Below are 243,835 nucleotides of genomic sequence, written 5' to 3'. Positions count from 1 at the left end.
AATCTTGGTGTTGTTTTTTTCGTACCCGTATAGCTTTTTTTCACAACAAAATTTGCATCCCCCTTTGTTAGAAACACAATAGAACAGGTTATTTAGAGTGTCGTTATTGTTTCAGAAATTCAATGGAGGAGTATCAGTTTTGAAGTTTCAATATATTTTCTACCATACCCAGTTAGTTTGATTAAATCGTACAAACAATTTTCAAAATACCAGATTTTTAAACATTTTAAATTATTATACCAATTCCCAGCTAATTTCGATGGGAGAAGTGCTCTAGAGTTCAATGAACTTTACTTGGCTCTGTGTTAATCGTTTATAATTAAAATACAATGGAATACTTTTTTTGGGTTTAGGGACTTGTAGCGATTGTACAAGGAAAATAATAAAAAGGTAAAATTTACCGAGATAGCAAGGTGAACGCACAGATGAATTATCAGAATTAATAATTAGATGATTAGGTATCTGTAGTGAACGTTCGTGGAAGCCAAAAAGTTGCACGGAGAATAAAAGAAAGGTACACTGAATCCAAATTTACTCTTAAAATACACATGACTCTTCACTTAAAAACAAGGATCCAGTGATTTTCTTCCATTTAAGTGCGACATACAGTGAGCGAAATAAGAATAGCACCACTATGTGTTTTGCTTGTTAAAATATGAATGTTTGGAAATCACCAATATTTTCTTCTGTAAATTGTTTTGAATTGTTTAACGGATAAATCAAGCCTTAGTTTACTTTTTTTGGACGTTGCAATTGGCGTTGAGGACCAAAACTATGGAAAAAGGGTGCGAAATAAGAATAGCACCACTTGTGTTTTTCAACAAAAACAAGATTATTTCTAAAAAATTACCGTGTAAAAGTGAATAATAATGCTTCTACGAATTATTTGAATAGATAACAGTATTCTAAGGAGTTTTCTACAATTCCAAAGATTTTCAAAGGTATTAAAAAGGGGTTTTAAGAAATGCTCCTCTAGCGTTTAGGAATTTGATACTTGAGCTATAATACTTTATCAAACTGCTTTATTTCTTCGTTATCATTCATTATTATGATGCAAATTGACGAAACATCGATTTGAGGCTGAATTTGAACAAAAAAACAGGCTTCAAATTCAAAAATACTAATGTTTTTAAATAGTCAAACGCTATTTCTCTAGTTTCAAGTCTTAGATGGCAGCACTATCTTGCAATTAAACCGAATTGATACCCATTTTCGTATATTTGGGATTAATTGAGGTGTGCAGGATGATTTTGGTCAAGAAATAAGTACTTGGTACCGTGTGACCGCCTTGGAAATTCTAAGTTCACAATATCAAAAAATAGAAATTCATCAAGTACCGATAAAAGTGAATTTCTTGGACCGATAATCAGAATAATTTTGTACTTTTCGATGGAGCTTGATGAACCAGATAACTAGCAGTATTATTGGTATGATTTGAAATTGAATCGGAAGTTAAGATGAGCAGGAATTTTGGCGGTAGTATATTCTTGTGCTGATGATTTTTTTGCAAATCTGGAAAAGATGTCTGCAGCGTGAACTCCAGCAAAACTGTGTTGGAAAACTACCTCGAAATGATGAATGTGGGCCTCAATAAGCCTGAAAAATAAATATTGAGACTTAATTTGGTTTTAACGGCAAGATAGTGCTGCCATCTATGACTTGAAACTGGAAAAGTGATGTTTACTGAAAAAAATCTAAGTTTATGAATTCCAATATGTTTTTGTTCTGATTTAAAATAAACCAAAAATGTTTGATTCATTATTTCACGTCATTTTAATGAAAAAAAAAGTAGTTTGGTAAAGAATTACAGCTCAAATCTCCAATTCCTTAGTTCTAGGAGAACATCTCTTAAAACACCATTTTAATACCTTTGAAAATTTTTGGAATTCTAGAAAACTCCTTAAAATGCAGTTATCTATTCAAATAATTCGTAGAAGCATTATTATTTACTTTTACACGTTAAATTTTTAGAAATAATCTTGTTTTTGTTGAAAAACACAAGTGGTGCTATTCTTATTTCGCACCCTTTTTCCATAGTTTTGGTCCTCAACGCCAATTGCAACGTCCAAAAAAAGTAAACTTAGGCTTGATTTATCCGTTAAACAATTCAAAACAATTTATAGAAGAAAATTTTGGTGATTTCCAAACATTCATATTTAAACAAACAAAACACATAGTGGTGCTATTCTTATTTCGCTCACTGTATTTATATATTTCACTTAACAGTCACTTAAATTTCATCCACATTCACTTCAGTCGTCACTTGAATTTGAAGAGAGAAAAAATATTCACTTCCCCATCACTTGAATTTCAAGTGAATGTCGGGTTGTAATTATGTTTATTTTCAGAGTTAAAAATGGCAAGTTCTATACAGCTATTTGCCGCTGATAGTGTTGGTGATATTATGCTGGTTGTTTCACCAACACTTTTTAGTTTTGGGACAATCAACCTCAAAAACGACCATGTTTGTCGACCATCTGTCCGTTTTTTGTACCGAGAGTTTTGGAGGTTAATTGTCCCGTCTCATCTGTACACGCTCAGCAAGTGTGCGTAAGAAATGTCAAAAACAACTCTATAGAGCTGCGTTTAAAGCAGGCATGTCAAACTCGTTTAGGTGTGCGGGCCGCATTGAAAATTGTCTACGACGTAGAGGGCCGCAGCCAAAATCAGTTAAATCGGTACATTCAGCTTTAGATTTTTTGCAGTAATATTTTACATAAAATTCAGTGGTGTTTTTTTGTGACAATTTAAGACGGGGCTACGCGAGCCGCATTAACCGCGAACAGGCGATTTTGGCGGTAGTTTGTGTTGAACGTGATGTAAGAAAAAGTTATTTAAAGGTGTTATCATGTTTCAGCTTGTATGGCGAGAATTTACTTCAAATGTCACTTATTTTTTAAATGAAAATTATTTTGCGTGTAGAATTTACCGAGTAACTGGCGGAAATTTTTTCCACCCCTCTTTCAAAGTAAATTTTATTTTCCCATTGCGGACAAGCAAAGAAAAAAAAATACTTTTTTTCATTCGCCGTTTCATTCATCTTTTCGACAATCCGGCGGTTAAGTTTCTTATATTTTTCTTGAATGTTCATCCAACGCTGCCTTCAAGAAGAATTCGATGGACGAATTCCTTGAATACCTATAGAAGTCATGCACGTTACACGGTAACAAAAGTTACTCCAAAAATCCATACAGTTTTAAGAAAACTGTCTCCACATACTTTTAAGTTTAGGCGTTCTACGCAGAGCGTGTCGAAACAGCTTTTATAGATTTGAAAGCTTTCGGTCAGTTACTCAATTCTGTATATTTCGACATGAGGATGCCCATTAGGGTGATCCAAAATTACATAACTTCTGGGAATCTGGGGGCTCACCCTCCAAATGGTAGATTAGGATGTGCAGAACAAACTTTTGTATGGGGCCGACTAATAAAAATCATGTTTAGAGGTTCCGCAAGCGCGATCTTTAAAAAAAGTCCACTTTCTAAAGATTTGATTTTAAATAAATTCTGGGTCCAAAAATTTACATAAAATTTATATATTTTATATTTTTTAAATTTTGTTTGAGTTAAAAATTACACGTAAACAATACAAAATGAAACAAACTTGTATCAAAATGTAAAACTAGCAAGCTATTTTAAAAAAAAAATTTTTTTGGTCCAAAAATTTTGAATTCAACTGACCAAAATGTGTACCAAGCGTAGAATATTTTTGATACCAATGCCATCAAAAGATGCGGATTTCTGTGCACTTAAACTTTGCTGAGCAAAACATGTGGTTTGTATCAACGTGTGAACAGCTATTCACGATTTAATGCATAACAAAAAATCACAATTTAGGATATTTTTTATTTAATTTATCAAATTTGTCTTAATAAATACCTACTTTAAAATCAAAATACTTGCAAAAAAAGACTTTGATGGTTTAAAGGCCATATGCCGAATTTGAGCAGAATCGGACAACAGGAAGGGGTTGCACTGAATCTCAAGTGTGAAAGGGATTCTGAGACATAGTGTTCTAAAGAAGCATAAAAAACTGGATGCCAAGTTTCGTCAAAATCGATGAACGTGATCAAAAATGGTGCCGGGTAGAAAATCAGGTTTATTATCGCCCAGCAGTCGATTTCATTCATTTTTGGACGGATGTTTGTATGGAAAAAATCGTAATTCATGTATTCTTGGTGTTTTCTTTCACAAATTCAAAATTTATTACAAAGAATGCTGTCAATTGATTGAAACTTCATTCCTGCTTTGTTTAAAAATAGAAATTGTTCCAACAAGGCTGGTATTGAAACACAAGAGTGAATTGAATACTCGCTCTAGTTGTATATCAAATTTGTTTATCGGAATAATTAGCAGGTTATTTCTGAATCTCTGTTCTTCTTATTTCGAACGCTGTTGAAACATTTTCTTCATTCTCTTCAGAAACAAAGCAGGAATGAAGTTTCTATCAATTTACAACATTCTTTGTGATAAATTTTGATTTGATTAAAGGAAAAACCAAGAATACATGGATTACGATGTTTTCCATACAAACATTCGTCCAAAAAAGAATGAAAACATCTGCTGGGCGATAATAAACCAGATTTTCTACCCGGCACCATTTTTGATCACGTTCATCGATTTTGACGAAACTTGGCCTGGTATTAGATCCAACATTTTTACATCTTTGGACCAAATTTCAAGGTTTTTGAATGGAAATTGTCGAAGATACAGCAAGTTTAATGAAGCAACTCCAAATTTCCCTTTTTTACGGAAATAACTCTATCGTTGTTTTCCGTCATTGTAAAGACTTCAAATTTCGTAGAGTGTTAGTTGAATAGTTGAACTAGAGATGAAAAAATATCAACCGAGAGAGAAATGGCAGATTGTCAAAGTTGGAAGTGGGTGCGTAGCTTCACGCGATTTCATTCTTTTTTAAACGCAACTGTATTTATTTATGATTGTAAGTTTCCATTCAAATTGTCGATTGTAATTAAAAGAATCTGTAAAACTTGTTTTAGTAATACTTATTGCTTAATTTGAATAATAAATATAATTTTGTTGTTCATAACTTAAAATGTTAAACACATGCACATTATTCTAATAAAATGTTGGATATTTTTACAAAACATTGGTCAAAGAATGTAAAATTATGTTTGTGATTGTTTAAGGCTAAAATACTCCAAAAGGAAACTAAGTGGTTTTCACAAAAAACACTTTTTTTTTTTTTTAAATAAAATCCTTTTGCTTTTTCACAAATTTTTCTCACACATATAACGCTCAACTTTCGTGAGATGAATTAAAAATATCCACATGTTTCTGAGATAATTTGATTTCAGTTAATGTTTTTCAAAAACAAGATTATTCATTAACGAGTTATTAAAAAAAAGTCTCTAATCATCATCATTATTCCGATACATTAAAACAACCACAAACAAAAAATGCCTTGGCTTCAATAGAACTTGACAATCTTGCTTAAGGTATTAAGACTAAGGTTGCCCGAATGTTTTCTGCACGTATCCGGGCCGAACATATCCGGGCAATTTTATATAAAAACGTGGTAGAATCCGGCTATTTGATTTCGAAATTGTCAAAACCCACAAATTACTCATTAAAAATCAAGTATTGATTGATTTGAAATCGTATTTAAGGCTTCCGAAAAACCTTTTATGATCATTTTTATTAAACTTACTCATGAAATTCCGCTTTGGAGGCATACATAATGAAAATTACAACGCAATTTGTTTTATTGCCAAATAAAGTGAATAAATCCGGTTAAAAATCCGGGCATTTTTCAATGAAATCTGAGCAACTGGGCTGGACTGGACTGTTCCCAAAATTTGTATTAAATATTCGGACAAACCGTTTAGAACCGGGCAATCTAGCAACCTTAATATAGACCATTCGACTTGTTCCGGCAGCGTTAGCGATCGTAAAAGTCTTCCTTCTGGATTTATGAAATACCGTGTTTTAGGTGAGATACCTGAAATATCATTTAGATACGCTTTTTTCAATATTGGTTTCAATATATTTTTTGTGTAGTAGCTTAAGAGCCGCATTTTTACATCTAAAAGCCACGAGTTGACGATCACTAACCTGTTAGTAACGAATAGGAAAGCATATGTTGTTGTGTTTTAATTTATTTGTATCGAATAAATCATCATTCTAATTGACAGTTTATGCACAAAACACTCATTATCTTGCTTGTAAAATACGGCGTTGTATCAATTCGAGATTTACTAGGTCTTCTCATCGCAGGGGCGGATTGATTCGATCGCGTAAATGCCAAACGAAGCAACGGACAAAAACGTGGTGCGCCATTGACCTCGGTTTTCATATCCTTTTTGCTGCATTTTTCTCACCCACCACCACTCGCCTCGCGCTCGGCTTGGCCGGTTTGGGATAAAAATAAACCATCCAGTCCAAACAAAAATTTTGAGACAACCAGTTGCTGCTGCCGGGTATCGTTATGCTTGCCCCGCGATACGATACACCGGCGAAAAATTCTCCCCCACCGCGTAAATGAGCACTGCCTGCGCCTTCTACCCATAATGCTTGGTTGATTGGTTGGATTGGAAGCCAGAAGAAGGCAGGGGACCGATGATGTTGAACCGACGACATCTCCGTGGCCATCAGACGCAGATTTTACTCGACGACGATGCTTCCATGTATTGGCCCAAATTATGCTACACCGCTGTCCGGTGACGTTTCGAGAATTCGTTGCTCTCATGTGGTTCATTATTACGCGCTTGCATGCAGATTCGAGTGTTTGTTGCTTGTACTTGAAGCAGCATGACACCCACAATAGCATATTTTATGTATGCCTTTGCTACAGCGACTGAATGATTGAGAAATAACTATGCTTTTGGCAGTGTCCGGCATAAGAACGTTATGTTTTGAGTTATGCTCCGAAATTTTGGTAAAACAAAAAATAAGTACTTGTACTTAGATTGCAATATCTCGGACTGCATAACATTTATTTCTTCATAATTCCTTTATTTGAAACGGCTCATAGAGCATGGATCACCGCAAATCTGGACGCACTGTTTATTATACCATAGCGCTCCTAGTTGTTGGATCTGCAATTTTTGACAGCCTACTTTGTTCGGAAATGTTTCCTCTATCAGTGCTGAAAATTTCATTATGATTCGTTTTTTTTCCAAAAAAGTTACACGTGATGGAAGCCGCGAGACGAAAATTAATTTTGGACACTCAAGTCAAAAACCTGACGTGGTCGGGTTCAAAAATCGCGAAATCGTTAAAAATGGTGAAATCAACCGTGTGCAGCGTTCTCAAACATTTCCGTGAGATGCATACTATCGATTGGCAGGTTCATACCAAGCGTCATAGTGGAATTAAGGATCGGAAACTGCATTTGAAGGTGTTGAGAACGATCAAGGCAAACACAGGGTAGTCGAACTACGACATCGCCAAGAACTTCAACACCGACCGGTGTACCGTCAGGAGGATTCGTCTACGCGAAGGAATACGATCCTTACGGACCAGTAATCAACCAAACCGGACATTGAAGCAGAATTCAGTAGTCAAAGGACGTGCTCGGAAGTTATACAACAAGATTCCAACGAAGTTCGACGGATGCATCCTCATGGATGACGAAAGGTACATGAAGAATTTTGAGCAGCTTTCTGGCCAAAAATTTTATAAACCCACTGCAGTGGTGCACTGCACTGGTCGGGGTTATGTCCCCGCCAAGTTCAAATTTGTTTTTGCCGATAAGTTTGCATGAAAGTGTTTGATCTGGTCAGGTATTTGCAGCTGCGGACGAAAAACCCGATTTTTGTGAAAAACGAGACCATGGACTCCGAAATGTACAAGGAGGAGTGCCTGAAAAACCTATTTTTTGCAATATAAAATAATGCCAATAAATAAAATATATTAATTTTTACAAAATTCATTCGTTTTTACAATATGTAGCAAAGCACACCGAATCAGCAAGTACCCGAATAAATTTGTATTGAGTTAAGTGACTAATGATTGTAGGGGGACTGAAATTGAAAATGAGCTGTATTTAGAATGTTTTTGCATTGACAACTAATTTATTGTCTTATTTGCACTACTTTGTTCTGAAGGTATCAACCATCAGGTGATGGAAATTTAAGACATCCATGTAAACGTCGCTATGTTTACTAAACCTTGATTTTGTGGAATTCGGTGGATGATGCTGTAACAATTATGGGTCACTTTTAATTTGCTAAACATTATTGAAATTTCCGCTTAGTTTCATTTGGATAATGTAAATATTTCCTTTGTGCCATTGTGCCATTGCGTCTATTTCATTCTATTGAAATCTTCAAAATACTCGCAAAAAAGACTCACAGATGCCACCTTACAACATTGTGATAGTTCAACAAATATGTAATAGTAAACATGATTGTATCCCATATACTCGTAAACTTTTGCCCAGAATGAATTTTCCCCAGAATGACAAATACCCGAAATCAAACCCCAGAATGAACCATTTCCCAGAAAAAAATCCTCAGAATGCACCATTTACCAGAAATTTGTTTTCCAGAATGGACCATCTTCCAGAATTTTTTTCCCCGGAATGGGACATTTCCCAGAATGGCACAAATCCCAGATTTTTTCCCTCTTGTATTTTTATTTGTTTTTTTTAAATGAATTCTTGTAAATTTTTAAATGATTTTCAAATGAATCTACAGGTCAGAAATTTTCCAACTAAATTAATTTTAGAACCAATATTTTGCTGTGTTTATGGTTTGGGTACTTTAATTGACTTAAAGCTAACCATGTCCATTAAAAAACCGTTATGGTATCCGATTCTTCACGCTGCGCGTTCGAACTTGAAAGACATTTTGTCCTTCACCCTGTCGCGTGGCGGACGGGGCTAAAGGATCACCCCTAGCTTCCACGCAGACCTAGGAAACCCCGGCGGACCTCGACTCTAGACCAATATATTAGGGCCGCCGCTTCCATAGGCGGGTCGGCGGCGACCTCGGATGTGGGAGCTTCGGCGGATTTTGCCGCCTCGGCCCCTTTGTGCCGCCTCGGCCCCTTCATCCTCGATGGTTGCGATGCGATGCTTTGCCGCAAAAGAATAATATTATGGGAACCCAATTTTTGTGGAAAAAATCTATTTTAATTTTTGACTTTCAGGTTGTATTAATATATTAAATTTTCTGGGAAATGGCAATTCTGGCGAAAAATTATCTGGAAATTGGTTCATTCTGATAAAAATATTTCTGGGAAATGGTTAACTCTGGTAAATGGTACATTCTGGGAAAAAATTCTAGGGAAGTAGGTTTCTGATGATTGAAATTCTGGTGATTTTTCATTCTGGGTAATGGTTTTCGGGAAAATTAAGTACAACCGTAAACATATGAAAAACTATTCAATAATAATTTCAATGTTATATAATATTTTAAATGTATATTGATGATATTACCTATTGAATCAAAAATAATAATGTTATAAACTCATTTCACTATTTCTCAACTCAAAAAAATAGTTTTAAAATGCTCTACCTCTTAGATTCCAATTGTAGCAAAAAAAAAATGTCAAGATTTCTATTTGTTTTTTTTTCGATTAGAGTCGTTTTACCATTTTTGTGGCATTCGCGACTTTATCAACGTTCCAGTTGGCGGACAGTTATTGAAAAACTTATCCAGTACAACTGTTTTGGATATTTACTCTTGGGCTCGAACTCACGGACATCCGCTCAGGAAGCAACAGACTTGCCTACTGAGCTATATCACAAGCCTACATCGTCAAGATTGATTGTAAATTAAAGCACGGCATTATATAAAGGGTGATACGGTCAAAATTTGAGCAAGAGAAAATGCGTGTAAATCGGCGAAACCGTTTATTTAAAAAATCAAATTAAATTTCTTTTTCAAGTTTAATTAGTATAAAACTCAGAAAAAAAAATTCAGTTAGGCTTCCGCTTCTCCAAATCCGAATTGCCGGGCCTTACGCTTAACCCCTGCCATTAGATTTTGTACAGCCACCTTGTCCACCTTCTTCGCCGCAGAAAGCCAGTTTGCCTTTAACTGCTGCTCGTCCTTAGCAGTTTTTTGGTTTTCTTTAGGTTCCGCTTGACAATAGCCCAGTATTTCTCAATTGGGCGGAGCTCTGGCGTATTGGAGAGTTCTTGTCCTTGGGAACCACCTGCACGTTGTGGCAAGATGCCAAATCATGCCAAAACAGTACGGAACAACCGTGTTTCTTCAGGAAAGGCAGCAGACGTTTATTCAAACACTCTTTCATGTAAATTTCTTGGTTGACAGTCCCGGAAGCTATGAAAATGCTGCTTTTCAAGCCACAGGTACAGATGGCTTGCCAAACCAGATAATTCTTCGCGAACTTTGACAGTTTCATGTGCTTAAAAAAATATCTGCTACCTTTCCCCTTCCTTTTGGCGTATAAAACTCCCATCCCGGAAGCTGCTTGTAGTCGGCTTTGACGTAGGTTTCGTCGTCCATTACCACGCAGTCAAACTTCGTCAGCATCGTCGTGTACAGCCTCCGGGATCGCGCTTTGGCCGACGTATTTTTTTATCATCGCGATTTGGAGTCACTACCTTCTTGTAAGTCGATAGTCCGGCTCGTTTTTTGGCTCGATGCACGGTTGTAGACGATACACCCAGTTTATTTGCGGCATCTCGGAGAGAGAGGTTAGGGTTTTGCTTGAAACTACCAATAACTCTCTTTGTCGTCTCAGCGGCTTCCGGTTTTCGATTTCCCCCCCGATCCAGACTTCCTGGCTGTTGACAAACGTTTCCCAAACACTTTAATTACATTTGTAATGGTTGATTGGCAACTTTTAGTGATTTTACCTGCTTTGCGTGCGAGTAGCTCGGATTTTTACGATGCGCAAGCAAAATTTTGATACGCTGCTCTTCTTCCTTGGACGGCATTTTGATAACTGAAGATTGAATTTCAAAATCAAAATAGGAGCAACATTTTACACACACACACCTTCAAAATGAGGGGTGTTCAGGTTTTTTAAATGCAAAATTGAAAGAAATACGTCAAGTTGATATTGACCAAATTTTGACCGTATCACCCTTTACTTAGTTTGTCTAATAAAATTCTGACACCTGAAGGTTATTGAGTAAATCATTATAAAAAAGTTCTTCCGAATGATGTGACGCAAACCTATGGGCTAAATGTCATCCTAAAAATGTGAAGTCATTTTTCAACCTTGATAACTTGTTTTTTTTTTTATTAAAACCTCAATCGAAATGTGATCTTCTGGTGAATTGTTTGTTATAATTTAAGTTTCAAGAAAAACAATATTCGAAAGAATACGGTCAGAACGAAGCTATTTTTGGAAAATAAGTTTTTTCATATTCTCTCCAAACAAAATGTATCAAAAATCCATACAAACTTTAGGTTCGTTGCGCGAGCTCTTCCCGTGGTCCGACTTCACCCAAATTTTGCATGGAGCCTTGTGTTAGGCGAAGGATAAATTTTAGCCTGCAGGGCGAATGATTTTCAAAAGCCGGCTGATTTGGGGCACTCTTATGTTCCTACTACTGTATTATCGTATTTGAAACATTTTTATCGAATATTCGAATTTCTTAAAAGGCCAATATCACACTTCATTTAGTGGAGCAACCCGAAAACCGTATGTCTGTCAGTGCGGACAACTACCCAAATAATTTCACAACAAAACAAAAGTGCAACATGTATAATGTGTTCGCGCATTTCGGTTTTTTTTTGTAAAGTGAACCCGCTTCATTCTTTCGTTTTTTTATTATATAAATGCCAACGCTAAATCGACGATGATCCTGCAACGTAACTTTTTGTGGGTGTCAGACGAATGAAAACTTGAATAATCTCTTTACTAATGCTTTTATATTTTTTTTGTTGGCGACAATTTGAGCCTGCTGACATGCATGAAAAATAACTTGTAGCTATCAAATCAGAAACAGGAAATACAAATTTGCCATTTACTGGCATCAAACTAACAACCAATAAATCAGAGTAAGGAACTGGATCAAAATGTCAACGGCATTAATTTTGATAAGTCGGCTTTCGAAAAATCAGATCCAATACTGTCTAAATCAATCGATTTTCTATTGACTATCTTATGAAAAATAAAGTCTAACAAGCTTGAATTTACTCATATAATTTTTTATGTGTCGCACGTTAAAGCGTTGTGAACAACGTGGCTTGCGGAGGAATGCCTTGTTGTTGTATGAACTTGTGGTACATCTGTAATCATATCGAGCATCAGAAGCAATTAAGGTCAATAATGCATGTAACAAGCCTGTGTTTTGATGTTGCCCGTTCTGGATATACTCTACGTTAGCATTATTGTTCGATGAAAATTTCCTTCATTTTAGCAAATTAGCAAAAGTGTGGACACGAGTCTAGTTTTTTTGTCGCAAGGAGAACATTTTCTGTCAGAATAGTTGTTTCAACTCAGCTTTCAAACAAAAATCCTTCAGATAGAACGAAGTTAAAATAGAACATTTGACAGAACGGTACAAATCACAGATTTTTTCTTCTAGTATTTCTATTCTTTTTTCTAATGAATTCTTTTAAATTTCATATGATTCGAAATTTATTTTTTCAAAATATTTTTTTGAATGAAACTACAGATTTGAAATTTTCCAACTAAATTAATTTGAGAACCAATATTGTGCTTTGTGTATGGTTTGGGTACTTTAATTGATTTAATCTAACCATGGTCCTTTAAATAACCTTTTTGGTATCCGACTCCTCACGCTGCGCGTTCGAACTTGAAAGACGTTTTGTCCTTCACGCTGTCGCGTGGCGGACAGGGCTAAAGGATGACCCCTAGCTTCCACGCAGACCTAGGAAGCCCCGGCAGACCTAGACCAATGTATTAGGGCCGCCGCTTCCGACGACGGGTCGGCGGCGACATCGGATTTGGGAGCTTCGGCGGCTTTGTGCCGCCTCGGCCCCTTCATATTTGTTGGTTGCGGCTTTGCCGCAAAAGAATAGTATTTTTTGAATTTCAGGTTTGATGAAAATATTAAAGTTTCTGGAAAATGGCAATTCTGGCGAACATTTTTCTGGGAATTGGTTCATTCTGGTAAAAAGTTTTCTGGGAAATGATTCATTCTGAGAAAAAAATTCTGGTAAATGGTGCATTCTGGGAAAAAAAAATTTGGGCAAGTGGATTTCTGGTGATTGAAACTCTGGTGAATTTTCATTCTGGGCAATGATTTTCGGGAAAATGGAGTACAACCCTTTTAAGTCACTCACGCTTTTCTAAAAAAATGTTTATGGTAGTACATCAATTTAGGGGTGAACAACTTTCAAAAATTTTTTGTCAAATTTTGTCGGCAGAAATTTCATTTAAAACGCTTTGGGTGGCTCAAAAATAATCAAGTTTTGTCAATTTTAAAACAGCTGTATCCACTAATTTGGCCTCAGTTTCTTTTAAAAGAGAAGTATTAAACTGAAAAGTTGCAGAAAATGAAGGAGAAGGATGTAGCCACTTAAAATACAGATTAGACGAAGTATAAGTTTGAAAAACTGATCAATATCATGACTGAAAAAAGTATGCGCCGCCCGATGGGAGGTAGGTACAACAGAAATTTTTCCTATAAAAAACGATAATATTTTTTTTTAAATTTGTTAATTGTGGTAGATAGTGCGGGGATAATATAAAATATAATTTAAAAGAAACAAATATTATTTGGATAATTGAAAAAGTTCTAGAAAACCTTGAGAAATAAATTAAGTATATAGACGAAAATAACGGAAAGCTTTAAATAATCATTCACTGATGACTAGCTTATAATAATTTCAATCTTTTGAAACTAGCGCTTATAAATGCTTGTATAGCATTAAAAAAACACGACTACAGCTTGTTTATATGTAACGTGTAATTCAAGCCATTATTTGTTGGTGGTCGCTTTGAATAAATTCATTGTTGTTTGACCATGTGACGGTAGCCTTTTAATCAAAATTATCTGCATTTTGCACAACTGCGAATGTCCAGGGAGCTTGATACGCCAGATACGGCATTATATAACGTGTTTTGTTTTTCCCCCAAAGATCGCCGGTTGGCTGGTGACCATTTTTCTGGGTGTTATCGCATATCACATGCCATCGTTATCGGGGTCAAGTCACTGGAAAAAGTAACTAATGACATGAAATTGTTAGGTATATTTCTTATCGTAAGCAATTAACTGCGGTATTATGGAACGAAAATACTTTGGACAGATGAAAAAATGGACTCAACATTTAATACCGGTGAGATTTGCCGAGCCGTATTCGATACCGATATGGATTGAAAACAATCGATGATAAGGGGATAGCAAGTGAGATAGACATAATCTCAAACATAATCAAAGCAATGTACACAAGCATATTATGATAACGGCGCTTTATATTTAGTTTCTTACCCAAGTTTTGATGTTCACTTATCAAGAACATGAAATAAATTATATTGAAGATTAGTTAACCTGGTGTGCTTTGCTACACCTTCCAAAATAAATTAGATTTGTTAAAATAATTCGGTAGTGAATTTTTAATAGGGCGAATGCGCCAAATGTAAACAAATGCAAACTTATGGAGCTGTCAAGCTTTGAACGCGTTTTTCTCGAAACAGTGATGTTGGCGCATTCGCCGTTATCAAAATTCGATACCGAATTGAAATTGAGTTTTATTTCTTAGGCAGCAATTCAAACATAATTTCAACATAATTTAGAAGCGAACGCTTAACAAGAGAGCTGTAACTGGAGTTTCGAATTTCAGTACAAAGATGATTTAATAATATTTTCTTAAAATTGATCTCTTAATTTGTTTTTCAAGACCTTTAAATATTATTCTGTTTTTATAAGCTTCATAGAGATTATAACGATATCAAAATGTATGTTGAAATGATATGTTCTTCCAGCCTTTTCCCTTTTCCAATGCAAGAAGTGCTCACGAATAAAACCATTTTTTGCCTTTCTTACAGAAAGGTTTGGTTATCGGTCGATACGAGAGATCATTAATTATGGGTCTTAGACATACCTATCGACTCGGCTCGACGAGTTCTGTCGATGTCCGTGTTTTTGTGTGTGAATTTTTAAACCTATCAGTAACGTTTTCGCGAAACTGGGCTGCACATTTCAAATGATTTTCATCTCAAAAGAATCGATTTTTTTTTCTACACAACCTATTAAAAAACGGGGAAAAAACAAAATAGTTGAAACTATTTTCGATTCCAAATAGGTACATATCTTACTCATGATGGCTTGAAAAAAAAAGTAGCCAGCGGCGCCTCGAAGCAGCAGATTTTATTAAATGATTAAATTATAGTTAAATGATTGTTGGTCATTTAATAATAATTAGAGGGATCACAATAAAAAAAGGAAAAATAATTTAACTCTAGATTCGAACAAAAAACCTCCAGAACTCAAAAGTCACAAGCGTTATCCAATAAGCCATCGACACGCTTGAAAACGAAGTGCTCAAACACAAATACCTAAAAGGTGTTACTGAGACGTACCGTGGTCTGGGCAGTTTCTCAGTCTGCTGGTACAAATCCGGCAACAGTGTTTATATCTTACACCTCTAGCTCAATGCAGCAAATGGTAGATGGGCGTTTTCTTCAGAGTCCGCCATGCCGGGTGTCAACAAAATGCAGAGCCGTACAGAAAACTGCGTTGGGGGGGAATTTATTTGAAGATTTTTCGAACCTCGTTTTTTTAACCGTATTGAAGAATGAATTTATAATTTTTTTCATTTCTACATACTTATGCAGAATTCAGACTAAATTTCAGATGCAGAATTCAGATTCAGAATTCAAATACAGAATACAAGGAGGATGTCGATCGAAAGAAAATTTACTGATTACCACGTACCATTTCAGCTTGTTATAAGTCATTAAAATTCAACTGTCCAAATACCATTCTTTCCATACATAAATTGAACTCCTTATCTACATACCAGTTCGCTTTTCTTCTAAAAACGTACTATGCATCAATTTTTTATATGGATACAAAAATATTTTTTATATTCCTGTAATCTTACTTATATGATTCAGAGGGAAGGAATCTATCATCTGTCTTCTATATTCTGTTATTTATTTCCAAATATTACTTACACTCTGTTAGAAAGGCTCCAATCCACTGTTTAGTGTATTAAATCGGGTTTTTGTATCTAAATGACGTAACATTTCGCTTTATTTGTCTGATAAGTTATCGAATTGTGCCTAATATAATGTGAGTAAAGACTTGCCTTCTTCTTTCTGACTCCACCCAGAAATAAGGGAGGGACAAATAACCTCCCTTCCTTTTGCTTGATAAATTCTCGATTTATGCAAACAAACTTGTATGGCAGCCCTGATTGATTAATAATTTTTCAAGCCTTACAACGCAATTTATATGAAACTCTTGTTCTCCCTCCCTTTTTCACACTGTAATGCGGAAAGGTTTGTAACAATCAAAGACACATATTTTGTACCTCCCGGCAAGCTATGCCATGGTTACTATCCTCTCGCGACGTTTGCCCGCGACGCCCCGACCATGAAGAAGAAAAACAAAAACCCCTAAGGGAAACAAAATTTAAAAAAAAATGGGAGCCAGGGCTTTTATTTGATTGAAATAAATGCTAGTTAAATCATTACGGGCAATTGATGTGACTTTATATTCTTTTCACTTGAAAATAATGGATTCTAATGCCTTAAAAACATTCTAAGAATAACTTGATTAGAATCGGTTGGGAAATTTCGGAGGAGTAGTACGACTTACACCTTTACACGACAATTTTATATAACAGATTTCAAAATATGAAAGATCACCTCTAACTTTTGTGTACAAGCCCCATAGCTGCATCCACTCTCTAGAGCCACTTTTTCGTTCCACGCAAGTCACGCAAATATGTAACAGTTTTTAGTATAAAGATAGAGAAAAGTGATTTCAGTATAACAGAACCCCCAAAAATGAAAAAAAAAAAAAAAATGGCACACCAAAACATTTTCAAACGTTTCAAATGTTCAAGGGTTCTGGAACTGCATTGCTGATCTGTGACAGGCAGGCTTGCGATTTCTCTTACGAGAATCACCCACGTGCTCGGTTTTCGATTCTCTGTAGAGATTCTCTGAAACGCACCGCAGAGATTTTTAGCCGAACCTCTGTAGAGAATCTGTAAATCAACACGACAGAGCTAACACACACTACAGTGGAAAAATGTTTTCACCACGGAGAGCGACAGCGACGGTAGCTGGCTTAGCTTGTAGCGTTTACCAACACATACGAAGCTGAACCACTCGCCCGAAACATTCATCGTTTGTTGATGCTATTATTATGCACACCGTCGTGTTTGTTTTTGTCTTTGCTTTTTGGTGGCTTCAACTAGTCGGTTCTGTGTTTTCACCGGGGTGCTCTACAGTGACAAATCGTACCACGCTGGAGCTATTGAACTAAGGTGTGTGTGGCTTTCGAAACCGGGGTGCGAATAATGTGTGGAGAGGATCGAAAAATCTCACCCGGGTGATTTGCAACTATCGCACGGGAGTGTTTTTTTCTCCGTTCTCCGTTTTTCTCGGTAGAGAATGGCATCTCTGGTGACAGGTCACCTGGAAGCACAGTTCCTCTTATTCTTCTAAATTTGCAGGTAGGATAAGATCATGGTCTATTCCCAACTGCAATCACTATATCACTTTTTATAAAACAATATTCAGCACTTTCATGAAATTCGAAGAAAAAACCACAAATTCGAGAGAGTGGAATTTGTTAGACTTTGTTCCTTTTTTGGTTCGATCACAGCCTTTTTATAATTTATAAGTTATAAAAAAAAGTTAAAAAATTATCTAAAATTCTAAAGCCTAGCCCACACTCGGCAACTTGGAGTGCCCCAAGGAAGTCATTTAGGACCGATAGTTTTCGTAATCTATTTCAATGACGCCCTCTTGCTACTTGACGGCATAAAACTCGCTTATGCGCACCCAAAATTCAGCCTCTGTGCCAATGGCGTGTAGTCAATTACATAGCATCATTGGTACAAGAAGATAACGCGATTGGTGCTGATTCGATTTGCTCCCACCGGCATTAATCTCCCAAGTTAACCGAATTGCGTATGTCTGAAAGAAACAAAATAAAAACGCTTTCACGTCCCTCCCTATCGCATCACAAGACGAAGAAGGATGGAAATAAATACCGGCCAACACCAGGCAGCCAGCGAACCGAGCGCTGTGCGTGTGAATGTAGCAAAAGCAACAACAAAAACATCCTTCTAATTCAATCCCTTCAATCCACTGGCAAACAACCACGGCCGAGCTGTGTGTGTGTATGCAGTAAAAGCAACAACAAAAAAAACATTCCTTCAATTCAATCAACCGGCAAACAACCACGGCTAAGCTGCGCGTTTGTATGTAGCAAAAGCAACAACAAAAACATTCCTTCAATTTACCGGCAAAGCTGCCCGGCTTTAGCAGCTGTGTATATGTAGCGTGTGTATGTAATAGCAGGCAGTAAGCAAAGCACAGTTCTCATTCAATGGGTTTCCCGTTTCCTCCACTCCCGTTCCCTTTCCCGTTTCCATCGCAAGACAAATGAATACCTTGAAAGGAGGCCAAACGCCGGGAAGCCACTGTCGTGCGTTTCTTTTGTGATTGATCGGTGGCAGAATGCCTATGACAAATATCCCTCTTCCTGCATGAAGCTCAAATAGTACACTGGTTAAGATGTCAGTCTGGCAAGACCATTTGGTTAGTGATTTGAGTTCGATTCTCCCTACGGGCGCTGTGGTTTATAATTTTATTTTCTTGTTTCTGGGATGAATTATCCAATAGGAACGAAATCCCATAAAATGTTTTACTTGTTTTGCTTGAATGTAGTGGTCATGCATCATTTTAGTTGGGAGGCGAGTCCTTATGCCAGTTACGGTTTTTCAAACATATCATCTTCGGCACAGTGCACATTTCAGCGCATTATCGGCACAGAGATGTGCTAAATAGGCATTGGATTTTTGCAACCTCTTCTATGGGTGCGGATGACCTGAAACTTCACGCCATAGACACCAAGACGACATCGACTTTTTACAGCAGCAATTTTCCGTATTTGCTCACTGATGCGACACTACCTGCCTGCCGTTGAACCGCAGCAAATATCATTTGCTCAGTTATATAATTTTTCCCTCGAAGAGTGTCATGCGGAGTACATCCTTAGAGATGAAACCACCACCCGAGTAGACCACATCAACATTCAACAATCTAGGAGTTATCCTCGATCAACGGCTGGAGTTCGACAATGCTTCTAGAAACCTTGGATTCCTGTTTCGCATGGCCAAAGACTTTAAAGACGTGTACTGCCTTAAAAGTCTATATTGCTGCATATTTAGTTCGTTACATTTTCGAGTACGCATCAGCTGTTTGGTATCCATGTGGTTTATCTATAAGTGGGGACAACCAAAAACTTTAGTATTACTTCTTTGTATCCATACACCCATAGAAGAGGTAACAGAAATCCAATGCCTTTTTAGCAAATCTCTGTGCCGAAAATGCTCTGAAATGTGCACTGTGCCGAAGACGGTATGTTTGAAAAACCGTAACTGGCATAAGGACTCGGCTTCCAACCAAAATTATGCATGACCACTACATTCAAGCGAAACAAGAAAAACATTTTATGGGATTTCGTTCCTATTGGATAATCCATCCCAGAAACAAGAAAATAAAAATAATAACCACAGCGCCGTGAGGAGATTCGAACTCAAATCACCAATCAAATCGTCTTACCAGTCCGACATCTTAACCAGTGTACTATTCGAGCTTCATGCAGGACGAGGGATATTTGTCATAGGCTTTCTGTCACCGATCAATTCCAAAAAAAAACGCACAACGGCGGCTTCCCGGCGTTTGGCCTCCTTTCAATGCATTCCTTTGTCTTTTGATGGAAACGGGAAAGGGAACGGGAGTGAAGGAAACGGGAAACCCATTGAATGAGAACTGTGCTTTGCTTACTGCCTGCTATTACATACACACGCTACATATACACAGCTGCCAAAGCCGGCCAGCTTGTTTTGTTATGGAAACGGGAAAGGGAACGGGAGTGAAGGAAACGGGAAGCCCATTGAATGAGAACTGTGTGCTTACCGCCTGCTATTACATACACACGCTACATATGCACAGCTGCTAAAGCCGGGCAGCTTGGCCGGTGCGTAGTTGTTTGCCTGTGAATTGAAGGAATCCTTTTGTTGTTGCTTTTGCTACATACACACGCACAGCTTAGCCGTGGTTGTTTGCCTGTGGATTGAATTGAAGCAATGTTTTTTTTGTTGCTTTTACTGCATACACACGCACAGCTTAGCTTGGCCGTGGTTTGCCGGTGCCGATGGATTGAATTAGAAGGATATTTTTGTTGTTGCTTTTGCTACATTCACACGCACAGTGCTCGGTTCGCTGGCTGCCTGGTATTGGCCGGTATTTATTTCTATCCTTCTTCGTCTTGTGATGCGATAGGGAGGGACGTTAATTCGTTTTTATTTTGTTTCTTTCAGACATACGCAATTCGGTTAACTTGGGAGGTTAATGCCGGTGGGAGCAAATCGAATCAGCACCGGTCGCGTTATCTTCTTGTACCAATGATGCTATGTAATTGACTACACGCCATTGGCACAGAGGCTGAATTTTGGGTGTACAGTTGTTTATGAACGATTGGGACGTAACGCGACGCCATCACGGAGTCAAGTGTTAAGCGCCCAAATGTAGCCACGGATGCTTATTGGGAGGAATGTTCGGGACGCAAATAAAGTTGTTTATTATTTAGAACAAACAGCGTCGCCGTGCTGCGCGTCAGTGAGAAAAAGTCTAAACAAAGGGTGCTTTGATTGTGATTTATGAAATTACTCGAAACATTTTATGTCGTCGGTGAATGGCGACTCCAACGCCGAGACGCTCATGAACGTTTGTGACGTAGTATTCAAAATATTGTAAAAACTGATTCTCACACTCGTGCAAGGGTACTCTTGTCCCCACCTATAGATAAACCACGGAGCCGAACAAAACGAGGATATCTAGCAAAGCTCCCTGGGATATGCGTTACGTCACTCGAATTGGCATGACCTGTTTGGCCTGCCAAAGACTGAAGTTTTACGATATACAACCACAATTCTGCGAACGCCCTTGGTACCACAATTTGGATTTCACCAACACTGAAACTCGAACCCTCAACCGCTTAATGGCAGGACACGATTTTAGTAAATATTGGCTCCACAAGATGAAACTGGAGGACAGCCCACTTTGCGAAAAATGCAATCAACCAGAAACTGCCGAACACATCATTTTATTTTGCCACCAATATAATGACATCCGCTCAAAATTTAACTTTGATGAATGTAAATTTAATAATATTGCAGAACTACTCAAGACTAAAAATTCATTGCTACTAAAAGAGATTGTTGAATTCATAAAAAGCACAAAAATAAACCTATGAAACTACTAGCTACTAGGAACTAGAAACAAGAGAGAAAAACCCTTAGAGCACCTGCAACGGTTCAGGCGTAAATATTGGTTTTAAGTATACCAGTTTAAGCAAAATTTGAAATTTTAGTATCGGCTAAAACACCCACTCCCCACCGGTGTAGGAGCAAATTTAAAACGGAAACACTTTCATTGCAGACACTCAATAATTGAGAAGAAAAAACCCATGTTATTGGAAAAATTGCATAAGTTTTGAGTTTCAAGGTTAGTTGTCTTAAAATTAATTCTACGAATATTCTTTTTGACAGAACAATGATTTCAACTATTCTACCAGGATTTCATTAATTTAAAAGCAAAAATGACTACACAACGAGGAAAAAAGGTCAATTGAAACAATTCTTCAAATAATTCAATCAAATTGCTTTGAATCAATGGAATAAAGTTTTGTTGAAATGAAATGAAAAAGCAATTTTTTTTCAAGTTATTGCTGACATTGATAAAGGAAACGAGAAATGTTCATCCCAAAGTCAAAGGAAATTTTCCCTTGATTTGTCGACATTTTTGTTTGACAAAAACTTGTTTCACTATTTGTAAATTTATGTATGGATACAGAAAAATATGCTAATATTGACGAAAACTCCGAGCAATCCATACGAAACTAAAAATCCCTCAATATCTCAAATAAAACTAAAATTATAGAACAAACAATAAACATTTATTTTACCTCATCGAAAAAGTATTAAAATTTTCTTTTCGTTTATTTTTTTCAAATTTTAGAACGCTGACTGGATTCACTAATTCGTCGAGCCCAAATGAAAAGCTTTTTATTCAATTATATTAAATCGAGAATAATGTGACATGTATTATTTATACTTGATATGGTTTTTATTAACATCTATTCTCAATTTATGTTACGTATAGGGTGGTTGAAGCAAAAAAAACATTCAAATAATATCTCAAAAAGAAACTATTATCACACCCAATGTTACCCAAACATGTGTGAAAGAAATCATTGTTGGCTAAAATTTTCTCACCGTGAACTAAATCGGTCTGTCGTATATTTTGAAATCCTGTTCCAAATTTGCATGAATTTGGAACAAAGGCGTATAACTGTTGGGAATTTTGAAATCGATAACTGTGCTAAAACAGCAATATACGCCACCGGTGCCAGCCGAAATGTTTTAGCGTGGTCGAAAACCGTGTTTTGCATCTACCGTTGGGACAGCCCTTATAGGGAACTCTGTCCGATCATTAAAACTACCGTTAGACGAAAAAGAACACCGCTGGATATATGGTCGCTGATACCGATCCAACCGTGGATTTAAACAATCCACAATCAGAATAGAAGAAGAAGAAGAGAAGCCTGCCAAGCTACGAAACGCTTCCGAGCTCTGGTTTTGGCTGACCTGCTAACATCGAGAATAGACTCTCTCGCGATGCTGGAGGCTGTCCCTCTCAGCATTTACAGCTTTACGTTCCCATTCGGCTGAACAACTATGGGGCCAACAGCGCTTTTGTCGGAATCTTAAAAACTTTTTTTCTAGACGTGTCCAGAACTGTGTCGAGTGGATTTTAATTTTAATAAGTTATTTATGATTAAATTATCATTTGGATCAACATGTGATCCGTTAATTTTTCTATACAAATAAACAAATAAACTTGAAATGCGATGTTGGTTGCCGAGATTTTTTTATGTTGACATCTTGGATGCTGAGGTCTCCCATACTTGTAGAATGACTTGAGACGTGCATCTCATCAAATTTAAACATAAACAATCCTCAGAGAATTTATCTGAGACCTCTGATATTCCTCTTCTTCATCAACGATTTGAATGCTACTATTGAGTCAAAAAAACTGCTGTACGCCAACGTCTTACAAAATTCTCCGAACAATTTCTTCGTTAGTCGACTGCTGCGCTCTTCAAATGGACATTGACAGTCTGCTTGATTGGTGCCATCAAAACGACATGACTCCGAATATAACCAAATGTACATACACGTTCACTTCGTTGTCAAAGTCCCATCTCTTTCGAGTACAAAATGTCAACGACTACATTGAATCGCACATCGGTCGTCAAAGACCTTGGTATTACTTTAGACAACAAGCTCAACTTCTCCCAGCATATTTTCACGACAGTTTTGCGGTTCTTGGCTTCATACGACTGAACACGCAGTTTTTTAGTGACTTCTACAGTCTGAAATCACTGTATTCTGTTCTTGTGCGTGGTGCCAACTTCGGCACCATATAATTTTTTTTTTTAAGGAATTTAACAGCAAGCTGTCATTCTTCCCAAGGTACCATATCAGGCGGTGCAATCGAAAAAAATAGAGAGAGTACAACGATGCGTCGTCAGATACGCTCTATGCCAGCAACCTTGGAACGACGCTCTTGAACTTCCGCCTTACGAACATCGTTACTTGCTACTAAATCTACCGACGCTGGCATCAAGGCGCATATTCTTACAACGATTCTTCATTTTCGACATCTTGCAGAATGACGTGCATTGTCCAGAATTGTTATCACTTCTACCGTTTAATGCTTCTCTATGAACTACCCGATCCCAGGAATTGCTGAGACTCTTTCTTAGTCGAACTCAATACGGTCCAATCAACCCTTTAGATGTGCCTATGTTTGTTGTGTTAGATTTAATGAAGTTGCTAGTGAATTTGATTGTAATATATACAAATTTGTTTTCATATCTAGAACAGGATAGTTTAATTTCTGTAAATAATTGAAAGCATCTGCAAAAACTGTTAAATAAATAAAACAAAAATAAAATAAAATAAAGTCTCAGCAACCGAAATCTCAGTTCCAAGTTTCCGAGTGTCGACGAGACTAAGTGTCAACTCTTTAAAAGTATGGAATTTGTGTAACACGATAATGGCACCTGAAGGACCAAAAGTTTGGGATCACCACCAAAAAAACATGAAAATTTAAATCAGCGATATCTCAGCCATCTTATGACATTTTGGAATTCTTTTGATCTCATTCAAGAGACCGTGAGCCAAACTTTCTATGTATGTGTTTGACGAAATATTAATATTGAGTTTATATGACTAGAATTTAGCTAACAGTTGGAACATTTTCCAAAAACCGTACTTAAAATTCAAACCCGATCATCTCAGGGTGGGGTAAACCAAATTTCAAAATTCGAGTTGCATTCGAATCTTTTTTTTCATACTCATCAAAACACATTTGTTTAATTTTGTGCAAAAAATTTGCAATGTACTTAAAATATATAGAATAGCTGCTTAAGTCATCGTCCAAAAGTTTGGGATCACCCCGTAGTATTTATAATTTTCACCAAATAGTCGACCGATACAAAAACTTAATTCAAATTGGAAGGCTTAACTTAAAAAAATATATCACAGATGATTATCATCAAAACGTTAACCAAATAAGAACATTAGTTTTTAAATAAGTATGAGGTTGCCGTTTCAAATAAATAAGTAAAAAAAGTATGAGGTTGTTATAATACTAATGAGTGTATCGAAAATTATCTATCAACATATTTGATCCTTCTACTTATTAACGCGTGAACGCGCACAACTATGCTCACCTGTATCTAACCTCTTGATCTGTCAAGAGTGAACCAGCGCTTTGTTTACGTTTGAAACATTCGTTTTTCCCAAAATGTCGCGAATTAAAATAAAAAAGTTAAAATTCGTGTGTTGGACACTTATACCGTATTTTTTTTCACCTGGAGGCAATCCAGAGGCAACCTAGGTTCGCTCTAACTGCTGTCATCGTGCTCATTTATTGCTCTAGAGCAGTGGTTTTCAAACTTTTTCACTCCCCGCCCCCTTTTGCCAAATATTTTAACTCAACGCCCCCCCTGGGAAACTTTTTAGGAAATCTTTAAAAAAATGATAATTTGGATCGATGAAAAACCATTAGCTTTCGGCTTTATGTTGTTGTAAGACTTAACTTTAAACTCATTCATTTTCGTGATTTTTTTTACATTTTTAGAATTTTATTTACCTACTATTTCGTTTGAAAGCTAACGCAAATTTTCGAAAATTCTGAAAATGACCAAACATAACAACTTAAAAGCGTGTTTTCTCGAAATAAGCTTCTATGCACTTATACCAAGGTTGCCATATTTTTTTCAGTACGTATCCGGGCCGAACAAATCCGGCAATTTGATATAAAAACCGGACAAAGTTCGAGCATTGGATTTCAAAATTGACGACCAAAAGCCGGGCAATATTCGGACAATTTTGTCAAAACCCAGAAACTGCTCATCTAAAATCAAGAGAATATAAATAATTGAAAAATATTTTTTATCAAAATTCATCGAGAGATTCCAAATCGTATTAAAGGCTTCCAAGAAACCTTTCATGACTATTTTTTTTTAAACTTGCTCAAAAAATGCGTTTTTTTTTTTCCTGTAGGGGAGAGCCCACTGCGACCAGTAGTTGATCTATTGTGGTGTTTACCCCGCGTTACTATATGCTGTCAGGTTCACCTGCACTATTGATTGGAGTGACAGTTGATTGCTGACTAAGCATTTTATCCCAATCGGGTATAATATCAAAGATGTATGATATAACCTTTTTAGGGCTGATATGCAACCATATGTCTTGTGCACTTATTAACTTTGCCCCAAGTACACGCTCTCTCCTATTTAGGAGGGCGCAGCAGTTGCATAGAAGATGCTCTGCAGTTTCTTTTTCGAACCCGCAGAACCGACAGTCATCGTTCAGAATTATGTTTATCCTTTTGAGATGCTGTTTTGTTGGACAATGTCCGGTCAAGAGACCTGTGTAAGTACTTAATTCGAGCTTACTTAAGTTCAACATGTTTTTTGAGAGTCGTGCGCTTGGTTCAATGAATCTTTTTGCCTGAGTTGCTCCCTCCGCTGTTTTCCAGTTGGAAACAATAGTGGTGCTTTCCCAGTTCTTGAGCTCCATAGTCAAGGCACTTTTCGATACTCCGCAGAAAGGTTCAGGTCCAATCAACAGTCCCTGAGATCCTTCCCTAGCTAGTTGGTCTGCTTCTTCGTTCCCTAGGATACCGCAGTGGCCTGGTACCCAGAATAAAGATACTCTGTTCCTTATGGCCAGGTTTCTTAGTGCAACTATACACTCCCAAACTAGTTTGGAGTAACATGTGAACGTACTTAGTGCTCGGAGAGCAGCCTGGCTGTCAGAGAACATGCAGATACTTGTGTACCTGTATCCCCTTTTCAAACAGGCTAAAGTGCATTCTAGAATTGCTTGAATTTCAGCTTGGAATACTGTTGGCCAGTTTCCCATAGGAATTGAGATCCTGAGTCTAGGTCCAAAAACCCCTGCCCCAGTTCTATTATCCATTTTTGACCCATCAGTGAAGAATAGGATCGATCTGGGAGGAACCGCAGGTCCACCTGACTCCCACACGTCCCTATCATTGATAGTTACATTGTATGGTATGTCTAGGTTGAAAATGGGCTCCATCCAGTCATCATTTTTCACAATAAGTGAGTTTAATTTAAATTTCTTTAGGATTTTGAGGTGTCCTGTAAGATCTCCTTCATAGAGAGTTTTGTGTTTGGAGAGTCTCAAGGCACTACGTTCCGCCTCTAACTCAATGAATTGATGTAGAGGCAGAATATTTAGTAGTGCATTTAGAGCCTCATTCGGTGTGCTTCGCTTTGCGCCAGTTATAGCTAGCGTTGCTAGTCTTTGGAGCTTCGCTAGTTTTTTCTGGGCCGTAATTTGCATAGTTTTGGTCCACCATACTAAGGAGGCATAAGAGATTTTGGGTCTTATAATAGCTGCAAATATCCAGTAGATAATTTTCGGCTGTAGTCCCCATTTTTTCCCTACTCCTTTGAGGCAGACCCATAGAGCTGTTGTAGCCTTAGCGATTACATGCTCTATCTGTGGGTTCCATGATAGCTTTGAGTCTAGTACTATGCCTAAATATTTCACTTGTGATTCGAGGTTTAACACTTCCCCATCTAAAGTTAGAGGTTTTAGTGTAATTTTTCGTCTCCTAGTGAATGCTATCACAGTAGTTTTGGAAGGGTTTATGTTTAGTCCCTCTTCCCTGCACCAAAATAGTGCGTAGTTGAGTGCAGTTTGCATTCTATTAGACAGCACATTCTCATGTTTTCCCCGAACTATAATAACTACGTCGTCTGCAAAGCCAATAACTTCGAATCCCATGGATACAAGTTTGTTTAGGAGGTCATCCACTATCAAGGACCACAACAACGGTGATAGAACCCCGCCTTGGGGACATCCCTTCGTTGGTGTGGCTTTGATTGTAAGTCCTCCCAAGCTTGCATAAATGGTTCTGTTTATTAGCATCGCACTAGTCCAGTTAACAATTGCCGAGTGGCACCCTGCGCACAAATGCGTTTTGGAGGCATAAATAAAAAAAAAATTACAACACAATTTGTTTTTTGTTGTTGTTTGATTTGCCAAATAAAATGAACTAATCCGGGCAAAATACGGGCTTTTTCAAATGAAATCCGGGCAACCGGGCCGGGCCAAACTGTTCCCAAATTTTGTATTGAATATCCGGGCAAACCCGGATGAAACCGGGTAATCTGGCAACCTTAACTTATACTCTTTTGGCTCCAAGGACTTCATACTGCTTCAAACCTCCAGTAAACACTAAATTCTTTGTAAAGTTTTCTGGGCAATTACTTAAACTGATCGATTAGAATGTTTTGATATATAAATCAGATATCTTAAATTTTGGTTAACAAAATTTTATATACCAGTTTAAACTAGGTTCCAATAGCTGCATTTCGGCTATTTTTGTGATAACCGAAAAGTCTATCCATGGCAAATGACACAATTGATTTTTTGAATCGATCGAAATAAAGATGAGCAAATAAAAACCTAAAGTAAAAATTCTCTTACTTACAAAAATCTTACATATTTTCCTTCCAAAAATACTATCACTAAATCACAGATGACGCCTTTTGAACAGATTTTTTTTAAGGTTTCTTCTGTTTAGCAGACCCAGTGCTGGAAAACAAAAAAAATGCTAAAATGTCAAATTTATCTGATTTAATCACCGACCAATGAGTGGGTAACAAATTTTGTTTCATAAAAATGACCATTATAAAAACTTTTTTAAGTCTTTTAGAAAGTTTTTCATTGAACATGTTGGCAAATTTCATTAAACTGAGCATGCCTTCTACATGGTTTTGTTTCACGCAGAAAAAGAATGGGGTATGGTTTCAACAAAACGTTTTGTTATTTTATTTTGTATTTTAAAAGCAGATTTTTGAATAGCTTTCACAAAAAATTTGAATATAGATAATCGAAAAATTTTGTTATTTGTACACACTCATTTTTTATTACATGCATTAAAAAATTGGTTTAATTTGAAACCAATATTGGGGTTATTCGATGTACATGTAACTAAAAAACGATAAATTGAAAAAAGAAAAAAAATAATGACAAGTTTTCATCGTCGTCCGAACAACAACAGTCACAGTACAGTAGATCACCGTCACAGTAACATTGCTGCCCGTACAGTGCTATAAGGCCGGAATAGGATGGACGTAAGCCCGGGTCCTCAGTGCCTCGATCTAATGAAAAAATTAGACACGGTGCAGGTGCCACCCATCCGGAAGACGGTTGGGGCCCAAAAAAGAACATCAAGATCCGGAAGGACATCATTCCGGCCAAGACGAAACTTGCCATCGTGCCTACTCCAGTTATGCAACACTTGTGTAGCAGTCGGAGATGGTCGCTACTGCAGCATCCGGAAGCAGAAAGTGATTACAAAAGCGAGTCGAGCCCTTTATCCTGCATCAAGAAAAAAACGGAAGCAGTCCCCAATGTCGGCCGGAATTCCGGAATGGTAATTTATTTAATTTTCCATTAGCGATTTTTAAAGAAATATGCGAATAAAGAAAATATATCACAAATTTGTTTTTGATTGTATTAATAGATCCGAAAATTCTTCAAACCAACATATTTTTAAATTTAAAATAAAAACAAAATGCTTTCAGCACAAAGTTTTATCATTTTGAACCCCTTAATGATTTATTTTTCCGAAAATAAAATTTTTGTAGTTCTCAACCCAGTTCTGTTTTATTGTTTTGGCAGAAATTTCGATTCATTTTTAAAAAAGGTGTATTTTTGTTTCAATCAAACGATAAGTTTAAATCGAATCGATATATTTTGTCAGTGTTATCAAAAATATATTTGTGCATTTTCCCAACCAAAAATTTTATTATTTTTGGCCGAAATCTTATTATTTTTAAAATATATTTTTCTGCGTGTTGGATGCGACATTATTTTTCATGTTAAACAATTACAACTCTTTTTAAAATCTGCTCATTTTTGTTTTGGAAAAGTAAAAAAAGGCTGCAAAAATGCTGCAGCTATTTATATTTGCCTCACCTAGTAGCAGACTTTTTGAAACAGTATATTTCAAAGATTATCAAGCATTGCCATCTAAAATTTCTTTATTTTAGTTTAACCCTAAATAATCTCACAAAACAAGATCAACATGCAAAAATACAAAATCTGTGACAATTTAAAAAAAAAAAACTTTTAAGTACATTTTTTGAAAAAAAAATTATTGAGTTACTGACAAAAATTAATTAACAGCTCTGTGAAATTAAAGATATATGAGTCTTGAACCTGATGTTTAGTTCTGTAACGTAATTTGATTGTTTTGCATCAAACTTTCTCGTTGTTATCTGTTGTTTCGTGACTTGAGAAAATGAAATTTACGACTTCACTGCCCCCTGAGCTCTTCCAACGCCCCCCAAATTTCAAAATTGAGCTCACCGCCCCCCTGAAAGCTCTCAACGCCCCCAGGGGGGCGGTAGGGACCACTTTGAAAACCACTGCTCTAGAGGCAACCTAGGTTCGCTCGAAAAACGGACGGAGTCGCCCTGAGAAGAAAGTCAGTTTTGCTAGAAGTTCACCAATACTCTCAACGTTGTTGTCAAAACATTGAACAGCTGTTTTTGGCTGAAAGCAAAACAGTTGAAATAATGAACGGGAAAATGATTATTGCCGCGATTTTGAACCTCTCAGCCAAGCAAAATCGTACTACCTGCTGTCCAGTGCAATTCGAACACGAAAAAAGGCAATCCGGATGTGAAGAACCGAGTGAAGAAATCCTTCTTCTTCTTCTTTCTGTTCGGAGCTGGGTGCTCCTATTGGAGGGCTAGTGTGAAGAAATCCAGAATGGAGAACAAAATGACAGCTGCATGTTTACATTGCGCTCGTTCTCACGCACACCTACGTATGGAAAAACTCGAAACCCGAAAGTCGTTTTTTTATTCGGACGGTTCCAGAGCCAAATCCGGAATAAATAAAAAACGCCATTAGATGAGAGAGAAGGGCTATGAATGAAGTGGCGAAACGTTTCGGCATTCATCCGGCTAGCGTAACATCCATCAACCACAAGTTCGGGGAACACTATACGTTCGATGATTTGCCAGGAAGAGGCAGAAAACCAGGACCATTTGACCCAAATCTGGACCGAAAGGTAATCAACCTCATCAACCGGAATCGATCGCTATCCATACGGGATTTGGCGAAAAAAGCTGGGACATCGATCGGAATGGTACAGCGGATCAAGAAGCGGAACAACCTGAAGACATACAAGAAGCAGAAAGTGTCCAAACAAACGGCTGAATAAAAATCACGAGCCAAAACGAGAACCCGGAAGCGTTATCATTGGATTTTGCAGAAGCCAGTTGCGTGCATTCTCATGGACGATGAAACCACAATTCTACACTGCAGCTATTGGGGAGGATGTGATTGACCACTAGAAGTCGATTAAGGTGGAAAAATTTGGCCAGAAAGCGTTTGTGTGGCAGGCAATCTGCTCCTGCGGATTGAAGTTGGCGAGTTTCTTTACAAAAGGAACAATATATGCCGATATCTACCAAAAGGAGTGTTTGCAGAAAAGGTTGCTGCCACTATATAAGAAACATACGACTCCACCATCTGGCCGGATTTAGCGTCAGCCCATTACGCTAAATCTATTCTTAGATGGTTTGAGGAGAACGATGTAGATTTCGTTGAGAAAGATATTAACTCACAAAACTGCCCCCAGCTTCGCCCCATAGAACGATATAACGTCAAGAGAGTTTTCAAAAAGGATGGTAAGGCCAACAGGACCATGACTGCCCAAATCCCCACCCATTTGCTTTCCAATAAATATACTTTTGATTGGTCCAAACTGCTCTGAATATCATCTTAAGAGAGAATTGAAGATCTAAAAACAGATTTGATAAAGTTTTTCTTATGGATGAACTGCCTTCATAGTATGGCAACCCTAACTTTTGTTTTATTCCATAAAATTATAATATACATAGATTTTTATAAAACTTCAGCTTTGTCGTACGGAAATTATTACTTTCTAGCAGTTTCAATGAAATTATACAGAAATATTGCCCAAAAATCAGAAATTTTGTTCAAAAAATAAATAGGCGCATTTAGCCCGCACGGTTTGAGGTTCGGCATTTTAGACAACACTTATAATAAAATCGTTTTCTTGGAAACAGAAGAAAATTTTTACATAAAAATTATTCCAATGTATAGAAAACAGATGCCTGCACACGTGTATATAGGTTTTGTACACATATTCGATGTGATATTTGATTAAATCAGTGTTCTGCATAATAGGCGCATATAGCCCGCTCCTTCCCTAGTTATATTTTTTTCAAAAACTCTACCATCGCTCAAACAGTATTTACTAGCAATCGAATGAAAAGTAGGTTTTTCAGACCACTTTTTTTACTTTTTGCGACCATTTCATTAAATAAAAATTAAAAAAAATATTTCTTGGCTTCATGATTTTTTTTTACTTTTTGCATGGTCGGTTCATTAAAAAAATTTTAAAAAAATATTTCGTGGCTTCATGAAACTTCAGCTTTCATATGACATTACAAGGTTTCTATGGTATAAGTTTTGTTAAGATCGGTTGAACACGCCAAAAGTTATAACGATTGGAGCTTGTAGTGTCAAATTGACACTCCTAGTGCTGATTAGAATAATGAAATCTGATGCGGATGGGGGTTAAAATTACTAATATCTGATTTTTTTTAAATACATTTTCCATATTTCAACCTTCAACGATTTTTTCTTTTTTTTTTGCGTTGCATTTCATTGTAAATATCAGTACTGATAAAAACGAAACCAAAACCTTCCCAAAAAAAATTGACAAACATTTTTGACTTGTCGCTTAGAATTCCCAAAAAAGTTCTTTAAAACTCCTAGAAGTATCTTTGATGGTGCGTTAGACAGTGTTTAGCGAACGTTATCGACCTTCTTGAAAGAAGTTGTATTAAAAGCACTTAGAAGTTCGTTATCAATATTTTAACCTATCAAAGAGCGATGGAAGTTTCTGAGCAACTTTTACGTGACATGAGTCACCTGAAGCTCCCGTAAACCATTTTTTCAGCCAAATGTGAATATCGGAATTTCATCTTTAAGTAAAAATGCGACTTTTGGTTGGTTGAGTATGGTACGTTTTGTCCAATATTCTTATTTCCCGTTAGTAATTATCGCAAATTTGGATCGATCTTCAAATGATTGTGCTTAAAACCCGAAATCACTGCTTCAAACCGAGAAACAATAATATTTCTATCGGATTTTCAACTTGTCGCGCTATAAAACCTACAAACACCCTGGCATCAATTTTGTCGTGCTTTCCAAAGCGCTCAGTATGTCAGAGTACTTTTTCGTTCGAAGGCTAATTGTTTCATGAATATGGTAAATATGTATTTTCATTGTGTTTCAAATAGAGATTTTGTGTCGGAATCATGTTAATCATTTTAGGATCTGAGTTCTCTAAAAAGTTCATCAAATTAGTATTTTTCCGTTTTTTCGCTATGCACTTGAGAAATTCTGTCTAAATGGCCAACGAAAAAAAACAAAAACCGGCTAGAGAAACCAGCCGGCCGGCTTTGCTGATGTGGTGTCGGATCGGAACGATGCGTGCCTTACATTCAAACGTCGGACGTCTACATACATACATCCGCACACAGGGAGAGCAACTTCGACGCAGGAGAGAGCGCATCTGTGAACTGACGGTGATGACGACGACGACGCCTTCACCAGCGCGACGCCGTCGTCATCTTTGCGATCAGCTCCCCCCGGAGAATCCGGTCACATCAGTCGAGTACAGTGACTCCGAGGAGACACTTGCCGGTTGCATTTATTTGGCAAAAGAGCCTTGTAGGGTCAACTTTTTATTTTTTTATAACTTTGCATATTTCCACCGTCCATTTACAACATACTTATCATCTTAGTGCATTCGAGGCAACGTTTCCGGTTTGTTGCATCTTGACACACACAACCAGGAAGGTGGAGGTGTTTCTGATACACTACACAAAAGGTAAAAATGTAACATGTTTTCGGGATGCGTTCTTATGCATGGGTGAGATGAAAGGGAAAATGGATGAAAAGTGAGATGTTACTGTGAGTCGGTAAAAATAACTTTACACACGTTTATTCTTTAATGGTGGTCGCTTTAGGCATTCAGCTTCCTACACGTCCATGTTTACTGTAACGTTTAATCATAACTGATAGCGAAATGCAAATTACTCCCTGTTACGGAATTGATAGTCTCAAGAACATCTATTTAAAAATTTTAACCCGTTTTTAGAAGCTTCGATCGTCCGTCGTCAAATAAGGCGCGTGCTTAGCCAAAATCCCTTTTATCCAGGCTTAACAAGGCTCAACAATTCTGAAAAGCCTCGCTAAATTGGGATAATATCAGATCAGTTTTTTACTCGCAATACTCGGACTTCGTAAACCTTTGCATCGTGGACGCGTTCAAATTATACTGATAACCGTAAGAAAAAAAAACTGTCCGGTTTTATGTTCTAAGCAATAGAAAAAATACCTAATTTCTTCCTTTCTCTCTCTTGCTTTTCAATTTTTTTTGCCCGCAGTTCGGTCACCTGTGGATGAGAAAGAAGAAGCTTTGTTTGGGAACGATAAGGCCCATATAGCCGTCGAGCGATCTCTGGCAGTGATATACGACACATACTCTTACCGTACTCATCAATCAAAATATTTTTAAAAAAAGCCAAAACGAGCTCACAATAAGCTAGCTACTACTGATAGCTGATTCGGTATGACGCGTGGCGTTTTGTTGCTTTGCCGAAGCGCATGTGGGGGTAACTCAATCCTCCAGGTGCCAACGAAGCCCACGCATCCGCTGCGTCTGTTCAGCGGGAGCGTTAAACTACTCCAGAAGGATGGCAAACCGGCCACGGCCATCACCGGTATTCCGTACAAAAACCTCGTTATTGGTGTTCCCAAGGAAAGATGGACCAACGAGAGGCGGTAAGTTTTTGTTATAGGTATATGTAGAAACAACATTAATGCATAAAAAACTTAATATAAAAAAATCAACATGATCATGAGCACATGATCATAGGCTTACAACGCAAAGGAAGGATGTTTTGAATGAAAAATATGAAACGAATCTATGAAAATTTTAAGTTTTGAACAAATTAGCGATGGCATAGAAGCTTTAAGCAAGCCCGGATTAAGGGGGGAAATGGGGATCATTGCCCTGGGCACCCCGGTTTAAGATCGCCTCCGAGGTTAAAAAATTATAGCATTTTTTTAATCATACTGCTTTAAACTCTAGAAATCTAGCCAAAAAGAATGGAAATGAGAAGATTTAAATTAAAGTTTCACTATAATGGAAGTTAACGGGGGCTCATAGAATAAGAATTGAAGAATTTTTCACACATTTTTGTTTTTTGTTGGGCAAACCAATACAACTATTTTAAAAACCTAGCAAAACCTGGGCATTTGGTTTTGTTTTTATTACACAAAACTGGAATAAATCAAGCAGCATCCAGTGATTATTCGAGCAAAAAACTAATACAAAGTGACCAAACCCAAAAACCTCAAATTTTCATTTCTTATCGAAACTTGTCAACTTGTCGTTCGAATCGTTTTAAATTACAAAAAAAAAAAAAAAAAAAAAAAACAGATAAAGACAATTCAGGCCAATTTGAGTTTTCTGTTTGAGCCAGATAATAGTTTGCTTTACTTGTCCAGTCTTTCTGGTGTTGCCCACAATACACAATACATCAGTTTATCTTATTTATTAAATGAAGAAAATATTTCAAGAGCTACTAGCTAATCAACCTTTTTTTTTAACATTAAATATTTTTTCCACGTTTAAATAAATGTTTAGTTTTTTACGATTTTTACGACAGCCAGAATAACGGGGGCTAGAATAATAACAAAACCGAAAAACCTGTTTCGGATGGGGTGATTTTCTAAATTTTCACAAATCAGTCATATTAGGGAACGTAATTTTTTTCCGGTTATAAACCGATAATTTTGAGAGAGCGAAAGGAAAGAGCGAGGTGCTTCAAATGAATCTTCAATATAAGCTGTACAGTACAGCTGCTGCCCTTGAATTCCACTGAACCAAATAAGATGTATTTCGAAAAATATGAAATAAGAGAAGAATAATGAAAATTTTTAACAATATATTTCTATATTAAATATAGAAATATTTTGTTAAAAATCTATAAATTTTATAGACCAACCAACGAATCATCATTCCTGCGAAAAAAATTGAATAAAAAGAAAATTTTCGTAATTTGTAGATCTGGTAGTTTAGAATGGTCACTTTAAAAGCTTTTTAAAGAATTTATTCCGATAGTTATTACTATTCTGAAAAGTTTAAATCAATTGCAATTGGAATAGCCAAACATTCAGGATCAAACCTCAATCTGGATTTTAACTGAAAATTTCAATATTATTGTATTAAACAGCTGAAAGCAGTTATGGTGATATAATTGGTGAAGATCTTAAAATACAACAGTGTTAGTCAAAAATCACTATAAGATCTTCCGAACGCTTAGCTTAATAGATTGTCTTGTTCTCGAAAAAATAGTCGACTGATAACGGGATAGTTTTAATTCAAAAGAGAATTAAAAAACTTAGGCAAACTGATTTTGGGGGATTTTTGCGTCTTAAACTTGATTTTTTTTGTCAGATTTTGTTTATCACTTCTTGTTTTGTGGTGTTTAGTTATTTCGAAACTTATCAGTTTAGAGTTAAATCGAGATTTTAGGAAAGAATGCTACAAAGTGGCGAATTCCCTGAATAAAAAAAACTGTGCATATTTTTCTATGCGTAGTTGAGTTTTTTAGTGAATTTACGACTCAGAAAGGTAATTGTGGCCTTCGAATTCGCTGTGAAAAAAGCGGTTATTAATAAATAAATTACATGCTAGGAATATAATTCTTTAGTGAAATCGGTTGTGGAACAGTTGGATAAGAAGTCGAATACTGAATTGTAAGTCGAATTTATTTAATTTATAAGTCTTAAACCTATCCTAAATATAAACTTTTTCTACAGCTTTGAGCTGCTAACATTCGAAACGAGTTTATTTGCTTTGCTACAAGAACTCCGTTAAAACTGTCCCAATAGATAGGGTAACGGACCTATTTTGGACCGCTTTGGGAAGTGGCTATACTATTTTCTGAAATAAAGTATATTTTACAATTTTTGACTGCTTTCTGCGTTCATTACAAGTATCAAGACCTTTTCTATCGTAACATATCGTCGTTTGTTGCAATGTATCAAGATTTAAGCCTAAAAACTCGTTTCTTCGATCATTACTCTGATCGGTATTTTGGACCACCAGGATTCTATTTTAGACCACCCTCTGGACCTATTTTGGACCACCCTTAAACCAAATAAGTTTTTTTTTCTAAACTTTGCTATATTTACGACAGCTATTGATGCGCAATTATGCGACTAATTCAGTTAATCTTTTCCTTTCTTATTCTTTTAGTCAAGTTTTGTTTATTCATGTTAATTCATTTCTGAACTAACTTTTTTCAACTTTACCCCAGTCACTTAAAGTACACTTGTTTGAATATTTCTTACTACAACCACCTGTTTTTGTTACTACAACTTCTTATGCTTAAAAACAGTAATTTTCGATAAAAATAGAGAAAAAATTGAAAAATTCCTCCTTTATACAGTTTGTTTCAAATATTTTGGAAATTCCGACAGCACATTGCAATCTCGACGAAATTTGTTCTGCAGTGTTCTCTGAAAAATTTACAAAAGTTCAGTATTAACTTTAAAAGAACTTTTTTTCTACGACTAAAAATTAACAATGGAGTAAATTTTCCAAAGGCTTTTTTCTTTCAAAAATTGCATAACCACAGGGGCTGAAAAACTAGATTTTCGGTTACTTTTTTGCTTGTAATTTTAAATTATTTCAACAATTTTTTCCTTAGTTTTGAAACTTGTTAAGGCTATCTTATAGGTATAGTTCAATATATTTTTCGTTTAAATTGTTCTACTATTAACTGAGATATTTCAACTATTACAAAAATTAAACTTGTAACAAATTTGCCGATTTTTCGTTGTTTTTTCCCAACCCCTCCTTTGAACAAGGTTCATATTTCGTCTTTTCTACCTAACAAAGATGATTTTTTTTCTCGAAAACCAACCCTTAGTGGTTGTGCCTTCTAGACAAAATTGTCAATTATTTTTCATGAAGCATTAAAAATAATGACTGCATAAAACCTTGGTGCGTGTCCATTTTTTCAAGTTTTTTCAAGCTTCTTTAAGCTGTAGATTTTGGCAACTGCTTATCAAACAATTGAATTTAAGGTGGGTTATTAGATTAACGAAATTTAAAGCATAGTGCACAAAAAGTAAGTTAAAAGAATGTTTGGCATGATTTTTGCCGATTGGAGTGAACCCCGTCTATAGGCGGATTTGGGCTTTAACGAGTTAATAAAATAAAATAATGCCAAAATTTCAAATTTTATTTATAATAAGCGATAGAAATAGTGTGCATAATTCTTTTCATATCGTCGTAAAACGTCTTATAACGTTCATGAACATTTAACACAAGTTTAATACCAAGGATATGTTGAGTGGTCCAAAATAAGTCCCTAAGATCAAACCCACCGGACGTTGCTATTTCGGTCGGTATTTTAGATGTTTTGATTGGTTGCGTTTTTATCTACTTACTGATTTTCGCACCCATTGTTGCCATCCAGGTTGGTATTTGTGTTTGTTTATTTTCTGATAGCGAACGCCCGGCTGCGTTGCTACCGGGTTGCAGAAAACCTCTTGGAGGTTGACACCAATAATGGCACGTCCTCCTGAAATGGGCTTGATTCGGCCCAATTGTGAAAAATCAATATTTTATTTTCAATTTTCTCTCCCTGATCAGCTAATTTAAATGGAATATTAGATATGATTAGAATCATATGAAGTAACTTTATCTATATTTGCTCAAAATTTTCATAATAAACATAATTTATGAGAGAATTATTGGAAAAAGCATCAAGGTGGTCCAAAATATGTACCCGGTCCAAAATAAGTCCGTTACCCTAATATTATTCCAAAGATAAAATTATTTGAAAAAAAAATTTAACATTTTTGTCTGAAAATTGAACATCACAAAAGGAAGGTTTGTTTAGTTAAGAATTTGATACTGAAAATTTGGATCTATTTCACATCTTTGTGAACGCTCAAAAGCTTTTTCACTTGTGTATTAAAAAATTCCAAGATTGATTTTGGATTAAAAGGTTTTCAAAATTCCGGTATTTTACAAAACAAGGAAACATGCTTACTGGAGTGGAGGTGGGCCATCATCATCATCATTTACATAAACTTGTCGCCCAGAAGTCACGATTAATTGCTCACAGTTTCAGCAAAATTGATCATTAATTTTTAAATTATGACCCAGAGATGGGTCTTGACTCAAACATTCAGTCAGCGAAACTTTTTTTTGTAGAGAAATGAATCCAACTGTTAGTTGAAATTTCAGGGACTAGACAAGATGAAAATTAATGTTGAAAAACATGCGAAAAAAATTCGTCTTGTCTCCCTGTAGGACTTGAACCCCCATCTTGCGCCTCATGTTTTTCAACATTAATTTTCATCTTATCTACTGCCGTTCTAAGCAAGAATGTCCCATGTGACTTTTGGGTCATTTTCACTTTTTTGCTGGAAACGGTCTCTTTTAGTGTTAACTTTCGAATAAAAACCAAAACAAGTATACTTTGTTCTGAACTTATACGAAATTTTCATCAAGGTGGTTGTCTCTATGTTAATAGTTCTACGCAAGAATGTCACACTTGAGAAAATTCTATGAAAAATGCAAATTTTATCAAAAAATCGTCTTAAGATGAGTTCAAACTGTTGAATTTAATGTTATTCACTGAACAGAACACTAAAACAGAGGGCAGAGGAGGAGCGAGAAGCCTTGAGTGTTTTATTCAGAGAAATTTTCACTAAACACTTTTCGGTAGGCACTATTTACAGGATCCATACTCAACTATATATTTTTATAAACAAAGAGGAACGTATTTCTCAAATTACGGTTTAGCATGAGTTTTTGGGAGAAAAATAAACTACGCAAGCTTTTAAAATGATAGAAAAATTTTAGCCGTGTGACAGTTTTTCGTAGAACTAGCATCGGCATGCGTTCTGATTCAACGCAAAAGTGTCACACGGAGCATTTTAGGCTCTAATTTGCCTTTTTTTTGTAGGAAATGTAATTTTTTTGGCAGAAAGCATTGTTAAATGATCAACTTGAACTGTTCACTACGAAAAAACTGTCGATGAATTTTTAGTTTGAGAGAAAAATTGGAAATATAGCTGATATTTCAATCGCGTTTTTCTCGTTTGCACGTTTTTCCACATGGGACAATCTTGCTTAGAACGGCAGTCTAGTCTCTGAAATTTCAGTTGGATTCGTTTCTCTACAAAAAAAATTGATCATTTAGTCAAAATCTTTTTTTATAAATCTTTTTGATATTTTACACTTCTGCTAAAAAATGTATTTGTCAAAGTTTTACCGGAAACGAAAATACAAATTTGCATTCAGTGCCCCTAAATAAGTCAAAATGAGTTTTCAAAGTCTTTGCACCCCGGAAATGAGAATTTTGATTCCTTGTGTTATAATTATGAATGTAGAAATTAAGTTCTGGAGATGAATTTAAATCTATCGAAACACCAATTCTTATATTGAATAAACCCAATATATATTGAAACAGCTTTTATAAATACTATTCATTTCATTTTGACAAGTTGCGAATGCCAGAAAGATGGTAAAACGACTATAATCGAAACAAAAAAATCCTTTTTGATGCTAAAAATTCATATGAACGTGTAAGTTTCAATCAAACTATCTCTACTTTTGCTGGAATCTCTTGTGTTTTACTTTTAACGTATTAACTTGAATTTAGAAAATTTGAAAAGGTTTTAAAAATTAAAACTATTAAATAATAGTTAAGCTCTAAATATTTCATATTCGATTTCTGGTTGGCTGTACAGTACATTTTCGATTTTATCACGGAGAAAAAATGTTTTCAGTGATGAAAACGTTTTGAACCAATAAATTTTGATCATGAGATTTAATTATCAAAGTTTTCTAAACATAAAGGATCGATTTCAGTTCAAATTATTCTTGTCTATAGCAATTTGAGATTTTTTTTCTCATTGAAATAAAACCATGTAGAATATCAATACATCTCATTAAAGTGAGTTATTTAGTTTTTATGGTAATTTAACAGTCGTTATCTCTAACGTCCATTTTGAAAAAGAGTTTGAAGAAAACTGCATCAGAAAAATATTATTTCAAATATCAATATTTTTATCTTCACAATTTTGGAATGAATGATTGTGTTAATTTTATTTTCACAATGTCGTTTCTTTTATTTTTTATAAGATATAGAAATGAAAATTGAAAAAAAAAATCATTAGAATCTTATTAAAAACAATTTTCCAAAAAGTTGTTCATAAGACGCATCTTATGAAAATTATAATAAGAATTTGCCGCTCTTATTCGCAAGTCGGCATTCACCCGTTCTGGTGGTGCTTGAGCATAGTACTCAGCCCTCGTCCAAAATTTTATAGAAATCGCATTTTTATGTTCGTGCCTGAAATATTGTACCTCGCGTATCCCATCCCTAGAACTTTTCAAAAATTTCAGACTTGCTAACTTTATATTTCAACAATCATTCGATAAAATATCAATAGAAAGCGTAGCGTGGTTTTTGAGATATTGCAGTTTGAATGGTGAAAGTTCAAAAAGTCCGATTTTCGTAGAATGACTGTATCTTAGGTAACACAAATTTAACACTAAACATACCGGCACTCTGTATATACCTATTTATACCGCCGGGGGTCAAATAACCCCTAACACCTTTTACGCTAAAACTCTCTAGTTTCTTAACCGATTTTTACAAAATTTATATTTTCGGAAAGCTTGTAACGTGACTCAAATATAGTTCTCAGACAATATTGAGCTTCAAATATCGATTTTAAAGTTATTCGAAGTCTAAGAAAAAAAGTCCGAAAAAACATGCTTCGGGGAAAAGATTGTAAGTCTGTTAATAAGTGCTTGAATAAAAATTCACTTAGTGCCTGAAAAAGCTGAAGTGTTGCGCATATGGAAATATTTTTTAAAAAAATTTTATGATCATGGCCACCAAAAGTGTAGAAAAGTGGTGTAAAAACGTACTTTTTAAAGAATCAACCGCCAAAACTGTCCTAGTCACAGTAGAAATTTTTTGAAAAGTGAATTGCAAAGTTGACGTAATTTGTGACATTTTGGCATCTTTAGATTTATAAAACACGAAATACAGAACTCTCGACGGTTATTTAAAGGAAGCTAACTTCAGCTTTTTCAGGCACTAAGTGAATTTTTCTTCGAGCACTTATTAACAGACTTACAGTCTTTTCCCCGAAGCATGGTTTTTCGGACTTTTTTTTCTTAGACTTCGAATAACTACAAATAGTGTTAAGAAAGCTTTTTTTTGTTTCGATTATAGTCGATTTACCATCTTTATCGCATTCGCAACTATATCAACGGTGCAGTTGGCGGATCGTTATTGAAAAACTTATCCGGTACAACTGTGTTCGATGTTTGCTCTTGGGCTCGAACTCGCGGACATCGGCTCAGGAGACAACAGGCTTGCCAAATGAGCTATATCACAAGCCCTTTAGAAAACTAAAATTAGTGTTTTAATAGTGCGATAGTTGATCTATCCTACGCAGAAAACTTAAACAGGAAGTATCAGAGTAAAAAGTTATGGAAGTTCAAAATCGAAGTGACTGTACACGTGCTTCCAATGTCTGTACAATTATGAACGGTACTGTATATATAAACTGGAACACTTACACCAATAATACAAATCTTATTAGTCAAATTATGAAAGGCTTTTTGATTTCCATTCCGTTAGGGGCAAAGTGATAAGTGAAATACTGATGGTGGTGCATCTTGTCCGCTCTGCGCATTTTGTACCTAGTTCCCATACATATATTGATAAATTCATCATACCGTAAATTAGGGTTAATCGAGGAAATTTTCGAACTATTTTTGAAAAAAGTTAAGTGGCTTAATTGGTCCCTACCACCCCCTGGGAAACGTTGAGAACTTCTAGGGGGCCGGTGAACGCAGTTTTAAGTTTTGGAGTGCCATAAAAGGGTGTTTAAAATTTGAAAATAGGTAGGGGAGAGTGGGGATACTTGATCCTCTTTTCTTATTTTCACCATATCTTTTTGTAAAAATTTAGCAACTCGCCGTCTTTGACATTTTCTGACAGCTTGTAACTTCAAGTTTTTATGCTCCAAAAACTAGAACTATACTTGAACCCGTTGATGAACTAGAAGCATTTTCGTGGGAGTAAAAAAATTGCGATTTTTCTGAAGTTAGGGGAGACTTGATCCCCTATTGAAAGAGACTTGATCTTTTATTCAGGAAGCCCTAATCCTTGTATAAAAATCAAACAAAACCCCAAGATAGAATGTTAATTGACTATTTTGGTCATGTTTGTCTCATTTCACAACTTATAGCAGACATAAGAAGCAAATTCTATAACTTTGTCTCAACGCTAATAACATTGCATACTTAAAGGCGCTATTTTTTATAATTAAGAGAAAATTAATTATTTTTGCTCTTTTCTTCAGACAATTGTTTGATAAATATTAGTTTTTGGATAAATATTAGTAATTTCGTAATCAGCAATCTTAACGATCAATTCAGAAGAAGAATATGCCGTTTGGAAGGGGGATCAATTGTACCCAACTCTAGGGGATCAATTGTACCCATAATCAACATTTTAGAAAACTTTTTCTGAAAAAAGTTGAGAGTTTTCCATTGCTTTGAAAATATGGCATTATGAAGTTCATTTTACGTTCGAACGATTGATACATTGGAACAAATATTTTTTTCATAATTTTCCCATGTAAGGAACATTTTAAAGTGATGAAAAAAGATCTTCAAGTTACATTTTGTGAAATTTTTCAAACAAAGTTCAATTACTCAAACAATTATTTTGTTAAAATTTTTTAAACTACAAGCATTGTTATTTTGCTCATTTTGGCACATTTTTCTAGAACATTTGGTCTTTGTAAGACATTCCAGTTTCGAGATATAGCTAAGGAATCAAGTATCCCCAGGGATCAAGTATCCTCATTCTCCCCTACTGATTTTAAAATTTTTAAGCATTAGAGATTATTTGAAATGAATTAGAGAATTCAGGAATATTAAGTAAAGAACACAGACGAAAAAACCATATTTTCAATTCATCAAATCTATTGATTTGGAAAAAATCAAATTAAAGAAAATTTTAACTAACTTTACCTTCAACTAGACATCATACAATTCATTGGACAAGTTGGTCCGGGCAGAGGTTAAATTCAACAGATTTCTTGTTCCAATAAAAGTTTAGTTGATTAAGTAAATAAGCAAACTTGGGCTGACTGATTATGTCGTTTACAAAACAGATTGCAGCAAATTCTCTTCCTTATGTATTGAAATACAATTCTTTTCATGTTTCGGAATTTTCGCGAAAAATCTCCACGATTGTAGTAATGAATGAATGAATGAATGAATGAAGTAATGAATTGCAGATTTAGAATGCAGATCCAGAATTCAGAATCAATGAAGAAGAAAATTATTGCAGTGTGGCTTAAAAAAGTCAAAAGACGTAAAAGGGACGGACTTAATGGAGAATTTTATTGCTCCTCTTTTCTAAAATCATTCCAGTGTTGCCATCACTCCTGCTGTTACGGCCACTTTGGTTAAGAAAGGCTTCAATGTTAACGTAGAAGCTGGAGCGGGTGTGGAGGCTAAATTTCGCGACAATGATTACATTTCAGCTGGAGCCAAAATTGTAGACCAAACTCAGGCTTTCCAGTCAGGTAAGTGTAGAAGAATTTTCCAAAATGTTCAAATTTTTATCTAAATAATCCACCAAATGCCTTCAGATATCGTTCTCAAAGTGAGGCAGCCGAGCGATAATGAAATTCCTGTGTTAAAAGAGAACTCCACCCTGATTTCCTTCCTGTATCCCACGCAAAATAAGGATTTGATCGGGAAACTTTCCCAGCGAAAGATCACGGCTTTTGGTAAGAACAATTTTACTTTCATTGTTTCTTATGAGTTATTGATAGAAAATGTTTCTCCTTAGCTATGGATGCCATTCCACGTATTTCGCGAGCGCAAGTATTCGACGCTTTATCTTCGATGGCCAATATTTCCGGTTACAGAGCGGTGATAGAAGCTGCCAATCATTTCCCTAGGTTTTTTACGGGTCAAATCACTGCCGCCGGAAAAGTGCCACCGGCTAAGATTCTCGTCATTGGAGGCGGTGTAGCGGGTCTGGCCGCCATTGGCCAAGCACGTGGAATGGGTGCCATTGTGCGTGCGTTCGATACCCGACCAGCCGTTAAGGAGCAGGTAGAAAGCATGGGAGCCGAATTCCTAACGATTAACATCGAAGAAGATGGATCAACCGCTGGCGGTTACAGTAAAGAAATGAGCAAGGAGTTCATTGAGGCTGAAATGGATCTGTTCGCAAAGCAGTGTAAAGAAGTGGACGTCATAATTTCAACTGCCTTGATTCCTGGCAAGAAAGCTCCGACGTGAGTTTTATTCGAATACACTTTAATTAATTGATTTGATTACAACTGACCTTTTTTTTTCAGACTCATAACAGAAGAAATGATCAAGTCCATGAAACCCGGTAGTGTTGTGGTAGATTTGGCTGCTGAAGCTGGAGGAAACATTGCCACTACGGTTCCGGGTGAAGTTAAGGTCATCCACGATGTAGTCCATATTGGATTGACAGACTTTCCAAGTCGTCTACCAACTCAAAGCTCAACGCTTTACGCTAATAACATTTCAAAGTTTCTGCTTTCAATTGGTGAAAAGGACCATTTCGATATCCGGATGGATGATGAAGTTGTCCGTGGAAGTATTGTTCTACAAAACGGTAATTTAATGTGGCCTCCTCCAGTAATTGCAGTATCTGCCAAACCACCACCAGCAGTAGCAGCAGCTGCATCTCCTGCCAAGAAAGCCGAACCAGCTCCTCCGAATTCATTCAATGATACACTACAGAACAGTCTGCTTTATACTTCTGGCTTTGGAGGTCTTTTGGGTTTGGGTGCAATCTCTCCAAATCCGGCATTTACTACGATGATGACCACGTTTGCCATGTCCGGTATCGTTGGTTATCACACAGTATGGGGTGTAACTCCGGCTTTGCATTCTCCATTGATGTCCGTTACGAATGCCATCTCTGGAATAACAGCAGTCGGTGGATTACTTCTGATGGGAGGTGGTGTTATGCCCAGCAACACAATTGAAACATTAGCAGCGAGTGCGGCTTTGATATCGTTCATCAATATCTTTGGAGGATTCCTAGTCACACAGCGTATGTTGGATATGTTCAAAAGACCGACTGACCCGCCAGAGCACAATTATCTGTACGGAATTCCCGCTGCTGTATTTTTGGGAGGCTACGGACTAGCAGCTCTTCAGCAGATGCCCGAAATTCATCAGATGGCATACCTAGCGTCTAGTTTGTGCTGTATCGGCGCCTTGGTTGGATTGTCATCTCAAAAGACTTCACGTTTGGGCAATACTCTTGGAATGGTAAGATTCTAGGTTTAGAAATGAGGTACTTAACTCATCACTAAATAATAAAACGTTGTTACTTTAAAGATTGGAGTTACTGGGGGTATCGCCGCTACTCTTGGTCATATGGCACCAAGTACTGAGGTTTTGATGCAGATGGGAGGCGTTGCTGGTATTGGTGGACTTTTGGGTTCGATCATCGCTAAACGAATCCAGATCACTGATCTTCCTCAGTTGGTAGCTGCCTTCCACAGTCTGGTGGGTGCGGCTGCTGTGCTCACCTGTGTAGCTACTTACATGCATGATTTTCCTACGTTGGCTACCGATCCAGCTGCTAACGTTTTGAAGACCGCTCTGTTCTTGGGAACCTATATCGGAGGAGTCACATTTAGTGGTTCGTTGGTGGCCTACGGAAAGCTACAGGGTATTCTGAATTCAGCTCCCCTGCTTCTACCAGGACGGCACATGATCAACGCTGGTTTATTGGCCGGTAATTTGGGAGCCATGGGAATGTTCTATATGGAGCCCACCATGGCCGGAGGTCTTGGTTTGCTGGGAACCACTGCTGCTTTATCAACTGCTATGGGAGTCACTCTTACAGCAGCTATTGGCGGTGCCGATATGCCAGTTGTCATTACGGTTTTGAACTCTTACTCAGGATGGGCCCTTTGTGCTGAAGGGTTCATGCTCAACAACAACCTTATGACCATCGTTGGAGCTTTGATTGGCTCATCTGGTGCCATTCTATCCTATATCATGTGCAAAGCTATGAACCGGTCCCTTCCTAACGTTATTTTGGGTGGTTATGGTACCTCGTCCACCGGAGGAGGAAAACCGGCAGAGATTGTAGGAACTCACACCGAAGTCAACGTTGATGGTGTCATTGAGATGATCAATAACTCCAAGAACATTATAATCACCCCTGGATACGGACTGTGTGTGGCAAAGGCTCAGTACCCAATTGCTGAAATGGTGAATGTTTTGAAGTCCCGCGGTAAAAAAGTTCGTTTCGGTATTCATCCAGTGGCCGGACGTATGCCTGGTCAGTTGAACGTGCTTCTTGCTGAGGCTGGAGTACCATACGATGATGTGTTGGAGATGGAAGAAATCAACGACGACTTCTCCGAAACTGACTTGGTGCTGGTAATTGGAGCAAACGATACTGTGAACAGTGCCGCTGAGGACGATCCGAACTCGATTATTGCGGGAATGCCTGTTTTGCGTGTATGGAAGGCCGATCAGGTATGCATAGATATTAAATGCTGAAGTCTTGTTTTGGGTATCTAACGATATTTCTCCCGTTGCAGGTTGTTGTAATGAAACGTTCACTTGGTGTTGGATATGCTGCGGTCGACAATCCAATTTTCTACAAACCAAACACTTCTATGCTGCTGGGCGATGCCAAGAAGACCTGCGATGCACTTTTGGCTAAGATCAAGGAATAAAGAAGACATTTTGCATTAAGTATTCATGCATTGCAGATGTAGATTGATCTTTTATCTTAATTTTTAACGAAAGTGTTCGAATTGTTTGTGATCGGTGCCATTTGTTACGAACTTCTGATCATTGTAAATATATGAAAAGATGGTTGTTTACTTTTAACTGATGTTTGTTGAGAGATGTTTTCGACTCCGTGGTTTGTACAATACCTATCAGTAAAAGGAGTTTCCAAGCTTTTGTTTCATACATTCATGAGATAGTATGGATAAAAAAGACAAAAGTAGCAAAACAGTCAGCCAATGAAGTGTTGTCTGACGTAGATTGTGAACGAAATGAAATGTTATAGAATATAGATACTGTCGAAATGACACCCGTTTGCATAAACCAGACCAGTCAAGACTCAATAGATTCATTTTGTCACTTGTAATAGAAAACATGAGTTAATGTTGAATAGTATTTACAATATTTTATTACATTTTGACAGTGGAATTATTTTTAAATAAGTTGAAGTTGGAGTTATTTTCAAACCTTAACGATTTTTGTGCTACTGTCGGCTGCCGCTGTAGGTGCGGTTAGAGTAGGATAAGTTTTCAATCTTTGCAGCTCCAGCATTGTACCTAGTTCTAATATTTGAGCATGTTGGGCCTGCACCAATCGCACCAAACGAGCACGCTCAATAATTGCCAGCATCCGAGTCTGCGATGCTTTTTCCACGGCCTCTTCAAGCTCAGTATTTTTCCGCAAGTGCTGCTCGGTCACATCTACATTCAAATCTTGTGTTTGCTTGTCAAGTAACTTGTTCTCCTTCCTCTTTGCGATGATTCTATCCTCTATTTCTTGTAATGATTTTTTCCTGAAATTGGTTGAAGAAATTTTAGGTATTTTCCAACAAGTTTTTGTAAATTGAAAAATCTTACACTTCGGCCAACATTTTCTCCTGCATAAAAATGGTATTTTCAATTTCTCGCTCCAATGCTAGCTGACCTAAGTCTTCGACCTTTCCGGCTTCTTTACGCTTCAACCAATCCTGGACTTCCTTGGTAATCTTGCATTTTTCCACCATTTTAATTTGGTCATTCATGTCTCTTATTTTAAGTCTCATGGCTTGATGGTCCCATTCTTTCGCTATAATTTTCCTGCGGAACAAAGCAGCGTTTACCATTGCTTTTAGCTTTTTTGCTCCAGCGCGTTTAATGATGACATTGATATCATCAACATCACTGCGGTGAATTAAAATGCAGTTGTCGAAATCTAGTGTTTCGCCTGACATCGGAACCTCAATCAATCCTCGTTTCAACACAATCTGAACGGTACGGTTAGTAGAATCCTCAAACTATAAATAAACATACTATTTATTAGTAACTTAGCTTAAAACTTATCTTGAATACCTTATTCTTCTGCAATTCAGCTTGTTTAACTTCTTGCAGAGATAGGAAATTTTTCTTTATCACAATTTCTCTTTGAAACGCATTCAATCCAGCTTCTGAATCCGCTAGCTGAATTTCACAACTTTTCATCTACAAATTCATGAAGTGATAACTGAATAAGCTAAACTATGAACGATGAGTATTTACCCTGAACTCGCTTTCCAACTTTATTCGTCGCATTCGACAAAGTGTCTGCCAAAGATTGGCGTCCATTCCCGCAGGACAGTTGGATTGTTGATCGAGGACATCACATGCGGTCAAATATTCAACACACTCTTGCGGAAGCAACACATCAGTATGATGAGACCCTTTTTTCGAAGTGATTCGTTTGGCTAAATCTTGAAATATGGATGTAGTAACTTTTCATTTAATATTAAATTTTGTTTCTCTCTGAAAGGACGCTCGACGTTCCTTCCCAAAATTCGTTAACTGAATGACGCATTAAAATGAATGCAACACGCCAGAAGATTAAACACATGCTTTTTCATTTATACCTTCTCATTCACCGCCAGCGAACACGATGCCAACAACAGTCGTCTCGCTCCTACCTCATATTTCTATTGATAAGTTCACGCACAAATTTCGCAAGAGAGTCAGACTTTCAACGTTCCATATTATCTCTCGGAGCGACCACTCGGCTCTCAACTTTCTGTTCCTTTTTTCCGGTTACACACTAATACTGTTCTGGTCATTTATTAAAATATACAGAACTCATTTTATGATTCATTCAGCTACTGTATACTACATTCGCTCCTATCTCTACTCTAACGAAAAGGGTGAAATTTAAAAGGTATCAAATTCTTCAGGAATTTCGTTAATCCATGAATGATACAAATACGTTAAAACGAATAAATTATGAAAAAAATCCTGATTGAGACCTTGGACAGAGCTTAGCTGTTCTATTCAGATTTTGGGAACTTATGTTATTTTTTTTTCAAATTTTATGATATTAACTAATCTAATTCTAAACTAATTGAGAGTTAATCGAAGTATCTCTAACTGTTTCCACTCTGCTCTTTTAGAAAAATTAACAAATTAACTCCTGGATTGTCCTCGAAAACTAACGTTAAAATAAAGGTTAGATTTTACGTAACTCTTGCAGCCGCAATAATTTGTTTTCCGATTCTGGACCTGTCACAGAAGACTTTTGTCTTTCTCTCATTAAAATGTATTTGTAGTAACTTTTCATTTAATATTAAATTTTGTTTCTCTCTGAAAGGACGCTCGACGTTCCTTCCCAAAATTCGTTAACTGAATGACGCATTAAAATGAATGCAACACGCCAGAAGATTAAACACATGCTTTTTCATTTATACCTTCTCATTCACCGCCAGCGAACACGATGCCAACAACAGTCGTCTCGCTCCTACCTCATATTTCTATTGATAAGTTCACGCACAAATTTCGCAAGAGAGTCAGACTTTCAACGTTCCATATTATCTCTCGGAGCGACCACTCGGCTCTCAACTTTCTGTTCCTTTTTTCCGGTTACACACTAATACTGTTCTGGTCATTTATTAAAATATACAGAACTCATTTTATGATTCATTCAGCTACTGTATACTACAATGGACACGGTAACAACTGCACGTAATTGTGCTTTTGGACGTTTCCTGAAAGTATTCGATAGTGGAAACCGGTGCATTGCAATATGGTTCAAGAAATATTTACTTGAAAATTTTGTACGCTTGATCAATGATTGCCGACTGAGCAGTATCTGAGAAGTTAACTTTAAATTGCTTATCGAGCATTTTATCTTTGGTGCATAAGTTTTCGTATGTGTTCTTGCAATCTATTACTTTTTCTTGAAGTTCGTTCATGGTTTCAGTCGACTCTTCAATATGCTTATGATAAACGTCTATTTCGCTCCTTAGTCTACGAATGTTACGTTCGTACATCAAACGTTTATGGTTATAAAAAGCATTTCTTAAAATTCTCATTTCCTCCTCTCTAATGGCTGATTCAATACGTATTTTCTCCAGCAACCCCTCCCCAACCTTAGTATTAAACCTTTGGATTTGATTTTCAAGAGCATCCAAAATATCTGCTTTCTCTTCCATTAAAAGTTGCCTGTAGCGCATTCTTTCGTTATGTAAGAACTCAATTTGATCTTCGTATTCCTGCACTTCACGAAGATCAGTTTCATTATAATGAGTAGGATCTTTACCAGTTTCCTGCGTAACATAAGTTTGAATTTCAAAACTCTGGAATGACACGATTGAAAGTTATAAAAAAATAATAATTACCAAACAAGCTGGAACTGGGGGTGTTTTTTTGATCTCGTCTTCCCAGCGATGTTCCAGCACTCCATCCATCATGACAATCAAAGCTCGATCCTTGAAATCATCTGCCATCAATTCGCGTTGTCTCCGTTCTCGTTCTGCTTTCTCTAAAGCTTTCAAATTTTCCATGCTGGGTGTTAGATATGGAGGAACAGAAATTTCTTGATCATCTGTTTTTACAATAGTTTCTGGAATTTCATCCGGGTTGTATCTAGGATCCGTCACATGATCTGGTTCATATTCATCCAACTCCAGTAACTTGCAGATTGTGGCCAGCTCTTGATGAATGACCCGAAGTCGTTGGTTGCGTTTGATAACCGTATCCATTTCATTATCTTTCAATTGTTTTAGATTGTCAAATTTCTTATTAAAATAGTCTCTCAGTTTAATCATTTCAGTCTAAAATGGAATTGCATGCTTAAAAACGAAATTAAGAATAAAAATATTGTTAAGGCGATCGTTAAAATGTTCACCCACATTTCCATGTATTTTTTCAAAGTAAAGCTGCTCAAAGGTAACAACTTCTAGCTGCTCAAGTCGCAGAGCCGTTGGTTCAACAAATAAATGAGAGGTTGTTCCGGTGAGCGAGTAGTATTTTTTCTCTGCTGCACGAGAAAGTACATCGATAACATTTCCGTAGTCTGGATCACGGTTCAAGATCGATTCCAACTGATAAGTAGGGGTTGGTTTCCAGGGAAGCAGCGCATCATGACTGGCCATTAGTTCAGTTTGACGGTAGATATTAATTTTCTGCAAGAAATCTTCGTCTATTTCTCTCGGTAAACAGGGATAGTTTTCCAAGGCCAATTTGGTAAATATAGATCTGCAATATTATTATTTCTTTTGAAAGGAGTTGGAATGCAAAACAACCAGTGTGTGGTGAAATTCTACTTACCTTACTTTAATTGGTTTACGTTCCATAATTTCCCAACATTTTTGAACTATTTTTCCATTAACCTCATTTTGATGAATTATATAGTTGAGAAGTTTTTGATATTCCACTTCGCAATCCTCTTTAGCCTAGAAATACATTAAAAAAGTAGGATTCATAATCTTTCGTAAAGTTTTAAAAACAGTGACACCTGAAGATTAGGGTGTCCCAAAATTGCATAACTTCTGGGAATCTGGGGGCTCACCCTCCAAATGGTGGATTAGGATATGCAGAACAAACTTTTGTATGGGGCCGACTAAAAAAAATCATGTTTAGAGGTTCCGCAAGCGCGATCTTTGAAAAAAGTCCACTTTCAAAAGATTTGATTTTAAATAAATTCTGGGTCCAAAAATTTTTATAAAATTTATATATTTTATATTTTTTTAATTTTGTTTGAGTTTAATACTACCCGTAAAAAATAAAAAATGAACCAAATTTGTATCAAAATGTAAAACAAGCAGGCTATTTCAAAGAAAAAAAATTTTTTTGGTCCAAAAATTTTGGATTCAACTGAGCAAAATGTGTACCAAACGTAAAATATTTTTGATACCAATGCCATCAAAAGATGTGGATTTTGTGCACTTAAACTTTGCTGAACAAAATATGTTGTTTGTATCATTGTGTGAAGAGCTATTCATGGTGTAACCCTTAACAAAAATCACAATTTAGGGTATTTTTTATTCAATTTATCAAATTTGTCTTAATAAATACCTACTATAAAATCAAAATACTTGCAAAAAAAGACTTGGGTGGTTTAAGGGAGTCATCAGAAGGCCATATGCCAAATTTGAGCGGAATCGAACAACAGGAAGGGGTTGCACTGAATCTCAGGTGTGAAAGGGATTCTGAGACATAGTGTTCTAAAGAAGCATAAAAAACTGGTTTTTCATCATACATTTTTTTCTTTAACGATCGATTGCTTAATTATGAAGATTTTATTAAAATTTCAATTAAGACTAACATTTCACCTGAAGACTGCAACTCAATTGGACTTTAAGCAAAAAAGTTATGGCTGTTCAAAGATTGTATTTTTGTGGCAAATTGTCGTTTAACACACAATGAGTAAAATGTACTCATTGCGTTTTACAGGGCAATTTGCCACAAAAATACAATCTTTGAACAGCCATAACTTTTTTGTTTTAAGTTCAATCGTGTTGCAGTCTTCAGGTGAAATGTTAGTCTTAATGGAAATTTTTATAAAATATACATAATTAAGCAATCGAATTGTTAAAGAAAAAAATGTATGACGAAAAACCAGTTTTTTATGCTTCTTTAGAACACTATGTCTCAGAATCCCTTTCACACTTGAGATTCAGTGCAACCCCTTCCTGTTGTTCGATTCCGCTCAAATTTGGCATATGGCCTTCTGATGACTCCCTTAAACCATCCAAGTCTTTTTTTGCAAGTATTTTGATTTTAAAGTAGGTATTTATTAAGACAAATTTGATAAATTGAATAAAAAATACCCTAAATTGTGATTTTTGTTAAGGGTTACACCATGAATAGCTCTTCACACAATGATACAAACAACATATTTTGTTCAGCAAAGTTTAAGTGCACAAAATCCACATCTTTTGATGGCATTGGTATCAAAAATATTTCACGTTTGGTACACATTTTGCTCAGTTGAATCCAAAATTTTTGGACCAAAAAAATTTTTTTTCTTGGAAATAGCCTGCTTGTTTTACATTTTGATACAAATTTGGTTAATTTTTCATTTTTTATGGGTAGTATTGAACTCAAACAAAATTTAAAAAATATAAAATATATAAATTTTATAAAAATTTTTGGACCCAGAATTTATTTAAAATCAAATCTTTTGAAAGCGGACTTTTTTCAAAGATCGCGCTTGCGGAACCTCTAAACATGATTTTTTTTAGTCGGCCCCATACAAAAGTTTGTTCTGCACATCCTACTCTACCATTTGGAGGGTGAGCCCCCAGATTCCCAGAAGTTATACAATTTTGGGACACCCTACTGAAGATACTTCGACATCTACAATTACCAATTGTTTCAATTTGCCATTCAATTTGATTTTTTTTTTCTAAATTTAGAGCGATATTTAAAAAAACAAGCAATAAAAGCTTATTTTCAGTAAATTAATCCCATGTGTGAAATTTAAGAAGAAAAAAATTAATTCGATAGTTTGAGAATAATTGTTGGCTTTACTACTCCTGAATTAAAATTTATTTTAAGCTCCATCTATTGCGGTTTTTATCTCCCAAATTTGAACATCGAACTTTTTGTGTACTCACCTTATTTTTTAATTGCTCCATCATAATCGCATTCAGATTAAAAGCTTGTATGGGTAGTTGTTCTTCTTCCTGTGTCTCTTCGTTGGCATCGAGTAGAAAGCGTAGTTCTAATTTAACAGATTTAAATTCCTCCAAAAGCTCTAGTTTTCTGGGTTCGTATCCAAGTTTTTCGTTTTCCAAACAAAGGATTTTCTCCAAATCCACCCAGCGTGAGCTTGGTGATCCAATATCATCGAGACGTTTGCAAAACATGGCGGCAACATCATCCGTTTCCAGATCGAGTCTCATTTCATGCAGGTAGGCTAGGTTCTTGGTGCTGCGGTGCATTTTTGAGCAGACCAATATTCCAGCATAACCAAGTGATATAACGTATCTGTTGGATAGAATAATTGAACTGATCGTGAGACTACAGTTTGACTTTTGATTTCACTCTCTGGAGCCACGTATTAAACATTGGACAGACTTTTATTTGGGTTATTATGATTATGTATTTTCATCATTAATACTTACTGATGCAATGGATCGGTTCGTACCGCTTGAATGCCATTTTGGGCTCGATCGTGACTGATAAAATAGGCCAGTAGTTTATCAGTTTTGGCATCGTAAAGTGATGCCAAACCGTCGACACTCCAACTTATCATATGAAACTGGTCACTTAAGCCAATTTGAAAATATGGGATCTGATGCTTCACCTTGAATGTGGAAAATATTTTGATTGTAATTTCTTCTTCGTTTTCACCGAAATTCAGGTCTAGTATATCAATATCGTTAGACAAACTGACAATGGCGTAGAATCTGTTGATATGATTCCACTTCCTTTCGATTTGACAGTACTTTTTAGGTAACGAAACAACTCCAGTTTGGAAATTTTTACTAATGGGATTGATAGTCACTGCCTGTAGTGTATCACACATTTGAAGGTCGTTTTCCTCCACTAATCCCAATATTTGAAAAATACCATCATTAGCATAGAAAAGAGGTTGTTGTAAGACTTCTGACATCTCTAAGTGAAAGACTACTTCTATGTTGCTTCCTGGCAGACCTTTCAAAATAAACATATTTCTGCTATCATCACATACTGCCATATTAGCAGCATCTTCTGAGAATTCTACATTAACTATGGAGTTATTGCTGAGATGAAAATCAGCAAGGATTTTGTGCTCACGGGCATTATAAACGGAAACCAGTGTAACTGTACCACTAAGCGTTCCAACAGCAATAAATGGATACAATGGATTCGCCCGAATGCAGCTCATTGCTTCGATAGTGAAACTGTTTAATTTGCTGCCCGATTCCACTTCAAACACGACAATTTCCTTCGATATCGATGTAGCGAGCACTATTTCTCCCAATGGATTTAAAAGTACAAATTCAGTAAAACCACAGTTAAAGTGCTTAACAGTTGAAAAAATTACATTTCGCGGTTCATTTTCGACGGTCATTCGAATAATGCTACCCGTCACCGTCGTTGCATAGAGACCATCATTTGAAGAGTAGTTTATCAAATTTAAAAACGGTTCAGGAGGGGAAACATCCCATAGTTGATTCCAGCTTCCTTTCTGACGTTTAAAGTAGCTTAAAATTCCTGTGGGTTCATTCAGCAATAATCCTCCTTTGCAGTAGAATAGACAAGTCTGAATTTCAGTTGGATGCTTAACTGATGGTTTGATAATCTGGATTAGCTGTCCAGTTGAGCTGTTGTACTGTAATATGAATACAAGAAAAAAAAACTGTTGGTTTTCTGGAGCAGACATAGTTAGGCAGAGATATTTACTTACACAATATACGGCTCCGTGACTGTTGGCAATCATAAGTGTTCCATCGATGGCAAAGCAACAATCCAAAGGGGCATATTCTTTTGCAAACGGAAGTCGTATATTTCGTTCGATCAATCTACAAAATCTTACGTTGCCGTGAATCTCCCAAAGTTTTATGATAGACTTGGTGTAAGCTAGCTGACAAACGGTCAACGTTGCTGCTGGGCTAAATAAAACACGTTGTAAATTGGTCAAAACTCCGGTTGGACGTTTGATTAGAATTTCTTTGCTCCTCCAAACGTACACTTCAAGGCTATAGTCCGGTTCTCCGGTCAGTACAACCAAATATTCCGATTCCGAAAAACACAACGAAACATAACTAGCCGATTTTCCATCTATTTGAAAAAGAACTTATATGAAAGGTTCTGTAATAAAAAATAATGTAAAATCAACCTCCTTCTAAATTGAACAGCACCGAATTGGCCGGATATGCAACCACGAAAATCTTTGGCAGGGTACAACTTTCAGCAAAAGCGTAAATGCTGAAGTTGCGGTGGCCAGTTAGGCAGGAAACACCCCTTCCACTTGATTCATCCGTTGCTCGGTAGAAACTTTCTGCACTGGATCCGATATTATAAAGAAGGATATGGCAATCCATCCCAATGGCAATCGCCTCTCGGCCGACAAAACATGCTGAACGAACATCACGTGGTTTAACCCAACTGAAAAAATGAGATTCTGGATAGTGCTTTTCTCATAAACTGTATAAAGATCAAATACTAACTGGGTTTTCACACTGGCCATATATTGCAGCGCCATTTCGAGCAAGATAGAAATCTTTTTTTATAGAACTCACTAAATCAAATCGTTGTTTATCATCGTTGCTAAGGTGCTTGTTGATATGCAACAAGTGTCGAAATTACGGGGCGTTCATAATCAAGTTGCCTTTTTTTTATCCAGCATTGGGCTGCTTGTTAATCCAGTTAAAAGCTAAATCAGAAAAGTTGTCACAAAACATGCAATAGGGCATTTGCTACACACACAAACAAGAGGTCTGTTGGGCACATATCAGAGATTTTTGTATGCGAAAAGAGCAAAATTCAACTTAAATGAGGGTTTTTACCTTAAATGAAGGTTCAATTTCTCTCAAAACATTCATAAAGTATACTTCGATTCATCTGCTAGCAAGTGGAAACAATTTTGTGAATATCAGTTCGGAACCAAATAAAATAAAAAAATCAAGCCAGCCATCATTGTAAAGCACATTACACGGTTCCCCCAGATCTTTTGATCACGTATTCGGGTCTATATTATAACATTTTGAACCAGAATGATCAAGTTAAGAGTTTTCGTCATGAAATTGATTAAGAAACTTCAGCAATATTTTTCCTACTTCCACTAGAAACGCTCGTACCCTGTCCAAAATCTTAATTTTTTTCAAAGAACCTCTCTCGAAATCGGAAAAAAATCACAAACAAATAAAAACAATGTTCTAGCTTTTGAAAAATGTGTCGTACACAAGAAACTTTTAAATACAAAAAAAAGTTTCGCTGACTGAATGTTTGAGTCAAGACCCATCTCTGGATCGCAGTTTAAAAATGAATAAGGCGGTGCCAAACACCGAAATTTACTGGATATCCAAATACGGCAAACGCATCATTTCTCATCATAACTGACAACCCGTGCAGGATATGAGAAGGCAATGCAAATCTTGCCGTGCTTAAAAATGTCCAAACTTGATTCCAACTACCGTAAGATGAAATGATGGGAATAGAAATAGACCAAGAAAAATTATTATGATCACATGGGAGAACTATTCCATTCATTCCGATAGACATCGACACTCAACCAGTATAATATTCATATGCCAGGTTGGTCTCCTGTAGTAGAATGTTAATACATGGGCCCCGGAGAGGCTTCTGGCGAAAACTGTTAAGCTCATTACCACCAAAACTTTGTGTCCCGATCTGACAATAATACTAAATACAACACAAGTATATCTACTCAGGCGCGGATCTAGAGATTGCTCTTAGGGGGGGGGGGTGATTTAGTAAATTTTCAAAAAATATGGACAAATTTTTTTTAGTGATTGGGATAAATAAAACCCGATTTAATACACTTAACAGTGGATTGGAGCCTTTCTAACAGAGTTTAAATTATATTTGGAAATATATAAAATAATATAGAATATACATGATAGATTCCTTCCCTCTGAATCATATAAGTATGATTTCAGATATTCAAACACGAAAAATTCCAATCTCAATATAAAAAAATGATGCCTGATACGTTTTTTTTGGGGAAAAGCGAACTGGTATGTAAGGAGCTCATTTTATGTATGGAAAGAATGGTATTTAAACAGTAGAATTTCCAAGATTTATAACACGCTGAAATGGTGCCGTGGTAGCAACCAGAACTTTCACGTTGCTGGTCACGGTTCGAATCTTACTGTTTTTTTATGCTTTTTTTTTACTGAATAAGTAAAACCAACTACAATATTGATGGATAGCCGTGACGCGTGCCCTAGCATGATACCTTTTTTAGAGCTCAACCATGCATAGAGGAAAAATTCCCACAAAAGGAGGGGAAAGTAATATGACTATTAAATGATTAATCTCATTCTGTAAACTAAATCTGAAATCTTATTCTGATTCTAAAGTTTGAATTTTGAGTTACAACACTTAGTCTAATATTTGAATATAAGTTCCAATTTCAAATTCCAGGTTGATCTTTAATCCAAATTCTTAATCAGAATTCTAAATCTGAATTCTCAATCTGAATTCTGAATCTGAACTCTGAATTTGAATTCTAAATCTGTATTCTGAATCTGAATTCTGAATCTGAATTCTGAATCTGAATTCTGAATCTGAATTCTGAATCTGAATTCTGAATCTGAGTTCTGAATCTGAATTCTGAATCTGAATTCTGAATCTGAATTCTGAATTCTGAATCTGAATTCTGAATCTTAATTCTGAATCTGAATTCTGAATCTGAATTCTGAATCTGAATTCTGAATCTGAATTCTGAATCTGAATTCTGAATCTGAATTCTGAATCTAAATTCTGAATCTGAATTCTGAATCTGAATTCTGAATCTGAATTCTGAATCTGAATTCTGAATCTGAATTCTGAATCTGAATTCTGAATCTGAATTCTGAATCTGAATTCTGAATCTGAATTCTGAATCTGAATTCTGAATCGGAATTCTGAATCTGAATTCTGAATCTGAATTCTGAATATGAATTCTGAATCTGAATTCTGGATCTGAATTCTGAATCTGAATTCTGAATCTGAATTCTGAATCTGAATTCTGAATCTGAATTCTGAATCTGAATTCTGAATCTGAATTCTGAATCTGAATTCTGAATCTGAATTCTGAATCTGAATTCTGAATCTGAATTCTGAATCTGAATTCTGAATCTGAATTCTGAATCTGAATTCTGAATCTGAATTCTGAATCTGAATTCTGAATCTGAATTCTGAATCTGAATTCTGAATCTGAATTCTGAATCTGAATTCTGAATCTGAATTCTTAATCTTGTAAATCTCATTTTGATTGTTTTGCATCACACGGTTTTCAACATTGAAATTTCTTTCATCCAAATTTTTTTTTATGATTTCGGATTTTACAACTTTTAATAGTATGGTTTTACCCCTAAAAGTATGCAGCAAACTTAATTTCAGAAAAATTGTGAAAAAAAGTTTTCACAAAACAAAATCGTGTTTTCATGCGTAATGATCTTTAAGTCATCGCAAATTTATCAAAAACTGTGCAAATTGGTATTCTTGGAGAAACAATTCCAGAATTGAAAATTGATAAAGTGAGGAGAAATTTTACGGATGATGAAAAGAGCGAAAGAACATTTTTGCAAGGAAAATTTATTAACGTACACCATACTTTACCTCGCAACATCCAGCTTCATCAATTTTTAATTCTGATATTCTTTCTCCATGAATCTAAATTTTTCACCGATATGCCGAAAATAAATTTACAAAAATTCTGAATCTGAATTCTGAATCTGAATTCTGATTCTGAATTCTGAATCTGAATTCTGAATCTGAATTCTGAATCTGAATTCTGATTCTGAATTCTGAATCTGAATTCTGAATCTGAATTCTGAATCTGAATTCTGAATCTGAATTCTGAATCTGAATTCTGAATCTGAATTCTGAATCTGAATTCTGAATCTGAATTCTGAATCTGAATTCTGAATCTGAATTCTGAATCTGAATCTGAATTCTGAATCTGAATTCTGAATCTGAATTCTGAATCTGAATTCTGAATCTGAATTCTGAATCTGAATTCTGAATCTGAATTCTGAATCTGAATTCTGAATCTGAATTCTGAATCTGAATTCTGAATCTGAATTCTGAATCTGAATTCTGAATCTGAATTCTGAATCTGAATTCTGAATCTGAATTCTGAATCTGAATTCTGAATCTGAATTCTGAATCTGAATTCTGAATCTGAATTCTGAATCTGAATTCTGAATCTGAATTCTGAATCTGAATTCTGAATCTGAATTCTGAATCTGAATTCTGAATCTGAATTCTGAATCTGAATTCTGAATCTGAATTCTGAATCTGAATTCTGAATCTGAATTCTGAATCTGAATTCTGAATCTGAATTCTGAATCTGAATTCTGAATCTGAATTCTTAATCTGAATTCTGAATCTGAATTCTGAATCTAAATTCTGAATCTGAATATGAGTTCTGAATCTGAATTTTGAATTCTGAATTTTGAATCCTGAATTCTGATTCCTAAACCTGTATCCTGAATTTGAAAACTGAATCTGAATTCTGCATCTGAAATTGAATCTAAATTATGTATGAGTATGTAGAAATGAAAAAAAAAACATAAATTCATTCTTCAACACGAGTAAAAAAAACGAGGGTCATAAGATCTTCATATAAATTCCCCCCCAACGCAGTTTCCTGTACGGCTCTGCATTTTGTTGACACCCGGCATGGCTTTAGACACTATAATTTCATAAATGAAATTATAATGTCTATAGGCATGGCGGACTCTGAAGGAAACGCCCATCCGCCATTTGCTGCATTGAAAAGCAAGAAGTGTAAGATATAAACACTGTTGCCGTATTTGCCCCAGCAGACTGAGAAACTGCCCAGACCACGGTGCGTCTTAGTAATGCCTTTTACCTATTTGAGTTTGAGCCGCTTTCAATCAAGCGTGCCGATGGTTTATTGGATAGCGCTTGCAACTTGGGATCTGAAGGGTTTTGGTTCAATTCTCGAGTTAATAAAAATATTATTTTTTTATTTTGATTATCTTCAATTTATAAATGATTGCTGGTGCTGCTGCTTCGAGGCGCCACTAGCAACTTTTTTTTATGCCATAATAAGTATGATATGTATTTGGTAAAGAAAACGGTTTCAACTATTTTGTTTTTTTCCCGTTTTTGAAAGGGTTGTGTAGAAAAAAAAATGCATTCTTTTGAGACTAAAATCATTTTAATTGTGCAGCCCAGTTTCGCAAAAACGTTCTAGACATTTTTAAAATGGCACATACAAATCCACGGACATCAACAGAACTCGTCGAGCTGAGTCGATAGGTACCTATAAAGGTATGTCTAAGACCCATAATTAATGATCTCTCAAATCGACCGATAACCAAACCTTTCTGTTAGAAAGGCAAAAACTGTGACAGGAAAAGTGTTGATGATAAAGATGAAGAGAATTTAGCATTATGTAAATAAGGTTATACACAATTAAAAAAAAATGTTCAAAGAATTCTGTACATCTGTTTGTGGCTGGCTTAGTCTTAGGCAAAAAGCAGACAAATATTTTTTTCACTGGTATGAAGTTAAATTTACGTTTATTTATCAAGTTGGAGATATGGAATGACCATTTGTTTGTTTTTATCAGATTAGAAATCCATAAGCAATTTAATTTTGTAAATCGTACTTTATTTATTTTCAATCAAAAATAAATCTGTTGGTATGATTTCAACTTACTCAAATGAGCATCTCTGTCTCTGGTTTATGGTTAAAACTACGTCTTGTTAATTTTGACTATAGATAACAATATTCGGGTAAAAAAGCCATTTAAACAAGTTTCAATTATAATTAATCGAAAATTTTCCCTTCCAATTTTAAACCGAATGCTGCTTCATTACTTATCGAAACCCATCAATGTATTTATTCAATAATTTTACATATTTTACTCTTGAAGCTCAATTAACATATCAATTTGAAGACGTAAATCTAAAAACAATCTAAAACAAATAAAAATTTAAAACACAAATAAGCAAGTATCTAGACAAATAAAATATAGATTGCTAATCATTATATTTATTTTTTTTAAGAGATTTGCTGAACTAAAAGCTGTAAGTATCTTATCAAATACTTACAGCTTTTTTTCCAATGAGTTTTGAAAAACAAGTCAGTGGCTTAGTCACAAGATTTAACAATTGAACGTTTATTAACTACACCAGTGACTACAAAGAGCGGACAGACTTTACAAAAATAACCTTGTTCAGTTTTGGAAAAAAACTAGCCAATTTTTTAATGTTTCCAAATGCATTGCACTTGCGTATCGTTTTTCTTTTTCAGCACTTCGACTCTTGAAATTCTTGGAGTATGGAAACGAAAATTGTGGTGGAGGTACCCAGTGTCTAGTTAAAATTTTAAGCTTTGTGATACCATCAATAGTTGAGTAGCGTTTAGGATGAGGCTTTATAACAGCACCTATACCTATTTCACAGACTAATGGGTCTGCAGTATTTACGAACGTCTGATCATTCTGGAGGTCAGATTTGCTAGTAGAACTTGAAATATTTCGATGCTTTTATGGTTCCCCTTATAATCTTCGGTGGCATGCATGTTTCTGAAAGCAAAGACTAACGGTAGCAGATCCGAATGTCTGCAAAGTTTGATTGATCAGATTTTCGGTTTCTACATCTGGAAATAATATCAACTATTGAGTTTTATTGACAGTTCCTACACACACTGCCTCACGTATATGGATAAGAAAGGGAAAAATAACCGCCAAATTTTAGTTAACAAAACGTTGATTTCCGTTAAAGGACATGACCGCTTTTGAGGTTATTTTTCCACAGTTATAAAGTGTTACTGAAAAGGTCAGCCGAAAATAGAACAAATATAGTAAATTTTCATCTGTGGAACCAATAAAATTTTTTTTAAGAAAACCATCAAGTATGGTAAACATGCATTAATAAGAAATCACTTTATGATCAACTTGAAATTAAACTATGTCATAAACTACCGTCAGTTGTTAGAGAAAACTTTTCACTTTTGTTCAGTTACAAACCACACTTCGTAGAATAAAGACCCTTCTTCAAACCATCCTGAGCCCCTTATTATTCAAGAGGTCATGGGCTCCCCTGCTAATACTGTTTGCGGAATTCCGCAGTTCCAAGGTGAACCGGACTTTCAACACTAGAGCTTCCGGGTTAAAATATACCTGGATTCGGTCGGCGTCCTAGGAAACCTGACTGAGAATGAACCTGCTATAGCTATCAAGAGGACCAAGTTTGAAGAGGCGGACAAGAAGGCAAAGGCGTTAACTGTCGGTTTCCTGGCCAATGAATGCCTGGAAGTGATCCGGGAGAAATCTACGGCAAAGGAGATGTGGTCAGCACTGGAGGCAACGTTCGCGACAAAGTCTATCGGTACGCAGCATCTCATCCGGAAGCAATTGAACCGTTTAAAGCTGAAGAAGGGCGAGCCGTTAAAGCCGCATTTGCTAGTGTTTGATGACCTGGTTCGGCAAATGAAGACGGCCGGCGCAAGAGTCGATGAAGCTAAATAAGTCATTTTGTTTTTCCAAACGTTGCCAGATTCATTTAATCCTCTGGTAACGGCGCTGGAAAACATTCCGGAAAAAGATTTGACAATTGACGTTGTCAAACAACGCCTACTGGCCGAGAACATTAGGCGGATGGAACGTAGCGAAGGTCATGGAGAGCTGGAACTAGCTGCTTTTTTGGGTGAGAAGACCAGAAATCCTTTCAAGTTCCAGATCAAGTGCCACAAGTGCGGATAGCGCGGTCACCTCAAGAAGGATTGCCGTCAGAAGTTTGCATGTGAAGCTATTTCAGCCAGCCAGAAAAATACAGTGAGTTTTGTGGCCAATCGAGGAGGTTTCAAGCGAGAATGTGGCAGGTTGATCTTAAAGCTGTAGAAGAATGTTTTCTCGAAGATCCGAAACTTGATTCAACCAATCATCATCAACGTGGCGAAGGATGGATAATCGATTGTCGCTCGTGAGGCTGGTGAGATCAACGGCGAGAGCAACGAGCAGTTTCCCATTAATATGAAAGAGGTCCTCTACGTTCCAGAGCTACGCGACAACTCAATTTCGGTGAAGAGATTGACAGCGGCAGGCATTGGTGTCAATTTTTCCGGAAAGGTGGCGTATCTGAAGAAAGAGGGACATATCATCAGCACAGCTTATCTCAAAGGTGGTATATATGAATTAGAAATCAGAGTCGGAGTACCAACTGCGAATCTGTGCAAGCCTGAAGCCGATTTGTTGTGACATCAACGTTTCAGCCACTTGGGTCAACAAGAAATGCAGGCAATTGTGGGACCGGAGTTCAAGAGAAATCGTAATTGCTCATGACGTGAAATTCTACGAAAACAACTTTCTGCTCGAGAAGTCTCCCGAAGGTGAGAAAGTCAAGTCGCTGATGGCAGTATTCCCTCACGAGCAAGAGGGGGAAGTTGAAATCCAGGTTCCTGATGCGGATGAAGCCCTGGTTGCTGAAAACGATCACGTTGCAACTGGTGAAGAGGAAGAGTCAGATGAACTTGATTTCCTCGCGACTGATAAAGAGGAAGAGTCAGATGAACCTGATTTCCTCGAACTGACTGACGAAAATGGACTGCCCGACGAAACTGACGATACCGTAGCGCTCCCTTTGCAATTAGAACAGCTCGAGGCCGAACCTAGGATTGCTGTGGAATCCTTCAACAATGGAGCAACTGAACGACCTTGACCTGGTTGACGATATTGTTTTGCTCGCCCAAACACAACCGGATATGCAGAACAAACTCGACGACCTCACCGAAAGTTCCAAGACAGCATGTCTCAAAGTCAATGTCGGAAAGACCAAGTCGATGGAGATCCACACAGGAAATCCCTCCAGTTTCATGGTAGCTAGGCAACAAGTTGAGAAAGTGGAGTGCTTCCAGTATCTTGGTAGCCAGATAACGCCTGATGGTGGTACCAGGAAAGATATCGAAACCCTGATCAGAAAGGCCCGTTTTGCGTTTGCGAGTCTCCGAAACATCTGGCGGCTACACCAGATCTCTCTACGAACAAAAATCCGAATCTTCAACTCAAACGTCAAATCCGTATTGCTGTACGGGTGCGAAACTGGGTGCATATATGCGGTAACGATGCGAAAACTGCAAGTATTTGTAAACCGCTGCCTGCGGAATATCATCCGCGCTTGGTGGCCAGGCAACTGGATCTCGAATGAGGAACAACATCACAGGTGTCATCAAACGGCGCTAGAAATTGAGATTCGGGAATGTAAGTGGAGATGGATTGGGTACACGCTGCCAAAAGATGAAAATGAGATTTGCAGAGAGGCCTTAGATTGGAATGCAGAAGGTCATCGAAGAAGAGGCAGACCCAGGAACTCGTGGCGGCGAAGCCTAGCCGCTGAAATCCGAACTGTCGACGAGAATCTTGACTGGGACCAGGTGAAGACGCTGGCTCCGGATCGTCAACAGTGGAGGTCTTTTAGCACGGCCATATGCACCGGAGGATCAGCGCGGGATCATTTAGTAAGTAAGTAAGTAAGTAAGAGGCCGCAGGCCAAGCGTTGCTTAGGTACAGCGAACGGGGGCACAAGTTCCCCGGTAAGTTTTTCGACTTCTTTACTAGGTTTAGCGCAAAATCTGTCGGCTCGCACATTACAGACATTCCGGAAAACATCAAAGATGTCACGACCAAAGACGACCGTGAGAAAAAAAACTGCGTTCTGTGGAAGAAGAACTGAAATCCTTAGAAGCCAACCGTGTGTGGAGGATCGAAGTTTATCCACCGGATATAAAATCAATGAGGTCGAGGAAGTAACCCGTTTTCAAGAACTGGACTAACGGATTGTTAGTTGTTAGTGAAAACTTTTCACTTTTGTTCAGTTACAAACCACACTTCAAGACCCTTCTTCAAACCATCCTGAGTCCCTCATTGTTCAAGAATTTTACACTGATTTGACAGGTCGCACAAATGTACGAGTTCGCACAAATATCGCAGTCATGAGTGCGCAGTTCAATCTGGTGCGCTGAAATAGATAAAGCATGGATCACTACAAATCTGGACAAGTTAAAACGGGTCTATCTCGGAGCTATGAAAACGAAATAAAAATATTTTGTAATCAAAATGTAGGGTTTTTATTGCACTTTAAAGGAAAAATAAGAAAAAAAATATTTCGATGTTTTTTTTTTATAAAATTTCGAACTTTTCGTCTAGAACCACTCATCAAAGTTTGGACACCCTATTCACTGACCTCAGCGGCCATTTTGTTCCACAATCTCTTCATCTCTGTTGCTCCCCGAGTCGTCCTACCATTCTTCTCCATCTTCTGCTTGACAATTGCCAAAAATTTTTCAATAGGGCGGAATTGAGGGCAGTTGGGTGGGTTGATGTCCTTTTCGACAAAATCCACCCGTTGGCCCAATACCACTGTGGTACCTCCTAGCTGTAGTGGCAGCATGCCAAATCTGGCGAAAACTTTACTGGTCTTTTGTGAGATCTAATGTACGAAAAAAAAAACGTTTTTCAAGGCACTCCTCCTTGTACATTTTGGAGTCCATGGTCTTGTTTTTCACAAAAACCGGGGTTTTTCGTCCGCAGCTGCAAATACCTTGCCAGATCAAACACTTTCTTGTCAACTTATCGGCAAAAGCGAATTTGAACTTGGCGGGAACATCACCCTGACCAGTGCAGTGCACCACTGCAGTGACTTTATAAAATTTTTGGCCAGAAAGCTGCCCAAAATCCATCTTCACGTACGTTTCGTCATCCATTAAGATGCATCCGTCGTACTTCGTTGGAATCTTGGTGTATAACTTCCGGGCACGTCCTTTGGCTACTAAATTCTGCTTCAATGTCCGGTTTGGTTGCTTATTGGCCCGATAGCATCGTAATCCTTCGCGTAGACGAATCCTTCTGACGGTGCACCGGTCGGCGTTGAATTTCTTGGCGATGTCGTAGTCCGACTACCTTGTGTTTGCCTTAATCGTTCTCAACACCTTGAAATGCAGTTTCTGATTCTTAGGTCCACTATAACGCTTAGTATGAACATGCCGATCGATAGTATGCATCTCATGAAAACGTTTGAGAACGCTGCACACGGTTGATTTGAGCATTTTTATCGATTTCGCGATGTTTTTAACCCGACAATGTCGGTTTTTAACGTGTGTGTCCAAAATTAATTTTCGTCTCGCGGCTTCCATCACGTGTAACTTTTTTGGAACAAAACGAATCGTAATGAAATTTTCAGCACTGATATAGGAAACATTTCCGAACAAAGTACTGTCAAAACATTCAGATCCAACAACTAGGAGTGCAATGGTATAATAAACAGTGCGTCCAGATTCATGGTGATCCATGCTTTATGTAAGCAATTTTTTTTTAACTTTTTTAAGCTTGATAAATAAAAGAAACACACGATGCATATATAAATCAACAACATATAGAAAAATATGCTTACGCAAAGCGACGACGATGACAGTTGGATTGAGATTTTTATCTCAACACACATCTGAGATATTCAGAGTGGCCCACGTTTCCCCATGGCCCACGTTACTCCATTTCCCTCTAATATTTTCATATTAATAATTTCTATTCCTGTTGGGATCATTCGAAACTTTCGATGCATTAATGTTAATTAGATCATTCGTTCTTTTCACAAATCATGATAATTTTCTTCTTCTATCCGAACAGTAATCAAAGATTTAATGACTCACCTGTGCTGCGGCGACAGCCATGCGTGAAAATCTAACGGCGTGTTCGTAAATTGATTTTTTTATCACAGTGATTTTTTTTAGCGATGCTTTTCGTTCCTAAATTATAAACAAACGTATGCAAAAGCATTGGAAAGTGAATTGACATCTACCAAAACAATCGATCGACTGATGCGTCATCCGAAATATCAATTTACGAACACGCCGCAAGCAACACGTGGAAACTCGTAGAAATTTGCATATCTTTCGTGGTGTATGTGATCAACTTTAAAATAGTGGGCGCAACAGAATAACGACAGAGCCGACAGAACATCCGTATGCCAAGCTAACTCACGTCATATAGAAATAAAAAAACATTACCTATTCCATTGTTTACAATCTATCCAATTGCTATGGTGACCACGGAACCAGAACGTCACGGTTGGCTGCTGCCTACTACGATGGATATGAAGGTAGACACACTAGCCGGGCCCCTTCTTGCCACGCACAGTTCTGTTTGTCGGTCATGCAGGCCACGACAACGCCGTCGCTGCCATCGGCTTTTTGTTATTGATGATGGAGTTGGTGCATGCTGTTCTATTTTGGTTTCGTCGCTGCTAGACATAGGGGAGATGGGCACATTCTGACAGAGGTCGCGACAAGTGGCGTTCTTCACCGTGATACAATATCGGCTTATTCCGCGCAATGACGTAGGAACATAGGTCATCGGTCCGTTCCCTTATACACCAACGTTCGGTAATAGTAGAGAGAAAATTCAATGAGGTTCAGTTAATGTACCGCGCCTAGCGGTCAAAGAGGAAGAGTGATTTGTATAGTGTACGATGTCACGAATTCCAGTGCCCCAAGTGCTCCAGAGAAATGAAACGGTTAATTAATATCATTCTAATTGGAACAGCGTCCGGGATCGCTTTTACCGCATTCGACAGAAAGTTTTAAAATGCCTGACTCAGTATCTGTGGGCATACGCGCGGAATTGTTTTGACTGTAGTTTTAGGGTCTTATTTCCGAAATACTACTGCTTTACGCTTGTCGTCTGATTCACTTGGGAGGCTGAACAAATAGGACTTCATTGTTATCTTAATTTTGCGCAATAAACTGTGTGATAAGCGATCGTACAACGAAATGTCAGTTGGAGAGTGTTTTGTGAACAGAAGGATAAAGTTAAGCTCAGTGCAATGATACCGTTCGATGGATAAATTCATAATGGTGCTTGTTGGTATAACGCGGTATAACCTTATTAAGTCGAAAAGTCAAATTAGAAGTGATATTCCCCCGAACAAGAGAAAGAGAGAGAAAATCTTAACTGAAGAAAAATTGTACAAAAACGTGTTTTTGTTTAAGCTCCGGTTTTGTGCTTTTAGAAATAGGGTCGAGTTATGAACTCCGCGTGTTCCCAACACTCTCGATCAATTGTAAGTGAAAGAAAATGGATACAATCTTAAGGATATCTTGTATTAAAAAGAAACCATTACTTGAGAAAAATGCTTACTAAAACTTTTATATGGAAAGGTGTGCTTATTTATCGTAGAAGGCTGTGGAAAAGTTTGATTTTATTTACTCATTTTCTGATTCTGAGCTCAAACCTCAAGTTTGAGACCCAAGTTATTTCATTGCATGTACCTTTTTATTTTTTAATCTCCAATACATTGTTTTGAACCAACGTTCTTATTTTTCATTTAAAATTTGTTCAATAGTTCGTTTTGAATACTGAACTCAAAGTTGATGGAAGGTTTCTGGAAGCTTTCTGAAAGGTTTTAATCACGGTTGAAATTTGTTTTTTAACCTTTATTTCTTGCGACATTTCAGGCATAATTAGACAAAATAAACGTTTGAGACAAGTCATATATTACAGACAAATTAAAAATGTTTATTTTTCCAAGCATATCTGGCACTTTAATTATGTGTTGTTTTTGGCAATTCGGATTTGTGTACCTTTTTTTAAACTTAATTTGTAATTTTTTGTATTCATTTTCATCTTTGTACCTATGATTTTTTAAATTATTGAGCATTTTTCCCCTTAGAATTTGTTTTTTTATTTTTAATTTTAGTATTTCAGGAGAATTTTGGTATGGTTTTCTAGCATTTTGGCATCATCACTGCGAAAGAATTCGGAAATTGACTTTCCTTTTTTTCATTTTAGGCGCTTATTGGATTTATAACTTCTTATTGTTAAAATTATATAAATATCGTTTTTTTGCCGTTTTTTTTTTATAATTTGCAATTGTTAGACTTGCGTTTGTTTAGCAGTTGGTAGAATCATTTTGATAATTCTGTACGAATTTGTGGTATTCTTCGCTTGTTTTGTATTCTGAACCTTGTGTATTTTTTTATAAACAAACTAGCTGACCCGGTGTGCTTTGCTACACTCTCCCAGAATATATGAAATTTGTTAAAATGATTGAAAATTAGTTTTATTTCTAAGGCAGCATTTCAAACTAAATTTCAAAATAATTTAGAAGCAAACGCTTTAAAAAGAGAGTTGCCATTGGAATTTCAAATTTCAGTACAAAGATGATTAGTAATATTTTCTTCAAATTGATCTCTAAATTTGTTTTTCAAGATCTGAAACTTTTACACTACATTTATAAGCTTCATAGAGTTTATAATGATGTCAAAATGTATGTTTTAATGATATGAACTTCATGACCTTTCCTTCATCTGATGCAACAAGTTTTCGAAAGCTACTATAAAATCATTTTTATTTTCTCAATGACGTAACCTTTTGCTTTATTTGTCTAATAAGTTTTCAAATTATGCCAAATGTAATATGAAAAGAGATTTGCCTCCTACTATCCAACAAATTTGTAAGGAAGCCCTGATTGGTTAACAAGTTATCAAGCTATACAACAAATCTATATGGAAATCCCTTTGTCCCTCCTTTCTTTACACTGCAATGCAGAAAGATTTGTGACAATCATAGAAACATATCTCGTACCCAAATACCTTCCTTTGTTAAAATCATGTCAATCTATTAAACTTGTAGACATGACACATTACAACTTGAAGTGATACCAAACAGAACTTGTCATGGTATGAAATCTGTTACACTGCTAATTACTATATTTTTATTTGTTTAAGAAAAAATTGCAAATTCAATTCATATGGATAAGCTGTAACCCAATGAATCAAGGAAAAGAAAGGTTTTGAAGGAGAAAAAAATATGTTTCAATTTTTGTTATTCCACTGAATCACAGCAATTTTCTCTTTTTTTGTGCTGAGGGTCCTTTTTAAGACTTTTCAAGATTTAAACTTACTACCTTATCTGTTCATTAACAATCGATTGAAAAGTAGATTTTCAAAAATTTAATGGATTGAAAATAAAATTCTGTACATGCTTTGACGAAATTTCATGTCAACATCACACAAAACCTCAAAATGATAATTTTGGTGCCGAGAAGGGTAACAGTTATCAAAAATTTTTTGCTTCTATTTTTTAATTTCAATTAAGATACACCGGGACAAGTGCAAACGGATTTTACCATAGTTAAACTTTTACAAATCTAAGAATAATGTGTAAATCTTTAAAATAAATCAATTTTACCGTGGTTGAATTAAAAGGAATCTTTCGATTGCTTTGATTCAGTTGAATCATTCAACCAAGTAGGCTCATACCACAACAGAGAAAATAAGTTTAACTATCACCTCTCGTTTACCTATATTGAACTGTTTTGTGATATTCACACATTTCCCGTTTTGAACGCTTTTTGCATAATGTGTGAAACGCACACATTTCGCTTCCTTAAGCGGTGTTTCCCATTAGTGTGGAGCGGTACCTTCACACATTTAATGTGTTGGTCTACATATTTCCAAAATGTGTGAAATTTGACACACTAAAGTGTGAAATGATTTGTCCTCCCTTTTTGTTATGAAAAAGTGGTTTATTTTATTGATATCTTTAATTTTTGCTTGCAAAAAATAAAAAATTTCTCTGCTTTCGCCCTTTAAATACATCAATCCAATATAATCTATTTTAGAAGACAGGCTCTTGTTCAGTTCATGGATCTGTTCATTTTCATCGGATTTTATTGTCGTTCTTATTATTTAAATGTACATCTTCAGTTAAGTACATTTGTATATGTTCAGAAAATGTAATCGATCTATTTCTGCCGAAAACTTCATATTATTTTTTCTGTTATCGATATGAATCAAAACTAACCTTCTAGGCGTATTGGATTACACAATTGAATGTAAATCTTCTCACTTTATTTTTTTTAAACGCATAGAGTCATAAAGGGTGATACGGTCAAAATTTGGTCAATATCAACTTGACGTATTTCATTCAATTTTGTATTTAAACAACCTGAACACCCTTCATTTTGAAGGGGTGTGTGAAGAATGTTGCTCTTATTTTGATTTTGGAATTCACTCTTTAGTTGTCGAAAATCCGAGCTACTCGCACGCAAAGCTGGCAAAATCGCTAAAAGTTGCCAAATCAACCGTTCCAAATGTAATTAAAGTGTTTGGGGAACGTTTGTCGACAGCCAGGAAGTCTGGATCGGGGGGAAATCGAAAACCGGAAGCCGCTGAGACGCCAAAGAGAGTTGTCGGTAGTTTCAAGCGAAACCCTAACCTTTCTCTCCGAGATGCCGCAAATAAGCCGGGTGTATCGTCTACAACCGTGCATCGAGCCAAAAAACGAGCCGGACTATCGACTTACAATAAGGTAGTGACTCAAAATCGCGATGATAAACAAAATTCGACGGCCAAAGCGCGATCCCGAATGCTGTACAAGGCGATGCTGACGAAGTTTGACTGCGTGGTAATGTACGACGAAACCTATGTCAAAGCCGACTACAAGCAGCTTCCGGGACAGGAGTTTTATACGGCAAAAGGAAGGGAAAAGGTAGCAGATATTTTCAAGCACATGAAACTGTCAAAGTTTTGGCCGGATTTGGCATCTTGCTATTACGGTGAAAAGGCCATGGAGTGGTATGTCGCCAACAACGTGCAGGTGGTTCCCAAGAACAAGAACCCTCCCAACACGCCAAAGCTCCGCCCAATTGCGAAATACTGGGCTATTGTCAAGCGGAACCTAAAGAAGACCAAAAAAACTGCAGCAGCAGCAAGGACTTTCTGCGGCGAGAAGGTGGACAAGGTGGCTGTACAAAATCTAATGGCAGGGTTTAAGCGTAAGGCCCGGCAATTCGGATTTGGAAAAGCGGAAGCCTAACTGAATATTTTTCCTGAATTTTATACTAATTAAACTTGAAAAAGGAATTTAATTTGATTTTTCAAATAAAAGATTTCACCGATTCACACGCGTTTTTCCTTCACCAAATTTTGACCGTATCACCCTTGAACATTATTTATTTCATATGCTTCAGTATTGAATTCATATTTTTTGTACAACAATTGTTACTTCAATTGACACACACTTAAAATAAATTTTCAAATCGTACACATGATCTTGAAAACAAGAAGAAAAAAATACATCTAGGCTTCATATCGCCACCGCGTGCATTGAAAAAATGTTTGGTTGAGAAGTACGCGCCCAAATGTTACCACTAATCAGTATGCTATATGCCATGGTAATCCAATGAGGTACATAGAGAGGTGATGAGACAGGTCCTATGCAAACGTAGTGGTCTCGCGACGTTTGTTCGCAACGCCTCGACCATGGAGACGGAAAACAAACCCCCCAAAGGAAAGAAAATTTCTAAAAAATGGAAGCCATAACATTTTTTGATTCTAATAACTACGAATTTAATAATTTCGGGTAATAGATGAGACTTTGTTCTTTTTATTTGATAATAACGGATTCTCATACCTACAAAATATTCTACCTACAAATAATTTCATTAGAATCGGTTGGGTCGTTTTGGAGGAGTAGTACGACTAACACCGTTACACGAGAATTTTATATACTTAGTCGATTGTTTATTTGACTGTACACTCATGTTATTGGACTATTTTCAGTTAAATTTTACTTCTATCGGTTTGGTACTGGTCAGTTTCAGTTCACAACTCTTGCAAAACTGATTGCCTGCTGAACGAATAAACAAACATGATGACAGCAGTTAAATGAAAATCGCTGAAATGTTTGGCAAATTTTTCTCCGATAAACTAAAAATGTTGCCTATGTCTCTATGAGTCATTAAAACCTTACCTCAAACAACAAATTTTTCAGGGCTCGTAAGCTGTACCTAGACAATGTGACAGATGATTTCTGATGGACGGCGAAACTTGTGAAAAACATACAAATTCCAGCGGTTGAATCCTATAGCATTTCTGCTCGTGACAAGGTCCCTAACAGTTTAAAGTCTGCATTTGCTGTTTGTTTTGTAAAAAATATAATGATTTGCCATGATTCTGTTCCTGTGGAAAAAACCAACAATTTTTAAAACAAAAACTTTGGTTATCGCTGTTTTTAAAAGCTTATAAAAAGTGCTCTTGTATGTATAATCTACGATCTTAACTAACTGATTATACTTGTTCAATCTCATGATGATATTCCATTAAACACGTTTTTGGTGACACAGAAATAATCAAGTTTTGTTAATTTCGAAACAGCTGAATCCACCAAATTGCCCTCAGTTTCTTTCAAAAGAGAATATTGGGCCAAAAAGAAGCGGACATTGCAGCCACCCAAAATACAGATTTACGAAGTCTAGGTGAGAAAAACTGTTAAATCATGACCAGATAACAAGAATAAAGTAGAAATATTTCTTATAAAAAATGATAAAATTTTTTTTCTAATTTTGTCTTGTATTATCATAAAATAACCTCTATATATATATATTTTTTTTTTCATAGAAAGTATTTTAATCAAACGGATGTTTTTTTTTATGATAAACGCATTAGTAACCGTCCCATTTCTAAATGAACTAAGCTTTAGTTCCTTAGCCACCATTGGAAATGTTTTTGTTTTTGAAATCATTTAGTTAGGTTCCAATGCAATCAATACAAATTCCTTTGTGACAAAGTACAATTGAGCACCAATCTACCCCAGACTAGGCGATGTCGCAAACAGGCGATGGGGTTTTCATAGAACGATTCTACATGCAATTTAGTTTCCTTATCTCTCTCCTTCATTATTAACGATTTTGAACCATGACTCATGTTCAAACCTACACACAAAATTTTCGAGACCGGATATTAGCAAAACTTTGCTCAAATTTGACCAGTTTAAATCTTAGCAATCAATTTAGCAATTTTTTCGAACTAAAATTTTAGCAAACGAGAGGAAAATTTAGCCGCCGCAATTTTTGCTTACTTTTCTAGCAAGAAGCCTTATTTTTTCAATTTTCTTTATGTCTGCTGGTTGCAGTAATGAGACTCTTCTATGCTTCTGTCTAGAAAGGTTTTTTCTATGGCGTACCATGTGTGAATTAATTCATGAAAAACGTTCTTTGGCACTCGCAGAGACTATCAATATGTAACTCACTGACACAAATGCTCTAGGAGAAGTTTTCGGAAGGTTCATCCAATCGAATGGAAAAGATGAGCTCGATTAATTTTTGAATTTTCCTTCATTACAGGAGCAGTCGTCATGTTAAGGCTAAAGGTCGATCGATCTCAAAATATTGATTCAACAGCTTTCCCATAAATTATGAGCGATTGTTGCGGCAGTATCCATTTGGGACGGAACAAGTCAGTTTCCCGTGTGCTAAACCTACTACCGATGATGTAAAAGTGGATAGTTTTATTCTCAAAACACGAAACCCAAATACTCCCCCGAGAGACTGAGTTGGGTAGGTAGGTAACGCCATAAGATACCTTCCTACTTACTAGTGCTTTTAAGTTTATTGCTAACTTCGAAAGAATGAAAAATTTTGCTCAAAACAAGAAAGATGCGGGTACCGGAAAAGAAGAATCTAACAATGGAGAACCGGAATCCATTTCATCGCGGTCCACTATCATCGTTAATTCCGATAGTGACACGGCCACGACAGCAACAACGGTGCGGACCAAATTGAGGCACCGTTTACCAATCGTACGTTGGGTGGCCAGTGCTCGAAGCAATCATTGTTCGGAGAGGAAGGAATCTCGCCGTACTAAACCGGAACTACCTTCTTGCTGTGGCGTTGAAACCATCAATGATAAGAAGATTCAAACGGATAAGCAGTTTACAGACAAATCCGTACAGTGCGATGATTCTACTTTGATGGGTGATTGGGGACATGGTTTCAGGTGAGTTTACAAGATAATATTGTCTTATCCGCTCTTGAGTGTCGATATGACACTATTGGCATACTATCCGTTATTAAGGGTGTAGAATATATTTTTTGGATTTTTTTTTATCGTGACCGCAAAAAATATAAAAAAGTGGTGTCAAATCCGCATTTTCTTATCAATCAACTGTCAAAATTGTTCAAGTCACCTCAGATTTTTTTTAATATGTCTTTATTTGTATCAATTCATCATTACATTAATATTACATTAAAGCTTAGTTCTTTTAGAAATGGGACACTTTCTTTTGCTAATTGCTCATTTACTAGTAATCGGACATTCAAAACTTTTAAAGCATTATGTTGCCTGTGAAAAGTACTATCAGGCCTATTTTTCTTCCAAAATTTTAAATTAACGCGTTTTTGAGATATTTACAATGCAAGAAAAAAGGAGAAAAATAATTTTGCACAGTTTCTTTCAAAATCCATCATTATTATATTGATAGCTGTCAAAACCGTTGTTTATTCAAAGAATTACTGTGTGTGAGTGGTGGAAAAGTATGCAAACACTGTGCAAAATGTCCACGAAGTTCAAATCAAGCATTTGAGTGAAGCACATGATCGACAACTACGGTTAAGGGGAAGTCACTGAAGTCAAATCCCATACCAGTATTTTTAATTTTAAATATGCGAAAAACTAAATGTAGATCGCTGAAATGTCCAAAAAAATTCCTCCGATAAGCTGAAAGTGTTGCCTTGTTATGAGTCATTAAAACCTAACCTCAAACAACAATTTTTTTTGCTAGTTCTAGAGCTCGTAAGATGTGTAGCTGGTAGCAAGGCAATGAGACAGATGATTTCTGATGGATTACCAAACTTATGTAAAACCCTCTTGCAAACATATTTAAGCGTTTGAATCATACACCATGTCTGCTCGTGGCAAGGTCCCTAGCATATTAAAATATGTATTTCCTGGTTGTTTCGAATAAAATACAATGATTTGCTAAGAATATGCTGGAAAAAAACAACAATTTCCAAAACGAAAACTTTGGTTTTCGCTGTTTTTAAAAGCCTTAAAACGAGTAATCTTGTAGGGACCTTTCGCAACCTACAATCTATACCAACCGATTATACTTTAAGTTCAATCTTATAATGGTTTTACTTCGTTATTGTTCGATTTCGCGAGTGGAAATTCCTTTTAAAACGTTTCAAAGGGGATCAAAAATAATCAAATTTTGTTGATTTGCATACAGCTGTATGCAAATTGCCCTCAGCTTTTTTCAAAAGAGAAGTATTGGACCAAAAAGAAGCAGAAATTGATAGAGAGGAATGCAGTTACCTAAAATACAGATTAGACGAAGTATAAGTTTGAAAAACTGATAAAAATCATGACTGAAAAAAGTGTGCGCCGGCCGATGGGAGATAACAAGAATAAAGTAGAGATATTACTCACTAAAAACGATAAATATTTTTTTTAAATTTTTTTCATGAATTATCATAAGATTATCTTCATTTCCTCCATAGAAAGTATTTGGATCAAACGAATGGTTTTTGAGATACAGGCATTCGTAACTGTCCCATTTCAAAAAGAACTAAGCTTTAATACATTAAATTAGGTGTTCAGCTCAATAATGAACTATTCAGAGCCCTATAGTTTACTAGATAATAAAAATTTATTTATAAGACTTAAATTCGCTGAGCGCAATTAAGTATTCAATGTAGGAGAACATCCTGTAATGGCAAAAATATTTTATACTTAAAACTAAAAACTATCCTAAAATTAAACTAATTATAAAGAGAACGAATCTCTGGGATGCAAGACTGCATCGATTTGCCTCTGAAGTTGGAGATGATTTTGTTGGCCATCTCTTCGATCGATTCAATGCCCGCAATCCGATGAAGATCTTCGGTGCTGTGCCAAGGTGAAAGCCGCAAAATCATTTTCAGAACTTGTTCCGAATCCTCTGGATGGCTTTCTTAACGTCGCGCAGCAGCTAGACCAAATCGGAACTGCATACATTATCGCTGGTCGGAACACCTGTTTGTAGATAAGCATCTTATTTCCCAAACACAACTTGGATTTCCTGTTGATGAGAGAATAAAGAGATTTAGTGTATTTATTACATTTTGATTGAATATCTTAAATGCAATTTTTAAAAGTAAGATTTCGATCAAGTGTGAGTCCCAAGTACTTCAGGAGATCAGACCATTCTAATGAAACCCCATTAAGAGTTATGGATTGATTTTCATTAGGTTTTAAAAATTCAGCTCTTGGCTTATGGGGAAATAAAATTAGTTGAGTTTTGGAAACGTTAGGAGAAATTTTCCACATTTTCAAGTAATTCAAAAAGGAATTTAAATTTTGTTGCAATCTACTGCGTACCACCCGTAAATTCCGACCTTTGGCAAAAAGCAAAGTATATATCATCAGCAAATAATCTTCTACGTTTTCCGTCTGGTACATCAGGAAGATCAGAAATAAAAATATTGTATAAAATTGGCCAAAGTATACTGCCCTGAGGGACACCAGCTCTAATGGGTGTCCTTTCAGAGCATGAATTCTGATAGCTTACTTGTAAGGTTCGGCTAGTCAAATAATTTTGAATAGTTTTGGTGAGATATACGGGATAAACCAAATCGAGCTAGTTTAGCTACTAAACCTTTGTGCCAAACACTGTCAAAAGCTTTTTCAATATCAAGAAGAGCAACACCAGTTGAATAACTTTCAGATTTGCTAGCGTTAATCATATTAGTTACACTCAAAAGTTGATGTGTAGTAGAATGTACATGACGAAAACCAAATTGTTCATCAGGGAAAATTGAATTCTGATTAATGTGAATCATCATTCTATTCAAAATAACTCGAACTTGAAGGCTCTGAAGCACTTTTTCCAGGTTTCAAAATTGGAGTTACTTTGGCATATTTCCATTTATTGGAAAAATAAGCAAAGTGAAAACATTTATTGAAGATTTTAACTAGAAAATTTAAAGTGTTTTCAGGCAACTTTTTAATAAGAATATAGAAAATTCCATCTACCCCCGGGGCTTTCTTATTTTTAAATTTTTTGAAAATTAATTAAAGTGCATCAATATTTGTCTCACAAGAACTTTCAAACACATTTTGTTTAGAAAGAAGATCATCAAATTCTAGGGAAATTTGAGCATCAATTGGAGCATCAACAACGTTTTAATTAAAATCATGAGCAGACTCAAACTGTTGGGCTAATTTTTGAGCTTTTTCCGCGCTAGTTAAAAGACGTTTACCTCCATCTTTCAAAGTAGGAATTGGCTTCTGCGGCTTTTTCAGAATTTTAGTCAATTTTCGAAATGGCTTTGAGTAGAGTTTAATGTCTTCTACTGCTTTTGCAAAATTTTCATTACGAATAAAATTTAAACGACGTTTTATCTCTTTCTGAAAGTCGCAATAAATAAGTTTCCAATAAGGATTCCTAGTTCGTTGATATTGGCGTCGACGAATGTTTTTCAGTCGTATCAAAAACTGAAAATCATCATCGATCAAAGGTTGATTAAATTTATCTTTATCCTTAGGTATTGAAGCGGCTTTAGCATTGACTATTGAAGTTGTCAAATTTTCGACAACCAAATCAATATCTTCTATTGAATTCAGTGGAACGTTTACATCTAAATTACGTTCATTAAAATTCCTATATCGCTCCCAGTCAGTGAAAGTTAAAAGTTGATTTTAAAGGGTTTTCAATGGGACTTGGGATAAAGAAAAAGTTACTGGAAGGTTGTCCGAGTCGGGGTTCGCATTAGTTACTCATGCGAAACAATGCTCGCCTAAATCCGTTAGAACCAAATCAATTGTGGAAAGATTTCTAATTGAAGAAAAACAAGTATGCCCATTACGTTATTCAACAGTATTATGATTTTAATTTTCTCCATAGACGTTTCTAATTCAATTCCAATTGTTTTTAAGACTTTTGTATTGAAAGAAGGAAGAAGTCTGAATTTGAGACGAATATTGATGACAATAGCTACCCCCACCTTGTCGATCAAGTCGATCATTTAACAAAATTTTAAAAAAATCATTGCTTTTCAAGTTATTGTCTGGCTTTAAAAAAGTTTTAGTGATGGCAGCTATATGTATGTTTTGGGTTTTCAAAAATAAAAAGAATTCATCTTGGTTAGCCAGCAAAGATCTAGCGTTCCAATTCATAATATTTAAACACCTATTTGGATCCATGAGGGAATCGTAAAGTCATAATAATTTTGTTAGCATAATTAAAGGAAGTTTGAAAAGCTTCAAACATTGAATTGGCTTTCAACATAAGTTGCATCATTTCCATTAAATTTTGATGCAAAAAATTTAATTTTTCCTCAGTAAGCTTATCCAAATCAACAAAATTGTTAGGATCAGAATATGAAGGAGAAGAACAGGTATTTGAATTTCGGGGACTTTCCCAAGCCTTCGCATGAACGTTGAGACTTGGTTTTTTCCCATTTTTATTAGTTATGCCTGAAGAGGGAAACACATTTTCAACCACCTCTGAGAACGTTAAACAACGAGTCTGTGGCGTTGAATCAGCACAGGTAACATTAAAATTACTTCGAGCATCACCAAGACGTGATTCCAACGTAGGCCGAAGCTGACCGCGAACAGGCAGATTGTTTGCCGGCTGACGTGTGAAGACGAAAAAGAGGAAGGAGTAGAAGAAAATTTTCTGAAAACTTTGAGATTTTTCCTAGAAGCAATAATTTTTGCCCTAACGGGACAGTCTGTAGAGTTCGAAGAATGATTACCTGCGCAATTCGCACACTTGAAAAATTCTGTTTGTGGTTTATCACCACCAAAAAGGCATTTAGATTTTTCATGATCGAATGAGCCGCAAAGCATGCATCTAGTATTCATTCTACAATTTTTAGTGTCGTGACAAAAAGCTTGGCAACGACGACATTGCGTAATATTTTGGAGAAAATTGGTAGAAGATTTACGAAAAGGTTCGAATTTGACTCGACAATGAAACATAAGACGAGCAAGTTGATGAATCTGCGACTGATGAATGTAGTTTAATTAAGGACGTTTCGGCTTCTCAGTCATTTGAAATTTAATTAAAAACAGCACATTTACTCAATGTCCAACGTTTCGGCCATGATCTTGGCCATCATCAGGGAAAATAGAGTGTGTACTGTTTGTGTCTGTTAGATTTTTGATGGCTGGGTTGATGTTGGATTTTTCCGAACCAGAATTAATAATAATTAAAAATAATAGTCATCAAGAAGTGATCGCTAGGAGACAGACATTTTTAAAAAAGACACAAAAAGTGGTTAGTTAGAATAATCCAGTGTTTTAAATTATTATTAATTCTGGTTCGGAAAAATCCAACATCAACCCAGCCATCAAAAATCTAACAGACACAAACAGTACACACTCTATTTTCCCTGATGATGGCCATGGCCGAAACGTTGGACATTGAGTAAATGTGCTGTTTTTTATTAAATTTCAAATGACTGAGAAGCCGAAACGTCCTTAATTATAAGACGAGCTTTTTCAAGAATTTGCAAATTATTAACCTGATCCTTTTTAAAATCGATCAAATGAAGCTCAGGGGCAAAACCATCACTACTGGTATTATTCGTGTTGGTTCTTTTCCTCATTTCAATTACTTGAATCGGAGAAAAACCTAACAAAGAATTTAATTCACTTGTGATCTCATCCGGTGATCGCCGGTGAGACCACGAAGTACCACTTTTGAAAGGACGATCACTTTTAGTGTCGTAAGTAAAAAATTGATGTTTTTTTATTATTTAAATAATTTCGCCAATATACGAGCAGTTCTCCTTCGACCGATCTGAAAAGAAACCTTCACATCCTTGACGGAAGTGACGATATCTTTCCGAAAAGCATTGAAGTCCGGAATCGTGACCGTAATTGGTGGAACCTTTTCGTTTTTAAGAGTATGAGAAGAAGAAGGTTTCTTAGTATTCTTTTCAGAATTAAATATGAATATTCCCTTATCACCGATGTTATGAAGGACATCGAATGAATTGTAAATTTTAACTTTTTTGGGCGATGGACCTGAATTAGGTTCGGCAATCCGTTTTCTTCCGGCTCTTGAGCCGGCCAATGACTTCCCCATGCTGGAAAGAAAAGAGAAACATATGAATAAAAGAAAATGAAAATAATTTTAGCACTGAAAAGTGCTGGTTGAAAAACAGGTAAGGATAAAATAAATAATGTAAATATTCCTGCAGGTACACAGCAAAGATACGATGCTCCGGCGTACATGTTGACGGCTCAACGGTACAGATGTAAGTGAAATCACCACAGATAAATTTTCAAAAAAGGACTGGAAAGTTGACGTAATTTGGCAAATTTTCGCATTTATAGATTTTCAAAATACGAAACTCAGAATTTAAGACGAATTTTCAAAGGTAGCTGTTTGTCAAACTTGTAATCAATTTGTAATTTCTCAGATATTCTAACACTCAAATTCAACTTCGCACTGGATTTTAACTATATACGCAAGAATTTCTCAATAAAACTGTATTCACCAAAAAAGGAAACTCCATAGAGCATGAATCACGATAAATCTGGACGCACTGTTTATTATACCATAGTGCTCCTAGTTGTCGGATCTGGAATGTTTTGACAATATTTTGTTTTAGAATGTTTCCCCAATCAGTTTTGAAAATTTCATTACGATTCGTTTTGTTTCAATAAAGTTACACGTGATGGAAGCCACGAGACGAAAATTAATTTTGGACACCCACGTCAAAAACCCGACGTGGTCGGGTTCAATAATCGCGAAATCGTTAAAAATGGTCAAATCAACCGTGTGCAGCATTCTCAAACGTTTCCGTGAGATGCATATGTTCTATCGATCGACAGGTTCATACCAAGCGTCATAGTGGAATTAAGGATCGGAAACTGCATTTTTATGTGTTGAGAACGATCAAGGCAACACAGGGTAGTCGTACTACGACGTCGTCAAGAAATTCAACGCTGACCAGTGCACCGTCAGAAGGATTCGTCTGCGCGAAGGAATACGATCCTATCGGGCCAGTAAGCAACCAAACCGGACATTGAAGCAGAATTTAGTGGCCAAAGGACGTGTCCGGAAGTTATACAACAAGATTCCAACGAAGTACGACGGATGTATCCTCATGGATGACGAAACGTACGTGAAGATGGATTTTGGGCAGCTTCCTGGTCAAACATTTTATAAAGCGACTGCAGTGTAGTGGTGCATTGCACTGGTAGGGGTTATGTCCCCGGCAAGTTCGAATTAGTTTTTGCCGATTAATTTGCAAGAAAGTGTTTGATCTGGCAAGGTGTATGCAGCAGCGAACGAAAAACCCAGGTTTTTGTGAAAAACTACACCATGGACTCCTAAATGTACAAGGAGGAGTGCCTGAAAAACGTTTTTTGAAGAAGAAGATGAAGAAGAATGGTAGGACGACTCGAGATGCAAAAGCGATGAAGAGATTGTGGAACAAAATGGCCGCTGAGGTTAGCGGATAGGGTGTCCAAACTATGGTGAGTGGTACTCGACGAAATGTTTGAAAATTCATCAAAACAACATCGGAATATTTTTTTTAATTATATTTTCTAGTGCAACAAAAACCCTACATTTTAAGTGCAAAACTTTTTTATTTCGTTTGCATAGCTTCGAGATAGACTCGTTTTAATGCGTCCAGATTCATCGTAATCCATGGTTATAAGGTTCTAGTGGTGTAATTACATTATAATGTAATTACTAATTACATTTCTTCATAGCTTCCAACTTCAGCTTTTTTGGACACTAAGTGATTTTTTTTGAGCACATCTTAACTTATCTATAGGTTTTTCCGAATCATGATTTTTTTCTATATTTCTTAGACTTTGAATAACGTATTGAATTTTTTGTTGTAGCTATTAATGTAAATATGTTGACATGAGCAGACAATATTAATTGTCTAAAAAACTTATTTGAGTTACATTACGAGATTTCTATAACTATGAATTTTATATAAATCGGTTGAGAAACAAGAGAGATGTAACGGTTATGGTCAGGAGTGTCAAATTGACACTCGAGGAGCTCTAACGGCTAGAAATTTCTGGGACGGATGCATGAAATTTTTTTAAATGTTTTTATTATCCGAGCTTTAGAAAACAGCTCTGTTGTGGAATTGTGATTAATGTTTAGGGATAACATCTTCCCAGCTAACATGAAATCGTAATAGAAATGATAATTCAAATCGAATATTTAGTCATTTTCAACAACCATCGTAAACAAGTTGGTATTGAGTGATTTTCTATCATACATTTACGACAAGCTTTGCCCAAAAATAGTTGAGTCGGATAGCAGTTTAGTCAATTCGTAAATATGTCTCCAAAAAGTTGGGAATATGCTAATTCGAAATTTATTATTTGAGTGAACTGATTTACGATAAATCGGCGGTCCATCGATTGAAACTCTATCCGATCTCTCTTTCTTCCTTTTACCGGTTCCTAAAAAGAAAATCTCACCTATAAATAGAGCTATAGCGTTGATCTTATTAACTGATGAGTTGGCATCGTGGTAAGATACCGGACTGAAAACTCGGAGGACTGGAGTTCAAATCTCGGTCGGGGAATTGTTTTTTAGTTTTACTCTAATTCCTTAAAATCGTTTATTTTGCGTTTTGTGGGGATTCTAATCGAATCGTTGGAATCTTATCATTGTAGATAAATCACCTCCACTTTGGTAGCTATATGCTATTTTGGTAAGTTTAATACAATCTTTTCATCTGGTATAATTGTTCGAATAATTCGGTTGTTCCTGCGATATACCTCCTCAAATGTTTGCTGGGTTATTATTTTAGCTGTGAAATGAATAAAGAAATCTAATTCTAGTTTTTTTTATCGATAAATTTTTTAAATTTTTTTTTATTTTCTCATTTGTGTATTTCTATTGTTATTTTTTTCATTTCTGTCATTTCTGTCATTTTTGTAATTCTTGTCATTTTTAAAATTTTTGTAATTTTTGTAATTTTTGTAATTTTTGTAATTTTTGTAATTTTTGTAATTTTTGTAATTTTTGTAATTTTTGTAATTTTTGTAATTTTTGTAATTTTTGTAATTTTTGTAATTTTTGTAATTTTTGTAATTTTTGTAATTTTTGTAATTTTTGTAATTTTTGTAATTCTTGTAATTTTTGTAATTTTTGTAATTTTTGTAATTTTTGTAATTTTTGTAATTTTTGTAATTTTTGTAATTTTTGTAATTTTTGTTTTTTTTTGTAATTTTTGTAATTTTTGTAATTTTTGTAATTTTTTTATTTTTTGTAATTTTTGTAATTTTTGTCATTTTTGTAATTTTTGTAATTTTTGTAATTTTTATAATATTTGTAATTTTTGTAATTTTTGTAATTTTTGTAATTTTTGTAATTTTTGTAATTTTTGTAATTTTTGTAATTTTTGTAATTTTTGTAATTTTTGTAATTTTTGTAATTTTGTAATTTTTGTCATTTTTGTAATTTTTATTTTTAATTTTTGTAATTTTTGTAATTTTTGTATTTTTTGTAATTTTTGTAATTTTTGTAATTTTTGTAATTTTTGTAATTTTTGTAATTTTTGTAATTTTTGTAATTTTTGTAATTTTTGTAATTTTTGTAATTTTTGTAATTTTTGTAATTTTTGTAATTTTTGTAATTTTTGTAATTTTTGTAATTTTGTAATTTTGTAATTTTATTTGTAATTTTTGTAATTTTTGTAATTTTTGTAATTTTTGTAATTTTTGTAATTTTTGTAATTTTTGTAATTTTTGTAATTTTTGTAATTTTGTAATTTTTGTAATTTTTGTAATTTTTGTAATTTTTGTAATTTTTGTAATTTTTGTAATTTTTGTAATTTTTGTAATTTTGTAATTTTTGTAATTTTTGTAATTTTTGTAATTTTTGTAATTTTTGTAATTTTTGTAATTTTTGTAATTTTTGTAATTTTTGTAATTTTTGTAATTTTTGTAATTTTTGTAATTTTTGTAATTTTTGTAATTTTTGTAATTTTTGTAATTTTTGTAATTTTTGTAATTTTTGTAATTTTTGTAATTTTTGTAATTTTTGTAATTTTTGTAATTTTTGTAATTTTGTAATTTTTGTAATTTTTGTAATTTTTGTAATTTTGTAATTTTGTAATTTTTGTAATTTTTGTAATTTTTGTAATTTTATTTTGTAATTTTTGTCATTTTTGTAATTTTTGTAATTTTTGTAATTTGTGTCATTTTTGTCATTTTTGTAATTTTTGTAATTTTTGTAATTTTTGTAATTTTTGTCATTTTTTTGTCATTTTTGTAATTTTTGTAATTTTTGTAATTTTTGTAATTTTTGTCATTTTTGTCATTTTTGTCATTTTTGTCATTTTTGTCATTTTTGTCATTTTGTCATTTTTGTCATTTTTGTCATTTTTGTCATTTTTGTCATTTTTGTCATTTTTGTCATTTTTGTCATTTTTGTCATTTTTGTCATTTTTGTCATTTTTGTCATTTTTGTCATTTTTGTCATTTTTGTCATTTTTGTCATTTTTGTCATTTTTGTCATTTTTGTCATTTTTGTCATTTTTGTCATTTTTGTCATTTTTGTCATTTTTGTCATTTTTGTCATTTTTGTCATTTTTGTCATTTTTGTCATTTTTGTCATTTTTGTCATTTTTGTCATTTTTGTCATTTTTGTCATTTTTGTCATTTTTGTCATTTTTGTCATTTTTGTCATTTTTGTCATTTTTGTCATTTTTGTCATTTTTGTCATTTTTGTCATTTTTGTCATTTTTGTCATTTTTGTCATTTTTGTCATTTTTGTCATTTTTGTCATTTTTGTCATTTTTGTCATTTTTGTCATTTTTGTCATTTTTGTCATTTTTGTCATTTTTGTCATTTTTGTCATTTTTGTCATTTTTGTCATTTTTGTCATTTTTGTCATTTTTGTCATTTTTGTCATTTTTGTCATTTTTGTCATTTTCTTTTGTCATTTTTGTCATTTTGTCATTTTTGTCATTTTTGTCATTTTTGTCATTTTTGTCATTTTTGTCATTTTTGTCATTTTTGTCATTTTTGTCATTTTTGTCATTTTTGTCATTTTTGTCATTTTTGTCATTTTTGTCATTTTTGTCATTTTTGTCATTTTTGTCATTTTTGTCATTTTTGTCATTTTTTGTCATTTTTGTCATTTTTGTCATTTTTGTCATTTTTGTCATTTTTTGTCATTTTTGTCATTTTTGTCATTTTTGTCATTTTTGTCATTTTTGTCATTTTTGTCATTTTTGTCATTTTTGTCATTTTTGTCATTTTTGTCATTTTTGTCATTTTTGTCATTTTTGTCATTTTTGTCATTTTTGTCATTTTTGTCATTTTTGTCATTTTTGTCATTTTTGTCATTTTTGTCATTTTTGTCATTTTTGTCATTTTTGTCATTTTTGTCATTTTTGTCATTTTTGTAATTTTTGTCATTTTTGTCATTTTTGTCATTTTTGTCATTTTTGTCATTTTTGTCATTTTTGTCATTTTTGTCATTTTTGTCATTTTTGTCATTTTTGTCATTTTTGTCATTTTTGTCATTTTTGTCATTTTTGTCATTTTTGTCATTTTTGTCATTTTTGTCATTTTTGTCATTTTTGTCATTTTTGTCATTTTTGTCATTTTTGTCATTTTTGTCATTTTTGTCATTTTTGTCATTTTTGTCATTTTTGTCATTTTTGTCATTTTTGTCATTTTTGTCATTTTTGTCATTTTTGTCATTTTTGTCATTTTTGTCATTTTTGTCATTTTTGTCATTTTTGTCATTTTTGTCATTTTTGTCATTTTTGTCATTTTTGTCATTTTTGTCATTTTTGTCATTTTTGTCATTTTTGTCATTTTTGTCATTTTTGTCATTTTTGTCATTTTTGTCATTTTTGTCATTTTTGTCATTTTTGTCATTTTTGTCATTTTTGTCATTTTTGTCATTTTTGTCATTTTTGTCATTTTTGTCATTTTTGTCATTTTTGTCATTTTTGTCATTTTTGTCATTTTTGTCATTTTTGTCATTTTTGTCATTTTTGTCATTTTTATCATTTTTGTCATTTTTGTCATTTTTGTCATTTTTGTCATTTTTGTCATTTTTGTCATTTTTGTCATTTTTGTCATTTTTGTCATTTTTGTCATTTTTGTCATTTTTGTCATTTTTGTCATTTTTGTCATTTTTGTCATTTTTGTCATTTTTGTCATTTTTGTCATTTTTGTCATTTCTGTCATTTTTATCATTTTGTCATTTTTGTCATTTTTGTCATTGTCATTTTTGTCATTTTTGTTAGTATCACCTTTGGTTTCTTGCAATATAGTAAGAAAATAAACCATTCCAGATTGTATAAACCATTTATGAATAGGTCATGAGAACTTTGGTCATGAAAATTTGAATCATCAAACCTATCAAAGCTTTTCAAGTTGGATTCCGGCTGTTTTCGGCTTTAAAGCAATGTAATAAAGTGCTTTTGTCCTTAGAACAATTCAACAAACCTTTGCTAAAATGACTGATAACAAAGTCAAGACAGTTCACAACGAACGGAAACGTTGCTTTTTTGAATGAATGAACAAATTGCTTAGGTTCGTACTATCCGTACCTTGCTTGATGTGTACCTCTGAGAACTTGTCGGACATTTTCGCGATATTGCTATACTTTACTATCTGGTTAGGTACAATGTAGCTTGGTTGGCTGGAAAACACCACCAATTTGTTTAGTATTGATTGGTTCTTTGTACGCGAAAGTGAACGCCAACGTGAACGCGATCTAGTGATAAGATTTTTATGCTTTGATCGTAATGTTGTTAAATCAAACATTTGGACAATATACCGTTTAATTGACTTGTCAGTTTCGAAATCAACATTATTCGGGTCGGTCGTAGATTGTTCGGAGCTCTACTGGTTGAAGCCTATTTAGTCAATGTAAAAATTACAAATCATGGAAATGGCAACTATTCGACGACTACGGCGCCACAATACTATGTCAGTTTATTGATCGTTATAAGCATATCCACACATGTAAATAGAGTTTCATAGATAGTAATATCTTATTGATTCGGTCTCCGTGTTCTGATTAATCCATTCCAGATCTCAAAGTCCATCTCATCGAGGCACTACAATCGATTGCATTAACGATCGGCACCGAGTAGACATAATTAATGGAAGCAACTATCAATACTATCAGCATCAGCATCCCCATCCGATCCATCACTTGAGTGGCATACCGAATGGATGCAGTTGCTGCTGTTATGGTTTCTATCACGCTGCAGTAGAGTCATCTTTGGCGAGAGGAAACATGGAGGTCGAGTTTCCCCACATCGTCCGTACGCCGCTGCACGACGCCCGGCGTCGCAGTCTGGAGCAGAACTCGATCAGTGTGTTCCGTTCCGAGAATCGATCGCAAACCAGCTCACCAAAAAGTGCGGGAGATGATCGTTCAAGTAATCGAGTGCTTTTCAGAAAAAATAATTTTTTAGCGCTACTGCCTCATGATAATGTGTATGAAAAAAATCATAAAAATAGAATGTTTACCAGTATTCAAAATGATTCCAGTCAAGTGCAAAGTCGATCCGGATCGACACCGTTTCTGAATAGTGTGGAAGAGCAAGATGAAAGTGGGGGGGTTATTTCGAAAAAAATCGTGTATCGGAAAATTGGTCGTGTGAGTCCGTTTTTCGTAACAACGAAAGAGGAAGAAAACGAAGTCATCGTTCAAGACACAGAGTTATTGAAAAATCAAGCTGAACATGGATACGAAGAGCCACAATCCTATCTTGTGCTTGGCATGGATCGTCAAGCTCGAAGACCATTCAGGCGGAAAATTTGTACCCCCTTCAATAATAACAACAGCATCAGCTACTCAAGCAAAAGAACAACAATGCCGCCGGAACATTTGAAGGTGAGTAGTGGGCAAATCAAGGTTCTTTGAAGAGAACCTTGACAATGGTGGCTGTTAACTACCTATGATGTTTTCCATATTCAGCGAAGTTGTAGATAAAGATAACCACTATTAAACTGTAAAATAAACTTATTCCATGGTACAAAAATTACATAAAAAACTTAAAAATTTATTAACGCCTCATTAACAGAGATGAATACCACCCGCAAAAAAGTTAGCCTATTTTTGAAGCCTAATAACTTATTTATCTTAACTCTAATCGAAATACAGTCGTCGGATGAAATGTTTGTCATAATTTGGGCTTTAAGTATTCAAAAGAAATCGACCGAGAGAACTAAAGTTATTGATGAAACCCTGTTTTTCATGTTTCTCCCGAACAAAATGTTTGAAAATCCGATACAAACTTCAGGCTCGTTGAGCGACCCTCTCCGTGATCCGATTTGGCCCAAATTTGGCATTAGATCTTGTACTAGACATAGGATGACTTTCAGCCTGCAGCACATAACTTTAATTATTCGCGATTTATTTGCTAACCTTAAACAACAATTGCTAGAGAATTTGTTACCATTGAGAAATTTGGCCCAATCAGATCCCACCTAGAGCAAGCATTGAGAGTGCTTTGAAGATGTAATATTCATCGATTAAATATCGACAATTCTATTATTGAATTATTGAATTGAACCTCAGTTAGTATAAGATTAAAATATTCAAACACAATACTCACAAATTTAACACAGTAGCAATCACTCCAAATAATGGATAGAAAGTATTCACTTTACACTGATAACACGAAACAAAATACACTTAACACCTATCCACGAGTTAAAAATAAGAGTTGGAAAACGTGAACTGGAAAGCGGAACGGAAATGCCAGGTAGGATGGGCAGCTAATCATGATACTAAAAGGCTCGACTTGTTCTTCCCATTCTCAGCCGGCATAGTGTGCACATCAGGCATAATACGTAACATTAAGCCCAACAAAGTTTGAAAGTTATATCTACTTTAAATATAACATAAGTGGAAAGAATCAGAACAAGTTGTATGAGATTAGCCTAGGATCAAGTGAGTGATTAGCATTAAACCCAGCAATACCCATCCTAACCCAAATCAATTCTACAGGACCTAGAAATCTTGTGCAAAAATCCAACAAAGCAATATTTGGTCTGTAAAGTCCACCTGGTGTCACTGACCTTTGTTCCCACCTCGAACTGTTTGACACACTTTGCTTCAATAGTGAGAGGTCAATTCGCGCTTGTGTGCTCCAAGGCAATACTCGTTTCCGAATCCTCTGTCAGCAATACCTCATTCTAACACAACAAGCTTTGTGAATCTAGTCCAGGAAGTCCAGAAACACAAAGCTAGTTGTCGACGACACTTTCTCTGTTCGAACACGCGGGTCAGGGAAGGGGGGGGGGGGGGGTTAAGCCTCCTAAGCCACGTGTAGGACTCAGACTCCTCCGAACTCACAAGTAGTGTTGACTTAAGTCAGCACTCAGCGCAACTACTCAATCTTCAAGTCGGGCGTTTGACTCACCCGAAGCGCAGATCGAGCTGTAGACCGCCCTCATCAGGTCGCACTCGCGGTTCGGGCGCATCAATTCCCGAAACGCGTGTCGAACCCTGACACCTCCGGCTTAAACTGTGCCTCTCTGACACTAACGTGTAAAACACGTCCTTAAGTGATCAGCCCACCATTGGCCACCACTTTGCGCATCTACTCGTTTTGCGAGTCGGGTCTATACCCACCGAAGCGCAAAACGAGTTGGCGATCGCTCTCCCTCTGACCACGTCCGCATTTCAGGGCCATGACCCCCGGAACGCGTGTTGGACCCTCGCCCTCACACCCGAGTACTGGTACCTAAGTACCCGGATGCACCACTTCTTCCGCGCGGGTTTGGCAGACCCGTTGACGGCCTCTAGTGGGTTTAGTGATAGTTCTCTTGGCCGTACATCTGCAATACGCCGGGCTTGCAGACACGTTTCCGCCCTGGACCACGAGGAGGTGGAACTACCAGCCCAGAGCTAAGTAATTGGCAACAACTATCGTGTGCATTCTGTGTGGTGCTTATTCGCGAAATCATCCCGACGCAGTGAAAACTTAATCTCTCCCGAACGGGTGATCAGCTGTTGTCGTGAATTGAAGACTACTCACCTAACATTCCTGCTGCTGGTGGATGCCATCGATTTAGAGACGGGAAGGAATACCCCGAAATCCGAAACCCCCCCCCCCCCAAAAGATTTCTGAACGCCTTGTCTGGTCAACTCAACTCCAAGAAAAACTTGAATACTTGTTCAGAACTACCCATCGAAAAAATATTGAGGATGTATTGGGACACCGCATCCGATATGTTAAGATTTAAGCTTCCCTCACGCCACGCTCCTCAACTTCTGCCGGAAAGACGTACACCAACGAAGAGACAGATGTTAAGAACTCTGATGATGATATTCGACCCTCTCGGATTTGTCAGGCATGTACTTGATAGGAATCCTCCAAGAGATTTGGCGACCTGGCACAGCTTTGGATGAAGATATAGACAACAATCTTTCCAGGAAATGGTTGCAATTGTTAAAAAATTTACCCAACTTAGAAGATAATCGTATTCCTCTCTGTTTTCGGGCATTGACATCTGCCTCACGTGCCACAGAAGTTTAGCACTATACGTTTGTAGATGCCAGCGAGAGTAGATTCGCTACAGCTGTATGCTTGAGATTCGAAGAGGGTGTACAGTACACATAAGTAGAGTGCTCGCTAGTTGGAACTAAAACGCGTGTTTCCTCACTAAAATTTTTGACCATTCCTAGGTCCGAGCTGCAAGCGGGAGTTTTTGGAGCAAGATTCGCTTCGAATGTCATCAAGTCTTTAGCGTTCCACATCTCGCATCGTTTTTACTGGACCGACTCCAGAAATTTTAGAACTGAAATTCAAACTGTACCGATTGACTGCTATGTTCCTGAAGCCAGTTAAAATTCCCTTACAACAGATTCCGCTTTAATGGCCCTAAGAGTGTTCATGATTCGACGAGGTGTTCTTACAGCCATTTACAGTGACCGTGGAATGATTTTTATAGGGGCCTCGAAAAAATTGTCCATCGAACTGGATAATTTGAATCAACACAAATTGATAGCAGTAATCGTATCTCCAGATACCAGATGGGAGTTCAATCTGCCAGCTTCTCCGCACATGGGCGGTTCGTGGCTCATACAAAGTAGAAAATAGAACCTGCGAAACATGACCTTTATAAGACTGCCATCTGATGAAGTACTGTGGTGCTCATTGGCCGAAATTGAAGAGACGGTCAACTTCAGGCCTCATACTTTTGTTGTATTAGGCGACGAGGATTCGCCTGTTCTAACGAATCATTTCATCCTGGGATCGTCAGATGGTCTGAAACCGTTGGTCCTCTTTGACGATAGTGCGAAGGCGTTGAAGAAACCCCTTAGTTAATCGCTAACATTTTCCGCTCAACGACTATCTTCCAGTCTGTTATTGTTGTTTGGGTTTCTTCTTCATAGCCAGAAACCGGCGCCGATGAGTGCTTGTGAGTTATCCGAGAGAGTGTGTGGAACACTCCGTCGTAGGAGATCGCTCTTCCGTCCGTGTCGTTCTGTATATTGACGGTATTCGGAGTGCTTTGGATATAGCACATTTCGAGTACCTCTAGATGCCGGCGGTGCTTGTTGGAGCTGTCGAGAACGGTGGCTTTTTCAAAGTCGAACATGTGCCCCTGGTCGAAGCAATGTTCAACAAAGGCCGATTGTTGTAGCTCTCTGATGGCTGGGTCTGATGCTGTGGACCCTGAGGCGATGATTCGGTTTTATTTGGTGACGGCACATTTATGCTTTATGCTTTTGAGCATGTCTCGTTACGGTCGGATGCGTCAGCGAGCATTTCCTCCGTTGGACAATACTTCAGTTACAACAATACCTTTTTGACGCAAATCTCGATCAAAGAAGTACCTTGTTTCGATGTGTTCGTTTCGTCGTTCAATCCGGTCATTCTTCACCATCTTGAGACAACTTTGGTTGTCCTCAAAAACCGTAGTTGGTCGTGAACCGTACCTTGTTTCGATGTGTTGAGACAGCTTTGGTTGTCCTCAAAAACCGTAGTTGGTCGTAAACCTTGGGATTAAGGAACTCGAAACAATCGAGTTTCGTCCGATTCGACCGACTTTGGCATTACCGATCTTGAACGAGCTCGATTCGAATGGAACGTTTCGAGATGATCTACTACCCGGTTTACTCGAAATCTAGTGCGTTAAAATTTAGCACTCGAACGAGATACGTAATACCGATTCTAATTCGATTCGAGTTAAAACTCGAAACGAGTATCTCGAATCGAATAGGATTCATAATTTCACCCCTTATTTCAGCTATCAGCTTGCGCACCCTAATAATTCCGGCAGTCTTCAGCAAGTGCGACAAACTAGGCTCCGGCAGAGCTGAGAGACACACAGCTACAGGTTTGTTTCCGAGATCCCCAGGTAATAACGCCTCCACCGAAAAGTATCGCATAGACAGAGTTGGATTTTCGGGCTCGAGTATCTCCTGCCCAGTCTGCATCCACGTGCATCGTCAAATCGCCTGCTGTAGAACACAGATTCAGCTCGTAGTCGGATGTTGATTGAAGATACCGCAGTACTCGCTTAGCCTCGTTCCATGAGCCACGGTTAAAAGCGTACGGAATGTAGCTTGTTTCGCCACCGGAGCGAAATCCTCGTCGTAGTCCGTTTCAAATTTCTCGGTGAAACCTTGAGCGCCAATCATTGCCTTGTGCCGCACGACGTTGCCCGTCTTGTCATCAACATCGTTTTCGGACACATCTGCTTCGCTAGTCTCAACCTAAGAATAGTAGTTCGATGCGTCGGATTTTTCGGTAGACCCCTCGGAAGATTCGTCTTCGGCTAACACGTTCGAATTTGAGACGGACGGTCCCTTCGATCGGAACTTCGCCAAAATCAAAATTGACAAACGTTCGGGGCCTCTCCGTTAGATTCGCTGTACTCGTTGATTGCTGACACCTGACATTGTTGGCTTGAAGAAAAGAACATCACGAAAGGTGTACATATCATTCTTCACCAGGTCGAACAACCTGTACGCTTTGGTTGTTTCGCCGAAACCCAATAGAATGGCTTCCTTCGATTTGGCATCCCACTTCTTCTGCTTCGGCTTGGGTATGTGTGCATCGCCTTGACATCGAACACCTGCACATGTGAAAGATCCGGTTTGCGACCACTCCAGGCTTCCTCCTTATTGATAAAAATGTTTAAAAAAATCAATTTTCTACAGTGATATTTTCTTCCAATAATGGAAAGACGAATTAAATTTATAAAGGGTGGTCGTTTGGAATGGGAAAAAACACAAATATTCAAATTAGAATTTATTTTGGGTTTCTTTCCTGATAGTCAACATGGCTTTGCAAATAATGTGAAGGACTGGACCTTTACAAAATTATATACCGCAAATCGGGGTAGCTTTGATCACCGGGGAAACTTTGACTAACAATAAATGTTTCTACATTATCATCAATAACTCAGTCTATTTATTTTTGTTTACATAGTATTCCGTCTCACGACATTACTTGACGAACATAATTCCTAAAATTCACTCTGTCCATGGCGACCGTTCTCCAATTTCTCGGGCACCCCACGTTCGCCAGATCACGCTCCACTTGGTCTAACCACCTCGCTCGTAGCGCCCCGCTCGTCTTGTTCCTACCGGATTCGTAGCGAACACCTGTTCTCGCAACATGTCCCGCCCAGCGTATCCGGCCGGCCTTCACCACCTTCTAAATACTGGGTTCGCCGTAGACTCGCGCGTGCTCGCCTCCACACTTCGTTCTCCTGTACGCAGCCAAAGATGGTTCTTAACACTCGTCGCTCGAATACTCCGAGTGTACGCAGGTCCTCCTCGAGCAATATCCATGTCTCGTACCCGTAGAGAAAAACCGGTCTAATGAGCGTCATATACAGGTTACACTTCGTGCGAGGGCTAAGTCTTCTCGACCGCAGTTGCTTGTGGAGTCCATAGTAGGCACGACTTCCGCTGATAATTCGCCGCCGGATCTCACGGCTGGTGTCATTGTCTGCGGTCACTAGTGAGTCGAGATAAAGCATGGATCATCCAAAATCTGGACGCATTAAAAAGGGTCTATCTCGGAGCTATGTAAACAAAATAGAAATGTTTTGTTATCAAAATGTAGGGTATTTATTGCACTTCAAAGAAAAAATGTGAAAAAAATATTCCGACGTTGTTTTGATGAAATTTCGAACTTTTCGTCGAGAACCACTCATCATAGTTTGGACACCCTATTTACTGACCTCAGCGGCCATTCACTGCCATCAGCGGCCATTTTGTTCCACAATCTCTTCATCTCACGATTTCGAGGTTTTTGAACCAGACCACGTCGGGTTTTTGACGTGGGTGTCCAAAATTAATTTTCGCCACGCGGCTTCCATTACGTGTAACCAGAGATGCTTTTCTCTGTAGTGCTTCTCGGTGCCCGGTGAAAATAATCACAACAGTATGATTGTAGCAAACTCTCCTGCGAGATTCTTTATTTTTCTCCAAACACTGCATGCTAGTATTTAGACCAGTGGTTTTCAAAGTGGTCCCTACCGCCCCCTTGGGGGCGTTGAGAACTTCCAAGGGGGCGGTGAGCTCAATTTTGAAATTTGGGGGGCGTTGGAAGAGTTCAGGGGGGGCGGTGAGATCGTATCTCTCATTTTCACAAATCACGAAGCAACGTAGATAATCGATGCAAAACAATGAAATTAAGGCACAGAATTAAACATCAGGCTGAGGACTAAAATATCTATAATTTAACAAACTGCAAGAAAATTTTTGATCCAGTTTCTCATTTTTGTTTTCTTAAAAATGTATCCAGAAGATACTTTTTAAATTATCAAAGGTTTTGTATACGCTTTACATGTTGATTTCGTTTGGAGTATTTTGAGTTATATCCAAAAAGAATAATTTTAGATGGCAAAGCATGATAATCTTTAAAATGAATTGTCACAAAAAACTGCTTAGCAGAAAAAACCTTCGAAAAAATCTGCGTAAAAAGGTGTCATCTATGATTTAGTGATAGATTTTTTTGCAAAGAAAATATGAAAGATGTTTTAAGGTGAGCGAACTTTTATTTTAGGTGCTTATTTGTTCATCTTTACAATAATCCATTCAAAAATCAATTGCGCCATCGATAAACTTTTAATCTATTCGGTAATCCCTAACATTTTCGGAATTCAGGTATTAGAATCTTATTGAAACGTTAAGGTTCGTGAATGCTGCATAACTTTGAACAGAACTTAAAATCCGACATCAAGATGTAATACTATTTTTTACGATATTTAACCGTCTTAACGATAATTAATTAGTATTCAATAATTCAAACCAATGGTAAACATAGAATTTTGGATTGCTAAAATTTAAGATATGTGATTTGATATTGAAAAGTTTGAGTAACTGTCCAGAAAACTGTACATAGAATTAAGTATTTACTGGAGGTTTAAATCAATATGAGGCCCTTGGAGCCAAAAGGGCATAAGTAAAGGTTGCCAGATTTCCCGGATATTTAACAAAATAATTGAGAAAACTCCAGTTCGGACCGGTTGCCCGGATTATTCATTTTATATGTCAAGTATTAAAAAACCTCAAATTGAATTTTTAAGATTTTTCATTTTTACATCTAATAAGAAGTTTTTTATGGTAAGTTTTATCCAAATAATCATGACTATTGTTTTGAAAGCCGGAAATATGATTCAAAATTTTCCGATGTGGTTTGATGAGAAAAAAAATTCAAGTGCATTCTTGTTTTTTACTAAATCATTCCGTGGTTTTGACCAAATTTATCCGGATGTTGCCTAGACTTTGGGTTAAGCATTTTGAAATCAAATGTTTGGATTTGTCCGATTGAGATACACCAAGGTTATTTTTACGCGGTTTGATTTTGCTCAATTTTTCTAACACGGCTTCTTTTTACGCGGTTTTTTGCCATGGATATGATTCTTCAACACGGCTTTCGCGAATCAACACGTTTTTTGAGCGAAAATATTCCAAGTCCTATACGTTAACGAAATTCATACCGCCTAAAAAAACCTTAGTGTACGTCCAAAAAAAAATTTGGCAAATTAGTATAAGTGCATCAAAGCTTATTTCGAGGAAACACGCTTTTAAGTTGTTATGTTTGGCCATTTTCCATTTCGAAAATTTGCATTTTTCTTTCGAACGAAATAGTATGTATCTATATAACATTTTCAAAATCAGAAAATCACGAAATATAGTTTGAAATATAAAGAATCGTTTGACATTAGGTATTTAATTAAAATTGATAATTTCTACACTCATAAAACCCCCTACATCTTTGGCTCTGAGGGCCAATATAAATTTGAATGAGTTTTGGGTTAGGTCTTACATCAAAATTAAGCCGAAATATAAAGGTTTTTCGACGATCCAGATTATCCTTATTTTTAAGATTTCCTCAAAACTTTCTCAGGGGGCGTTGAGCTTAAAAGTTTTGCAAAAGGGGGCGGTGAGTGAAAAAAGTTTGAAAACCACTGCTTTAGACAAAGTCTTCGACTAACTCGAATAACTCAGTCTATAGTTTGAATTTTTGAAAACTGTTTTTTACGTTTGAAAGCCTTCTAATTATGTATGAAATAGGCAAAATTTGGTTTCTATTTGATTTTTTTTTTCTGTTAGTAAAAATGTAATTACAAAATCTTATAATATCTATTATTTCCAAGGCTCACAAACAATCAGCTCTCCTCATAATACCAAAAAGCATTTAGAAGCAAACGGGTTGTTGAACGTGAAAGAACAACTCTTTTCCTTTGTATATGTACAGTGATAGTGCTATTTTTATAGTAATTTAATGATAAAGTTTTTATATTTAAAAATAAAAACATTTTGCCAGAGAAAACCCGTATTGGAAAAATGGTTAGGAACGGCTATTACGGTACCAATTATCCCGCCCAGCGAGTCCGGGAAAACCGTTCAATCTGGAGAATTTAGTATAGCAATTAGACCGGAACAAATTTCAAACCCTTCTTTAGCCACTCGGAGTTGAAACATCGCAAAGAGGAGGGCAATGAAAATTAATGCGAAAAACAAATAAATTTGAATAAATTGCACGAAAGCTAGTATGCAACAAAATTGCATACTATATCATTGCACAAAATTGAGAATTTAAACGGTGAAATAACTCCTATCTTCCAAAATTTATTTCTTAGTCTTGTAATCTTTCGGATGTTTGAATTTCTTTTCGAAATTTACATCAAAAACTTAAAACTTTATTTATTCTCCCCCTCGGGTGTTTTGGAAATTTCAAAGAAAGGGGGGTGACAAAAGAAGAAATTGGTATTTGTCCCAGCCTTGATGATTCAGTAAAATATAATCATTCTTATTTGAAAACCATAATTTTGACGCGATTATTTTAAGTCTAATGAAAGTTATCGCTCATGATTTTGTAAATTTATTCCAAAATTGAATTCCAATTTTATTGAATGCTAGAAGATGTTTTTGATTGTTTGAAGTTGAAACGTTTGTTGTTAGAAAAAAAATTCTGCATATTTTTCTGATATTTTTTTTATATGCAATTATAAGTAAATCATTTTGAATACATATTTTTCAAAAATATTTATAAAAAGGAAAAAGTAAAAATTTTGCCATCATAGATTTTGAGGCCCGCATACAAATCTCATTTCTGAAGTTCGGCCCGTCAGCTGAAAATGTTGGACACCCACTCTCTAAATGTTTATTTGAATTGAGCTTTCAAGAGCATTTTGTTTGGTTCCGTCAGCATGGTTGTGGATCCGGTTTGATAGCGATCTTCGTTAGGAGAAATGTATCTGACGCTTCAAATTCGAAAACGCGTTCATTGAAAAATACCAGTTCTGAGGCGGCAAACGACACTCTCATCTTCGTAGTTCTGAATGAAAAATGAAACTGGTCTTTCTACGAATAGTTTTGCATTATCAATTCACTGATTTTTCAATCGTTTCTTACATTGGATCGACATTTGAACCTTTTTTTATTATTTTTATATACGTGAGGCTTTAAAAAGATTCGTGTTAGCTGATCATATAGGTAAGTCAAAATTAACAAGTGCTACCCAAGTCTTGAAGGTTCGTCTTTTGATTCAGATAATTTATATACAAATAAGAAGCTTTAGAGAAATCATGAAAACAAGCTATTCCAAGTCAACATATCTGTATAAAAACGTGCTTTTTTTAATTCACTTTTCAGCCGTTACCTTCGGATTTTCCATGCGAGAATGATACTAACCTAAACAGACGAAGCTTACCCATTTATGCGTTTGCCTCCAACCAGACATCGGGTTCAGCTGGCAGCCAAATGAAACCCCCTAGATTTCCAAGCGACGGTACGACCTCCATCAATCGTCGCTCTTCATCCGGTAACATCGTAAACAATGCACCATTGGCCGGTACCAGCAGCAGCTCCATCGATTCTAACTCCATCTTGTACCGCAGCAAAGCAGATAATCTCAATGTTATGGACGATGGCGAATACGAGCATGGTTTCGGTGCGCAACTGGAGCAAAGAAAATTACGTTTAAATCAAGGACCGACCAACCCTAGTGCGGCTAGCTTAAGCCTGTACAGTAAACTAAGCGGTAGTATCCAGAATTTTTTCGGTGGTGGTCGAGGTCAGTTCGGTTCGAAAAATTCCGTTCGGTCGTTTGGTGGTTTTAGCAAAAGTGAAAATAACCTTAACGAGCTCAGTAGGCGGCGTCTGGCAGGACCATCGACAGGATCTAAGGATCGAATATTTTCCTTTGGGAATCGAAACAAAGGAAAACATCGACGAAGGATCAACAATTTTCAAACCAGTGGCGGCGGTAGTTTTTTCACGTACAATTACGACGACGAGGAAGAAAGTCGGTGGAAAAAATATTTTAGTTTTAACATGAACCTGCTGCGGAAACACAAGAAGCATAACCAAGTGAATGGAGGGTAAGTCAACTTTGTAAGCATTATTGATCGATTACCGGGGCTCATTGACAGAAATATTTCAATATATCTCAGTTCCGATATATCTGATACTTATCCGTTGAAACATGATTTGTATCACATTCGTCAAAATAATAATTTTATTAATTATATTCACGGTTACGAAATTCATATTTAGGTAAAAATAATAACCATTCCAAAAAATACATAATAAATAAGGAAATAGATTTCAGATATCATTTTTTTACTCATAATTATCACACAATCTAAAAAAATGAACTAGAATTTTGCTTCAAAAGAATTTCCAAGTAGTCTTGTTTTAAAATTTTAGAATAAATAAATACTTTACACAGATTTAGAAAAAAAATGAATTCTAAAATAAAATAAATAAATTTATCGAGATTGATTGTTAGTAAAAAAAAATGTTATTTACTTTTCATCTTAATTTACATTTCTTTTCTTCCTTTTCAACTGAAGGATTGATTGAAAAATTCCGCATTAATATTTTGTATTTAAAAAAATAGCAATTTGAAATGTGAATTGACCAGGAAGGAGATGAAAGTTTTTGTTTTTAGAATACCGGAAATTTCGAATTGAAAAACATAGACAAACTTATCCAAAATATTCTCAAAAATTTAAATAGCTTGGCTTTAAAATTCGATACTTTGAAATTTGGTAAATTGATTTGAAAATTAAAATGAAATATGGATGGAATGGTTTACCATTTAAGAAGGATTTTGTTCCAATTAACACGTGGTACCAACTTATATGTATATAGAATTTAATTGATAACTCAAGGGAGAAGTATTTTGTAGCAAATGTTTTAATGATTGATTTGGTAGATTTTTGCGTCCTGAACTCGAATCTTTTGTCAACTTTGGTCTATAACATTTACCTACACTGCCGGTCAAAAGTTTGAGATCACCCTAAAAAAACATGCAAATTTATCTCATTCATATCTTGCTCATCAAACGTCGTATTGCAGATTTGAAAGGAAGCTTAGAAATTGTTGTTTTTTCATAAATTTATTCAAAAATTATATTTTAAAGTGGTAAGCATAAAAAATTTACCTGAAATTAATTGTTTTATAAAAAAAATCACACTTAAGATTCTGATTTTTTTATGATTATCACTTAAAAATGTGGGTTTTGAATGAATTTATGAAAAAAACAACAATTCCTGAGCTTTCAAATGAACCCTCCAGATCTGCAATACGATGTTTGCGTGTTTTTAAAAGAATGATCCCAAACTTTTGGCCGATACACCGTACTAAGGGGTGATCCCAAACTTTTAGACGATAACTTAAGTGTCTATTTTATTAATTAAAAGTACATTCTTAAATCTTTTGCAACATTTTTTTTTTATTGTGTTTTGAGAAGGACAGAATAAGGATTTTAATACAACTCAAATTTTGATCCACCCTATCCCGAGATGATCGGCTTTGAATATTGAGTGCGATTTTTTGGAAATGTTCAAACTTTAGGTTAAGTTAAGTTTATCATTGATAACTGATTTACTATCAAACCATAATTTAAGAAAAATCTGATTTTAATTTCGTTTATTGTTTATTCTCCAATCAATTATAGAATAATAATTTGATGATGATGATGATGCATGCTCCTTAGATTTGAAATTCAACAGTTTTTGACAATTTGGAAAATATGATTAGTGAAACGTGTTTTTGGCATTACTGCAGAAAGTTTTGAAACATGATTTCATTTAACGAATTTGTTGAAATCTACAAATCAATTAGATTTACGCTTTAAAAAAAATCTTAAATTCAATTTGGTTTATAACTTCTTTAAAAATTCGTCAAATGAGAAAAAGTAAACAAATAGAAAACTTCTTTAACTTTATTCGTAGAATTCAAAAAGTTTTGTCAAAAAAGTACTTTCTTGAATAGTTATAACCTATTTTAAAAAGTTATTTCAATAACAAAAGCTAATTTATAAAAATATAAAAATTTAGATTCAGGGCACCCAAATTAGTCAAAATTACGTTTTAAATTTATTGCACCTCGGAAAAAATCTAAATTTTGTGGCCTTGGCCTTGGGTTATTTATCAAAACTTTTTTAAATGTGATGTTGAGCTTTGAGAAGAACAGGAAAAAAAAATGAATTAGGGCTGGTATTGATTTATTGAAGAATATTTCATATCAGCAAAACATTTTTAATGACATAAAAGAATTTTGAAATCAAAATTTTTAGTAATAAAGAAGAGGATATTAGATTTTAGATTTGTTTTGCTAATTGTGTAGACCATCGTGAGAGGTAAACACCTATTACATGGTGTCCAACTATCCGATGTATAAATTAGTATATTATAAATTCATTCTGTTAAAATGGTTCGTTTCTTACTCTGTTTTTGTATAGTTACACTTCTTAATAGAAACCCATTCTAAAGACGAGTTAGAGTATTTGTATGTCAAATTTAGAGTTTTAAAACAAAAGGTAAATTGAATTGCACATTTAAATTAACAAATAGAAATAAGTATCGATTCGTAAACGTCATATAGTGCCGTAAAATAAATTTTCTCAAGCCTAGGGTGATTTAAAACTGTATTCCGCCGGAGCCGAGCCAAATTTCTGATTTTCTTGTTATCACTTATTTTTAAACACCTTTTAAGATCAAGTAACTTCCCGATATTACGGTGAAAATATAACTTGGAAAAAATCTCCATGCGGGGGGTTGAGAATTCAACTTTTCACATGTGCATCAAAGCGCTATAAAATTAAACGCCTGAGACTAGACTGTAGAATTTAGTTACCCACTATTATTAAATCGCCTTTAGGTATGCAAAGTATAATGTTCAGTTGAGTTTGTTTTAAATTCTAGTTCAAGTTTCAGAATCACGTAATTCGAAATGTGTTGCTATCAGCTTGTACGGTGTCATAAAAGAAACGAAACAAGATACGTTGGCACTTGATATCTTTCCAGCGTGAATGGTTGCTTATTTAATTTTTCTTTTCCGGCTTTTGTGGCCGAAGTCAATTTTCCTATTCACAACAAAGACCTCTGAGAAATCTAGTGACTATAGGCTTTACGTATGATCTGTTTATAGGTAACTTCGAAAGCTTGTTGTTGAGTGTTTGACAATCGTCAAAGTTCTAAATATATTTGCAATTTTGTGATTGGCCTTGTATTTTGTTTGATGACAGTTCATAGAAATGTTTGATTTGTGCTCATTATGATAATATGAAATGATACGTTAAAAATTGGAATATAACTGTCATATTTTAACATATCTGCGCAGGTTACGTCCAAGTCACAAATTACAACTTACAAAAAGCCTTTCAAGGAAACCAATTTTTATTCAGCTTTATTTTCAAAAGAGTACGAACTACCACGTTCGTACAAAGGCACGATAAACAAATAATTAGCGTGTTTGCTTCTTTTCCAGTAGACATGAAGACACACTTGAAAATGTATTCAAGCTTCCTCTTGATCTTTCCCAGTTACCTATATACATATTTAGAACCTACTATCCCAGCAACCGGCTGATCTCATTTGACGCAGCACCGGCACAATAACGTTGATTCATGTGCTTGTGATCAACCGGTTAAAAAATATTGCTTTTAGTCACACAAACTCTACAGAACTCAGTCGTAAAGCGACTACCAAGTTAGATGAGTGGCTATTTCATTTAAGCATTAATCATCCTTTAGTTTTGAATTGTTCACTTCACACATACGATTGAATGACAAATCCGAGTCTATGAGATAATTGTGGCGTTCGGATAAAATACCTAGGGCAGTATCCAGTCAAGGCCAAAAGGTTTTGTTTATGTACTATTTTTTTTGGAGGGGAAATCTATGCTGGGCAGGTTTAGAAAACACACAACATAAAATGCGTTGCGCTTGAACCAAACAACGACTGGAATATTAATCATAACGTAATATCAAAAAGTTTCGATGACAAGTTGCTTTGAAATGTGCACATTAAAAATTAAAACTTGATATGACACTTCAATTCGGTTAACTGCTAGCGAAGCGAGAAAACGTGAGTAAAATGGATTTGCGTAAAAACTAGTTAGTCCTATAGTAGCTTTGTTCAACAATTGATAAAAATCGGTTTCAACTGATTTCTGTCAACTGGAAGATGTTCAACGAGCCAATGTTTTGGCCGAAACTAGTCAGGTTGTTGTTCATTGGAGCAAGTAGAAACTAGTCGAAACCAATCCAGCTCGGCAGCAGGATTCGTTTCGACCTGGTAGAAATCGGTCGAAGTCAATTGGAAAGAGACAGGTGATCAACTGTCAATCCATTTCCACTTGTTTCGACCGGTTTCGTCTAGGTTTCATTGAACAGACTTAGTGTTGTACTCGGAGCTAACGCACAGGTCGCCTACTCTCGCTGGTTGTCCAGCACCGAATATCCCATCGTGCTTTGCTAAACTCTTTGCAAAGCAAGCATGTACAAACACATAGGGTGTCCCAAAATTGCATAACTTCTGGGAATCTGGTGGCTCACCCTCCAAATGGTAGATTAGGATGTGCAGAACAAACTTTTGTATGGGGCCGACTAAAAAAAAATCATGTATAGAGGTTCCGCAAGCGCGATCTTTGAAAAAAGTCCACTTTCAATAGATTTGATTTTAAATAAATTCTGGGTCCAAAAATTTTCATGAAACTGATATATTTTATATTTTTTTAATTTTGTTTATGTTAAACACTACACGTAGAAAATAAAAAATGAACCAAATTTGTATCAAAATGGAAACAATCTGATTGGAAACTACAAACCTCATTTAATTCCTATTCATTTTGTATGATTCATTCTTCAGACCCGAATGACATCTAAAGGTTAAATGGTCTTTAATAAATATTATTATTATTGTATGATTCATAAATCTTCTATGCTTCTGTATTTCTTTTTTTTGTTGATTTTTCAGAAATGCCATGTCCTCCTCTTCCTCTTATTCGCTACTTTATTTAATGTTCTGCCTTCTTCCCCAGGATTATAAATAAACTCATAGTGTCAAGATTTTCTAATTAATTCCAATTGTCAATAGCAATGGTATGATAATAAGCTATATTATTAAATAAGAAACATTAAAAAATGCAAATTAGAACGATCATTAAAGCAATTTTAACATCAAAACTTTCAAAACGTTCTGTTGAAATATCCAAACACATTTTGTTTACTATTTTCACAGAGAACAGACGTACAAGCTCGAACAAAAAATCGTCAAAAAAGTGTGTAAAATTTCAAATGCTTTCATCCAAAAAATACGTTAGAAATTGACTACAAACAGTGCCATCTATTGCGCCGTTCAAAAGTTATAAATCAACTTTAAAGTGTCCAATTTTCAAAAAGGCGTAATCGTATATGAACTCACAAAAAATGAATCCAATGTCTCAGTAAAATGGACGGCTTTAATGTATTGCTAAATAAATGAAATCAGAGTTACTTTATACTGGGCGAAATTTCACTTTCTTTATTTTGGCACCACTATGACAGTTAAGATATCTAACAGCTTCGGTTTAAGTTTTCACATTTCTTGAACAGTAATTTATGTAAGAAAATGTATCATCTATGTCCAGTCAAATACAAGAACATTCTTGACGATCAGTCTTACCCAGCAGTAGTGATTCTAGGCATTTCATAGCGGGTGATTTTCACATATCACTTAAGCATCCAGCTGTTTAAAACTATGTATTTCTAACAAATTTGAAGGACAAAGATAATATCTAACTTTTATGATTATTTTTTTCATGCAACATGATGAACGTTCGTTCATCAAGCTTCGAACGAAACTTCAACAGCGATTTTCTTGAAGCATGCTAAGCAGTACATATGACCTATAGAAAACTGACTGAAACTTAGTCAGCTTTGTTTTGACAGTTCTCTTTGGTGTGTTTGGAGACATCTGGTGGCCCAGCCAAAAGACAAAAATTGGTTCAAAAAGGGTGTTGGGATTTTTACACAATTTTCGTGGGCTAGCTTGTATGTCTGTTCTCTGTGCTATTTTTAAACTTCTGCAAAAGCTCAACAGCTTGAAATAAGTATTTTTAGCACAAATTAGACACACAATAAAAAAAATTTAAAGAACGACTTTAGCTTAAACGGATGATAGAGTTTTCGAATAATTTATTTTAAGTTCGAAAGTTATTTCAAAGTTTTTATAATTGTTTATCATATAAAGATTTTTATGGACTGTAAAAGTGATGCTCATTGTTGAATTGTGAATTCTAACGATATTGATCATGCGTTGAAATCACTCTTCCGAAATATGGCTATTTTCCTTGATTTTGTTTGATCTTAGATTTAAAAAAATGTATTTTAGAGATTTTATTGCGGTTAGAATGGCAGCATTGGCAAAAAATTCCATTTGACTTGTGGAATACTTAGGGACTCAAATGACTTCTTAGGGAACTTCAGGGACGAATATCAAAGGATCTTATTTTAACAGCTTAGTTACAACTGTTTTGTGATTTAAGTCTTCCTCGATATTGTTAATTTATTTTTTTTGGTCATTTCTAAACCTACTTGAAAAAAAAGTTTTTTGTCCATTTCTTCATTTTTTTGCACTGTTGATCATTTTTGTTGTTTTCGACATATTATCGTTTTTTAATATTTTGATAAAATTTGTGTTTTTTCACTTTTTTTTGTGCATTTTTGACATTCTTGTCACTTTTTGTGACTTTTGGTATATTTTAAAATTTTTTTACTATGAATGGCTAACTTTTTTCTCTTCGTACAATCGTGAAAAAAACTGAGGCAGGGAGTTGATTTGCACTGATGAGTTTCCAAAAACGATCTTATTCAGTTTTCACAAGCTACATAACAAGTTAAAAACTAGGAGGAACAAAAAGGAGAATCACTTTATCCATCAACAAAACTTTAATAATTTAAACATTTTCTTATAAATATTTTTCGAAATTTGATAGGAGTATCTTCAATCTAAAGGATCGTTTTTGAAATCACATTAATGTATCAGGAACATGAATTAGGAAAACAAGTTAGTTTAAAGAAAATTCATACATTTTTTTTACTTTACTATTAAACTTTTTTTCATTGCCTCAAAGTTAGAAATAGGAGTTTCCTTAAGAAAAATCTAGGAGTATAGGAGGTGAAGGAAAACCCGATCACACCATTAACCAAAATGGATCCTGATCTATAACCTTCCCCTACTAACAAAACCCTTTCCATGGATATTTGAATATAGGTTCGCAGACGTATAGACGGTTCCTATAGTTGGTGAAATTGACTTACCTTTAGTTCTAAATTTTTCAAAATTAATCTTTGGAAAACAAAGAGACAAAAGGTTGTTAATTGACCCTTTGAAATATCCAACTAACAATCCCTCCTTTTCCTCATTGACTACTAGGACGTGGCCGGCGCCTTTATTGATCATTTTCAAAGGGAGAGCATGAGTTTTGTGCATTGTGAATGAACTGCTAGTCCCAAGCACCATTCTTTTGGCCCTTGCACAAAGCTGATGGCCTCGATCAATCACGGAGTAGCAACCATTGGCGAGGTAGAACTTGTTCTGCTTAGCCACGCCAGCGATCATGGAATATGAAGTGCGTAAGTTGAATAAATTCTTATCAAATATGTTATCTGAAGTTTTAAATGAATTATCATATCTAAGCACTTCAAGTTCAATGATTTAAGGTGGATATGAGTAATCAACTAAGCTAAGCTAAGCTAAGCTACTCCCTTCTTCCCCAGGCTCCACTGCATCATCCAACACAAACTCTTTTCTCAGCAGTAAAACTCTCCAAAACCCCAGCTCCAATCAAAACTAACCAAGTAACCATAAGCACTGAAAACTAGCACCAATTCTGCTCTAACGTCAGCTACAGAGCTTGATTCTGTGCATCATATTAGCCATGTGAGCCAAGTTTGGCGAAATTAACTGCGGCTTTAGTGCAGAAGCTGGCATAACCCTATACAAGCACTGTGCTGTGCTAAGTTGATGCTATAGCGTTGGCGGGCAAAATGCTGGGAAAATGCAAATGGCGTTCAAATGAGGTACAAACCATGCGGGTAAAAAAAAATCGATTTTTGTTTGGCTCCATTTTTCTGTCATGATAATGAAACTTTGCTTATGTTGCTTTTTGCTTATGCATATTGAGGGGATCTCTTGGGTTGCATTTTCACATGTTTTTTTTTTAGTTTTCGGGTGAAGATGACCTGGAATCGAACTCATAACATCTATGGCTCTGACATTTGACATTGACTCTGCTTGTGAACCTATCAGGTCCGCGCTAAATCTTTGAAAAAAAGCTCTATTTGAATCAAATTTCTAGCAACCGGTGCCCTAAATTTGCATAAATTCAGCATCAATCAATGCTAATGTGCTTTGGCCTCATGCCACTGTAGTGCTTACATTGTGCAAAAAAGCATTAAAGCAAGCTTGTGTGATGCCAATTTAATGCTTAGAAAATATAGCATTTTTTATTCTGATTTAGAGCTATGTTGCATTTCAAAAGCATTGTGCAAAGCTGATAAAATGCTAGTTGCATTTTGAAAAAGTGGTATAAATCTAATATGATGCACCATAGCACTCGAAGGGCTGTTGTAGAGCAAAATTGCACTTGATGTGCTGATATAGTGTAATTTAGCACTCGAATGCTAGTGTAAAGCTAACAAAATGCAAAGCTTTAGTGCTTATGGTTACTTGGGTACAATAAGACCTATCGCCACTCGCAGACACACATGCCATCTTCTCATGCATCTTCAACTTCTTTCCAAAATCGCATATCTAAGACGGAACGCCTTAGGAACAATTCAAAGCACCGTCATCCAGTTTTACTTGAGACACGACCATCAAAATATACTCACACACACCTCCTTACAACCTCGGTGGTTTATCAACAATCGTCGACTCGCTCACTCAGCATAGCGTTACAACAAATCCTTCCTTCCATCATCTTCGAACAGTGTCAGCACAGCTTTCAAATTTGTTCAGAACATCCTTTTGAAAAAACACCTCAAAACACAGTATTGTTTTTCTCCACTTATCATGATTCCTAAGCCATTCATTTCATCAGTAGTCTTCTTCCTTTTCAAAAAAACAAAATGTCTTCTGTTCATCTCAGCAAGGAACTACTTTTTTCCCTCATTTTCAGCATTGAAGCTATTTCCAGCATTTTAGCTAATTCCAGCATTTAAGCTAATTCCAGAATTGAAGCTAATTACAGTATTGGAGCTATTTCTAGCAATTAAGCTCATTCCACCATCTTCTTTTTTTTTCAGCATCAAAGCTACGATTGTCTGATAGTTAACCACTATTTCTGCATTCAAGCAATTTTTGTTTTTTCCGTTCTGTTTCAACAAACTTACCTAAATTGGAAGCTATTTTAAAAATCCTCGTCACCAATATAGTGTTGTACACGGAGCTAACGTACAGGTCGCCTGCTCTCGCTGGTTGTCCAGCACCGAATATCCCATCGTGCTTTGCTACACTCTTTGCAAAGCAATCATGTACAAACATACACACATGCATCAATAATTAGACTACGGGTAATGAAGTATAAAATGCTTCGTCACCTTTTTAGGACGATACAACAAGTCCCAATGTCAGAATTTGTTTTTGTTCAGAATTCAGATTCAGAATTCAGGTTCAGAATTCAGATTCAGAATTCAGATTCAGAATTCAGATTCAGGATTCAGATTCAGAATTCAGATTCAGAATTCAGATTCAGAATTCAGATTCAGAATTCAGATTCAGAATTCAGATTCAGAATTCAGATTCAGAATTCAGATTCAGAATTCAGACTCAGAATTCAGATTCAGAATTCAGATTCAGAATTCAGATTCAGAATTCAGATTCAGAATTCAGATTCAGAATTCAGATTCAGAATTCAGATTCAGAATTCCGATTTAGAATTCAGATTCAGAATTCAGATTCAGAATTCAGATTCAGAATTCAGATTCAGAATTCAGATTCAGAATTCAGATTCAGAATTCAGATTCAGAATTCAGATTCAGAATTCAGATTCAGAATTCAGATTCAGAATTCAGATTCAGAATTCAGATTCAGAATTCAGATTCAGAATTCAGATTCAGAATTCAGATTCAGAATTCAGATTCAGAATTCAGATTCAGAATTCAGATTCAGAATTCAGATTCAGAATTCAGATTCAGAATTCAGATTCAGAATTCAGATTCAGAATTCAGATTCAGAATTCAGATTCAGAATTCAGATTCAGAATTCAGATTCAGAATTCAGATTCAGAATTCAGATTCAGAATTCAGATTCAGAATTCAGATTCAGAATTCAGATTCAGAATTCAGATTCAGAATTCAGATTCAGAATTTAGATTCAGAATTCAGATTCAGAATTCAGATTCAGAATTCAGATTCAGAATTCAGATTCAGAATTCAGATTCAGAATTCAGATTCAGAATTATGATTTAGAATTCAGATTCAGAATTGAGATTCAGAATTCAGATTCAGAATTAAGATTCTTCAGATTCAGAATTCAGAATTTAGATTCAGATTTAATATTTTGATCTAGAATTAATTTCTATCCGTTCTTTTTCAACACCTACATTTTACTTGTGTTCTTCTTTTATCAATCTATTTTTTCTAAAATCTTGAATGTTCTCACCCTGATGGAAAAACATTTATCCGTAATAATTCATTCTAGAATGCAGACTCCGAATTCAGATTGTGAAATGAAATCTTAGGTACAGAATTCGGATTATGAACGTAGTTTTGTTTTTGGTGTCGAAGGATTTGTTGGATGCTTTCCTTGGTTTTTCGGAGCATTATCTTAACCTTAAACTTCTATAGATAGAAACACAGTTCCGATGGACTGAGGGAGGGGCTTTTGTTGACCACATAATTTGCAAACAGTTCTTTCCGGTTGATGGGAAATGTAATTTTCAGTCTAGCCCGACGGTCGATTCATTCTCCACAAATATGCAACCTTTTTGGCGTGACCGACTGGCTGGTATTTCGTTTTTAATTTTATTTACACTCACTTCCAGCTAGCTACAAGTTGCTAGCCAATATGGTGTTGTTGGGTAGTGTTCGTTGTGTCTGAGCTGAACAAAACCGATGGCAGTGTGGTGCGTGTTTTCTCAGCAAAAAGTCAGCATCATCATCAACAATCACGTCGTGAATTGCTGCTGTTAGCTCAGCGTTCCTAGAGCCAGTCACTTTTGTGCTTTTCGCCCAAGTTGATCGTTATATAGCCGCGTGGTCGCCATCGATTCTTTAAGAAAAAAAGCCGTCGCCGCCTTCGTCAAATTTTTTTTTTACAAACACAATTCGTCATTCTCTTTAGTCAAGGCCCTACTTGCAGTGTAAAATTTTAACGGTTCCGAAAAAAAAACAGTGATTGAAGTGAGTCTATCCCATCTTTTAAGCGTTGTTCTATCACTTGAATCGTTCTGGGTGAATGCCGACAACCAAAGTTGCTAAATTAAGGGTTCCTCATTCTGAAAAGGCATGACTAATATCTCTTTTGCATGGTAAGGTCAACTGGAGCCGCTTGTAGACGGAGCCGCTTGTAGACGGAGCCGACTTCAGCTTTGTTCAATACTTTCCAATTTGTCTGACGTCATTTCGACTGTAATTGATGTGATCATTTTGAGAAATGGGATTCTCCAGAACTTCGGTCCACTAACTTTGGCTACAATTTCGAAGCCAACGTGTAACCAAAACAAATGTAAGAATAAACGGAGAATGAAGGTCAAGGCAAACCAACCAAAACGCCTGCGCTTTGCCGAAGAGAAGGAATAAAAATAGTGCTGTTTACTTCTTGCAATGCAATCTTTCGTAACTCGTCCCTAGATTGATAGCCTAGATTCATTCTCACATTTCTTGTTTTCGTTTCGCCAAACGATGATGTCCTTGTTTAAACTAGGTATGTGTTTGATGTTAATTGTCAGAAATATTTTCTGAATTAAATAATTTCATCCCACTTATTTTTGTTTTGTAAAAGTTTTTTGTGATGTTTATATGATTGAATGTGAAACAGTTCATTAACTTTTTAAGGCATGTGCACATAAGGCATGTATGTAATGTGTGAAAAAAGATTTTTTTGAGATGTCGTAAAATATCAGAAAGCCAAATCTGCAAATAAGCATTAAAATTTCCAACTGCTACTCTGCCGCTGGAATTATGCTGTCACATGTTACATTTTGATATGTGAGGTGTTTTGGTGTCTACCACCTCGTTGCTATGAATATTTTTATTATATTTAATAAAAACATGTTTTTTAGACTGAACTTGATGTATCTATCAAAAAACGGCAAACAAAATTTTAAAATAAGTCCTGTAGGCACAAAAAGTAGGAAATTTCAGAATGTAGGGCAACGGACCTATTTTGGACCGCTTTGGGAAGTGGATATGCTATTTTCTTGAATAAAAATGTAGATGTTACTATTTTTGACTGCTTTATCGGTTCATTACAAAGATCAAGGCTTTTTCTATCTAAACATATCGTCGTTTGTTGAAATGTAACAAGATTTGAGCCTAAAAACGCATACCTTCGATCATTACTCTGGTTGGTATTTTGGACCACCAGGTTTCTACCCTCTGGACCTATTTTGGACCACCCTTAAACTAAATAAGTTTTTTTTCTATACTTTGCTATATTCAGATAATCTTGTCTTTTCTTATTCTTGTACAAAACTTAACTTTGTTTGTTTGATGATAATAGAGTGAAAACAGAAAAGCTTCTCCGTTATATAGTGTGTTTCAAATGTTTTGAAAATTCTGACAGCACACTGCAATCTCGGTAAAGTTTGTTCTGCAGTGTTAAATACTGGCCAGTTGGCTCACCTTTAGGATCAATTTTCAGAACGCATATCTCCTTCAAGTGACCCAATGATAAGTTATAAAAACTGACATCATCAACTCCGCGACATCAATTGATGCAATTTGTCTTCCAAAACCATAGTGGATTTGGTTTTACTTCAGTTTTTTATCAAACATAGATTCAAAATGATAAAAAGTGCGAATATTATACTATCTTTTTAATTTCACAAAAAAAATCAGTTTTATCTTTAAAACAACTTTTGTTCTTGGAAAAAAAAATTATCGTTGGAGTAAATTTTTCAACAGTTTTTTTTAAATTGCATAACTACAGGGGCTGAAAAACTAGATTTTCAGTACTTTCTCGCTTGTAATTTTTACACATTTCAATATTTTTTCCCAAATTTTTAAACATAAATAGCTATAGTTAAATATATATTTGGTTAAAATTGTTCTAATATTAACGGAGATATTTCAACTGTTACAACAACTAAACTCGTTGCATATTTGCCGATGTTTTGTCGTTTTTTTCCTCCTCCTTTAGACGGAGTTTATATTTCGTCTCTTCTACTTGACAAAGAATTTTTTCTCAACCCTGAATGGTTTTAACTTCTAGAGCAAACTGTCAATAATTTTTCATGAAACATAAAAGAATGACCTTATTAAAAATTGGTGCAAGTCCAGTTTTCTCATGTTTTTAAGCTTCTTTAATCTGCAGGTTTTGACAACTGATTATCAAACATTTGACATTAATGTGGACTGTTAGATTAACGTTTTAAACCACGTCAATAGTGCACAAAAAGTAAGTTAAAACAATGATTGGTTTGGTTTTATGCCGATTCAAGTAAACTCTGTCTAAAGGCGAGTTTGGCATTCAACAAATTGATTAAATAAAATAATGAAAAAATTCTAAATTTCATTTATGATAACTGATTTAAATAGTGTGCATAGTTCTTTCATATCGTCGTTCAACGTCTTTTTACGTTCATTTAAATTTAACAGCAAGTTTAATACCCAGGTTATGTTGAGTGATCCAAAATAAGTCCCTAAGAAATAAAGCAGGACCTATTTTCGACATGAGTCTAATTGCTATTAATACAAGTTTTTTTGGTTCTTCGAGCTTGAAAACTAGTTTTCAAGTGTTTTATCATAGCTGTGAACATATTTGTAGTTGTTAAATTCATCACAGCTATGCAGAAAACCTCTTGAAAGTTGACTCCAATAATGGCACGTCCTCCTGAAATGGCCTTGATTCGGTAAAACTGTGAAAAATCACAACTTTATTTTCAATTTTCTCTACTTTATCAGCTCATTTGAGTGAATTTTTCGATACGATTAGAATCAAAAGAAGTAGCTTTAACTATATTTGTTCAATATTTTCACGATTAAAATGATTTATGAGAGAAATGTTGTAAAAGAGCTTCAAGGTGGTCCAAAATATGTACCCGGTCCAAAATAAGTCCGTTACCCTAACATGTGACAATTATGCTTCCAACGGTAGTACTGTGTTGTTAAGAGCATTCAAATAGTCTATTTTTACAGCATTTCTTGCATATAAATGGATTGGACCAGCAATTCACTTCAATGTTTGCTTGTTTTCATAACACCTACGGAGTCAGCACGATCGTTACGAATTTAGAAACTAACTGATAAGTTGAGCAATTTCACACTTTTGTGTTTGCTTGAGTGGTTTTTCAAGATAAACCTTTTTAATTTGTGACTTGACTCGTAATGATCATGTTAACAGCAAGGTTGCCGAAATCACAGAAGAATCTATAATTTTACAGAATTTTGAGCCAATTTTCCCCACGAGTACTGGTTCAAAAATTTTAAGTTTGAATTCTGGGAAAAAATGGATGCATCGTAATTGGAAATACTTATAATCTTATAATAAACGACTGGAAACCTCCTTAAACTTTCTCCTTCTCAAATTGTGTATGATTTAAAAAAAAATTGCACTTAGGTTTGTTCCTTACTGTTTGTTGTTTATTCTATCAAAGATAAATGCTAGACTACATTAAGATTTTGTAGGCAAATATTTGCTGTTTTCTCAAACGCATTATTTTATCCGACGTTCGATTGTATGCAAATATTTATTATAAAATATGTATAACAAAACATTTTAAACGCGTTACTCCGACGATGTAAGGTAGATAATGATTATTTCACTATACAGTTGACAATTGGATTGATTATAGGCTGCAGCGTTCTGCCTTATGAAGATAGAGATCGGTACATTTATCGCTGGCAAAGCTGGCAACCGATCTTCAAATGTATTTGCAACGATTTAATTTGCGAGAACAGCCCCTGATCGAGTCGGCAGCTGAGTGAGAAATAATGAATTCGATGACACTGGAATAGTTACCTACTACCTACATACAACTAATAATGACGTTGGTAAAAATATCTCGGGCCTCGCCTTTAACTGCGTGTTTCCCCAGTTTTGTGTGATTCCAGATGCATTGTTTGAAGTTCAAATCCGTTTCGCATTGAAATTTTCGTGCTCGTGGTTTGTCGTGTTGCTAAAATTTCAACTTCAAAGATGTCATTCAGGTAGTATATATTTCCATACTCCAACAAGTTTTTTAAAAATTTTAAAGCGTGCTTTCCCATGATTTACAAATGATCTGGGGGAGGGGGATGACCAATGGCAGTCCCAAGAGACTTCCTTGAGGCACATCTTTGGGGAGTTTAAAGGGTTTGAAAAAACGCAACCTATAAACACTATCCTTTATATAAAAAAAATCTTATGTGAGCTTTCATTACGGCGTCGTATGAAACATCTTAAAAATTAACAGATAGGTACATGCAGTAAATACAGTAGCACACTAAGCACGCCTCGCTTGAAGAAAAAAAAAAACAAATAATGGTAGGGGAAAACTGTACAAGACGCAACAGCGGGGTAAGATGGCCTATGCCATTCTGCCTCAAAAATACACTAACCTATGGTATTGAATAATGTTTTTCTTCATTTTTATTGTAGCAAACAAACTTATCCATTATTTATTAGATGAAAAGTTCCCAAAAATGAGTTTAGTTCTTAGAAACAGAAGGATTAATGGAATCAGCGTGAAACCAGTTTTTTCATGGGTAACATATAAGGTTTTATGGTGAACCAGCTTGCGCAATCTGATGAAACTACAGCCTATCGTTTTTCCACTTGTATGCACTTTCGAAAAACTATAAATATTTTGTTGTACAATTTTAATTTCCCACAAATTTGAACTAAAATCAATCTCAAAATCAAAATCAATATCAAAACAAAATGCCATTTTGCTGACTCCCAAATTACGATAACAATGCATAATTATGACAAATTTCGTCCTTGTTCGAGTAAAAAAGTGCACCAAAATTCTGGTGCACCAAAATTCTGCCGCCATGTTGGTCGCGAAATCAGTCAAGAAATCGAATTTCGTTGCCTACCTGAAGGCGTTTTATCTATAAGGGTAAAAAAAAAGTATATAGGGGAGAGTGGGGATACTTGATCCCCTTTTCTTATTTTCACCATATCTTTTTGGAAAAATTAAGCAACTCGCCGTCTTTGACATTTTCTGACAGCTTGTAACTTCAAGTTTCTATGCTCCAAAAATTAGAACGATACTTGAACCCGTTGATGAACTAGAAGCATTTTCGTGGGAGTAAAAAAAATGCGATTTTTCTGAAGTTAGGGGAGACTTGATCCCCTATTGAAGGAGACTCGATATTTTATTCAGGAAGCCCTAATCCTTGTATAAAAATCAAACAAAACCCCAAGATAGAATGTTAATTGACTATTTTAATCATGTTTGTTCTCATTTCACAATTTATAGCAGACATAAGAAGAAAATTCTATAACTTTGTCTCAACGCTAATAACATTGCATACTTAAAGGCGCTTTTTTTATAATTAAGAAAAAAATAATTATTTTTGCTCTTTTCTTTGGACAATTGTTTGATAAATATTAGTTTTTGGATGAATATTAGTAATTTCGTAATCAGCAATCATAACGATCAGTTCAGAAAAAGAATATGCCGTTTGGAAGGGGGATCAATTGTACCCAACTCTAGGGGATCAATTGTACCCATAATCAACATTTTAGAAAACTTTTTCTGAAAAAAGTTGAGAGTTTTCCATTGCTTTGAAAATATGGCATTATGAAGTTCATTTTACGCTCGAACGATTGATACATTGGAAAAAATATTTTTTTCATAATTTTCCCATGTAAGGAACATTTTAAAGTGATGAAAAAAGATCTTCAAGTTACATTTTGTGAAATTTTTCAAACAAAGTTCAATAACTCAAACAATTATTATGTTAAAATTTTTTAAACTACAAGTATTGTTATTTTGCTCATTTGGGCACATTTTTCTAGAACATTTGATCTTTGTAAGACATTCCAGTTTCGAGATATAGCTAAGGAATCAAGTATCCCCAGGGATCAAGTATCCTCATTCTCCCCTAAAGTACATATGGCGCGTTCTGTCCAATAGTTTTGGCGATCTACCCCGCGGTTTGTTTTCTGACTGTTTCACTTTTTTACAAAAATATATTCAAAATCGTGTTTTTTTCATATTTTTTCTTCTGGATAAAACGTAAATCTGTTTCTTTGATGATTGTTATCGCTGTAAACAGCGATTATGCTTAACTAGTGCGTCTTGTACAGTTTTCCCTAACCTACATCAGCACATTTGTGCAAGTTAATTCATGTTAATAAGCATGATTTAGACAGTTTTTCATCAATTATGCTCAGTGTTCGGCACAAAAGCGCTAATCCGCTATTCGCTAGTTAGTCCGCTAACTTTTTGTTAGCGGTTTAATTTTGCCGCTAAGTTTGGATTGATTTAGCGAATTGAAAAGTTCCGCTATTTTTTGGTTCCGCTAATTGAAGATCGCTAACTCCCATAGATTTGTATCAATCTCTCGAATTCTTAGTGATAGAATAAACTTTTTTTCAATAATCAAGTCAAACTGACATTGTGCATCATTCTGATTGCTTAATTGGATTCATTGGAGGAATGCGTACTAGAGATAGAGAAAAGATGTGTTTAGTGTCATTTTTCACTCTTTAAGCACTTTTTTTTAGCAACTTTTAGAAGAAGATAACAATAAAAGGTGTTAAACAATATAAAACTATTTTCAACATCTCTTCATCAGCATTTGTTTTCAAGTGGTTGAGCTATTTACTTTTCACAATACTATTTTCTAGAGATTTTACAGACCAGCTTATATAAATATAAGATAATATCACTATTGTAGTCTTCGTTTTAAGTTCAAATAGAAATTGTATAAACGTTTGACATTGCTCCTGCAAATTTGAAAAAGGAGAAAACAGGTTAAAGATTTTAAATGAGGATTATGAAAAATAATGCCAAAACAAAAAAACAATGAATTGCACAAAAGATTATTTGCAACAAAATTGCATACTATCTACTTTGCACAAAACCAATAAATCGAGTAAATTTTTAACCAACTTTTAAATAAAAGAAAGAGAGATATTGTTCCCATTTTCCACATTCTGTTCTTTTACTTACTTACTTAATGATCCCGCGCCGATCCTCCGGTGCATAGGGCCGTGGTAAAAGACCTCCACTGTTGACGATCCGGAGCCAGCGTCTTCACCTGGTCCCAGTCAAGATTCTCGTCGACAGTTCGGATTTCAGCGGCTAGGCTTCGCCGCCACGAATTTCTGGGTCTGCCTCTTCTTCGATGACCTTCTGGATTCCAATCTAGCGCCTCTCTGCAAATCTCGTTTTCATCTCTTCGCAGCGTGTGCCCAATCCATCTCCACTTACGTTCCCGAATCTCGATTTCTAGCGCCTTTTGATGACACCGGCGATGTAGTTCCTCATTCGAGATCCAGTTGCCAGGCCACCAAGCGCGGATGATATTCCGCAGGCAGCGGTTTACAAATACTTGCAGTTTTCGCGTCGTCACCGCATATGTGCACCAAGTTTCGCACCCGTACAGCAATACGGATTTGACGTTTGAGTTGAAGATTCGGATTTTTGTTCGTAGAGAGATCTGGCGTGACCGCCAGATGTTTCGGAGACTCGCCAACGCAAATCGGGCCTTTCTGATCCGTGTTTCGATGTCTTTTCTGGTACCCCCATCAGGCGTAATCTGGCTACCAAGATACTGGAAGCACTCCACTTTCTCAACTTGTTGCCCAGCTACCATGAAACTGGAGGGATTTCCTGTGTTGATCTCCATCGACTTGGTCTTTCCGACATTGACTTTGAGACCTGCTGCCTTGGAACTTTCGGTGAGGTCGTCGAGTTTGCTCTGCATATCTGGTTGTGTTTGGGCGAGCAAAACAATATCGTCAGCCAGGTCAAGGTCGTTCAGTTGCTCCATTGTTGAAGGATTCCACGGCAATCCTCGGTTCGGTGCACAGTCAATCGATCCAATCAGAATCTCATCCATTACGATTAGAAAAAGTAGCGGTGATAGAATACATCCTTGTCTCACTCCAGCAGTTACCGGGATTGGTTCGGACAAGACACCGTCGTGCAAGACCTTGCACGAAAATGCCTCATACTGTGCTTCGATGAGATGGACTAGTTTCTCTGGGACCCCTCGTCGCCTTAGAGTCGCCCAGATGTTTTCATGGTTAAGTCGGTCGAATGCTTTTTCGAAATCAACGAACACCAGCAGAAGAGAGTCCTGGAATTCGTTGATTTGTTCCAGTATGATTCGTAGCGTTGTGATGTGGTCCACACATGATCGTCCGGATCGGAATCCAGCTTGTTGCCGTCGGAGTGTAGCGTCTATTTTCTCCTGGATCCTGTTCAGAATCACTTTGCAGAGTACTTTGAGGGTTGTACAGATCAACGTTATGCCTCGCCAGTTACCGCACTCTGTCAGGTCTCCTTTCTTCGGGACCTTTACAAGGATACCCTGCATCCAGTCGGCCGGGAATGTTGCAGTATCCCAGATGTCAGCGAAAAGACGGTGCAACATTTGTGCTGATAGGGCAGGGTCGGCTTTCAGCATTTCAGCAGGGATACAATCGATCCCAGGTGCTTTGTTGGATTTCATGTTTTTGATTGCCGCTTCTATTTCAGCCAGCGAAGGCGCTTCCGAGTTGACGCCATTTATGCGACTTACTGTTGGCGCTTCGAGCTGCAGATTCTGTTGGCCATCGCTATTCGTGACTCGGAAGAGTTGTTCGAAGTGCTCAGTCCATCGTTTGAGCTGATCTGTTCGATCGGTCAATAACTGACCTGCTCGGTCTTTTAGCGGCCTTCTTGCATTAGTCCTTGCACCACTGAGGCGGCGAGAAATGTCATAAAGTAATCGGATATTTCCATTGGCGGCGGCTCTTTCTCCCTCTTCGGCTAGGGATTCTGTTCTTTTGCTCTTACTTTAATTGTTCGAAAATCGTTTATTTTAATTTATAGAACACAGAAACTCGTTAAAACTCCTATCTTTGACAGTTTTGGTTTTGTTCATATAATTTTATGAAAATACAATCAATGTATCTAATTTTAAATTAAATACTTGAAACTTCATTAATTACCCCTTGGGGAGTTGGAAAAATCGAAAGGGGGAAGTGCGTGACTAAAGATAAATTTAATATTTGTTCCGGCCTTAATGTTGGTAAATTGTTAGCGATTAGCGCTTTAAGCTTAAAGCGATAACTTTGTTGGCACATTTAGCGTTTTGAACTAGCGATCGCTAACTTTGTATGAGTTAGCGATTTAATTAGCGGCGCTAATTTTTCAGTTAGCGATGCCGAACACTGATTATGCTTATGAAAAAATTAAAACCACATACATAACATTGTTAGCCAAAAGGTTCCTCTCTCCACAAAAAACATACACACAATAAATTTGTTGAAACTTTCCCACGAAAACCCGAGTTCCGATTAATTCTTCTCTTAATTCGTACGGTGTCCCCTCTTTCAAGAAGGGCGAGGGACTACAAACTTCGTAGGAACAATTCCCGGCATCAAAAAGTTCTCAATGCCGATTTTCACGACGAATGTTAAGGCGCTTGGAGCAAATTTTCTACAGTTTTGGTTTTAGAGGAAAAGAGGTTTTTTTAAGATGTGGCGCAACGAAATTGAAAGGGTTTTTAGGTTTACAACGAACTCTAGACATATATTGTGATGAAAATTCGGATTCTTTTCAAATTTAATTGTCTATTCGGTTGTATACTGTTTACCGGAATACCATTAACCGGAAGTACCATTCACCGGAATACCATATACCGGACTATACCATTAAATTTGGGTGATAGCATGGAGAACAATATATCTTTCAAGTTCTAACGCGCAGCGTGAGGAGTCGGCTTCCAAAACGATTTTTAAAAGTTTTCGGATAAACGGGATACAATCATAGATTTTTACTAAAAAAATCTTAATCCGGTAAATGGCATTCCGATAAATAGTGCATTCCGTTTGATGTCAGTCCGGTAAATGGTTCATTCCGGTAAATAGCAGTCTGGTAAACGGTTCATTCTGGTAAATGAATTTCCGAATAGCAGTCCGATAAATGGTTTTTGGAATTCCGGTAACCAGTATACAACCGTCTATTCGTTTACCTATACGTATTTTATTGCGTCTTCTAGGCGCAAAGTTTCGTGTTACACACAATGCATACTTTTGGCGAGTTGACACTTAGGTAAACCTTTTTTGTTGCGTCATATCAGAAGCAAAATCCTTATGGAAAAAATCGTGTGATATGACGCAACATAAGTAGATCGCTCGTAAAAGACAAAACGCACTAAAATTGAAACCAAAAACTAAAAGTTTTTTTTGTCAATTCCCAATGAACGTTTTTACGAAATTTCATTAAATTCCGTCGCTGAACAGAGCAGAAATACTCGATACCGTAAAGAAATTTGAAAACAAAATTACAATTTTACATGTTTCAGGAAAAAGGTTGAAGAGTGTGAAAACTACAACCAAAAAAGTAGCGCTAGTTTATAGTATTGCTAAGGCAGTTCGGAACAAACTCAAATAATAGAAAACTTATCATGAACTCCTACAAAATTGAATTCGAAACTTTCGGTGGCTCAAGGATACTAAATTTGTAACTCTTGGTCCAGTGAATTTTGAGATATACAATGCTGAATTTCGGTGTTTCTTGGTTTAGATTTCTCATCGGTCCAAAAAACGACATCGCGGTCCCTAATGTGTTAAAGCCGAACAACAATTAAAATCAAGATGGCCAATGATGCTGCATAAATTAAGGGACTAATTTTTTAAATGTTGCTTAAAAAAATTTAACTACTGAATAAAAAATGAAAATTTGCCTTCATTCAATTCCTTAGGCCCTTACACTATTCCCTTTTGATTTTAATCTTCAAACTTTACCATTTGATAGAAGGGTTCTCTAGCCTTTTATCCTAGACCGGCTTATCTTAAAAAATGTCCATATTTTTTAAACATAAAAAAATTACCTCAAAAAAAACAATTAAAAGCTACACCAAAACTATACATTTTCTAAGGAAAAAAGTTGAACTCTCACATAAATCAACCTGCTGCTTCTAAACGCTATGATTTCATTAGGAAGGGTGTTTGTTTGCGAGCCTTCGAAAAAATAGATAGCTCAAGATTTTGAAATTACATTTTTACTTAAATTTGAAATTTTCAAAAACCAACCAAGTTTTTTTCCAATTTGAAACTCAACTAGGGTTTTAAACATAGAAAAAAAGTTATAAGATGTTTTAACTTTAGACTTAGTTAGTGATGATTATGTGAAAAAAATTTCATGTTTATCAAAGCTACCCCGGTGATCAATGTTACCCTGTTCTACGGTACTAACTAATTGATTGTGCTTCAAAATTGCTGGAAAGATTAAAGCAAAGCGCAGGTTTTAAGACTTTTCGTACAAGGAACGGTAGTGTGGTGATCATGATCAACAGTACAATAAGAATCAGCTTATGAGTAAAATTCTCATTTTTGTACTATGAATAGACAATGAATAAAGGATCAAAATTGATGAGATAAAAACTCAGGCATGATTCATTTTGCGTTCGAAAATGAAATTTGAAACGTTTGCTTTCGTTAAATATCCCGACTTAAACAGTCATTCTTCGAATTATTCGAAGGTTAAAGCACGTACTGTGCTGATAGTGCGAAGTGCTTAAACAATTATCGGCCCAAAAGGGAATCTACCATAAGCCCATGCGGCCGGGGGGATTTTTGCATACAGCTGGACATGCATTGGCCTTTAAAATCTCTCGGTTATTGTCCAGGAATGATGCCTCAGGTCGTCGGATATTGGCAGCCAGACGTAATGTATAGCTAAGCATTTTACAGTCCGAAGTTTTTCATAGCTGTAGAATTGCAATTAGTTGATTGTTGAACTTAGCGGAGAAAGTTCATGATCAGAAAGACTCGATCCAGCCTGATGAACTTAGTCTGATTTGATAAGTTTGCTTACAATGTTCAGTGAATTTGATGATTATTTCTTGGACTGGGAGCTGGTGAACCTGAAAGACGAATGGGTCTTACTCGATCTACACTTAGAAGATCTACAAGCCTATCTTAGATTTCATCGTCAGTAAGTAATTTTGTTGTTGCATATACATACTCGCTAACGATTCAAGTGATAGTTGCATGGGATAGTGAAATGAAGTGAAAAAAATACAGATAAAATAATTGATGACAAAATTTTTTCGAGCGTTGCAGTGTGTTAAGTAATCTGTGCTGAGTGTTGAGCTTATCAGAATCAGAATCTTGAAAGTTTCACAACCTACACAAACAACCATGGATGAGGAAGCGATGTGGAAAGGATTTTATGAAAAAATCCAAGAGCAGAAGAAACAGCCCGTGTCCGAGACTCAATCGATGTAGGTGTTAATTTGTGTGTTAGATTTTGGGTGCTGGTATAAACTAAAATGTAACGAATTGGCAATCCGAAAACAAATATAAATTTTGGGAACATTATAAAAAAAAAAAACAAAATATTCTTCAGATCAAAACAATTTTAAAATTAATGATATATTATCAAATTTCATTTGCGAAGTTAAATTCAATCCATTCATAGGTTCAATTTTGAAGCCAAAAAAAACTTTTTTTTATTTTTTAATTCTTAAAACAACCACTGACCATACTGACTGGACACTCGATTTCGTTTTCTGGATAATTTTTCCAACAGTACGCAATGTCGATTCCAGAGTGCGCATCGATCGATTTGAAGAAAAGCTATCCCAGTTAGGAAATGTCACCCAACTTTAAAAATAAAACACGCAATTTCTACGATAAAATCGGGCTAAACAGGGCCATTTTTCCTACAGGGCATTTTTTGTCAAATTTTTCAGAACCTGCAAAATCTGACAACAAAAAATTAGACAGAAAATGGTTGAATTTTTGTTCTAAGTGTCATGTCAGAGTGGTCAGTGGAACAACGCTGAAATTCAGAATTCAAATTCTGGAATTCAAATCCAGAATTCAGATCAAGATTCAGTATACAGATTCAGAACTCAGATCAGGATTCAGATTAAGATCGAGAATATAGATTCAGAATTCCGATTCAGGATTCCGAATTCAGATTCTGAATTTGTTAATTAAATTTTTACGATCATATCAGTGAATATTATGTTATATTAGTTAGAAAATTTTAAGATCTGAAGAATCGTAGATATTTAGAATAAGATTAGATTAGGACATGGTGTTCAATATAAGTCATTAGAGAATAATAATTATCAACTATTCATAATTTTGACAACATTTTTTGATCAACAATTTTGAAAAGTTGATCCTTACTTGAACAAAAATTTAATATGTGATGAAAATGCTTCTTAAAATTCTCTACATGCTAATTTTTAACACGTGTCATTTTCTTCTAATCTTATCCTAACCATCTATGATTCTTCAAATATTGAAATGTTCTTACTAATAGAACAAAGGACATTTCCAGGCACAATTTTCCCGTATATTTGGATAACGTGCCGCTTATGAGCCAACCCCTTTCTGATTTACCGCGAGCGGTCAAGTGACCTCAAACACCTTTTTCGCTAAAACTCTCTTGTTCCTCAACCGAATTATATTAATTAGTTTAGAACAGCTTATAATGTGATTCTCAGATAATATAAGAACGGGTTTTATATAACTTTTTTACATTTTTTGTGGTCATGATCTTAAGAAAATTTAAAAAAAAGTTTCATATGTGCAACATACAGCTTCTAACTTCGGCTTTCTTAGACACTAATTGATTTTTTTTAGCACAGAAGAAACAAAAATGATGTTGATTTTTCAGAACAAAATGTTCAATTTTCCCATACAAACCTGAAAGTTCAAATTTACTCATGTAAACGTTACTTAAAATTCCGCAAAACATCTAAACGAAGATTTCAAAATCGTTATTCGAAAACCACAAAACTTTGAAAGATTATAAAAATGCAAAAATACTTGCATAGTCCTGTACTGCCCCTACTCGCATAAGAGTCCCATGTGTAAAAACTGCAAACCGAGAAAAACGCTTGTAAAGTTTTAAACTTGTTTTCATGAAAACAATCGTATGCATCGATGCATACGATCGTTTGTTGGCAAAACCTATCAATAGTTCGGATAGAAAACACCTCAAAGAATACTTTTATTTACTTTTGCGCTAATACTAACTAATAATTACGGAGAAATTTCAATAAAACACTCATGTGACTCATATGCGAATATTCTAACCCTCGATCAGAGATTATTCGCAAATGAGTCTCTGGTGCTGAAGTTATCGGCAAGTGGCAAGTACTTTTCTAACATATTTTTTCCATTTGTTTACCTTTTTTTTGATGACGGAAGAAAATTTTCGAAAGATCTTGATTCCAAACTGATTTCAATCAAGGTTTTTTCGTCAAGTGGGATGTGTTTTTCCAAAACTTTGTTTTCATTCTTTTGAAATAGCTGCGAATTTATCAGACATCATCATCATTTAATTAAATGCGTGTTACGGATACGTGGATAACACCGACCAAAAGTATGCTGGATTCAAGACAAAGAAGGAGATATCGTCCGGGAAAATCTTCTTGGGTAATAAACGAAAACAGTGGTATTGATATTGTTGTGCATATAAAAAAAAAGTAATGAAAAAAGTTTGTTATTTTGTTATCGAAACAACACTTCAAGTATCACCTACCGATCACACATTAGATCGTCGAAATCTCCCACGAAGGATCCATCCTGACCGAAGACTGATCTATTGAGCGTTGTTCATCGGTTGGTTTTTGTCGAAAAAATAATTTTAGTAGAATTAACTTGTTACTTATTAATGTTTTTGTGACTATGAACCAGATTTCTTCGGAATCATTTTGCTACTTTACGATCAATTTTTATGTAAATTAATGTTTTAAGCATTAAATAATTGATTTACTTCATTTTCTATCTATCCTTTCCTTTAATTGTAAGCTCTGGCGCTGAATTTTGGTCATGGGACTCGGCAGGTATCAGGTATCAGGTATCAGAAAAGGGGTAGGCTTGATAGCGGCACGTTATCCAAACAAACGGGAAAATTGTGCCTAGCCTTTTTTTTACAGATTTCATCATATACCTGAGAAACCTGAAAACCATAAAAGGATTAGAAAATAAATAAATATTTAGGGCATAAAGCCGATCCACGTAGGGATTTTGAAGCATTGAAGCTTTTAACCACATTGGGTGAAAAATGACTGATTGTTATTTTAGTTTAAATTCTCAGAATTAAATACACTTATAACAGGATAGGCGAGAGTACATAAAAGCTTTCTAGCAAACTAAAAACAGGCATATATGAGCTAAAAAGATTCACACATTATTGATTCACAACTACAAAATTCAGGAGATTTGAGTTTACAATGATCAGAAAATGTTCTAACCAGGATGCTACAATGAGGGCAAATAAACGCTATTATAATGGCAAAGTTGGCATTTAGCCTATCCACATAGGGATTTTTAAGCAATGAAGCTTTTTTTAATCATAATATTGGAAATAAGGACTTTTATTTAACTTTCTTTGTTAAATTCTGACATACATTAAAAAAAAAATGAAGTCGAGCAAAAGAGGGACATGTACACACTAAGCGGAAGGTGAATATAGGTACAATAGTACCTCTGAATCATAGCTTAACCATACAGGAGATTCAGAGTACAAAGTCTTGATTTTATATATTGTTATTTAACTGACCAGTTAGCGCTGTGGTGAGACGACTACAATGAGCTTCTGTGAGGCCAAATTTGAAACAAGCGATATTAACACTGCACGAAGCTGTAGCAGTGGATTCCAGAACCAGGATTGACGTATGATGCGAAATATCAGAGTACGATATTAAAGGAACTTTGACTCTTCTTAACACTATAAGCATTCTAAAGGTGAAACAGATATGACTGTCGACATGCGATACAAGTTTTAGCTTAGCTTAGCTTAGCTTGATTGACTACTCACATCCACCTTAAAATATGGAACCCGAAAATGCTTAATTTTTTTTTAATTGTTTTTAGCTTGTTATATTGACATTTAACAATTCTTTTTATTGAAACAACATCAACGCATTTCGAACTCCATAATCGCAGGCGTGGCTCAGTAGAATGAATTCCACATCGCCAATGGTTGCTACTCCGTGATTGACCGAGGCCATCAATTTTGATCAGAGGTCAAAAGAATGGTGTCTGGGATTGACAACACATTCACAATGTCCAAAACTGATGCTCTCTCTTTTAACATCAATAACGGCGCCGGCCACGTCCTAGTAGTCAATGGATAGGTATGAAAAAAGAGAAAGGGATGAAAGAAAGAAAAAAAAAATTGTGCATTAGGACCGAGGTTACCTCTGCATCCTAGCAAATAATTTTTTTTGGGAGATTGGGTAAAAGGATTTGATCTGGAGACACTTTTGACTGTGTTGTGATCTTGAAGAATATATTCCTGCACTCCTTTGTGTAGATCGCACGAACTCTTTTTTATATTTTATCAATTAAAACTTATTAACAGATGACTTTCTTTTTAACTAAAGATTTGTTTAAACGAATCTTTAAAATATTAGAACTCATTGCTATTATTTCCAATATTTTGAAAAATGATTTTTTTAACCTTCTTCAAAACAAAAATATTGTTATTTTTGTAGTTAACAGAAGATACTGTCCATAATCCCTGGATATTACCATGATTTGCTCAATACATTTCTTTTTTCAAATAGCCTCCGATGTTATGCATGAAAAACAGAAATAATAACTTTTTTATAGATTCAATTTGAAATATTTAATAAAATAATGCCAAGTGAAAAAACGTAATTGGAATAAAACAGCTTTTGAACACGAAAAAAAAACTATTCAACATTCAATAACAAATCAGTTATCAAAGCATACCTGACAGCTCAACTAAAATTCGATTACTCAAGAAAATAGTGATAAAATGGATACATCTATTACTCAAATTTCAAAACTGAAGTTGTAATATAAAATGTTTAAAACGTTGAAAATCTTTTGAAATCAGTTAAAATTTTTTAAGTTTAGCCTTAAAAATTCACTAAATCAGCTTCCAAAGCATTAAACTACATATAAAAAACTCATTAGTTTATTTTCTGCCAAGTTTATCATTGCATTTTTAATCTAAAAGACTAATTTTGATACATTTTTATCGATTTTGAAAATTGTTTGAAAAAGGAAACCAAAATCATGTTTACGAGGAAACCATTTTTAGATAAACGAAACAAATATATGTGAGAAGAAATCTCATATGGAGTAAAAATTAGAACGGGCTCACCAAAGCAAAGGGGAATTTTGACCTCGAAGGATCCAGGGCACAGGAATGGCTTCCACTGCCGTTGAAACCATAGCTAACGATACTTGCAACTATGGAGGGGCCCCATGTTCGATACTTGACCATTTCTTCCAGGTGTCGACTATTCTTGGCTCAGATGGATCAGGTGGATGATGTTGAGGAGACTACCGGGTGCGCTTCTTCAGAAAATTCAAATCTTAATGCTGAATTTGTCTTCGGGTTGGCCAGTTCCATAAATTCTTCAATACTCGATCACTTCTTTAAAAAAACTTCCCAAATTTTCAATTTTTGGAATTTCAATTCTCACTGTCAGAAAAAAAAGCGTCCGCTTTGTTATTCCACAGCCTACCAAGTCTGTCGACATGCGATACAAGTTTTGATCAAAAACTTGATTTAATAGGGAATATTGAAGCCTTTTGGCAACCTAAAAAAAAATGTTTTGAATTTTTTTTCCACGGAAACGATATTTTTACGGCTTTAATGATTGAATAACCATGACGCAGTTTTAACAATTAAATACCTTTCTATGAACGGACATTTACCTCCACAAAATTCTGTTACCAATCCAAAGATAGAAGGGACTGAATACTTGTCCATTATAAGGAAAACACACTTATTTTGCGCTTGACGTAACAGATATAACTGATATAATTTAGATCATATTCTTCTATGATTTCAAATCGGTTTATATTAACACTAGCTGACCCGGTGTGCTTTGCTACACCTTTCAAAATCAAATGATATTTTCAAAAATTATTCAAAGTTTTATTGTTTTATTGGCATTATTTTAAATCAAATTGTAACATAATTTATAAGCAACCACTATAAAATGAGAGCTGCAGCTAGAGTTTCTAATTGTAACACAAAGATAACTTGAACAAATATTCTAAATCTTGCTCTATAAATTTGTGTTAAAGATCTGGTAATTTGAATCTGTCTGGAGGGTCTCAAATTAATCGTACGCATCTAACTTATAAAATATGGTTGTTTTTTCTTGATATGTTCTGGATTTATGCTGAAAAACTGATAAGAGAGCCCCTCCCCTGTCCTTACCTTCACCCCCTGCTGAATGGAGGTCTTGATTTTTAATAATCATACCTAAGTTTTTCGTTCCCAAAAATCCTATTATATCAAATACAGTTCCATTGGTTGATAAGTTTTTAAGCTTTACAACAAAATTAATATGGAGCCCCCTCCTTTCTTCCCCTCTCTACAATGTAAAGCGTAAGGATGTTTAACAATCGTAGAAACATATCTCGTAACCAAGTACCTTTCCATGCTATATTTGTTTCCATTTGTTGGCTTCGTTAGCATAAAGTGAGAACTTATGCTAACACTATTGCATTGGGCTCACCTCCCTCCTTTTATGTACCTACTCACTAAAAGGAAGATGGTGTGTCAGATAATCATAGAATCATACAAAAATGATTTTCCATGTTAAGTTTTTCCATTTCTCAGGTTTTGTGAAAAAAAAGTTAAATGTAAGCCTCCTCTTCCCTTCCTATATTTCCAATTCTATCATCCTACTGCAAGATAGGAATTGTTTCACATAGAAAAAGTATTTATCGTACTCAAAAACTTTTTGATGCCAAATTTGGTTTCGTTTGCTCGATAAATTCTCGAGTTATGCGAAAAAATTATATGGAAGCTCCCCTTTCCTTTCCTTCTTTATATCTTTCCGCTGAAAAAAGGTGGGGCTTCAATTTATGATAGAAACATTTCTCGTATCCAAATACCCTCATATGCCAATAAGTTTCAATTTGCTCGATCAACTCTCCAATTATACTGAAAATTGTAAGGGCGACCTTTCCTCCCCCTTTTCATCCACCTCTTCGAAGGAGTGAGGGATACCAAATATAAAAATTGTATGAAACTCCCCTCCCTCTTTCCTTTCTCCCCGCTGGAAGAAGGAAGGGGTCTCAAACAATCATTAGAGCATGTCATGTTCCCAAATACCCGCCCATGCCAAATTTGGTTCCATTTGCTTAATTAGTTTTTAAGTTGTGTAAAAAATTATAAAAGAGGCCCCGCCCCCCTTTATTTCTCCCTACTGGAAAGAGGGATGGGTCTCAAATAATCATAGCAATATTTTCCGTATCCAAATATCCTCCCATGCCAAATTTGGTTCCATTTGCTTTATTAGTTTTTGAGTTATGTAAAAAAATATGAAAGAGCCCCCCTCCCCCTTTCTACTGGAAGGAAGGAGGGGTCTCAAATAATCATTGAAATATTTTTCGTATTCAAATACCTTCCCGTGCTAAATTTGGTTCCAATATCTTGATTAGTTTTCGAGTTATATGAAAAATTGTAAGGTAGCTCCCCTCCCCCCTTCCCATCACCCCACTGAAAGGAGGGAGGACCTTATATTCATAGAAATATTCCTCATACCCAAATACCACCCCATGCCAATTTTGTTAGCATTTGCTTGATGGGTGCCCGAGTTATGCAAAAAATTGTCTTTTGTTTGAGAGGCCCCTCCCTCCCTTATTGAGAGAGGGAGGGTTCTCAAACCATAATAGGAACCATCCCCTGCCTCCAATACCCCCACCTGCCAAGTTTCACGTAAATCGGTTCAGTAGTTTCCGAGTCTATAGGGAACAGACAGACAGACAGACAGACAGACAGACAGACAGAAATTCATTTTTATATATATTAGACTAGTTCACTTTTCGGCTTTTTTCGCTGATCGCAACGCCACTTACAGGGTTTGATCTTTATTCATTTTCAAGTACTCTGGCCAAATTTGAGCTCATTTGAGTAAGTTTCCGGCGTGCGCTAGGAGTTTTATTGAAAAAAGTCCATTTTTCTGGAAAATTTTCGTAGATGTGTTCTAGCAAGCTGTTGTTAAAATAAAATGATGGTTCTATAGTGCACGTTGATTGGTATGACAAGCATCTGTGAGAACCTGTTTTAGATAATTGACTAAATCAAACCGAAAAAATTTAAAAATTCATAAACTACCAACTTTTACAGAAAATTAACTTACAAGTTGAGAGCTTAAAATCAGTAGTGAATAGAAAAAAAATATTTTCGATATAAACTTTTCATAAAAAGATAGTCTTATTTATAACCTTTAATTTGATGTATAAAACTTAATGATCGCAAGAGTGCTAGCAAAGTTATTCAAATATCTATGCAACAAATTTGATTTGATAAAATATTTTTCATTCAAGTTTGCTCCACACCAACTTGTGCACAAGAAAGGATATTTTATTCTATCAAGTACCCCATGACGGGGCCAGGAGTTAAAAAAAGCGCGCGCTTTGATCAAGTTGTAAGCAAGTCCTCTTGATGCCACGTTTTGCAGGTTGCATGATGCTAAAACTTGAATGGAGACAACATTATGATTCAAAGAATGTGATATGAATGTTTGAATATCTTTGCTTGTGCTGTTGCGATAATTAAGTGTTATACATCAAATTAAAGGTTATAAATAAGGCTATCTTTTTATGAAAAGGTTATATCGAAAATATTTTTTTTTCTATTTACTACTGATTTTAAGCTCTTAACTTGTAAGTAAATTTTCTGTAAAAGTTGGTAGTTTATGAATTTTTAAATTTTTTCGGTTTGATTTAGTCAATTATCTAAAACAGGTCCTCACAGATGCTTGTCATACCAATCATCGTGCACTATAGAACCATCATTTTATTTTAACAACAGCTTGCTAGAACACATCTACGAAAATTTTCCAGAAAAATGCACTTTTTTCAATAAAACTTCTAGCGCACGCTGGAAACTTACTCAAATGAGCTCAAATTCGGCCAGAGTTCTTGAAAAAGAATGAGGATCAAACCCTGTAAGTGGCGTTGTGATCAGCGAAAAAAGCCGAAAAGTGAACTAGTCTAATATATATAGATATAGCCAAAAGCAATGGGACCGTAAGCGATGCGTTTGCGATTCACATTTGAACACTTGTGAAGAGATTTTATTGAACGGAGTTACTAGGAGAGCAAAGATATTAGTTAAATGAAAAATCATATACCAAATTGGTAAAAAGAGAAAATATGGAAGAATACAGCTTGTGCAAATGCATGTACTACATATGCACTATTGGCATACCCTTCTCGAGAGAAAATACTTACAAAGGTTAAAAAATACTAGCAAGAATTTAAAACTGATTCAGATTCAAAACATTTTCTCCAATGTTTGAACTGGAAAAACTTCTGAACTCTGCATGCAATTATTGACCTTGACCTATTTTCTCCCCCGCCCTGATACAGTCTCATTGATTTCCAATAGACAGAAATATGAGAAGTATCTGGGAAGTACTGGATAAGTCGCCTCGTACGACATGGACCAGTATCCCAGAGGCAGTATTCTTTAGGCCGCTGCCACACAGCCAAAAGCCGCTGGGACACATCAGGGGTCATATTTTTCTCCAGTGAATTTAAAAAGCAACATAAATTGATAGAAATAAAGTGATATCGTTATTTTTGCCGATACGGAAGGCCTGAAATGGAGCAACCGATGCGTGTGGATGGATTTTGCAGGACAGGTCATGGTCATAAGCTACAAGCTTATCAAGAGGCGGAAAGTTGTGCCCTTAAAGAAAATTGTAGGTCTATCGGTACAGCATCGGTCAAATCTGTAGGAGTAAGATGCCCTTAAGATAAGTATTAACAATCTACTTTCACATCATAACTATTGAAAAGAATTTCTTGGTTGATTAAACGTGAATTTTTTCCTTAGATTCAAAGTAGATTTGAGTGTAGATTCAGAGTGGAAAGGGATTTTTTTTAGTTTTGTGTTTCAAATTCGAAGAAAACACTCGCGAACATTTGTGTTTCAATTCTGATCTACTTCAGATATAACTATTTTAACACGCTGTTCTATATTAAATATTCTTTTCAAAACAATATTTTTTCATTGAAACATCCAAGATTTTCTAAATACCTACTTAATTTTTCTATTTTTTTTATCTTTGTTTTGAGATTGTAAAATATGTTATTATCTACTGATGGATGAGAATAAATAATTTTATTGAGGCTAGTAAGAAATTGTATTATAAATTTTTAAAACAAGTGTTAAAGTAAAATTTTAAAGATCAATTTTATTATAATTTTGTTCAAGTACATTTAAAGCATTCTTATCTGACATAAATATGTTTAAAAAATGTTTCTTTGAAGTCAAAATAATACTTAGTTTAAAAATTTATATGTATATCAGGGAAAAGTAAGAAAATGATTAAAGATTTCGATACAGGAACTTGATTTTTTTTTTCGAATGATTCATAAATGTTTCATTCCTTTTTTTTTTAATTATAATATTAATGCATTTCACAAAACACTACTAATTTATATTCAATTTTCTACATTGTTGTTAAAAAGCCTCACTGTCAGTGCTAGAAGTTTTTATTTTTTTTTTTTTTTTTTTTTATACATGAGCAGGGAAAAGCCCGCGGGAGTGGAACTTTTTTCATGTTCCTTCTCCAGTGGGCGCAAAACCTCCTCATCACTATTTATTTTCTTTTTTTTTCAACTTTTTCATTTTTTTACAATAATTTGTGTACAATAATTTCGTTTCACTTGAACACTTGAATTTTTCAAATCACTTGTTATGGCTGGAATTTTATTCGGTGGTGGCGGTTGTTGGAGGCGGTGGTCGTTGGCGGTGGTGGCGGCGGTTGGAGGCGGTGGTTGGGGGCGGCGGTATTTGGCGGAAATGAGATAAATAAGAGACAAGACATCTATTAAACCGATGAGGTGGGAATGTTTGCGGCTATAATGCCACTTTCGGATGAAGGGAGGTAAAAATTGATTTTGCTTCCAGCGAGATGAATGAATCTCTGTTAAGGAAGCTCTTGACGTCTATAGCTCACAGTTTTAAACTATTGGATGTTCTAACATCAGGATTTAATTAAAGTAGCCTACTTTAAGTAGGAATCGATTTTATGTCTGATGTACATTTTCAGCATCTTTTTAAATTTTTGCGGATTTCTTTCTCCTCTGAGGATCCTTGGTATTGCGTTATATAGATTCTTGCTATAGTATGGAAATGCTTTCCTTGACATTTCACTGTGCGGCCTGGTTAAGGAGAGGGTGGCTGAATTTCGGAGCTCGTACACGTGGTCGGGTTGCTCATATACCATGTTGTGGTGTACATGCTGGTCATTTAGATGGGAGTGGATTATTGAGATAGATTGAAGCTCTCTAAGAGTCTGGATTGGGAATATGGAGTTGTCGGCTTCAGAGTACAAGTTTCTCGTAGGATACATTCTATGCCGGTTATAGACAGCTTTTAGGCAGCGGTTCTGAGCCGCTTGCAGTTTTTTTTTCAGTAGTTTCAGTAGGAAACTTAGGAGTATAGGAGGAGTAGGACAAAATCATCACCCACAATGCTGGCCTAGCATCTCCCAGGGTTTACCTTCCCCAACTTACCTCTCTAAAACCCCCTACGTTTATGGGTGGATCGTAGAGATCTCTGCATCTACCGTTTAAGTAAAAGTGAGTCACTTGAAGCGACTATTATACCCTTCCCTTTCCCCACACAGTCCGCAGGGTTCGGCCAGGGCACCTTCAAAATTCTGTGGTGGCAAGTTTTTCAATTTAAGAGATTCAATAATCTGAGGCAACGAATTGGAAGACTTTGCTTCTTTTGAAAGTAGAAGTCAGAAAATGTAACATCCTCTAGGAAAGAAGTTGGTGCAATTTTCAAAGACTTCAATTTCATAAAACGGAGAGTTGACGAGTAGCGCCAACCGAATTTTTCGGCGACTGTTCATGCGAATGCGAATGCGAACGATGAAAATGCACATGGGACTCATATGCGAATAGGGGCAGTGTAGTTAAATTTGAGGAAGAAATTCTATTTGGCGTAATCACCATTTAAAGTTTAAAAACCGTCATTTGACCGTTTCCGGTACGTTTAGTGTTAAAAAAGAACCTAAATTCAGAATTCAAATTCAGCTTCAATATTCAGATTCAGAGGCAGATTCAGAATTCAGAAAATCCTAATTTTTAATCTACATTTAGAATCAGAATCAAATCTCCATCAGATTCAGAATCAGAATTTTGATTCAGATTTAGATTCAGAATTCAGATTCAGAATTGATTATTGAAAGACAAATTCAATGCTTAAATTAAGATTAAAAAAGTGAATGAATTCATTGATTAACGGATAATTTTTAAATGATCAAACTGCTTCATTTTCGTTGCATTCACAGCGTGATTGTATTTTAGATTGTTAATTGAATCATTTTTCAAATAAAGAAGTTACAAAAAAAAATGAATCATTCTAGTATAGGTGATTAATGTGAGTTTCAATGAGAGAATACATGCAAATGATGCCATGCAAGTACATTTGCCGGCCGACTAACGGTCATGCGCGCGACATTAACAACAAGTTCATTTCGCGGATCTCACTCTCACGACCGCGGAAACTTCTCTCAGTATTTTTTTTTAGAATTTTCTCTTCAAATGGCACAGATGGTTTTGACAGCCAGTCTCAGGAAGACTTGATTGTCTTTTGGGTCGTGTTTGATTTCGAGCCGAATTCGGGGACCTTGGCCATCAATTGTGTATTTGCTGCGTAGTGACCTTGGGTAAGTAACATTCTACAGAATAATTTCATTAAAAAGTGTTCGTTAAAATCATGTTTAGATGTTTCAGGGAGACAAGTGTTGAGATGTCTATGTTACTGGCTCGTATTACGGCTCGCCGTGCCTTAGTCATTCTTCCAAATAACTGTTCATCCGCAATGGCCACCCACAATCGACAGCTACATTTGCAGCAGGATAAGGCATTCGTGAACGGATGTTGGGTTGGATCTCGAAGTGGCCAAACTTTCCAGGTTACCAATCCAGCCAACCAAGAGGTTATCTGCACTGTACCTGATATGGACGCTAGTGATGTTAACGAGGCAATTGAGGCTGCTTACAATGCGTTCTACGACAAACGGTGGTACAATAATACGGCTAAAGAGCGAGCGGGTATGCTAAAGGTAAGCGGTCGATTGAGAAGGGGTCAGTTTAGTTTAGTGATTGGAGCGGTGCATTTTATTAGATGTAATGGAGCACAACTGGTATCTACTAAATACCAAATCATAGCCTGGTAGCTTTTGCTGCTTCAAATTTTAATGGTAGATTTTTGTAGGAGCTTTAAATTAGAGAAATTGCATACCCTACCAGGCTGATGCTTTATTAAACGATAGCAAACTGCAATCATAATGCGATATCAACGTCAAAGTGAATTTCAAGCGAAAACCAAAACTAGGCATCAATGAGGTATTGGTAATTTTTATGGAAAGCAAAGTCCAAAATTTCAGCCTATTCAAACGTATGGTGGTCTTGCTCAACACATGGCATCATTAAGGTATTTTTCAGTGTTCGGCAAAAAAGCGTCAATCCGTTATTCGCTACTTGGTCCGCTAACTTTTCGTTAGCAGTTTGATTTTGCCGCTAAGTTTTGATTGTTTTAGCGAATTAAAAAGTTTCGCTATTTTTTGGTTCCGCTAATTGAAGATCGCTAACTCCCATATATTTGTATCAATCTCTCGAATTATTAGTGATAGAATAAACTTTTTTTCATTAATCAAGTTAAGGTGACATTGGACAGCATTCCGGTACCAAATCATCATAGAAACATTACTCGTACTTTAATAAACTTCCTTGCCAAATTTGGTTCCATTAGCATGACCAGTTCTCGTGTTATTAAGACTGATTACATTTATTTGAGGAACCCCCTCCACCTTTTAAGGGGAAGGGAGGGGTCCCATAGTCTCCCCTGCAATGTGGGCACCACGTAATATTTTTCGTAACCAAATGACATCACGTTTTACAAATGGATGCATTTGTTTGATATGTTTTCGAGCTATACATACTTTCCATATATCCATTTCTCCTCTGAAAGAAGGAGAGGTCTCGAATCTTTAAAAAACCTCTCATTTAAAATATGATTTCTATTGTTTGAAAAGTTTTTAAAACTTTGCGATAAAATCTCCCCCATTCCCGGCTCTGTTTTTTTCTTTTTCTTTTAAATTTGGTTCCATTTGTTGGATAAGTTCTCAAGTTTTACAAAAAAAAAATTGTGCAGACCTCTCTCCTATCTCCCACTGCAAGGTGAAAAGAGTTTCGTTTAATTGGATTGATTGGAGGAACGCGTACTCGAGAAAAGATGTATTTAGTGTCATTTTTCTCTCTTTTAGCACTTTCTTTTCGCAACATTTACAGAATAAGATAACAATAAACGGTGTTAAACAGTATAAAACTATTTTAACATCTCCTCATCAGCATTTGTTTTCAAGTGGCTGAGATATTTACTTTTCACAATACATTTTTGTAGAGATTTATAGATCAGTTCATATAAAAATAAGATAAAATCACCATTGTAGACTTCGGTTAAAATTCAAATAGAAACTGTATAAATGTTCACGTTTGACAATGCTCCTGCAAGTTTGAAAAAAGGGAAAACAGGTTAAAGATTTTAAATGAGGATAGTATAAAATAATGCCAAAAGCAACAAAATGGAATGAATTACACAACAGATTGTTTGCTGCGAAATTGCATACTATCTACTTTGCACAAAACCGATAAATTGAGTAAATTTTTATCCAAAATTTAAGTTAAAAAAAATCTCCCACCGTCCACATTCTGTTCGTTTGCTCTTGTAATTCTTCGAAAATTTGGTTGTTTTTATTTGTAGAACACAGAGATTTGTTTAACATTCCTATCATTGACAGTTTTGGTTTTGCTAATATAATTTTATGAAAATTCGATTAATTTATACAATTTTTAAAAAAATATTTTAAACTTTATTTATTTCCCCTTGCGGAGTTGTAAAAATGTAAAGGGCGCGACTAAAGAAGAATTTGGTATTTGTTCTGGCCTTAATGTTGGTCAACAGTTAGCGATTAGCGCTTTAAGCTTAAAGCGATAACTTTTTCGGCACATTTAGCGTATTTAATTAGCGATCGCTAACTTTGTATGAGTTAGCGATGTAATTAGCGGCGCTAATTTTACAGTTAGCGATGCCGAACACTGTTTTATTTTTCATAAGTGACACCTGAATAAAGCAAATTAAGGCATTCAACATTTTTGCAAATCACATTTATGGCTTTTCACGGAGGCGAAGTTGGTGTTCTTACAAATGTTTATCAATAACCTGATCCGACCTTGTTAGCATTACAATTCGACTGAAATCCAACAGCGAAAAATGCTATCACTTTGGTGTTGATACCACACTTTGGAAGCAGTTTGCTATCATTTAAGGGCATCAAAGTTTGCTTGGGCAGGCATTTGAGATCATTAAACTTTTTTTTTCATAAGTTTCTGTTCAAGAAAAATCGATTATGATTCATAATTTATGACCTCATTCACATACTGAAACATGAATGTTGGCTGCTGGCGATCCGGAGCCAGCGTATTCACTTGCTGCCAGCCAGGGGTTTCGTCCACTGTGCGGATTTCAGCAGATAGACTACGCCGCCACGAGCTTCTGGGCCTGCCTCTTCTTCGATGCATATCTGGATTGCCCAGTCCATCTCCCCGTTCCTAATCTCGATTTCTAGCGCCTTTTGATGGCAGCGATTTACAAAAACTTGCAGTTTTTGCGTCGTCACCGCATATGTGCACCAGGCTTCGCACCCGTACAAAAATACGAATTTGACGTTTGAGTTGAAGATTCGGATTTTTGTTCGTAGAAAAATCTGGCGTGAGTGCCAAATGGTTCGGAGACTCGCAAACGCAAGTCGGGCTTTTCTGATCTGGGTCTTTCTTGGCGGTTCTGGGTCTTTCTTTCTGGGTCTTAATCAGGCGTAATCTGTTTGCAAAGATACTGGAAGTACTCCACTTTCTCAACCTATTGCCCAGCTTCCACGAAATTGGAACGATTTTCAGAGTTGATTTCCATCGACTTGGTCTTTCCGACATTGATTTTTAGACCTGCTGTCTTGGTGTCTTTTGTGAGGTCGTTGAGTTTGCTCTGCATGTCTTGTTGTCTTTGGGCGAGCAAAACAATATCGTCAGCCAGGTCAAGGTAGTTTAGGTCATCCATTACGATGAGAAAGAGTAGCGGTGATAAGATGCATCCTTGTCTCACTCCAGCAATTACCAGGATTGGATCAGACAAGACACCGTCGTGCAGGACCTTGCGAGAAAATGCCTCGTACTGTGCTTCGATGCGATGAACTAGTTTCTCTGGAACTCCTCGTCGTCCAAGAGCAGCTCAGATGTTTTCATGGTTTAGTCGGTCGAATGCTTTTCCGAAATCCATGAACACTAGCAGAAGAGAGTACTGGAATTCGTTGATTTGTTCCAGTATTATTCGTAGCGTTGTGATGTGGTCTACACATGATCGTCATGATGGGAATCCAGTTTCTTGCCGTCGAAGGGTTGCGCCTGGATCCTGTTCAGTCAGGATCACTTTGCAGAGTACTTTGAGGGTTGTACAGATCAACGTTATGCCTCGCCAGTTACCGCACTCTGGCAGGTCTCCTTTCTTCAGAACCTTTATGAGGATACCCTGGATTCAGTCGGCCGGGCATGTTGCAGTATCCAAGATGTCAGCGAAAAGGTTGTGCAACATTTGTGTTGACAAGGCAGGGTCGATTTTGAGCATCTCAGCAGAAATTCCAGGTGCTCTTTTCGATTTCATGTTTTTGATTGCCGCTTATTTTTCAGCCAGCGTCGTGATAAAGCATTCTTGATTCCACACCACTGTTCTTCGACTGTTCCGTTTGTCGGCAGTTTCGAAGCTCGGGATTCTGTTCAAAGTATTGCCGTTTTCTCCAATCGGTAGACGTCGTATCGACATCTGACTTTCTCCTCTCGCCGTTGGACACGCGCAACTCTCAGTCGTATCTCGCCAAGGACGAGGTGATGGTCAGATGCCATGTCTGCGCTCTGTTTGTTGCGGACATGAAAAAGGCTCCTTCTCCATTTTCGGCTGATGCAGATGTGGCCAATTTAATTTTCTGTTGGCCATCCCGGGATACCTAAGTGACCTTATCCTCCTGTAAATCGGCAACGTGGCGCATAACACTGGACCCATGTAAAGTTTCTAACCCGTGTTCTGAATCTGGTAATGATTGTTCTTTCGCTAATCGGTTCCCATCTTATGAGAGTCGCATGGGCCTGCGGGTTGAATAGGAAACCAACTCTTCGTTCCCGAGTAGCGTGTTATCCTCGTATATCAAAGTACAGCAGTACTTGCCCGGACTGTGTCTTGTGTTCTCCAGTGTTAGGCCAACGGACTTTGCTCAGTCCCGATATCTCTAGCTTAAGGCGGCTGGCTTTTCTAGCAAGTAGAGCCAGCTTGCCTGGCTAGGCAAGGGTCAAAACTTTCCAAGTTCCAAATCTAGTCCGTATTTCCATGCTAAAAGTTGTTGCCAAAGTTCCAATTCGGTTATTTCTTGTCTTAGTTTTCATAACAATTGATTTATTAGGAGCAGTATGTTGTAGGCCTAAGATCCCTATCCCGCGATGGGGCTGCTATCTTGAACTGATCTTATATTCATTGGGGTACCTGATCTCCGCTTAGGTTGCTCGCATCCCATCCGAAACCACGGGGAGGTTGAGATAGGAGTTGTGAATAAAAGGTGATACCACTATGGGGCCTCGTGTTGCACGTTATCCACCATTCGCCAGCCAAAATAACAGTAAATATGAACGATTTAGAGCTGCTACCAATTTTATTTTCTATAAAATGTATCTACCATAAATGAAATAATTGAATTGTTCAAATCAATCGTTACATGTAACGGTTAGCAAATTAAACCTCTGTTAGCAAATTATACAGACTTTAATATTTCATTTCAGCGCTGGTTCCAGTTAATGGAAGACAACAAACAGGAAATTGCCCAGCTCATGACGGCCGAATCCGGCAAACCGATACCCGAATCGCTTGGAGAAGTTGCCTACGGTAATTCGTTTGTGGAGTGGTTTGCCGAGGAAGCACGTCGCATATACGGTGAAATCGTCCCATCACCTGTTCCCAATCGGCAGTTAATGCTTACCCGTCAACCGGTGGGAGTTGCCGGATTAATTACACCGTGGAATTTTCCCCACGCCATGATTACGCGTAAGGCTGCGGCCGCGCTAGCAGCCGGTTGCACTGTAGTTATCAAACCGGCAGAAGATACGCCGTTGACCGCACTGGCTCTAACAAAATTAGCCGAAGAAGCTGGATTTCCGAAAGGAGTTTTCAACATAATCACATCAAGCCGTAAGAACGCCGCCAGTATCGGCGAGTTATTGTGTACAAGTCCTAAAGTGGCTGCTATTTCATTCACTGGTTCGACAGAGGTTGGAAAACTACTGTATCGCCATTGTGCCAGCGGAATCAAACGAATCGGTTTGGAACTGGGTGGAAACGCACCGTTCATTGTTTTCAAATCTGCTGATTTAGATAAGGCTATTGCCGGAGCAATGGGCTCAAAATTTAGAAACTGTGGTCAAACGTGTATATCGGCCAACAGATTCTTGATTCAAGATGAAGTACATGATGAGTTCATAGCTAAATTGACGGATAAGCTCCAAGCATTGAACATCGGTAATGGATGTAAGGATGGGATTCAAATCGGCCCTCTTATAAACCATGCTCAATTGGAAAAAGTCAAGCGATTTGTAGCGGATGCCAAAGATAAAGGAGGAAATATAATCTACGGTGGACGTCATTTAACCGAAATCGGTTCCCTGTTTTTCGAGCCTACCATCGTCACCAATCTTCGAGACGATATGATGCTGTATAACGAAGAAGTATTCGGTCCGGTTGTTTCCGTCATCCGTTTCAAAACCGAAGAAGAAGCTTTAAGGATCGCCAACGGCACACAACGTGGCTTGGCTGGTTATTTCTACAGCACGGATCTGAATCAGGTATTCAGAGTTTCCCGACTTTTGGAAACGGGTATGATTGGCGTGAACGAGGGCTTAATTTCGGCTACTGAAGCTGCTTTCGGAGGAATCAAAGAGTCTGGAATTGGAAGGGAAGGTTCCAAGTTCGGTATCGACGAATATGTGTACATCAAATATCTTTGTTATGGTAATTTGGAGCAGTAAGACCAAAACATTAGAAGAAACTTGTTCAACTTTGCCGCAATGACCTAGTAAATTAAGTAAAGTGGGTTAAATAAAAATAAAAAAAGTCATACAATTATAATTAGCCTATTTCACAGTCATTTTAGTCTTCCATATCATATAAGTAATGTGAACAGTTGAAATAATCCCGCACATTCTAAATATGCATTTATGTGACGTTACAAATCGATGGATAATAAAAATAATAAACCAACGAAACATCCCGCTTTAAATTTAGAAAAACAAAGTCCACTCCGAAAATAATTGACTAATCGAATCAGTGCGCAAAAAAAATTTCAGCTATTTGATTTTAATCAAAAACAAGATTTTGAATGAGGATACAAAATCTTGAGATTACATTTAAAATATGGTTTCAAGATCTTTTTTTATTGAAAAAAATCCGAGATCTGAATTCGGCAACCGCAATCGTAGATTTTGATCTGCAATTTCAAAACGAAAATCGAAATCTGAAATCTGAATCCGAATTCTGATTATGAAATACTGAATACTTTTTTTTTTTTTTTTTTTTTTTTTTTTTTTGGGTTCCTACCACTGCGACCAGATGTTAGATCTTTTGTGGTTTGTCCCCTGTTTAATGTGGCTAATCAAGATAGATCACTCTGATTGATTTCAACAGTGTCACTTTCTTGTTGTTTAGCATTTTCCCAATCTGGAAGAACTACACGAATGAAGTTGACAACCTTCTTGGAACTTATAGAATATATTTCGGAAGGATCCAATATACCTTTTCCGAGTAGTTTTGTTCTTTTTGATATAAGACAAGGGCAATCACACAGAAGATGCTCAGATGATTCCTTCTCAGCCCTGCAAAATCGGCATACGTCTGAATGACTCTTGCCTATTAGTTTTAAGTGATAACGACATTCACAGTGTCCTGTTATTAGTCCTGTAAATGTTTTTAGGTCTTTTTTAGATAATGCTAGAATTTTTTTCGATTTGTAAACATTAGGAACAATCAAACGCTTTGATTGTCTTGCTCCTAAAATGTTCTTCCAGTTTGTTTCAACCATTCGTTTTTCAATATTTTTGAATTCCATTTTTAGAAAGCAGCGAGAGATGCCGCAGAGGGGTTCAGGACCTAAAAGCGGTGTTGAGGAGCCCTGTCTAGCTAGCATGTCAGCTGAATACTTTAATCATCGAATCGTTGAATAACAAAAAAGCAGTGGCCCTGACAATATCTTATCAAAGGTGCTTAAACATCATAGTATACATTTCGCAAAAATGCTCTAGGAATGCTTCAAACAGATTTTGAAGACAGGAACCTAGCCTGAATGTCTCAAGACAACTACACAGTAAACGAAAATTACCGAGTTCGGTAATTTTTTTACCGAAATCCTAACATGTGTAAATCGTTTAACTGTTCGGTAATTTTTTCGGTAAAAAATAAACGAACATCGGTAAATCGATTCTCCATTTACCGATGTTCGTTTATTTTTTTACCGAAAAATTTACCGAACAGTTTAACGATTTACACATGTTAGGATTTCGGTAAAAAAAATTACCGAACTCGGTAAATTTCGTTTACTGTGTAGAGTCATTTCAATATTTTAATCTGGAGATGCTCGCGATGTACTATTTACCGTTCCATATCAACTTTAAGCATTTTTAGTAAGGTTTTCGAAAAGTGACTTTATCAACGTTGCAGTTGGCGGATCGTTATTGAAAAACTTATCCGGTACAACTATGTTCGATGTTTACTCTTAGGCGCGAACTCGCGGACATCGGCTCAGGAGACAACAGACTTGCCAACTGAGCTATATCACAAGCCCAAAAAAATAAATAAAATTAAAAAAAAATGAAGTGTTTTGGCATAAGAGGCCTAGCCACCAATCTTAAACGCAGCTACTTGGCTCACAGGAAACAATTTTTCATCTTAGGTGAGGCAAACAGTTCTCTAGAGAGCATTAAAGTTGGTGTCCCACAAGGCAACAATTTTTAGCAAAAAAGAAATTTCTTTATCATCTTTATAGAAATGTTTGCAAAGAATCCAACTAGGTTCTCAAGTGTATAATTTTTGAGCACCGGAAAATAAGCTCTTATGATCGTTAAATCATCTTGAACTAAAATTTACACTGTGCAACATGATGTACACATTGTTCCTCTATTGTCATCATCATTCAATTTTTTATTTTTCACTATAACAATTTTTATTTAGTCTGTGAAGTCTAGATCGGCAAAGACGGTGTATGTCTTAAAAAAAAACTCATCAAGATTACTTAGGTTTATATATCTACTACGAATACTCACGTGTAAATTTTTAATATTTTTTCCCAGAATACAAGATTTGGATGGAGGATTCTTTGAGAAGTTCGGCTCGATTCTGCGTCAAAAGTCGATCAACCACGATGAAAGCATTGAAACACGACTGGAACCGTTCCCGGAAGAAGAAGCCGGTGTTGGCGAAACATCAGAAAAGGCTCATTATGCAGCCCCACGGGAGGCCACGGTAATTCCGGAAGCTGGCGAAGATAGCGGAAACGAAACCCTGCCGGACAGTGATTACGAGGAGCAGCAGGACAAGCAGCAGGAATTCATCGAAGATGCATTTGGATGGAATGTGAGTGTTCGATCTCGGATATACATATTTGCACTCTTCTAGGTATCTCAATTGCTAACGGTCATTGAAGCAATCGGTTCCAGGCTAATTAATTGAGATTTATAGTTTGTTTAGGGAAAGTGAAGTTTAAACAAGGCATATGTTTGATTATGGGCTGGTCAGATGTGAGCATTTGGTTAACGAAACACTAGAGAGGAATTGTTTACGCTTTACGTGAATACGGCAATGCGATCTTCTTAATAGATCACGTGGCCCACTTCTCAGGAATGTAGCTTTATGGAACTAACGTGCATAAACATAAATATTTAACAAAGTTGTTGGCCAAACTTTCCGGATTTATTGTCAACGTTATACTTGTGAATGTTTGGTCTGAGTGTTCTGGATATTAAATAGGCGAAAACAAACGGCAGTTACTCAGGCCCAACTCAGAAAATTAGGAATTAAAAAAAACCTAAGAAACTAAAATTGACACTCGAGAATAAATAAAACCTACTTGAGCTATGAGGTCCACCCTAGCTGCTGTTCCATTTCGTGCAATCTTGTATGAAGAAAAGCAATCATGACTGGTTTATTTGCAATTTGTGAACAGGAGTTGCTCCAAAAATAGGATCAATTTGCTCTCTTCAAAATTTCAACTACTCATATTGCCAATTGGTTGAGACCAATTGAACAGCGGATCGACATAGAAACGTTGTATACGCCAATTGAGAAAATAGTCAAAGCAATTGTGAATATGTCCTACATACAATGTATCATTTTGAGTATTTTTTGTAATATTCTTTCTAAAAGAAAAATTTGATAAAAGAAGACTTTTACGTCAGTTTAACGATAAACGAGGTATTAGATCAACAAGGGGATGCATCTCGCTTCAGGATAGAATCCATATGTCAGGGGTCGGCAACCTTTCGGGGCGGAAGAACCAAAAGTTAAAATTTAAAAAATTTCAAAATTTGATAGAGTTATACATTTTGTCAGTTCTGAAATAAAAAATTTACTTTCAAATTTAATTCTATTTATGATCAACAAAACCTTTAGGTGAATTTGTTTGTCTTTTTTGTCTTTTTAATGATTTTGCGTATTAATATTTTTTTTAATTTTTGAAACAGAAAAACGTACGGCAATTTCAACTTATGATGCACAGCATATTACGCAAGGTGATCTGAGGCTCGACTCATCTCATTTTAATGTTTTCGGTAACATTTAAAGATATTTATGCAAAAATTACTAATTTTACGGCAAAATTTTTGTATAATAATAGACGATGTGTGCCTGTCACGTTAACAACTATCAATATTTTGACAGAGGAACTAAGATATAATCTGCCGAGTTTCAGTTTTTTTTTTTATCGAAAAAGGTTCGTAATATTAGACACCTATCAATTTCCGGTCATGAAAAAACGAGCTCCGTGTCGGGAGCTCGTTGAAATGATTACCGAACTCGGTAATTTCCGTTTACCGTGCAGACAATTAAAAATTTCATGGCGACTGTTAAAATTTATTTCATTAAAATTACGAAATAGTGTCACGAAAAAATTACTAGATTCCCATAGAAAAATAGCTCCGAACCATTCAAAGGCAGTGGTTGTGCTGGTTGTACTTTGTACAAAAGAAAGTGGACTGAATTCTAAGTTGAGTTATTAAGTTTTGGTTTAAATAGTCGTACGCAGCTCGCGCGCCACAGTTTGCCGACCTTTGGTGTAGGTAATGACGCAATGTATTCTAAACAAAGAATAATCCATCAATACATGCATCCGGATCGACTTGAAGCCGATTGCCGTTTTAACAGTCGTTGTTCTAACTACCTAAATATATCCGCCAGGTTCTTCGGTGGCTGACAAAAACGGTTGAAAATTATTTATAGTTTACTTTCAGGAACACATTTAATTTGCAGCAAGTTTGCGCGCTAGCTACCACTCTGTACGTTACCAGGATAGATTGGGAGAAAATCTCCCATAGTCGATCGTAGATTAAGGCGTTAAATCTTCCGTTTAGTTACGTCGTCGTCGTTGTCGTCATTCATTAGTTCGATGTCCGCTTTGTCAACATGTGCTAAAAATTTGCTCTAATTTAGGAAAGTGCGTGTCAATAATTAAAGCTTCTTAACGGATCACTCATCGGGCCATTTGTTGATGGTATTCATTATAGTAACGAAGCAACAAGTGAAAAATGTATATGCCAACGCCTACTTTGATCGCAGGAAAACTGTCCTCTCACCTTACATACGCATGCCAGCTGAAGACCGTTGGCTGAGAATAAACATATTTGTAGAGAAAATTGTGGCAAAAGGAGATGCTCCTAAAAAGATTGGTCAAGAAAGAACGCCAAAACTTAACGGTCACTTTGTGATCTTGAAAATTAATTTTAGGAGGTTTGCGACTAAATGAAGATCGCCGAAGAGTGCGAAGAAAAGCGCGAAAAACGATCATAACATACCAAAAAATACGCCTTCCCCATCCCGCGTGGGTCCATTCTTAGTGCGGCTTGACATGAAAGCGGGAAAATAGAGCGAAAAATGCCGCGAAAAAGAAGCTTACTGAAAAAACTGACCAGTGAATTATAAATAAAAATGTACGTTTTTCAGTCCAAGTGCGACGGTCGAACCTTTTCGATCGGTCAGTAAAGTTTCTTTCGGAGCTGCTAATCTTGACCTACAAAAAAGAGGCCTTTGGTAGTGTACGAAGGGCTCAAAGGGATAATTTGTATGGCATCGTGTGTTGAAAACTGGAATGTGTTGTGTAACGTATTCGATTGTGCTTTCTTTTCCATTATTTGATCCCTCTCAACAAAGCAGAGGATCGTCATCGAGAGGAAAATCCAGTGATTCCATCAACACTCATCCACCTGCATTAACCGAATCGGTAGATTGTCAGTCAGTCACGATAGAGTCACAATTTTAAGAGGAATCAACTTTCCCAGATAACGTGTAATTTGGCAGTGAAAATAATATCGAGATGCGAAATAAGATGTAAATTAGTCTAAAAATAGATTCACATAATACAACTCTTACTCGGTAAACATCAAATTTGAGAGAAGAAAAAATCATCGAGCAGAGGTGACATTTTCGTGATAAGATTTTTTTTTTAATTGAGTATTTTTCTGAAAGAAACATTGGCATTTTTTTTATTCCTTTTTTATCTTACCGGTACGAAGCACGATTGAAAACCACTTCATTCTAGTGTGAGCAAAAGTAGTGGCTCCAGAGACACAAATGAATGAATTTGGTAATGCACTAAGTAGAACCTAAGCTTTGAAAACAAAAAGACGAGCGTTACAGAAGTAATTGAAAATCCATTTTTTTTCTCACAGATCACAGGAATTATGGGTATGTGACACAGTGATTAGTTTGTTGGTTTGTTTATGAAGAAATTAAAACTCTGAAGTAATTTGCCTTTTTCCGGAACTTGGTTCAAGCGAGGATGTATATAAGTTTCATAATTGCACGTCGTTGAGTTACTAAGGTTTCCCCAAACCAAAATTTTATTACTTTCAAACCCTAAAATTGATCCATCAAATATAATAATGAAGTATTGAAAGTTTTACTTAAACTGGACAAGTCAAAGATTTTGAGGATAATAAGTTGATAGAAAATAGGTCAAAATTTCCATTAAAAGAATCGTAATCATTTCTGTAAAATTAACATTGCAAAAAATTTATAACTTTATTCAAGTGAAGATTTTCAAGTTTGGAAACATTAATAAGCGAAAAAAGTTAGAGTCTTTTTCGTTCATATTTTCTCGTATAATTTATATGGGGGATGTAAGGAAAATAAAAAAATGATAAGAATTATTAAAACGAATCCATATTTCTTTCAATATTATAAATCGTCTCTTTGTGTATGGAATTTCATGGAAAGTACTTGAAAATGTTTGAACTCAATCATTTCAATGCAACCGATTCTGTAAGGCGTTGGAAATTTAAATAAAAAACCATAAATTTCCTCCATTTCAAAGTTTTTGGGTTAGTGAATCCGATGGATCATCTATACATCTTTCTATGTAAGAACATGTTTGTTTTTTAATTTGATCATGATCTTTTGAGAATTGTTTGCCATGTGTCATAATTTATATTGATTTTTTACGCGTACTCCTCCGTTTGAAAGCTTTATGAAGTTTTCCATTTTAATAAAACTTCATGTTATTCCATTTTTTTTCGATTGGCACACGTTTTTAAAATAGAATGGGTCTTTTATTACAATAAATCATATGAGGTTTATGCCAAAACAAAGGCTGAAACAAATTTGGAGATTATCTCTACAATTTTTTTGGAATTGTGTCATTTTCACTGTTGCTCATTAAAAGAAGCACCTAAATCACATCTTTTTTAACATTTCATAACTTTCATTGAAATGAATAATCTTTTAGTATCAAAACATGTTTGTGTTCGAATACGATGTTTACGTTATTTAAAACTTGTTCGGGTACAAAATTCGATGTATTTGGAAATGACTTTGTCAACAGCTTTTAATTTTTTAAGCATACAAAGGAAATGAGTTCAGTACCTTGTCTTCGAAAAACCATTATGTTTGCGTAGGTGGCAGTTTCTGATATCTTAAAACAATAATTGTTTAAACATTAACTGCAAACATCGTGGAAGAGTTCATAAACCAATTGAAAATGAAAGCTCTTTTTGGAGTTGTTCAACTGGAAATTTATTAAATAACTCTAACGCCAACTAAAATTATCTCTCGCTTCATTCTAGGAGACTGAAATGTTCATGAAAATTTTCCATACCTAATCAAATTAATAAAAGTATTTGAAGTTTTACGTAACGCAATCAGAGATTGAAATCTAGAAGTTAAAATCCTAAAAATAAATTAGGATTTTTTTTATTTTTTTTAACTATGAATCAATGCTTGCTTGGATATTGAATGACCCTACCCCGATTTTGAAATTTTTTTAGAAGATGGTTCTAAACATTAATACAATTTCTCGAACTTGGTAAGCCACATCATTGACTATGTTGTTATTCAAAAATACTTTCGTTTTATGTTTAAAATTTCAACGTTTTTGGAATTATGCCATACATATTGTCCCTAAATAAAAAGGTCTTACAGACGTATGTTTTAAAATATAATTAAAAAAAAAACTTACATTGCCAGAATCCTTCACACCGTCATGAATACTATCGTTTAAAAATAAAGACATTGATTAATATTAACGAATTTGAATCCGGAAGCGACTCAGACACCGTCTTCGATATTAAGCTAGCCAATCATGAGTACCTATTCGCTACCACGTCTACTGGGCGGGAGTGGTCTCAGTGGCAATAGCAAGTTCAATCTCAAGTTCGGTACGCTTCGAGCATCGAAATCCTTTCGGGGAGAAAAAAATCGTTCCAAATCTGTGGCCCGGTCCGAGGGGCTGTACGATAGTTCACCGAAACGGTCCAAAAGTAGCCATGAAATATGCAACAACATGTACAATCTACTGCCAATTCCCGTCGTCAACCGCCGAGGCACCCTCAATCGCAATCAGTTCCGTGGCGTGCGTAAGGAGGTCATGGATCAACAGGCCAACATGATCGTTCACTCAATGACTGTAGGCAATTGAACCTTCTCGTACTATTTTATAGTCATCGAAAAATTATTAATATTCTATTAATTTTTTTAACATCCTCATTCGCTAGATTGAAGAGTTGTACGAGGAAATTTTGTTCGAAATCATCAATAATATAGGCTGTGAGGATGAGGAGCTGACTGAAGAGAGTGCAATTCATTACGTGCAGGATGCATTTAAAATTAGCAACGAAAAACACGAAGAAATCCTCCATGCTGCGAGGAGCAAAGAGCCTCCGGAGATTTGCCTTAACGTTGAGGTGATTGAAGCCAAAGAGCTGGAACCGAAGGATTCGAATGGACTGTCCGATCCTTTCGTCACCATGTACATTGTCTCCAATCCGACGCACCGGTACAACACCTCCGTTAAGGCTGCCACTTTGAATCCGATCTGGGAAGAGCATTTTTCGCTGTAGGTATCTTGTATTAACCCTATTCGGTTCTTGATTAATTTTAATAACGCTGTGTAACTCTGTTCTCTAGGCCAATCGATGAAAATGCCAATGATGCGAACCTGATTGTGGAAGTGTGGGATTTCGATCCAGCGGAAACGATCAAGGAAAAAATGAACAAGGTCTTCGACGTTAAGGGTGTGCGAGGACTGCGTAAGCTGATGAAAGAAATCGCAGTCACGGCCTCGACCGGCAAGCACGACAATGAACTGATTGGTCGAGCCAGCATTCCACTTAAGGTAAGCTCAGTGGCATCAAGAGATGTATTGTAGAAGTTCTGAAATCTTGTTTTCAAACTTCAGTCAAACAAAGTATTTGGGAATGTATTCGAAAAAAGCATCACTGTCTTTTGTGAATGCAACCTATGATGTATTGATGGAAGTTGATAAAATTTTCAGAGAAACTACTTTATTAGTGTAATGTTCGCATATGAAAACATGTTGACGATCTTTCGAGTGGTTTTTAAGATAGTTTTCAATCAGGAAGTCAATTGACCAATATTTTTGGACGCGATCGTGAAAAATCCAGGAAAGTTTCACTCCCATTTATTGATTTATTATGCCGTTAATACAATTTCTCAGACCCTTCTAAATAAGCCACATCATTGACTATGTTGTCATTAAAAAAACTTTCGTTGCCGTCAAACGGGGTATCATGCAAAAGCAGGGTTAGATGCAACATTTGTATACCACAACACTAATTCAATTTTTACTTCAATATACTGTAATAAAGTTATCATTGAATGATAACAAATTGACGATGACATAGTTTTTAACAGTCATATCGGTGGTCGAGTGGTTAACGTGGTAAGACGGTAATCACTGATCCACTGATGGCATGGGTGCGTCATGCGTTATGTCATCACAAATGTATCAAAAACTATAAATTTTCAAACGTTTTCATTCGATTTTTCATTAATAAAGGGTGATACGGTCAACATTTGGTCAATATCAACTTGACGTATTTCTTTCAATTTTGCATTTAAAAAACCTGAACACCCCTTATTTTGAAGGTGTGTGTGTAGAATGTTGCTCCTATTTTGATTTTGGAATTCACTCAGTTGTCAAAATGCCGTCCAAGGAAGAAGAGCAGCGTATCAAAATTTTGCTCGCGCATCGCGAAAATCCGAGCTACTCGCACGCAAAGCTGGCAAAATCGCTGAAAAAGTTGCCAAATCAACCGTTACAAATGTAATTAAAGTGTTTAGGGAACGTTTGTCGACAGCCAGGAAGTCTGGATCGGGGGGAAATCGAAAACCGGAAGCCGCTGAGACGACAAAGAGAGTTGTCGGTAGTTTCAAGCGAAACCCTAACCTCTCTCTCCGAGATGCCGCAAATAAGCTGGGTGTATCGTATGCAACCGTGCATCGAGCCAAAAAACGAGCCGGACTTTCGACTTACAAGAAGGTAGTGACTCCAAATCGCGATGATAAACAAAATACGACGGCCAAAGCACGATCCCGGAGGCTGTACACGACATGCTGATGAAGTTTGACTACGTGGTAATGGACGACGAAACCTACGTCAAAGCCGACTACAAGCAGCTTCCGGGACAGGAGTTCTATACGGCAAAAGGAAGGGGAAAGGTAGCAAATATTTTCAAGCACATGAAACTGTCAAAGTTTGCAAAGAAATATCTGGTTTGGCAAGCCATCTGTACCTGTGGTTTGAAAAGCAGCGTTTTCATAGCTTCCGGGACTTTCAACCAAGAAATTTACGTGAAAGAGTGTTTGAATAAACGTCTGCTGCCTTTCCTGAAGAAACACGGTTGTTCCGTACTGTTTTGGCCGGATTTCGCATCTTGCCATTACGGTAAAAAGGCCATGGAGTGGTGCGCCGCGAACAACGTGCAGGTGGTTCCCAAGGACAAGAACTCTCCAATACGCCAGAGCTCCGCCCAATTGAGAAATACTGGGCTTTTGTCAAGCGGAACCTAAAGAAGACCAAAAAACTGCTAAGGACGAGCAGCAGTTCAAGGCAAACTGGCTTTCTGCGGCGAAGAAGGTGGACAAGGTGGCTGTACAAAATCTGATGGCAGGGGCCCGGCAATTCGGATTTGGGAAAGCGGAAGCCTAACTGAATATTTTTCCTGAATTTTATACTTATTTAACTTGAAAAAGAAATTTAACTTGATTTTTAAATAAACGATTTCACCGATTTACACGCGATTTCCCTTGACTAAATTTTGACCGTATCATACTTTAAATTTCTACAAAAATTACTTATCTACTGTGTATAGGTTACAATACAACCATATAAAAAGGTCCTTCCTTCCTTCCTTCATTGAAGTGTGGCGAAGCTCTTGCCAGTCACAAGATGGAGAAATGTTGACTACAGTCGTGCTTTGTCCGTCATGTGAGTAGTGAGGTTCCGTTAATCCAGTACTAGGGTGGTCGGATTTACCGGTTTTTTTCAAATCCGGTATTTCGGTATATGTAATTTTTAAAACCGATAAAACCGGTAAAACCGGTATTTTTTCAAAGCATATCGAATTCCTGAAAAAGTTTCGTCTAATTGCAGTAGTAGTGGCATAAAATGCTCAGAATTTATAACGCAATAGATTTAGCAACATTTTTGATTAAAAATATGGTATTGTGTCTTTAAATTATCCCTTTGTCATAAATTTATCATCATCCTCATGATAATCATAATATTTATCATCGTCATTTCATTATTATAATTTCACTGTGAAGTTGCAGAAATTATAGAATTTTAATATCATTTTCAACATATGTTTGTCCTGTACTCTGTAATACAGTATTAAGATTTAAGAACAGATTTTACAGATTCAGTAAAAGTTTCAAAACGTCTTTCATGAAAATGATATACAAAATGTATATATTTTGATATACCTACAAAAAGATTTTACGGTAAAAAAACTCAATCACAAAACTCTGTGACAAAGTTTCTGGTTGACTCGCAGAATTACAGATTTTTGTTGTCCAAAATACGAATGTTTTCCCCAAAACCTAGGTCGTGATGGCATTCCTTTTGCCTTTCTAACATTAAAACGAACAAATGGGAATAAAAATCCAGTCAAAATTCAGCAATAAATCTAGTTGTTTGGATTAAATCCGTACGTGTTTTATTATAACACTGTTGCAAATTCATAAAAACTTTGTTACTGCTTTGTCTGGAAAAAGAAAATGCTTCAACAGCGTTAAAAATTAAAACAACAGAGTTCCATCAATTACCTTGAAAATATTGATAGATAAATTCTTATAAACATTTGAACATGTGTTTAACTTCTGACTCCATTGAAACATTTTATGGTTCAAAACAAAGCAGGATGTTTCTAATCAGTTTTCACCATTTTTGGTTTAAAATTCTAAATTTGTGAAAGCCCGGCACCGCTTAGAACGATTTTTATAAACTTGGCCTGTTTATAGTTAAATCATTTCTGCATCTTTTGATCAAATTCCAGTTTTTCAATGAAAAATAAACTTGGCCTGTTTATAGTTAAATCATTTTTGCATCTTTCGATCAAATTCCAGTTTTTCAATGAAAAATTCAGTGATTATTGTGAAGCAATCTTAAATTTCCTGTTGCTGTATCTTTCCTTCAGTCATTGTACTCTTGAACAGTCTTTAAATGTTGTGGAGCATTAGTTCGATAGCTGAACTGAAATGTGTAAAGTTTCTTGAACAAATATCTCCTAAGAGAGAGATGGCAGCATGTTAAAGCTCTTTTGAACGCCACTATAGCTTTGATCAAAAAAGTTACATCGACAAGTTTTAGCAATATTCAAATCTCACATAAACCTTGCAGTAAGGTTTATTGAGCTTAGATTTTGAAGCTGATTAAACAAAATTTGAGTTTTTGTACTCATACATATTTGGTTAAAAAAACACATTTAGCTTTGTCAATTTTATTTCAATGCCAAAAAATAATGAAAAATTTACCGGAAATACCGGTTTTTTACCGTCGCAATAGCCGGTATTTCCGGTATTGGAAAAATGGATGGTTTTACCGGTTTTACCGGTTTCGGTAAAACCGGTTAGACCACCCTATCCAGTACGGATCCGTTTTGTTGAGGGAAAGTTGCTAGTCCAGTCAAGCGTGACGGGCGAATTCTCGCAATTCTGCTCACTTTCCAAAGTTCAGTATTCGTTCTTCAAAACTCAGCTATATGAATTTTGTTAATTTCTCGTTTTTTCTGATTTTCAAATACAATTCCCAATTTTCATTTTATGATTTCTAATTTATAATTTCTGTTGTATTTCTACTAATTTTCGAGAATTTTAATTTGGTTCTAACTGGTTTTGGATACTGGTATTCCTGATTTCTGAGTTCTGTCTTCTGATTTCGGTTTACTTATCTTCATTTTTGGTTCTTTATTTGAATGATTTTGAGATCTTTAATGTAAATTTTCCACTTCGCTTTAATGATTATTTCTTTACAGTCGATTCCTGCATCCGGTTTGATTATGTGGTACAACTTGGATAAAAAGAACAAACTGAAGCGCCAGGGCACGATCAGAATAAGACTGAACTTTAGCTCCCAGAAAAACAATCAGGTGGCTGCTCAAGAGCATCGGCACCTGTTGAGGATTCTTCTACTGCACGAACTAGAAACTTCGAAAGTGGCCCAGTACTGGTGGTCCGGAAAATTCACCCTCCAAGGTGAAGCTGTCCTCACTCAGCATTCGGCCCAGAGCAGTCTATCTAGCACGGCAGTGGCATTTATTCAATGGTGTGTTTACAGTTCCATTCATTTGGATCATCCATTGGCCTTCAACCTGTTCGATACGCTGCTGGACAAACTGGTACGGCCAATCCAAACCCGATCAGTCTCGGAAGAGGAACTGAAAATGTTCTGGGATGCAACGAAGAAGTTACTTCCGTCATGTTTTTCGATCATAAGAAAACTACGCAAGAAGACTGCTGGCGATAAAATGGCCATTAAGATGCTAACTGATGTACTGAATATACTTTCCAAAGTTTCAATGCTAGAACCACCGGAGGGTACCGATCTGTTCCCCGCAAATCAATACAGTTGGATTAGACGGACGAGTGATTCCGTAGAGCCTAGTTGGGACATACGAGAGGCTCTAACGAGTGCAGTGGTATCTGGGGCGGAAAATTGGTTCAACTGCATTGAGGAGAGCCATCAGGTGCAAACCGGATTAGACGAAGATCGTTTACAGAATTTGATCAAAATCATCCAACTGGTGCGGTCTGACATTCAGAGATCTATCGAGCATTATGATAAAATTTTCCAAGAGTATGTTGCTTTGCAGGAATGCACGAAGTAAAACCTTTTATAACAAATTTCTTTACCTTTCAGGGTGGTTCACTTTCAGTATACCAAAGAACTGTACATCACTTACGAGTTGAAACTCGCCGAGCTTATAAAGCCTTGTGTGGAGGATATCTGCCGAAAGTTGCGTCGCATTGATATTCCAGAAGCTTCTGGTGCTCAGATTGACTACGAAGACATTAACATGGGTACCACACTGTTTGAGTTGTACCTTGTACTGAAACGGTTCTCAGGACTTGGGCCCGGATTGAGTCCCGGAGAGTCTGGGTTTGCCATTGATGAATACCATCGGTGGTTCATGGGTGGCGTCGCCCATTGGCTGGACATTGCTGTCTACAAGGCATTGACTCGAATTGCCAAAGCCATCGAACTGGACAAACTGCAACCGGTCGACGATTCGGTCAAATATTCTTCCTCGGCCGTTGACACTCTGGCTATTTTCTACCAGATCAAAATCTTCTGGCAACAACTCGCTTGGCCAGATGTCGAAGGGGCCTACATTTTCGTGGCAAAGATTGTCGATGTAGGTATAATGGAAATGAGATAAAATAACAATTTTCTGTATAAATTGCGTTCTTCTAGGATATTTGCCGGTGCTGCGTGTTTTATGCCGATCGAATGGCCGCGCGTGTCGAACGGGTTGGGCAAGTGGAAAATGCATACGAAAAGAAATTTATAGTCACTCAAGAATGGTGCCTTGCGATTAACAATATCGATTACATTCGGCAAAGTTTGAAGCCGTTTGCTTCCGAACTGGGGGTGGATGATATCATTAACAAGTTGTCGGATGTTCAGAGTCCATTGGAAGCGGAACGATGTGCCAGTACCCTGCGAGCAGTGCTAAACAATGCAATCGATACGGAGAATAACAAAATCGCGGAATTGGTAGACACATTAGCTGGAAAAATGGCCCCGGCAATGCGTCGTTTCTTGGTGGAAGGAGCCGGACTGCTACAGCAAGATTCCAATTCAATGGATCGGTTGATGATGTACATGGAAGAATCTTTAGCCATGTTGAACGGCGAGCTGAACGAACAAAACTTCGAACGTGTTCTAAAAGAAATTTGGAATAAGCTAACCGGTGTGTTGTACGACTTAGTTCAGAGTAATCTTGATGTAGGTTCTATTGAATAATGATTCATGAAAACATAATCAAACTATAGATTTTGGTATTTTTTTTTTTCAGAAACGTCGTTCACCTGCCTTTTTCGCCAACTTGCGGGACACTCTACACATTTTAGTGGCCAACTTTAAAACTTCCGATAATCAGGATTCCGTTGATGGAGATGACAAGAAAGCGCTTGATTACATAGAGAGGCTTCTACAGCTACATGGCTACGAAACGACCGATCTCATTCATCAGTATTACATTGAACGGCTAAAGGAGCAAGAGTCGTTACAAGTCGCTGGGGGTGAGAACTACGGTCTTCTGACAGTACAGTGCCACTTCATGGACAATGTGCTGGAGCTGACAGTCATGAATGCTCGCAACTTGAAACCTATGGACGATAACGGCATGTGCGATTCGTTTGTGCGGATTCATTTCATACCAGAAGAAAGATTTGTTGGTGTTCAAAAACCACGAACACAAACTCAGAACAAAACTCTGTGTCCGCTATACGACGAAAAGTTCACGATGTGAGTATGCACGAAGTAAATTGTCTTCCAGTTGTTAACAATATGAATCTTTCTCTCGCTGCAGAACATTTACCCCGGAACAGCGAGCTGTGAATGATGCGCTTATTCTGTTCAGCGTTAAAGATAAAGACCTCTTCGGGATGTCAAATCAATATTTGGCCGAATGTTACTTAAGCTTCAATGACGTAGCTGATAACCCGAGCGAAAGCGACAAACTAAAGCAGAAGCATTTATTGTTAACACGCCCAACGAGAATGGGTATGTATTCAGTCTATTATTTTTTTAAAAATAAATTCAAGTAATGAATTAAAAAAAAACAAATAATGTTCTTTCACAGATACTGACTGTGTTCGAGCTTTGGAATACCGGCAAGGTGACAAGCAAGCCAAAGATTTCATCAAAAAGCTGCGCCAGAAGATGGGCCAATAACTTGCAGACGGTCTCGCTCAAACAACTTTTTCCCTTGAACAGGGACAGCAAGGGCAAATTTCTCGAATCTCGGTGTATTTTATTTACTTCTTGCAGTGCCTTCGAAAATAGTTTAGTTTTTGTTTGTTTTCGAGGAATAAAAAATTGATCCGCAGATAAAACCTCCAAGGCCAAATATCAAACGAGTTGTGCTTTCGAAGACATTTTATAGTGCTTTATTTATATTGCCATTTTTAATTGCTGTTAATATACATATATGAAAACATACGAAAGACGAACTCGTTTTAATAACGCATAATATCACGGTATTCTTTTATGCTTTTGAATCTTACAACAAGAAGATCTTCCTAATCCGCCAGCAGTCCCGTGAACTCGCAACAGCAAATCACCAAGGTAACACCATGTAGGATAGTGACACAATATTACCGACTTGATTCACAGGAAGACATTCTGATTTCCGAGCTTGGATTCATGATACAACGGTTAGCGGAAACGGTCGTGAATTCGATAAATCAGTATGGTGGAAAAACTTGGATGTTCCTCAAATTCTAATGGGGCCAGTTTTCTTCGCTTCAAACATTCATAAATTTAAATGTGGGTTAGGGTGACCACGGCTGTATGAAAAATGATTCATCTTCGAATTTCGTAAAACGACCGATTATATCTGGTAGACAGGCTCAAAAATTGATTTTTTCTTTAAAGATTTTCATCCGGCTGGATGATTCATCCCGTTGACCTGTGTAAAACTTCAGCTCAAAGGGACTTGATTCACCTAAAAAAAGCTTAAAGTTACGATTTTTACCCTAAAAAATACCAAAAGGGGAAATAACATTGAAAAGGTCATTTTGTTCATTTTTGTCATTTTTTGTCATTTTTGTCATTTTTTTGTATTTTCGTTATTTTTGTGATTTTTGAGATTTTTGCTACTTTTGTCATTTTGGTCATTTTTATCATTTTGGTCATTTTTGTCGTTTTTATCATTTTTGTCATTTTTTTTAAATTTATTTGTTTGTTATTAAAATTTTTTGTTATTAAAATTTTCATACCATTTCATACTATGAATTATTTTATTACCACCCTAGAGCATAGGAGCATTTTGAACAACTCTTCCGAGTTACAAATAGCAATGGCCAACAGAACCCGCAGCTCGAGGCGCCCACAGTAAGTCGCATTAATGGCGTCAACTCGGAAGCGCCCACGCTGGCTGAAATAGAAGCGGCAATCAAGGACATGAAATCCAACAAAGCGCCTGGAATCGATTGCACTCCTGCTGAAATGCTCAAAGCCGACCCTGCCCTGTCAGCACAAATGTTGCACCGTCTTTTCGCTGACATTTGGGATACTGCAACATTCCCGGTCGACTGGATGCAGGGTATCCTAGTAAAGGTCCCGAAGAAAGGAGACCTGACAGAGTGCGGTAACTGGCGTGGCATAACTTTGATCTGTACAACCTCAAAGTACTCTGCAAAGTGATCCTGAACAGGATCCAGGAGAAAATCGACGCTACACTCCGACGGCAACAAGCTGGATTCCGATCCGGACGATCATGTGTGGACCACATCACAACGCTACGAATAATACAAATCAACGAATTCCAGGACTCTCTTCTGCTGGTGTTCGTTGATTTCGAAAAAGCATTTGACCGACTAAACCACGAAAACATCTGGGCTGCTCTAAGATGACGAGGGGTCCCAGAGAAACTAGTCCATCTCATCGAAGCACAGTACGAGGCGTTTTCGTGCAAAGTTTTGCACGATGGTGTCTTGTCCGAACCTATCCCGGTAACTGCTGGAGTGAGACAGGGATGTATTTTGTCACCGCTTCTTTTTCTCATCGTAATGGATGAGATCTTGACTGGATCGATTGACTGTAGACCAAACCAAGGATTACCGTGGAATCCTCCAGCAATCAAGCAACTGAACGACCTTGACCTGGCAGACGATATTGTTTTGCTCGCCCAAACACAACAAGACATGCAGAGCAAACTCGACGACCTCACCGAAAGCTCCAAGGCAGCAGATCTCAAAATCAATGTCGGAAAGACCAAGTCGATGGAAATCAACACAGAAAATCGTTCCAATTTCGTGGTAGCTGGACAACAGATTGAGACAGTGGAGTGCTTCCAGTATCTTGGAAGCCAGATTACGCCTGATGGTGGTACCAAGATGGACATCGAAACCGGGATCAGAAAAGCCCGATTTGCGTTTGCGAGTCTCCGAAACATCTGGAGCTCACGCCAGATCTCTCTACGAACTAAGATCCGAATCTTCAACTCAAACGTCAAATCCGTATTGCTGTACGGGTGTGAAACTTGGTGCACATATGCGGTGACGACGTGAAAACTGCAAGTTTTTGTGAATCGCTGCCTGCGGAACATCATCCGCGCTTGGTGGCCTGGCAACTGGATTTCTAGCGTTGAACTTCATCGCCGGTGTCATCAAAAGGCGCTAGAAATCGAGATTCGGGAACGTAAGTGGAGATGGATTGGGCACACGCTGCGAAGAGATGAAAACGAGATTAGCAGAGAGGCGCTTGACTGGAATCCAGATTGGCATCGAAGAAGAGGCAGGCCCAAAAGCTCGTGGCGGCGAAGTCTAGCCGCTGAAATCTGCACAGTTGACGAGAACCTTGGCTGGCAGCAAGTGAAGACGCTGGCTCCGAATCGCCAGCAGTGGAGATCTTTTATCTCAGCCCTATGCGTCGGTCAATCAGCGCCGGACCCTTAGGTAGGTAGGTAGAGCATAGGTCGGCAACCTGCGGCTCGTGAGCCGCATGCGATTCTTTTTCCTTTTTTAAAGGAATCTAACTTATAAAAGTCATTAATTCTCGACCAAATTTTGCATTTTTTTGCTATTCACTATTTTGAAGCATCAGCTTAGAGATAAAGATTTAATTCATCAATAACCAGGAATGCAAATAATTATTGTTTTTTTTAATAGCAAAAAAACTTAAATCAAATTATTTATTTCCAAAACCTGTGTATATTTTTGAATCAATCGAACACCAAAATTGTGCTGTAGCTATCAGGAAAATCAAAGTTTATCATTTTCAAAAACCCTCATTATCACCGTAACCCTCATTAAAGTTTATATTTTAAGCACTTGCAATAACTTTTTTGCCCTTTATGAAAATTGATCAATTGAAATTTTCAAAATCGTATTAGAATAAATCAACCATTTCGAAAAATAATCACAATCTTGACACGTAACAACATGAAAATTTTGGAAAAACCACCTCAAACCTATCTAATTAATTTGAATTCATTCAAAACGATAATTTTAAAGTTTTTGAATATAGATAACTCATAATAACTTCCAGTTGGCCCTTGGCTTTCCCAGATTTTCAAAGAAAAAAATGGGAATGCATGGTCCGCTCCGGATGCTCGGATATCGAGGAAAAATACTCCGACTTTGTTCCAGGATTATTCACAATTTTTACGAAATTCCAAATTTTTAACTTGTTTCAGTGCATGCATTTTCTGAAATTGTGTTTTGATTTTTTCAACTTTTCTCTTGCCTTTTTATGGAACATACGTAGATTTTGCCCGGATGTTATCCGGTTTTGAGTTTAAAATTTGGAAACCCAATGCCAAAATCTGGAATGCTTTCTTAATAAATAACGGGTTAAAAAGTTAATAAATACCCGAAATTCAAATATATAATAACAAAACGAAGAATTAAGAATTAAAAATTAAAGATTGACAGCTTTTCAAACTAGTATTAGCATTGAGAATGAATGAAATCTTAAATTCTGAAAATCTATTTGAAAACTAAAACACAGTCTAAATCAGTGGTTTTCAAACTTTTTTCACTCGCCGCCCCCTTGTGCAAAATTTTCGAGCTCAATGCCCCTCTGGGCAAATTTTCAGCAAATCTAAAAAAAAAGATCTGGATCGTTGAAAACCCATGTGTTTTTGGTTTTATATTGTTGTAAGACTCAACTCAAAGTTCAATCAAATTTATATGATGGTCTCAAAGCCAAAGAGGTAGGGTGTATTATAAGTGTAAGAATGGTCGATTTTGATTTAATAATATCAAACAATTCTTCATATTTAAAACTGAATTTTGTGATTTTTCATATTTTTAGAATTTTATTTATTTACATACTATTTCGTAGGAGAAATGCAAATTTTTTGAAAAAAAAAATGGAAAATGACCAAACATAACAACTTAAATGCGTGCTTCCTCGAAATTAGCATTTATGCACTTTTACCCTTCTGACTCCAAGGGCATCATATTGTTTAAAACTTCCAGTCAACATATGTATAAAATTTCCTGGACAAATACTTAAACTGATTGGTTCAAGGTTATGCAGTATTCACGGACCTCAAAATTTTAATAAGATTCTTATAACTGAATTCCGGCAATGTTAGTGATAACCGAATAGATTAAAAGTTTATCCATGGCAAATGGCACAATTGATTTTTTAAACCGATTGAAATAACAAATAAGAACTTAAAATAAAAATTCTCTTACCTAAAAAAATTCCTCCATATTTTCTTTCCAAAGAATTTATCACAAAATCCCATAAGATGCACTTTTACACATATTTTTCGAAGGTATTTAACTGTTAGCAGATTTTTAGAGACAATACATTCTAAAGATTATCAAGCATTGCCATCTAAAATTAATCGTTATAATTATAATCGTACAAATAAGATCAACACGTAGAGCGTATACTAATTCTGAGACAATTTAAAAAAAATCTTTTAGATACATTTTTAGAAAAAAAAAAAAAGTAATTGAGATACTGAAAAAAACATTTGCTTCCAGCTCTGTGAAATTATAGATTTTTTAAACATGAACCTGATGTTTATTTCTGTAATGTAATGTCATTGTTTTGCATTAAACTTACTCGCTGTTATTTCAAATCTACGCTGTTTCGTAATTTGTGTGAATGTGCATTACAACCTTAACGCCCCCCAAATTTCAAAATTGAGCACACCGTCCCCCTGGAAGCTCTCAACGCTCCCAAGGGGGTGGTAGGGACCACTTTGAAAACCACTGGTCTAAATACTTGTAATCATTAACAAAATTACACCTCGAAGCATTTCCTTTTACAATTTAATAATTTTTTTTTAAGTAAACCTTTTAGTCTTTGAACACATTTAAAATTTCAAGTGTGATGCCCGCAGCCAATATTTACTAAAAGCACTAACATTTTCAATGACGTTTCCGTGACGGATACATTTTTTTCCATTTTTCGATTTAGAGTCAATCCCCGTTGATTTGTTTTTATTATTTTTTTTTTGAAACTTTGAAAGAATCCTTGAACTGATTTTGTCAGTTAAAATCATATTACTGAATAATGTACAATGTATTGAATTTCATTTTTCATTCAATTGGACGCACAATACTGAAAATCACATGTGGCATAAAATGAGATTTTGGATTTTCCAGATGTAAAAATTCCGAAGACACGTTTACTTGATGTCCTGAATTTTGAAAATTATGCCAGTTGTCAGGAGCATAATTTTTAAAGGTTTCTTCTACATAAATTTTAATTGAATCTTATCTCATACTTCTGGATTTTGTAAAGGATTTGCTGTTTGGGGAATGTAAGAAAAAAGTTTGATAATTTAAGAAAATTATTTCCCTTCACTTTTTTAAGCTTTTCTTTACCTAAAACTTTATAAATATTCTGCTTATGTAGTTATGTTCAAATCTTTCATTTAACGTCATGCAAAGTATTCATATAAGCTTTATATGGATTTGAAATTTTTTAGACTCGAGATTTGCCAACGTATTAAAATTAATATAACATCAAACCATGTAAGAAGAGTTGATGATTCAGAAGAGAACCCATGTACTTAATGGTAATCAGAAACAGATTGAAAAGAAAAATACAAGAGTAAGAAATAACTCTATGGGTTTAAAGTTATTTTCGTAAAACAAATGTTCATTGATCATTCATATATTTTGATTTTTTTTTAATTAAGAACAAAAATCATAAATCTTCCATGTGGCTCTTTCAAACTCTGAAATTTTGAAAATTTGAAGTTTTTGGCTCTTCTGACTCAAAAGGTAGCCGACCACTGCCCTAGAGGAAAAAGGGCCACTCGAGTGGAACATTATTTCCAAGATATTTTTTAAACATTCAAATCAAGTTACATGAGGTTTTCAGCGATTTGTGTTGTAAATTCTTAAACATTCCCTAGAAATCTACCGGGTTTTCAAGAAACGGCTAAGTCCCAAAAAGTTGTTATCCTCCAAAAATTATGAATTTTGGATTTTTGAAATTTGTATTTCATAATTTGAAATTGGAGTTTTGAATTTTGAATTTTGAATTTTGAATTTTGAATTTTGAATTTTGAATTTTGAATTTTAAATTTTGAATTTTAAATTGGTCTCACTCCCGTTTACTTCATCGGGTTCGTCAGCCTACTATTTATATGTATCTTCAATCTGAATTCTGGTTTAGAGTAAGGTTGGCAGAATATTTTCAATTTCATTTCTTATCATCGAAACACATCATCTGATTTTAAATCGTATTTTGGGCTTCCAAAAAACTAGTTACGATCATTTTGATGAATCTTATTGATAAATTTCGATTTTGGTCGAAAAAATCGGAAATCATAATAATTCAATTAGAGTTTATTGTTTGATTTTGAATAAATCAGGTCAAAATTTGCGCTATTTCAACGGAATCCGGGCCGGACCGGAACTTTCTCAAATTTTGTATCAAATATGTGGGCAATCTTTTTGTTGTTTTATTGTTTTTGAGATTGTTCATCCTATTTGAGGGCCATTTCTCAGCAAAATTTTTCTGGGTTTTTCTGCTGGTTTTCCAGCAAAATTTCCAGCAATATGAATTGCTGGAAAGGATCAGCAATCTGAAGAAAAGGTATTCTGGAAACCTACAAATGTTCGTTTGAAAATAAAGAGGGTCTTATGCGTTTTTCGATATTTATTTTTTTATGTTTCATAAAACCACAACTGTTAAATCTTGTTAAACTCGTTTTATAAACCGAACACAATGTTTTTTCTGCACTTGTCCGCGGTCAGAATTCATTAACCCTGACTTATTGTTGGCCCACCAGTAAAGCAACAGGCCAATAGATGGTCTTAGAAGTCATCTTCCGGCTGAAATTTAAAAAAAAATTCTTTGTAACATCATCACGTATAAACTGTCGGTCGGAATGAAGTGAAATTTGGTATCCGAGGGTTTTTTGGGTCAGAGATAGTTTGTATGATAATTTCAAGAATCTCACTTTTTATTAAAGGGGGGTCCCCATACAAAATTATCTTTTCTTCAAATCTCATATATACACCCATAGAAGAGGTAACAGAAATCCAATGCCTTTTTAGCAAATCTCTGTGCCGATAATGCTCTGAAATGTACACTGTGCCGAAGACGGTATGTTTGAAAAACCGTAACTGGCATAAGGATTCGGTTTCCAACCAAAATTATGCATGACCACTACATTCAAGCGACACAAGAAAAACATTTTATGGGATTTCGTTCCTATTGGATAATCCATCCCAGAAACAAGAAAATAAAATTAATACCCACAGCGCCGTAAGGAGATTCGAACTCATATCACCATTCAAATCGTCTTGCCAGTCCGATATCTTAACCAGTGTACTATTTGAGCTTCATGCAGGACGAGGGATATTTGTCATAGGCTTTCTGCCACCGATCAATCAAAAAAAAGAACGCTCAGCGGTGGCGTTTGGCCTCCTTTCAAGGCAGCGTTGCCAGATTGAAAACCACTAAAGTCCGTAAAAAATGTACTGATTTTGGCTAAATAAAACTTGATGACCTTTTTTTTTTTTTTTTGGTCGTCAGGTAGAATTATCAGGTATCCGCAGAATCCCTTGAATTTTTTCGATAATCCGTAGAAAATCCGTAGGAAATGGTAAAAATCCGTAGATTTCGAGCATCGATCCGTAGATGCGTAGAAATGCTGAAAATCAGTAGAACTACGGAGAAATCCGTAGATCTGGCAAGGCTGTTTCAAGGCATTCCTTTGTCTTGCGATGGAAACGGGAAAGGGAACGGGAGTGAAGGAACGGGAAACCCATTGAATGAGAACTGTGTTTGCTTACTGCCTGCTATTACATACACACAGCTATTTCGACATCGTCTATTTTGACTTCTTTTACAAAAAAATATTTTTTCACAAAAACTGTAAGAGATTTTAACGGAAAAATTGCTCTAACGTATATAAAACAGATGTCAGCTCATCTGCATATAGTTTTTAGACCCCTATCTATAGGAGTATGCGAGAAAATTAGTACTTTCCTTAATATGCGCATTTTGCCCTTTCGAAAGGGCAATCCTCAAATTAAAATTTTGGTATTTAAATTTTCAATTAGCTTTTCAAAATTTGCAAAATCAAATTCAGCAACTGCTGTGGGCCACTTTGGAACGAATCAACTCCATTACTCGCTTGGTTCGTATCAATGAACGCCTCAAGTCCCGACTGACTCGTTCTACGCGACTATGACCAGACGATGCTGATGCGCGTGGACGTGATGTCTAGTCATAACAGTCGGTCGCTCGTTTGCTCGCCGGCTCACTTGGATGGATTTAGTCGTGTCACGGACTACTGAGAGAGCAGATTGGACGTACGCGCGCGCCTTTCGTCTACAGATGATTGGAGCGTCCTTCTAGCTGTGTCCTCCTAACAGTTCTTTGTTAGTTTTGTCGTGGTCCGGCGGAACGAGATTGCCGATGCGTGGTGCTCGTTATCTGGTCTTTAGTGGTGCAGGATAGCAGTTCGTGTTTTGGAAAAAAAATACTGAAGAGAATGGTGTCTATCTTTCAAATTTAAAGGAAAAGAGACAGTGATATTTTATCATCATGCAGAAGTTCTAATGTATTTAGATCGACGAAAAATTCAAAGTTCGTTCAATCTATATTCAAGCAAGAAAAATCTTCAATCGCTTAACGGAGCTCGAAAATAGCTTGTCTAGGTGCAGTGAATGGCACGGCACAGTGAAAGTGAAGCAAAAAGTGACATATCCATTTAACCGAAAGAAGTCTTGATTTGATTTCGGCCAGGTTACGTGATCGTCCCCACGAGTGCAGTTAAAATAGAAACCAATTGCCCAGTCTTTTAGGATTTTCCTGAAAGGATACAACACGGCCTTGTTGTGTTCTGGGTGCATAGACGGTCGAAACCGTCGTCTGTTGCATAAACCCGTTTGTCCTTCATCAAACGCAAAATAACAGGTTGACATTCTAGACGCGAGCTGATTCCGTTATATTTATAATATGCGATCGAAAATGGCCCAGCAAATCAACACGAATAATAATGGTGGACAACACCACAGCAACAATTTGAGCACCTTCATTGACCACAAAATCGAGGCTCTGCAGGCCAAATGGAACAAGACGAAGCCGGAAATGAAGAACAGGTAGGTATCTAAATACCCGCAAACACATCAGAACAAGTTGCTGTAGGCTTTGTTGACTCCACAGAAAGGCCCACGTTAATTGGTCTGGGAGCCGGGGATTTACCCGGTATGTTGTGTTGTTGGTGGGTCAAAACTGTGCGGCGGTCTGGTCTATGTTATGCCGCTTATTTAACGGTTTGATGGACTCTCGTCGTACGTAGATCATCGAAGCGATTAAATCCCATTTCAAAGGGCAGCTTCTGCTAAAACCGGTTAGGAATAATTTACAAGATCGTGTCAATAATAAATTATTCACATATAGGTTTGATGCCGCCACCACACTGTTTCTAAGCACTGAAAAAAAATTCAATTATGATTAAGCACGTTTTAGAACGGGCTTGAAACTAGCTTAAAAGTTATGCTTTGGTTTCCAAAAAAAAATGTTTACAGTGGTTTAACCTATTTTTTAACCAACAGTGGCTAACTGGATTCGAGAAATAGCATTCGAACAGTGGGCTGTTACAAGATGCCTTTATGTAGCAACCCGGCAGTTTTCCCCTTGTGGGGTGAACCACGCATGGCTTACTATTGTGTGGTGGTAGCTACAATTCTATATGTATCTAAATGTGATGAAAAGTGTTCAAATTAAAATAACCCTTTCGCTTATTTCCAACATCTTTCACCTCATTCTAATCTTCTATCCATCTGTATTCTTTTCATTCTTAAATATTATGTCTTAAAGAATACAAAAATTTAACCGGTATACCCGATAAAATAATTTCATAAAATAAATTTAAGGTGATTAACTCATCAGAATCAAAATTCAGAATCAGAATTCAGAATCAGAATCAGAATTCAGAATCAGAATTCAGAATCAGAATTCAGAATCAGAATTCAGAATCAGAATTCAGAATCAGAATTCAGAATCAGAATTCAGAATCAGAATTCAGAATCAGAATTCAGAATCAGAATTCAGAATCAGAATTCAGAATCAGAATTCAGAATCAGAATTCAGAATCAGAATTCAGAATCAGAATTCAGAATCAGAATTCAGAATCAGAATTCAGAATCAGAATTCAGAATCAGAATTCAAAATCAGAATTCAGAATCATAATTCAGAATCATAATTCAGAATCAGAATTCACCCAGTGAACATTTTGGTGTGTATATTTCAGTTGTTTCTGAGATATACACACTTTTGTACAATCTGAAAAAGTTGTATAGAATATTCTATATAAGCCTGTACGTACCAAAGTGGAGGCAATATATGGACCAAATTTTGCTCACCTTGAAAATATAAAACTTTGCATTGCGTTTTCAACAATTTGATAGCAACTTTGCTTTGCATAAAATCTTAGGATTGTACAACTTACAACTTTCTATTGCCTGCCCTACAATTTGATTACAATTTCCTTTTGCAGGTAGCCTGAGGTTTGTACAACTTTCTTCGCCATTTAATACAATTTATTGTTACTGTATCCCAAAGCAATTATATTTTTCCCTTATTACAATTTTACTATGAATTGCCGTGGACATTAATACAATAGAATTTAATGTTTATTGCGAAAAAAAATTGAACCATATACAACTTCATCTATACCTTCCCTCAGTCTCGAACTCACAACGTTCCGATCCCTGTCTTTCTACACTTCCTCGGTACCATTTCATGTTGATACAAACTAGCAAATTTGTTCATGTACTGTTGAGAGTTCCGTTTAAAAATCAGTTGATCGTATGAAATACCACTGACTGCATCATTTCGGACTTCAAATCTATTTATAGATGCCGTTTTTTGATATACAACTTTAACCTATCTCATAGACGATTCTATTACAATCAATAATTCTATTCAGCGCTGTGCGAATTTGGCTAGCTATCTACTGCACTGTTAAACAATTCGACAATCTCCAGATTGTTTAAATTCCATTATACGATGTTCTTACAATTACTGTACGACCTTTCATGGAAATAATATGTCATCATAGATCGCAAGCATGAAAGATTGCCTAATTGTACAGTGGGATATAATATTGACTTTTACACAATTCTACTGCAATTCAAAACAACTTGATTGATCTTTCTATACGATTAACAAAATATTATCGTATATAATGAACTATACAAACCATAAACGATAATATATAACTTGGTTTAGCTAAAACATGATGTTTATACAATTCTAATCTAAACTGGATGCTTATACAATCTACAATGAACACTAGTTTACGATTTCTGGTTATCAGGAATCGTTTATCACCGAACCGGATATTTTTAAGCGTGCGTCGCCTGTGTTTTTGCAAACGCCGACTGTATGTGCCACTTTTTTCATTTTTATATTTTTTTTTTCATAATTAAAACTGCCTTCATTTTTGCAACAAAATTCGTCAAGGATTTCCATTTTTTGCAATTGTTACCATAAGATGATTACGATATTACTAAGCATAATAATTGCATTATTACAATTATTTACCGATTAAGTTAATCTCAATAAGCGACTTTGAATGACATGTATGAATAGATTGTTTAAATTCCATTATACGATTTTCTCACAATTACTGTACGACCTTTCATGGAAATAATATGTCATCATAGATCGCAAGCATAAAAGATTGCTTAATTGTACAGTGGGATTAAATATTGAGCTTTACACAATTCTACTGCGATTCAAAACTACTTGATTGATCTTTCTATACAATTAACAAAATGTTATCGTATATAATGAACTGTACAAACCATAAATGATAATATATAATTTGGTTTAGCTACAACATGATGTTTATACAATTCCAATTTAAACGGGATGCTTATACAATCTACAATGAACACTGCTTTACGGTTTCTGGTTATCTGGGCAGAATCAGAATTCAGAATCAGAATTCAGATTCAGAATTTAGAATCAGAATTCAGAATCAGAATTCAGAAAGAACTTTTTCAAGTGAAAAGTAGTGACTGTGGAAAATCGATGCTGCGGAAATATAATCCAGAAAATAGGAGGAAGTACGGATTTTACACAACACAAATGACAGCTTTACCCGATCAGCCGAATCAAACCTGACAAGAAATACGACACATTTTAGTCCCTGATGACGATCCTATATGGATTGAAACGTTGCAACGTTAAATAAATAGTCATTTTTGCTATTTGAACTGACTGAAAGCCGAAAAAATCACCTTAGAATCAGAATTCAGAATCAGAATTCAGAATCAGAATCCAAAATCAGAATCAGAATTCAGAATCAGAATTTAGAATCAGAATCAGTATTCAGAATCAGAGTTCAGAATCAGAATTCAGAATCAGTATTCAAAATCAGAATTCAGAATCAGAATTCAGAATCAGAATTCAGAATCAGAATTCAGAATCAGAATTCAGAATCAGAATTCAGAATCAGAATCAGAATTCAGAATCAGAATTCAGAATCAGAATTCAGAATCAGAATTCAGAATCAGAATTCAGAATCAGAATTCAGAATCAGAATTCAGAATCAGAATTCAGAATCAGAATTCAGAATCAGAATTCAGAATCAAAATTCAGAATTTAGAATTCAGACTCAGAATTCAGAATCAGAAACCTGAATCAAAATTCAGAATCAGAATTCTTTGAAGGATTAATCACCGTGAATTATATATTTATTAGCTATTTCCATGTAACATAAGATCAAAGATCTTTTAAATCGTTACAATTTTGTAGTTATTAGAACAACCGTATTCAGTCTTTTTTAACTATTCCTGAAGTAATGTAGAATGAAACAATACAATTCTAGTTTTTATGCACTTTCGTTTAGTAAAGCCAGTAAATTCTCTTTGAATTCTTTTTTTTTGAAAAATTTAACTTTATATTTACGCGTCGGGAGCTGGTTCCAATTTTTTATACTTCTAATTATGAAAGAATTATCATAGTAAATAATGAATGATGTGGGATGAGAAAATTTGAAGAGCGTGAATTACGTAAGGGAGTCAGCAAAGAAAACAAATAAGGAGGTTTTTTACCATTAATAATTTTAAAAATCATCATACAATTGCGAAATTAGTAGAAATTTGCATAACTACAACCTAGGAGGAGCTTTTGAAGAAAAGTTACACTAGAAAAAACGGTTAAGACCGTAGACATACCTTACACAAGCTACACAAGCGTTTAACGCTATTTTGACGCGATTCAAATAATACACATCCGCGTTGGAGAACGTAAAACAGTTATAAGTAAAGTGAGGTAGAAAAAAAAGTTTTGAACAGTTTGAGTTTCATTGTGGAATCTAAGTGTCTAATGCTTATGTTCAGTCTTTTTATATTTTTAAAGTTGGCATTGGTATTTGAAGAGTTTATCGATAAAAGGTTGTTGGTGGACCACTCAGAAAGCTTCGATAGATCATTGTTCACTTTGTTAGCCACCAAAAAATGATCAAATTCACCAGTATTGCAAAAGTATATTTGAACATCATCAGCAAACATGTGGACTTGACAAAAATCTAAGCCCAACGGAAGATCGTTGATAAACATTGAAAATAAAAGAGGTCCCAAAACCGATGCTTGCGAAACACCAGATGTGATTGTTGAGAATTTCGATAATGTATCAGCATGAAAAACACCTTGCTTTCGTTCATAAAGATAAGATTTTATAAGATTTGCGGCAGATGAACTGAAGTCATAGTAAGATAAAAATTTACGGTACAATTTTGAGTGAGACACTCGATCGAGCGCTTTCGAAAAATCCATAAGTAACATGATTGCCACTCCTTTCTTATCGATGCATCTAGCAATATCATCGTGAAATTGTAGAATTGTTATGCTGTTTGATTAAGGGCAGCAACCTTTTTTGTACCTCGTTGATAAATACTCACGGTTTCTTTTCGGATCCTGTTGGAGGAATTCACGTTCTGTAAAATCAAATCAGATTGGTTTGGTTTCGTTCTTTTTTCCAAGGTGTGTATATATTCAGGAGGTGTTACCGAATATCGAATTCCCGATTCAGCCATTTTAGCTATGTAGGCTATGCAACTATATGGAACTCATGAAGTTTGTTTACCAACAAACCACCGAAAAGCTGAGCAAAAAATAAACAAACTCATTAAGAGCCCCGCTCACTCCTCGCCTACTTATTGTGAAAGTCGGAGAACCTAGTGTATCAAAAGACCTTGCTTTTTTCGTCAATATGTTAATCGAGAACAATTGTGGTTGACAGTTCAAGACGATCGATAATGATAACAACAATACAAATGTTGTCATCATACACGCTAAACTCAGTCAACACAGTTTGTGGTTATGAGTTTATTCTGGATGGTTTACCCAAAAACTGATAGTATTTAAGGAATGATTGAGAGTTTGAAAATCACTTAGAATAAGCGACAAGATTGAATCACTAAAGCTTTTAGTTAGCTTATAAGGACTTAACTAACTGAAATGAATAAACGGTCCTTCATTTCCAAACCAAAAATCTCGTTGCTTGACCATTATGTTCAACGCATCCTTTCACGTAAATTTTGCCATTCATTGTATCTGTGGTTATGAACGGATGAGATAATTCATTGCATTCACATAAGACTTGTCACACAATATCTTTCTTTCCTAATTTGTCAGTTGAAATGGCTTGCACTGATTCAGAAACATCATTTTCCTTCGGTGAGGTATAAAATTGTGGTCAGCTGCTCCGACACTCACACCTTCTTCCTTCGCTAGTTTTCTGATTAAAATACCACTCACAGTCAGGGTTGCCAAAATCTTAGAAAAATTTATAATTTCCCAAAATTTTGAACAAGTTTTCATAACATTATCTGTATCACAGAACACAGAATGTTGGAAATATTCACAGATTTCACAGATTTTTAAAATTCACAGATTTCAGAATTAAGAATTTCTAAAATTATATTTTTTATGTCAAAATGGACTTTTGTTTTTAACTTTGAATTGGAAAATATTATAAGATTTTTTTTGTCTTTATTAGAGAGACTTTCAGCCTTTGGCTGGTTCGTCTTATTATAAGATTATTAATGTAGAAGGAAAAATTTAAATTGAATTCAATGAAAACTCCATTTGTCAGGAATTTTTCAATGGAATTAATGGGAAAAAGCATCATAGAAAACATGTTAATTCGTGTAAAATCACAGCTAGTCTATAAAAACGTCCTCTACACCTCAAGGTTTTGTCAGGGTGACACTTTTCAGGGTGTTCGAATTCCGGAGGATTAGATAATCAGAAGAAATGATATAAATGAAGTTTTAATCGTCTTTTGAAAAAAAAAAATCTTGTTTGGACCACTGTGCGCGTTGCACCTCGTTTGACTTTTGTTGTAAACCACTCGCGTATCATCGCTAAACAAGTTATGAGATCCTGATGTATCTGTGCTCCACTAAGCGGGTTTGCATTCTACCTGCTAAGTAGTAGTAGTAGGTAGCTGAGTTTTGATGGATTACTAACCGACACTGAACAGTTAGTCTCCCTGCAACCTACCACATGGATCATTCCTACTAACGAGTTCACCCGGCTTAATCGGAGACGGTGGAGCTGGTGCAAATGTAAACAACGCAGCACCCACTGTAAACACACTTTAGCCAAGCTCGGGCGCGGACAGCAGAGCAGCGTATGTGAGAATAATGATTCAATCTGTTCGGTAAAGTAGCATGCAGAATCATGATTTTCATCTCGTGGTGAAGGAGGCGGATGCTTTTTTTGTTCCCCGAACGTCTTGGCCTTGTTTTCAGGCGTTTTGCCGACGACCAGTGATTTGTATGCGTTTTAAAGTACCCAACGAGTCGTTTTGTTTGGCGTGGGATTGCTCGAACAGGTCAATCACCCAAACGCTTCAAAATGAAATTCACATTGTGTAACAAACATACATGTTCGACCTAATTGAGATCACTTTACTTCGGGGCATAACTAGAAAGTTTCAACGTTAGTTGTCAAAACTTGTGAAATGGGAAACTAGTTGAAACCTCTTTTAGCCATTTTCAGTAAATTAGTCTTTAAGCCATTTTCAGTAAATTAGTAAATTTCAGTAATTTTCATTTCATTTTTAAAATTCACTACAGAACATGGCTTTACCGTTCTGAAACCTATGTTCCACATCTGGCTCCATTTGCCTGTTCAGTTTTCGAATTACGCCAAACAACTTGTATGGGAGCCCCCTTCCTCTTCCCATCTTCCCAAGAAGGGTAGAGTCTTGAATGATCAAAGAAACATTTCCCACAGCCAAGTACCACCCATGGTAAAATTTGGTTCCATTTGCTTGATAAGGTCTTGATCTATACAAAACGTTAGTATGGAACCTCAATTTCTCGTTTTCCTCTCCCCACTGGAAAGCGTACCAGTTAGTAATAGGAGCATTTTTCGTTTTGAAATACCCTTCGATGCCGAATTTGGTTTCATTTGCTTCATAAACTCTTGGTTCCTGGTAATATCTTATGGAAACCATCCTCCCCTTCTCCTTTTCCATGTACCCAGGAACCCACTGGTATAACAGAGGAGTATAAATTACTATAGGAACATTTTGTTCACTTTGCTTCATCACTCAAACATCCTTCTGTGAAAAATTTAGTTTCCTTTGATAGTTAAGTTTTCGAGTAAAATTTTTTTATGGAAACCCCAATCCTCTTTCAAACCTCCCTGCTGGAAGAAAAAAGGAGTAGAAACGTTTCTCATACTCAAATACTCTATTTTGCCAAATGTGATTCAGTTCTCGACCTCTCGCATGTTCCCATTGAAAGAGGAGAGGGGTCTCAAACAATCATCGAAAACATTATCATAACCAAATATTCCCCATCGCAAAAATGGTTTCCATTTGCTGGATAAGTTCTTGAGTAATGTAAAAAAGTGTATGGGAGCATCCGCTCCCTTTCAAATTTTGCCACTGGTATTATAGTAACATATCTCGTATTTAAATACCTTCCCATACCAAATTTGGTTCCATTTACTCGAATGCAAGTTATGCAAAAAAAAAGGTATGGAAGCCTCACTCCTCCCTTCTTATATCCCCACTGGAAGAAGGGAGGGGTCTGACAAAATCATGGAATCATTTCTCGAATTCCAATACGCTCTCATGTCAGGGTGGTAAGAAATGGAACAACGATTATACGGAATGTAATAATTGAAACATCTAATGTTTGATTACGTGTCATCGTATTTTTGTAAACTAACCATTCTTTGGCTAAAAATCATTTAGTATTGCTAAACTTACGAAAATTTCGCTTTTCAAAATGCACTTTTTAACATCCTCATATATAAAACGCCTTCAATTAGGCAACGAAATTCAATTTTTTTAACTGATATAGTGATATCGCGGCATACATGGCGGCCGATAATTTTTTCGAATCGAATATTGGTGCACCGTTTTAACTCGAACAAGGGCGAAATTTGTTATAATTATGCATTGTAATCGTTATTTGGGAGTCAGCAAATAAAAGGAATGGCATTGATATTCGGGTTTTCTCAAAAGTTAACAGCATTCAAAATTTTAGCGTAAAACACGTGGTCTTGTGGGCATTCTGTCCCAATTTTCATATGATTGATTTTTGATAAAATTTGCAGGAAGTTAATAAAATACAACAAAAATGTCATAGTCTTCCGAAAGTGCACAAGAGTGGATAAACGATAAGCTGTAGTTTCATGAGACTGCGCGGGCTGGTTTACCATAATACCTTATATGTTACTTATAAAAAATAACAAGTTTCACGCTTATTCCATTAATACTTCTGTTTCTAAGAACTAAAGTAATTTTTGTGAACTTTTCATGTATTGAATGATAAAAAAGCTTGTTTGCTACAAAAAAAATAAAGAAAAACATCATTCGAAGCCGTTGGTTGGTGTATATTTGAGAAATAATGGCATGGGCCATCTTACTCCGCTGGTGCGTCTTGTACAGTTTTCCCCTACCATTTGGTTGATCGGTTCTCGAGTAATACAAACATTTGTCTTTTGGTTGGGGAGGCCCTCTTCTCGCTTCCTGTGAGGGAAAGGGGTCTCCAACCATAATAAGAACTAGAGATGTACCTAATACTGGTATTCGGCGAACGGCCGAATACCGAATATTGACCTTTTCAACTATTTGGCCAAACGAATATTCGGCCGAAATTCGGTCGAATGTTCTGATAAATTTTATATAGAAAAAAAGGTATAATGTCATTTTGCTTCTATTTATTCCATATTAAGACTCCTTTTGTTTTTTGGTCGATTATTTTCAACCAGATGTATAATACATCAGATCTTCTTTAAGTACGGTTCTCTTTGATTTTAAAAATTACATCACAAGCTAGAAACATACAGATGACTTTTCCCTTCTAAGACGTTTATCACATAAGAGATTGGGTGTTCTATTGAAATCTGGAACAAAACATGTCAAAACAGCTATTTAAAATATTTTATATTGAATCAGAAGAATGTAGAATTTTAGCAATATGTCTTGAAGATAATTGTCAAAAAGAACGATCTTCAACCTTAAGCATACCATACTTTCCACCACACGCACCCACATAGCCGGGTCTGGACGATTTTTCGAAAAAATTGTAAAACAAAAGCATATCTGAACAGAACTTAGGCATTATTCTCCAACAGACAAATGAAAAAGAAAATAAATTACTTAAAATTCAATGTTTTCATTGAATCACAGAAGCAGTGTTGAATAGTATTTAAGGATTAAACAAAAATTAACAATCATTTTTAAATTTACTCTAAATCAAAAACGACACAAAATCTAAAAAAAATTTATAGAGAAATTGGAGTTTTTATATGATTATACAAATAATCTGAACAAACCCGGGCCAAATTCGAAAAGTTTCAAACAATATCTGACCATCCCAGTCAGATTTGACTTTTCTCGAATTGGGCAGGCCTGGATGTAAGAAGAAAATCTGGAATACACGATAATTAATGTGTAAGCTGAAATATACACGGATACACCTTTACATGCTGGCCTGCGGATCCGAGACCGACCGAACCCGCTTGTCCTGTAATAACAAGGTCACGATCGACGGCGACGAGCTGGAGATAGTCGAAGACTTTGTCTATCTCGGCTCACTGGTGACCACAGACAACGACAAAAGCCGTGAGGTCCGGAGGCGAATTATCAGTCGTGCCTACTATGGACTCCACAGGCAACTGCGGTCGAGAAGATTTAGCCCTCGCACGAAGTGTAACCTGTATATGACGCTCAATAGACCAGTTGTTCTCTATGGGCACAAGACATGGATATTGCTCGAGGAGGATCTGCGTACACTCGGGGTTTTCGAGCGACGAGTGTTAAGAACCATCTTTGGCGGCGTACAGGAGAACGGAGTGTGGAGGCGAATGATGAACCACGAGCTCGCGCGACTCTACGGCGAACCCAGTATCCAGAAGGTGGTGAAAGCTGGTCGGATACGCTGGGCGGGACATGTTGCGAGAATGCCGGACGACTGTTCTGCAAAACAGGTGTTCGCTACCAATCCGGTAGGAACAAGACGAGCGGGGGCGCAACGAGCGAAGTGGTTAGACCAAGTGGAGCGTGATCTGGCGAACGTGGGGTGCCCGAGAAATGGACCGAGTGAATTTTAGGAATTATGTTCGTCAAGTTATGTCGTGAGACGGAATACTATGTAAATAAAAAATAACACCTTTAAGATGTTTTACTGAAACCATAAACTTTTGATGATTTTGAAGCTTTTTCAGCATTACTTTTGGATATTTTATAAATTACTCAACATCAGTTGAAACCCTTCGCTCAACTATTCGGTGAGCCGGTTTTTTGGAGGCATTCGGCCGACCGAATATTCGGTACATCTCTATTAAGAACCCTTCCCGGCCTCTAATACCCCACCTGCTAAGTTTCACTCAAATCGGTTCAGTAGTTCCCGAGTCTATTGGGAACAGACAGACAGACAGAAATCCATTTTTATATATAAAAGGCACTCAGAGCCAGAGGGGTATAAGTGACAAAATGGTCAACTTCGAGATAATGACGCCAAACGATTCTTCATATTTAAAATTATATTTGATAATTTATGTCGTATTTTTAATTTTATTTACATTAAATATTTTACATCCGAATGAAACACATGCCCAAGCAAAATTTCTCGGAATAAAATTTTGTGCACTTATACCCCTTTGGCTCCAAGGGTTGATCCACAAATAACTGAGATATTTCAACATAAATGAGAATACTTTACATATTTTTCGATTTGTTGTCTTGATTTCCCAAACCCGCCTTTAGATAGGGTCTATGTTTCATATCTTCTACCTGACTGATAAGCTTGTTTTTTTTTAAATTATTTTTGGGCATTATTGAATAATATTTTTTTACTTTTACTACTATACGCTTTTTCCTCGAAAAAGTTATAATTGTTTCAAAACGAAAATTCCGAAACCATCCTGCTAAATACGGAAAGTGCATAATTTTTTCAAATCAATACTGCAGGCAGCAGTTTTTTTTCTTGTCAATTGACCCCTTCCTAATGATTTGACATGGTTTATTTTAAGCTTCTCAATCGTTAATTTAAGAAATAGACCAAATATATAATTAGACATACAAAATTTCGCCGCTTCACGCAAATGAAACCAAAAGTACATACATACCATCCCCGGATAAGTAGGATTTTCGGCGATTGTGTTTGCATTAGTCATTCCGTCCGAAGGCATGTGATTTTTCTGTGAGATTCGAGATGCGGCAAAGCTATGGGAACGATCAACGACAACATTGTTTACGCATCAATTTAGACTCCAAACAGAATGCTCGTAAGATTTTTTTGCACTTATTTATCATGAGATCCGCATACAGCGCATTGAGTCATGGAAAATGGTTGCGTTTTTTTCTGCTCACATGCAATCAGTAGAGTACAATTTCAGTAAAGTGACATTTGACAATCTAAATAGAACAAATTCATATTCTAAGCAATATGTTAAAGTCTTCAAAATATACCTTGAATTGGGTAGACAGCTTTTAATTCAATAATCGATACAAACAATTCATATCAATCGATTCAAAAATCAAAGTGCTTTTCGTTTTCCAAATTTTCAAACACACAAGTCGAGAGATTTAAAGCTCTAAAGCTTTAATCTGAAACTTAGCTTTGGACTTGAATTTCTAAAAACTTAAATTGGAAGAAAATTGAATTCTGAAATCTAAAATCTGAAATCTAAAATCTGAAATCTGAAATCTGAAATCCGAAATCTGAAATCTGAAATCCGAAAGCTGAAATCTAAATTCTGAAATCTAAATTCTGAAAATTTCAAGTTATCTCAAGTTTTATTAATTTGATTATTTTGAAAGACTCAACACCATGCGGACTAAATCTGACTTGAATCACTAAACGACAAACGAGCGCCTGCATGTAGGCTCCGGTTTATGCGTCTGCTGAATCATCCACGTGCTTGTTTCGATTTTGCTGTCGACGTAATGGGCCATTCACTCAATATGTAAGCACATGTAAGCGTAAGTTGTATGAAATAGTATGATTTCTCACAACCTTCTTTACTATCATACGTTTTCAAATAATTGAATAATTTATTTTTTTCTAAAATCGTGGCTTGAACATAGATAAAAATATGACATAAACGTAGCTTTGAAGGCTTACAAGGTCTTATTTATAAGTCTCACGAATTTGAAAGCATTCTTTTATAAACCAACTAGCTGAACCGGTGTGCTTATTTAAATTAATTTCGTTAAAATTATGTTTTTAAATTAAATTTTAATATTTTTCAAAAGCCTTTTTTTCATGGCATCTGAGCTTCTAAATTGTCTTGAGTCTCAACGTAACTGAAACTTTTGAAGGTTGTAGAATAAGGTTGCCAGATTTTTTTTCACTCCCATCCGGGCCTAGCAATTCCGGGAATTTTTTCAAAAAAAAACCTGGCAAAATCTGGGCATGGATTTCAATTTTTCAAATCCAAAAACCGGGCAAAATTTAGGTTTAATCTATATATATAAAAATGAATTTCTGTCTGTCTGTCTGTCCGTCTGTCTGTCTGTCTGTCTGTCTGTCTGTCTGTCTGTCTGTTCCCTATAGACTCGGAAACTATTGAACCGATTTGCGTGAAACTTGGTAGATGGGAGTATTGGAGGCAGGGGAAGGTTCCTATTATGGTTTGAGACCCCTCCCTCTCTCATGAAGGGGGGGAGGGGCCTCCCAAACAATAGACAATTTTTTGCACAACTCAAGAACCAATCAAGCAAATGGTATCAAATTTGGCATGGAGTGGTATTTGGGAACAAGGAATGTTTCTATGAATATAAGGTACCCCTCCCTCCTCTCAGTGGGGAGATAGGAAGGGGGGAGGGGGGCTATCTTACAATTTTTCATATATCTCGAAAACAAATCAAGATATTGGAACCAAACTTGGCATAGGAAGGTATTTGGATACGAAAAATATTTTAATGATTGTTTGGGACCCTTCCCTCTTTCCAGTTGAAAAGGGGGGGGCCTCTTTTATAATTTTTACAAAACCCAAAAACTAATAAAGCAAATGGAACCAAATTTGGCATGGGAGGGTATTTTAATACGAAAAATATTTCTATGATTATTTGAGAACCCTCCCTCTTTTCCGTAGGAAGATATAAAGGGGGGAGGGGTCTTCTTATAATTTTTTACATTACTCAAAAACTAATTAAGCAAATGGAACCAAATTTGGCATGGGAGGATATTTGGATACGTAAAATGTTTCTAAGATTATTTAAGACCCCTCCCACTTTACAGTAGAAACATATAAAAGGGGGAGGGGACTTTTTTATAATTTTTTACCTAACTTAAAAAACTAATTAAGCAAATGGAATCAAATTTGGTATGGAAGGGTATTTGGGAACGAGACATGTTCTAATGATTGTTTGAGACCTCTTCCTTCTTCCAGTGTGGAGAAAAGAAAGAGGGAGGGGAGTTTCATATAATTTTTACTGCATCACTCGAGAACTACAACAGTGAATGGAACCAAATTCGGCATGGAACGATATTTGGGTACGAATGAAAGGGGGGGAAGGGGTCTCCCTTGCAATTTTCAGTATAAAAGGGAGCTGATGGAGCAAATGGAACCATATTTGGCATATAAAAGTATTTTATACGAGAAATGTTTCTATTATAAATTGAATCCCCACCTTTTTTCCAGCGGAAAGATTTACATAAAGGGGGAAAGCGGGGCTTCCATACAAATGCATTTTTGCATAACTCAAGAATGATTCGAGCAAATGTAACCTAATTTGGCATCAAAAAGCATTTAATACGTAAAATAGTTTCATGAATATTAAGTTCTCACCCCTACATTCAATGGGGAGGACGGAAGGCGGGATGGTACTTCCTTTCAAGTTAATGCATAAATCAAGAATTTACTACGCAAATACAACCAAATTGGGCATGGGATGGTATTTCAAAACGAAAAATATTTCTATGTGAAACAATTCCTTTCTTGCAGAAGGATAGAATTGAGAATATAGGAAGGGAAGAGGAAAGCTTACATTTAATATTTTTTAAACAAAATCAGAGAAATGGTCAAAACTTAACATGGAAATCGTTTTGGTTTGATTCTATGATTATTTGACACACCATCCTCCTTCCAGTGAGTTTATGAACCTATGGGAGGAGGGACGGGGTCCATATGGCATGGAAAGGTATTTGGTTACGAGATATATTTCTACGATTGTTATAGCCTTATACCCTTAGGGTTACAGTGTAGAGAGGGGAAGAAAGGTGGGGACTCCATATAAATGTTGTTGTAAAGCTTGAAAACTTATCAACCAATGGAACTATAGTTGATATAAGAGGATTTTTGGGTTCGAAAAAAATGAGTATGATTATTAAAGATCACGGGTAAAGGTGACGGGAAGGACAGCGGGGGCTTTCTTTTCAGTTTCTTAGCATAAATTCAGAACAAATCAAGCAGAAATAACCATATCTTATAAGTTAGATTGTTTGCGTATGATTAATTTGAGACCCTCCCAGCTCAGGGCGAAGCTTAAAGAAACAGATAAAAATTATCAGATCTTCAACACAAATTTATAGATCAAGATTAAAAAAAATGTTTCAGTCATCTTTGTATTGCAATTCCAAACTCCAGCTGCAACCTTATTTTATAGCGGTTGCTTTTGAATTATGTTATAATTTGATTTCAAGTAATGCCAACAAAACAATAAAATTTTTAATAATTTCGGAAAATACCATTAGTTTTTGAGAGGTGTAGCAAAGCACACCGGGTCAGCTAGTCTATATATATAAAAATGAATTTCTGTCTGTCTGTCTGTCTGTCTGTCTGTCTGTCTGTCTGTCTGTCTGTCTGTCTGTCTGTCTGTCTGTCTGTCTGTCTGTTCCCTATAGACTCGGAAACTACTGAACCGATTTGCGTGAAACTTGGCAGATGGGGGTATTGGAGGCAGGGGAAGGTTCCTATTGTGGTTTGAGACCCCTCCCTCTCTCATGAAGGGGGGGAGGGGCCTCCCAAACAAAATACAATTTTTTGCATAAATCGAGAACCTATCAAGCAAATGGTATCATATTTGGCATAGGGTGGTATTTGGAAACGAGGAATATTTGTATGAATATTTGGTACCCCTCTCTCCTTTCAGTGGGGTGATAGAAAGTGGGGATGGGGGCTACCTTTCAATTTTTCATATAACTCGAGAACTAATTAAGATATTGGATCCAAATTTGGCATGGGAAGGTATTTGTATATGAAAAATATTTCAATGGTTATTTGAGACCCCTCCCTCTTTCCAGAAGAAAGGGGGAGGGGTCTCTTTCATATTTTTTTACATAGTTCAAAAATTAATAAAGCAAATGGAACCAAATTTGGCATGGGATGGTATTTGGATACGAAAAATATTTCTATGATTATTTGAAACCCCTCCCTCTTTCCAGTAGGGAGATATAAAGAGGGGAGGGGCCCTCTTTTTAATTTTTACATAACTCAAATACTAATCAAGCGAATGGAACCAAATTTGGCATGGGCAGATTTTTGGGAACGTGACATGTTCTAATGATTGTTTGAGACCCCTTCCTTCTTCCAGCGGGGAGAAAGGAAAGAGGGAGGGAAGTTCCATACAATTTTTATTGCATAACTCAAGAACTACAACTGCAAATGGAACCAAATTTGGCATTGAATGATATTTGGGTACGGCATAACTTGAGGCAAATGAAATAAAATTTGCTATCAAAAAATTTTTGAGTACAAAAAATATTTTTATGAATATTAAGTTCTCACCCCTCCATTCAATGGGGCGGATGGAAGGGGTTGGTACATCCTTTCAAGTTTATGCATAAATCAAGAATTTACATCGCCAATAGAACCAAATTTGGCATGGGATGGTATTTCAATACGAGAATTTTTTTTATCTCAAACAATTCCTTTCTTGCAGTGAGATGATAGAATTGGAAATAAAGGAAGAGAAAAGGGAAGCTAACATTTAACTTTTTTTTTACAAAATCCGAGAAATGGACAAAACTTAACATGGAAAATCATTTTGGTATGATTCTATGATTATCTGACACACCATCCTCCTTTCAGTGAGTAGGTACATAGGAGGAGGGAGGTGAACCCAATACAATTTTTTCAGCATAAGTTTCCAATTTATGCTAACGAAGCCAACAAATGGAAACAGATATAGCATAGAAAGGTACATGGTTACGAGATTGTTGTAGATCCTTTCGCTTTACAGTGTAGAGAGGGAAGAAAGGAGAGGGTTCCATATAATTTTGTTGTAAAGCTTGAAAAATTATCAACCAATGGAACAATATTTGACACAAGAAGATTTTTGGGAACGAATAAATGGGATATGATTATTAAAAATCACGATCTCCATTCAGCAGGGGGAAGGGAAGGACAGGTGAGGGGGGGGGGGGGGGGGGGGGTTTCTCTCTAATCAGATTTTTAGCATAAATCCAGAAAATATCAAGCAAAAAAAAAACATATTTTAACAATTGGATTGTTAGCGTACGATTTATTTGGAACCCTCATTTTTAAGGGCGGAGCTTAAAGAAACAGATTAAAATTATAAGCTCTTTAACATAAATCAAGATTCAGAATATTAGTTAAAGTTGTTTTTGTGTAGCAATTCGAAACTCCCGCTACAGCTCTCATATTATAGCGGTTGCTTATGAATAATGTTATATTTTGATTTAAAATAATGCCAAAAAAAAATAAAATTGGAATAAATTCTGAAAATATTATTCGATTTTGAAAGGTGTAGCAAAGCACACCGGGTCAGCTAGTTATACATAAAAGCAAAGAAAAAATGCAAAAAATGACATTATATATTTAAAGGTTTATAAAAGTAAATCAGCAAAATTATTTGAAACAACTGTTAAAAATTTCCATACCGTTAATCGATTTTGCTAAAACTTACTCAAAAACTTTGATTTTTTTTGGTTTCTTTGCGAAAATTATGAAAAAATCCGGGCAATATCCGGACTTTTTTCACGATATCCGGGCAACCGGGCCGGACCGGACTTTATCGAATTTTTTCATCAAATATCCGGGCAAACCCGGATAAAACCGGGCAATCTGGCAAGCTTATTGTAGAAGCCTTCCTTTAAAAAATAGGAGGGATCTTCAATACAATAAATAAACTCCTTAAATATAAAAATGACCCCTTTTTAAAAGTGGAAGGAGTATTTAAATATAGGCAAATTTGTACATAATCAAAAAATGTGCCAAGCTTTATGAAACCACTAAAAAATAGTTTTGTTAATAATGTTACATTTAATGAATATGAGAGTCTTCATTCAATAAAATGGGAGGCACCTATCAATACAATCAAAACAATAATTTTGTCAAAACTTATTTGTTAATTCAATAAATCATCTCATTATGTCAAACCCCTAACGATTGTCAACTTTTAAGAAAAACCCTTCGAGGATTGTTGAAATTTTGTCAAATTTGTGTTAATTATTTTTGGGGCCCCCTCTTTTTGGATTCGGAGGAGTTCTAAAGTATTATAGATAGGGGAGAGTGGGGATACTTGATCCCCTTTTCTTATTTTCACCATATCTTTTTGGAAAAAATTAGCAACTCGCCGTCTTTGACATTTTCTGACAGCTTGTAACTTCAAGTTTCTATGCTCCAAAAATTAGAACGATACTTGAACCCGTTGATGAACTAGAAGCATTTTCGTGGGAGTAAAAAAATTGCGATTTTTTTGAAGTTAGGGGAGACTTGATCCCCTATTGAAGGAGACTTGATCTTTTATTCAGGAAGCCCTAATCCTTGTATAAAAATCAAACAAAACCCCAAGATAGAATGTTAATTGACTATTTTGGACATGTTTGTTCTCATTTCACAATTTATAGCAGACATAAGAAGAAAATTCTATAACTTTGTCTCAACGCTAATAACATGGCATACTTAAAGGCGCTATTTTTTATAATTAAGAGAAAATTAATTATTTTTGCTCTTTTCTTCAGACAATTTTTTGATAAATATTAGTTTTTGGATAAATATTAGTAATTTCGTTATCTGCAATCATAACGATCAATTCAGAAGAAGAATATGCCGTTTGGAAGGGGGATCAATTGTACCCAACTCTAGGGGATCAATTGTACCCATAATCAACATTTTAGAAAACTTTTTCTGAAAAAAGTTGAGAGTTTTCCATTGCTTTGAAAATATGGCATTATGAAGTTCATTTTACGCTCGAACGATTGATACATTGGAACAAATATTTTTTTCATAATTTTCCCATGTAAGGAACATTTTAAAGTGATGAAAAAAGAGCTTCAAGTTACATTTTTAAATTTTTCAAACAAAGTTCAACTTCTCAAACAATTGTTTTGTTAAAAATGTTTAAACTTCAAGCATTGTTATTTTGCTCATTTTGGCACATTTTTCTAGAACATTTGATCTTTGTAAGACATTCCAGTTTCGAGATATAGCTAAGGAATCAAGTATCCTCATTCTCCCCTACTTATTCCGGTCTTGAAAATGACAAGACACCAAATGGTTGATCGATTCAGTTGTTATCAAAAAGTGTGTCAAATTTTTGTTTATTTTATATGGGAGCCCCACCTCATTTTTTTTAATTTGGAATTCGCGGTCTTGGAAACGGCTAGACACCAAATTTCAGGTTGATCGTGTGTAGCCGATTATCGCTTGTGCGATTGCCCACCCCTAACCAACGGCATCGTCGGCTCTCATAGCCTTACCGAAGTGAACTCACAACGCCCAACGCATAAACACACACTTGTGATATGCGGCAGTACGTTAACGGTCTTCGGCGAGTCAAGGTGCACGTCTCCCGTTCAGCCAGCGTAGAGCAAACCTTAAGTTACACAGATCGGTTCAGAAGTTTCCAAAAATAATTCGAATTTTGTCATACTTTTATTAATTTTGTATGGGAGGCACCCCCTCCTTTAAGTCGGAGCGGTTTGAAAGTATTTAAGGAACCATCTCCGACCACAAAAACTCTTACATACAAAATTTAACGTTGATCGGTTCAGAAGTTTTCGAGTCTATAGGGAACAGACAAACAGTCATTTTCATATTTATAGATACCCTATCAGAAGAGCATATCAAAATTGTTACAGAAACCCATCTCAACGGGATGTTATTAATTTATTCCGATATAGCTTTGATATCAAAATCTTCGTTTGATTTCTCTGCTCACCCTTTTACTCAACCCCTTTCAAGGATTGATAGGTACCAAATATTCATAGAAGCATATCTCTTAGGGGGAAAGTTCATATAACTTACCATGTGGCTAATATGCGCCACTCGTTTTTTGAAGAATCCGTAACATTTTAAGCCAGCAAAATATTACCAATTCGTTTTGAATGCAGTGATAATTAAGGTTTTTCTTCATTTCGATATTAATTTTTTAACACTTTTAAGAAGGTATCACCAAGCAGAGAAAGATGAATAAGACAATATTTTCTGACACATCGATAGAGGAGATTTTAAACTATGATTTTACGCTAAAAAATCATACTGAACTTGCTAAGATATGCTTTTTATGGGTATTGTTTTTATCACGCCCCATGCGTTCGTTATAACGCGCGAATCGTAGTTTATAATGTTATATGAAAATAGCATTAATTTTTCAAAACAGTCAATTTTTATTGAAAGTGAACAAAAAATACAACAAATAACCATAGAAACATTCCTTGTATTCAATTACCCATACACGCCAAATTTGGTTCCATTTGCTCGATTAGTTCTCAAGTTATGTAAAAAATTATAAGAGAGCTTCCCTCCCTCTTCCTATCCTTCCTAAAAATTTGGGGGGTTCCAAACCATCATAAAAACATTCCTCGTACCGAAATACACCCCCACGACAAATTTAATATTAATTGCATGATCAGTTTTTGAGTTATGAAGACATGTTACCTTTGTTTGAGAGACCACCTTCTCCCTCCCATTGGGAAGGGAGAATTCCCTTCCCCATTTCAAGAAAGAATTAGTAGGGGAAAGGTTTCCTAAATGGGCCTATCGGGTTAAATGACCCTACGGCTGTTTGATGAAATGGCTGACTAGACAGCTTATCTAATCAATGCATTTTGAGGGTGATACGCTTAGAACATAAGGCAAGAAAGAATTTTGTGAATTTATAAACTCAAAAAAAATTAAAAATTCATATAAGGTTTTTATACCTTTTGATGTAATAAAGCTTAGTTCTTTTAGAAATGGGACAGTTACGAATGCCTGTATCTCAAAAACTATTCGTTTGAACGAAATAGTTTCTATGAAGAAAATGAAGGTAATGTTATGATCTTTCATGAAAAAATTTGAAAAAAAATATTTACTGTTTTTTGTTAAGGAAATTTCTACTTTATTTTTGGTATCTCCCATTGGCCGGCGCACACTTTTCTCAGTCATGGTATTGATCAGTTTCTTCAACTTATACTTCGTAAAATCTATATTTTAGGTGGCTTCACCTTCCTTCTTCAATTTCTGATACTTTTCGGTCCAATACTTCTCTTTTAAAAGAAACTGGAAGCATTTCAGTGAATATACAGTTGTTTCGAAATGAACAAATTTGATTATTTTTGATCACATTTTTTAACGTTTTTTTTTTGTACCGGTTTAACAGCTTAAGAGCTTTGGAACTATCAAAAAATGGTTGTTTGAGGTTGGGTTTCAATGAGTCATCACTAGGCAACACTTTCAGCTTATCGGAGAAAATTGTTTTGGACATTTCAGCGATCTACCCTTAGTTTTTCGTTTATTGAAAATTAAAAAGGCTGGTATGAGACTTGACTTCCTTGATGACCCTTAACCGTTGTTGCCGATCATGTGCTTCACTCCAATACTTGATTTGAACTTTGTGGACATTATTGACAGTGTTTGCATACTTATCCACCACAAAAACTCAGTAATTCTTTGAATAATCAACGGTTTTGTCAGCTATCAATTTGATAATGACGAATTTTAAAGGAAACTGTGCAAAATTATTTTTTTCTTTTTCTCTTGCATCGTACATATCTCAAAAACGAGTAAATTTTAAATTTTGAAAAAAATAGGTCGAATAGTACTTTTTACAGGCAACAAAATGCTGTCAAAATTTTTAATATCCAATAACTAGTTAACGAGCTATTAGCAAATGAAAGTGTCCCATTTCTAAAAGAACTAAGCTTTATATTGACTTTTAAAAATTATACATAAAGAAGCTCAACATCAAAACTTGGATGGTTTTTGTTTCCCATTTAAATGAACTTCAAAGTTAAAAAATATTCAAGCTTTTATGGAGGTTTAATAATAATTATATATAGGAATAAGAGAGTGTTTTTGTATGCCCCCATCATGTTTGTAAAATGCCTCCATCCTAAATTAACAGGTTGAATAGGATAAATGAACGATTTTTATCATTGAAACTTCAAATCTAAGCTCTGATTAACATCTTAAGAGAGAATTGAAGATCTAAAAACAGTTTTGATAAAGTTTTTCTCATGGATGAACTGCCTCCATAGTATGGCAACCCTAACTTTGATTTTATTCCATAAAATTATAATATTAGAGATTTTTATAAAACTTTAGCTTTGTCGTACGGAAGTTATTACTTTCTAGTAGTTTCAATAAAATTATACGGAAATATTGCCCAAAAAACAGGAATTTTGATCAAAACGTAAATAGGCGCATTTAGCCTGCACGGTTTGAGGTTCGGCATTTTAGACAACAGTTATACACAGCAAGAAAAATTCGTGTAAATTTAGATCGAAAACGATGCACGAAAACGGAACATCGATTTTGATATAAATTTCTATCACGGTGTATTTTTTCCAAGGATGTAATTTTCGAGTCGTGTAAATTTAGATCGAAATCAATGCACGAGATCGGATCACAAAAGCCGTCGTGTAAAAATACACAGGGATGTAAATTTTAAAATTTATTATCGTAAATATTGATATTTATGCTAAATGTTATGGTTTTTATGTTTTGTCTTTGAAAGAATACGCTACATGTATCATTTTTAATTCACATTTATTTCCAAAACTGGAACATAAAAAAAACATCACGGAAAGTTTCAGGCTGGAATTGTTGTTGCATCCGATGATTCCCAGCACGGGGATGTCGTCAGCGTCATCAGCATCCTCGACTGGTTCCATACCATCATGATTTTTCTGTCAGCATCACTTGGATTATTCTGACAAAACTTTCTCCGGATAATCACTGTCCGGATATCAGCCACTGCGAAAATCTGACCTTGCTGTAATGGAGAGAAAACTAATCAGTTTCAATCGCATTCTTCATTTCACGTCTCATAAACTTACTACTATAAAAGCCTCTTAAAGTGCTCCTGTATAGCTACGCCTTTGAACGACTCTTTTCCAAATAATTTTCCGCGACTTGTTTACTTTGTGCCCGACGCGCAAACTAACTTGAAAAAAAGGCACAGGTTAAATACTTGCATTCAATTTTAATTCGAACAGATATAATTTTACACTGTTTGTGATATAAATTCCATTGACCGGTTGATTTTTGCATGACGCAATGTAAAATTAAATTAAAACAGATTATTTTTATTCAATTTTGGAAAAAAGACTAATATTATATCAAAAGAAGTTTAAAATCACATCTTTTTGTAATTACACTCGAGAAAAAATAGATCACTCGTGTTTTAGATTCCGTGTACTTTTAGAAATTTTTTGCTGTGTAATAAAATCGTTTCCTCGAAAACGAAAGGAAATTTCATCATAAAAATTACTCCAATGCATAGGAAACAGGTGCCTGCACACGTGTTTATAGTTTTTGTAGACATATTCGATGTAATATTTGATTAAATCAGTTTTCTGCTAAATAGGCGCATATAGCCCGCTCCTCCCCTATAGGGTGGAAAATTTAAAAAATTATAAATTGCTGAAACAAGCGTAAATTTGCACAGCAGATAAAAAAAAATGTCGTGAAAACAAGTAAATGATCGAAACTGGGCTATGGAAACTTCTATTTTTAATTGAAAAAACAATCAAAATTTTGAACAAAACAGCACAAAATGTTAAGTAGATTTTTTTAAACAACAATGGCATTGTTAATGAACATAAGGACCCAGTGAGGCCACAAAATATGTAGGACTAGACTGACCCATATTCGTATGGGATGATTTTTCTAACATTTTTTTTAACGCGGTGCCCCCCAGTGGTGCCATTAAGTGAAAAAAAAAGACTTTCTGAAAGTTTCAGCTCTATAGATTTAAAATTTGTATAGAGATTAACAATGTTTGAAAAAATCAACATAATTTCACTTTTTATGTTCTAAAATATTCTTCCAGTATGCAGTATAGCTACCCAGAATTGCAGAATTTTTAGTTATAAATTTTGGATTTCCAGCCAAAACTGAAAGCCAGAATCTCCTGGGAACAGCTTCAGAGTACATTTGTTCCCTTTAACGTTATTTTCTACGATCGTAAGAGATCGTGAACACTGTTAAGTACGCTGTACGTGTCCCGATTAACCCCACGATCGGTGTGTCAAAGGTTGTTTTGTTAAAAAGTGTCATCATTGGGATCGCAGTGCAGTGGCCATTCTAAGATTCAAAAATATTTACTACTAGCCACGTGATCAAAAGCTTCTTTTCTAAAAACTTTCAGAAAATTAAAAAAAAATGTTCGCACCTTTGCCTCTTACCAAAACAAGATTGGAGTACCAATTTAAGTGTATTTCAGTTGATTTCACTACCAAATACTTGCCGTGCATTGGATGCCGTGAGCAGGATGTTAAAATTTACGTACTCCATAGAGATATAGTAACGGACGTTCCACTGCCAGTATACGTAGTCTTACTAGTCAGGCCGGATTTTTTTCTCTCGTCTCTGTTTATCTTTGTCATATCGGAATCGAAAAACTTTTTTTCACGTTATAGGTAGGTATAGTTAGCAAACTCGACCGGCAATCCCCAAGATGACATGCCACATGCATGCATGCCCTGTAAGTAATGATTGTGCACTAGCCGGTGCCGATGCTCAGCTAAATTTGGTTTTAATCAGCATCGAGATAGTGTGTTTACTTACAAGTGGTGATTTTTCTAGCGTTCTCTATCGATGATGATTGTATTTTCTCCCCTAAGTTGATCTCATGAAATTAATTAGTGAATCATGACGTCTTTGGAGGAAACCGGTGGTGGCCAAACGTTTTCTGAAGTGCAGTGTTTTATTATACTATACTTTTGATTAATGGTATTGGCTGCCTGTCGTATTGTAGATCAGATTCATAATAGGCATTTGGCCTGAGGAATGCAATCAATCGGCCGTAATACAGCTTTTCAAAATGCACCAATAAATTTTGCTCGAAAACTATGGAAATTTATGTACCCATAAGAAATGTGCCTAGCTTGACTGTTTTATCTATATTTAGCTTGATTAAATCCCTATCCAGTGCTACGCATCAAATTCTTTGTAATGCCCCGGAAAAACTCATATATCAACATTCTCCGCACTGAACTAAAGCGATAAATATTATTTCCTCTTTGGCAGAACCTTGGAAAAGGAAGCATTCTTCGAGAAGTTCGGAACGCTGCTCAAACAGCAGAGCAGTCAATTTTTGCTGCAAACCAAGCGCGAAGTAGCGCCCCATGATGAATCGTCCAGTGATACCCAGGAGCTGTTCGGAGCAGCCACGACGGCAGCGACAGCGGTAGCAATTGGTCACTCTCAGATCAAGTTCAGCAACAAAGGGACGACGATCAATCCACCTGCAGGTGCAAGTGTCAACGCCAATGGGATGGCCCACGCAGCAGGAACAGCAGCAGCGGGGACAAAAGATGCAACCAGTGATACAGAAGCAGTAAGTATTTTTTATGGTTTGTTGTAATTCTAGATTTCAAAAAGGAAAACAAAATAACATTTTGTACATACAATTTTTTCACTGGCCTCTCCTTTTTGACAAATTTTGAGCTCAACGCAGCAAATTTTGACAAAAATATTAAGAAAAGTTCTGATTGTGATTGTTGCTCCAAATTGCACCAAGCTTTTGACATTTTATAGTAGTGCGACGAAACTTAAAAATAGTTTCAAACTTTTTGAAAGAACTAAATAGAAAAATTATAATACAAATACTTGATCTTGCCAGTTTATTCAAAAACAAAACGCGTATCTAAGTGTTTGTAAAATTATTCGCTAAAATAGTTGAATAATGAATTAAATTATAGTTTTTTGACATCATTATACCAAACTTTTATTAATAAAAATCTTAAAAATATAATTTCAAATACACTGTATTTGAATTCGGTTCAAAGTTTAGTTGTATTCGTGGGTCTTGAAGTTTAACACAGAGTTCAATAAAAAAAAATCCGTTTGTTTGGGTGTAAACTGTAATTTTTCAAAATTTAACGATATGGAATATAATCTTCTATATAAAAATGGAGGCATTTTCTTTGTAACAACATCACGTATGAATGGTCGGTCGGAATGATGTGCAATTTTGTATCCGAGGGTTTTTTGGGTCAGAGATGGTTTGTATAATTGTTTCAAGAATCTCACTTTTTATGAAAGGGGGGTCCCCATACAAAGTTATCTCTTCTTCACATCTTATATATAAAAATGGAGGCGTTTTCTTTGTAACAACATCACGTATGAATGGTCAGTCGGAATGAATTGAAATTTGGTATCCGAGGGTTTTTTTTTGTCAGAGATGGTTTGTATAATAGTTTCAAGAATCTCACTTTTGATGAAAGGGGGGTCCCCATACAAAACTATCTCTGCACATCTTCTTATATATAAAAATGGAGGCGTTTTCTTTGTAACAACATCACGTATGAAAGGACAGTCGGAATGAAGTGAAATTTGGTATCCGAGGGTTTTTTGGGTCAGAGATTGTTTGTATAATAGTTTCAAGAATCTCACTTTTTATGAAAGGGGGGTCCCCATACAAAATTATCTCTTCACATCTTATATATAAAAATGGAGGCGTTTTCTTTGTAACAACATCACGTATGAATAGTCGGTCGGAATTACGTGAAATTTGGTATCTGAGGGTTTTTCGGGTCAGAGATGGTTTGTATAATAGTTTCAAGAATCTCACTTTCTATGGAAGGGGAGCTCCTAAATAAAATCAACTAGAAACGGGACAAAACCCGAACAACTTGAAGACGATTTTCATGGAAAAAGATTCACGAGCACGAAAAGTTATAGAACTGTAAACATTTTCCAACGATTTATTAGGTAACGGGTAGAACGAAGTTTTCAGGGTCAGCTTTTTTAGATAAACAAATCAAAGATCAACAAATCAGAATTTGAAATAAAAGTTTCCTAGGTTTGTCAGAGTTCAATATTTTTTCACTTCAGTAGATTTTTTAAATTTGAATTGAAAATGTAAAAACTTTAAAATACTAGCGAAAGATGTATGAAATTATGCCATCTTCATTTTGTAGTCATTATAAGATAACTTGTTTTGTTTATCTTTCTACATATATATAGAAAGCAATTTTCGTGTGTTTGTTTGTTTGTTGGTTTGTGTGTTTGTCTTCAATATGCTGAGCCGCCTTAAGACTTAGAGAGCTGAAATCTGGTATGGGTGCTCATTAGGACCAGGATTGATGAAAAATGTTTTTAGATATTCGGATGACCCCTTTTGAAGCGGGTAGTCCATACATCACAAATATTGTTTTAGAGATATTGACGTTTTTAAACATCGGATTAAGATGAAAATTTGCACATGAGTGTTTTGAGGGATGGGCATTTGATTTCAGGTATCAGATTTTGTGTAAGCGGCCAGCAGCAAAAGGTGTCGTCTTTCTTAACTGTTCACTGTTTTAGGAATATTGAACGATATGACGGAATATGAATTGAGATGAAAATTGGCACACGGGAGTTATAAGGGACGAGCTATTGTTTCCAGTCATCCTATTTTGAGGCAGGGGTCGGCAAAAGTAATCTTCCATATTACCTGTTCACTGTTTTAGCGATATTGACGTTATTATACACCGGATTGAGATGGAAGAGAGTTTTTAGGAACGAACAATTGATTCTTATCATCCAATTTTGAAAAGATAATTGTTTACGACTGGTGAAAGTGTATAACGGGGAGATATTCGGCTTTTTCAGTCATTTTACGGATTCAAAATACCTTCTTTTCAATTTTGGGCCAGGGGTCGGAAAAAGGGGTCGTCTATATTACCTTATCACTGTATTGGCGATATCGACGTTATTATGTATACATTGGATATACGTAGTTAGAAATTGCCACAAGCTAGTTTTCCGGGACGGATCAACGATTTCTGGTATCAAATTTGGTGTAAGGGGTTGGCAAAAGGAGTTGTCCATATTACATCACTGTTTTTTTTTGCGATACTGACGTAATTGAGCATTGGATTGCAATGAAAACTCACACATGTGGGTTTTAAAAGACGGGCAGCCGATTTCAGGTATCATTTTTTAAGGGGTCGTACAGAGAGGTCGTCTATATTACCTGTTCACTGTTTTTTGTGATAATGACGCTATTATAAATTGAATTGAGATGAAAATTGACCCACGGAAGTTTTTCAGGAAAGGATAATCGATTTTAGGTATCAAATTTGGTGTAAGGGGGCGGCAAGAGGGGTCGTCCGTATTACATATTCACTGCTTTTGTGATACTGACGTTATTGTTATTTGGATATCAATGAAAATTCACGCATGTGTGTTTTAAAAGACAGGCAGGCTTATTCAGGTATCAAATTTTGTATAGCGAGTTGGCCAAAGGGGTCGTCAATATTAGCTAATCACTGTTTTTACGATTTTGACAATATGATTTACTAGATATAGATAAAAATTGCCACTCGGGAAGTTTGAGGGACGGGCGAATTGTGGGTATACAATTTCGAATAGTCATGTAACGAAAAAGCGTCATTCTCATGAACCAGCAAAAGTTTTAGCGACATTTTGTGGAAATTATACGGGTAAACGTACGAATTGAAGAATGGGGTTTGGAAATAAACAGATATGTACATTGTTGATGTGGTGGTTTTCAAACTTTTTAATAAGAATACTCTTACTGAATAGTTATCCTCTATTCAATGTAAGGAAGTTTATACTCTGTTTAAAAAACATAGTCTTATTTTATCACATTTATATAATTGCTTGCGAAACGAATTTCGTGCGGAATCTGCTAGTTAAATTAAAAATTAAATCAGTGCTGTGGTATACAAATGTTGCATCTAACCCAGCTGCTGCTGTAAATCAAGAAAGTCATTAAAGGGATTTTTTTTGTTAGTTTCTTGGTATTCGAATTTTAAAAACATTCCCCATTTCTGTCCCTATTCACACCATTTTAAGATTCCAAAAAAATAAGAACGATACTTGATTCCCTGAATGAAAGCATTTTCGGGAGCAAAAAAAATTGTGATATTTTTAAAGTTAAAGGATATTTGACCCTTCGTTTAGGGCACCCAGACCTTTGGCAAACTAAATCGAATGATAAAATATTTTTACCATTTCACAGTATAACAATTTGAAACTACCCAGAATTCACATTTAAAATCGTGGTTAAATCTTTTCCACATTTAAAATACCGCCTCGATTTTTCACAATCCACCATTGAACCCTTCATTCGAAAATTCAGAAAATAAAATAAAATAAAATGAAATGAACAATTATTAAATTATGCTAGTACGAACTGTGTATCTGAGGTTTACTATCGTTTTAAATATTTGTTATCATAGTTAATCGTTAATATGATCTTAAATTGACTTTTGAATGCTGATAAATAGGTTCTGACTATCCTTTTTTAATTCTTGATTTTACATCTGATATTTTTTCTGATTTAATATTCCGAAACCGAAGTTAGGATTATTGATTTTTTATTAATTAGAAAACCCTGACTCCAGTTATGGTGCATTTTCGTATATTTATTTTATTTTTGTGTATTTTTTTCAAATTCCAGTCTTAAACAAAATTTAAATTTCATTCTAATTATTCATTTTCAGATGTTTCTGAATTGTAAACATTATTGCTTAAAATAATTTTTCAAAAAAATTTCAATTTTACAAACAAGAAACTTTGGTGTAATACATTTTCCCTCTATTTTTTTTAAGCTTATGATTTTTTTCTGAATTAATTTGTAAATCTTGAATTTGTTCAATTTTTTCTAGTTTATATAATGATCATTAACAGCAAGATGGTTTCGCAAATCAATTTCCTTATTCATTGGATAATGATATTATTGTGCGATCAATATGAATTTCGGAAAATTCCGCATGGGTGGGTCTGTTGGTTATGTTAAAATTTAAATAAATAAAACAAAAAAAAATCAACAAACTGAAACAAACAAGTTTAACCGTAACCGTTTATTTTCAAACTAAGAAATAGATCAGAGGAGTTCTTTAAATATCCCTTCTGCTTGAATTAAAAGACGTTGAAATAAGATAAGTGAGCTGAACGACTGCCTTAAGTAGGCCTAAGCTAGCAGAGAAATGCACGCGAAAAAATGCAGATCATTCCGACACACATTCACAATGTGGGTACGTTAAGGGCACTGCGGGTCACCGCAAAGTCGCACGTTAATTCCAATACTAAAATTTCAAACGAGTTATTTTTTTTTTATATTTTGAATTTCCAGCATGAATTGTTACCAACTTTGATTCCCTAAATAATGGAATTTCCACCAATTCCTCAGCGGATGAAAATTTCCTTTGCGAACAGAGATGCAACGAGAATGATTTATGACCAATTGTTTTTTTGCATCGTAAAAGTTCACACCACTTCACGCGATGAGCAGAGCTGGTTGAAATGAGCTCCGCTATCAATCGACTCATCATCTAGTGTTGAGTAATGGGTTTTGCTGGTTTCGATCAGGGATGATATTGCACATGCTACTGATTAGCATAAAACAGCACTTCATTTCACTCTCATCGGACAAATAAATCTCCATGAATTAAATGTGTTGTTAGCGAGCTTTGCATCACTTGTATGATTGAAACATTTCAATAATCAAATAAGAAAGGTCCCTTGAATCTAAAAGAATATCCTTTTTTGACGTAGAATTACGTCTTACGGCAACATTATAGAAGGAAAAATTGAAATTCGCGAACGGATCTCGCGTCACGCAAAACGCCTTTTTAACAGACATCTTTTCTAAAAGACATATCTAGCCTGCTCATCGTTTATTGGCTAGGCAAAAATGAAAAAAAAAAACACGGAAACCTCGCCCCTTGGTGAGTTTTGTCTTTGTTCCAGTCTACGGATAGTATAAAAGAAGGGGTCGCCTACCGATTTCTTTCATTTGTTAAGAGCAATCCACATGCGCAACAGCAAAGATGACCAGCAGCGGCGGAGGCAAACAGTTACCTCACATGGAAAGTGAATGCTCATCCAACTAAATATTTTCATCATGTTCCACTCGTCTACAACTAAATCCTCGTCACATAACACATCACACACACCCCAACACCACTCAACACACACCTCCCATCACCACACATTGCAACGTATACCCCCCCCCCCCCCCCCTTCAACCCATTCCTCTTCCCATCAGCATTCAACACACACCCTTTGTCACCATCCATGGCACCCCACAAACCTACCGCACGCCACCACCCATCCACCGCCCACCCATCAATACTGCCCACCATTCGCATACTAAAACCCCCACCCAACCACACCACCCACCCATCGCTCATCAAAACTCAACCACCCACCCAACCATACACACCCATCGCACCCCGCCCATCCATCGTTCACCACCACCAACCCATCCCCCCACCCATCGCACCCCGCCCACCCATCGTTCATCACCACCAACCCATCACACACCCATCGCACACCACCACCCACCCCAGTTTCCCATACAAGTGGTCACATCGAATGAGGAAGGCTTCGTGATAGCCAAAGTCAATGGGATCTTCTTCTGTAGCTGCTACGCTCCACCGAGGTGGACCTTGGAGAAGTTTTGCACTACGATGGATAGGATAGTCGAGTTGCTCACAGGCCGAAGCCCCGTTATTATCGCGGGGGATTTCAATGCGTGGGCCCAAGGGGCGTAAGGGGTAGTTCCCTTACGAACGCCAGAGGACAGAGTCTACTTGAAGCACTTGCAAGGCTGACTTGGCAAACGTAGGTAATACTAGAACCTACCATAGAGAGGGACGTGAATCCATTATAGATATCACATTTGGTAGTCCTAGATGGACAAGTTTTTGGAGGGTGAGCGAGGACTACACTCATAGTGACCACTTTGCGATCCGTTATCGTGTGGGTAAAAGTGCACAGTCAGGTAACGACAGGTTAACGACGCTGGAGGACAAAACAATTTGACCGGAATGTCTTTGTCGAGTTTTTGAAATGGGATCAAAATCTGTCAAACTTGTCGGCGGAAAACCTGACGGAAAAACTCACACGTGCTTGTGACGCAGCAATGACGAGAAGAGCTAATCGCAGAAACCCACATCCACCAGTTTATTGGTGGACTGAGGAAATCGCGAATTTGTGTGCCAGCTGCCTTCGCGCTAGACGAAACATGCAAAGAGCACGAACTCAAATTAAGAGAGACGAGCGTCGGCCGCTTTTCAAAAAGGCGTAAAGAAACCTACGCAAGGCAATTAAAGAGAGTAAAAAGGCGTGATTTAGGAAACTTTGTCTTGATGCCAATGACCGACCATGAGGCGATGCCTACAGGATAGTCATGGCAAAAAACAACAGCGGTAGCACACCACCTGAAATGTGCCCCAACAAACTGAGGGAAATAACAAGAGAGCTGTTCCCTCATCAGGATATCAATAGCTGGCCGCAAGTCCCGTACAACTGGGATCCAAATCCCTTCAACTGGAAAAGGCTCCGGGTCAAGATGGCATCCCGAACATTGCAGTTAAGGCCGCGATTATGAAATTTCCCGAAATGTTTCGATCGTCACTGCAAGTTTTTATAGAGGAAAGGATGTTTCCAGATATTTGGAAACGGCAGAAGCTGGTTCTGCTGCCCAAACCAGGAAAGCCAATGGGGAACCTATCGGCATACAGGCCAATATGCCTACTGGATACGGTTGGAAAGATTCTGGAAAAGGTGATCTTGAATCGTATCCACCAGTACACCGAGGGCGAAGGTGGATTGTCCAACAATCAATTCGGCTTTCGAAAAGGGCGATGCACAGTCGACGCCATTCGAACTGTCATCGAAACGGCTGATAAAGCCAGACTCAAGAAGAATGAGGGGACCGTTTTTGTGCGGTAGTAACATTGGACGTGCGCAACGCCTTCAATAGTGTCAGCTGGGCAGCGATTGCTTCTTCGCTTATAAAAATGAGGATACCGAAATATCTCTGCAAATTGCTCATGACGAGCGAAGGGTTTCAGGAAATGGATGTTACAGTTAGAGTGCCACAAGGGTCGATACTGGGCCCGGTTCTGTGGAATATCACGTATGATGAGGTGCTGACATTGAGCCTGCCAGAGGGAGTAAAGTTGGTTGGTTTCGCGGACGACGTCGTGCTACTAGAGACGGGTTACTCAACAGAAATCGTCCAGCTAAGAGCTTGAGAGGCTGTAGAGGCTGTAGAGGCTGTAGAGGTAGAGAGCTGGATGCACTCTAAAAGTTTGCAGTTGGCTCTTGGGCGGTCAGGATGATATTTAATTTAAATATGAAGTTCTTGGCGAGTGTTGCATAAGTAGCGCATATGCGTGAATTAGACACCCCCTACCGAAGTATTGCCTTAGGGCAGGTACCGGTTTGGGAAATAGTCTGAGGCCAAAGGTGTTACCTTAGGCCTTTTGTTACGCTGCTGTAAAGAGCTGCAAACTAAACCTATCGGCCGTTTTAGACCATTCATAGGTATTAAATCAACAATTTATGGAAAAAGAACTTGCCTTGAAGTTTAATTCCTGGTAAAAAAAACTGGACAAACTTTTTTTGGGTATGCTTATTAAAATTTTTTTTAACGAATAGTCACCGTTGATTATTATTATATGCTAGTTTAATGGCATTGCAGTGAACGTTACGGCGAAAATTCATGATAACAGGGCTGGTAGCGAGTCACTTTTTAGTGACTTGGTCACTTTTTTTGGGTCAGTCACTAAAAAGTCACTTTTTTCATCATTTGGTCACTAAAGTCACTATTTTCCGAAAAATTGTCACTTTTATCACCAAAAGTCACTTTTTTCACCGAAAATATACCAATGAAAGAGTAATTTGAATTGCGCGTGTTAATATTGACGGTAGTGACGGTAAATTACTTGATCAGTCATTTAGAATTTTTTTTTCGCCTCCGGCGGAATTTCGGCATAAATCACCCTTGGCTTGAGACCTTTCGATCTACGACATTATTTGACGTTCATGAATTGAAACTAACTTTGATTATAGATTTTAATTTTTAGTTCAATCAATTTTTTGTATTGGAACTCAAAACTTGATATACAAAAACCCTATCTCATCTTTAGAATAGGTTTTTATTAAGAAGTGTAACTAAGATTGAGATTGAAACGAACCATTTTTTTTTATTAAAAAAATCTTTTAATGTCATAACAAATGTTATGTTGATATGAAATATTCTTTATAAAAACAATTTCATACTCAATTTTATTTCGTGTTTTTTGTTCTTCTAAATACTTAAAAAAAGGGTTTTAAAAATTTACACAAGGCCACAAAATTTACATTTTTCTTAGGAACAATGTATTTAAACGGTAATATCAACTAATTTGGGTTCCCCGAATCTAAATACGTATGCAATATTTCTATCAGCTTTTGTTATTGAAATGACTTTTGAAAATAATTATTCAAACGCCACAAAAAAAAGACTTTTGAAAATAATTAAAAATCTTTAGAGAAGTTTCTGCACTTTTTTTAACAAAAACTCAAATCAAAATCATTGAATCAATTGATGAGTTTTAAATAGAATCAGGTTTTTTTACACTTTCTGCTGTGATGTCAAAAATACTTGTAATGACATTTTTCTATAATCAGTTATCTATCAATTTTTGATTTTACTAGTAATAAACTCTTTATCACCAAAACTAAATGTGTTCGGCCGAATTTGACAAAATTTCTAGTTTAGGACACTATTTACCAAATCAATAATTTAAAAAATTAACACCAAAACGGTTAAAGTGAAACATTTTTATTGAAAAAACTCTTCCTGAAATGTTTTTAAAAACTAATTTTTTTATTTCCATATTGTTTTTTCAATCTTCAAATAAATTTACCGAATTTTACTGTACAGTTTTTTTTTTAATTTTCTAATCAACTTGCCGAATTTTTTTTAATCAAACTTTTTAAATTTTAAAGACATATTTTTAAATATTGTTTCCTTGTTTTTAAATTCTGAATTTTCGTGTTCTTCAACCATAAGCCTTTAACTCCAAATTTTTAATAATAAAACATAATTTCAACCTTCTGTTCTTTCAGGACCCAATATTTTAATCAAAAGAGACAAAATACTCAGAGCTTGTAATTTAAAGCTTAAAAACCTGCGATTGAAAATTTAAAAACTTTTTATTAATATTTTTTATATGAAATCATGTTTTTTGGATCGATCATGATTTTTTAAATTATTCTAAAAAGTTTGAAAAATTGTTCTAAGTAGCAACTTTAAAAATAAATTTTAATACGCAATGTTAACTAAATTTGTACTTGATTTGTGCTTTCAATATTAATAACAAAAGTTTGGAACTCATTATTTTGAATTTTTCATCAGTTTTAATCATTCACGTAATTACTCATTTTCTAACATTTCTGTGTCAGTGTAGTTGAACATGAAGTTATTATTTAAGCTTCAAAAATGACATTTTGATAACTGGAGAATTTTACTTCATTAAAGGTTTTATGTCAGGCTTACATAACTGGCACTTTTAAAATAATCATAAATATATTCTTCTTTTTATCAAATTAAATTAAACCATCGAACATTGAATAAATTCTGTTCAAAATTCATTTCTTATTCAGTAATCGGTAATTCACATTTCAAATTGTGATTAAATATTCTTTGTTCAAATAAAAAAACTACAGCTGAATTTCTCACTAAACTTCCAGTTGAAAATAAGGAAAAGAATTCCAAATTTAGATGAATAAAAATAAACAATTATTATCATTTTCATTATCATTATCATCTATTCATGGTAAGTTTTGTACAAGATTGGACATTTATGTTAGAATTCAGATTTTTTTAATTTTAAATTTGCTAAGAAATTCTTTTGAAACTAATTTATTTCTTACTTTCTTGACTTATCGAAAATTTGAAACATTTATTGTAATATGTTTCCAAAATTTAGTTTATCAGTCCCCCCTGGACGGGTCCTTCGCACGGGCCTGTTTTGGTCACATTTTTTGTACTTCAAAGTTACTTTTTTCGTTCTACATAGTCACTATTTGGTCACTTTTTTCGGTCCTCAAAGTCACTATTTGGTCACTTTTTTTCAAATTTTGGTCACTAAAGTATCTACTTTTTCATTGTCAAACCGCTACCAACCCTGTGATAAATCTTTAGATTGATAAATAATAGACGGATAGATAAAGCAGATGCTTAGTAGGAGAAAATTGATAGATGTTGAATTTGAGAAAAAGCTTCAAAGGTGCGTACTAGATCCTTTGTCCCGTATCATCGCTTATTTAATATAAACACACATTGACAAAAGATAGGCTGTCGTAATTCTACGTTAACATCTCGGTCGTTTCTTATAAACAATCCCTTTAACTTTTTACAGTTCGAAGACCTCTACGAAAAGGTCCTGATGGAAATAATCAACGGCAACTTTGGCAAACAGGACATTTCAGAGAAAACGTTGTTCACTTACGCCCAAGAGGTGTTCAAAGTAAATGAAAAAACTCACGATGAAATACTGAAACGCGCCCGATTTAAACCAACGTCGGAGGTCTATCTTAAGGTGGAACTGATTGAAGCTAAGCTCAACGAGCGTCCTAATATGAGTGCTGCTTTCAATCCGTTTGTCGTGATGTACCTGCAAAGCGGATTACCTGATCGATTACGTAGTTCGATTCGGGAGGCAACCACTAATCCTGTGTGGAAGGAGTGCTTTTCACTGTAGGTTCCTAGACTGGGTTTAACCAACTGTTCTTTAAATTTAGTTTTTCTTCTTTAATTTCAGGCCAGCGAGCGACGGAAGCCGAGAAAATTTGATCCTTGAAATCTTTCATCATGATTGTAAGATGACCAAGGTTAAAAAGACCATCCGAATGTGCCAAAAGCATGCTCTCAGTTGTGTTAGGCCAAGATCTTCGTTTCAGAAATTGATCGGACGAACCAGCATCCCAATAGAAGTAATTCCAAAAAAAAAACAAAAATCTTGACGTAATTCTTCTGACGCGTTATCCTTCAATCTATTTCAGTCAATCAGTTCCTCCGGCTTGGTCATGTGGTACACCCTGAACAAAAAGAAACGAACAGAGCCCCAAGGCACGGTCAAACTAAAATTTCATTTCAGCTCAGCTCAGAACAAAGCCAACGCCTTACGCGAACATGAGGCGCTGACCAAAATGTTTCTCGAGTATGAACTTAACAGTTCCAGTGTGGCGAGGTACTGGTGGGCCGGCAAGTTTACCACAGCGGGCGACGCTATCCTGAAGCAGCACGCAATTTGCGCAGATCTAACCGAATGCGAGAAAGTACTTACCTACTGGAACGTCTACACGACGGTGCACGTGACTTATCCGATTGCGTTCGGGCTGTTTGAGAATTTGTTGGAAAAAGTGTGCTCATTCATCAAAACCGGATCACTCAGCACAGAAGGAGAGGACATCAAACGGTTCTGGGCGGGTGCAAGATCATTGTTGCCATCCTGTTACGCTGTGATAATTAAGCTTAGAAAACGCATTGCTGGTGACAAAGATATCGTCAAGACTGTGATCTCCGTTCTGCACATTTTGGCCAAAGTGGACAGTATCAGAACATCGTGTGATGGGCCACTTTTCCAACCAGAGAAATACGAGTGAGTATCTACTAATTATTGCAAGAAGCTTAAGCGCTAACTCATTTTTCTGAAACAGAGCTTTAATATTTAATACCTGAAGACCCAATATTGAAAAAAGTGGGTCCTATAAATTTAAACAGCTATAACTCCCCAATCACTGACCAGATTTTCCGTAATTTCATCTAGTTTAAATACTTGATGTGTTTAGTTTTGATTTGAAAAACTAGATTCTTCTCTACAGTGTGTTCAATAAGTTCGAATACAAATTGAAATCACGATAATTTAATATCAACTGGCTAGAAACAAATTATTCGAATGGAAAAGCAATTGACTAATGATCAATCTCAACATTTGTTTTGGAAAATTTCCACCTTAAACCATTTTTACGAGCTTAAGAGGTTTCTCAAGCCCATCGTACGCGGAACGCTCCTCTATTTTTTTATCTTTTCGTTCCACATACCTACTAATGGGAACTATTTTATATGGAATTAAAACAAAGTTTCCTGTATTTGTTTTTTTTTTTTCAACAATATGTATAACATAACGAATTAATTCAAGGGAGTGAGATTTACCTTCCAAATCTGTTCAAGAAATACATTTTTGGAAAGGAGAATAGGCAATTATTTTTCGGATGTACAGGATTAAGCTCAACTAGCGATTTTGCAACTCTTTTTTTTTTTTGAAATAATAGGTACAACTTATCCTTAACTTTTTTGTTCCACGGTAGGTTTTCTGGACCTCATGGTAACTTTTTCTAGTCTCGTCAAGAACTTCTAACCGTATATTACTCATCCAAGTACATCAGAAAACCTGGCCAATTTCCAAATCTTGTACTGATTTTATTACTTCCTCCGATGAATATTTATTACCGTGGTGAAAGACCTCCACTGTTGACAATCCGAGGCCAGCGGATGATATTCCGCAGGCAGGGAATAACAACTACTTGCGGTTTTCGCGTCGTGACCACATATGTGCACCAAGTTTCACAGTCGTACAACAATACGGACTTTACGTTTGAGTTAAAGATTCGTATTTTCGTTCGCAGCGAGATCTGGCGTGACCGCCAGATGTGTCAGAGACTTGTAAAAGGTTGGTTACAAATCGTTTGATTTTTTTTAAATTTTGTAGTTTTGTATGTTTAGCTCTTGTTCCTTGTCCAGTCTCACAACAGGACAGCACCACAGTAGGCTACATTTTACTGCTGGCTGCTGTCAATTCACAGAGGAGGGAAAGGAAGAGAGACAAGAAAAAATGGAAGGCGAAAAGGAATCTTGCTTCCGGAAAATTCGCTTTCTTCTGTACCAGGCTGTAGAGATAGGCGATTAATAATAGAGAAAACTGAAACTAAACAGAACAATAATACTAACAAGAAGAAGTCATTCAAATACCCGCTAAAATGAAACAGATTTATGGCTATATCTCTTTCGTTTGCTTGAATTACTAGGTAAATGTAAGTAATTTACAACCCTGGTAATAAGGGATTTACCCAAACGAACAATTCATTTCAAAACAAACATTTGTTTAAGTGTAATTTTGAAGAAAAGTTTGATTTTTGGTATAAAATTCTTCAATAATTGGTTGGTTTCGCAAGAACTCTGAGAGTGTGGTCTATATCACGGACATCTCTTTGATAGTGCATGTCTAAGCACATGTAAGACATTCTGGTGACGATTGTTTATAACCAGTGAAAAAGTGTAATAAAGCTGGAGAATCTGACCAGGAAGGAAGCGCCGGGTCAGGAAGCAGTGGTTCGAAAATTCGAACCAAAACTGACAGCTTTGAAGACGGTGCTCGCCCGCAAGCTGATCGAGGTCACCTTGTTCGGACACCAGGATGAAGCAGAACGTTGCGATAATGGTTCAGCAGTTTTCACTGCTGCCATTAATTCAAACAAAGAGTTTTATCTTGAATTGGCTAAGCAATTGTTACTAAATCGAAATCAACAGGTTAGGACACAGGCGCCCGTGAGTAAAGTCCGAGTTGTGTTTAGTGTCTATGTATTTAGTTCTAAGGAATTCACCCGGAAACGCCGGTTGGCTCCTAACCGTAAAAGACCTGTATCTTCGTCCTCGGGTTCTGCGGAATCCTTATTTCCAAGGAGGACTTCCCTTCTCGACCTATTCGGATACGGCCGGATTAGCCAAGGAAGGAAGACGCCTGCAACGACCGAGTCCAGTTCCTGCTTCCGGAACAACGACGTCGCAAAACAACAGCAACTGCAGCAGCACATCACAGTTAGTGAGCCAAACACAAGCCACAAATTACACAGAACATTGCTTTATACACACAGACATCACGTCACATAAAAACATTATAAAAAAAAACATAGAAGCATGAATTTTCCGGTGTTGTGTATGTTATCCGTGAAGTCCTTGGTTGCCCAGTAGCCAGCCGGCCCTAAGGTTTCGTACTCTGAGAGTACATTGCCTTGGCCTTGGCCTCGCAAACGCAAATCGGGCCATTCTGATCCGGTCTTTCCGACATTGATTTTAGGACCTGCTGCCTTGGAGCTTTCGGTGAGGTCGTCGAGTTTGCTTTGCATGTCTTGTTGTCTCTGGACGAGAAAAACAATATCGTCAGCCAGGTAAAGGTCGTTTAGCTGCTTCATTGTCGAAGGATTCCACGACAATCCTCGGTTTGGTCTACAGTCAATCGATCCAGTCAAGATCTCATCCATTACGATGAGAAAAAGCAGCGGTGATAAGATACATCCTTGTCTAACTCCAGCAGTTACCGGGATTAGATCAGATAAGACACCATCGTGCAAAACCTTGCCTCGTAGTGTGCTTCGATGAGATGGACTAGTTTCTCTGGGACTCCTTGTCGTGTAAGAGCAGTCCAGATGTTTTCGTGGTTTTGTCGGTCAAATGCTTTTTCGAAATCAACGAACACTAGAAGAAGAGAGTCCTGGAATTCGTTGATTTATTCCACAGCGCGCGCGCGCGCGTGTGTGTGTGTGTGTGTGTGTGTGTGTGTGTGTGTGTGTGTGTGTGTGTGTGTGTGTGTGTGTGTGTGTGTGTGTGTGTGTGTGTGTGTGTGTGTGTGTGTGTGTGTGTGTGTGTGTGTGTGTGTGTGTATGACGGCCGATACAAATAAATACTACATGCAAAATAACCCAAAAGCAGCCAATGTTAACTTAAAACAACGTTTCACAAGTAGGTAGGTACTGCTATTTGATTGGGTTTTATGTTTTTCTTCTATTCATGATGGTGAGAACTCTTATCCTCCTCCAGTTTGATGAGCTTTTTGATAAAATCAGCTGACACGCAATTACTTCTCGGAAATTTTATACCAAATGCGGAAAAATAAAATTTTTTGTGAAACAAGTTTAGGTATTCTGTACTCGTTTATTCTCAACAGCATCAATAACAATGAGAATTAAACCAAAGGAGTCATACTTGGTAAGCTGAGAACCATTCATTTTGATTTGAAAAACCCGATTTTTTCACCTGTAGCAGTTCTGGTGGTGTAAAAAAAATCATTAACAATGAACACTTAATGAAAATGATCAATTCAACTCCAGGAATAGTTGGTCTGATGATAGTTCAAAATTACTGTAAAAACATTCGATGTATGCGCTACGGCTTTACTACAACAAAATGTAAAAAAAATGTTTTCCAACTTATTGAATACTCTGTAAACTCAATTTTGAGATACCCACGTAGAGGCCACTTTTCAAATTTAGAATGGCCAGAAATCCAAGCGAATACAAAATTAGTGCCCATTCAATCGTGATTTAAGCATGTGCCCTTATATGCTTAAATTAATCACGTAGAGACAATAGAGAAAAACTTCAAAAAATAATTTTCCCCTAAAGTTCATTATATGACTCGAATTTCTGGAATGTAAATGGTCAACGAATTCAAATACTCTAAGTAATTCAACAGAAATTCTTTGATGAAGTTCGGCCCAGGGAATGGCAAGTTACAGTTGTTTGAGTTTGGAAGACCGACTTTTTTCCGACCTTGGGCCTCTAAGTGTTGAAAGCCAAATATTTCAATATTATAATGTTTGACAAATTGGTGGTGTCATGCAGATAAAAGGCATAGAAACATCAATCGCATTCAAATTTCAAACCGTTTTTATCACCAAAGCTGATATAAAAACCCGAATTAATACACTTAGCAGTGGATTGGAGCCTTTCTAACAGAGTGTAAGTTATATTTGGGAATATATAAAAGAATTTAAAAGACAGATTGTTTTTTCACGGATGTGGACTTTCGGAGACGATCAACAACGCACGGTTATACTGGGCAAGACGAACATTAATTTATTAACAAACGAACGAATTAAAGTAAAGCGCGACGGTTCGGATCAACTAAGAAAAACATTTATTGCTTGCTAGGTACGGTACACGGTACGACACAGGACAGAACACATGTGATCTGCTGGCCATTTACCTATTGCAAGTCTAATTCTAGGTAGGTTTCTGCTGACTATTGTGTGGATGGGGTGCTGTGCGCTATGGGATGCTGTAATATGCGCCAGATTTTGGCTAGCAAATTTTGAGAGGGAGAGATCTACTGGCAAATTGGTTTTATACGCGATGAATGAATTGCGTTTTCAATCAGGGTTTGCAATGACCGGGTTTTCGTGCGAACACAGATGATAGATTCCTTCCCTCTGAATCATATAAGTATGATTTCAGATATTCTAACCCAGTGTTCGGCATCGCTAACTGAAAAATTAGCGACGCTAATTAAATCGCTAACTCCTTCAAAGTTAACGATCGCTAATTAAATTCGCTAAATGTGCCAAAAAAGTTATCGCTTCAAGCTTAAAGCGCTAATAGCTAATCGCTAACTGTTGACCAACACTAAGGCCAGGAAATTAAATCGACGTTTGCCGTCGTTGAACGAAGGAAATCAAGGTGAAAGCGAACTGAAGTAAGCCTTTGAAGCGGGCCATAGACTACACAAATGGCTTGAGTAAATTCGATGATTCCACGACGATAGTTTGATTCTACACTCGCCCACACACGATACAAACATATTCAATGAGAGCACAACCGATTGCTGGCGGAAACAGCAACAGCAACAACAAAAACCCTCTCCATCCCGGCAGGAGCTGAGTAAATGGCCTGAGTTTTGTACAAAAAATTTCGATCCCGACCGATTTCACTCAAACGGTTTGGGCGGTCAGTCAAGCAGTGCCATACACGATGCAAATCGTATTCACAGCGACAGAATTTCATCGAATTTTATCGCATTTGTACAAATGTGGTGTAGTCTGTGACCCGCTTGACGCATGTGAAGGGAAGCTGGTGTGAAAGTGACGTGTTTTGTGCTCATTTTTGAATGACGATTGAAAGTGAAATTGCCAGGGCCTGCTCCCTTTGATAATAATCAACCCTGTTTTACCACGTTAAGGTAAGGTGATTTTTTTTTCATTTTTCGAATTCAACTTAATTAAAAAATCAAATTTTGGTCAGTTTTTTTTTTAAATGTAACAACACCGCGATTTGTCTTTGAAACTATACTAATAGTCGAGCAGTGATCAGATCGAAGTGAAGGCTTTGGAAAGTTTTAAAACGCATGAATGGGAGTTTGTTTGTAACCAATATGCGAGATCTAAAATATTGGCCGAAATAAATTTCCTGAATTTAAATAAGCTATTTATTTTTGTTTTTTTAGATTTAGTTTAATAAACTTTGTCTCTAATAGAAGATATTTCTACATTAAATTGAAGTTTCGAGATAAATTGCTCATAACGTTCAGCTTGTTCTAGTCGAAATCGAGACAGATACAAAACATTGCAAAAGAAAGGTTTCATAAATTATTTCCAGAATATGATGACTCCCTATTTACTTTGGATTTCAAGTAAAAAATACTGAATTACTCTTTGATTGTGTTTACCCCTGAATCTATGCAGCAAAGATATTTTTTATTTTTAAAGAGCTTAGCCTTTAAGTGTTAATGACTTTTTTCTAAACTTTTATCCCAAGACATTTCAAGCACAAGCTCGAACAGAATCCGGAAATTTCAATACGAGATGTGACGCTAATGGCAGTACGGACGGGCGCAAAAACATGGTTCGACCAAGCAGTTACAAGTTCCACCAAGGCGAATTTTTCGGATGAAGAAAAATTACAAAACTTTATCCAGCTCATACAACTACTGCAAAGTGATATCACCCGGGCCAAAACCTATTACGATGGATCGTTCAAAAGGTAAACAAAAAGCTTTTTTTAGGATGAATACTTTAAATTTTCAAATCCCTGTTTTGTTCCAGCATCACGGATATCGAATATACCAGGGAAGTTTGCAAACAACACGAATGCAGCATTGTGTGCCATATAAAACCATCGGTCGAGAAAATTTGCAAGACTTTCAAAAAGTTAACCATTCGTTTGGATCAACACAACCGAGTCGGGGAAATGGATGCACTGGACATGAGTTCATCGCTTTTCGAGCTGTACATTGTGGTTAAGCTGTTTATAGCGGAAACTGACAAGGAGCTGAAACAGGCTCACAATGCGGACATTGTTAACTTTCACGTCTGGTTCGTTGGCGGAATATCATACTGGTGTGATGTATTCGCGCTGAAGGCGTTAGCCCGTTTAAGCCAGGCCATCGATGTGGACGAACTCCAACCCGAGCTCGGAATTGCACCGAGGCAGTCTTCCTCGGCGGCAGAATTTTTGAATATAGTCCGCCAGATCAAAACATTTTGGGAGCAGCTCGCATGGCCGGACCCTCAGGAATTGAATCGATTTTTAAAGCGAAGCATTGGGGTACGTTGACTTTTTTTTTTTTTGTAAAACTACTAGCACTTTTTTCGGTTAGTAATATTTTATAATTTGAGCATAGGTAACTCACAAACTACTACTACTACTAACTTTTTTAAGTAGGTAACTGAAAATTTTCGAAGCAAAATATTTGTTATAAATTTTGATGACTTTTCAAATCTCAATGAAGGCGCATATTCTTACTTTTTTATTTTTTTTATTTTTATTTATTTTTTTTGGTAAGGGAATTTAACACGAAGTGTCATTCTTCCTTACCTCACATTCTTACACTATGAATGACATGAATTGCACTTTTTTCAGTTTAGACTATCCTGATATGCTTGTAAGAATAAATGGTGTCCCACATCAAATTGCAACAGAGAAAAAACGCTGCAAGAAATTACCTAAGTATAACCGATTCTTTTCACACTTCCAGACAATCACCTTTAAACCATGTGTGATTTTTTGGTATATTTTTCCAGTTCCAGTTAAATGCCATATTCAAATAATCGTAGATTTGGCCCAACTCTACTCAGAAGATTTTGCGCAACATCTGAAAGCAGCTTCTTTTATAAAATGAAACCCACTTTTTCGTCATTTCTTCCTCAAAATTAATCTCTTTGGGATTGAATCAAAGCAATCGAAAGATTCCTTTTAATTCAACCACGGTAAATGAAAAGTTCATATACCAGTATTTCGATAGCAACTTACTACCTTCTTCAAGATTTATTACCCGAAAAATGGTGGAGATACGTCGATGACATTTTTTGTGTAGTAAACAAAGATTTTCTAGAAGAACTTCTAACATCCATAAACGGTTTGCATAAGAATATTAAGTTCACTTGCGAAATAGAAGAAGACAGGAAATTACCTTTCCTGGATGTTCTGGTAAGGAGAGATGATGGCCTATTCCAATTCGAAATCTACAGAAAGCCGACAAACACCATGAGGGTAATACCGAGCACCTCGAACCACTCGTTCCAGCATAAGATGGCGGCGTTCCACCACATGATCCATCGGATGAACTCCATTCCCCTATCAACTGAAGGAAGAGAAAAGGAACTTCAATATATTTTCCAAACGGCTAATAAAAATGGATACCAAAGTAGATCCATTCAAGCCATTATAAGGAAGAAAGAAAGATTGCTTCAACGGAAATCTTTCACTACTTTAACTCCTATTCAGAAGGAGTTTCAACGAAGGTCCATGGAGTTCAACAGTGTCAACGCAGTCGAATTGCGACACAAGTTGACAAAGTTCGATATTGAACTAGTATTCACTAGCTCTAATAATCAACTGAAATCCATCTTAGGATCGACAAAAGATCCAGTGGAGCTCCTTCATAGATCTGGTGTGTACAAAATCAGTTGTTCCGACTGTGATAAGGTGTACATTGGACAAACCAAAAGGAAGTTGATTGATAGATTCGAGGAACACATGGCTATAGCTAGATCTGACTCAAAGAAGAAAATTCTTCCTTCACAGAATCCTAGATCTGCAGTAGCTCTACACATGTGTGAATCTGGTCACTCTATTGATCGAGGAAATGTCTCGCTGATCCGGTCTTTGAATAGTAATTCGCTTAAATTGGATGTTGCTGAAAGCATTGAAATCTTCAATGAAAAATCAGTTCATCTCTTAAACGGAGACACCGGACCAGGGCATACTTGGTTGTTCAAATTCTTAGGTAAAAAGAAATACAATAATTTACCTGACAACGCCCAAAAACGGGTAGAAAATAATTTAGCACTACCAGAAAACACCCAGAATAGGGTAGGTAGACCCAAAAAACAGACAACGGCACAATTGCCGAGCATTCGGAGGTTTCTGCTACCTAGTAGTAGCTTACCTAACCCGGACAATATAAGGGAGGGAAACGATACACATTCATCAATCGAAAACGTTCACTGAAGAAGGTAGTAAGTTGCTATCGAAATACTGGTATATGAACTTTTCATTTACCGTGGTTGAATTAAAAGGAATCTTTCGATTGCTTTGATTCAGTTGAATCATTCAACCAAGTAGGCTCATACCACAACAGACTCTTTGGGATGCTCACTGAGTACCTGCCTCAAAAAAGAACAGTATTTTTCAATGGGACTCAGTTCTGGTACATTGGGAGACATTGGGAGAATTTGTGTTCTTGGATTCAAAAGTGACCCCTTTGGCTTCACATCGCTTCAGGACATCCTTTGAATGGTGGAACGAATGAAAATAGGGCTTTAACTGATCAAAGCATGCGAATCCTTCTGCAAAGAGCTGTAGAGGGTATTTTTTTCAATAAAAAAATTTATCGTACAATTTTTTAATTATCTTGAATTTAACGATTCCACCACAAGTTTGAAACTCGATATCAAGAAAGTAGCTAATAGGTCATTAGGATGATTTCAAAATTGTATTAATGATGAAAATAGATTCAGTAGTTTTGAAGCTGGAGCAATTGTTAACCGATTTTTTCCTCATTGTCTTTTTGACCCAGAAGTGTGCGAAAATCACTGTTGATACTAGTTAGATGTATAAAATGCTGTAAAAATGAATTGATGTCTTATTTTATAATTAATCTAATGAAATTCTCATAAACAGTCGCCTAAAACTTCGGTTGGTGCTACTCGTCAACTCTACGTTTTATGACATAACAGTCTTTGTGAATTACACCACCTTCTTTCTAGAAGATGTTACACTTCCTGACTTGTAATTTCAAAAGAAGCAAAGTCTTCCAAAACGTTGCCCAATACTATATAATCTCTTAAATTGAAAAACTTGCTCCCACAGAATGTTGAAGGTGCCCTGGCCGAACCCTGCGGATTGTGTAGGGAGAGGGAAGGGTATATTAGTTGCTTTAAGTGACTCACTTTTACTTTAAGTAGACCCATAAACGTGGGGAGAATTAAGAAAGGTAAAGTTGGGAAATGCAAACCCTGGGAGATGCTAGGCCAGCATAACGGGTGATGAATTTGTCCTACACCTTCTATGCTCCTAAAGTTTCCTACTGAAACTCCTAGCTCCAATGAGGCTTTTATACACAAATCTCGGAAAATTTAAAATGGTTTTGTGAAATTTATTTAAAATCATCTATATATATAAAACAGGGAGAGATACAAAAATGTACGAACACGCAAAACTCTTCACTGGATCATCCGATTTGCATGCGATTTTTTTTGGTGTGTTCGTCTTCACGCGAAGAAAAACACAACGGAGCGATAATTTCGAAAATGTATCTGTGGAATTTGAAAATTAATTTTTAGTTTTTATTCGTATCAAATAAAAGTCATGGCACCCTATTTCCATTTTTTTTTTCATTCGAATCACCCAGAGTAGAAAGGGGCCAAAAGCAATCAAGGCTTACTAATGTTCATCCATCTATCTATAGAAAGTTTTGGCGCCCCATTTTCATTGCCAGTGTACTTTTCACGTGGCACCAGTAAAATGGATACTTGGATATAATTGTCCCTATGGGGTGCTGCAACTAGCCGGTAAGAAGCATATTTACGAAATTTGTTTTTTGTTGCATCAGAATCAAGGCAATTCTAATATTTTCATAGATGATTGTTCGTGCACCGTTAATTTTTTTTTTAAATGTCGTATATTGCAACTCAAGCAATATGGTAGTAAAATTTTCGATAGACTACATTACCATTACCAAATGATTTGTGGTGAGTTTTGATAACACCAGAAAGTCATATAACTGATGAAAAATCAGCTTTATTTATTTTTGGTTGATTTTTAGAAGATGTTAGGAATTTATCCAGTCAGTTTGAGAATTGAATGTTATCAATTTTGTGATTCCAAGTAAATTGCATCACTATCATAACAACGGATTGGAGGATCAGGAAACATTGAAAAATGCACACTACCTTTTATGCTCAGTGGTTAAAAGGAACTTTTCCAAAGATTAGCTATATAGGACTTTAACTTGATATTAGATCCAACTCTCAGTTTCCAATATTCAGAAAAAAGGATCGTAATCAAAAATATCATCAAACTTGAAAGAAAATAAAAATTTAACATTTAAGTAAAAAGCATGCCACCTAAAACACACAAAAGTACAAAAAAAAGTTTCGTAAAATATATCAGGTCAAAAAAAAAAAACAATCTATCAAACACAAGTGAGTTTAAGAATATAAACACTTGAACTCGATCAAAAATAAATTTAATTGTTTGGATTACAGTTTCTCATCTTACGATCATAAACTAAAATTTTAAATAATTTGTGATTGTTTTGAATTTTTATTCCAAATACTCAAAATAGATTTGCCTTCATTCAAGGTTTCAAATGCTAAGAGAAAAGTAATCCAAAAACATGACAGTTTAAATTCTTTTTTTTTTTTAATTTCCTAATTTATGCAATTTGCCAATCCCTAACTGAAAATTAAAAAAAAAAATGATGACACAAATTTTAAAGACATTTTCAAACATTATATTGATTAGAAAAGTGTTGCTGTAAAATGAGAGGAATAGTGACTTTTCCTGAATTGTTAAATATTTGTCAAACTCAGCTCTGTCAATTCACAATAAGATTCAATTTATGTATTTAGTACAAAGTCCGAAAAAACGACATTTGAAATAATGAAAAAAAATTAAAAATTATTTTTATTATCGTTATTCTTTAAATGTTCTGGTTTTGTCCAATTCATTTTTTAATTTTTCTATTCTGACGATCATGGTTAAAGAAAACTTCAATGTATTTTAATACACAGGTAAACTAAGTTTATGACGACTGCAGCAAAAAAGATTCATTTTCTGTTCAAATCAATCTTCAGCAATTTTAAAATACTTGATCAGTTATGAGTTTTTGAATAGGAATGATGGCTAAACTGAATTGAAACTTGATAGATTAAGCGATCTTAAGTTACCGGAAGAAAATAAGTTCGCTAACCAACAGTTAGCGTAACTTATTTGTATATTTAACTATAATTCTGGATTATTTTCTGACACACGGGTATCCACTTGCTTTTATCCACTCAAAAGGTAGGCTGACTAAGGAACAGTGCTAAAATATAAAAAATAAAGGCTCAACAAAGTTTGCCGTGTCAGCTAGTTGATTTTAATGTAAAAGAAGTTTTTAAACAACCAAAAATAAAAACGATCTTCAAAAACATTTGTAAAGCTCCGAAAAATCGAGAATGTATGTATGTATGTATAAAAGTTTATTACAAAATTTCTACTGTTTTCCCTTATGTTCATACTTATAAATTTTCAAAATGAGCATCATATGTTTATTTTTAATTTTTGCAAATTTATTCGAAAAAAACATCAACGAAAATGTTCTTTTACATATTTCTAGAAGGAGTTTTGGAATGAATATTGATTTTCAATAGTACAAGCTATCTATTTGAAAATTTATTGTATGACTAGCTGACCCGGTGTGCTTTGCTACACCTTTCAAAAACAAATGTTATTTTCAGAAACTATTCAAATTTTTATTGTTTTGTTGGCATTATTTTAAATCAAATAACAACATAATTCATAAGCAACCGCTATAAAATGAGAACTGCAGCTGGAGTTTCGAATTGTAATACAAAGATGACTTAAACAAATTTTCTGAATCTTGATCTGTAAATTTGTGTTAAAAATCTAATAATTTTAATCTGTTTCTTTAAGCTTCGTCCTGAAAAAGGAGGGTCTCAAATTTATCGTACGCATACAATCTAACTTATGAAATATGGTTGTTTTTGCTTGATTTATGTTCTTAAAAACTGATAAGAGAGCGGGGGGGCTCCTCCCCTTCACCCCCTGCTGAATGGTGGTCGAGATCTTTTATAATCATACCCATTTTTTTCGTTCCCAAAAATCCTCTTATATCATATATAGTTCCATTGGTTGATAAGTTTTTGAGCTTTTCAACAAAATGTATATGGAGCCCCCTCTTTTCTTCCCCTCTCTACACTGTAAAGCGTCTAGAAGAGTCTATAACAATCGTAGAAACATATCTCGTAACCAAGTAGGTAACCTACCTTTCCATGCCATATTAGTTTCCATTTGTTGGCTTCGTTAGCATAAATTGAGAACTTATGCTAACAAAATTTTATTGGGCTCACATCTCTCCTCCTATGAACCCACTCACTGAAAGGAGGATGATGTTTCAGATAATCATAGAACCATACCAAAATGATTTTTCATGTTAAGTTTTGTCCATTTCTCGGATTTTGTTAAAAAAAAAGTTGAATGTCAGCATTCCTCTTCCCTTCCTATATTCTCAATTCCTCCTACTGCACGAAAGGAATTGTTTCACATAGGAAAATTTCTAGTATTAAAATACCATCCCATGCCAAATTTGGTTCCATTAGCTTAATTAGTTTTTGAGTTATGTAAAAAATTATAAAAGAGGCCACTCCCCTCTTAATATCTCCCTACTGGAAAGAGGTAGGGGTCTCAAATAATCATAGAAATTTGTTTCGTATCCAAATACCCTCCCATGCCAAATTTGGTTCCATTTGATTTATTAGTTTTTGAGTTATGTAAAAAATTATGAAAGAGGCCTCCTACCCCTTTCTACTGGAAAGAAGGAGGGGTCTCGAATAACCATTGAATTATTTTTCGTATCCAAACACCTTGCCATGCCAAATTTGGTTCCAATATCTTGATTAGTTTTCGAGCTATATGATAAATTGTAAGGTAGCCCCCTCCCCCCTTCCTATCACCCCATTGAGAGGGTACCTAATATTCATAGAAATATTCTTCGTTCCCAAAAACCCTCCCATGGCAAGTTTGGTACCATTTGCTAGATCGGTTCTTGAGTTATGCAAACATTAGTCTTTTGCTTGGGAGACCCTCTCCCCTCTTCCTGTTAGGGGGAGGGGTCCCAAACCACAATAGGAACCTTCCCCGGCCTCCAATACTTGCAAGTTTTACGTTAATCGATTCAGTAGTTTTCGAGTCTATAGGGAACAGACAGACAGACGAACAGACAGATAGAAATTCATTTTCATGCATCGTAAGATACAAAATTATTGTTTCATATTTTAAAAATATAGTTCGGAAAAAAATTGAATTCATTAAATCATTTAGTTTCAAAAAATCTTTATAAAGTTTCGCTTTGGAAAGCCTGAACGCTATCCTCACAGCTCGAGACACCTTAGAGACGTTGTGATCGAAACCGAAACAAAAAGAAATTTTAAATTAATGTCAAGCTGATGTTTATACCTAAATAAATATAATTCGATAAATTATTAAACTTGTATCTGTTCTTGTAATCTGTTATTCTAAAAAAAAATTCTTTAAGTTTTTCTGAATGTTCTCACAAACGTTCTCGAGAACGAAACATAAAATAAAAGAATAATCTATATCACTGCAGCAAAAACGAAATCAATGAAGTGCAACAATTTACTTCGTTAACCTCAACATACATTTAGAATTTATGATAAAATATCAAAATTTTGTTTGTGACTATCAGTTTTGTGAATAGTTTTAAGTATTGAATTTCGAACATTAGTGCCGAAAAATATTTGCTCAATTTGGAACTTATTCAAAATACCTCCAAGGCATTTGTTGAAACTTTCAAAATTAAAAGAAGATAAAAAAAATAAAAAACATTGAAAACTTAGCTTTGCAATCAGGATTTTTTTGACCTCATACATCCTTGGACTTTATATGTTTAAGGACTACACAGGACTCCTTTTCCGGTGACTTGCTGAATGTCCTGTCGCTGATTTTCCAGAACCAGTCAGAATCCCTCTTAGCCACGTCAAATGAATCATATCATCCTTAATTACTCTTGAAATTTACAGGTTTCGTTGTACTGTCAGTTTATTCTGTCTACTCTAAAACTTAACTCTATTAGACACGGAAAATATTTGGTCAATTGAATAGGATTGATTCCACTTGACCGAAAGAAAATTGACACGAGCAAAAAAAAACCAGACCGCACTCCACCAAGGCTTGCTTTGACCTCCTTAGAGCAAATTCACTGGTGTTGGGAAAAAGTGGTAGAAATTTTGACATTTTGAAAATTTTGCCATGCAAAAACATTTTCAAGATGTGTGGCCTTTTAGTTTTTTTACAACACGTGTTGTATTTTCGCATGCTATGATGCAAATATAGCAATATTTCTATCACATACGGCTGAAATAGAAACACTGTTGTTAGAAAATACAACGCCCCAAGATCTTGAAAACTTTTTTGCATGGTAAAATTTTCAAAATGTCAAAATTTCTACCACTTTTTCCCAACACCAGTGAACTTGCTCTTAGAGCAAATTCACTGGTGTTGGGAAAAAGTGGTAGAAATTTTGTCCCTTTTTGCACATTTTGAAAATTTTGCCTTGCAAAAACATTTTCGAGATCTGTGGCCTTCAAGTTTTTTAACAACACGTGTTGTAGTTTCGCATGCTGTGATGTAAAAAAGGCAATATTTCTATCACATACGGCTGAAATAGAAACAGTGCTGAAAAAAAATACAACGCCCAAAGATCTTGAAAACATTTTTGCAAGGTAAAATTTTCAAAATGTCAAAATTTCTACAACTTTTTCCCAACACCAGTGAACTTGCTCTTATAATTTATCTGATGAAATTATATCAAAATTGCAAAAAAAAACCGTTATCGTCAAAACTTTTTATGGGTCGCTCCGTAGTTTCCTGAGTTAAGTATAGAGATTCCGCCTAAAACTTTAGTCACTCACTTGTAGGTCCTAACCACTAATAAGACCACATTTGCCACATGCCACATTTTGACTATTGACTGCTCAATGCATCTGATACACAAACAAATCGACTGCACAGATTACAAAATAAAATAATGCGAGTAGTAATAAGTTGCAATCGATACACTCCTAGTGTTTTAATGCTGGATATTCTTCAATGGTTGTCAGTAAAACAGAGGGTTGCATACAAAAGCTTAATTTTAACATGCAAAATGGAAAATGGAATGTTACCATCTAATTTGATGGAAGGCTTACAGTACAGAATCGACATACACAGATACAATACAAGAAGAGCACAAAACTTCAGACTGCCTAGTACTAAAAAAGAGATTAGCAGGGCCGGATTAAGCCATCGGGGGGCCCGGGGCAATTTTTCTGGGGGGGCCCTATGATTTAATTTTTGCAAATGCTATCCCAGAGAATACAAAACATTTCAAACGTGTAAAAGTACTAGAGATGAGTTCAGAATACTGTCTTCAAATAGCCATGTTGTCTGCCTAGAAGATAGTTTTGGTACCTTCAAATAAATATTGTTAATTAATCACGTGCAAACATCGCGGAAGAGTTTAGAAATTGAAAAAAAATGAATGCTCTGATATGAGCTGAAAAATGCAAAATTTATTTCTCATTTTTCTTTCATCGGGAAATATTTACCTCATAACAATTAGGAAGTATAATGAAGATATAAAACATAGAAGACAAAATTCAAAAAAATAAACAAGATAATTAAACTCAAATTTCATAGAGATACAGATATAAGAGTTAAGAATTCAAGAATAAAAATCAGGTTATATTCCGAACCACAATTCAGTGTCAAATCATAATTTCAAATCAAGTTTTGAGAAAAAATATAAATTAAGTTTGAAAAAAAAAAGATTCAAAGTTAAAATCAGAGCCAAAGCAGAAATTTCACCATATGTAAACTTTTAATATCTTTGAAACACAAAAAAAAGTTTATGAATATGATTCTCAACAGGTAAAAAAAATAGTTATCAAATTGTTATTCTAAATGTGACAAATATTTAATTGGATACCCTCAAAGCTCAAGGAGTATAAGTGCAAAAATGATCGATTGAAAATAAAATCGGAATAGAGAATGTTTGAATCACAGAATCAGTCATCATTGGAAAAAGGAATCCAAATGAGTTTATTACCTTAAACAATGATCCTGAGTTCTCGAAATTCAGAAAAACCATAAAACTGAACTTCAGTAACTGAAGAAACACTACAAGACTTTAAAATCTCAATGAATTGAATCTGGATAAAGATAAGATTAAAAACATAGAAATATTCATGTTAAGAAAATCAGTCAATGATATCGGTAACTCAACTATTAGATCGTTTTATGATAATTTGGAAATGATCATTTGGAAAATGATATACTGAATTCAGGATATTTACTTCAGTAGCTGATACATTTTTGGGTTAAATCAGTTGCAAATGTTCCAATACGAATTTTAAATGTTAGGCAGAATTTGGGATGGAAATTCAATAAAGAAACTCTGTACTGTCGATCGGTCCAATTTAAGCAACTACAATTTTTTTAAGGAATTATTTTCAAAACTAGGAAGAAAAAACGGTTTAGAATTCATAAACCAACGGAGAGTTCAATAATTATGATTGAAAAGTGAAAATTTATTATAATACCCGGTATTAACCCAGATACTGAACGGGTAAAATTCTGAAATGTTTAAATAAAGCTTCTCTGATCTCTCTTAGCATTGTGAGCTAACATGTTTCGATAAAAAAATGAGAATTGGAGGTGTTTTGTAGAGTGTCCATTTCCCGGCCATTTTCCCGTTCCCGGGAATCGGGAAATCTGGTGGCCTGTTTCCCGGGAATTCCCGGGATCCCGGGAAATATTCAAAATCATGTAAAATATATGCACTTCGATTCAAATTACATAACTTATAGAACCTTTCGTTCATACAAGCCCAGAAGTTGTTCGAAATGTACTCTTCATAATGTTTTGTAACTTATTTTTAATCAAAAAAATAAAACTGTTTTCAACAATGATAAAATAAAAACAGTCTAACGAATTATGAAATAACCTGAATATGTCAAATGAATTATTCAGGGGTTCATTAAAAAAAATTTTTTTTTGTTTGATTATTCCAACCTTTTTTCGTTTTTCTGAACATTTTAGATATTTGCTCTGCATATGAAAAAAATACGATGTATTTTTCAATTTTGAGTTTTGAAATTCAGGGAAGGGGAACAAGTGCATAAATGCAACTTTCGAGAAAAAACAATCTGCCTACCTGCTGCGCGATTTTTCATATATTTTTCGAAGTGTTGTAGGTTTTCGTTCAATTAAAACGGTGTGGAAATAAATATAATCCTTTTAAACTTATCTATTTGAATAAAAAAATTACACCAAATGGCTGTGAAATGTCTACTGCCACAGAAATCGGAATATTCTCAATAAGTTTGGTATGACTACGTTTTCAAAAAGAACATTAGGAATGGTTTCGGAGGCTATCAGGCTTTTCCAGAGAAATAATTTCATTTATGTCGGGAATTCCCGGGAATGAAACTATGATTCCCGGGAATCGGGAATTCCCGAATTTTTCAAACTCTAGTGTTTTGCCTCCTATTCTTCTTTATTTTTTTCGAATTTGGTTTACAGTATTTTTGTTCCGATTTTGAGTTGAAAATTTTGAAATTCAATACCAAAATTTTGATATTCTCAGCCCGCAAAATGCAGGAGAACTTCTTCACTACTTACTCTAGAGGGCCCCCTTAACTTGAAAAACTTTTCTAGATATTATTTCACGGAGGCCCCTTGTTTATATATTTCAAGTTTTCATTCCGATTTTGTAGTTTTTATTTCTTTCCATAGATTTGTAGAAATTTAATTAAGGTACACCGGAGAAAGTGTGAACGCGGGGTAAGTGTGGACGATGGCTATTAAAACAATACTGTGCACTATTTTTTCAAACTTCTAATGCAGAATGTTCAATTTACTTGTCATCTATCCAATAACTGCGTAAAAGATACGATTTCGACAATAACGGATGTTTACAGCGACTTTTAGCGAATTTTCTATTTTCAACTACGATGTTGAGGTGATGAGCATCTATTTCAATTGCAAAATTTTTCGTAAACTAGCTGGCTCTTGACGAAAAACTTTACATTGAAACAATCCTCACATTCGAAACAACCAGTTAGGAAAAGAAACGGCGATTAAAAATGAAGAAAAAAGAGCTTATTTACAAAAAACTAAAATTTTGTCTTCAAACCCTACCTGGGGTAAGTGTGGACGGCTTTGTACAGGCTTGATATTTACATATTTTTCAATTTTCTGTCCTCAATACAATTTAGCTATATTTAGCATACGGATCATGAAAAGTTGGGTTGTTCGGGAATAAGTACATATTTTCGATAAAATCGGATCTCGTGTGTTGCAAGATAAATTACACACAATAATCATTGAAAAATGCCTTACTAATAGCACCATGAACTTTTTTTGAAAATTTTGAACGGTTCAAGCAATAAAGTAACGTAAAATAAAATAACCAAGAAAACACAAATTTGTTGAAAATTTCCTGAGAAATCAAAGGGAAAATCTACCGTCCACACTTACGCCACAAAGCGGGGTAAGTGAAGACACCAGCAGCACCATAACAATTTACTCGATAACATTTCTCGCTTTGCTTATTTCAAGCTCATCTCTTCAGCGTTTGTAAAAAAAACATGTTCTGCATCACATTGAACGTAATTTTATCAAAATTGATCCACTGCTGATTTTTTTAATGATTTTTTAAAGTTGAACTAATCTATACGAAAAACCGTCCACACTTACCCCGGTGTACCTTAGTATGATTTGAGTAATATAAAACTTTTTTTCCCTCGGGGGGCCCCTCTGAGCCGGGGGGCCCGGGGCAATTGCCCCCTTTGCCCCCCCTTAATCCGGCCTTGGAGATTAGCAAACGCTTTCTCCTCTATGTAAATAAAACGGATTGAAAATGTTCAACAACTTACCGCCGAGCATAAAAGACAGTGCACCTTCAAGAAACTGACAATACAACACATAAAACAGACTATTTGATAAACAGACTAATCCTTAAAAGGATCATACGTAAGTGATGGAGATCTGACAAAAAACAGATATGAAATTGAACAGTGATGGACATACGCGGGAGTAAGACGAAAAAGTCGTACAGAATAAGAATATAAATGTTAAATTTAAAAATCCAAAGGATAAAATGTCCCTCCCACTTCTAAAGAAGCGTATGGGGTGGAAGGGAGGACCCAAATGGGCCTGCCCTAAGGGACCATCACAGAAAAAGGTAACCATTCGGGACCCTAATCTTCTTCTAATGATTCTCAGAACGTAGTAACGTTTAGTCACAAAACTGAAAGTCGACGCACGATTCCGAGTTGTTTTCGAACATCTCGTTGAGAAACTTGAGTTTTTTTTATCAAGTTTGCGCAAAAAAAGCAAATTTTCAAGCAAAAATTCCAAATGGGTGATTACCAACAACGTTTGCAAAGTGATGCAATTTGATGTAAGACACCTCTTATTATAAACAAAGATCTGGCTTATAGATCCTGGAAACGATCAAAATCAACTGATGAGGCCATTATTCAAAAGATTGCATAAAAAGGTGAACAGTTTGATAATCAAAACCAAAAACAGGTATGTCCGAGCAAAAACGAATTCGAATTTTCCTGTCAAAAAGTGCTGAGATCATTCGAAAAGTTTTTTAGCAGTACTCTCTGGAGCCACGATTGAAATGTAACAGCTTAATGGTTTTCCGCAAATTTTTGAAATATTGAAGAAAATCTGAAGACTATTGGTGCAAATTGTAAGATAACAAAAAAAAACTCCTGTTATCAAATGTAATAATTATAAAATATGTTTGCTGTTATTTCATTAATTAGAATTATTTATATAAAGTTGTTAACAGCTACTTCTTAAGTGGAAAAACGTATTACGCTCTTACATTTCCAATCGTGGCTCCAAAGAGTGTTCATATTTCTGAATTTTGATCAATAGTTCACAAAGGAAACAGAACTGTTCCTTGATAACCAAACGAAAATGTCAATACGTCAATATCAGTTTCGGCCCAAATATTGTATTTTAGCCGAAAATTTTCGGATAAAAAGCAATGCGGAAAAAGTACTCAGTGCGTGTTAGAAAACAATTTTCGGGTAAAATACAATTTGTGAACCGCTATATTTTTTTGTTATATTTGTCTCAATTTAAATTTTAACCAAAAATTTCATAAAAAGCAATCCATTGAAGAAAAAAGTTGTTAATGAAAAACCAGTATTTTTATTCCTCCCGAGCAAAATACCTTAAAATCCTATTCACGTTTTAGACTTAAGCAACCCCTCCCTAGGAACAGATCTTTCTGAAATTTTGCATGTGACTTTTTTTTAGGCTTATGAATAATTTTGACATGGAGTGAGGGAGATTCCACATGTTTAATTCTTCCTTTACTATAACAAGTACATCGCGGTTCGTTGAATTATTCAAAAATGCAAAAAATAATGTTATGGTAAAGTAACCACAATTTCTTCAATTTTCAATCGATTTTGATAGATGAACACTTGAAATCATGGTTTTGAATTGATATTTATGTTCAATAGTAAATTAGATTTTTTTAAATGTAACCTTCCAGTAATATAATAAAGTCACTAATATCAAAAATACTGTTAATCAGACGCAAAAACAAAGTTAAGATTATCGATAGCAAATTTAGTCACCTTTAATATGCAAAATAGAGATTTTGAATCAATGTGATGCAGTCAGAGATGTTTGAATTTGAATACAAGTACTTTTTTAATTTTCCAAAATTTCATATTTGGAGCATAACTTAAAAACTGTTCTATGAAAATATTTTTAATATTTATTTTCGGATTCAGCGCCCGATTTCACATTAAAGTGATTTTCAGTTTACTTAGTTCGAGTATGCTGTAAACAAGTGCTGGATGCTCGATTTTTGCAATGAAATTTCCGGAAATTAATTTTCCGTTCTCGTCCGTATACGGCTGTCAGCACTGCTTTGGGACACCGGTTAATGTGCGTGAAAAATTTCCTAAATAAATAACTCATGAGAACAGGGTAATACTGGTAATACCTCAGAAAGCTCATCCGAAGTTAGGTTTCTCTCCTAAAACACTACTGGAATCGAGTGACTTGGGTGACTCGACTATCGTCACCTCACGCGCGGCTCGGCCAAGCCTTTAATTACCTATATTCATTTTTCAATGGTTTTTATTTCAGGATATCTGTAGCTGCTGTATTTACTATGCCGATCGAATATCATTGAAACTGAAACAACAGCCCGCAGATAGTAAAAAACAACCCGACATGTCGACGGCATTGGAACTCATCCGGAAGTGCATCCTCGTTAACTCAAACCTTTCGATCTTGATTGATACGCTTATCGGGCTCCCCAAGGCTCTGGGCTATTCCCTGCTTGATGCAAACGCCAACGAATCACCGGATCAAATGCTGCCGATTTCTGGACTCAGCAGCTGGAAAACTAAAACTCTTAAGCTCATGATCGATCACTGTATGTCGATCATCAAAAGTAGCATGGTCGATTCACTGGGAAAATTCGACCAGATAAAGGACAACGTTAATAATTTTGCAACTCAGACTTCAACCTTGATCCAGAAGGATATCAGTGGTGAAGACCAACAATTTGTTATGTGTGAATTGTGGAAACATCTCACGTTAGAATTTAGCAACATGATTAAGATGTGCATTGAGGTTATTTTTTGAGTTTTTAACAAAAAAACGCATTTTTAACATTTTGTTTTCAATTACAGAAAAAAACATCTATAGCATCGTTTGCCAACTTGAAAGACTTTTATATAATTATAGCTCAAGCTTATCTTCCGGAACTAAAAGATGGCCAGGAAGATTTACTGTTTGCTGATAAGTTGCATAACATCGAAAAAAATCTCACTCTTCACAGCAGCAGCACTAGAGATCTAATCCATCAATATTACCTGGCATGTTTGGAGGCTCAGAACCGCATCGACGAACCCGAGAGGGGCGTTTTGAGCGTACGGTGCTACTACAGAAACGATGCCCTCGAAATACAGGTCATCGCAGCTGAGAACATAAAACTTCCACTCGATTTCAAAGGAAGCTGTGATTCGTACGTGAAAATTAATCTAGTCCCCGGGTATCGCTTCTCAAACGTACAAATGCCGAAAACTCGCACTAAATCGAAGAATCACTCACCCACTTACAATGAAAAGTTCACGCTGTGAGTATTTTCGTTTCAGCTAGATCCTTCAAAACTAATTCAATTTGTTTTCGGCTCAATCGCAGCAAAATATCTCAGGAACAAAGAGATATACCCGATGCGTTATTGGTGTTCAATGTCAAGGTATCGGAACTGCTTGGGATCAGCCAGAGACATGTAGGCGAATGCTTCCTGCGGCTAGATGACATTCCCGTATCCGGATCGGACCGAGATCTTCAAAGTGTCGATGTTCAACATCTCTTCCTCGGTTTGCCCGAAAATATAGGTAGGATTGAGTAAACTGCACGCATTGAAACTATTGCAAAAAAACATAATTATTTTCAGAGTCTGATTGCATCCCTGTCCTGGAGTATCGCCAAAACGATAAAGAAGCAGTTCAATTTTTTAAAAAATTGAAACAAAAACTTGGAAAAGCAGCCTATACCGGTAGTGTCATTAGCATTTTCTGAACCACAGAAATTCAGGAATAAAAAATAACTGTGCATTTACGAACAACGATTTATGTAGATATAGGTAAGGTAATGGTCGTTCTCTTAGTTACCACGTGAAATTAATAAACCATTTTTTGTAATAACGGGGTCTATTTGTCCTGAAAATCACGATCCTTCAATAAATTAAAACATTTGAAAAAAGACGCCTTTCTAATATCTAAGCACAATCACATTCCCCCTTATTCTGCGACACGCGTGAGGTGATGATAGTCGAATCACCCTAGTCACCCGATTCCAGTAGTCGCTTTAGGTGAGAAACGTATTTTAGAATGAACTTTTTGAGTTCTTATCCTAATCTAGTAGTCAGCTGGGCATGAACCTCTGTCACATCGGCTTCGGGAATAAGGTGACAAGACTCACGTGACTCCGACTCGACTCGACTATCGTCACACAGTGGGCCAGGAACCACACTTTTGCGGTCAAAATTGACTGCAGGCCAGAGGCTTCGTTGTAGCTCATCGGTGTCTTCGACAAAATTACTCGGTTATATTTGCGCTATCTATTTATGGATTTGAATTAGTTCTATTTTTCTCCGCAAGGTGGCGCCAAAATCTAACTTTTTACAGAAGCAAGATACAGACATGGTTTCTTCTACAAAATTGTTCATTATACCTTCCACATAAACTTTGTAGAACATTGTTAAGCTCTATGTTGTGTACTTACCTTGCAAAAATAATTATTAAAGGAAACCTTGCAAAAACATGTTTTTTTCACCTATTTTTTGTTTTAAGCTATATAATACCTCAAATTTCCACAGTATTCGATTGAAATAGATTCAAATGAGATATTCCAGTGGAAAACTTATTTGGTTTGCAGACGCGTCACCTCACGCGCGGTGCAGAATAAGGGGGATTAATAACAGATTCGTCCCAACCAAAATGTTGCACCATTTTCCTGAACATATTCGAGAAATGTAAGACGATTGTGCATAAATTAAGTGTGAAAATTATTTAAAATATCGATAAGGTAAAAACACTAGTTACTGGAATGGTACTATGTAGTGATGTGTGCTCCGTCAGGCTCTTAGAGTATGCTCTTTGCTTGAACACTTAGGAAAGTAACGTATGTTTTAGGAAACCGTCATTCTCATCAAAACAAAAAAACGCTCTTAAATTGAATTTTTTAGGCAGCGCTTTGAATGCACAAAGTGCAAGCGCTTGGTGTTTGGGTTGAAATTGCATTGGTTTTATTAAATTTATGTAATGTTAAATAATCGATTACATCTTAACACAATTACATCTACACATGTATCAGGGGATTTTTTTTTATTATCTGACGGGTTTGCGCCGGGGGTCTTCAGATGTACCCCAAAATTGAAAATTTGATTCATCGAATAACAGCTTCTCGCGCCACGTTGAACATCATGCAGGATAGACCATCGCCTTGTCGAAGTGAGTGATTCAAATTTTTTGTTTGTTTCGATTATAGTCGTTTCACCATCTTTATGGCATTCGCGACTTTATCAACGTTGCAGTTGGCGGATCGTTATTGAAAAACTATCCGGTACAACTGTGTTCGATGTTTACTCTTGGGCTCGAACTCGCGGACATCGACTCAGGAGACAACAGACTTACCAACTGAGCTATATCAATCCACACTTCGAAATCCACACATAGCACTGCGTTCCACCCATCGTCGCCTTGATTAGTCTGGACAGTTTGCCGGAAAAGCCGTTCTCGTGCATGGTCTTCCATAGCTCACGGCCAATCACGCGCTCTCTCATCTTCCCCATCACTATAAAAGCTGTTCCAAGCTCGTTTGTGTTGCCGCAGCTCTGGTAGATGACATGAACATCTTCGAACGTTCGTGCCGTGGATCTCTTTCAGCATACCTCCTGCAGCGCTATGATGTCGAATTTTCGGCTCTTCAATTGGTTGGGGAATACGTGGGTACTGCCCATGAAATTAGAGATCAACAGTTCCATGTTCCAAGCTTCCAATCGTTAGTCCCTTTTCGTCGCGTGGGTCTCAGCCGATTTCCATCCGAAATTTGTTGTTCGTTGTTCGTTGCTTGTGTTTTTTGTAGTCACGGGCTCGCAAGGCCAACAGCTAACCCCACTATTTCGCAGGATGACCGTCATGATGTTGCTGTTTTGAGTACCCAACACCACCAAGACGTTGTTGCACTCCGCGCGCCGCCCCTGACATGGAGAACACACATGTGCGGAGTCCCCTAACTCAGTTAGCATGCAATCAAAGCATACATCGGGATTGGGTACCCAATTTCCGATAAGGTTGCTCGCACCCCATCTGGCACCATGGTAGATGTAGAGAATCGGGGTTGTAAGCCAAGAGTATGACCACTACCCAAAGGTTGGGTGTTGCACATTGCCTACCGTCCGCCAGCAAATGATCTTATGTTGCCTGGTAAATGTTAGATTAAATTTGGAAATAAAATTAAAATTTATATAACTTAAGAAGATCATGTTCATGTTTCGCGATAGATGTTCTATGCATAAGGATTTTGTTGTTTGCTTAACAAGGTAGTCTTTCTTAGATTGTCACATCGGAACTAAGCCAAATTTTTCCTAGATGCAAAGAATTCAAGAGCTAACCCAAGTAACCAAAAGTTCCATGAAACGGTCTCTTAAAAGCTTACTCAGCCCTGTTTTTAGGCTGTATAGCTTTCTAATAAGCTTGAAATTTAAATTCTTATCGATACTTTCAAGTTCCATAGTCAAAGCTGAGTAGAAGGGTATTCAGCCAGTGCATGAGACTTTATAAAAAAAAAACAACAAAAAAATTTTTTTTTTATTTGATGTATCTTTTTTTCTTTCAATGAATTCTATACTTACTTGAAAATCTTCTTTGTTGGAAGATTTAACCCGGATCCGTCAGATGAGAGCTGAACATGTTACCTTTGAACCATAGCCGGTACTTGGTTTGTTCAATTTTAAAACATCAATTTGAATTATATTTAGAATTTACTTTTTCATAGTAGGCAGCATAATGAAAAATGTAAACATTTGCATTTCATAAAACGATGCATCAAGAAGTTTCATCGCGGATCTGACAACAATGAATATGAGTTTCTAAAAAATGGAGTACGTTTTTAATTATTTAACTTTCTTCTGAATTTTCAACACAAATATAAATCTAACTAATATTATGAACCCGAAAGCTGGAGGAGTTAAAACTTGAATAGCTGAAATACAGATTACATTCCCAAGACGAGCAATTTCTTTATGTACTTCCGATTACAAGAACTTACCCTCAACGCCAGCCGATAGTGATGATGCTCCAGGTGCTGGAAGAGCTGCTGTAAGAGCTAGCCTTCCATAGAGAAGAGTAAACTGATGAATTGGAATCTATTTTTAGCCGGGAATTTACCACATTGTTGTATTCTTCCCTATTTCTGAATCTCAAGCAAGATGAAAACTGTTATATACGAGTGTAATATGTAAAAAAAATTAAATAGACTTTTGGTACGAATATTGTAGCTTAATTTTGTCTCTTAATTTAGACTAGATAAATTGAATTATTTAAACACATGGACGATTTGATTGTCAAGTTTTATAAAAAAAAATTCTTAATGAAAACCTCTGTTGAAAATGCAGATTTTCATCTTTTTATACAAGCAAAGAATTGCGATATTTTTTAAAATCAAATCCAATTTTTTTTCTAGTAGGATATTGTACTTATTACCAGCGACAGTGTTAAATTTTATTAGATATGAATATTGTCAAAATTTAAAAACGATGTGAAATTTATTTTTAAAATTACCTTAGAGATTTATGTCATCTTTCCATTTTGATCAAAACAGTTGATTTATTTGTGGTCCAATTCGTTGTTCGTATATTGGTAATTCTGATTATCTGTTATTCACTCTTGTGAGAAATTGCATTGAAGATCTTAAGAAGTTCTTCATGGAACCAAAAAGTTCGTAACAAGTTCTGCATGGAACCAAAAAGTTCGTAAGAAGTTCTTCATGGAACCAAAAAATTCTTATGAAGTTCGAAACGAAGCACGATATTCCAAATTGAATCTTGGATTTTTTTAAGGTACTTGGAACGCACAAAAATGTTCCATGCTACTTGTTTAGACATTTTATGTTCGTTCAGAAGTCCAATTCAAGCACTTATTTTCATATCTCTCGAGGACCTTTTATTCAGCCAAATGGGAACTTTTAATGTACAAGATTAAGTATCTACACAGAAAGAAAAATGTAATCTTACATTGCACGTTTTCACATCATCGCCACGAAAAATATGAAAAAGAGTATAACATTTAAAGGCTAAGATGAATTTTACATGTCACCGCATGCGAAATCCAGCGTCAACGTCAGTTTGCCAATTCTGTTTTGTTTTCGTTCCTATTGGATTCCCAACGAAGGCGAACTTCATCATTTAGCTTGCAATTTCATGTAAATCTTAGCGTTCGCAACGCTCGACCGTTTTTTGTTGTACCTGCTCGTGTGCTATTCGCTTCTGTTCGAATCGATGTGGTGCATGCTGAGTTTTAATGCAAGTAAGTGAGAAATAAAACTTAATACCCTTCTAATTATTGTAATTATTACATATATCAAATGGTCAATTTTATTTGTTCCAGAAAAAATGCCACTTGAATTCAACGAAAGCTCGGGCTACCCCAAGTGCATGACAACTTACTTTCCTACCAACATGTCAATCGCCGTTGCCGTCGTCGGGGGAATAGCACCAAAGAAACCGGTATTCGTGAAAATTTATTGAATACCAATTTTTCTTGTGTGGATCAAATAAAATGTATGTGTAAGATATTAAAATCTCTTATCGACAAAAATCGATGCCTTTCTTATTAGATAAACAACCATACCAAAAAGAATGATTGGGAATGTAGGTTTACATTAAACAAATCAGTTGAAGGCGATGGGAAGTTTACATGAATTAAGCCGTATTGATACATGTAAATACCCGATTCCCTTCTACCCATGCAGCTGCATGTAATGTTACAAGGATTTTTCTAACTGTGTACGTGTCTTTTGGTTACTTGGGAATTTGGACAAATTTGAGGACGCTAAATTCAAACATTAAATAATTTATTTTTCAGCAGCTCTCGATTTCAAAATAACTTCTTAAAAAGGTGAAAATTCGTTTGAAAAACTTATGCTTGGCAAAAAAATAATTTGAAAATGAAGGGTTTAATTGTATGATCTGCTTTCCCAAAAATCGTGAGTGATTTTGACTTCTGAATAAAAAAGTTATTGAAGTGTTCTATTTATTGATTTTTTCCCAATTCTGTAAAAATCAGGAAGTTCGACGATATTTAAAGATATTTCAATCCAAGGTAAGTAAATCTTGAATATTGGATATCGGATCTTGGATAGCATAAGTCAAATTTTAGACACGAATGCCATAATGCTGGTAAAGTGTCAAAAATAAAACCTAAAAAAAAAAATAAGTCAAATTGATTCACAGTCTTCATCAAAATTATTTAATGAATTTAGATCTTTTATACTCCAAGACTTTCTTAAGTGTTGTCAGAAATAGTTGTAAAGCTGATTCGAATTTCGAAAACTTTTAATTTTTTAAGGGATTGTATTTCTAAAACTATAATATCTAAGCGAAATGCTTTATTGAATGAATACAATCAATTTTTGCTTCTCATATATTTATGTTTGTTGGTTCATCAGTTATCAATGATTGATTCTAGACGCCATATTATCAAAACTAGAGATGATAGACAAAAACTGAGAGGAAGATACGAGTTGAGGACGCCTAATCCTCCAAAACCAGTTCTTAAAAAATAAAATAGGTACCAAATATACTGTTTCCTTGTGTTGTTTTTTCTAGTTCTGTTTTCAAGTTAGTTTTTTAAACGAATTGAGGCGAATCGAGTTTTGCACTAGATGTACAATGAAACATGAAGATTGCCTACTAATGACACGGTGCATTAGACTGAGTCGATTTAGGGTCATTTTTGAATTTCTCAAGTCCTGGGGTCTTATAAGCTTTGTTTTGGTCCAAAACTCATCCACGATTTTTTGTAGAATTTTTCAGTAACGTTTATATGAGTAAATTTGAACTTTCAGGTTTGTATGGGAAAATTGAATATTTTGTACTGAAAAATCAACATCATTTTTGTTTCTTCTGTGGAACCGAGCCTGCTGATGGTTTTTGTGCCAATTTATAAAATTCCTAAAGGAAATTTTCTGCTAAATAACTTTGTTGAAGACCGTAACTTCATATCTTATTAGCCAAAAAAGTTATTTGCTGTTTATCAGGGGTATGTCTTTTCGCATTGATAAACAATAAATTCAATTGACATCACTGCAGGGTGCCTATAAGGGTATATACGGACGATAGTATTGGCGAAAAATTGGCCTCAGCCATAACCTCAAATTTTGATTTGCTGGCGGCCTCACCAGTGATGCTAGGTGCGTTACTAACATCAGTATTTGTTTGTTTCAAACTAATTATAATTTAAGAGGAGAAATCACCGTGAATTTGTTTTATGAAATGAATTTGCGGCTTTATCGGTGAGGGTTAAAGAGTTGAAATGAAAGACGGATAGAAGATCAGAAGAAAATTCTAAGGTGGTGAAAAGAGCGAAGAGCATTTGAAATAGAAGCTTGACCACATACTTTTTTTTTTTTTACTTTATTCGACTTTATTACGACCGAAGAAGTTTAAAACTGTTGACGGTCTTTAAACGGTGATACTATTTTTAGTGCAGTGTGTGTTTGCTAATTTCTAAATTCTTTGTCCCACACCAATTAACTGTATTGAAGAAGTAGTACCCTAGTAGTCCGTTCGGCACATGTGCACACTCACATGGCGGTCGAACCATCCATAATTAACTGTATCGAAAAACATAGTGCCTTCTCTATTGGGTACTACTTCTTCAATACAGTTAATTGGTGTGGGACAAAGTATTTAGTATGTGGTCAAGCTTCTATTTCAAATGCTCTTCGCTCTTTTCACCACCTTAGAATTTTCTTCTGATCTTCCATCCGTCTTTCATTTCAACTCTTTAACCCTCACCGATAAAGCCGCAAATTCATTTCATAAAACTAATTATAATATTTCTGAATTGATTAAATTTTTTAACCATCAACAGCTAAACGTTTGAATTCATTACGGGACGTCCCTAAATGAATGAAGATAAGCCATCTTTTGCTAAAGAATTTTCAAGGTGAATTCAAAACATCTGAAATATATTTTCATGTACTGCTTGGTAGATTAAAAAAGAGTTGTTTCTAACTTCTAAACGCATGCTAAATTATTCACTGTTACAAACAAGTTAATTAGTGAAAACCCCGTCTGTGAAAATGATGGAAATAACAAAAATTACTTTGAAAATGATCGCCTACATGCTCTGATAATTTAACAAATATCCGCATAATCCGCTACATCGATTAAGTGTGCGATACAGTAGGTTGTTATTTCGTTCAGATAAATTATGCGTTTAATTTCACATTCGAATAGAAACCTACGGGAAAGTTGCAAATCTCGGAACTCATGAAAAGGTTCTTCAATAATAATGCAATTAAAAAAATAAAATCATATTTAAAATATGAATGCACTTGGCACCCCTGCACACCCAAAAAAATCCAAACACGAAAATCTGTGTATCGCTTTGCAAAGGGCGAATTTGTCGATATTTGTACCGGAAAATCGCGTTTATCGTGCGCCCTTCTCAAAAATCGATTCTGTTCTACCATGGTTTGAGGTTAGGGCTGAGGCCTCCTGCTAAGGTGGTGTTCGTGTAGAACTTTCAATATATCCTAATAGAGGTATTTCATGACTACTTTTCATGCAATAATTCGCGAGCCTCGAGCAGTGATGTCAATTGAATTTAGTGTTTATCAGTGCGAAAAGACATACCCCTGTTAAAAATATAATAATTTTTTTGCCTAATAAGATACGAAGTTACGGTTTTCGACAAAGTTGTTCAGCGGAAAATTTCCCTTAAGAATTTTATAAATTGGCACAAAAACCATCAGCTGGCTTGGTTCCACAGAAGAAACAAAATTGATGTTTATTTTTCAGTACAAAATATTCAATTTTCCTATACAAACCTAAAAGTTGAAATTTACTCATGTAAACGTTCCTTAAAAATTCTAAAAAAAATCGTGGATGAGTTTTGGACCAAGACGGAGCTTTTAAGACCCCAGGGTTTGAGAAATTCAAAAATGACCCCAAATCGACTCAGTCTAACGGTGCATACGACGCGCCGTTCTAAATCATAACGACTTAACCGAGAGTTTCCTAGAAAACTTGAAACATGTGATTGATAACCTAAGGAAAATGAACAGAAAATTACGTTAACAATGTTTGTGATTGAAATCGCATATGGACTGAAAATAAGAATAACAAACCAAATAGGGGAAAACTGTACAAGACGCACCAGCGGGGTAAGATGGCCTATGCCAATCATTCTCAAAAATACTCTAACATATGGCTTCTAATGATGTTTTTCTTCATTTTTATTGTGGCAAACAAGGTTTTTCATCATTTATTACATGAAAAGTTCATTAAAACGACTTTAGTTTCTAGAAACAGAAGGATTAATGGAATCAACATGAAATTTGTTATTATTCATGGGTAACATATAAGGTTTTTTGGTAAACCAGCCTGCGCAATCTGATGAAACTACAGCTTATCGTTTTTCCACTCGTAAGCACTTTCGGAAGACTATAAATATTTTGTTATATTTTACTAACTTTCCAGAAATTTCAACTAAAATTAATCATATCCAAATTGGAGCAGAATGCCCACAAAACCACGTGTTTTACGTTCAAATTTTGAATGCTTATAACTTTTGAGGAAACCCAAATGTCAAAACAAAATGCCATTCTTTTTATTTGCTGACTCCCAAATTACGATAACAATGCATAAATCTAACAAATTTCGTCCTTGTTTGAGTTAAAAAGGTGAACCAATATTCGACTCGAAAAAATCATCTGCCGCCATGTTTGCCGTGATATCAGTCAAAAAATTGAAATTCGTTGCCTACCTGAAGGCGTATTACCTATAAGGATGAAGAAAAGTGTATTTTGAATATATGATCTTTTGGCCAAAGTATTGTTGGTTAATAAAAATACTATGAACATCCAACTAAACATTTGATGTTGACATAATTACATTTCGTATAATCATCGTTCTTTTCTCAACGCCCTTTCCGTATGGTGCGTTTTGTCCACTTATTTTGGCGTTTTACCCCGCGGTTTGTTTTTTGGCTGTTTAAGATTTTTACAAAACTACAATCAAAATCCTGTTTTTATCAAATTTTTTCTATGATAATACGTAAATCTGATCCCTGAATCATCGTTAACTTTCAATTTGGTTCTTAGATGATTAGTATTGCTGTAAATAGCGATTATGCTTAACTGGTGCGTCTTGTACAGTTTTCCCCTAGTAAAAGTGTCGCTAGCAAAACTGTCGCTATTCGTTTTTGTGCTATACATCATACATAATACATCTTTTTTTTCAGAAGTAAGTCGAAAGTTCGGACTTCCGAAGTTAAATTTAGTTTCCAACCAACACTTTCAGCTCTTAGCCGAAGTTTAATATTATTGGTTGAATGAGTAAAACACTATTATTTAAAATCGAAAGATTTTATTCTATGGGAAATCCTACACCCAATGAACCCACATTGCATGCTCAAGTCTGTGGGAGACCTACAGCACCCTGTAGCACGCATTTCATGTGTGAAAACAGCGTATCTGTGAGCAAGTGTTGATTACATTTAAATTACATAAAGCAACTTTCAGAATAAATTACTTTTCAGCTGAAACCTTCAGAATTTTTTTTTTATTTATTTATTTATTTATTTATTTAGTACCTTGAAGCCAATAGTTTTTGATGATGCCGTGGACGGTTTTTGTTCTGAGGTGAGTAGACAGAAAGGTGAATAATTTATCCGTTCGAGAGGAAGTTTACGGGAAGAATCAAGAATTCTTCTGTCATCCGGTACAAACTTTTTCCTCATTTTTCCTCATTCAGTGTTCAAAACCAAGTGTGCATTTCACCAAAACATGAAAAAATAAAATCCAAGACGTGGAATTCATAGTTGAAATAAGCTTTAACCAGTCTTGCTAGTTGACAAAATTAGCAATCGAATGTCCTCATTTAATCGTTGATAATGGCGTGATAATCGCACGAAAAATGTGTGCTGAATAATCAAGCAAATATACCGGAGAAATTTTACAATTCGTTTATTTGAAACGACTCAAACCATTTAGTTTAACGGAGCCGGGAAATGTTGATGGCCGGTGAAGTTTCATTTTCTTTTACATACCTCTGTGCGTGGGTACATCCGCCATTATTAATTTATGACCGCCTTTTTTATCTTCTACCTGCGCTGACGATTTACCTATTCACGAATTATTGGACAAAGAGATCCGTTCCTCTTTATGCGAAACAATCGGTCACATGAAGCGAATTGGGATAACAATTTTCTCCAAAAAAAATTCACTCATAGTGCACCGAGTCGCCTAATCAGTGATTCTGAACACGCAGCGCACGTTGTCAAACACTCCATAAAATTCGTAACTTGACAGCAATGAGGTACACTTTTACTAAGGTGGCGCAAAGGAACGCACACTATTGCACGTCGGAGAGAAAAAATAAAAATAAACATAAACAAGTCCTGCGTCGCGACGCGTCGTTGTCAGGGAGCTTCATTTATCCTAGGCAAAATGCGTCGCGAAAATGGTCGGTAGTGACGTCACTTCTGTCATGGTAACTATGTTTACGAAGAAAAAACTTTACTTCTACTTTTGCAACGGTTCTTTCTCATCACCTCTCTTTCCACCACATTGACTTGACAGGGGATAGCCACGGTGAAATTTCTCCCTCTTTTGTTATTCTAACTTCATCTGGTACATACCTACTACCTAACATTTCACGGCTTGCTATGCTGCTCGGTCGAGGTCCAGTAATGACAGCAAAGAGACCCACATTGACTCCCACTCGATTAACAACAGTGGTTGTCGCCTTTATTGCAACAACAATATTTGTATCAAAACGTATCTTAAATACGCGGTAGAGAGTTTTTAAATTTTGGAACTGTGAAACTAAAGGTTTGCAGTGAGAGGAGTGTTTTAAAATTCTGTAAATATACTTACTAGACGAATAAATACTGCATGGTGAAGACCATGCACTGTATGCCGTCACCGATAAAAAAATATTTTAAGTGTTTCAATCTTAGAACCCTAATCACTTGTTCGATTTTTCGAACTTGTCATCTAATTAAAATTGAAAAAATAAATAAATAAAAGCTTTTTTTTATTAAGTAACATAACAAAAGAGTGTAGAATTTACAAATTACATAATTAGATTAACGTTTCCTACCCATTCTTTCCAAACAATTATTTAAATGCGCATCGACATAGTCAGGACAGAGTGGGATATCATGGGCATGTGGGCATTATCCACCCAACTTTTGACATCTTCAGTAGAACTACATGATTGTAAAAGATGTTTGTTTGAGTCAATTTTTTCACAGATATCACATGATGTTTAATTTATTGGCTATATTCCGTGTTGGTACATTTTTTGTTTGTTTGTTTCATTCAATAAGAAGTAAATTATCGACTTATCCAGGACAAGAAAAAAAGATAAACTGATGACATTCCTAAATAGAGTCCACGGAACTTGAGAGTGTTTTTCTTCAATCTTCGGTTTAAACGCGTTTTCAAGAACGAATTCCCTATGAAGTTGTTTGGTACTCTCAATCAAAGGGCTGTTTTTTTCAAATTCTTCGCTTGAACATTTCTTGTCAATCTTTCTAAGTGTTTGCCAACAGAATATTCCGAACAAATAAAGGTTTGCATTTCTGATCCAGAACTATCAAACCTTATCCTCCTCTATCAATGTCCAAATAGAATGTCCTGTCATCTCGAAAAATACTATTTATTCCATAGAAACTGACCAACGACTGATTTTATCTTGGCAAGATGTTTATTTTTTGGAGGAAAAGTCTGAGCTAAATACCAAAGTTCTGATAGTATTTAAATACCTTTTTTAATGATATTCCTAACACTTTAAGATTGCTCGTTTCAGGTAAGGCTATGATCTGGGCAGTTACAAACGTGTGTATTATAGATACTATTCATTTGATCGAAAAACTTTCTATGGAGGAAATGATGATGTTGTTATGACATTTAATGTGAAAATATAAAAAAAAAAAATTATCAATGATTTCAAGAAATACACTAACTTTTTCATAATATCTCTTTTATATCTTTGCACACTTTTTTCAGTCATGTATTGATTTATTTTCTTTATCACAGAAGCAAAACTTTTGCGAAATCAGAATATTTTACACAAACTCACCTGGAAAAAGTATATAATTGTAATCTGGTTGGAACCTTTTCATGAGTAGGCATCTCGAAGAATTTGATCTCTTAAATCCGTTTTTAACATATTTTTTTTTTGTTCATCAGAACACATCTGTCATATTGCGTAAAAACCGGATGCACAGATTGCGATCTTTGGAACTGATCATTATTAGATATTTACTTGGTGTCTTGTAGTCAGGCAACACTTTTTGCCTGCCGGAAATGGATTTTTTGCAATATTTAAGGAGTCTGCATTCAGTTATCCCCAATAACCATAGACTTTTTACCATATTTAAGATCAAGGGTTGCACTCCAATGGTTGGTTTGAACTTCGTGTGGATCCTAGAGTGGCTCCTTATACTTCTTAACCATTTGGTCCAGAAAAAATCATCAGTTCATGAGCTTTCAAGTCAACAATGAAGAATTTTCAAGGCGCAAAATGCGCAAAAGGAGCAAATTTGTGCAAAATTATTTTTACCATGTCTTTTTGCATCGTTAATATAAACAAACGTTAATATAAAAATCTATCAAAAATAGGCAAAATAGTCCTTTTCATAACCAACACAACGCTACCAAAGTTTTGCATATCTATTAACGTAGCTATCACCGAAATAAAGTGCCCGGCTAGCTGGGGTGCGAGCAACCTTAGCGGAGATCGGGTACCCAACCCCGGTGGATGCTTTGGTCGCATGCAGAATGAGTTAGGGGGCTTCGTACGCGTCTGTTCTCCATGTTAGGGGCGGCGTGCGGAGTGCAACAACGTCCTGGTGGTGTTCGGGACCCAAAACAGCAACATCACGACGGTCCTCCTGCGAGATAGTGGGGTTAGCTGCGGGCCTTGCGAGCCTGTGACTACTAAAAAACATAAGCAACGAATAACGAACAACAAAGTGCCCGGATACTAAATGATCATAGCCTTATGATGAATGCACCTATGCAATTATTTATTCAAATAAAAGATTTCTCAACATTTAATTGCATCTTAGATATACAAGAAAATGAGTGAATAATGTGCAAAACAAGATCAAATTCTTCTATTGGCGTATTTTTTTTTTGATTCCGGATTTGGCTCTAGAACCGTCAGAATAAAAAAGCAAGTTTCGGGTTTCGAGTTATTCCATACGTAGGTGTGCGTGAGAACAAGCGCAATGTTTACATGCAGCTGTCATTTTGTTCTCCCTTCTGGATTTCTTCATTCGGTTCTTCACATCCGGATTGCCGTTTTTCGTGTCCGGATTGCACTGGACTGCAGATAGTACGATTTTGCTTGGCTGAGAGGTTCAAAATCGCGGCAATAATCATTTGTCCGTTCATTATTTCAACTGTTTTGTTTTCAGCCAAAAACAGCTGTTTAATGTTTTGACAACAACGTTGAGAGTATTGGTGAACTTCTCGCAAAACTGACTTTTTTCTCAGGGCGACTCCGTCCCTTTTTCGAGCGAACCTAGGTTGCCTCTCGAGCAATAAATGAGCACGATGACAGCAGTTAGAGCGAACCTAGGTTGCCTCTAGTTTGCCTCCAGGTGAAAAAAAATACGGTATATGTTACGAAGAAAAACTGTTACGAGGAAATCACTCAAATGATCTTACCATAGGCAAGTGAGTCGATTTTCCTGATCAGCGGTTCCATATATAAAACGAAAAGTATCATCGAATTTAGATGGATGAGTTTGTCAGAACCGTAAGAACGTATACAATTGATTTCAAATGCTATATTCTGGATCAGGGGTCCGTCAAAGGGGTCGTACATATTAAATCTCACTGTTTCAGCGATTTTGTCGTCAGAATACGAAGAAAATTTGCACATGAGAGTTTCGAGGAACGGTAATTGAATTCAAATTTCGGATCACAGGCAGCAAAAAGGGTCATGTACACGCATAAAAAAGATTTTTTATTTCAAAGGAAAGTGCCGCAAAAACAAAAGATTTTTTCCTTTGATTTTGGGATAAATAAAAAATCCTTTGGTTCAAATGCATTTTCTTTTGTGTCAAAGAATTTTTCTTTTGAAAAATCTTTGATTCAAAATATTAATGTTTTGATACAAAAACCAGTTTCATTTGATTCAAAGTTATTTTCTTTTGCTCAAATGTAATTAAGATATAGATTTAAAAGCATTTATTCATTGAACCATTTTTCTTTTATTCCAATTGGAAGATTTTTCTTCCTGTTGTTTCAAAGTTCCTATTAGGAGTTTGAATAATAAAAAGGAACAGTTTTAAATCTTAAAGTCTTTATTATTCACAAACACATAAAACACTGGTTCACTACAATCGAGTCGGGTCCCTTATATCGCTGACAAAGTTTTGCATTCTCCGTGGGCCGGCCAATAAACTTCCGGAAGCCACTCCGGCTGCTGGCTGGTTCGACTGGTGATTGCCGTTGATGATTGGGCTGAAGATAATTATTCCGCGGGATTTGGGGAGGTGTTACTTTGCGCAGCTTTCACCATGTTCG

At 36.0% G+C, this 243,835-nt stretch overlaps 5 protein-coding genes across 15 annotated transcripts; 4 read left to right on the top strand and 1 right to left on the bottom strand.

Moving 5' to 3' along the window:
• Positions 1 to 33,423: 33,423 nt before the first annotated feature.
• On the top strand, positions 33,424 to 47,810 carry LOC129738827 (NAD(P) transhydrogenase, mitochondrial-like). Of its 2 annotated transcripts, none has more exons than XM_055730128.1 (9): positions 33,424 to 33,659; positions 33,930 to 34,118; positions 34,219 to 34,615; positions 44,334 to 44,488; positions 44,555 to 44,695; positions 44,758 to 45,211; positions 45,275 to 46,226; positions 46,296 to 47,450; positions 47,516 to 47,810. In XM_055730128.1, the coding sequence occupies exons 3-9, from the start codon at positions 34,404 to 34,406 to the stop codon at positions 47,651 to 47,653; spliced, it is 3,207 nt and encodes a 1,068-aa protein (XP_055586103.1). In that variant the 5' UTR covers positions 33,424 to 33,659; positions 33,930 to 34,118; positions 34,219 to 34,403; the 3' UTR covers positions 47,654 to 47,810. The 2 variants fall into 2 exon arrangements, with proteins under 2 accessions (XP_055586103.1, XP_055586104.1); XM_055730129.1 differs by lacking the exon at positions 33,930 to 34,118 and having other exon boundaries at positions 33,456 to 33,499; positions 33,574 to 33,659.
• A 278-nt stretch (positions 47,811 to 48,088) lies between these two features.
• Positions 48,089 to 68,890, bottom strand: LOC129738825 (cilia- and flagella-associated protein 43). 3 transcript variants are annotated; one of them, XM_055730124.1, is made up of 15 exons: positions 68,264 to 68,508; positions 57,085 to 57,290; positions 56,754 to 57,022; positions 56,322 to 56,695; positions 55,054 to 56,246; positions 54,544 to 54,916; positions 52,253 to 52,377; positions 51,835 to 52,180; positions 51,322 to 51,756; positions 50,747 to 51,249; positions 50,649 to 50,688; positions 49,223 to 49,426; positions 49,037 to 49,165; positions 48,566 to 48,981; positions 48,089 to 48,501 (listed from the first exon to the last, which is right to left on the bottom strand). In XM_055730124.1, exons 2-15 carry the CDS (start codon positions 57,117 to 57,119, stop codon positions 48,171 to 48,173), a joined length of 4,773 nt encoding a protein of 1,590 aa, XP_055586099.1. In that variant the 5' UTR covers positions 57,120 to 57,290; positions 68,264 to 68,508; the 3' UTR covers positions 48,089 to 48,170. The 3 variants fall into 3 exon arrangements, with proteins under 3 accessions (XP_055586099.1, XP_055586102.1, XP_055586101.1); XM_055730127.1 differs by lacking the exons at positions 57,085 to 57,290; positions 68,264 to 68,508 and adding an exon at positions 68,621 to 68,890; XM_055730126.1 differs by lacking the exon at positions 57,085 to 57,290 and having other exon boundaries at positions 68,264 to 68,505.
• A 168-nt stretch (positions 68,891 to 69,058) lies between these two features.
• On the top strand, positions 69,059 to 159,694 carry LOC129738823 (protein unc-13 homolog 4B). 7 transcript variants are annotated; one of them, XM_055730117.1, is made up of 13 exons: positions 69,059 to 69,672; positions 75,739 to 76,390; positions 89,429 to 90,239; positions 100,482 to 101,209; positions 145,900 to 146,182; positions 151,807 to 152,147; positions 152,219 to 152,426; positions 156,589 to 157,409; positions 157,473 to 157,968; positions 158,028 to 158,561; positions 158,632 to 159,083; positions 159,148 to 159,341; positions 159,421 to 159,694. In XM_055730117.1, the coding sequence occupies exons 2-13, from the start codon at positions 76,023 to 76,025 to the stop codon at positions 159,510 to 159,512; spliced, it is 5,328 nt and encodes a 1,775-aa protein (XP_055586092.1). In that variant the 5' UTR covers positions 69,059 to 69,672; positions 75,739 to 76,022; the 3' UTR covers positions 159,513 to 159,694. The 7 variants fall into 7 exon arrangements, with proteins under 7 accessions (XP_055586092.1, XP_055586093.1, XP_055586095.1 ...); XM_055730118.1 differs by lacking the exons at positions 69,059 to 69,672; positions 75,739 to 76,390 and adding an exon at positions 89,185 to 89,323; XM_055730120.1 differs by lacking the exons at positions 69,059 to 69,672; positions 75,739 to 76,390; positions 89,429 to 90,239; positions 100,482 to 101,209 and adding exons at positions 112,308 to 112,506; positions 124,541 to 124,701.
• On the top strand, positions 136,971 to 143,846 carry LOC129738828 (glutarate-semialdehyde dehydrogenase). 2 transcript variants are annotated; one of them, XM_055730131.1, is made up of 3 exons: positions 136,971 to 137,136; positions 137,204 to 137,534; positions 142,348 to 143,846. In XM_055730131.1, the coding sequence occupies exons 2-3, from the start codon at positions 137,220 to 137,222 to the stop codon at positions 143,584 to 143,586; spliced, it is 1,554 nt and encodes a 517-aa protein (XP_055586106.1). In that variant the 5' UTR covers positions 136,971 to 137,136; positions 137,204 to 137,219; the 3' UTR covers positions 143,587 to 143,846. The 2 variants fall into 2 exon arrangements, with proteins under 2 accessions (XP_055586106.1, XP_055586105.1); XM_055730130.1 differs by having other exon boundaries at positions 137,195 to 137,534.
• An 8,331-nt stretch (positions 159,695 to 168,025) lies between the features above and the next one.
• On the top strand, positions 168,026 to 229,203 carry LOC129738813 (protein unc-13 homolog 4B-like). Its single transcript, XM_055730110.1, has 11 exons — positions 168,026 to 168,874; positions 193,682 to 193,991; positions 204,808 to 205,145; positions 205,210 to 205,381; positions 205,451 to 206,049; positions 211,976 to 212,200; positions 212,263 to 212,764; positions 227,633 to 228,124; positions 228,184 to 228,629; positions 228,695 to 228,894; positions 228,954 to 229,203. The coding sequence occupies exons 1-11, from the start codon at positions 168,732 to 168,734 to the stop codon at positions 229,076 to 229,078; spliced, it is 3,552 nt and encodes a 1,183-aa protein (XP_055586085.1). The 5' UTR covers positions 168,026 to 168,731; the 3' UTR covers positions 229,079 to 229,203.
• Positions 229,204 to 243,835: the final 14,632 nt, after the last annotated feature.

The sequence above is a fragment of the Uranotaenia lowii genome, chromosome 1, assembly GCF_029784155.1.
Source record: "Uranotaenia lowii strain MFRU-FL chromosome 1, ASM2978415v1, whole genome shotgun sequence".
NCBI lineage: Eukaryota > Metazoa > Arthropoda > Insecta > Diptera > Culicidae > Uranotaenia > Uranotaenia lowii.
The sequence above is the reverse complement of the archived record's forward strand: the minus strand, read 5'-3'. Positions and strand labels throughout refer to the sequence as shown.

Bases quoted from the DNA above. Each gene is read 5' to 3' on its own strand.
- LOC129738813 (XM_055730110.1), top strand. From the start codon at position 168,732: ATGCGATCGAAAATGGCCCAGCAAATCAACACGAATAATAATGGTGGA. The intron at 205,146-205,209 runs GTAGGTTCCTAG...CTTTAATTTCAG, and splicing joins TGGAAGGAGTGCTTTTCACT to GCCAGCGAGCGACGGAAGCC. The intron at 228,895-228,953 runs GTAGGATTGAGT...AATTATTTTCAG, and splicing joins CGGTTTGCCCGAAAATATAG to AGTCTGATTGCATCCCTGTC.
- LOC129738827 (XM_055730128.1), top strand. From the start codon at position 34,404: ATGACGCGTGGCGTTTTGTTGCTTTGCCGAAGCGCATGTGGGGGTAAC. The intron at 44,489-44,554 runs GTAAGTGTAGAA...AAATGCCTTCAG, and splicing joins AACTCAGGCTTTCCAGTCAG to ATATCGTTCTCAAAGTGAGG. The intron at 45,212-45,274 runs GTGAGTTTTATT...TTTTTTTTTCAG, and splicing joins CCTGGCAAGAAAGCTCCGAC to ACTCATAACAGAAGAAATGA.
- LOC129738828 (XM_055730131.1), top strand. From the start codon at position 137,220: ATGTCTATGTTACTGGCTCGTATTACGGCTCGCCGTGCCTTAGTCATT. The intron at 137,535-142,347 runs GTAAGCGGTCGA...ATTTCATTTCAG, and splicing joins AGCGAGCGGGTATGCTAAAG to CGCTGGTTCCAGTTAATGGA.
- LOC129738823 (XM_055730117.1), top strand. From the start codon at position 76,023: ATGAAAAATTTTGCTCAAAACAAGAAAGATGCGGGTACCGGAAAAGAA. The intron at 157,410-157,472 runs GTATGTTGCTTT...TTTACCTTTCAG, and splicing joins TATGATAAAATTTTCCAAGA to GGTGGTTCACTTTCAGTATA. The intron at 157,969-158,027 runs GTAGGTATAATG...GCGTTCTTCTAG, and splicing joins TCGTGGCAAAGATTGTCGAT to GATATTTGCCGGTGCTGCGT.
- LOC129738825 (XM_055730124.1), bottom strand. From the start codon at position 57,119: ATGGCGCTGCAATATATGGCCAGTGTGAAAACCCA. The intron at 56,696-56,753 runs GTTGATTTTACA...TTTTTCAAATAG, and splicing joins GCTGTTCAATTTAGAAGGAG to ATGGAAAATCGGCTAGTTAT. The intron at 48,502-48,565 runs GTAAGATTTTTC...AACCAATTTCAG, and splicing joins GAGAAAATGTTGGCCGAAGT to GAAAAAATCATTACAAGAAA.